Source organism: Phalacrocorax aristotelis, chromosome 4 (assembly GCF_949628215.1).
Source record: "Phalacrocorax aristotelis chromosome 4, bGulAri2.1, whole genome shotgun sequence".
Classification (NCBI taxonomy): domain Eukaryota; kingdom Metazoa; phylum Chordata; class Aves; order Suliformes; family Phalacrocoracidae; genus Phalacrocorax; species Phalacrocorax aristotelis.
The window spans coordinates 43,681,116-43,969,473 of record NC_134279.1 but is presented as its reverse complement, the minus strand read 5'-3'; the positions used below and the strand labels follow the sequence as shown (position 1 = coordinate 43,969,473).

At 37.5% G+C, this 288,358-nt stretch overlaps 2 protein-coding genes and 1 long non-coding RNA gene across 6 annotated transcripts; 2 read left to right on the top strand and 1 right to left on the bottom strand.

Moving 5' to 3' along the window:
• Positions 1-56,012: 56,012 nt before the first annotated feature.
• HPGD (15-hydroxyprostaglandin dehydrogenase) lies at positions 56,013-247,542 on the top strand. Of its 3 annotated transcripts, XM_075091159.1 has the most exons (8): positions 56,013-56,019; positions 221,191-221,308; positions 221,525-221,648; positions 225,322-225,428; positions 234,670-234,766; positions 243,386-243,462; positions 245,414-245,577; positions 246,679-247,542. In XM_075091159.1, exons 2-8 carry the CDS (start codon positions 221,216-221,218, stop codon positions 246,812-246,814), a joined length of 798 nt encoding a protein of 265 aa, XP_074947260.1. In that variant the 5' UTR covers positions 56,013-56,019; positions 221,191-221,215; the 3' UTR covers positions 246,815-247,542. The 3 variants fall into 3 exon arrangements, 2 of the variants coding, with proteins under 2 accessions (XP_074947260.1, XP_074947259.1); XM_075091158.1 differs by lacking the exon at positions 56,013-56,019 and having other exon boundaries at positions 221,112-221,308; XR_012660331.1 differs by lacking the exons at positions 56,013-56,019; positions 243,386-243,462 and having other exon boundaries at positions 221,110-221,308.
• Positions 56,429-152,149, top strand: GLRA3 (glycine receptor alpha 3). 2 transcript variants are annotated; one of them, XM_075091161.1, is made up of 10 exons: positions 56,429-56,547; positions 77,260-77,387; positions 83,848-83,915; positions 105,726-105,949; positions 108,924-109,006; positions 122,626-122,763; positions 134,616-134,830; positions 136,414-136,560; positions 141,704-141,823; positions 145,714-152,149. In XM_075091161.1, exons 1-10 carry the CDS (start codon positions 56,429-56,431, stop codon positions 145,981-145,983), a joined length of 1,512 nt encoding a protein of 503 aa, XP_074947262.1. In that variant the 3' UTR covers positions 145,984-152,149. The 2 variants fall into 2 exon arrangements, with proteins under 2 accessions (XP_074947262.1, XP_074947261.1); XM_075091160.1 differs by lacking the exon at positions 141,704-141,823.
• LOC142056425 (uncharacterized) lies at positions 217,596-221,370 on the bottom strand. The gene is made up of 2 exons (XR_012660332.1): positions 219,875-221,370; positions 217,596-217,755 (listed from the first exon to the last, which is right to left on the bottom strand). It is a non-coding gene; the product is annotated as an uncharacterized LOC142056425 (long non-coding RNA).
• Positions 247,543-288,358: the final 40,816 nt, after the last annotated feature.

The following is a 288,358-nucleotide window of genomic DNA, read 5'->3' as shown; positions in this document are numbered from 1 at the left end:
TCATATAATTAGGTAGCATCAATGCCTAAGCACAAAATGAACTTTGTAAATTAAACAATACATATATTGCCTGAGTTAAGGGCTTACAGGGCACATTTGGTTTTATGACGATGAAGAAGGTTCCTTCCAGGTTACATGTAAAGAAGAGCTTAATAAAGGTTAAAAATGTCCCTCCAGCCCCACACTGGAACTAAAAAAAAAAACAAAAACAACAAAAAAAACCCAAAAAGCAGCAAAATAGATCCATTGGACCAAATCACAGATGAAGCAAGAGAGGTCTTGATGTGCATAACATTATAAAATAAGCTGAGTGTTTTCTGAGACATCAAGTTTCAATAAAAACAAAAGCTCTAGAATCCAGATTCCCTGTGCAATAAAATAGTTTCTTACGGTTTCTGTATGTAGATTTTGAAATATCAGTGGAGTGGCAAGGTTCACTTTACCACAGACTTTGCCTATGCTTTTGACTCTTCCAAACTGATTGCTTTTCACAAAATGTTTGCACTAGTGTAGCACATTGGACAGACATCAGAATGTCCACATTCTACATTACGGCCACTGAGGTCAGAAATATTCTGTTGTGTTTAAAAGTTATGGAGGTGCTAATGGGTTTTGTTGAATGGAGGCATTTAATGGAGGCTCAACAGAGTAGCAACAAGCTGCTGCTAGCGAACACCAACAGCATCTTTTTAAACCTGGGGATCTCCATTTGTTTACATGGGCATATGGAGGGAACTTTTGATTCCTCAGTTCCAGGAAGAAGGTATTGCAAACAGGGACTAAATGCAGATATTTTATAAAATGAAAACTGCCTTCACTGTCTCCTTAGTAACAATAAAAATACTTTAACTCAAAGTTTCATGTTACCCTCCTGACCATTTGAGTAGAAATATTTACTGGTTTTAATTAAAAAAAAAAAAAAAGATAATGAGGTGAAGTAATTCTTTGCATTAAAAAACTAAAAAGAACCTTAAAAATCAATATTTGTCTACTGATGTAGCTCAGCAAAACTGTATATTTTGAAGTAATCACTGAGCTGTGAAATTAACAACTGAACCAACAAATCGGACTTTTTATCTTCTTAACTTCAAGAATATTTCTTATAAAGTTTTAACAGTAGGACAATCCAAAACAGCAGAGTGCTACAATGGGGAGAAGGAGACCAAAGTTCATTTGACAATATTCAAAAGCAACAATCACCAAGGAAAAATAAATAATTTTAGATTTCCTTTAATTTAGCAACAATTGGCTCCTTTAGAATTTCTGAGAGCAAGTTTAAAAAAAAAAGCCTTTCTAGCGATGGTAGAGCTTCTGATAATAACACTTGATAAACTTAGTGTACTTACTTATCTGTGTTACATAAAAGGAGGAGAAAAAGAATGAGTGAAAAAAACAACCCTGAAAAAAAATTCTTATGTATGTCTGTAAGCAAGAATAAATGATTACTGTTGTTAGTTACAGCTATATACCTATTTTGATTAGGAGATCAATGTTTTTAGTAAGATGGGAAGTGTGTTCAGAGTCAACATGCTTTCATTAAGAAAGGGAAAAAAAACCCAACCAAACAAAAAACACACACACACATAAAAAAAACCAAAACCAAATCCCACAACTTTTCTCTGTTGTAGCTATTCTACTCCCTACTGGCAATATCTGCAAAAATGAACCTATTACAGCTCTACTTGACTGTAAACTCTAATATGACTGAAGCTTTAGACTTTGTCCAAATATTGGAACTGCTTTTGTTCAAATATTGGGATTGCTTTGTAACTGGTCAGGAAAAGGTCAAAATCTAATCTACCCACATAGGAGCTGGCGACTATCTGAAAACTGACCAGAGAGGCACCAGCACTACTGGATAAAAATCTCTCAGTCCCTTTGTAAAATGTGGCCTTATCAATTTTACACCAGACAACAGCATACTGCATAGCCCCACTCACATTTGAGTAATTTATCTTTCTGTGAATGGTTCTTTATGCATCAGAAGCTGCGAGGGGAAAAAACAATTCTCTTCTTCAAACACTGGAATATTTATTAGACTTTTGTCTCTGTAAGGTATCTTTCATCCAGCTACACTAGGAATTACAAATACATAGTTCAAAACACACCAGAGCTTGCCTTGACTATTTGTTATACTGCATCTGTCCTGCTTATATCTACAATCTGCCATTAGCACTGTCATTTAACTCCTTGCCAGTGGACCTAGTCATGATGCAAGAAGGCTCTTCTCTATAATATCATTTCCACATGAGAAAAACAGAAGTCAGAATGATTTCCCTCTAGCTGATATTGTAATAGAACTCCCTTTGTCAATGGCTAAAAAATCTCAAACTTTTTATTGCTGTGGGCAGTGAAAATTGGCAGTTCTTACCTTGTAAAGGTTAACCTAGATGAGACAGAGCTATTTTAATCTGCCCTCTTCTGAACATAAGTGTGAGATCTAATTATCAGACATCAGGTTAGGACTATGAATATCAGTGTCACCTCACCTTGACCAAGATCTTTGTGGAATTGTCAAAGCAATATCCTGATGGTGCTTGCCTGATCTATTTCATCAAAAGACTCAGTGGCATATATGCTAGGTAACAGTATGTTCCTTTAATAGCTGCTGTCATATGATAGGAAGCTCTCCTTTTATCACATCAGCCTATTTTAAGGCATTATTTCCACTTGAAATGATATTGAGAAAGACTATAGTTGCCTAAGGTAATATGAATACATTATCTTGCAGTTGCATGAAGATCTATGTATGGCACCTTTCAGGGAAACACTTCTTTGCAGCCAGACCAAGCAAACAAGAGCTGCAAGGTATTTGCTTTGAAAAGCTCAGGACCTGCTGCAATCTAGGAGAAATAGCGTGTGGAAAGTCAAAGTAAAGAGCTAAAGAAGTTGGATTTGACTGGGGAAGAAACAGGAGAGCTGAGGAAAGAAAGGTGTAAAAATAGTAAGTTCTTTAGAGAGAGTAAAGCTGAGTAAACCCTGAGTAAAAACAAAAGTCTTCATGAATAAAAACTTTATAGAAGATCTGTCATGTAAGACTGCTACCAAATAGAGGAGCATAAAAGGGATTATTTCTGCCAGATGCTATAATGCAGAGGACTCTCCCCATTTCTAACAGGTATCTTGACTTTAGGAAAAAAAATTGCTACTTGCTTTGGAAACCAACCATAATAGTTTGCAGTCAGTCCCTGAAAACTATACACACAGGAGAAATGAGAGTATGGGAGGAGTGCAATGTGACTTATGGATGACTTGAGTTCTGAAATGGCCCAAAGAGCCCAGATTTCCCTCTCAAATCTTTGCAATGTGCATGAGTTTTCCAGTCAGCAGAGCAAGAGTGCTTTCACTACTCCACTGAGGTTCTGAGCGCTATGGGTCTGTGGTTTCTTTCCAGGTCATGTTACCCCATCAACTTCTCAGGTTCATACTGCTCTGCATTTGTGCCAGTTCAGACCAGCTGCAGACCTAAATCGGTTTCTCACACATATGACAGCATATTTATTTTTCCCTTCGTGAACAAATATAAGGAAGGGAATGCTGTCTTCTGAGCTATGGGCCAAGAGGTAGAGGTCACAATTCAAAACTGGACAGGTCCAAAGTCTAAGGGTCCTCTTTCCTGCAAGTGGCTCAACATGCCAGCCTAGAATGTCATTCTCTCTTCACATTTCTCCAATTTTAAAGAATATATGGAAGGCTAGAATTTACTGAAGGCTAGAATAGAATCTTGGGGGGGGCGGGGGGGAAGAAAAAAAAATTAAAGACTGGGAGAGGTCAAATTCAGAATACCTGACAGACTGATAATTAGGACAATTTCTTGTGTAACTGGACAAAGTTGACTTATTCACAACAAGGATTTAAACCTCCAGGCCATTTCAAATTAGACCCAAGAGACAAGTATTTGAAACACAATCCTGAACATATAACAGCCACAACTGAGCTTAGTAAAGAAAATTAGCCAGCATTTATATATCTTATTTTTGATCTTCATATGATAGAGTTCTGTGGAAAAAAATAGGTTTTTTGTTTCCTAAAAATATCTGGCAAAGGGTTCTCCCAGATGGCTAGAGGTTTTGTTTGGTTTAGATTCCGCATCTAAAGAATCAATTATACAGCCTTTCTGTCACTCTAAGCCTCCTGAATTAGTTGACTGTGATTTTAGTTCCAAGAGATATATCATGGAAAAGGAGTATTTAATCTGCAATACTTATCACTCTCCAAAAGTTAAAAAACCCAATGAAATAGCCTAAAACACAGGGGTGTTTCTAAAAAAAATGCCTAGGAAACAGAAGAATATTTACATCAGTGGCTCACTTACCATCCAGCCCCTCAGAAATATATTCTCAGTGGAAATAAGGCAAGAAGTAGTCTTGACTCACAGGGCTAAACAAGAACTCTACCATGTACTTGAGTCATTTTGTACTGCTGTAAGACCTCTTCTACTCTAGAGTTTTTAATCCATAGTCTGAAAAGTGGCTTTCAACACAGTCTAAGTAAATTAAAAGAAGATACTTCAGAAACGACAGAATGGTATCACTCGTGATTCAAATATCAGCCATTTTCACTGCAAGACAACAATGCTAGTAATATGTCCAAATCATTGATGGACATATAGAATATTGCATCATAGCATCATGCAACACACACAAAATTTCCAAGTTTTTTTCTTCTTCCACTTTTACCATTTGTAACTTTATAGGTAGTGCTAAGAGGCAGATAGGGAAACTGCAATGTCTCTTGAGAAAGATAAATAAATTAAATATTGGGGGAAAAATAATATTAGTTTTGTGTTAGTAAAATATCACTTTGACTCAAGTCTTATTTATTTGCGTATACCATGGATCCAGTCTAAGACTGCATTTGAATGCAAGTTAGACAAAACCTACTGGACTTCTGAGGTACAGTTAAGTAAATTATGAGACCATGATAAAGTACTTAAATTGACCTACCAACATAAATTCACTTCTAAAGCTGTCATGGTTTAGCCCCAGTCAGCAACCAAACACCACACACTGCCCCTCACTCACTCCCCCACGTTGGGATGGGGGAGAGAATCAGAGGGTAAAAGTGAGAAAACTTGTGGGTTGCGATAAGAACAGTTTAATAGGAAAAGCAAAACAATAGTAATAGCAATAGCAGTAGTAATAGTAATAGTAACAGTAATAATATAATAAAAAGGAAAAGAAAAAGCTGTACACACAAGCAAAGCAAAAAAAGGAATTCATTCACTGCTTCCCATGGGCAGGCAGGTGTTCAGCCATCTCCAGGAAACCAGGGCTCCATCACGCATAATGGTTACTTGGGAAGACAAAATGCCACTCTGAGAGTGTGTGTGTGTGTGTGTGCGCGTGCGTGTGTGCGTGTGCGCGTGTGCGCGTGTGCGTGTGTGCGTGTGTGCGTGTGTGCGTGTGTGTGTCCCTTCCTTCTTCTTCTCCCAGCTTTATATACTGAGCATGGTGTCATATGGTATAGAATAGCCCTTTGGTCAGGTTGGATCATCTGCCTTGTCTGTACCCATTCCCCTCCTGGCTTCTTGTGCCCCTGGCAGAGCATGGGAGGCTGGAAAAGTCCGACTAATACGGGCACTACTTAACAACACTTAGCCGCTGCTTAACAACCACTACGACATCAATGTGCCATCAACACTAACCTCATACCAAACCAAAACACACTATACCAGGTACAGTGAAGAAAATTAACTCTATCCCATCAAAAACCAGGACAAAAGTAGTCATGAAAGATGACTTAAAACCAGTTAGACTGTAATAAAGCAGTTGTGACATGAACACTAGTTTATTAAAAAGAAGCTAGAAACAGTACACCCAAAGAAAAAGTCACAGGAAAAAATGTATGGTCAACCGCAAATTTTTCTTTTATCATAGGTGGCAGACATGCAAAATCTGTATTTCATGTAGTTTTGGCAAGTTCTCTCTGTTCTTCCACTTAAATGTAATAAGCAAGCTACAAGACCAACAAACATTTCCGAACTCATATAAAAGAAAATCCTCCAAGAATATAAAATAGCAAGTGGTGTTTTTGACATCTTAAGGACCCTCCATTCAGCCTCGTCATGATGGAGAATAAGAAGGAAAGATATTCAGCTACTTTCTTGCTAAATGCAATTAGATGTTAGAGCAGAATTTGTTGTATACAAAGATGATTTTAAATTTTTCATGTTTTTCTTTGCTAAAGTAATCTTTGAGATCAAAATGTAGTTAAATAAGTAACCTTTTACATTGCTAATATTTTTTACGTTGTTTGTCCTGTTCAATAAACTAAGATTCTATTCAAGTAGACTTAAGCAAAAAAGCAGCCACATAATTCAATAACATTATTATTGTACCATTTTTGTTCACTAGCCTCATGTTACAGAAAGAAAGCTTTAAAAAGTCAATAATTTATTCCCTGTTTTCTAACAATTTCTAGGGATGATAATGAAAATCATTTAGTGAAAGTGTCTAATGTATTGGATTAGTCCATCTATGAAGCATTATTCTGTAGCTACAGGACTTACGAAGTTTAATTCTTGCATATTGATATCAATGTTACATTTGGAAAAGTGTAAGGCACCAATTAAAGAAATGTAGAGATACAGGCGATGACTTACTGACATTAACATCTCTTTCTAACCAGGACTCTGTTGCTGACACTGTATTTAATACTACAGAGCTGAAGCAAAACATTTGTGAACACTTACTGTGATGGCTGTTTGCCTGAAAAAACATAGGCATTGCTTGGAGCAGGTTAGTAAAGTAAACAACATTTTAATGGCTGCATGACAGGAAACTAGGCACAAAGTAAAGGACTGTGTGCAGAATTAATTTTGTTTGCCATTCTTTCTACTTGTTCACAGGCATAGCCGAGACAAGTCACAAACAGCTTGGCTTCTTGTGTTCTTCAGTACCCTGGGGCTCCCCACCTGCTGCTGTTACCCCTTCAGCATCCTCTTCTGGGTGCTCTGCCTGCCCTTAAATGACAGCACCTGTGTCTTTTTGCAATAATTTCAATATTTTGCATTCCCACTCAAATTCCTTCTAGATTACTTTTCTCGTGACCTCCCAGTCTTCTAGCTGTTTTTGCTGATGTCCTCTGGATTTCTCAGCTTCTTGTAACCTGAGGCCTACAGCTGCTCCTCATTAACATTCCTCAAATCCCCATACTCCTTCACTTTCCATTTCATACCATCATCATCCCCATCACTTTCAGAGTGGAAAAAACAGCTACGTTATTCATTGTACCAGCAGCTCCACTGAGAGATACAGAAGGTGAGATTTCACCTCACGATCCCTGGGAATTGGTCTTCAAGTCTACAGAAGGACACTGAAAACATATTTGCTACAGATTCAGCTTTCCCAAACAGAAACCTTTTCTCTATACTACACTCATCTTAGGACTCACTGTCTTATAGAGCCTCTTACATGTAGAATAAAAGGATACCTCCAAGTCTACCAAATTATTCACCATTTTTACTGATGTTTTCCCAAATTCCTTGTATTCCCATACCAATAGAGTTGATAATTTTGTATAAATAAGCTCAAAGAATAAAACTCATACAAAAAAGGCAAATGTCAGAACTTCACCAAGTTGCAGATTAACTTGAAGGTTTATATGAAAACTCTACACTTTTTGCCTACGCAGAAAATCTATTAGTTTCCGCACCAGTTTTCAACAGCAGGTGAATTCCAGAATTAAACTTGAAAAGGAATTTTCTTGGAGGTGATAATCACAAAATAACAAAAGACATTTTAATCCAAGAGCAGCTCATCTCTAATACAAAGGGCAATTACTGCTGACTTCCATGTGTGTGCATATATATATATGAGATAACCTTTCGTGTTTATCAAATTATGAGTCACACAAAAACTTTAAACATTCAGTTAGGCATAGCAAATGCCTGAGAAGAGGGTTATAATCACTACAAAAAGGCTTCCAGCTGACTAACAGAAGAAAATATACATCAAGTCTAAGGGGGCAATATAAGCTTGAGAACGTATTTCAGAGAAGCATGGGGTTATTTAAAAAAAAAAAAAGTTTGAGTTATGTTCTTCAGGCAATTATTCCAGAATAAGTTTTGTTTGTTTATCCCTGTTTTCCGGAAAAAAAGAACAGGGGCATAGTGTTCTTTCTCAAAAGCTTTGGGATAGGCAAGTCCTTAAATTCAAGGGTAAAAATAAAAAGAACTACATGAAAGATCAGACATAACCAGGTGTTATACTGCATAATACTAAGTTGCACAGAAATATTAGCTGCAATTAAAATCCATTTGTGTTTTTAAAGTTTAGTAAGACATAGATTTTCTGTTTATTCAGTACAATTATTTCCCAACCCCACAAATTTACACTTCTATAAATTACACTTTTAAAAAAGAAGTAACATACTAACATTTACAAAAACAAATTTTTTTTCTGAATTATATAGGAAATAACTCACAACACCATAATGAACAGAGATGGAGCACAGAAGTCAGTAGAGAAAAAAAAACAGAACACTGTTTTGGTTTTGAAGTCTGGTAATTTAAGTTTAACGTGAAGGAGAAAACCACCTAGAACAAGTGGTCATGACTGACAAGTTTAATTTTCTTTTTATAACATTCATTCTTTCCTTTGTATTTTTAGTTCTACCTTCCAAAATGTATCCTCTCATCTTATATAGCATAGGTCACTAACTTCTGGTTAAATTATAACTTTAAGTACCTTGTTGCTACAGACTAAATTCTGTGTTTGCACTTCATTTAAGGCTTTTTCAACAATTAATGCACCATGTCTCGTGCAGACCAATGAAGACATCTAAAGAGTCTCCTACTGGTTCTTACATTGTGGCACAAAAAACTGGAAAACTTTTTACCAGTTTCTTTTGTTGTCACACAGTTATTCCTAAAGCTTTGTAAGAAGGGTAATGAAGGTTAAGTATTGCTTGAGTGTATTGAAAGCTTCACTTTAAGTTGTACTTTTAAAATATTACTCATCTAATCAACATTGATTTCCCACCTATACTTCATGACCTATCTTCCCCAGGACATTTCTTCCATCACATGAGACTTGAAAGCAAAAATACATTCCATTGTTAATTTGGGAGAGCGTATACAATGTTCTATGATTCCAAAGGAACTACAGCAAGAGAAAAAGATTCCTTCGCACACGTGCAATGTCTTCGCTTTCCTCCATGAAGGAGAACTCGTCTTACAGTATCTGTCTTCTGGCACAAGACCACAGACTTGACAATATAATACCTTCAAGCCTCATGGAAATGTGACTGAACAATGAGAAAAATCTGAAGAAAAAATATAGGACAGTTCTAAAGAAAACAGACTCCCTGTTTGTATTAAATGGAGTGGTTTTCTGTTGGGTTGGTTTTGGTTTTTTTAAAGAGATAATTTGACAAAACTGAGTTTAAACACTGAATCAGAGTATATGACTAGTTATTTCAACTATTTTATGCCTAATGTAAAATACTTTTTGTAGTCCCAGTTAGCATATTTTTTCCCCCACTATTTTTTACAGCACAAAGCAACATGTGGGATGGAGGAAGGCAGCTTTTTTGTAATGGTATATCACTAAGCCCATATTTGCATTGTTTTTCAACAGGACCTCTTGCACAAAACATGTCTTCTTTATGCTGCAGATGTCTTCAACTATTACTAGGGAAGAAACAAGTACTGCTCTGTCAGGAAGCACTGGAAAGCCAATTTCCTGAGGGGGCAAAATGCCACCATAACACAGAGGATTAAACATCTGAGGCAAGAAGTCTGCATATGTATTGAAGTACTTCAACTTGCATCTCCAGAAGAAAAAGAAAAAACCAAAAACCACAACAAAAAAGCCAACTCTGCCAACATAGAGCTTCTGAACCTATGGCTCTGCAACCTGAGTGAAGAGCTAGAAATGTATAAAATTTATTCCACACTGCAGCAATTCATTCAAGTGTTAACTATTATTAGGCCAAAAAAAAGTTTTAATCAAAACTGTTTACTGTATTTACTGAGAGGAAGAAACAGGAAGCCATCACAACTCTTATATTGAGTCTGTAGCGGTTTGAGTCAACATCACAAGCGCAACTGAAGAGAGAAGTTGGCTTTGTTGTAGGTATATCTTTAACAAAATTTGACTAGAAAAGTGATGGCATCATTTAGTTTCAAGATTCTCCCAACCCATATGTGCAATTATCTTCTAGAAGCCTAAGGCACCAAAGGAAACATGAAGTATTCCAGAATATAAAGGAACATTCCACTAATGATGGTACACAAACTTTTTTTATAAGCATAAAACTGTTATTATTGCAGGAGATATGTAAGTTATCTTTCTCTAGAGATCTCCTACACTTATCTCCATTTCAAGAGTATTTTTCTGAAAACTGCCTCAATAAACCGCATAGCTGATGCTAGGCTAACTCATTGAACCCACAGCTCTACTTTGTGTTGTGTCCAAGAACATAGGTGAAATCTCCACTCACCACTTTGTTGCTGTGAATTACATACAGTCATAATTTTACTCTTTGAACATTGTGCTGAAACCATGAGGCTCCCCTAGTCATTTGTGAAAGAGCACAACAAGATTTTTTTAAATTCCATTTTAAAATTTCTATTAAAAGACCTGCTCTAAAAGTTTATAGATATTAGTGATTAATTTTGCAAGAAGATGTTTATAACAGTTTTCCTCAATTCCACCAATTCAGAGAGATTCTTTTCCTCCTATCCTATAGTAATGGATATAGTAAAATAATCCTATACACTTCCTAGAGTGTCTGAAAATAACAGTCATCACTGCAGCAGATTAGCAATACCTCTTCCTAATGATAGATGGAAACTTTATCATTGAGAGATTAGGGTATCCTCAATTTAGCTTCCATGTTTCAGCTCAGTTAAATCACTGCAGAGGAACAAGGACATGTTTTGCATTTTCTCAGCTTCAGACATTATTCAGATATTCAAACATCACCCATTGAATATATTTTATATCAGAGGCTAGCACAATATTGTCCAGAAAGTTGAATCTACACTAAACCCTTGGAATAAAGTGCCCATGTAACCTGAGGATTATCCTCTGTACTAGAGATCAGAGATTATACTAAAGATTTTAAGAATCACAGCAAAGATATATTATTTAGATGGCTGATTCTACTGCATGCACTGAGTCTATTGTGTGCTGATAGTTGATTTTACAGTCTCCAATAGCCAACTGGGAGACATGAACACACAGACTCAGATTACCTCCTTCCAAATGTGCTGAAGGAGAGATAAGCATACCCAGAGAGCATCCCTAGAGACGAAGTCAGTCATATTTACCAGAAAGAGGGAAACAGAAAAAAGGCAGTTATGTACATGATGAAGTGCCACTTAGCTTTTCATACATGCACTATATTTTCACTCTCCCAAACTGCCAGATTAACACTCTCCCAACACTGCCCAGACAATTAAATAACAAATTTCCTCTACTTGCTGCATAACTACCTTTTTTTTCCCCTCTTTCTCTCTAGCAATAAAGTATCACATGATGAAACCAGGGAGGATTATAAAATGAAATTTTTGCTGTAGTAACACTTTTCTTCTCATATGATATACACAAAGTGACCATAGTTCCATCAGCTCTGTACAGTTCCATCTCCCTTTCTTCCTAACATACTTTTGATCCTAGCATATCTTAATATTTTAGTACATACGTTAGCATGTGAATTATTTATACCCTCAGTAATACATCAGATGTTATCGACACCATGTTCTAGAATTTTTAGCTACTAGATTACCATATAGTTAGAGTAATATAATAATTAGGACAGCATTTTTAGCTGGGTTTTATGATTTTCCACTAGGAAGTGTTCCAGAACTAGAGATAATTGATTGTCATTGAACATTTATGCATATTATTTCAACAGAAACAATGTTTTGATTTCTGAAATATGTTCACTACTCCTTGATTTTCTTTTGTTTTAAAAAAAATTAAAAAAAAAATAAATGAAGAAAGTAGAGTGACATCTATTGAGGTTTGACTGTTGAGATCTAGCTGACTGTGGCCATCCCACCCTAGATGTAAAGTAGTTCTCTTTCTTTTGAGAACATAATTTGTCAACACTAATGACTAAGACAGTACCGTGAACTAGCAATGAAGTGTGGCACTTCTGGTAAAGTAACTTGCAAAAAGGACAAAACGAGTCTAATATTTCACTATGACAATATTTGCATTTGCAAACTTCAATTTGGTGGCATTAAAATTCATGTTTGAACACCACAGGAGCTAAGAATAATTACATATTTACTTTGCTGAACATAAGATTGCACTAGGCAATGAAGTTCAGGAAGTATTTATCCTGTTACTGGCAATCAAAGAGAAACATCTTAGGCAAAGTCTAGTTTTATGCAAGTCTGGTATCAAAAGGAATTTCTCTACTCAACTTTCTCTTCTAGATTTTTGTTTAACTAGGAGGTTGCACTGAAAAAAGTAGTTACTAAATGAAAGTAAACCAAAATAACCCAGGGAAAAGAAGGAAGAGGTCTGTCTGCATGTGTCTCATAAGTTGTAACAAATGAAGGTAGGTTTGCACTTTGACAAAAAGGAGCATATTGGAGTGAGTTTGAATCTGTCACTTACTAAATTGGTACTCCTCTTTGAGGGCAGAAGAGCCAGTGGTTTGTCTTTGTGGGATGGATATATTAATAGGCGTACACGCCGCTTTCCTCTCAATATTTCTGAGCACACATTACATTTATTTTGATCTGTCAGTGCATTATTATTAAAGTGCAGCAGACAAAAAATCATTGCTTAATTTCACATCTTTGTAAACAGTCATACCAGCATGTTTTTCCTACCAGAGGATAGTCTGATAGCATTCTTACCCATTTTCTAGAGTAAATGTTTTATATTTGAAATTTCTGAAAGTATACTGGAAAAGTATTCTAAAAGAATTACAAATATGTAATAGGATTTGAGGCCATGCTACCATAATAATGTAGTATAATACAACACATCAATAACAGCTGTGTCAACCAAATTCAGCAGAATTTATGCTCCCAAGTACTTCACAGGGACAAAGAGAAAAAGGCTTTTCTTCTAGTTTTGCACTGTGAAATCCCATCTCCCAAGGCAGACTAGCTAACAGCAAGGCAAGGAAGAATTTGTGCTGTGTCATCCTTGCTCCAGGCATGTTCCAGATTGTCCAGGCAATTCTTTATCTTGCCCTAAGTGTACTGCTCCTTCCCCTTCAAAATCCCAAAGATAAATCAGATTAGGAAGGGAGATACTGAAATCCTTACTCTTAAATGATGCTTTCAATTTTCATTTAAGATATGTGTAGTCAGAATTCATGCAACAGACGATCAGTTCAGAAGTGAAACATCCATAAAGCAGTAAAGAGTACTCATGATGTACTTTTGAATATGGAGTATTAATCTTCCCTTTTCACACATACAACTGAATTCCTTAAAGCTTTTAGATGTTTTTACTGATACTTCATACTGATACTTTCTGCCGTGTTCTACTGAGACAGACTATGCCAACTGAAGCTTCTAATAGGCAAGAAGGAAAAAAAAAAGAAAGACAAACATCCAGTGAATAAAATAGCTGAAGTGAGACGGCTGAAAGCTCAGGATGGAGCAGGAAGTAGACTTTTGTCTTTCTGAGCTGTCAAACAACATGTGCAGTTGCAAAGTTCATATCTAATGTCTTTCTAAGGTCTGTTCAGCTATTTGTTCAGTTCTGATATCCAGCACAGATGTGCAAAGTTAACAATGTAAAGTTAAAAAAAATTTTTTAAAGACATTCTTCTATTTACAGGTTTCTAGACCTAAAGATCATTGTCCAACAAGGATGGGAGTGAAAAAAAAAAAGAGTAAATTAAATCTCCATAGAAAGAGGCCAGTGGAAACATTCATTTTAAAGAGGTCAGACAGTCCAAAGCTCTTTAGAAAAATCTTAGCTAGTGCACACTGACACTACCTTTGTGAGCTCACCCTCAGTTCATAAGATTCTGAGACTGAGTATGTCAGATCAAGTTTCCAAGTACACACATAGAGGTATTTAAAACTAAGAAAAAAATATCCAGGAGGTTCAGTCAAGCTAGACACAAGCTTTGGTTCTTAGTAGTCACTGTGAACAAAGGTTAAAGTTTTAGACCTGTAGCACTATGTGAAAGCCTTGGAGCACCCAGCCATTAACATTGTGTGACCCTGTGCATGTGGCCAGGATATGGAGCCTTTCATAAGTGTTATCTCAGGTTATTAATGTTGCTGTCAGGTGGTCATTTCATTCCTAAACCATTCCCTCTGGAGGTGACTCTATACAAGCAAAAAAGGGGATACTCTGTAGCAAAACAGATGGACTGAGAAAAAAGACGGTAAAAGGAAGCACAAAAAACCTACGCCCAAGGCAATGTGCTCCGCAAGCCTGCTACACAAGTCCCAAAGTATCAGTGGAGGAGAAAGTTTGGAAAAGCTTACAAGGAATTCCTGCCAGGTGGAAGGATTGGCACTTGTATATTCCCTCCTTCTTCTACTACATATGTATTTATTTTTATATGTAATATGTACATACTTAGTTTACATCAGATATTAAATACGCTTTTGTTCTGCATTGTGAATGGAAGATTTTTCTTGGAGATTATACAACTTTTATGGATTTTATGCCAGGAAATTAGACCTTCTAATTTCTTTCAAACACCACCCCCAAAAACAAGTTTAAAAGGTTAATAAGAATTCAGTTTTAAATCTCAAATTCTTCATGCTGAAACCTACTCTACAAATCAAAACAAAAGCAATATATTTTATTTTTGTTGCATTGTATTTCTCATTAGCACTAAGTTCCAGGAAGTTGATCTACTTGTAGCTATCTTGCAAAAACTGAGTGTAATATCAGAGCAGGCTATGTAACATGAGAAAAGTGTATTAGTTTTTCACATTAATTTTATTTTTTTTCGCTACTACATTGGGGTATACAATTTCAAAATAATTATACTTGCATATACTTGCAGCATAACAAACTACAATAAAGCCAACCAATCTTTCATCTGCTTCTCTTTCTTCCTACTAGCTTCTGAAATAACAGACTAAAGCTCAGTATTAGGTAGTATGTGTAAGATTTACTTTTTTCCCCAGTTTCACCATTTCAACACTGTATATTAATCAGTCCATAATCATTCATATTTAACAGAACTCACACTAGTTTTGAATTCTTTTGGTTTTGACAGAACATGTCAAACTGTAGCATTATTCCACAACAAATAAGATGTTACATTGTTAAATTTCAGCTTTTCCTTGAAAGGCTCTGAAAACGAACACAATAGCTCATAATGCAAGTCTCTACCAGACGCAAATGCTTTAGGTAAATTGATGGTGGAAAAATGAACCTTACCTAATCCTTGTAACTTTATTTCTAAAGTATATTTTTTCAAAAGACTGTCCTGGGATCTTTGTAATCTAATTAATTTTTCTAGCTTGGGAGCAAACACAGACATAATTCTTGTTTTTTAAGACATAGGAGTTGTGTAATTAATTTGCATCAATATTTTTCAGCACAACTGTATAATACCTACTGCCAGCTGAAAATACTTTTCATCAGGGTGACACATGTATTGCATTGCCATAGAATGGCAAAACATTTCTTTTACTTGCAGAAGCTCAATTAAAAATAAATAAACAAACAAACAAAAACCACAAAACAGAACAAAACAAAACAAAAAAAAACAACTAAAACCCCCACAGATACACTTTTATGAGTATGACAGTTGTTACCTTTCCCGTACACCGAACCGCACATACTGAAATCCAGCTCTGCGTCCTCTTAAGTAACATACTCTCTCAATTTATATGATGCAACCAAACCCATAAATCTTTTCAATTTATGTAACATATGAATTATTGAAATTATATTTGAGATTATGATTAATCTCAAATCAAATCCCACTCTGACATATGGGTGTCACTCAAAGCCAGTAATGTGCCACAAGTGCCTGCCAACAGGTGGTTTTCTCTCGCAATGATTGTTGAATTAAGGTGGAAATCAAATAATGGATTTGGTGTTAGAGACCTTTAGCAACAGATACATATATACACAGGAGTAAGAAATAATCTCACAAATGGAAAAGCTAATACCTTGCCCAAGAGTGGCATCTCTACAGAAACAAACAAATAAACAAACAAACAAAAATAAAGAAAAGCAAAACCAAAGAAACAAAAAGAACCAAAACACAAACCAATTAAAAGCCTTAAAGAAGAGTGCTATGGCTAAATGCACTTGAGGTGGAGTGAAGGGGAGAGAAGCCAAATGTGAATGGCAAGTCAGGAGAAAATAGGAGCTTACATGTGTCACCAGGGGAGAAATTCTCTTCTGCTTTTCCAAGAGGTGCAGGACTCAGTTACTGATTAGTCTTTAAAAAGTTTTCCTGACCTCTTCTCAGTATAGGATTACTCCTACTAACACCTAGCACTACGAATATATCATCAAATTCAAACCCACGTATCAGGGCTGAATGGTCATCAAATAAGTAGAAAGCAGCAGTAGACTACTAGTACATGAATAATAGACCACACTTCATATTGGAAAGCAATATGTTTAGGGTAGCAAAAACACCTGTGTATTCAAAACATAGATGCTTCCATGAACACAAGGGAGAAGAGAAAAATTATTAGAATTTGGGAAGGTGGATAAGAAACATGGTCAGAAATAGATGTGTGAGGACGTAAGTAAGAAGTAAGATGAGATTTATCTTACTAAACTGTGAAACATCTAAATGAAAGGAAGTTACGGTCTTATCACTTTATTTTTCCTGACATTCGTTCTGAAAATAAAAAAAAAAAGGTTATGCAGATAGAAGGTATATGCCCCTATTAGATACTCTTCTGCACATTTAGTCTGGAAAAACAGAGTTAGGACATCACTGTGCTTAACCTTCCTATGTTCTGGTGGTTTTTGAAGGAGAGCTTGTTCTCCATTGCACATGCAAACCTATCAAAAATGTCAATCTGTATTTTCCCTTCATCACCCAACATACAACATACCTATCATTTTCAGAGTAAGTTTATTTCATGCAAGAGTAGGAGAGGAGGATAGAGGGAAGAAAAGTGCCAGAAGATTCTTAAGATTCCTCCACCCCCTGCAATAGTAATCTTCCAGTTTCTAGTTGTCACCTATGTGTCTCCAACCAGAATATCAACAGGCAGAAATGATAAAGAAAATCACAGAATCACACAGAATGGTAGGGGTTGGAAGAGACCTCTGGAGATCATCTCATCCAACCCCACTGCTTGAGCAGGGACACCTACAGCAGGGGGCACAGGAATGCATCCAGGTGGGTTTTGAATATCTCCAGGAAAGGAGACTCCACAACCTCTCTGGGCAGCCTGTTCCACTGCTCTGTCACCCTCACAGTAAGGAAGTTTTTCCTCATATTCAGGTGGAACTTCCTGTGTTCCAATATGTGCCCATCGCCCCTTGTCCTGTTGTTGGGCACCACTAAAAAGAGTCTGGCCCCATCCTCTTGACACCCACCCTTTAGATATTTATAACCATAGATAAGATCCCCCCTCAGTCTTCTTTTCTTCAGGCTGAACAAACCTGGGTCTCTCAGCCTTTCTTCATAAGGGAGATGCTCCAGTCCCCTGATCATCTTGGTAGCTCTCCGCTGGACTCTCTCCAGTAGTTCCCTGTCTTTCTTGAACTGGGGGGCCGAGAACTGAATACAGTACTCCAGATGTGGCCTCACTAGGGAGGAATAGAGGGAGAGGACAACCTCTCTCGACCTGCTGGCCACACTCCTTCTAATGCACCCCAGCACACCGTTGGCCTTTTTGGCCACAAGGGCACATTACTGGTTCATGGTCAGCTTGCTGTCCACCAGCACTCCAATGTCTTCTCAGTGGAGCTGCTTCCCAGCAGGTCAACCCCCAACCTGTACTGGTGCCTGGGGTTTTTCCTCCCCAGGTGCAGGACGTTACACTTGCTTTTGTTGAATTTCATCAGGTTCCCCTTGGCCCAGCTCTCCAGCCTGTCCAGGTCTTGCTGAATGACAGCACAGTCTCCTGGTGTATCAGCCACCCCTCCCAGCTTGGTACCACCAGCGAACTTGCTGAGGGTACACTCTATCCCTTCGTCCAGGTTGTTGATGAATATATTGAACAGGACTGGAGCCAGCACAGACCCCTGGGGAACACCACTTTTGACAAGCCTCCAGGCAGACTCTGCCCTGTTGATCACGACCTTATGAGTTCTGTTGTTGAGCCAGTTCTCAATCCACCTCAGTGTCCTATCACCTAACCCACACTTCCTTAGCTTGCCTGTGAGGATGCTATGGGAGACAGTGTCCAATGCCTTACTAAACTAGAGACAGACAACATCCACTGCTCTCCCGTCATCCACCCAGCCAGTCACACCATCATAGAAGGCTATCAGGTTGGTCAGTCATGATCTCCCCTTGGTGAATCCATGTTGACTACTTCTGATAACCTTCTTGTCCTCTACATGCCTGGAGATGACCTCCAGGATGAACTGCGCCATCACCTTTCCGGGGATGGAGGTGAGGCTGACTATATTTTTCCAGGTCCTCCTTCTTGCCCTTTTTAAAGATTGGGATGACATTTTGTTTCTCCCAGTCCTCAGGCACCTCTCCTGTTCTCCATGACCTTTCAGAGATAATGGAGAGCGGCTTAGTGACAGCACCCGCCAGCTCCCTCAGCACTCGTGGGTGCACCCTGTTGGGGCTCATGGGTTTGTGAGGATCCAGTTTGCCTGAATGATCTGTAACCCAAACCTCTTCAACCAATGGGAAGTCCTCCTTTCTCCAGATTTTTTCTCTTTTCTGGGGTCTGGAACGCTTGAGGGCCAGCCTTAGCAGTAAAGGCTGAAACAAAGAAAGTGTTCAGTAACTCCACCTTCTCTACATCTTGTGTCACCAGGGCACCCACCTCATTCAGCAGCAGGCCCACAGTTTCCCTAGTCTTCCTTTCACTACTGATGTATTTGAAGAAGCCCTTCTTGTTGTCCTTGACATCCCTTGCAAGACTGAGTTCTAAGTGGGCCTTGGCCTTCCTTGTTGCATCTCTGCATACCCTGACAGCATTCCTATATTCCTCCCAAGTGGCCAGTCCCTTTTTCAACATACTGTAAACCTCCCTCTTCCATTTCAGCTTCTCTAGAAGCTCTTTGCTCATCCATGTGGGTCTCCTGGCTCCTTTGCGTGACTTATTCCTCCTGGGGATGCACTGATCTTGAGCTTGGAGGAAGTGGTCTTTGAACACTGACCAGCTCTCTTGGACCCCCCTACCTTCTAGGGCCCTAACCCATGGGATTTCTCCAAGCAGGTCTTTGAAGAGGCCAAAGTTGGCTCTCTTGAAGTCCATGCTTGTAATCCTATTTGTTGCCCTTCTAGCTTCTTCATATTCATTTGAAAACCTAATGTTTCCCTTGCTCCTGTCATACTCATTTCTGTTAGTCTTACACAAAGTTGAGTGACCGACATCAGGAAATTAAGACTGAAGCAAACAAATAGTTAAAAATATGACAGAACTATAGTTTGTACAAAACTGGGACAGAGGCTTGAGTGGAGGAAACTCCTCTCATTAAAAACAAAATAAACAAAACAAAACAAAACAAAGCAAAACAAAAACAAAACAAAAAAGAAAACCAACTAACCCAAAAACAGGCAAGCAAAAAACCATACACACAAAATAACCCTGTAAAAGCGAAAAAGTCCACAACACAATCACACCTCACACCAAGAATCAGGGTTCCTCATCTCAGCAGAGATTAAGCGTTTACATGCATTTGCAGAAGACGATTGGATAATTTCTGTGATAGAAAGAGATGCCAACAGAACTAGGTGAATTTTGCAGGTCACAAGCTTGATCTGAAGGGGAACTTCAGACCCTAAATCCTTTCTGGATCTGACCTGTTATACTTGCAACATGCTGAAAGTAGACTTCTTCCCCCAAACACCTTCCCCAGCAGTGTTTAACAATAAGCTCTCTGATTATGCTTATTATATTTGGTGAAAGCCAGCAGGAGGCTTATAAAAGCAGTTTCAACATTGTCATTAACAAACACCACAATGACTTCAGAAACAACACTGACTACCATATTCATTTCAAATATGTCTTAGATATCACTCAGGAGAACAGTGAATAAACCTGAATCATTCTGAACTATTGTAGCACAAGTGGCAATAAAACAAGATAGATTCTGCAACTGTGTTGTAAAAGGCTGCTATATTTTATATAATACTGCACATCAAAGCTCTGAAGTGGTTGTGTTGAATTTATCTACACTTTAAAAATATGTAAGGTTTTTATATCTCATTATGAACTATCCACAGTTTGGATATACCTGCGTTGTGTGAAATTCGGTTTGTGAATTTTAGTAATGAAACAAAACTGACCAATGATTTATCAGTGTTTACAGCACTAGGCGAGATTATCTGGAAATAAAATATTTTCTTTTCAAGTATATACTAAGAACACAGGCAGAGTATCAAGTTTGAATTAAAATAAACTTCATATATCTGATCCAATGAATTTTTGTATCAGGATACCCACACCCTGAAAATATTCTGGCAAAATACTTCCAGAAACTCCATTTCCTCTGCTCCTTCTTGTTCCTTTCTCACCAGTTCCCCAGGGTTCAGCATCAGAATCTTGCATGGGGGAAGAAGACATGTCATCTCTCCCCTTCCTTAAGTGAGATATCTGCAAGCCAGTTATGTAAGTTGAAGTATCTGATTTATTGCTGTCCCAGACATTCCAGCCTTCAACTCCCAGTGGTGTCTAGAAAGCCAAATATACAATCCATCAACTTTATTACAAATTCTTACGGTTGTAATCAGCACTAAGCAGCAGCTTTAGTTATTCTTTTCTTCAACTACTTGCGGAGAGGGAAAGGTTTCGTTGTTTGTTTCCAGCTTTGATTTGAGCTATTTTAACTGTGGCATAAGTGCCAGATAACACCATTGGCAGAAATATTAGCCTGGAGACTATTTCCTTGCTGCTTATAGAGTCTATATGCAGAAATTGTTTTTCATGTCTAATATCAAGACCACTAATGAGTGGTCTGCCTTTAAAAGCTCACACTTCCAAACGATAGCTTCTCAAATGCTTCACTAGTCACCGAGCACTCAGAAGAGTGAGACAGACTGGTTGCATGAACATGAAAATGTATTTACACTTCAATTTACTACAGACATTACATTTTTTTCATAATAAAGTTTTAAAATTTCAGAGAACTAAAAGTCAGCTGACTTAACAACAGCTATTAAGATGTGATTAAGCCATGATTCATTGCAAAAGTAAATGCATCTAGCCCATGCTCATAGTTCTTGTTGAGCCTACCTTTTGGCTAGTGGGCTAAAACTGAAAGCAGTCAACTGTTTTCTGTATCTTGTATATTTGTGCATTCCACTGCAACATCCAGGATACAGGATCAAAAGCTGGCAAACTAAAAATTCACCTAATCCAACATTTATTTAAAAAAGTATCACATCGTACTTGGAATGCAGTAAAAGCAAATTTAAGCCAAACTTGGCCAGAAGGTTTAATTCTTCCTCACATAAACACTTCCTTCACAAATTCGGCATAAAAACTTGTGTCAGAAAAATAAGTTCAGGTACCTAAGTACCAGCAGAATGCTGCTGCTCAGCACAGAGCTTTACAGTGTTGGAAGACTGCCTCCATGATGTTAGGGTTCAGGGCTGAAAAACAGAAATAGCTTGATGCAATACATCCTTGTCTTAAAAATGTATCATACTGAAACTTTGTCAGGAGCAAGATCCAGCTCAAGAAGAACTCTCCACACAGTGTAGTTTAAAGGTGACATGAGGTTTCCCAAAGTATCACAGATTAAGGAAAAAAATCTTCTTTTTTTCTTATGCAAAACGTGAGTGATTTAGTAGATTCTGCATGTGGCCAGGAGTTAGCTATGTGACATTTTATGAAGATAGACAGTCACCTTAATTTATTCTGTTGGACTATATACCACAGGATTGCAATGGGTTACACATGAAGTTTGTAGCAGCCCTGAAAAAATCATTCTGGGTTTTGACTAATAGTAAGGGATATGTTTCAGTAGCTAGTCATATACCACTTAGAATGGAAGTCACTTCTCTTTTTATAAATATAGCTCTACAGCAACTAGTTGGAGAAAGACCTGGTGGCAAACATTTCCATTTTTAATCTGCCCTGGGGCAAGCTATAAAACTCCCTATTCTTCCCTAGTAAGAGATTTGACCTAGCCTTGTAGCAAATCAGGTCAGAGCCAACACAGAGAGAACATGACATTGTCAGGCTGGCATACAAGCTGCATTTAATAACCCATACCACAGTGGAGTTCACTGGGCTGTTGCTAGCCCCTTCAGATTATTTTGACAGATCTGGGTAGAAGTAAATACAAATACATTCATAGCTCTCCCCTTTACTGTAAAGTATAACTTGTTTATTCCATAAATAATTGCAGGGCTAGTAATCAACTATAGGCAATGCGTATTCTGGCCAGAAAGTTGTTACCACAAGGAGTTACTGGTACCCTGAAACCATGTAACAGTGTAAAAAAAAATCTGCCAGTCATTTTTATAGTATTTGCAGTTCTTAAAGAGCACACCTGAAGGCTCTGATGGAATCAACACTTATTAATAAACATTCTGTCTGCTCTATTACTATTTAACGGGAGTAAAATAATAGTTTACTATAACAGGTGTTTAACTGTATTTTTAGATTTTATTTTCCTGATGAAATACAACACTTACTATTGTAATAAACACCATTGATTTGGGCAGGGTGGGGAGAAGCAAAAAAAAGGTTTGTCAAACAGGTCAGATTGGAGTTGGTGAGAAAACGGTTCCCTCAGTCTTACTTATGCTGGTTGAACATAAGAGTTAGTCTTGTGTGAGCACTGCAGCAACAACAGCGTGAAGGTCTTCAGCAGACTTTGTTTTCAGGAATTAGTATTCCTGAACTTGCCATTAATTTGTTTAGAACTATATTCTGTTTAAATCAAAGTAATAGATCTAACACCCAGATAACAAAATAGATATGACTCTCTCTTCAACTCTTTTCACAGTTCCCTTCTTCATTCCATTAAAACACCATGAAAACTTAGATGTTCCATAAACTTTTCTCTCAGCAAGATTATTTTATGTTTTGCTTCTTGCCTGCTTCCTGAATACCTTGTGCTCTCTTTGGGTCACCTCACTGACACTGCTGTAATACCATCCTCCTCTAGAACTCCATCCCATGGGGACAGCACACAAATCATCACCTCACAAACCAAATAAATTACAAGTAAAATATCTACTCAATATGACTGTGCTTAGAAAGAAACAAGAAGTAATAAAACTATTCTTTTAAAAACAATTTTTTGGAAATAAAAATAAAGATTCTGAGTGGAAGATCATTACCAGTATCTTTGCAACAAGCACTTAATTGTAGGCCTGACAGAATTTCATATCAAGCTAGTGGTATAAACAAACATCTTGTTTAAAATCAGATATTGATATTACATATTCAATTGTTGTTTTTTCTTTAAAAAAAAAAGTATCTGAGTGCATGCACATCTCCCACAACACCCTTCTTTCTAAGTTGGAGAGATAAGTGTGGGCTCTTTGGTGGATGAGGAATTGGTTGGATGGTCACATCCAGAGGCTAGTGGTCAACGGCTTAATGTCCAGATGTTGACTGGTGACAAGTGGTCACCAGACCCTCAGAGGTCTGTACTGGGACGAGTGCTGTTTAATATTGTGCTGGTTTTACCTGGGATAGAGTTAATTCTCTTCACTGTAGCTGGTAAAATGCCGATGGTACATTGATGCTTTAGTTGCTCTTAAGTAGCAGCTCAGTGTCGCTAAGTAACACCTGTAGTAGTTGAGGACCTTTCCAGCTTCCCGTGCTCTGCCATGTGGGCAAGAGGCCGGGAGGGGCGGGGCCACAGCCAAAGCAGCCACCCCGACTGGCCAATGGGATGTTCACTCCATACCATGTGACGTCATGACCAGTACATTAACTGGGCCAGTTGTAGCTTGGGGACTGGTGGTGTTGGGTTGGTGGGTGGTGAGTGGCTGTCATGGGTTGTTTGTTTTGGTTTTTCACTCCCCCTTCTCCCCCCTCCCCCCCGAGGTTTCAGCTCTCATTATTTTCCTTTTTGTTGCATTATTATTGTGGTTGTTACTATTATTCCTTTATTTTAATTATTAAACAGTTCTTATCTCAACCCGCAAGCTTTCTCGCTTTTACTCTTCTGATTCTCTCCCCCATCCTGCCAGTGGGGAGTGAGCAAGCAGCTGTGTAGGGCTGAGCTGCCAGTTGAGGCTAAACAACAACAAATATCTTCATCAATGACATAGGCAGTGGAATCGAGTGCACCCTCAGCAAGCTTGCAGATGGCACTAAGCTGAGTGATGTGGTTGACACACCTGAGGGATGGGGTGCCATCCAGAGGGACCTGGACAAGCTTGAGAAGTGGGACCATGGGAACCTCAAGAGGTTCAACAACGCCAAGTGCAGGGTCCTGCACCTGGGTCGGGGCAACCCCCTGTATCAATACAGGCTGGGGGATGAAGGGATTGAGAGCAGCCCTGTGGAGAAGGACTTGGGGGTACTAGGGGATAAAACGCTGGACATGAGCCGACAATGTGCACTTCAGCCAAGAAAGCCAACTGTACCCTGGGCTGTGTCAAAAGAAGCGTGGCCGCCAGGTCGAGGGAAGTGATTCTGCCCCTCTGCTCTGCTGAGACCCCACCTGGAGTACTGCATCCAGCTTTGGAGCCCTCAGCACCAGAAAGACGTAGACCTGTTGGAGAAGGTCCAGAGGGCCACAAAAAAGGTCAGGGGGATGGAAAACCTCTCCTATGAAGAAAGGCTGAGAGACCTGGGGTCATTCAGCCTGGAGAAGGCTCTGGGGAGACTTTATGCAGCATTTCAATACTTAAAGGAGACTTATAAGAAAGATGGGGACAAAGTTTTTAGCAGGGCCTGTTGCAATAGGACAAGAGGTAATAGTTTTAAACAAAAAGACAGTAGATTTAGATTAGATATAAGGAAAGAATTTTTTACAATGAGGGTGGTGAAACACTGGCACAGTTGCCCAGAGAAGTGGTCAATGCCCCGTTCCTGGAAACATTCAAGGTCAAGTTGGACAGGGCTCTGAACAACCTGATGTAGTTGAAGATGTCCCTGCTCATTGCCGGGGGGTTGGACTAGATGACCTCTAAAGGTCCCTTCTAACCCAAACTATTCTACGATTCCAGCTGCCGTACCCAAGGTACATGTTAAAATCCTCAGTTGGAATAAATTTTTCTTTTAAGTTTCAAACATCAGTTTTGTTGTCTTACCTAAAAGCAAATGTTCAAATATTACTATTAGCTCAGTTCTGGATAGGCTGTCTGAATTGCATGTATCTGGCAGTAAGATGCCCACAACATTGACAAATAAGCCTATGAAAGACCACTTACGTTTTTGCAAATTAACATGGAGTTCAGGAATTACTCCAATGTAGAATACTCAGAATAAAAGGAACATTAACTGAGGACCATAGTCTATATAAAAGGACTTTCTAGAAATCCCTTATAGAGTATTGAAAATGTAATCCAAAAGGACAGGTGCATAAAATCTTAACAAGTCCTTAATATACTTGAATTGGGTGAGTTATTTGTCACTGTGCACTTAATGATACTCAAAAGCCTGGAATAGTTTAAAAGCAGCAATGCAAAAGATTTCAGCTAGCTAGGAATAACTGTTGCATAGCCAAACCACTGTTGATGTGAGATATTTCACTGGTGCCACCACAGAGGGGGTTCAATTTTCAAACAGACATCAGAGTTCTCGCAGTAGTTAAGTTCCATCAGACTGAGCACTGATTCTATTGAACACTTGCAACTCTAAAAAACAGTCAGATGTTCTGGAATCATGTTATTCTTGTGACAAACAAAGCTATCTGGGCCACCACAGGATGATTTTTTTGCATCAATATGAACATTTTCTAAAGTGCATTCCTAGCTCCCCCCCACCCCCCAAACCTTTCATTGTACAAAGCAGACTCTTGGCACTTGAGCCAGAATCTTGTAACTAGTTTTAGGACTCACAGATATACTACTTCAGAGCTTTTAAGTATATTATGCCTTAATTAAACAAGGAAAAATAAATAGCCCCTGGCAGAATGAGTTTACTGGACATATTGAGAAGGCAGTGAATCAGAAGTCTGGAGTATTAGTCTAGTTAATACCAGCCTTCTGCACTTCACATTTCTGCAAGGAAAAAGGGGGTTTGCATCTTTTCCTTCATATGCACATGTAAAGGTAGTCACAGTTATTTATATTTTTGATAAATGTCCATCATGTTGTTCACACAGTTCCATGTGTGGCAAAGAGGGAGTGCTGGTCGTTCCAGTTCAAGTCTAAATATCATGACAAGCTACAAATTGCATATGAGTAAGCAGTATAATCTATGAAACAGGCTATGGCTGAAAAACTATGTTGAGTTGCCTCTCTTCAGCAAAAGGCAACCTTAGGTTAATGTCACTTTGCAAAGCTTGGTGAACAGCTTCATATACAAAGACCACCTGTGGGTTTAAAAAGAAACAAACAACAAAAAAAAAACCAAACACACACATTAAAAAAACCCAAACCCAAACCACACAAACAAGTATCATGACTTCTGTGTAGCAGGTCTAGTAAAAATAAGTTTTTTCTCTTTATCAAGTCCCACTGGATAAAGCCTGATTTCAGGTTACGACTGGCTGCATTTATTACTTCCAAAAATGGCAATAGTTGCAGGGAAGTGCATATTAGGCTGCACAGGGAGCAAGTTCTGCTGCCAAAAATATGAGAAAGAAAAAAAAACAACAACAACAAAAAGAATCCCAACCCTTCCACAATTCTTTCCTTTTTTGCTAGGGGCTCTGAAACTCCCTCTTCTTTCTTCTGTGCCTTCTCCTTGTTTGATCTCTGTGAACCAATCTTAAGAACTTTCAAATTTGTTTTTTCTTTTTTAATTAAATAAGCCTTGCCTCATAGTTACCAAGCAGCAATGCAAACTTCTACAACGAAAGAATGTTGAAGAAAAACGTTTTTTAGTCCTACTACAAAAAGAAAAAACCACACAAAAAAATCTTTCATCTTTCTGTAAGATTTTAAAATGCTCTTACAGTAATCTCATTGCTATCCTTTCAATTAAAACAGTCTGTTCATTTGTTAGAGTATAATCTCTCAGGGAAAAAAAAAGAAGCTTTAAAGAAGCATGAAAACAAAAAGAAAACAAAAACATGATCACAAGAAGCATTTCCACTGGCTGTGAAGGATGCTCCAAAATGATCTGTCTGGTCATGAAATGAAGGCTTTTTGAAATTCATTAAGTCAGACACTATCAGCCCAATCCTGCAGTTCTGACTCAGGCAAAACTGTCATTGACGTCAGTGAAAGATTTGCCTGTATGAAAAAGTGAGAATGGATTTCAGGACTGGAACCTGGTTGTGTTTCATTTCGTTACCATCTTATTTCACAACCAAAACCCCATTAGAAAATAGAATGATATTCTAGTCTAAAAGAAAAACCACACATCCACAGAGCACAGAACAAGGATAGTATGAATTGCAGTGGAATTTTATTGTGGCCTTTATTTTAACTTTCCGTTAGATGTCAGGACAGTGCAGAAATCAAGATATATTTTCTTTATGAGTGTTGGCTTCTCTCAAAGTGATTTATGAAAACAGATCTGCTGCTAGAAGTGCTGTAGGGTAGGCAGAAGGTTGTAGGGAAAACACCAACACAATAAAGAGAATAAAGAAAAATAGGCAAGAACAAAGCATAAAAGAAAGCAGTATAAGAATATTCAAGTATTTAATATTTTCTTAAGATCTTGCAAACACAGGGGAAGCCATTCCTTTTACACTTAGGGAAAGAAAAAAAACGTAGACTAGGTATTGTATCAAAAGGGCTTTCTTCCAGAACTCATCTAATATTTGGGATTAGAGACCTTCAGCTGTCTTTTGCCTTTCAAGAGTTCCAGTCTTGCATCTGAGTCTACCTAGCAGCTAAGCTCAATTATTTTTTTTAAGTAACAGCCCTACAGAGATGCAATAGCACACTCTGTGATACTTTGGAAGACCCTTTTGTTAAAACAAAGATTTTGAAAAAGCGATTTGTCAAAGATAGGCATCAATTCCTTCATCTGTAAAATTTAAGAACGCAAGTTTCTGAAAGATTAGTCAACTGGGTCTATGGTGTGAATTGAGCCAGAAACTGCAGAACCTGACAGAGCAAACTATTGCCACACACAAACCTTCATTGTTTAATGGAAAAAGGTGTCACGTTATTCTTCCACCTCAAACGTTCCTCACACAGGCACTTCCAAAGGTATTATGCCATTCTGCTTTTTAATATTTGTCTTACTGTTATTGAATCATATTAGCAAATATTTGAAGACAGAAAATTCACATTCTTACCTTCTCTTCTTAATTGAATTGTGCGCATATCACTATAATGTGTGATAATATAGAGATATTTAATGAACATCAACAGATAAGTTCAAGAACGACTGTGGCTGTATTTCACACCTCTTAGGTCTGAAGGCTTCATGGTAGTTGCCCCAGTTTTTGTTTAAAGGTTGCCTTCAATAGCAATCCCACAGTCATGGAACTTCAACTATGGAGAAAGCCAGTTGTGTCACCAATGATCTTCCAAGCAGGGTGGGGAGTCATGAGTAGTAAATACTAGACACACACCCATGCCCCAACATCCTCACCACATGTACACCTTAGAAACCAAAAGTGACAAATCTGTCAGAACTCCAAGTGTCAATGCATTTTCCTATAATCATAGTTCTAAACTTAGGCTTCATTTACTGTCTTAATTTAGAGTACCATAAAGCTATCTTAATTCTGGATAGCTTCTATAACACATTTAAACAGGAATAACTATTTTCTTGTAATATATCTGTAGCAAGTTTAATACCCACTAATATTGCATTCCAGCAAAAAAATCTTGTGTGAATGCTCAGGGACAGACAACACTCCCAGGGATGCCTCGTAATGCATGTCAGTTTTATTATTGCTAACATTTGTACTGGAAAAGCAGAGAAAAATAATGGAGACTGATAGAGGAAAAACTCTTGATGGATATTCCGATGCATATCTGATATTAATGGACAATTCAGACTGAAGTTTCACTTTGGATGTGCATGCTGTTATGATGCATGCGTACACTTAAAAGCCTGTAAAGCCTGACAAGGAAGTTTAGGATTATTTGTAAATAATTGTAATCACGCAAGCCCCGTGCTGTCCTGTGGGGTGTTACAGCTCAGCCAGAAGAGCATCTATTACGCAAAAGGACACACATGCTATCCCATGGTTTCTTTTACTACATGCCCTGCTATGACAGTTCTACCTTCAAAACATCAGCTGCCTGTAGAGGAATTGCAGGCACATGTCCCCAGGATGTGAATTCAACAATATCACTGTTACACCTACTCAGCAGTCTGTCCACTTCCACAGTATGTCAAGCAGCCACAGCTGAGGATTTGACCTTATACCCCAGAGTCATACATTTTTGTAATACATAGACGCGGTCATGAACTCAAGACTTCTGCTTTTAAATTAAAGTTACTATGCTCAGAGCTTCAAGATCTGGCCAAGTATTGGAGAGACACCTGGGAAAATCCTGTATTGTTCAATCTATTAAGAGGGAAGGTTAGAAAAGAAGATTAAGAGAATGTTGTTTGCAACTACAACAGCCATTACAGCTTACTATTATCCCAAATATCTCCATATCAGAGGTTTAAGATTCATGCCGCTGTATACAAGTCTATTACTTTCCTAAATGTACAAGAAAGATTAAAATGTGAATACAGCAAAATATGAAGTGTAACTTTAAAAAAATTAAAAACACTATAAAGCAAATATTTTTATGTGCATCTTAGATACTTCATATCCAAAGTCAGTTTTCCAGTGGGATTTCCTAAAATAAAAAAGATTTTAAAAGTTTAAGTGGATGGGATCAAGTTTAAAGGTTACCAAGTAAGTTTTTGCTAAAGAAATTTTTGGAAAGCTGCTCATTGCAACGGAATACTTAATGAATTTAAAGAATGCATTGCTTGTTAGCTTAAAAAAAAAAATCATACATTTGAATTATCTCTTGGAGGCACTTCTCTTCTTTGGACAGGCTTCTAAGTAAATATTTCAGTCTGTACTGCTTGATATTCAATTTTTCTCTATTTCTCAGATGTATCTGTTTTCACCATACATTTTTCAGTATCTGCTGGAGGAGGGGAAGGAGTAGGGCATAAGAAGAACTTGATATTTTCAGTAATTATTTGATCAGGTGTAAGTGGATTACTTTAAGATTTAGTACATGAAGACATCAAATAGTGATTTTAAAAATATTAGTGAATATCTTACAAGTTGAACTCAGTCTTTTGTGTATTAAGAGGTAATTTGAGGCAGTTTACATCTTGAGAGACACAGCTTCCCCTCTTTTGTTTCATTGCTCAGATATCCTGCAAAAGGGGTGCTATCCCAGACAGTTCTACAATATACTGTGGAGCAGAGACAAGTTAAGGAAAAGCATTAGAATAAACAAAAAAAAAATCCTCTTTGAGTTGGTACAAGTCAGAAGTTTCTACTGGGCAGTTAGAACCTTTAATAAAATGCTTTTCTATGCAACTCACAGAAGTCACCTTAGCAACTCTATGCCTTTCTGCACCTGTTCCACCCAAGAGTCATTTTTTTGCTATGTTGTTTTTCCAGAGAAGTGGTGGAGTCTCCGTCCATGCAGATATTCAAAAGCTATCTGGAATTAGTTAGGTTTCCAGCTGAGAATTTGCTTAATTTCTGTTACTGTCTTAGAACTGGAAACTGTAGTAACATCTGCAGCAGGTGAAGATCTGCCAGTCTTAGTCATTTTGCAAGTCCGAAACCATTTGTCTGCTGGTGGGAAGCTGTGACTTCATCCACGTGTACTGCTACAAAGCTCCTGTTTCTATTCAGACAGCATAGATGTTCTTTAGCCAACATCCTTAACCAGGCATCCTGAACACATTGGAGAAATCCTTCAGATAACACCCTACCCTTCTAAAAGAGTTTTACAAATTCATAGCACATTAACAGCTTTCCCTGTAACTTGGAAATTGGCAGTTAGGCAGCATGGTGTCGGTGATCTCAAGTGCGACACCATATGTCAGAACTCTGATAGAATTAGCCATAACAATGGATAAATTCTTACAATCTCCAACACGCACAAGCTCCTGAGTGCATGGGGAGTCAGTACAATTTATACTGGCTTTGAAGAAGTCTCTCCAAAGCTTTGGTGAAATATTGTATTAAAAAATGCTTACACTATCCTGAGGGGTGAAAAAAAATATTACGGTGAAGGCATTTAGGGGCTTGCTTGCATTTTCCTTCCTGTACCCTCAGCTGAAAACTCAATGTAATTGTATTGAAAATTCCCTTCACAGATCTTATAAGACATTAAAAATTGCAGCTTTGTTTCCTCTTTGGGCAAGGACACTTTGTGAGTCTGGTAGATTTTTTATACAATTACAAGTCTTATTTGGGAGAGGGTAATAGCAAAGAAAAGAACTCAGTCCATCAAACACCACTTTTCCTAGATTAAATAAATAAAGTAAAAAAACCCTCACATCAGCAGCTTTCAGTTGCTGTGTAACCTTTCCATTAGACTTTTCATATTGTCTACTGGATGCTACGGAGAGCTAAGTAGGGAACCACTATATATTTATGCAAAGTTGATACATGTCTCTTTCCTCTGAAGTTTTATTTAGAAACAAATAAAAATGTTTTTAAGTTTCTTTAACAGGCTGTCTTCACATTTAAAAAATAAAAAAAGAAATATATATATACGTACATTCACCAAAACAGAAAGTTGCAAAGAATACTCATTATTTCTTCAGCTTCTGTCTTCCACTGGAGAAAAAGTAACACTTTTGGCCAGAACAGCTACAGAAAAGCAAGTTATTTTGCTGGTCAGTTCACTTTGTTTAAGGCAGGGATGTTTGCTTCATGTCTATTTAGTGTCCTCGGTAATTTGGTGAGGAACAACATGGCATAAATTAATTATCAGAAAGTGAGAGATGCAAAAATATCTGGAAAATCATCTGGCACTGAACCTAAACTATGAGTCCTACAGGGTCCCTCATTGTTAAGTATTTTTTCATTTCACAGGCTGCTTTGGAAGGCCATTCTCCAGCTTTGTCTGGGTTCACCTTACTTCAAGTAAAGTTTTTTGGGTCTCAGTTGTTTGTATGAACTGGCAAGGAGGTCTAGTCCTTGCCCTGGTAGAATGTCCCTGTCTTAGAGCTAGTCAGCTAAGGGAAATCATACAAGCCCTTCCACAAATAAAGCTGGCACGCAACAGTATTTTGTAGTTTGTTTCACTGTCTGGAAAGTGAGTGATATCATGTAAGGTATTTCAATTGCTACCTCTCATAAATTAGGGTGGAATTTGACAAGTGTCATTAAAAAAAGAATCATATTTCAAAACTATTCTTTTAAGTCAAAGAAAAACTCCTGTAGCCTCAGCTGCACAGCAATAGCCACAGACCCTTCAGAAGTTGCTGACAAGGAGCATCAATATCTGCAAATGTTTGGCATGAGCCACAGTACAACAAAAATCTTGCAAAGGTTACTTGTTTTATAGGAATCATAGGACAACCCAGGTTGGAAGGGACCTTGATAGACTATCTCGTCCAGCCTTTCATGGGAAAGGGAGCCTCGTTGAGATTATCTAGCACCTGTCCAAGCACATTTTGAAAACCTCCAGTGAAGGGGACTCTACCACATACCTGAGGAGGTTGCTCCCAGTATCCCTATATTTTATACTGTGATTTTTACAGTATTATGAAATTCCTCCCATTTCCCTTCTCTCAGTAACTAATAATTTTGTTTTGTTTTGTTTTGTTTTTAAAAAATGGCGTTCACACAGTTTGACACATTTACATACTGTATCTTAAAAACATTTTTTAAATGCTGTGCTGAAGAAAGAAAACTGGGGCACGCTGAGCCACCTTCCTTACTGCACACTCTCTTCTGTTGAGATAAGGTCCTTGCTAATAACTTATTTTCAGGGAAAATGTCTCAAAGATCTGATTTTTGCCTTTCTTGTGGCTGGAAAAATCTGGTTCACTGTAATGCCAGCCTCCAAATGTCTCAGGGTTTCCAAGGGAAGTTTAGTTGCCCCCACCAACTTTGCAAGACGTCTGCACTGTAAACTTCAGAAGGTCATTTACATGTGCATCAGCTACCCAGAAAGGTAATTAACAGATGGTTTTCCAGGGTTCTTTAATAATTTTTTTCATGTTTTCCTATGAAATGCTTCCTGTTGTTGGTCTGCTATTTGTTACTTGGGAATACGGTTCTTTGAAGTTGCTGTAGGATGAGGTAGCTTTCTTTGTATGTTTTGGTTTTCTCCTATGAGTATTTTTGAGTACAGGCACCCATTACATGTAGTAATGATTTTTAAGGTAGGGAAACTTAATACAGTTGATGGCTTGCTGTTTCTTTGTAATATGCTTCTCTAACAAATTCTAGGGATGCTTTGAAATCTTGAAAAATCCCATTCTGCTTTTGGATGCTAGGGGACTGGTTCAGCTGTTTTGTAGCTGGAGCTGTGTATTTCTTGAGTATAAAGACTTTGGAGAAGGTCTCTGCTTTCATGTCATCTTCATTCAATTCAATACATCATTCATGTATTTTGAAATTATTTCTCAGAGGTTTTTTTGGCATTGCCTTTCTTTCTGGTTTTACCCTAAATGGAGACTGTTTAGATGACTCCTCTACCAACCTGAATGTAAACAATAGGGAAGTGGAAGTAAACACAGGTTCAAGCAGCACTGCTCACTGAATTGATGTGAACAAATAGGAAAGTGGTTCCAGAGTGCAAGGACTTTCTTATGGTCAGATGTAATGTGGTGTTGTGATTTAACCTGGCAGGCAGCTAAACACCACAGTGAAAGCTTAGCATGTCCTCCCATCTCCCCCATAGATTGGTTCTCCAAGGAGAAGTGGTAAAAACTGTAATTATTAATAGTTTCCAAGAGATGGCTCCTGAAGTATGGGGATGATGGCAGTGCTGAGTACAATCTCATGACCAATAATTTTATCATAACATAAGCCAGCGTTACACAGTACAACAAAGTGATAACTTAAATCCCACTCCCAGAGGTGATAAACAGCCTGTAAATACCAATAAACAGGGTGTACGGCAAGTCAGGAGTTACATAACACAACACAACTCTGAGAACAAGCACAACTACTCTGAGAGCAAATAAATCAACATTGTGACCAGTGACTATTAAACTAATATAATGAATGGTTGAAACAAATATGTTTTAACATGTCCTGGTCAGATCTTCATGCCCCACGTTGTGTGACAAAATGACTGTCATGGTTTAACCTAGCAGGCAGCTAAACACTACACAGCCGTTCGCTCAACCCCCACAGCCAGTGGGAAGGGGGAAAGAATTGCGGGAGGGGAAGTAAAATTCAAAGGTTGAAATAAAGACAGTTTAATATGACATAAAAGGAAGGAAAAAAAAATAATATATTATATTGCATTATATTATATTAATATTATAATATTAAATAGAATAATAACATTGTACCATATTAAGCTGCATTATAATATTACATATAGTATATAATTATAATAATTATGAATATAATAATTATTGTTATTATCTCAAATAAGTGATGCACAATGCAATTGTTCACCATCCGCTGACCAATGCCAGCCCGTCCCTGAGGGTCCTTACCCCCTGGCCAAATCCCCTCAGCTTATATGCTGAGCACAACACCATCTGGTATGGAATATCCCTTTGTTCAGTTTGGGTCAGCTGTCCCGGCTGTGTCCCCTCCCGGCTTCTTGTGCACCCGGCAGAGCATGGGAGGCTGGAAATGTCCTTGACTTAGTGTAAGCACTACTCAGCAACAACTAAAACATCAGTGTGTTATCAACATTATTCTCATGCTAAATCCAAAACACAGCACTATGCCAGCTACTGGGAAGAAAATTAACTCCATCCCAGCTGAAAGCTGGACATGTGGTCTGAAATTTAGCTGTGCAACTAAAACAGTGGGCTGTGTGCACATGTATATTTGTGCCTAATATTAGCTTGATAGTGGGACAAAATTGTTTCAGTAATTGACCACTGGCTACTTTTGGAAGATGTGCCACTCCCTTTCCACTCACTGCCCATCTTCTATCTGTGTGTGGCAAATTGCTTTATATGGGGAGGAGTTTAGGAAAGCTTTGAGACATGTAGTTCTGTACAGTTTCTCCTGCTTTGTTGATTCACTTAATGCAATTATTTGGCAGTTCTTTTAATGAGTTTTCTTCTAGCCTTATTTTTCTTGGAAGGAGTAATGGGTAAGTGCATCATGCAGCTATATTTTAAAGAGATATAATTTTAAATCATGCAAGTCTTGAGACCTTAAAATATCAGTAACATTAAAGCTATGTAAGGGGTTTCTTGCACAAAGACTTCTTTAATATTAGAAAATGGTAGCAAATGGGACTCACCCATTTCTCCAGGTAACTTGTTTCACTTGTGTTATAGAACAAGTCTTTCCACCTTCTGAGGCTCACTCTAGGACTGCTACATGCAACCTGTGGCAGTTCTTCAGCATGTGCGCTTTAAATAGAAATGCATATAGGACATAGTTTTGAGAACATTAAAGACTAGATTACACTAGATAGTGTGGCCAGCAGGAGCAGGAAAGTGATTGTCCCGCTGTACTCAGCACTGGTGAGGATGCACCTTGAATATTGTGTTCAGTTTTGGGCCCCTCACTACAAGAATAATATTGAGGTGCTAGAGCATGTCCAAAGAAGGGCAATGAAGCTGGTGAAGGGTCTGGAGAGCAAGTCTTATGAAGACCAGCTAGGGGGACTGGGGTTGTTTAGCCTGGAGAAAAGAAGGCTTAGAGGAGACCTTATTGCTCTTTGCAACTGCCTGAAGAAAAGGTTGTAGTGAGGTGGGGGTCAGTCTCTTCTCCCAAGTAACAACTGATAGGACAAGAGGAAATGGCCTCAAATGGCGTCAGGAGGGGTTTCGATCGGATATTAGGATAAATTTCTCCACCGAAAAGGTTATCAAGCATTGGAACAGGCTGCCCAGGGAAGTGGTCACCATCCCTGGAGGTATTTAAAAGACGTGCAGATGTGGCACTTAGGGACGTGTTTTAGTGGTGGACTTGGCAGTGTTAGGTTAACGGTTAGACTATGTGATCTTAAGGGTCTTTTTCCAATCTAAATGATTCTAATATTCTATGAAATAGTTAATGTTTTAAATTTGTTGAGCATGTATTTTAAAACAGTTTCTACAAAATGTAGTTTTGAAGTTCAATTCAGTGTGCAACTGATCATTTACATGCACTTACTGAATTCAAAGTCCTTGTATCTACTGATAAGAAACAATGTAGCTGGATATAATCCAAAGTCAATAGCTGTCTTCATACAGCTGTGAAGATTATCATCCTGACCTGATCTGTGATACTGGTACCTGTGCAATGTTGTCTCCAAGTATCCGTAGCCAATAAATAATCTTTGGCTCAGTCAGATAAACACTTCATTGTAGTCTAAGAGGAAGGGCAGAAAAAAACTCTTGTACTTGCGCATTTAGCCCATTACCGTTGTATCTTGCAGTGAACAGCTACATATTTCTGAAGCTGAATTTTTTTTAAGACAGAATATATTAGTGTCACAGTGAAGTATTTTTCAGTAATAGCTCTCTATTAGATATTGACTACAAAGTAGCTCTTATTAAATAGAACTTGTTTCATTCTTCGAGATGTGATTTCATAAGTAGTCTTTCTGGTAGGAGTATTATGGATTATAGATTAGGTCATTAACAAACATTAAATGCCTTTTCTGTTTGTTTGTTTGTTTGTTTGTTTGTTTGTCTTAAAAAGCACAAATTTAAAAGTTAACTGCAGCTTCTATAACTTCTACATGCCTGAATATAAAGTGTTAGAGAAAATTATTTTCACCTTCAAATGCACTGTAACCAAAGGCTTTTGCCTCAACTCATCTGGTGGTCAACTCATATGGTGCTCATCTCATTTCCAGACTATTGTTCATTGTTATATGAAAGAGATAATTTTATAGTTTATCTACATATAGTAACTTTTTTTAAAGTCCCTGTTCAGCAGTCAATATTTCCTACATGTATGCGCTGATCGTGCATGTGACCCATCTCACCTTTAAAGTATCTAGAAATAACTGAACCTCATTGAATTGACTCTTAGGATTATTTAAGTGAACAAAACATTTGCTTTCATTTTGGCTTATCTTCGCTACCTCTTTTCTGATCCAGTAGGGCAATTATTTTGTTCCTCGATGATCCAGTTACAGAAAACGTGAACTCCATGCTCCTAGACACTTCAACAGCAGCCAGTTAGAGTGACCCACAGACACTGAACAGTAGGGGGCTGGAGTGACTGTTCTGCTCTGGATTGTACTCAAAGTGTTGGCGGAGGACAGGTGTGACAAACAGCTCGTACTACTTAGTGGTAGGTATTGTTTTGCTTCTTTTCTGTTTTATTAATAGTTACATGGCCTGAATCAGATATGTGTATTTGTGATTTGAATGCACATGTATAAATACACATATAGTATATGCTTAAATATGAATAGCATTAAGTTCTGTCTGAAATATTGTTTTAAAAAATTATAATCTCACCTTGAATTAATGATTGAGCATATTTATAATTTGGTTTCAAGTATTTATTTTCTATTGCCTCTGTTATGTGATATCACTGAGTGGAGACAATTTTAGATTTTGCAAGTCCCTTATTTGTCATAATCACAACATTAATTCAAAGACTCTTCAGGAGCAGAAAATGAAATTGACCTATAAAAACATGTTCTCTTTTAGTAAAATATTTATATCATATACTAAAGTTAACATTCTTGGCTGCTTCTTTAGTTCAACATAACATGAATTTTACTTCAGCTACAGATATAAAGCTGATGTGGAACTTAAGAATTAAATTCATTTGTTAATAAAGTAGGCATATGAACTAACTTAGACAAAGAACTTCAGAAAACAGCGGACAGTGCATGGAAAATTTACACTAGTGCATTCCTTCACTTGTAGTAAATTCATTAAATAGTATAAAATCACAGTGGAATGAGATTTTTATTTCAAGGTTTTATTTAAACAAATGTTTTCCTAAGGTGAAGAACTGCAGTGAATTCATTAATGTTTTACATTAATAGATAAAACTAAGTTAGGGACTTAGTGTAACCACTTTGAGAGGACAGTTGCTGGGAAATGGAGGAGGACCCTTATGCTCAGGCTCCTATTCACTTAGGTCGTGTGTGTTTCTGTACTCAGAAAATATCTGCTTTGCTATTGAGTAGATGCTTGCAAAGCACAATTGTGTGATAGACCCTGTGGTACTGCCGTGTGGCAGTGTGCCCTGCTCTGTCAGCAGCCTGGTATACGGTCATTCAGAGTGGTATTTCAAAGGATGTTTTTGTATTGCATGGTTACAACAGTGAGATTCCATACTGCAACTTTAATACTTCAGCTAATGAATAGGAAGCTAACAATTTCTTAAACCTTCTGATTTTTTTAAGTGTGTGGACTACAATGTCCTTGAGGATGCTCTGGGACTTGAAGATAAAGGAGTGGGGGGGAAATCTTTAGCTTTACATGCTCATGTTGGAGCTCCTGTAGCACTGGAATGCCTAGTTACTTCAGGGTGAATAATCTTGCTGCATCTACAAATCAGAACATCTGAAAAGGAGCTCCCTGCTTGATGGCAGGGTGGTGAGCTCCCATATGTATCATGGTTTTAGCTTTATTGGAGTTTGAAATGATAAATGCAGGCTTTGACTGAGATGTCTGAGGAATGGGAAATCACGATCTATTTATATATCTTATGTATACTTTTGAGTGGCCTTCAGAGATCTATTCTGAAAGCATGGAAATCTCTCTTGTAATTATCAGCACCCTCTTGCAAATAAAGGGAAAAAGTAGTTATTGTTCCTATTTAGGAAGTATATTGGGGAAGTGAATGTTTTTTATTGCAAATGGAGTTAACAGTGAGGTTTTAAAAAACAAACACCCCTCCAAAAAAACCCAAACTAAACCACACCAACAACCAAAACCTAATATCCCCAAAAAAACCCCAAAACTTAACCAACAAAAAACAAACAAACAAAAACAAAAACAGCAACAAAAAAAAACACCTCGGACAAATCAGTTTGGGATCTTTTGCTAATATAGATACAATTATAGAACAGAGGATTTACATCAGTAAGGAAAACTAACTTATATGTGCAACCTTTAGCTGGCAAACACATACCACTTCTGAATTTTGTTGTGTAAAACATTATTTGGTTGACTTATAGAAGAAGAGAAATATGTATATTATACATATTCTGCTCCCCCTCCTCCAATATATTTTGCACGCCCACACACCTCAAAGAACTTAATTTCAGAACAGAGGGAGATGGTACTTAAGAAGTCACAACTGCTGACTCTGGTGAAGCTGTATTTAGCTGTTTGCCATCTGGGATGTTCAAGTTTTCTAAAGGAAAAACAAAAAGTGCATTTTATTATTTGACTTCTTCCTCTCTGTCTGTGAGAAGACCATCTATATGTCCCCAGGGTAACTGTCAGCAAGGACTTTTCAGTGCTTGACCACTTCTTTTAATAAGACTTCTTTCTTTTTTGTTTTTTTTTAAATAATCTTTATGTGCTATTTCCTTGTCAAGCTAGAGTAGTTTCTTCCTTTTACAGACTAGAGATTTAATCAGCATCTTATGCATCCAGCTTGATCTTAGACAAAAATTTAAAGTATTTAAACACCTCATTGGTGATGATATCTAGGATACTTGAGTCTGTGCATGGCCCACTGGCGTGGTCTGCAGCAGTCTGTGTTGGTCAGTTAATGGTTCACCTGTGTCATGGGAGGCTGGAATAACTCACAGCTTCAGGTGACTGGGATGCGTTGCTGGGAGCGATAACCCACAGGAGTAGGAAATGGGAAGAGGAAAATAGAGATGAGATTCTGCAGCTCTTTTGCAATTTACTACTCCATATGTTGACCAAATTTTGTCTTGCCTTTTCAGAAGAGACGAGGGATGGAAGATTTCTTCTCTCTCATCCTGACTGTATTGGCTGGGAGGCAGGAAATAAAAGAAATCTATAGTTTATATAAACTGCAGCAAAAATAGGAGACTGCTAACAAAATAGTGGTAGAACAGCTACTGTACATGTTCCTTTCAGGGCAGAGGGGTGTGACATGGCTTTGTTGACCTAAGCAGCCTGCTTCCTTGGACAATGTCTTGGTTTTGTTTATATACTAACTGCAGTCTCGCCTGGAGTATCAAGTTTCTTCGTTCTTAATGATGTACCTGGTACATTTTTGCACTTTAGGGTGTTTTGGGTTTCTTTTTTTTCTTTCTGAGGAGAGGCAGAACGTGAAGCAAGTCTTTCACAGATATACACATAAAGGTTCAGATTCAACTGAAGTAATCAAAAGCAGGGCGGAATCAGGGTGTACTGCTAGTATATCTTTTCAAAATGCACTTTCAGTTTGAACCATGCACAATTCTAGAGAGACTGGAAGAATTAATGAAATCAGTTTATCACCACTGTTTCAATTATATATTGGTGATACTTCCAGTCTTCATTCTCAGTAAGGGTGCTTCTTGCTGAAAATGTCATGAAAATACATTTTTTTAAGAAATCTTCCTGTATATCAGCCCAGGAGGGGAGAGAGACAAATGAGGAATATGGCTGTAGTTCTACCGGGTGTCAGGTCTTGGAACAGATGAGACCCTGGTGGATCAAGTTCAAATCCATTCATAATTGGTGATAGGGAACTGTTGTCTATATGCAGAAATTATGTTGAAGAGTGATTCATACTTTCAATCTGGAGATGTCAATGTGCAGAGCTCAAATAGTCTCTGGTTGGTGAGTAATCCTATAGTGGATTTTTGTGACTTATTCCTTGAAATAAAAGAACTTGGATGAAAAACTGCAATACAACGTAAATAGCCTTGCATTACAAATGTAGCATGTCAGTTCACCAATTAGGATGTCTAGCAATATGAGGCCTATTATCAAGGGAACAGGAATGCAGTAATAGCAAAAAGTAAATTAAGCTGCTGTGCATTTCCTGGGCCTCAGTAGGATTAGAAGACAGTCTTCAGGAACACAGTTTGAAACTGATGCTGTCAACAGTTCTGTTCTTGTCTCTGTGGCACTGCTTCATACCACTTTTAGGGAAATAGAATGAAATACAAAAGTCAGCAAAGAAGTTGTTCTTTATTTTTCAAAAGAACCTAAATGTCTCCAAATCCTCTGGAGACAGTAATGCTCTCTAATCTGGAGAATGTGTACAGCTATTTTCAAAATCTGTTATATAGTATTGCTCTTTTATTTTTTCTTTCCAAAATCTAAAATGGGGTAAAAGTTCTTTATTATCTGCTTCGTGGCATAGCTGAATGACTGACTATAGATGTGAGATCTATCCAGCTTGTTCAATACAAACCCAGTGATGGATGTAAAGAAGAAATCCCATCTGTGAGACCTTCGCAATATATCTGTGACTTTCAAGTAGACCTCACCTGCTGCAAATATTACTCATTTTTTATGAATGTCAAGATTCTTCTGCTAGAGGAATGTCCAAAATATTTTTGCTGTATAGAAACCTCTTGACAAAAATATATCATTCAACAAAAGCTTTAAGAATGGCTGAACTCCTGAAGCTTTTAAAACTTCATTGTCAGCAGATAAGGTAACAAAACACATTTAGGAAAAAGGCAGCTGCTACCTCCACTTAGTTCGAACAGCATTCAGCAGCAATTGCAACAGAATTTTTACGTAGTTCAGGAACTCTGTTTGCATAAACAATTTAAAAAAAAAAAAAAGCTATGCGCTACATTCTTAAAGAAGCGTTAATACAAAATATGTATTAAAAATATCCAAAAACATTAGCACTGGATTCTTGAAGGCATCTCAATTCTTTATTTTCTCAGGCATTAGTAAATTGTTTACTTGTTTTAGAACCTATTTCAGCATCTCACAAAGATTAGCAGTGACTAGAGAAAACTCTGACATCACTAAAGTGTGTGAATATCACCAGAAAATGCTTAAAAATAAGATGCAAACTTTTTCTGTGTTCCAAATATCTAAGCAATGTCCATCAAGAATCCAGGTTTCAACTACAATAATTATTTTTCTTGCAATATTAAAACATCAGGCAAAGTACTTTTGTTATAATGGTGTAGTGGGTGCAGAGAGAAAAGGAAGGCTTTACAAATGTATTTAGACTTATCCTGGCAATTAGGCTTTTACTGTTATATTTTATTTAAATGATTGTATTTTAAATTGCTGAAAGGTGAAATCAAGCAGTGGGCTTTGAAAAAAACTTCAATTCAATATAATCAGCATGACTCTTGTTTCACAGTGCTCTTTCTTAAAGGTAATACGTTTTAGCTTATTACTTCAGCAAAATGTTTTCTAATTATCAGGCATGCTTAGATACCTGTGGGAGCCTGTTTTGAATAAGTAAATGCTGTTAGGTGAAACAAATGTAAAACGGAAAAAGTTTTGGATTACTAGAATTAATAACAAAGCTACCTGGTGGCGATTGGCAATAGCCATAATATCCTTTATGGAAAGGATCATAGAATCATAGAAAAGTTTTGAAGGGACCTTAAGGATCATATAGTTCCAACTCCCCTGCCATGGGCAGGGACACCTTCCACTAGACTAGGTTGCTCCAAACCCTGTCCAACCTGGCCTTGAACGTTTCCAGGGTTAGGGCATCCACAACTTCTCTGGGCAGCCTGTTCCAGTGCCTCACTACCCTCATAGTGAAGAATTTCTTCCTTACATCTAACCTAAATCTACCTTCTTTCAGTTTAAAGCCATTACGCCGTGGCCTGTCACTACATGCCCTTGTAAAGTCCCTCTCCAGCTATCTTGTAGCCCCCTTCAGGTACAAGGCGGCTTCTATAAGGTCTTCCCAGAACCTTCTCTTCTCCAGGCTGAACAACCCCAACTCTCAGCCTGTCTTCATAGGACAGGTGCGCCAACCCTCTGATCTTCATGGCCCTCCCCTAGACCCACTCCAACAGGTCGTGTCTTTCCTGGGCTGAGGGCTCCAAAGCTGGACACAGTACTCCAGGTGGGGTCTCACTAGAGTGGAGTAGGGGAGGAGAATTGCCTCCCTCAACCTGCTGCTCATGCTTCTTTTGATGCAGCCCAGGGTACGGTTGGCCTTCTGGGCTGCAAGTGCACATTGCTGGGTCACGTTGAGCTTCTCATCAACCAACACCCCCAAGTCCTTCTCCTCAGGGTTGCTCTCCATCCATTCCCTCTCCAGCCTGTATTTGTGCTTGGGATTGCCCCAACCCATGTGCAGGACCTTGTACTTAGCTTTGTTGGACTTCCTAAAACTCTTCTTTTATAGGAGACAAATAAGTATTTGCTTTAGGATATTTATGAATTTTAGACATATTTTGTATAAACATCTTAGATTTTGTTTATACTTTGACATGATTTGGTCATGTATAGTGTCTGTATGAACATCATATCAGCATTCAAAATAGAAGGATAATGTACATAAACTCATACATTTTTGTACTACACTTTTCTGCATTAATAAATATGTATTAGTACTGAAAAAAAATAATTTCAGTCAGGCATATCAAGTGGTTTACTACTTCTAGTCTGAAAACTAGAAAAAAATCTATACCATTGAAGCTAACATGAGAGGAATAAGCCAATGGAGAATATATTCTCTGAGATTTGGCATCACTAGCTTAAAAACATCACTAGTTTAAAAACATCATATGTTTTTAAATCAACAAAGGATGGATATGGGTACAATGAGCTGTATACAACATTGCTGAGTCTTCACAGCCTGGCCTTTTGTAGGATCAAAGTAAGTGTAAAACATTACCATGTGAGAACAGAAGCCTTTCATTCCACTTTTCAATGTGCTTTCACGGAGAGTTTAATTTTCCTAGAAACTTACAGGTTTCCAGCAACATGTACAGCAAGATGTCAGTGAGCTGCGAGAGCTGGCTGACCCTAGAGGGAAGGTGAGCCAGAGGCCAAGGGCACACCCAGTGCAAGTCATGCCCTCTCTGGTGAGGGGCAGTCCCACAGCACCCAAACAGGATGGACACAGTCACATGCCAGTAACAGGGTCCATCAACAGCGCCAGATGCAGCAAGGGGTGAACCAGGTCCAGGAGGGAGATGTATCAAGAGGTAGCAGGAGACGGGCCGAAGAGGGGACTGAAGGAAAGGCTTCAACACAGGTCCAGCCAGGAACAGCAAGAGACACAACCAGAGACCGGCACAAGTACAATGTAGCTCAGGCTGGGACTGAAGGCTCAGTCTTGAGTTTATGTGGGGCTCCTGGGCCCCCATGCTGGGCTGTTCTGCATCAAGGAGGTGCTGGTTCATTTAGGATGTCAGTAAGAAAGGCACCAACACTTAAAGCTGGTTAACGGGTTTATTAAGTAAAAGGTGGAAATAACAGACAAAGTGGTAGCAGACTTACATCCCTCCTGCTGCTGAGTGTGACTGGAGGCCCCAGATGTGGCTGTGCCAGGGTCATTAATGCCCATTAGTGCACTTAGGACCCTGACATGAGTGTACAAGATCACATATTTCAGGGCACTTTTTGAAAGGTTTGAAATTTTACTCCTTGCCTACTCAGAATTCCCTGTCATTTGAAATACATCAAATAAATTAAGGTCAGTTAATGAATCTTTAATTAATAGGAACACTCAGATTTGAAGGCTGTTACACAGCTGAACTGCCCTTTGCTGTAATTTGGAATATGAGTGGAAAGAAACAGACTCCATCTTTCTTGCATGCTGACCCCCTTTTCAGTCTGCTGTCAACCTCATCAAACTGTAGCAGCATCTGTATATCTACTCATACTTGGGCTGATGTTTTCAATAGGCCAGAAAAGCCATTAGTGACTAAAGCAATGAAAGAGTTTGTTTCCCAGTTCTGTATATTAGGCACATTTGTCCCAACATGACTCCAGGTAGAGCAGGGGCAGACAAAAGAGCCTTGGCTGCTTTCCTCTACCACCTGGAAAGTCAATATAGAGTTATATGGATGCTAGCACTGGCATCAAACTGAATAGAATAGCTACACCACACCAAGAAATCTAGCCCTAGAATTTTATACATAGACTTAAGTCATCATCAGTTACTGATTACTGCAGTACATTTCAGAATGTGATGAAATTATTGATAAATTGTTTTGGCTTAAATGCCATTGAATGCAATTGATTTCATGCTTTGAAGAACATAAATGAAGGACCAAGATAAGGAAGACATCTAAAATGAAGTATAACAAGATGGTCCAAAACCTATGAACAGGGATATCTTATGTTTATTTTCTTTTATTTGGTTCCAAATTAATACTGCATATGTACAGAATATTGGAAAAGTTATTTTTTTAGGAAAGTATTAAGACCATTCCATAAAGTCCTGAACTGACCTTAGGCAGAATATTACATTTTATTTTCAACATTTAGTTTTGAGAAAAGGAAATTGAAACTGGGAAAAAAAGGTGAGAAAAGCTACTCAGAAGACTGCAAGAGCTTGGTTCATTTGGTAAATGCATTTCCTGAGGTAAACACAAAGTAAGGAAAATACTAATACTGTGCAAAACCCCACAAACAAACACAAAACCCAACCAATCAAACAGAAAACTGTATGTGAATTTAAACTTGCCAGGAATAAATCAGGATTTGAAGTTAGAAAAAAAGTTTCTAATAACCAACGCAGTGAGGTAGTACCCCTCTAGGAGCAGCAGCAAATAAATGGTTAGATATTTTTACAATATTTGTCAAACTGTGGATGACTTTACATGATGCAATTACCTAAAATAGCTGTGGACTAAACCTAATGCCTCAGAGGTCAACTTCCAGACCTATGTTCAGCTTCACAGTACACATACAAATACCACTGCACTGCAGAAAAAAAGGATCTCATTAAGGAGAGGAATTAATGTTATGCAAGCAGGTGTATATCCTGTTCCCTTCGCACCACCTTGCCAACATGACTAATTAGACCAAGGCAGAGAACCGTGATAGCATGTTTATTGGCATTGCCAAATTATTTCAAGCTGGCTTGAGTATCTTCATCAACTACTACACTGAGTCACGTAGATTCATAAGTAATCTCAAACACTTCTTTCAGTATATTGCTGCTCAGACAATTTTGACAGCAGAGTTCATAGGACAGTCCTCCTCTCTGTCCCAGACAGTGATTTCCCACTCATAGTCAAACCTACTGAAAGCATTCTGTGTGAAAATAGTTAAGTGGAAGCTAGGATAAACATGAAGTGGAAATAAAACAAAATAAACATAACCATGATTGATCATTGGCATTTGAATGCTGTGTTACTTTACCAGTTTTTAATGCATTGATCATATTTAGCAATTAATAGTAAAATATATAATATTAATGATAATAAATTCCACCAGTAAACTATGCCACTATAAGACTATACTGAAATCAGTGCTAAAAGAAATGCTAAAAGAAAAGTTGTTAAATGTAGATCATTTACTCTGCAATGGAAAATTTTCAGTCTTTTGCTACTACTGTTGCAATCCTTTATCTTCAAGACCTGATGCCAGTGATGAAAACGATTTATGTGAAGTTGCTTGCTATTGCATATGTAATTTTGAAGTATCATGCACAAATTACTCTGATGCTTTAAATCCTTCTCCATGACAACTGTGGATTCAGATCAAGATCAACTGTTGCCTTTTTATAGAAACTACAATTTTAAAGTCCAGTTGACTTCAGCAAAAAGAAACGGAAGAAATTAACAGGGATGACTAAACTGAAGGTATTAGTCTCTGACTTAAAACATGAATATATTCAAAATCTTGTGAACTATGAGGTATTTTATGGTTTATGAAGATTTAATGAATTATGGGATTAAAGGCTGGGTTTAAGGAGCATTCGAGCTGAAACTGGGTCTTTAGCCCAAGTTTAACTTGTTATTCTTTCAGACTCTTTTTTCTAAACTCATTCTGCAACAAGTCGGAGGGAGGCGCATTCACCTTCCCTTGAGGAAGTTCTCAATGGTACTCCCAAATTCCTCCGTAAAAACATGTCAATGCTTTTAATGAAGATATAGTTCATAATTTACCTCAGCAGGATTGCTCACATGAACACATTTTCAAAAATCATAAGGAATTAAGTCACTTGCTGTAAAAGGAATGTACATTAGGGTGTGTTATAACAATACTTTCTGCTGATAAAGTACCACTTTACACACTACGTCTATTTTTCCAAATTATTGTAACTTATGTTCTGCCCAAATGAAAATGTCTAATAGATCAGTTGATGTAGAGAACAATAAGGGATCATCTCACTTTCATCTGCTGTTTAGTTTCAGGGATAATGTTCATTTGCTACTGTTGCGTTAATGGTAAGAATCTGAGAAGTGGCTGGGGGACACCCTGGCATTGAGTCACGAGGTTCAGACAGGACCCCCTTGCTTTCTAAACTCCTTCTCAGAGAGGAGTCTAGGCGTGGCTAAGTCCAGTCTTGGTCTCAGACTTGGTCAACAGTTTGTTTTCTAAGGGTTGTAGAAGTAACTACTCAGCGTATTTGCTGCTAGTAACTAATTTGCCAGATGCCCAGGCCGGTAGCGTTCAATGAGAATGAACATGGCTAGATTAATTAATAGCACAATTTATTAAAGCAACAGATACAGAGGGCCTTTGAATTACTGGTGATAAGATTGCTGGTTACAAGACACACACAAATACTAAGAAGACAAGTAACACTGCTAGGCTACGAATGCATTAAGCAAATATGAAGCACTGGAGATTTAAAGTGGAGCTATAGGGAGGTTTCCTGGGAAAACAGATGATATGCCCAGATGTTTTGATCTTACCCAAAAGCCTCCCATGGGGGGGGGAAGGAGGCTCAGCCCATCGACTGGTTCCAGAAGTCAGAGTGGTATGCGATGGTATATTCCCCGACACTCTCTTTCTCTTCACACATTTTATACTATTTTTTTCCTTTCAGGTGGAGCTTGAGTGACTCTAGCCATACATACCTTTATTATGATTGGTGTAGAATTTCCTCGCTTTACTTTTAAAAGCATAGACTAGAAGAAATTTGAAGCGCATGCCCAGTGAGGGGTAGTCGCACCTTAGAGGCAGGTAACTTTTGGGATGGAGGTGTGTCTTGGTATTATAATGATATTATAATGAGCAAAGTTCACTGAAAGGCCAGCATTTTGTCAAAAGTATGACAGGCTGTTGGCCCAGGGTGGCAAATATGCAGCGTAGCAGCTCCATGGTACCTTGAGTTCCCATTTATCACAGGGCCTGGATGCGATGCCTCCACACACTCCACCTTCTAGACAACTCCTCTTAGAGTCAGTACGCCAAGTTTTCCTGGCATTGCCGACATCTGTGGTTACTAGGGAACTTCCGTGGAATGGATTCCTCACATATTAGCTACACTTCACCCTGAAAGCTTCTTCAATGCTTTACCTTTGCTAAAAACATAAGGTTAATTTCTAAGTCACCTCCAGCAATTATTCAACAGCTATATGTCTTGAAAGAGCTTCCAAGTGCAGGATTCTTCAGCAGGCTGGTAAAGAGGAAAGCTCAGAGAGATTACACCTCAATGTAAATGACCCAGTGTGCTGGTTTTGGCTAAGAAGGGGTTAATTCTCTTCACTGTGGTGCCTGTGGTGGTCAGGGACCTTTCCAGCTTCCCGCACTCTGCCACGTGGCGGGGGGCTGGGAGGGGCAGGGCCACGGCCGGGCAGCTAACCCTGACTGGCCAATGGGATGTTCATCCCATACCATGTGACACCACGACCAGGATATTAAGGGGGGCAGTTGCGGCTTGGGGAGGCGTGGTACTGGGTTAGGGGGTGGTGAGTGGCTGCATCATGTGTGGTTTGTTTCAGTGGTTCATTCTGCACCCCCCCACCCCGGGTTTTGTACCTCTTGTCGTTTTCCTTTCTATTGCTTTTTGTTGTTGTTGTTGTTGTTTTTTTTTTCTGTATTTTAATTATTAAACTGTTCTTATCTCCACCCAGGAGCGTTACCTTTCTGATTCTCTCCCCCATCCCACCAGTTGGGGAGTGAGCGAGCGACCGTGTGGGGCTGAGTTGCCAGCTAAACCACAACACCTAGTTGTCTAAGTCCTTATAAACAAGTCAAAAAAATTGTTAACCACTCATTCCATATGAAAAGCAATATATATATAAGCAATTCTATGTAATTATCACAACCCCCCCTCCCACCCCCCACCCCCGCCCCCCCCATATTTTCCAGCTGAAATAGGTTAAGAAGGTCTACTCAGGAAAAAGTGGACAAAAACAGTTTGGTTTTCAATCACAACTCTGAAAACGAGTTTTGAGTAACAGTGTTTATGAAGTAACAACCGGATACCAATCTAAGCTACCCCAGGTCTTATGTTTTGGAATCACTTTCCAGATTGTTATGAAAGATCCCCTGCAAGTTATTGAAGTCATACAGAAATTCAAAGAGTCATTGGATATTCATATAGCTCATAAACTTATTAGATTTATATCATTTCTCTGTCCTTATGCTAGATGTAGCATGTACAGTCAGTATAAACGCTGGAGCTAGCACAGGACATAACAAGAGAGACGGAAGAGTCAGTGGGAGATTTTCTACTTGGTCTATGTCTTTAGGATTCACTGTCTCCCTAAATTCATACCTGTGTTTGTTAGCTTTCAGACCACGCTGCAAAATCTGTATAATCTCTAAGATGAATGAGAAAACCGGTGTAAAATATGGGTGGATGAGAAAATCTGGGCTCCCAGGTTTGATTCCTTCTATACACCTGCTGTCACTATGACTTTGCTGCCTCTGTTCTTGGGTACTGAAAAATGCTTATTTGAAAGGTTGGGTTTTTTTAAATTTTATTTTATTTTAATGTAAAATACTCCGATAGAAACAAGAGTAGTCCAGCACCAGCAGATTTCGAAAATGTCATAGCTAAACCCATGCCTCTAAGCACGAACATCAATACAGCCTAAAATATAAAACACAGAGGTGTCCTCATAATAATTCCACTCACTACATGACTCACACATTTTCACCTGTACCATTAAAATTATTTCAACCCATACTATGTTTTACACATGCAAGCAATCATATTTCTAGCATCAAAATCCATGGGAATTAATTTATACAGATACAATTTGTTCCTCAAGGTTAATTTTTTGTACGCAAAACTATCCCATGGGCAAAGAAAAAAAAAATGGAAGAAAATTAAAGTTTCACACTAGGAAAATGGCAGGCTACTCTGGATTTTTAAGCATTGTTCTACTATGATTACACAGAGTCATTAAATAAAAAAAGACGAGCACTCACTAACTAGCAGGAACTGTCTCCCTTGAGGCTTGAGCCAGCAAACATTCACAGGGCCGCTGACTCCAGCAGAACAGCTCACTTGCTTTGAGCTAAACAGAGTTTAATGGATTGAAGCCTTGATTATTAAATGCAGCTAATAACAAGGTATGAAATTAGTTTGAAAATCTTTCTGCTTTTTATTGGACTCTGTGCACAAAGGCTCACAGGCATTGCTGCCCCTTTTTTAGGCCACTGGTTGTTCGGTTCTGTAAAACAGAGAAAATACTGCCTTCCCATTGACTGTCATTATCTAACAGAAATTCTGTTTATAAGCACATAAAGAAAAGACCAGATTTTGCTCCAAGGCAGTCAAGACACTACAGTGAATAAAAACAGCTACACCTCAGCACTTCTTTTCAGACTGCTTATGGAGTACAAATTTACACCCTATTCATATTCTTGTTTAGTTGTCTTCATATAAAGTGAATACGTATGCACACAATTTGTAAAGAGAATTATTAACATTTAATAATAAAGTTCTGTTTAGATATTAGACAATTTCAGGGTGGTATTTTTATGTATATACCTGTTATTTACCAGACTGTGGAGTTTTTCATTTAAGTTTCCAATCTGTTTTCCCCAGTACCAATATATTTTCCAAATTCTGCTGTATATGCACTTGATATGTACATGTGTTATGTTTTTACTCTTCAATATACCACTATTATTAACATCAGATGAGCTCTAGCACTGAGAGTAAAATATAGACCATGTATCTGCATTTTAATTTCTGGCACTACTATAACCCACCCCCCAGAGATTAGGTTCTCATATAGTTTAGCACAAATCTAAAGACCATGGTGGATAAAAGAACATCAGTTGCCACTGGCACTGGGGAACCCCATCTGAATTAGGAGAATTATGGCTTAATATAGAAGGTGCTTGAGAAGAAAAATTATCTGAGGGAAAATGCACACAGTCTGTTGGTCATATCTCACTTCATTAAAAGGCTGATGATTTGATTAACCACGAAGTAGAAACAATTTCTTTGTATGCATCCAGAAATTAAATGCAACAGCCAAGAGTTAAGCAAACCAGACTAAAAAGTCTATTTATTTTAGTCACTCCAAGGCTTGCTTTGGAGGTAATACATTTTGAAGACTGTTGTGTTACAGCCTTATGGTGAGCACCTGTATTTCTTATGGAGAAAACTGGCAAATGGTCTTATACAGACTCCCCACTTTATTTTCAGAGACTGAAATACATTTCTAAGTCTTTTGCTGCTCGTTGATGTATAATGAACAACTATTTTTCTTTTTTAGTGACTTTACTCCCATATTTTAAAGTTGGGCTTTCTATTTTAGGATTGTGCTTATAAAAAAAAATAAATCTATTCTATTTGTGGTTTTGTGTTTAGTAATAGGTCAAAGCCTCTGGGGTTTCACACTTGAATGAATTACATCCTGGGGAATCCTGTGTACCGAGAAAGCCAGATTAACTAACATAATCAAACATGTCTCAGTAAAACCAGGATCTAAAACTACAGTGATGTCATATCCCATCATAACACCCTCTTAAAATGCTGGAATGTTCAAACTGGCAATATAAGTATGGTAAAGACTACATACATGAGAGCTTTATTCATTACCATTACGACATATGTGGTTTTCAACTCCGTCAGCTTGGAAGCCAATCTAATGTTTGCAAGGTCAACTTATTGCTTTCCTAAGAAAGTAAATAACTTTAACTTCGTAGCTGAATATACAATGACAAAATATTGTGGGTTTATAGATTCACATATTTTAACACTGGAGCCATCGTTGACTTGAACTTCTGAGTCTCAAGGCTCATCAAATTTTACCCAGCGGCTTCTGGACCAAACCCAGAACATACAGCTGACCTAGATTTAGGGACTTTCAATGGTGATCAGTTCTGCTCCCTCTTTAGTTGTTTCAATCTTAATTGCTTCAAAGTAGGAGGTTTTTTCTGTTCTGAATTAATCTTTTATCAGGTTCCAGTCTTGCTAATTTACTACCTCTACTTATTTAAAAATTTTTCTTCACTTCATAGTCTTTTTTCTGCAATGATGGTGTCTAAAGATACCTCTAAAGTTAAACTGCTTTAACCTTACGTTAGAAAAACATTCCAGACTGTAATGTTCTTCATTTCAGAAACCTCTCAAATTTGTCAGCAGCCTTCTTACAGAATGATTATTTAAACACATTGAACCATAATGTATGCCAGGATTGGACACACTAAAATGATAATGACAACTTTTCTCAACTACCACTATGATTAGTTTGTCTTAATATTCCACAAGGACTCTGTCACACCAAAAAGTACGTTCATCAGTCCTTCAATTCGTATCTGCATATCGGCTTCTCTGCATGAATACTGTTGAGCAGCTGCATGATCTTGCATTCAGCTGTATATAAAGTAAGCTACTCTAGAAAATTGACCTATGCTTATCTCTTGCTGAGCGCAAAGACAAAGTTTTTCAAGTATCCCCATTTTTGGGACAAAAAAAAAAAGTAACCTACTGTTATGATCCACATTAGAATCATCTCCTTCCGGTAACCTCAAAGCATTTTTGACTCCCAGGCTACTCCTGGTGAACATCCCTCAAGCTTATAAATATAAGTAGTTTACTTTCAAATATACCTAAATACTGGTTGGACCAGAGAAAGAGTAGCTATGCAGCCTCCTCGTTATGAGGAGAATTAGAGATTGACATTAATATATTTTGGTGAAAACTTTTCATTTCAACACACTATTTTTTTCCACTTGTAAAGAATATGCTTCAGTTAACCTCCAATACTTCTGAAAGCAAATTATACAGCTGGGCCTTGTACACATATGGTATACACATACCAGCTATCATGTTTTGAATGATGAGCAATATTTCATGATGTTTTTACCCAGCTAGATGAGGCATACATAAATGAACAACATTAGTATTTAAGACAGAGTCATACCATGGTGACACTTTATGGATTTAATTTTTAAAATGGATGTTCAAACAAGTCTCACCTTTGAATTCATTGTATCTATGAGAAATATCAAGAGATCACCATAAAGATCTAAGATTAGAAATAGCCATGTGTTCAGCTTTGTATAATAGCAGGTAAGTCTACCAGTTGTGATATGGAAAGAATAAAAAGATGGTAATTAGGAATAGTGAATTAAAACACTTAAAACAATTAGGGAATATTTTATCAAAGCTTGTGATTAAAAACTAAGTGTGCTTCTATGCTTCTAATCTCACTGACGTCCACAGTATGTGCTTGAGTGCTTTGTTGAACTGGAAGTTTTCATAAATCAAGGTGAGTTGTTTGAATCCACTCAGAAGAGAGTATTTTAATATTCAGCACTACCCAGATGAAAATTTTCAAAAGCTTGAAAACAGCATTCGTATTTAGCGGAACAAAATGATGCAGCAGCAAGGTTGCTGGTTAAAGCACAAGCAAGTGTATGTTTTTCCCACAGGGATTTTGAGAAGTTTGAACTCTGCATATCTAGAGTATAGCCTATGTCTATAATTAATAGAACTCTTCCTATTGGAGAACTGGAGTTTGTGCTGGTAGTTTTAACTAATAGCGTCACTAAAAAAAAAAATGCACTTGCCTCGGGGCAAATAAATGAAATGTCAGACAAAGCCACCGATGAAGTACATAAGGCAGAAAGATAAACAAGTCCCGGAGAAGCAGCCTCACTAAATACTTATTTTAAAGGGAAAGACAAGAATCAACTGTTCTGAATATACAAAGGAAGTAGTCTACACTGATTCTGTAGAGCACCTGCACTGACAGACTGTCCTTGAGCAAATAGAGGGATCCTTTAGTTTGTTTGCTATTATGTTTTCAGTTAAGGGTTTAAACAGGTTTTTCTCATGATCATTGCTGCCACCCAGGGTAAACTTTTACAAAGAGGACCTAGAATCGTAGAATACAGAGTCCTTGAATTTATGTAATCATGACTACTAAAAAAGGTGCAGGGAACAGAGGAAATAAGTTAGTGACACTAGTACATTCTTCTACCATACACTTGATAGGTATCAACAATGAAATCCAAACTGGATCAAAAATGAGTGGTAGGCATTATTATTTGGTGATACCTGCTGGGACAACCTTGAAGAAGAGCTAAAAAAAAGAATAAGGATATGGCAAAAATGGAAAACAGAAGTTAAGAAGTGAGGTGAAAGCTACACGTGGGATATTTTTGAAACAAAAAAGGCAATATACCTGGAGGTGGAACGTGTGATTAACTCTAAAGATTTCTAATGAGACATCCTAGTTCTAACACACACCCTGTTCTTGGAAATAAGGAATGCATAAAAACCCTGTGTCTTATTTCTTTTCTGCAACTCCTCTCTCAATGATCTTTTAATCTCTTTTTTTTCTATTTTGTGTGAACACTTGTTCTATATTTCACCCTCTGTCTTTCCATCTTCTTTTTTCTGTAATGAGTTTATTAGACTTCCTTCAAATTTCAGTTTCTTTTCCTCTGCTTCAGGGGCCTAATTTTGCTGAACCTTTGCCTTTTTCCACATCTGCTTCCTTCTTCAACACTTAAGACTTCTATAGCTTTTTAATAGTTTAAAAAAGACTCTGGCTTGAGATAATAATGTGCACAGGTAGTGGGGCTGCTGTCTAACACATATTACTGGCTGTAGGAAAAAGCAAGCCAGCAGATTATACTGAGGCAAATGCTGAGATGAGGATAGACAGAGCCTACATACATTTTACATACACAGGGACCTGTCCCTGAACCTCTTTCAGATTTCCTCTTCCATTGGCTGTCCCAGGCATGATGTAGGTGTTCAAAGGTCGTTGCCTTTTAGTGGGCAGTATCCCTACTCTACAATGTCAGGCGTATTTTCCTCTTCTGTCCCTCTCCAGGTATAGTCCTTCCTTACACACCTCTCATTTTACTTCATGGACAAACCATGCAGATTCCCACAAGAATGTCTCAGACAATATTTCTCAATATCAGCTCATAAATCCTTACACTTTTCTAACACAAGCAGGTCCTGGCTTGCATGAAATGTTGTTTGGTTTTGCTAACAATAACTGTAATCGTGTCGCTGTCCTACTGCCACCTGCACTTGTAAACTCATTCTCTGTTCCTCCTTCTTCTCATGAATAACTTTCCTGCTCCCCTCTTAGAATGTTCTTTCCCTTGCTTCATCCCATAATCTTTTCCACTCTCCTCCCCAGCCAAACTTTCAAAGTCCTTGGATTCTCGTATCAGTCCACTTTAAGGCACTAGGTCATCTCTCTTTTCGAAAAGGTGGAATAGAACACGATATAAATTTCCTGTGTCCGTCAGCAATGTACTTTCCAAGAAGAAGAGGCTGAAATACAGAGGTAGATTTTTTCCTCCCTCCCGTTTCCTAAGAAGCAGCATAGCGCCAGCCCTACAGGCAAGGAAGAATAACTCCCACCCCTCTTCCCCCAATCCTTTCCGAGACCCAAGGTTCAGCCTGTTCACCCCAGCTCTCGGACGATAGCTGTCCTGTGCCGGGTGATGCTGTGGGGGCGTCACAGCGTGTGCCTCAGCACAAACACCAGCCTCGAGCCCCAGCTGAGCCCCCCGCGCCCCCGGCGGGGCCACCTCCCCCTCCAGGGGCAGCGCCTCCAGGGCGCCCCCTCGCCGCCGCCCTCCCCGTCCCCGGTCCCGCCCCGCCGGCCTCCGCGGCGGCAGCGCGCTCCGCGGGAGGGGGGGTGAGGGGGGGGCGGCCGGGTCCGGCCCCCGCCCTGCCTCCCCGCCCGCCCCGCCGCCGCCGGGGCGCGGCGCCCCCCGCGCCCGGGATGCGGCCGGCAGCGGGGTGCCGGCTGCTGGCAGGAGCCGGGGGCAGGCGTGCGGGGAGGTGGGCTCCCGCCGCCGCTGCCGCTCGGCGCCGCCGCCGCGGAGGCTGGGGTTAGGCTCCCGCTGCCGGGCGGCGATGGGCAGCGGCGGGGCCGGCGCGGCGGGGCCCCGCGGGAGCGGGCACTAGGCGGGCGGCGGGCGCGGCGCCGCGGAGCTCTCCAGGGTGCTGGGGCACCTCCCGCCCGCCCGCCCGCGGGGAGCCGCGCCGCCGCCCCCCGCGCCGCGCCGCGCCGCGGAGCCCCGCCGATGCCTCGGACACGGCCGCTCCAGGGCTGCGCGGCGCCTCCCGGCAGCATGGCCCGGATTCGGTACCTCCGCGCGGCCGTCTCGGGATTTTATCTGTGGGAAGCCGCCGTGCTGCTCAGGTGAGTCGTTTTCCCCGGGGAAGCAAAGGTCCCCCCGGCGGCCGGAACGCCCGGGAGTCCCGCAAAGGGCGGCCGCGGTCACTGCCCTTCCTCTCCGCTAACGCCCGGCTGCCTTCGGCGGCCAGGCTGTGGGCACGGAAACTACGTGCGTGGGGTCCCTGCTTCGCGAACCACTTTGTAACATCGCATCGCCTCGAATTTGATTCTGCATTTTGCGAGCTGAAGGCTGTGCATTTCCTTCACCTGTTCACAGTTAGGGTTCCCCTATTTCACCTGTGAATTTTAACACCGTGTAACATTGACATTCTGAAAATTCTTCAGGTGCAAAGTGTCTGTATGTAAAAGTTACAGGAGGTAATCTGAGTTGGGAATATATAGACTTTTTTTTTGTTACTGTCGGTTCTTTCCAGTAAAAGGAAAATCAGGGATTGTGTCAGGACAGAGAAGTCTTATACAGAAACAGAAAAAATTATATGTGAGTGAACAGAGGATATGGTCTACAGAATTTCCTTCAAGAGGGAAAGCATTTGCTGTACCACTGGCAGTCTAGGATTTGTATTACAAAAGATAGCAACATATCCATAAATTATGACCTGAGTATAAGTCTGAGATTCATACAGCTTTTCCTTCTTCTTGCCCAGCACACTTTCCAGCTAAAGTAATGTTATCATATCAATACAAGCATTCTTCTAACACATCGCTCCACAGGTGTGGTGGTAACAGTCTAGGATAGCCTTGAATCCTCTGTTTAAAGGTGAGGGGAAAACTTAAAAAGAAAAATCAGACATGTAAAGAAGTGGTCTTCAATGCCACCAGGTATCCACTGCTGATGCAGAGTTAACCATGCTTGTTATCAACAAACATTCTAGCTCTGCATCACAATAGACAGACTATGGCATATAACATGACAATGCCAGGCTATTTTAAGAATCACATTGTTACTTGACAAAGATAATAAAGCAAACTTAAATTTGAAAATTGGTTCTCCAGAGAGAGTTTGGGGATTATACATGTAAGGGACGTATAACCACAAAGTTAAAGCAGTAGCGTGCAGTGCCCCGCAACGATGGCACGCATCACAGGTGCTCACAGGTTCATAGCAAATCATTACTTTTTGAAGTTAGTATAATGACCTTTTTTGTATCAACATATGTGAAGTAAATAGTTTATAATGTGATTTTTATTGTAACTGTGTCAAAAGAAAGAGGGTTTAAGAGACTTGGTCACATGGTGTGGGATTAATTGACACTGGGAGGAAAGAGTAAATGCACGTATATTACAGTTTAAATTTTCCACTTGCATTGAGTATTTAATGTTCAGAGTAGGTGACCAAACCCCTGGGTACTGTAGGCAATACAGGCAGCACTGTGCTATTACTATTCTATTTCAATGTACTTAAAGAACTTCTTTTTCCTCTGCCTATTATTTAAATACCATCCTACTGCTGAATGTTTCATCCTTTATTTTAATGATATAAAAACACATATTATATTCCAAGGGGGGGGCAGAGGGGGAAGCTAAAAAATCACTTTTGGAAAGCATATAAGTATTTTGCATCACATAATTGTGGACTACCACTTGATTGTTGCAAAATTTATATAGGCATCTTATTTTGCATAAATTCAGATTATTGTGTTCAATGCCTAAATAACTGATGCACTGCAATAGCCGTCTGCTCTTAAATTGTCATTTTATCACAGTGAACATGGTTACTGTGCACAGGGACTATATCATCTGAGAAAGACTTCAGAAAGCTGCTCAGAATCTCTGTATATCTTTGATATATAGCTCAATATAGAAACTGATGTTGACATTAGTGTAGCAATAATACCTGAGAAACCTGAGTCAGTTCAAGACACAGGAGTCCTCTCCAGGCTTTAAAATGGAAAAAGTGTAAAACAAAACAAAACAAAAAGTGTTAAAATATTAAAACCTGTAAGATTAATTCTAGTTCTTTTCCAGCTTAAGCCTTGCAAAATTATTTACGCTACAGCAAAGGCAACAGGGAACAGTAGGACACTGCTTCCACTCTCTGTTTGACACACAGACTCCGGCCTTAGCACCTATGTAGCACCCTCAGAGAGAAGACGGAAGTGCTATCCTTTTCTAGGAACAACCAAACCTGAAGTGTTTCACCTTCTCAAACATTATGGAAAAAATAATATTCCTTCTCTTACATCGTACAACATTAAAACTTTTCTGCTTTTCATTAACAAGCACTCAAGGCTGTGTGAGAAGGCTGAAGGGACCTAACAGGAAGAACCTCCAGTTCTTGTCCAACAGCCCTGAGGATGTTTAAAGTGAATGTTTAAACTATATGCCTGTGAAGACAGACACTTAGTTTTTTCAGTAGAGGTCAAATGAAAACAAAAAGGATTTTTTTCAGTATAAAGTTACAGGCTTGCTACTTTAATGAGCAAAGTCTCTGGATTGGCATGCTTCACAAGAGGAAACTGTACCTGGCTGTTCTGGTTTTAAATAATAATTTTTCACCCCACATCTAAAGGGTCTTCAAATTGAAATGACTGAAACAGGCTGTATATTGGCCACAGTAAGATCTAGCTATTAATTTTGTTTCTGAAAAACATTGTAGGGAGAAAACAACTTTGTTAATAGTCTTTCATAATATTGTGCATGTTTGTACTGCTATGTCTTAGATTAATAATGTACTTATTGGTAATATAGTAATAGATTTTAGACACAAAAAACAATCTTTAAGTACATAGTACTCTATTATATTTTCAGTTATATATTTGAGAAAAGCTATAATCAGACCCAAAATAAAAAACTATTGTTAATTAATGACTGCCAGGCCAAAACCCAGTGTGATATTAAGAAAGGGCTAGAGATGTAAAAGTGAAGGTAAAAACTGGGGAAAATAATTTACTGGAGCCTAAAAATAACTATAATTCATTATGAAAGAAGGAAAAAAACCACTTCTAAGATATGGTTGGAAGTTACTCCTCTGGTTTTGTTACTGTTCAGTAATACCGTTAACAAAATTTCCTCTGGATGTGCCTGGATTCCAAGAGGTCACACTGAAAGCAAGATCATATTTGTAGAGTCAACACAAAGATCATATTTGTGAACTAAACTGTTCTATGACAGGTCTCGAACTTGCAAGGGCACCAGCACAGCTCTGTGAGAACTATACTGTCAGGGACTTGCCAGGGACTCCGCTTTCTCCTTAAAGAGTATAGTACAAGTATTTTATATGTAGACCTGTATATAGGGAAAGCACAGGATGAAAAGGTAGGTGGCAGTGTGGAAATGCAAAATAGATTCTCCCTATATGATATTTCTTTAGGTATCCATATTAGCACAGACCAAGAATCATACTATGATTAGGTTATTGCCTCTTTTCTTGTTCTATTCACTGGCCCATTGGCCTTTTATTGAAGGAAACAGTATCACAGAGACAGCTAATCACACTTAGAGACCAGATTCTTGTGGAAAGAACTTCCATGCAACCTAACTCTGGGGCATGTCTGAGCTCACAGTTAACCGATTTTGAAATTATTCTTGCATTTCATTGCAAATTGATTTCAGATGAATAGCATTAAGAAGCAGAAGTCAATATCCTTTAGGCCAGCATTAGTTCCTCCAAATAATGAAAGAGAAAAAAAACCAACAGCTAAAAAATATTAAGTCTGACATATCATCACAAACATCTTTGAAAACAAAGATTTTCAAATGTTCTGATGAGATTTCAGTAGCTTATTAAAATGTTAAGAATTATACCTACAATATTATTCAAGAAATAAAAGTGTCTGCTTAAATCAGGATGTGAATAAAACTGTGTGTGAAAGAAAATGTAGTATTTCAGGATGAGAGCACTGAGGCACAGTACCTTTCCTTGGCAGCCCAGACTCAATCTAAAAAGACAGTTTCTGTGGGATAAATCAGTCGACAGACTCCAGGTCCTAATGGAAAAGGTTCGATATGTCTCAGGGAGCAGCCAGGGAAGGGGAGTGTGGTGTTCAGACTTGCAGCAAAGCAGGCAGGAGCAAGGTCCTACCAGCAAAGTTTACAATCCCACAGAACCTGTGCAGGAGGAGAGCAGATCCAGTCCAAACAGCGGTTCAGATTACCAGGCAAAGTTGGTAGTGATGAGGCAGGATTAAGGTCAAGCCAAAAAGCCAGGTCAGCAGATCAGGCTCAGGATCAGAATTAGGAAGGTACATGGCCGGGTGAAGGTGTGCTTGCACAGTAGTTCGCACAGAGACCAAGAGCATCTCCCCAGCACTCCTGAGGAAGGAAAAAATAAAATTAAAAAAAAAAAAAAAAGAAAGAAAGAAAGAAATAAGCAAACAAAGAAAAAAGAAAAAAAAAAACAGTTCCTGAGAGAAGAAGGTTGAATCCCTGCTGAGGCTTCTACAGCTTTTTATCAAACACCTCTGCTTCAAAGCTGGGCTGCTGCATTATCAGAGCTGGCACCGAGCTGGGGTAGCCAAACCCCTGGGGTAGTGGAAATGTGCTCAGGGCCCTTGTAGAACGTCAGGCGGAGTGGATCGGGGTTCCCTTGCAGGATGTACCCATAGGCAGGCATTGGGCCTTCCAAATTCAGACAGAAAGGAAGTGGGGTCTTTTGTGACCAAGAATATGTAATTCAAATTCTCTTGTATTTCAGCTGAAATCCCTTGAACCAAATATGAGTTTTGTCACAAGTATGAATTTGATCAGAACTTTTACTACCCATTATTTCTATAGAAACCAATTATATTTATGACTACCGTGTTTATAATTTTGAGAAAGTTATGTGTAGATTTTTGAGTTTATAAGATTATAAACTGTAAGAAAATTAAATAATAAAGACATTTCATTTAAAAACATGAATCTTTCAATACTTACTGTGCTAGTGACATTTTCCTACTTTTCAACTTCTCCTAATTCATTCCTAGCCAATTGATGCTAACAACAACTGAAAGCAAGTAATATTGTGAGATGTGTTGTGCTTCTGTATGATGAAAAATATTATAGCTCCTCTATCAGATCAGTGTTTTCCAGGTATCCTAGGAATCATGACAATTAGAGAAAGTGAAAATTTCTATAAGATTGGATCTTCTTATTTTGGCAGTTTTAGAATGCAAGCTTCAAATGACCTTACTGAGTATTATGTAGTAATACCTACAGAGAGTGATTCCCCCAAATCAGCTTTTCTCAAGTAGTGAACAGTGATGAGCGCTTCTGTGTGGTGGTGCATCTTCTTTTTATTGCTTTTCCTACTGATCTTCGTGATTTTTATAGGAAGAATCAGTAAAAGGAGATAGGAACTAAAAAGGAGTAGTTTTTCTTTCACTGATATGCAGACATTGTGAACAGATTGAGTAAAAGGCACCTTTCTGAGGATAAGTATCAACTACCAGCAGAAAGGGAACATCTCAGAGAGCAGGGAAAGACACAGCTAGAAACTATGTGTAACAAGAATGCAGGACCAAGGCAGGAGAATGAGAAGAGCATCAGGAAGCAGAACATTCTGCACAGTAAAGTCAAGAGAAAAGAAGAGGAGAATGTTTTTTCTAGCACAGACTCTAATCCATTATTTTTTGTCTTCTGAAGTAATATTATCCTTCCTGACTGATGTCTTTAGATGCTGTGCCAATACAAATGCTAAGTAGAGTAAGTAAAAAGAAAGAATGAAGGAAAAAAGTGAAAAAATAGGCAGCATATGGTTATAAAAGTATGCATTTTGTTATTACTCTTCCAGTCAGCTGTCTAATGAATTGCTCCAACATTATTCAACAGCAAAGAGGGTAATACACTTGGTGTACATTGCAGTGGACTTTCTCCATAACGAACACTCCCTGTATAATTTTCCTGTACCACATACCATCCTGTTATTCCTCTAGCCCTACCACAGATGTACAAGATGAGCAGGGACAGAGGGGAGAGTCAGGGTGATTTCCAGGTAGGAAATTCCCTAAGGAAGATCAGCCCTCTTCAATATTATTACCAAAGTTTCTATCCAGTAACATGAAACATTAGCGAAATGCCATTTCCAAGGGAAACAATTTGAGACCACAGAAAACATAGTAAAGTTCAAGAAGACTCTGGCCTGAGTAGTGAGGTTGCTGTCTAATACAAATCAATGGCTATAGGAAAAAGGCAAGCCAGCAGATTATCCTGAGACTGTTTCAGCAAAACAATAAAGCGAGTAGAAAGCAAACACAGGCCTATTAAAATACCTCAAACTGTGAGGTTGAGTTACTTGCTATTAACCAGTATGTGATTCTTACAGCTAAAACTAATTTAGGAAGGGTATCATAAGAAATCAGTACAGCTATGACATTTAAAAAAGCAAACTAGCTCTTTTCCTCTTCCTGATTAAAATTCAAGCTGAAGTTATAGCTACATAACCTACTGTCTTAAGATGTTGTCCTTTGTTGCATTCTATCTTTGATATAAAATATATACAAAAATAACTTTGGTATTAAAAGAAATAATATTGGAGTATGCTACCCATCTCACCATTGCCTAAGGCTTCACCTACTATGTACCTTTGCGTGACTCCACTATGTCTAGAACTAATCTCCACTTCCTTATAAAATAATTTTTCTCCCATTCAGAATTTTGGAAAGTAAAATATAAGCCTAATGTAATCCTAAATAGCATCTCTGAGGATCCACAGGTGTATAATAATATATACATACACTTTCCAAGATGTATAATTTCCAAGATGACTTTCTATAAAATTAGCTGTTTAAACATTTGTGTAATTTTCACCAACAATTAACTTTAACTAGCTTTAATTTCACAACTAACCACTCAGCAGAAAAGCCTAGAAAATACAGCATGGTTCTTCAGAATGTTGGGTTGTATTTTTTTATATTTATTATTACTTTACATCTTAGTGGGTGACTGCAGAGCTTAAGGACTTTTTTGTGAAAAGTTGTTTTGTAATGTTCTGGGATACAGTCTTGATTATTAAAAAGATTCTTAGATTTTGTCCCACCAAGGCTTTTGCTTTCAAAAAGTTTTCAAAACTGCACTGTCATCTATTAGATTCAGTAATGCACAAGAGCGTCCATGCTCTGGGCATATGTAAGCTAAGACATATTCGTCTGCGGGGATGAACTAAAATTCGAGTTTTGTGAGCAACATATCTGCTGGCTAAGGGTGCCCTACTAGATAAATAAAATAAATGTCACAAAGTGGTAACTTGCTGGCAAAAGTAGGAAAAAAAAATTCACTTTTTGAAGGGAAAAAGACAAATTTTGAAATCAGTCATGAATAAAGTACTGACTTCACACAGCTAAATTATGACTAGCTACAGTATTCCATGGTAAATGTTAATTCTCTGCCTAAGCATCTATATAACGCCTCAATGAAGGGATGCGCATCTCAGTGATGTTTTCCCTGATGCTAACATGTCAGATCCATTACCTCTGACTCAGCAGTATTAGTACTAAAATGAAAGTGGGAAGATTTCAGCATCACATCCAGACTACATCCCATAAAATACTTGTTTTTTAAATCCTTAGTGGGTTTTTTCATTGCTTTATTCTATCAGAAACAATGCTTTACGTAAACTACCTTTTTTTTTTTTTTAATAAAAAAGGAAGCAGGTTTCTCAGAGTATGACTTAAGTCTTAATTTGCAAAAGTTAAAGTAAAATAAACTGCCTTCTGATTTCCTTCGGTTCTTGCACACCAAAGACTGGATACTCAATTGTTTTGAATGCAACATTGTGATTTTTTACTACACAAAGTGAATATGAAACTCACCCGCTTGAGACAGTAATCCATGATTACAAAAAGTAAAATACAATAGAGACTGGAATTAAAAATGCTATTTGCAAGCAGTTTCACCAGATATGTGTTAAAATTTTACCTCCAAAACTTATCCCAAAATTCTAACACTGTGCAAATGAACTCTAAGAAGACATATCAGTCTTTAACTATTTTTATTGTTACTGTACACAGATTTTTTGGATGTAAGAGTACTCAAATTTTCATCTGTAATCAAAATGTAAGCAGAAATGTTCTTGTTCAGATTCCCTAAGTAGTGGTTAACAGAATGGCGTTTTTCATCCTTTTTAACAGTAACGACTCCTTCAGGAGATTAAGTGTCTTGAACATAATAAAGATCAGAATGCATTCTGTCATGGTCTTTCCTTCACCATTCATATTTCCATTTGTTTATATAAAGCTTATAAGACTCAGATGGTAATTAGAGGGGTGCTGGATACATGGCATAAGCAAGACTAGTATAGTAAAGACAAAGCATGTATCTTTATCACATACAGCATGTGTGTGTCAGGTGAGTGGGCAGTGAGGTGGACTGAGAAACTGGCTTAACAACAGAGCTCAGAGGGCAACGGGGCAGAGTCTGGTTGGCTGTTAGCTAGCGGTGTTCCCCAGGGGTCTGTGCTGGCTCCAGTTCTGTTCAACATATTCATCAATGACCTGGACAAAGGAACAGAGTGTAACCTCAGCAAGTTCACTGGTGGTACCAAGCTGGGAGGGGTGGCTGATACACCAGAAGGCTGTGCTGCCATCCAGTGAGACCTGGACAGGCTGGAGACCTGGGCTGAGGGGAACCTGAAGAAATTCAACAAGAGCAAGTGCAAGGTCCTGTACCTGGGGAGGAACAGCCAACCCATGAAGCAGTGCAGGCTGGGGGCTGACCTATCGAAAGCAGCTCCACTGAGAAGGACCTGGGTATGCTGGTGGACCGCACGCTGACCATGAGACAGCAATGTGCCTTTGCAGCCAAGAAGGCCAACTGTGTCCTGGGGTGCATTAAAAGGAGTGTGGCCAGCAGGATGAGGGAGGTTATCCTCCCCCTCTATTCCACCCTAGTAAGACCACATCTGGAGTACTGTGTCCAGTTTTGGGCCCCCCAGTTTAAGAAGGACAGTTTAAGAACTACTTGAGCAAGTCCAGCGGAGAGCTACCAAGATGATCAGGGGACTGGAGCATCTCCCTTATGAGGAAAGGCTGAGAGACCTTGTTCAGCCTGGAGAAGAGAAGACTGAGGGGGGATCTTGGCAGGTGTCAAGAGGATGGGGCCAGACTCTTTTCCGTGGTGCCCAACAACAGGACAAGGGGCAATGGGCACATATTGGAAGACAGGAAGTTCCACCTGAATATGAGGAAAAACTTCTTTTCTGTGAGGGTGACCGAGCAGTGGAACAGGCTGCCCAGGGAGGTTGTGGAGTCTCCTTCCCTGGAAATATTCAAAACCCACCTGGATGCGTTCCTGTGCCCCCTGCTGTAGGTGTCCCTGCTCAAGCAGGGGGGTTGGACAAGATGATCTCCAGAGGTCTCTTCCATCCCCCACCACTCTGTGATTCTGTGATTCTGTGATCTGTGGGGAAGTGTAAACACCACTTTCTGTGTGTGAAAGAGAATGCATGTATGTGTAGTGGACCACGATAATTTTGGTGGAAAAACGAAAGGTTAGCAGCACTGTCTTTTAACCTTCACATTATTTTTCTCTGACTTATTCAGTAAGGAATATACTTCAGTGCATGCACTAGGAATACTGGGTCCTGTCATTATGTGGTATGAATCCTGCCACTCTCATCATCACCCTGAAGCTCAACCGTGTTGTTCCTTACAGAAATTCTTGTACTGAACTATTATAGTGTTGATTCTGGGCAGAATTAATAAAAAGAGAAAAACTCATTAATACATGTATCTCATGTAAACTAACAGCTGGTTGAACATCACCATTCCTGTCTCAGAAAATTCCAAAGCTCTGAAAAGATTTTATTTCTCTTTCAATGCATAAAAGGAAGTTTCTGTCAGTTCTATGGGGGAAATGTTCAGAGAAGTTTTTGAAAATTAGAACCCACCCGAGACCTCATCTTCAGTTCCCATCAACATTCGAAAACTGAATGTGGCTGACAGAATAGAAAGGACGCTGGACAATATTCCACCCAAGGCAGCCAACATTTCATTAAAAGAATATTGAAAGAGCTTTGTTGCTGTAAAACACTGTTTCAAGAAATATGTATTTTTCTAACAAGAAATATTATTTGTCTAATTGAAAATCCTTTATCAATAATAATAACACAGTATCTATACTATAATTAGCTGGCTTATGAAAATAAACAATTTAATGAGAAGTATTTTGGGAAATAATTTTATATAGCACTGAATTCTATTTTCTGGTAAGTTTTGACTTGTCTAGGCTTGTAGTCCTGCCTGTTGAAATTCTTATTTTAAGGTGAGTGACTCTTCAGGCTATATTCAGCTTTTCTCTAACTGAACTTACATCTTATGAAACTTATTTTAGAGGAAAAGTCTCATCTGCTAAACAGCCATCTGACATGCTCACTGAAGATACAGGACAACACTGTTGTACTGATACAAGCAGAGATTCCCTAAGGCAAATGGAATAGTGTTTAATTGAATTGTGCTTCAGTCTTTACAAACCCTGAGGTGTTAATTCAAAATCAAATTTTTTCCAGTTTTGATAAACCCAAATAATTTCGTTCTGTTATAAGATTTTCTCTGAAGATTTTTATGAAGAGTAAAAGAATTGTTTGAGAAGGAACATATGAAAGAACCCAGTTTTCAGTTTCAGTGATGTTTTTCAACTCATAAAAGTGGATTTTTAAAGCAAAACAAGGCAAAGGAGGAACAGAAGACTTATGGCATTCTAAATGGTCATTAATTATGATTATAGTAAATATTTTTTTTTCTACACATGCACTCTTCAGTGGACACTGTTCCTGTTTATACTGAGTGAGAGTGCAGCAACCTAGTGGATGCAAAGTGAGCTGATGCGGCAATGCCACAACAACAGTAAAATATCTAGGCAGCACATTAGAACTAAAAAACACAGTAATATGCAGCTAACAATTTAAAAGACATTTTGGGATGCATTCAAAATACAGGATCAACCAATCAGCTATAATCTGTAGAATTCTGTTTTTAGTATTCACAGGTTGCTCCTAGATTTCACAAGAGTTTGCATTGGGAAACGATAGTTTGCAGTTTTTAGCCAGGAAAATTTCTCGTCTTAATTAATTCTCCTTTCAATATAGTGTTGCCTCATCATCATCAGTTGAATGACTATTCATTATGGTGGTGAAAGGCAGTCAGTTCCTGCACAAGTTCAATTGGTTAAGGAATCATTCATTAATCACAAAAATAAATGTAATTGTTCAGCTCTGACATGCTTTTAGAGAAGGATATCTGGTGTTATAAAAGATAATATTCTGAAATCATTTTACTTGGTCATTTTGCAATCTATCCATTACTCCAAAAACTTTTCTCCATTATTCAGTTAATACCCAAATTAGTCTCTATAGTGAGATAGTAATGCAGTTCAGACTACTATAAATTAATTGTTTACAGTTTTTATTTTCAAAGATATTCCATTCATTTTAGCCAAGTATTATCTGTCTAAAAAAAAAAAAAAAAACACACACACACACACCAACAAAAAAAAAACAGTTAATTGAACTTTGGGAAGATCTGACTACGTTTACTTCAAAGTTAAAGTTGTCAAAAACTTAACCCATGCAGTAGATCTTTGGAATAGTGAGAGAATTGTAAGAATTTAGATATTTGAAACATCCTCTGCTCCTTGAATAGCTGCTTGAGTCAGATTTTTCCCCCCAAAAAAATGTAGGTTGAGTAAATTAAGAAACAGCAGGAAATTAAGACCTGAGTTTAGAACATTTATAAAAATAAGGTATGCAACAGGTACAAAAGACTACAAGGAAGTAGGTGCTTCTGGGAAAACAATGAACAAATACTCAGATTAGAGTTATAATTCATAAAATGTCTTAAGAAAATTCACATGTTGCACAGCTGAAATTGGCAACAGTAAACTTGTTTTAAAAAAAGAAAGAAAAATTAGAGACAACCTGTAGTTTATTGAATCCATATCTTAATTAAGCTAGAAAGCCATGCCCATAAGATAATGAAGCATGCTGACAAAATACTTTTCTTCCTTTACCCTAAGAGATGATTTATTTTCCCAAAGTGGGGGTGGGTAGTAAAGCATTGTGTCAATATACATATGTACCAAGTCACAAACAAAAACAAATATATAGAAATTTAGCCTCATCTAGGTTATAAAGCCGTTTGACCTGTAGAATGCTGATCAGGTCAGAATGACTTAATCAGAATGACTTAAAACCTCATTATTCTCTATTTTTTCTCTATGTTAAGAAAAGCTGAAAAACCCTACAGCAATCCAAAACTCTTTAAAACTATAGTACATAAAGTAAATAAGCTATAAATATTCTACCATTTTACTTCCATGACAAACAGGACTGGAGGAAAACTGTAGGACTGGAGGAATTCTCAACTGTACTAATAAAAAAGAAAAATTTGACACCATAAAGGTATTGGCAACATTACAACAAAATAGTTGTAACCATTGCCTAGCCTACGAAGAGTGTTAAAATGCAATGTTACTTCAGTCACTGAAACAGAAATATTAAATTCTTCCAAATCTGAATACGACATTTTTTAATAGTTACATTGACATGAAACCCCATATATTTTTCACATAGTTTTCATTTCTAACCTCTAAAATAATAAAGAATGGATAATTAGTGATGTTAAAATGGAAATGTATTGTTTGATACACATAAATATTGTTACTTTGGCTGAAAATATGCCATCATGTCAATCTACTTATCTCTGTAGCACTATTGAAAAAAATATCTGACCATTTGAACTTATACATAATAAGAGGATAAAAGGGCAACTAGAAAAACCTAAAACTGTGAAAAGTCAGTAGAAAATCTAATTCGTCACAGAAAATACTTACAATTCTCCTGAGGATTTTTCTGAGAAAATACCTCTTTAAAATCTTGGTGATACGATGCTTCTGCTCCTGTTAGTTTGTCACAGTCTTTTCTCTGCAAACATGAGTTAGGAGTTTTGTGCTTCTCTCTGATCTGATAAAATTATTGTTATCTAAAACATTGCAGGATATGAGAGTCTTTATTTTCATTGCATTAGGAACCGACAACTTCATGAAATACAACAAATAAAAGAAATTTCATCTTTAATTAGCAAGCAACACACTGTTGGTTTAACAGAACTACCAGGAAAAGCATTTGGAACCTCAGCCTTTTTTGAGACATTGTAAACTTAATTCTTTCTCTTTCATTTGCTCTCTTTGGGTTTAGTACATGACACTGTCTCCCACTACTCTTTCTACTCTTTGACCACTGGAAACTCACTTTTTTTTTTCTTTTTAACTCCCTCAGAATGAAATATATTTCTTCACCAATAAAGCTCAGGTAGAATTATTTTCATGCTGGTATAGAAAGGAGTTGGAAGGAAATTATCTCCTTGCACTGACCTTGTTGAAGAAGGTAATGTTCCCTAATTAGGCATCTAAACTAGGAGTTCAGTTACTCTGGATTAACAATGTAGATAATATAAAGAGATTGAGTCTTCCAGAAGATAATTCAGAGGAGACAAATTTTGTCTCTTATTTTGCTCCTTAGAAGAAACTCTTTCTGTGTGAGCTAGACTGGGACAGCAGTCACAGCCAATTCTGCATGTCATTTTCAGGACTGGATTCATGCAGCTGTGACCCTCTGACACAGCTCCTGGCTTTCCAGAATGGCCCTAGCTTTTCGTGAATCAATACTGCTGATGAATGGCTTCCAATAAGAGAAGTCTATATTCTCTTTTCTGCGAAGGATTCTAATTTCCAGTAGGGTGAAGAGATTGCTGTAAAATTTTATTACAATTTTGAAAAATATTTGCTTTAAATGTATTTATCACCACTTCTGAGCTCCCATTCCACAAAATTTGCCTCATCTAATCTGATCTTCACTCTACAACAAGGTGACTCTTTTAGTCGATAAAGGGAAGGCTGTGGATGTTGTTTACCTAGACTTTAGTAAAGCCTTTGACACCCTTTCCCACAGCATTTTCCTGGAGTAATTGGCTGCTCATGGCTTGGATGGGCGTATGCTTCACTTGGTAACAAACTGGCTTGTTGGCCGAGCCCAAATTGTTGTGGTGAATGGAGATAAATCCAGTTGGTGCCTGGTCACAAGCAGTGTTCCCCAGAGCTCAGCGTTGGGGCCAGTCTTGTTTAATATCTTTATCAATAATCTGGACAAGGAGATCTAGCGCACCCTCAGTAAATTTGCAGATTACACCAAGTTGGACAGGAGTGTCGATCTGCTTGAGGGTAGGAAGGTTCTACAGAGCGACCGATGGATTGATGGGCCAAGGCCAACTGTATGAGGTTTAACAAGGTTAAGTGCCAGGTCCTGCACTTTGGTCACAACAACCCCATCCAACACTATGGGCTTGGGGAAGAGTGACTGGAGAGCTGCCTGGAGGAAAAGGATCTGGGGGTGTCAGTTGACAGCTGGCTGAGTATGAGCCAGCAGTGTGCCCAGGTGGCCAAGAAGGCCAATGGCATCCTGGCTTGTATCAGGAATAGTGTGTCCAGCAGGAGCAGGGGGGGTGATAGTGCCCCTGTACTCGGCACTGGTGAGGCCACACCTTGAATATTGTGTTCAGTTTTGGGGCCCTCACTACAAGAAGGACATTGAGGTGCTGAAGCGTGTCCAAAGAAAGGCAACGAAGCTGGTGAAGGGTCTGGAGCACAAGCCTTATGAGTAGCAGCTGAGGGAAATGGAGTTCTTTAGTCTGGAGGAAAGGAGGCTGAAGGGGGACCTTATTGCTCTCTACAACAACCTGAAAGGAGGTTGTGGCGAGGTGGGTATTTGTCTCTTCTCCCAAGTAACAAGTGATAGGACAAGAGGAAATGACCTCAAACTGTGTCGGGGTGCGGAGTTTGTTTGGATATTAGGAAAAATTTCTTCACTGAAAGGGTTGTCAAGCATTGGAACAGGCTGCCCAGGGAAGTGGTTGAGTCTCCATCCCTGGAGGTATTTAAAAGACGTGCAGATGTTGCACTTAGGGGCATGTTTTAGTGGTGGACTTGGCAGTGTTAGGTTAATGGTTGGAATCGATGATCTCAATGGTCTTTTCCAAACTAAATGATTCTATGATTCTATGATTCCATCTGCAAGGCTTTCAAAAGTTAAAATTGCTTATTGAAATAAAATGCAGAGAATCGTGTTACTTTTCTGACACAGTTGTCTCAGGTAGGCAACTTAAACACATTGTACCTCAGAAGAACATCTGTGTCATGCTACTTCACTGAACAAATGCATTGTAATGACAAGCTGTGCAAAAATTTGGAAAAAACATAGATTTATCCACAAAAATCAAACAAATTTTTACTGTTTATGCTTTACATTGACATATTTTTTCATCTAAAACTGAAATCAGTTTTTATCTTTCTGAAAGAGGAGGATTTTTTTATTTTTGTACAAACAAGGAAAACACTTTAATTTGGATGGGCTTGAGGCCTTCAGTGGTCATTCTTATTAACATGTGTTGGTTTTTATTTTAAGCTATCATGTTCTGGAACATTCTTCTGTCAGAAAGGTATTTTGGTCAGGTTTATGTTCACTCTTCGAATAATGTGTGCAAATTCTGTAAACTATAAACTCTGATCTTGTTAGTCCTTTACCTATGTTAATTAATAGATCAGCTAATTATAGACACTCACTTTACAAAAAAAAAGCCCTATGCTTCTGACCTCTTCAAACATAATGTTCTCTTTTCTCATTAATCCTACTAAATTCATGTTATAAAGAGATCTATATTGCACAGAAAAGCGTTTAAAGATTGTTTTCATACCATAAAGTCTTACTGCCACAATTTTCAAAATGCAATTATCAAGGCACTTTCAGATGATTAGACACCAATTGATGATCATTTCATTTTAGCAGACCTTGTTAATTACATGGTTACTGCTCAGTAATTACAAAAATTACTGAATAATTTTTGTTTTAAAATTGATGAATTCTATCACCACTACTTACAAGTACAGAATGAAAGGAAATAATCATGAGATTAATTCACCTAACTGTTATTGGTGAACCAATAAATAAGTACCAGTTCAGATTAATTTACTGAAATGCTTTTGTGTATTGCTGTTTGTGAGATGCAACTGAGTGCATATTGGCTGACTGCTGTTTTTGCTTCCCTTATGAGTGTGTAATTAATTTCCTTTAGCTTCTCTGCAAAGCTTTTTAATGTAAAGTACATTGAAAACATTCAAACATTAGCTGGAGAGAATGGACCACAAACACAAGATCCAATTCCTCCAGGGGTTTGGCCACACTTGCTGAGAGAATAAGCTAAGTAATGAAACAAAAGAGCTACTGGACCATCATAGTGTGGGCAAGACATCGTGTAACAGCTCTGTAGTATGCATTGTAAGATGAAATACAAAACTTCTACCTCTCTGAATGGCTAAGGTGGACTGTGTTTGAGATGAAAGAAATACTTTATGATCAGCTGAGAAAAATCTGCAAGCCAAATAAGACAGTAACTTAGTGTTAATATAAGATTTCCAAGACAAAATATATAGACAGTTTAACTATGGAAGGAAGGAAGAAAATGAACATACCATCTAATTCAAAGGTAATTTGTATCAATTGTATTTGAAAGTAAGTTAGGGAGACTCTGGAGACTGCTCTCAGAATAACTTGAATAAATTAGGGGACTGCTCTAATGTGGACTTGGAAACTTCTCTCTGGGGTTTCCAGTGGAAGATATCATTACAGCACATCATACTTTTATCTCTGTCATTCACCTGTAGCAGCAACAAACCAGGAAGAGTCAGGAAATGGTGTAAGATGTAATTTCTTCCTTTACCTCTTGCCTATATTATTATTATTAACATTATCATTAAGCCCTTCTGGAGGACTTCAACCTTTCTTATACAAATGTTGACAGTAGCCCATTACTTCTTTTCTTCTATATTTTCAAATAAATAGATATACTTTTAAGGCTGAAACATCACACTGGAAGTGATTTTTAAGAACCCACCCTGAAGATTTTCTTTCTGGATCATCAATGGCAGTGTTGAATACCATTCTTACTACAACTCCCTACAGCAGCTTCTTGTCTAGAATTTAGGAGGTGGGTGCTGATCTACAGAAGCTGCATCTTGGCTGTGGCAGGCTGCTTCTTACTCTCTAACATTTAAATCCCATTATAAATGTCTTCAGTTTGACCTAACAGTTTCTGACTCAAATATGACTTCTGGTAGGTCATGCACTGTCACAAATCTATGATTCCAGATGTTTTCCTATCTCAGTCTATGAAATTACAACTTGACAGTCTTCAAGGCATGGCACAAAGCTCATTTCTCCTCAGATTTTAGGTGAACACTGATTTAACAGACAGAATACACCAAAGACAGGACTAGTTGTAATCATGGTGATTCTAATTTTCTGTTCATGCCTGGTTTTATATAACAGCTTGTTTGGAACAAAAATTCTTACCCTAACTTTTCATAGTGTAAATTCAGCCAGTCACAAATGATTTTTTGAATACATCATTTTACATTTTCTATTTTTTTCTTGATTTTTGTCTGCTACATTAGTCAAATTTCTTTTTAATTGTTCGGCAAGGCTTCATTTACATTGTAAAGATTTTCAGGATGCATTCAGGAAAGCGAAAGAAAGTACTGCTTTAAGTCTGAAATTGGAAAATGGTTTAAATCCTTACAACCATTAGTAATATTTAACAATAACCCACAGGAACAACACAGAATCACTACCAGGGCTAGCATTCTTGTTGGCAACTTTTCCTGATAAAAATGTGAATAGACCAGAAGACTGGGAGGTTATAATCTCTCTCAAATAAAAGACTTCAGCAATGGGAAGCCTTCATTGCCTCTACCTGTGAACAAAAATGTACAGCTTTTCTTCTCTGTAATTTAAAGTTCCATAATGACTTTGTGTGTGAATGCACCACAGGATAAAAGGTTTGCTGATATTAAGTTCTTATAATTCTGCCTGTAAGAAAATGCATGCAGGAATTCTTTAAAAAAAATACAACCGGTCAGAGTAAATGCCCTCTGGAGTTGCACAAAGCCATTCCCAGAATTATGAAATAGCTGTATATCAAGGCAGAAGCTATGTGCATTAACACTAAAAGGAGCTAAATTCATACTTCATGAAAGGAGTGTAACTTTCTCTAACCACGTAGCCAGAGGCTTATTTTTCAGAGGCAATGTACAATAAAACTGAAGGCTCCTTACCATGCAGAATTTTTATGTTAATTTGTAAACAGAAAACCCATACTTTGCCAGGTAGGCCTTTCTAAACTCCACTGCTTTACTCTGGTTTTACTGTATTACCAAGTCTTGTTCCTTTTTAACTAGATGAGTATTCCGTAAGTCAGCTTAGCTAGATGAAAGTATTATTTGTCCCACAGTATTCTTGAAATACATGTTTTCAGTTAAAGGTAATTTGAAAGAGCAGAATTCTGCAGTGCTCAACCAGCTTTTACTCAGTAACACACCAAGCTGAGAAAAAGGGAAAACATTCCTTGAAGAAATATTTAGTTACAAATTACAGCTGATATCTAAAATAAAACGTGCTAATACATAATGTATTAATTATGCTAAATATATTGTTTTCAGAAGCAGGCAATAAAATTATTCAAGATATTCTGAGGCTTTTAAGTGACAAATGAAAGCAAATATTAACAACAGTATCATACAGAAAGGTAAATGCCACTTTCAGAAAATCCATAGTCACAGCAATTACTATTTCTCTATTCACCATTAATTAGTTTAATTTCAAGTACTCTATTCCATGGCAGCCTTTAAAAGCAACAACTACAAGTACAACAAAGAAAGATTTAGAAAAAGTTCAGAGAAGTGAAAAAAGGACAAACAAACAAATTGTCCATTCAGAGTAAGTGATTAATATTGAAGTGAACAAAGGGCCTTTCTATATTTGTGTTCTGGATAATATTTTTATATCCAGAATAAAAGTATAGGACATCTATATTATGTAGTGTAGGAATTCTATATACCCTATAGAATAGAAACTCAACTTTCTTATACAAGAGTATAAGAAAGACATCTAGGTGTGTTTTTTATATATATATGTATGTATATACACAGTATCTTGATTCTTCTGCCTTGCAAACAGATAAATCTTATACTCTTACACAAGAATATAAGAAAAATATCTAAGTGTTTTATATATATGTGAATGTACGTATTTACAGAGTGTCTTGAGTCTCCTGCCTTGTAAATAGATAAAATCCAGTAGAGTGTAATTGGACACTCATTTACTTGATTTTATATGCAAATCAAATAACTTCAGCTGATTTCAGCTAATATTACAATTAAAATACATAATTGGCAATTTAAATTAAAATATGAGTTAACCACAGCCTTCTAGAGGTTTCTATGTTAATATTCTCTGTGTGTCCAAATTCGTAACACTCAAGGCTCAATAGGAAATAATTTTTTAAGATATTAAATACAAATCTCAAATTTGAGGACAGATTTTGTAGTAGACCTTCTAAGCAGAAGTTCCCATAAAACTGTAACTTTTCATGTCCTGAGTAACACAAACTTGGGAGGAAAAAAATTACATTCCCAGTCTGCGCTTAACATGGCATCTGCATACACATATACCTGTATGGAATTTTTCCATTTTGGAACTCCACCTGCTATTAAGAAGCAAAGTTCAGCATAGGATTTTTTATGAGTTAGAAAATTCCTAAGGGTTTTACATTATTCCTTGTGCCTACTTCTAAACAAAGGCATATTTAAGCACTTCTAAAAGAGTGAATTGGCATTAATAGGAGAAAATGAAGTGGGTAAGTAAAAGAGATTCACTTCCTTCTGCAAGAGATATTTTACTAGAAATCAGCACAAATAGAAAAGCTCTGTATCTTTTTTGAGACTCCATAGATCACAAATGGTTTTAGTTGCACTGTGTATCACAATGTTACTCACGATTTTATTTATAGATATATATATTTACTGACTGTGGTTATTTTTCAACGTGTTGGCCAGCACTTGAGTCAGAGTTCCACAACAATAAAGACTTTTTCTTCAGGTCCACATGGCTGATCGCAGAGCTGATACTTTTCTCTCTTGGCATGTGCAGAGCACACTTTAGAATGTCAGTGGGAGTTCTGCGTATGTATGGAGAGGAGGCTATAGGAGATGACATTTGCCATGTGGCCCTGAGATGAAAATTTTGCCCTAAGATAGTTCCTTCAGGAAGTTGTGGGTTTTTTTCCACTGCAGCAGTCACTTTTGTTTTAACAGAAACGAACCTCTGAGACAATGTTAAAGAATACCATTTGCCAAGAGACTGTTTGATATGTTGTGTTATGTTTAAATACCAATATAAAACATTGTCTGAACAAAAATTGGTGGTAGTAGTACTATTCTATGAAAGATCCTTACTACTTTTTAAATTTTTTTTCTGATCTAGGCTTCTATTACACCACACCTAGTAAAACAGACCAATCTTAAAGTAGATTCCAGATTATGACATTCCACATGCACAGCCATATGTGTAGATGATATTATTTAACATTGATAATATATTGATTACTCTTGACCAGCAGTCTTATTCATCTCCAGAAGTCCTGAGGAAGAGGTAACAGCAACCTATAACAATGCAGCTTAGTAAAATAAAGTTTGCGCATATAATGACTGATATAAAAAGAATTTACAGTCTCTATTTCTCTGCTACAACTATTTTTGAAGCATAAACTAGCTTGAAAGGCACTCTTAGATTTGCTATTTTCCTGTTCATATAAGAATGAACTAAGTGATTGTGTAAAATTAAAGTTTCCCTAACAAAATCTCTAACAAAATGTTTTCTTCTGTTCTTCTGTTTGTTCGTTTGTTTTTCCTTGCTGTTAGCTTGGTAGCCACAAAGGAAACAGACAGTGCAAGATCTCGTAGCATGCCCATGTCGCCATCTGATTTCCTGGATAAGCTAATGGGTAGAATGTCAGGCTACGATGCAAGGATCAGACCAAATTTCAAAGGTAATTTCAAACTTAAGCTTTTGTGTTTTCAGTATTTCAGTATTTCTTCTCACACAAATGTGGTTTCTGGAATGAATAAGAAAACAAAGAAGTGTACTCACTGAAAAAAAAAAAAAAAGTGCCTTCTTTTGCCTTTCTTTGCTATGGAATTCATTTCAGCAGCAACACGTTCTATTCCTGTCACTTTCACAGCTGCCCAAATGCAGACCTTTTGAAAATTTAGCTTATCACTAGTCCAATAGGGGTTGATTTTAATTTTTGCTTTTCTAAATGTTTGTTAATGGATTCAAATTCGCACCTTGGACTACCATAGCCTGAAGCAGTCCGGAAAACTAGTTCTGTGAAAGACAAGCCAAACCCTTATAACTGCCTGATCCTAACTAAAAGGAAGAGCATGTTAATGACATGGCCATCAGAGCCAAACTCAAGAGAGCTTATCTTAGTTAATGAATCTATCACCAAATTCTTCTCTGACATTAGATTCCTCTCTCTGCTCCAGTCTGCTTTGAAATGGCAAAAGGGACCATCTCTCCTTTTGTTCCTTCCCCTGTTCTCAGTTCTCCACTGAAACTGCAGGTTCTCAATACCTGGAATTATCTCTTGGTGTGTGCCTTTTATGCACGTATCACGAAGGAGATTCAAACAAGACAAAGGAGATTCCAAGAAGACTGGAAGTCCGAAACTACAAACGCAATGATTACATCTTCTGAGTGTCTCAGCACAAACCATATTATCCAGACTCAGGCATGCTAGAGTGTTTAATGAAGGATTATGCAAACTGCATTATTATACAAACATACAAAGTATTATACAGACAAATAACACACCTTCTAACTCTTGCTATCTGGGAAGTTTAGGTAAATTTGACTTTCTGTTTTTTAGAGTGCAAAGTGTTCCAATAATATGACAGAATTATATTTAACTGTATTTCTGAATCTTTAAATCAAGTTATCAGTCTTTAAGTTCTCCAGAATATAAAAGTTTTTGAAAGAATAAATCTATTGTGATTAAAAATGATATTATTCTTGCTTTGCCTTAGCTGCCTCTTCCTATGCCTATCTTCTTGGGTCCAAGAGATTCTCTTCGCTCTAACATTTGACTGTAAGGCAGGTTTTACTCCATGTTTACTACAAAACTTTTCCTTCAAGCAGACAGGCCTTTCTCCTCTAAGTCATATGTCTCTGCCTTTCCATCTTAATTCTTATTCAGCACTAAATTTTATAAGTTTTTGACATCTCCAAGTCCCAGAACCTTAAGTGCTTAGGACCGTAAAGCCATTGCTATTTGCTGGTTTTGCCAGAGTTTGCCCAGACTGATTCATAAGGACCAAGTAAGTAGTTTTTCAAATTACTTCCTCACCAGTAAGCCATAAACAGTTGATGCTGTGTGTGCATATATATATAAAAACTAAGTTAGCGGTACTGATATTTCTTAGAAAATTAAAAACATGCACTGGAAATTCAAACACATTGCTAAAAGATTTACAACAGTGATCAATATCCCTGATGACCATACAGAATAAGTCCCCTGGACTTTCCTTGTCTGAAGAATGTTCCAGTGCCTGGCTTCCTGGAAGGTTAATGTATCAAACAATATTTGCAAAGTAATGCAAAACACTATTTCTAAAACTACTTTCTTATATGAATGGTAGCTCTTAACTTATTTTTTCTCCTTATTAAAGTTATCTTGACTTGTTGCTACTGTATACTCTTCAGCATGCAAACTGCAGGTTCAACCTAAGGTAGAGCTGTGCTGGGCAAAAGAAGACCTCAGGCAAAGTCTAAGCACTGCAGTTTTTCTTTATTCTTCTTTGAGTCTCCTAAAGTCCTACAAACAAGTATTTAAAAATGAGGAGCTTACAGCTTAAGCAGTCGATTTGGGGATTAGATTTTGGAGCTTGTCATAGACACCATGCAGTCACAATCTTCTGATGGAGCTACAGTGAAGAATAGGCAGATGGTTTAGAGATTAGCGAATTCAATACAGTGCTTCTTGAAAGTATAATTCAAAAGACTTAGAGCCTTGTTTTGTAACTATTGAAATTTAAAGAGGCAAAACCTAATTTGACATTGTTCTTTTTCAAAAAGTGCACATTCTAAATCTTCTAGACAGCTATGCAGTTTGAACAAATCTGCCCAGAATGATTCAGATCTATCACTAAGAATAAGTATCTCCTTAAGTGACTTTGCCACTTTCTGGTTAGTTTTATTAATCCTAGAAGAAGTGCTGGGGCTTAATGTCTTTTTGAGTTTTTAATCTGGCAACAGTACTAAAGAAACAGAATGAGTACTAACAGAAGAACTGAGACAACCATTTTAAATCATTTGCCTTTCCAATAAAATTCCTCTGTAGACAAAAATTTTAACTACCATCTTTTAGTCATAATTAATCTTGATCAATAACACATAATTATATATTTTGTCCCAGTGATCTTCTTTTGGATAAGGAATTCTGCATATCTGTTCTTGTTCAACAGAAATAGTAGAGAAGACTGTTGGTATTTATTTAGCTATGGAATAAACAAAAAAAAACCCCAAAAAACTCTTGTAAAATCTTTGTTTCAGTTGCAAAATATTTTTTTCTAGTACATCAAACCTCTAGCAAGGTGCTTCTCTTACTCAGCTGTTGCACATCCCAGACTATATCTGTTCCTGCAGTTATGGGAAATGCTTCACTGTCTTTCGAATTTGGACACAATTATGTAATCCATATGTATAAATTGTCACGATCTCAAGATGCTCAGAATTAATGTGGTACGGAAGAGGTGTTCTATTTTTAAATCTATACAGTCCAGACTGTACCCTTTGATAACAATCTATTAAGGTGGAATTTTGGGGATTTACATAGGGAAGTGTAATGTGTTCCTTACCCTCGTATTACCAAACAGTATTCCACAATCATTAGTTTAGGAACTTCTTCTTGGCTGAAAAATTAATTTAGATAAATATGTTCTGATCACTTCTGGAAGCTCTTTATACTTTTGGCCTTTCCAGTATTTTATTGCAATAAAATCTGCATGTTTTGGAATAGTGAAAAGTATCTTTTTGTTTGTTTCTTTGCTTTGAATTTGGTGACTATTTTACTGATTTTATTGCCATATGACATACTGAGAAATGGATGAAAATTATTGTTTCCTTTTGATCTTCACAGATCTCTGTACTTACATGTCACTCCCTACCACATCCCTTTCCCAATGTGAAGAGTTCTGTTCTACTTCAGCTGCTTTTGTGTGGCAGCATTTCATAGAATTTGTGATCCTTGTTTGCATTCTTGACATCATGTTTCTCCCTAATATATCCTTTTGAGGTGGACAGACGAGATATTTTGAAGTATTCAAGACAGAAGTTCATGATCTATTTGTATGGTAGTCCATTTTTTTATGTATTAGTTTACATTCCCCTATCTTTCTTGATTACAGAGCATGCTGCCAGAGAACTATCCATAATTAATCTAGCTTCTTCTTCCTACATGGAAATCACTAATTTGGAGCCCATCAGTAGGAATGCATAGTAAGGATTCTTTGGCATTTGACTGACACTGATTTTCATCAAATTTTTTATTGCTTGATAGCTCATTAATTTGTGATTTTTCTGCACCTCCTTTCAGTCAGCTTTATATACAACTACCCTAAATAATCTTACACCAGAAGCAAAATTATATTGCTATATATTCTTTTTGATGTCATTGACATTGAACTACAGAGATTCAGTGTAGATCGATGGGGAAACTGACCAGCAATCACCTTGCACTTTGAAAAATGGCTATTTATTCCTAACATTAAATAACTTTAAAGCAAAAGGCCTATAATATGACTGTATCTCACTTCTCAGGACTAGTATCCTTAAAAAGCCTTTGACAAAAGATCATGTTGAAAAGTTTTTGAAACACCAAAGAAACTATTTCAATTAATTTAATTACATATTACAGTTAAAATTAATATTTATTTAAGATCATTAGATTGCCTTTGCCCACATGCTCATCAGCTCTTTCAGAGAGCTTCGGTAGATCTGAGAGATGTTATTTCAGCAAAAATAATATTAATCCATCTTTCTTAATCATAACAGTTCTCAGCATTTCTACCAGTTTGGCTGGCACAGAGGTAAGGTTTACATGGATAAAGTTCATTGTTAACATCATCCACCATCATACCTGGAGTCTGTTTTTCTTTTTTAATGCAGGTTATACTTGCTGGACATGGTACACATTTCCACTGATAAAAAACCAACAGAGGTGATAGCTGACTCACTGTGACTCATATTTCCAGAATTTTGCAAAGATTTTTATAGTGTCTGGCTCAATATCACCTCAGCCTGTCAGTTTGTTCCTGTTCACTTAGTCTGAAATGTCTACTACAGTCCTTGTACAAATCTTCCATCAGAATGGCTCCAGTATTTGACAGAGCTAGCAACTGGAGACAAATGCTGCTACGAAGACTTCATTTAGTGTTTCTCTCTGACCTTCTTCACTTTCATGGATACTTTTATATGGTAATCATCTCCTCTTGACTTCATCTTCCAGATCTTGGCAGGATTCTATTTTTAATGCCTCGCAGTTAGTTATCATTGTTAGCTTTTCTGCCTCCAGTGAGAGTCAGCTGGTTTTTTTCACCTGTCTTTAATTTATGTTCAACTTGCCTGAGTTCCTGTGTTTGAACATGACTTCCAGTTTTAGCAGCTTCATTTATGCTTCTTTTTGACCATATTTTTGAAAGTTAATTTTTACTTGCAGCACAGCATCTTTAAGTAATCTCTAAACCATTTGGAAGCTTCTTTTAGCTTCTCCTTTTATGCTCTTCTTAATTAGCTGTTAACTATATTTTTGTAATGCTGCTTTTGAAATTAAGCATCAGTGTTGTGATGATTTAGGGCTTTTTATTTATAAAAGCAACTATGTTTGTTTATACAGCAAACTTACACTTTATAGTATTATTTTAAACAAGATAGTATCATACCAAATTTGAAATGATGACTAGTAGTACAACATGCAAGTGTTTGAAAGGAAAGCTGCCTGGCAAACAAAATATCTAACAGCCAGCAAGTACAATTTTCTTCCTGACAGGTTTTTTTTGACTGCTTTTTTTTTTTCCCCTTGATACTTTTCAGGAGTTGTCAATGTCAAACTTTTACTGGATTAAAAGAAGTATTGGTTATGCTCAACAGCTTTAACAAATTAATCAATTATCAAAATGAAAGTGATGCCAAAGTGACTGCAGAGAGATGCTTCCTTACCTGAGAATTCTGCTCCATAGGTGTAGTCTTGTGTATTACAACTGAAGTACACGTAGTGATGTTCAGTTGCGATTGCCATGCAGTACTTAAAAACAATTATTGTCTTGAGGAAAGGAAGCTGGATGTTCCAAGTTGTGTCCTGTTGACAGAATTTTTAATGGATGTTCTGATTCTTCAAGTATTTAATATCAAGGTCATTGTTCACATTAGATTTTGCTAGTTGTAAACCACCAGCTGTGGCCGAGCAGCTTCTTACTTCAGCGACCCTAAAAAAGAAATATTACATAAGGGTTTATAAAACTGTCCTTAAATTCCAGATATAGATCTTTCATTATTAGTGACTGTTTACACATGCAAAAAGAAATCAGGTTCTCCAACGCTGAACTGGACTATTGATATAAGAATATCAAGGTGCAGGAGGGTGACAGAAAAACCTTGTGATGGAAGAATCTTGTTTCTGCTGTACACAGACCGAAATTGATAAGAACTGAGGGAGAGATTAGCATGCTCTACCACAATGCAATTTCTAGAGAGACTTTCAGAGAAATAATTTAAAACCTTTTCCATAAAGAGATGATTTATTGTTCAGGTATCATAATGACTGCTCTGCCACTATTGATGCTTCACAAATGTAAGATAAGACAGAACAAGAGTTGACTGAAGACCCATGGTAACAGAAAATTCAGTTTAAATGGTTTCTTAACATTTTGTGGATTTAAAAGAAATGAGAATAAAATCTAAGTCATTCTTTCTTAACCACATTGGTTCCTGTAAACAGTAGAGATAAAAGCAACAATAATGTATTTCTGTTACTGGTGATGATGATAACGTTAAAGGTAGCAGCTGCCTTGAGTGAAAAAGGTCACTTTTTCCCCTCATTGTTGTAAGAAGTGACATACATTGCTCACTGAAATGCATATAAATATATTTTTTGCACTATATTTCAAATGGGATGTTGATTTTTTTGCATAGAATCATCCATGCAAGTTTATAATGAACTTTCTCTCTTTCTTTTAATTGCTAGAACTGGCCAGTCAAGGAGTGTACGTTTGAGGAAAATCAAAAGGAAAATTCTTAGAAACCATTCAATTTAATTTTGCATTAAATGATTTGTGAATGTAGCATTATTTCCTCCTAAGTCAATATACATTTTTTCTTAACGGTTTATATTTTGCACTCACTCAGTAAGCTATGATTATGGAACAGGGACTGGTATTTTTTTTCTTTTGCAGGCCCTCCAGTTAATGTCACATGCAACATATTTATAAACAGCTTTGGATCCATTGCAGAGACAACCATGGTAAGATATTTTACCTCAAACAATTCACATTATTTCACATTAAATATGTTCAATGAAAACTAGCTAGGGCTTCCCTTCACCTGAGACTAAATGAAGAAGGAAATCCAGTTCTGAGAACAGAAAGTGAAAACATTTAGTTTGGCAATTGATTTTTTTCTAACAGAAGATCCATCATTATAACATCAAACACACAAGTAAAACTGAAGCCAAGGGTTGGGTTTCTTTATTCCTCTATAAGATTTATTTGACAGTTGTAAAGAACTCACTATTTTCAATTAGATAGGTATTAGTTTCTATAGTGTTCCACCTTTCTAACCTCAAAAATGTCAATTCATTAAGTTAAAAATATTTTATAATTTCATTATATACAGTGCTATTCTATACTTTATTTAAAAAGTCCTTCTTTGATAGAGCTATTGCACAGAGGTGACAGTATAACTAAACTGGTGATCTGTTATATAAAATTTCATTATGAATTCTAAGAGTGGACAAACATAAGTGGGTTGCACAATTTTTGTACATACACTTACAATTTGTCTGTTAAAGAAACACGGAAGCCAGAGTAGAAAAAGACTGGAGATTTTAAGGAAATAAGGGGAAAGCAAGGTCAAAATCTAAAGGTAGTAAAACTAGATATTGAACCATGAACCAACAGAAATAACTTGGACAATCTTATTTAACAGGTTAAATGTATATGCTAACAACTTGGAGCACAGATTTGCTAATTAAAATTTGGTGAGCGAGGAGGTAGATATAGGCATTCTTTCTCCATACAAGTGCATTGCATATTTTGAAGAAAGGCAAATGGACACCTTGGAAAATAGTTACATAGTCATTCTGCAACAGAGAGGGTTGAAATAGAGAGAGATGAAGGAAGAACTGTGGAAGTTTGTGAGACCCAAATATAGTAAAGAGTCTGAAATCCCAACACTTTCAGGGGTCAGTATACATACTTGGAATGACAGAACACAGACCAAAAATAATTGGTACGGCTCCCCCCTTCAAAAAAAAAAAAAAGAGGTAAAGGAGTAATACTAATGCATCCTTCTGAATTACCAGTAACAGCAAAAATGAGACCTCTGAATGTAGCTGAGGACCTGTAGTTAGGAAATCAATAGCATAAATACATAAAGTAAAATATATATGCCCCCTGTCTCCAAAGTGACATTCACAGCTGCCTGACCTTTACCAGCCTTGGAACATAGGGATAGATGTTACTGATAGAGGCAGGTGACTTTTCTCAGGTAGAAAATTACTTCAATTTGTATTTGGATGCCTTGCCAGATTGCAAATCCCAAGCAGATTGACATGGCATCCAAGGAGACATATGCAGGTTCGACCAGAGGATTAACCAATGCCCACATGATTAGGATAGCGCTCCACAGCTACTTTTTCATGGCTGTATGGGTCAATCTGGTGCAAAGCAGGAGACAGATGACAGAGTCCATAAAGTGCAATGATCCAGCAATTAGATCACTATAAAAAGGATATTTAGAAAAACTGAAGTTGCTACCACTTTAAAACTTTGTCCTGAGTTTGAGAATAGGATGTCTGAGTTCACATCTCAAGTGTATTTTCTCTCAAAAAAATAAGAATTATAAACATTTTCTTTCAGTACAACTTAGTCAGTTAGTACAATAATTTTATCTTATAATGAAATTACATTTTGTCATCTGTTGCCTTGAAAGCCAAACAAAACAGCCAAGATATAGACTACAACTGGGTCTGTAACAAACAGTTCCAGGTAGTATGTTATAGCAAATACCGAGCCTGGTCAAAGCAGAACCTGGTTTTTCATTCTATCAACTATATATATTCAAAAATTGGACAATTAAGCACAGCCTTGACCTTAAGAGAAATGTTGCCTTCGTGGTACTGGTATTCTCTTTATAATGTATTCACTGATACAGTTCAAAATAGACTTTTGCTTATGGTCATCAGCTGTTGATCTCTCAGAGACTCAAATTTTCCTTTGCAGAACAACAAAAGTTTTGTGTAGACAGGAATTTCATTTGTGCATTTTATTAGCTTTACTTCTCCCCAACACTGAAGATGAAGATCATCTGAAAAACATGAAAATTTTTCTATCTTAAAATTACAGCTAAAAACATCATGCATTATTTTACAAATTGAATTTCCGCATTGTTGAACAAAAGTCAATTCACTGCAGTTCAGTATTTTACCAGTTGTCACTATTTTACCAGTTTTATTTGCTGTAGTCCTTAAAATTCAAGTACATATGTCTTAATACTTAGTCTAAATCTTTACGTAAAGAAGGACTTATTAAAACAATGTATTAGATTCAAAAAGGACTTTTTTATTCTCCATAAATATATTTTCCAAACTGTAGACAAAAGAGCTTCAGTAAGCATGCAAAATAAAACATGGCCACTAAGTGGTACTTTGAAGCCTCGCTGGTATTTAAATCTACCAGCTGAAAAACGGTATATACATATAATCTCATAGCTTTAAAGAAGTCCGAGTACATCAACCCACGTCCTTCACTGTCGTTGTAATTGGTCTTGGCACTGTCAGTCTCTCTCTTTTACTCCCTGTCCCTCTGGTTCTCTAGTTCTCTCACCGATGAACAAAATCTTTGAGCTCCCTCTGCTGCCTCGGTTATGCATAACACAGTTACAGCAAAGGGTTAAAACCACCCAAGATCGGCTGCGAAATAGGCCCGTGCCGACTTTACATTAGCGGACTTTATAGGAAGAGGAGTTTGTCAGTGGGCAATGGGAGCTTACAGCATGCAGCAGGAATCAGCTTTCGGGCAAGTAGGTTCCCTGAAACTCATCCAGGCCTGCTTGCTGTTGTACAGTGGGGTCTAACACATCAGGAGAGACAGCCAAACCAAAAAATGTAGCTTAATTTGACTTAAAGTTTGTCAACTCTTTAAACCAGTTCATTCTTTCCTTCTTTTTTCTTGCTTTTTACATTTATTTCAGCTACTTGAGAATGTGGGCTAGAGTTGTTTCATATTCCCTTTCTTTGCCTCAAAAGGCAAATCAGATGGTTCATAGTGGGGAAAAGACATGCCACTTCTTGCTAGGAAGCTGTGATCTAGTCATACCTAGGTAACTTTAAGTGATCTTATGAGGAACTTAATTTATGTCATGTGTGCTCTGAGGAGGCAGAAAAAATGTACATGATGTAATTAAAAACTCTCTTAAACAAGCTTTCATCATTGGTACCACTTAGGGTCCAGCCTTGCCAATCTTTATATGTTATTGAGCTGAATGGTGGTACCAGGTCAGTATGTGTCTCAATGATATTCCAAAAGGGAGGATTTCACACTCTTTGACTCTAGCCAAGTAAAACTCTTACTGCTTTGCACACATAAAGGAAAGCCTAGGTCCGGTCTTCCATTTTTCAGATGTTGCCACTATTCTTTTTTTCACATAAGGATTTGAAATCTTAAAGAACAGCAGGAGATTAAAAAATTGTGGAAGCCCAGAATAAAATTACTATTTTATGATATGAAATTAACATAAGTTAACATCTGAAGTATTTTATTTAAGATAAATAGCAACATACCTAAGTACACTTAACCTTAAAAATCTGAGAAATCAATCAGATTGCTTGGTCATGTAAAGTTAAATATATAATTGCAATATGGGACCCATATCCCACAGGAAACCAAGTCATTTTCTTATTGGTGCACTGGAACTTAAATTTCAGGTTTTATCACAATAAATATCCTCAAGAGTTCCTTACAGAGTTTCTCTTTGTAGCTCAAGCTGTGCTCAGTTTCTGTTTGCACTGTATCTCCTAATGCTGAGAGATTTCCTGATTGTTAAGAGCACTGTCATACACATTGTTGGCAGTTGCCAACAAAAAAAAAAAAAAACCAAAACAAGAGATTATGCGGTTTTACAGAGTGACAATAACATTAATGCCAACATTTTTAGCTACAAATGCTCAGAGACAAAATGCTGAATACCTGAAGCAAAGGCTGCAGAATAGTTCAGCTATGGGGCAGATAGCAGGCCATACCTAAAAGCCTCCTTTTATTCTAGTGCATATGACTGACCAACTTCCTCAAGGTTTTCTGAACTTTAAAGGTCAGGCACAGCACTTTGATCTTAATGCAGATTTACAGCAATATTTACTAAGTATGTATTAATATGCTTAGCATAATGCGTGTGCTAAAAGTGCATGGAAAGGGACACTCACTGGGAGACCTAATGGCAAATGACAACAGTGCAGACAACTAACACATTAAAAAGCCTAAGTCTGTTATTTGTTCCCGCCAAATTTTTGCTGATGGGTATTACTTGACTCAGTCAGAGAAGTACCATGTTACCCTGAATGTTGTTACGAAGCAGGTGATAGATCTTTCTGTGCTCCCAGCACTAATGAGATTATCTTACATTTACAAATAAAATGTGCTTTTAACCTACAATAACCCATTTTTAAGCCATAATAATTACTCTTCTTTCATGAGTCAGAGCTCTTTAATTTCATTAGCTTCATCCTTCTTCAAGGTTGTCTTTAAATAGGGTACTTGAAAGGAGTGTTCACTTGTACACATTGCAAAGCTTAATGCTGAACAGTTTCACCAAATATTTTTCCTAGATGAATCATTTAGTTGATTGTCTCGAATACAAAGTAATATATGCCTTCCTTTGGTGAAAATATAATGAAAAATTCTGTGTAATGGATATAGCAATGTGTAAATACTGAAGTGACAGGCAGAAGTATCTACATCACACAGTTTTTATCTCAGATGAGTGAACAAGCAATAAAGGCCACTTTACAGTTTCAAAATTACAAAAGAAATTCAATCTTTTTCCCTATTTGACGATTAACTCCCTTCTATCAAGGCCCAGAGAAGTTAACAAGATTGTTCTTGTATGAATTTGGAAGGCAGATTGTTTAACATCCTTTATTTTATCATAAACTTGCCTCTGCCACCCTGAGCCTGGGTCACAAAGTCAGGAGTAGACAGAGGTTTTTCAAATCCTTGCAAGTCTGCAGCTGTCCAGTTTGTTACATGACCAGATTAATCCATGCAAATCCTCCTGCTGAACCTGCATTCCAAGCAGACAGCATCATATCACCCTCCCCGGATACAGCATCTATTTTCCATATTGTATGGAAATTCTATAGGTTGCAACCAAAGTGTGCTTGAAAAAGCACATTGCAATGCATACGGTGTATGAGTTAGCAAACAAATAGCATCATTTGTTTTCAAATTAAAAAAAAAATAAAGGCATGGTTTTATAAGCAGCAATGGAAAACATTGCTTTTGCAGTTCTGCTCTGAAACTTTTAGTGTACGATAAGTTTTTAGAAGGGAATGTTGGGATTCAGATACTTTGGTGGTGGAAGATATCAGGTAAGATGCTGGCTGGTATTACAAGAGTGCCACAGCACGATGAAGCAGAGAGAGGAAAGGAAATGTTAGACAAAGGTAGCATAGCCAACTCCTGTCTCACCAAATTACAAGGTGTAGCATGGCATGAACTGCTTGCAATAGCTGATCAAAGGTGCATATGGCATATCACTGATGGGTGTTGAGGAGGTGCTTTCAGGTGCCTGTTAAGAACAAGACCAGATGGCACTGTGCATAAAAACATGAGGGTCAAGTATCTGATTTGATGATAAACTGTAATAGATGGTACAGCAGATGGATAGGTTGAGTGACGTTACGCATAGAAGAGGCTAGTACAGATGATACTGCACATAATGGTTGCTAGGTACCAATAGCTGAATTTCTAAATCTGGGGAAATCTGGTTCCCTACTGTCATGGTTTAACCCCAGCTGGCAACTAAGCACCACACAGCCACTCGCTCACTCCCCCTCAGTGGGACTGGGGAGAGAATCAGAAGGGAAAAATGAGAAAACTTGTGGGTTGAGATAAAGACAGTTTAATAAGGAAAGCAAAACCAAAATAGTAATGGCAATGGTAATAGAAATAATACCATGAAAAGGAAAAGCAAAAGCCATGCACACAAGCAAAGCAAAACAAAGCATTCATTCACTCCTTCCCATGGGCAGGCAGGTGTTCAGCCATCTCCAGGAAAGCAGGGCTCCATCACACGTAATGGTTGTTTGGGGAGACAAACGCCATCACTCTGAACATCCCCCCTTCCTTCTTCTTCTCCCAGGTTTATATACTTGTCACGTAATTCAGGAATAAAACTCCTTAACACAAATGTAGTATTAAGAAGCAGGCATTCTTTATTACGGCTCCAGATGCAGAGGGGATAATTCCTCCTAGCATACATGCCACAAGTCTCGACAGACAAAGCTTATATTGCTCAGTTATATACATATGCATTAAATTTCCTGGAGCAGTTACACATATTCATTCACAGTGTGTTGCAAGAGGTGTCAGTTTCAACTGGTGTTCTGACTTTTATCTAGGTGTAGATGTCCTTAGTTGGTTTTATTTTGGTTTCAACTGACGTCTGCTGCTAGGTTGTTTGCATCCCTCCAGGATGTGCCAATCACACTTGCGAAGACTATGTCCTTGAGTGCATTCTTGCCTGAGGTCCCTTACAACAGTTCCCCCCTTTTGAGGTTTCCCTATCTCGATACCTTATGTATTTTGATTCACACATGTTTCTAATCATAGGAATACATTGTATTAATATACAAGTTACAAAGATTATTATAATAAATTAAGTAATAACTTATTTACTTCCCTTGCTTTGTTGGTGTGACAGGGAAAAGATAACTTGAAATTTGAGCATACAGCTTGGAGACAACCAATGTCCCTCCTTTTGCTCTAAGACAGAGACCACCATATGTGGTTCTTTGTCCTATTGTTAATTTTCTGGCTCTTGGATTAGAAGAACATTTGTTGCTACTGCACACAAACATCCTGGCCATTCTTTACTCACAGTATCTAATTGTTTAGAGAAATACCCCACAGCTCTTCTCCAGGTTTCCAGTCATTGAGTCAACACACCCAATGTAAGATGTTGTCTTTCATGTACAAATAATTCAGAGGGTTTAGACAAATAGGACAGTCCCAGTGCAGTTGCTGACATCAAAACCTTTTTAATTCCTTAAAAGCTACTTGGCATTCAGTGGTTGTCTGTTGACCCCTTCAAGATTTCATAAAGGGTTTTACCAATAGTCCATAATTGAGGATCCACAGCCTACACCACCCAGCCATAGCCAGAAACACCCTCAACTCTTGTACAGTTCTTGGTTCTGGAGTTTGGCAGATCGCTTCTTTTCTGTTGGCTCCCAGTCTCCATTGCCCTTGTAAAACTCAAAACCTAAATAAATCACAGTCTCTTTCCCCACATGAGCTTTGCTCTTTGATACACGATATCCTTCTTGTCCTAAGAAATTCAACAGGCTTATAATCATTTTAAGACATTCTCTCTGAGTCTCTGCAGTCAACAAAATGTCATATTGCAGTATTGTTCCCTCTGAGTTTTCCTTCTTCCATAATTCCAGCTCCTTTGCCAGCCGGTTGCCAAATGTTGTAGGATTATTCTTAAACCCTTGAGGCAGCACTGTCCAGGTAAGTTGTGTTTTGCACCCAGTGGTGGGGCTTTCCCATTCAACAGAGGATATCACCTGGTTATCTTTGTCTAGTGGTGTGCAGAAGAAGGCATCCTTGAGATCAAGCACAGTAAAACACTTAATGCTTTTCCTTCAATGTTGTCAGCAAGGTATATGGAGTAGCCACTACTGGGTGAATATCCTGAACAATTTGATACATGGCTTTTTGGTCTTGAACTAATCTATATTCCTTGCCATTTTAGTTTTTCACTGCCAATATTGGAGTGTTATATTCTGATTCATACTCTATCAATAATCCATAATCCAAGAATTTCATTATTAATCCTTCAAAACCCTTCCTAGCCTCCCACTTGATAGGGTACTGTTTTTGCCTTACTGGCTTAGTTCCAGGTTTTAAGACAACTTTTACTGGTTCCACCAATTTAGACTGACCTGGGATTCCATCAGCCCATACCAAGAGTGTCACTGCATCCTCTGCTTCTGCAGGAATTTCCTTCTCTAGTCTTTGTGCCTTCTGTAACATAAAAATTCTCGCTTCCACAGCTTTTGAATCAGGTATTAGTAATTGCACTTCTCCCTTCTTAAAAGTTATCTGCACGTCTAATTTTCTCAATAAATCTCTTCCCATCAAGGGCACCGGGCATTCAGGCATATATAAAAATTGGTGAGTTACCCATTGTTTTCCTAATTTAAATTTTAAGGGCTGTAAAAAGGGCTGGTTTTCTCATTTACCTGTAGCACCAAAAACGGTTAGTGTTTTATGGCTGAAATTTCCCTTACACATATTAAGTATGGAATAAGTGGCTCCCATATCAACTAAGAATTCCACCTCATCATTCCCCAGCTTTAATGTAACTATGTTCTGTCAGGGATGTTGTCGATTCATCCCCTGGTCCCCATCAGTCTGAACCTTGACCCAAAGTAAACAGCAATTCCACCTTAGGATTTTCCTGTTTTCTTGGAAAATTTCTCTGAAGACGCTTCTGAGGGCATTCCCTCTCCTACTGCCCCTTTTGTTTACAAAAAAAAAAATACACTGATCCTTATTAAAAGGTTTACTCTCCCCAGATCTAAAGGGGGGGGGTCCTCATACTTCTTCCCATAGGAGAGCGATCTAACCTATACCCATCATTTCGCCTTTTACTATTTCAGTTGTCTTCCGCTACTGCTGCAGCCAGCAATTGAGCCTTGTGATTCTCTTTCTTAACTTGCTCCTCCTCCCTTTTAATATAAACCTTCCATGCCACCTCTAACAACTTATCCATAGATCTTGCCTCAGCTCCTTCTAGCTTTTGCAGGTTTCTCCTAATATCAGGATTCAGCTGCCCCACAAGGTCACAAACATTAGTGCATCAGTCTCTCTCCGGATCCAAATCCATCTATTTCCTAGCCACATCAACCAAATCTTTACATCCTGTGTTTACTTACACCCATCGGAGCTTGTTCGAGAAAACCCAGAGGAAAGTTCACACCTCTTATTACCTTTTTCCTATGCTTGCTTCCATTGATTCTTCTTTCTCTGACTGCTCTTTTTCACTTAAAGGAAAAGCCATTACTTGTACAGTACTGCACTATGAAAGCTATGACATTACTCCCATCCCTTCCTGCATTTTCTTACTTACTTTTACATTTTTATTAGTCTTTTAAATCTGAATAGCAGCTACCAGATTAACTGTTGCTAAAAGTCTATATCCTGCTACAGCAATTACAGCATCACCCAGAAAAAGCTGTGAAGATAACAAATTTGCAAGCTGAGATCTGCTCAGTCCCTACTGTAGAAAATCTGAGAATTTGTGAAAATAAGATTGTGGCACCTCTACATAGCTCTGTTCACATTGTATGAGGTATGCTGTTTATAAAGTTTCATCTTTTCTTGCAACCATGCAAGAAGATTAATTCCATTGAGGCTTTGATTATGTAACACTCATGATATTTCTTTAATTTAAAAGGACACAGATGGCAATGTAAAGACATTTTTTAAAAAAGTAGAAAGACTAGGCCAAAAGAAATATTTTTTCAAATATCTTTAGTGTAGCTGCCTTGTGATGTGTATTTAAGCAATGGAAGTTAATCTCATCATGATACACAGGGATTTTGTCCTTAACTCCCATTAATGCTAATAGGAGTTAAGTCCATAAATCTCCATCTTATCACTGTAAGAATACAGCTTTTCTCCCTCATTCTTGCATAAACCTGAAATCTACTGAAACTTCGTATACAGAAACGAAAGCTACAGTCAATTTGAGAATAACTGTTAAATGAAGCTGAATTAAGAAAATAAAGGATTTTCAGATTGTTAACTTTGTTCCTAATTTCTGTTCTTGAGTCTAGTAAATATGTGCTGGAAAATGTGTCCACTACAAACACTTTACATGAAGCATTAACCTTGAAATTCTTTCCTTGAATAAGTTTGACTTATTTTGGGATCATTTAAAAGTTCAGTTCTGCTCTCCTGTCTTCATTCTATTCTGAATACTTGGTACTTGATGCACTCTGGGTGTGCATTTTTAGTTACCAAAAGTAATCACTCAGCATGGGAGCTGTGCACTCAGATTTTTTTATACATCATGCCCACAATGCAAAGACACGTCCTAAATCATATCTGAAAAAGTTGAAACCATTTTGTAATACTTAAAATTCAACAGTAAAATTACACAATTTGTTAAAAGAGTTTGTAAGAACTTGTTTTCTAAATAGCCGTTTCCCTTTTCCAAAGAGAATATGCAGTATGCTATCAAATACAGCCATTAGCAGATGATAGGACAAAAGGTTTCACAAAAACATTGTGAATCAGTTCTTTAAAAGCCAAAATGATGACAGCAAATTGTGTGCTGATAATCATTTTTTACCCACTTGCCCTTCCCTATGTCATTACTAGCATTATAAAGATGGTGCCAGATCTCTCTCCCCCTCCCAGGCTCCCTTAAATCCTTGTAGATTCTCATGCCAATTTACACAATAGTAAAACTCAGCATCTCCCAGACAGTGTGGTATCTTCAACAGCACAAAGTAACCCTTATGACTTCGGAATCTGTCTGACTTGTCACGTAGTCCTCAGCAGGCCCAGTCATTGGGTCCTGTACCTTCTCGCAATCCCAAAGCACTTTCCTTTGTCCCTTCAGCTAGTTAACCGTCTTACCGAGGAAGCAGTACCCTGCCATCTAGATTCACCAGACAGGTGTCTCTAGACAAGGATCTACAGATTACTACCTTCCCTCTCTCCAAATTGCAGGTAATCCCAGCTCACAGGTTTCTCTGCTCTTCTGCCTCTAGTGCTCCAGTTTGCACAGGCTTTTATTTCTCAACTTCATACAGGGCTTTTGACACAGGGAAGCCAACATAAATCAGCTCAGCTCCCCCTAGCTGCAGCATTCTCCACTGTCTGGAAAAGTCCCAACTTGCAAGCCTCTATAAAACATTATCAAACCCTAGGAGCAAATTTAATCCCATAACCGTCTTTCCCAGAGAAAAACAGCCAGCTACCTCCTCAAGGTATTTCTTGTTGGAGCCTGTGAGCCAGTGTGAACTGATATCGATCAAACACTTCATCGTAATCATGAAGGTGAATTAAAAAAATATATCGATTACACGTAACTGAGAAAAAGTATGTTTCACTATTTCCTCTTTACTGTTTTTAATGATAAAACAACAATCTTCAAAAGCACTCTGGGGAGTCTGAATTTATTCCCTTGCTTTAAAAAATAAGCAGTCTTTACATTGCCTGATCTTTCCATTAGTAGATTTCTTTTCCAGTTAATGGATTTCCAAAATGTAAATGTATACGGATATATGAAAGCTAATTTATTGGCATAACAGGATTAGTTAAAGAAGATTTCTAGTCTGCTTTCCATCTACAAACATTGTGTGCTACAATATGTGGGATCTCTCACAGTCTTCTTTTTAGTTGCTCCATCTACTTTTATAGGTTTAAATGGAATGAGGGTTTAGCCACTTGACTTCAAATAGGATTGAAGTGGTAGAATACTGAAAATTTGATGTTTCTAGTCAGTCTTTATTAGTTCCCTGTTTTGCAATATATTTTACCTTATTTTTGTGAATATTATGAAACTGGCTACTCTACAGTTTCAGAAAACTCAATGTATAAAATATGTAATTTCATGCCTTGGTGTAATGTATATTGCATATCATTTATAATACATATATCTATAATAACACTTTTCAAAGTGTGTGTTTATACTTCACATTTGTTAACTCATTCATTTTGGATAGTTTTACTGCAATTTTTAATTTATGCTAGACCTTTAAATATTTATACTAGACCAGTGTAACAAGACTGTTTTGCAGCTTAGCAAAATGTAGGGAAAATGTTTCAGATTTGTGCCTGTGACTACTGTTCTGGTATGACTGTGGTGCTAAAACCACAGTTTTTGAGATCTATCAAAACAGGGTTAAGATTGACTTTTCAATGAATAACTTCTGTTTCTACCCCCTTCATTATGGACCTTGTGGAAGCCCATGAACTTGACATTTCTTCTTTCTCCCTTGCTACTCATCTAGAACCACATGCACTGGTTCACAAAGTTACTTTCTTCGTGAAAGGAGCAGGTTAGCAAATGGATACTGAATGGAGTTTGTGCCTGTTCAAGTTTTATTTAGTTGCCTAAATGCATTTAGTGTTTTTAGAGATTGTCTTAATAATCCTTAAGATACCTGGGTTATCTAGCCTAGTAGACACATCATAGGATTGAAGGAGGCATGCATTTTTTGAACCAGCAGCCAAAAGGCAGAATATCTTATGGCTTTTCAAATGGCACTAGATATTTTTAGGTAAACAAACAAATTGTTCTCTTTCTCCTTGGTACTGGTACAGTTCAAATCCATATTAACTTTTACATGTTGCCATAGCATCAGTGTAGAACCTCTAAACCAACATGATTATCCTGAGACTTCTTTGTGCGCTTCATACCTATCAATAGATTTAAAGACAACTCATATGTAATCAAGTTTGTTTAAAATTAGAAATACATCCCTTCCCATAGTCCATTTTAGCAGGTGTTTAAGCTGCTGGAGTTAGCAGGCCCTGCTTCTGGACTTGAACTAATTCAGTTTTACCTTTTATTTTACCCTATTTACCCTATTCTAGACAATGTCATATTTACCCACCAACAGAAGAAAGGCTGCATGGAAAGTTAGTATGGAAAACTCAGATTCCTATTTGACCTAATTAATTCCCGAGGAGATGAAACAGAGGATGACTTCAAATATATGTTTTCAATAAAGGTTTCTACCATTCAGTCACTCATTGAAACTAGTAATATTCTAAGTGCTAATGTATAAAATGTATTAATAACAACATGTAATATATAGCAAAAGAATTCTGGTATGATCTGAACAAATGAATAATCTCAGAAAAACTCAAATTTTCACTTAGCAAGAAATACTTTCTGCTGTTAGAGCAAAAGTATCTTCAGGGACACATCATTTATCTGCAGAAAAAAAAAATCTTTTGTCAACTGAGAACATGGCAAAGATCAATGGAGACAGAGGCTTAGTGCGTGATGTTTGTTCATGTAATTGTCATGTCCATTTTCATCCAAATCCCTTATACTACTGCATGAAAGTGCAAACATTTTAAAAGCCCCTGAGCTAAAGCTTAAAAAAGCAATTACACTCAGCAAGTTGCAAAACGTGATCTTAGTGTAATGCATTAGGAGTTGGGAACACACAACTTCCATTAAGAATGGAAGCAGTATATTCAACCTGCAATTAATAAATATACTAGGACATGCAGTAAAAGCTGTGACAAACATTATACAGTATGACAGTACTGTGTTTAACTGATTTTTTAAGAGTAAACATGCTAGATATTAAATAGCTTTAACTTTTGACATGGCTATTATTTGTGAGCACAGAAACTAAAATCCAGCCATTGTTACTGTTAATAAACTAGAAAAAATCCCAACACTAAAATTAACTAAACTAAACTAAACCTGTCCATTTTGCAATGTTTCCATCCTAAAACCTATGGAAAATCAGTTGATTTTGTAGCACACTGTTGAATTCCACAGATTTTGAATGTTTTGTAATGAAGACAAGGAAGTCAGAAGCTAAAAATCAAGGAAACCTCACAGAAACTACTGACTATATTCTTATTCTTTTAGCCATGGGCTGAATGACAAAGACTGATAGCTCTGAACTACTAAGCATTCTGTAAGTGACTCCCATGCTTTCAGTAAAGGAAAGGCTGAACTGGAGTAGTGACAGAACAGTTCTCATCCTCCAAACCATTAACAGTGGTGGTGAATGAGGTATTACTCAACCCAGTATAGAAGAAAGCAAGCTACGTTCATCTGTCCCAGGCAGAATGTTAACAGAGGCCATACAGCTTTAGAATCCAAGGTTATGAAAGCAGGTGATACACCTGGGAAGAGCACTTCGTGCACAAGTACTGTATATGCTTATTTGCTGAATTTTGATTTTGTTAGGGAACCTGACACATCTGAGATTACAGGTAGAAATTTTGAAATCCTAGTTTTAGCTAGTTCTTTGACAAGTAAGTTCTAGTTCCATCAATTTCAATATAAGTATTGCTGGGCAGTTATTGGAGTCAAACTCTGCAAAGGGATTATGCAAAATTTAAAGAAAATTTCAACAAAACTATTCACAAGACACCCACCTGGATACTTAGTGATTCAGAAATGGGGGGCGGGGGAACCCAAACACCCAACCAAAAAAAAAAACCCACAGAAAAATTAAAAATATTAATGAAAACCTTAAAACCTGCTTTTATACATCCACGATCCACAGACAAAGAAACAGAGAACTCCTTATCCAAAATCCATCAGCAATCATTTCTGAATAGCTAAAATAATTTCCTAAAGCTTCCTGAGATCAGAGGCAAGTTAGCCCTCGCCCAAATCCCCAAACCATCTGGCCTGTCCTACTTAATGGAGGGGGTAAGAGCACCCACCATTTTCAAACTAGTCTAGGATTAGAGCTTTTATTCAGGAACCGAACAAGCCTTACTTCTCATCCTGAGCTTGCAAGGGCTCAAATCTAGAGATCCTAATCAGCAAGAAAGTGCTTAGCCAACTAACTTCAGGCAGGACTAGACAGGAAAGTTTTCCATGTCTTCATGTATGAAACTGCATACTTGCCCTTATACAGCAAAATTGCAAGAGTCACAGGATTAGAAAGAAAAATTGCAAAAGCAAGGCATTTTCCTAAGGCCCATCGATGAAGACATTCCCTTCTGAGAGAGGAATCCTGTGGTTCTGGAAAATTCACAAAGTTGCTTCTTACTAAGGGAGCAGTGCGGTACAGCAGTTGCTCATGGCATCTCTCGGTGTTCTGTAATTCCAGAGAGAGAACAGTAAGGTCACCCTTAGTTTTACCCACTGCCAAAATCAGTTCTAGAAAGAGAGCTTCTACGTGTGGAATTACCCTGTGATGGATCACTGGGAAGGATTCTGTGCGTCAGACAAACTCATAATTAACAGTGTATCAACATTGCTTCTTGTAATGAATGCCCTACAGCTATTCAGTACAGAAAAGCACGTTCTTGGGAATGTTTGGCATTAGTCAAATCTTGTTACTCTGACACAGACTTGACGTGTCAATTAAAGTTAAGTACTCAACAATCAATTTAAATCACACTTAATTTCTCTTTAGCTGCTATGGTAAATCTCTGACAGATTAATGAGTTACAGTTAATGGTGGAGCATGGAGTCTGTTGAATTTTTTCTTCACTCATTAATTGAACTGCCATACAGCATAGATACTATCCTTGCTGTAGTTCAGACCGGTAATAAAGCAAAGATGTAATAAAAAATAGAGTCCCCTTATTTGCGATAATAAACCATGCCAGTAAAAAGATCACCAATGTTTATTAGCACGATAAGCAAGAGGATGAGCCATTTCAGTGCAGCCTAAATTTATTAATGATCAAGGATATTTTTGTCCTTAGATTTCATTTTCTCCCTTTAATATTTACCGTTCAATATATTTACGGATGGCAATCAAGTCATCAGTCAAGTCATAATACAAGTCCTTTGTATTACTGGTTTAAAGCAATCAAACTTTTCCTGTCTACTCTCACAGAACTGGCTATCCTGTCCAGCCCTATATCATCCTTTTATGCACCTTCTTTTATATAGTCTTTCTCTGAACATGCATGACTACAGATGAGGACTCACCATAAATAATCTCAGTAATAATGGAATTCCAGCTGTTAAGCATGAGGAAATACAGGGGAATCCTTCAGATTACGCAAACTATATTTGCATGTTTTCAAATGTCAGTGTCAATTTCAAGGGTCTTCTCCTACTTTGATTTAGCAGTGACATTGGTAACCTGCATGGAAAATGACTTACCAATTTGAGGGGCTTACTTAAATTCAAATATTTATGTTTCTATACTAGGAAAATTTCATCAAAGGCATACTGAAATAATTACCTGAACAGCTTTTGGTCCAGTCTGAAATTTTCATGTATGCAAAGTAAAACTGAGGAAAGTCCATCAATATACCCAGAGAAATTAGGTTACCTAAAGTGCAGCCATCGTGCTTAGGGCCAGTGAACAAATTTAAAATGGAAAGATGTTATTACCACAAAGTACTAATATGCCACAGGGCATCCTGTCTAATTACACTAATCAAGGTGGCAATAAAAAGCATGTCAAGTTGCATGTTTTTCAGAGACTGAGATAGCGACTTTAGAAAATCTAAAGAGTAAAAATTAAAACTATTAATTTGTTCTGTAAACAGTAGCCTTTCATGTACAGCAATAAGAATGAGGAGCTTGAGGGAGAAGACAACTATGACAATCTGTATCCATCAAGTCCCTGCCTTTTACTACCTTTGTATCGGTATAACAAAACCCAAAATCATCCTTCACTTTTTATGAAATCTTCTAAAATTAATTAAGAAAAAAATTCTAGCTATGATAAACCAGGAAAACATATGCTGCAAGAGGAAAACTCACCATAGAAACTGCAAAATAAGAATGGCAGTATTATGTTTTTACTGCTGTCCCATAGCAGTAGAAAGTTTAGTACTATATTGGATTATGTAGAACTCTTCTGGTTCAGAAAATAATGATTTTGTGCTTAGTTTCCCATTTTATCTTCCAGTTCTGGAGTTAGTCTTAAGTCTAACTTATTTCCCACGGTATTACATAAAAATTAAAATAATAAAAAGTAAAATTGCTACGGGCTTTTAATCAGCCTGTTGCAAACAACTTATTAATCAACTAATGTTAGGATTAAGAAGTCAAAGTACTTTGAAGATAAAATGCATAAGGCAAGTGTAATATTTTGTAAAATAAAGGCCAAAGATGTTTTTGATTTACCCAAGAAACAAAACAGAAACTGAAGTGACATATGCTCTACAACATTCCTTTTTATGTTGGTGTACCAAGGGTGCTATGCTGAAATACGAAATTACTTCTACTGTTGCACAGGCACCTGAACACCTGATAACTCAGCACCTGATAATTTATTTATTTTTTTTCTGCAGGGGGGTGAGTGGATAGAGGGAGAGGAATGATAACGCACACATAGCTCTATGACCAAATACTCTCATTCCCTATAGGGTAATAAACAAATTCAGTAAAACGAATAGCACACTATAGTTACAAAATTATATTTATTTTGAAGTGGTTTTCCAAGACATTGGTTGCTTTTTTAGGCCAGGATTCCCTTGGGTCTTATTCATACCTATCAATAGATTTAAAAACAACTCATATGTAATCAAGTTTGTTTAAAGTTAGAAATACATCCCTTCCCATAGTCCATTTTAGCAGGTGTTTAAGCTGCTGGAGTTAGCAGGCCCTGCTTCTGGACTTGAACTAATTCAGTTTTACCTTTTATTTTACCCTATTTACCCTATTCTAGACAATGTCATATTTACCCACCAACAGAAGAAAGGCTGCATGGAAAGTTAGTATGGAAAACTCAGATTCCTATTTGACCTAATTAATTCCCGAGGAGTTATATGTATTCCTGATACATATTCATCTCCCTTGTAATGTCTACTGAAATAATTTAAATTATTACTTGTTCCCCCTGCCTTTAGTAGTTCCCTCTAGTTCTGCCTTCCTTTTACTCCAGGTCACCCTGCTACTTTCCATTTCTCACTTCAGCCTTCACGTGAGCAAGTCTGCCCAGTACATCTGTCATAACTTCTTAGGTACAGAGGATCATATTCAGCTTTCATTGCAACAAAATAAATTCTAGTCCATGCCATTGTCTGCGAAAAGCTTTTCCAGCATTATGTCAAATGGAGCTGTTAGCAACAGCTGTAAAAACCTGGAAAGAGAAAAATCTAACCATTGAAGGGTTATTAGTCCGTGCATGCATATAATCTACAAATATGGGGCCTTGCTCTTGGTTGATTTTCAAGCACTTGCAATACAAGCAGTTACTAAAATTAGTAAAAATATGTTCGAACAAGTCTTTACATTTTTGCTATAATGTGGTGGAAACTTACTGAACAAATCTATATTTTAGACTTCAGTAAAGGCATCCACTTTCTATGCTATTTCTACGACCTCACCAGAAACTCAAGTATTTTTCAATACAGGTATTTAATGGATGAGAACAAAAAACTTCCATAATTATCAGTATAAAACAATATTCTACACAAGAACAGTATTTCTCATACTGCCTTCAAATTTACTCTTAGCAGTGTTCTTGGAAAGTCCATAAGATTTCCGTGTTAAAAATCTACAGTGAGCTAGAACAAATAAAGCAAGAATCATTTGACTATATTATGTAAAAGACAAATCTAGATTTCACTCAGATAGATATATTAGTCAAAATTATAGTATTTGGAACTGGAATAGGTAGAGCTCTGGAAGGTTATTTATGCATGAAAGATTGATAATTTTGTTCAAGTGACAAGATTCAAAAATTATGAGAGCAGGTGATAGGCAATGTTCAAATGGAGGGCATATTTTGGAAATCTGTTTTTATATATCTCTCCCTCAGATCTAGAAGGATTCCACATATAGTGCCTATTAAAAAATGCATTAAAAAACTAGTGAGTCATGCAATTAATATCTTGAGGATTTGTGTAAAAGTTTCCATAAAGCATTCTAGCTCTATTCTGTATGCTATGGGAATATAGCTGTATCTGTATCAGTATAATGAAGAAGAAATCAACTTATTATGTAAGTATCTTTGATTTAACTCTGTGCTGGAAATTGCTAATCAAAATGTTAGTACTGGAGTCCACAATGGCTTCAGCCTCCAGCATGGACAGCAAAAAAGAACTACCTGATCTCCCAGTTTTGATTTTATTAAGCCCTATGGAGTAGATAAACATTATCCTGACCCTCTAAGAAATTTCACCCTGTGGCTAAGTGTTTCAAAGGACAGTGAAGCAAGGGCAGACCGATAAATCAGTCTCATTCTGTAGAACCAGGGCATAGCAGCTGTTCAGACGTTATACAGCCTCAAGGCTCCTTGAGGTTATAGACGTGGTTGTGTAAGTCACCACAACTTAAATGATGATTTCACTCTTCCCTCAAGGAACCTCCCCAGCACAGTTATGTGAGTTAGGAGTCACCCCTCTAGGCAAGTAGCACGTGAGAATAGTAATCCTCTTGTAAGAAAACAAATCAATTCTAGCCGTTTAATTCTGGTCTCTGTGTTTGTATCAAATATCCCTACTTGTTTAAAGCAGTTAAGCCTTACGCTCGCAATGTGTAATTATAAACTGAGATGATTAATAATTGTGCTTCATACAATAGCGGTCAAATGTATCTTTTTCCTTTTGATAAATTAGGAATGTTTTTAGTGAATAATGACAGCCAATTTAAGTCAGACTTTTCAGGGGAGAGAACAATAAAAAAATAGCTTCAATCATTTCAATGAAAAATTTAACTAGGATTTTTTTTCATCTTAAAAGCTGGAAACAATTTAAACCAATAAACTTTAAGTGAACTGACATACGTAATAACTTAATATAACCTAGAACAGATTTCTAAATTTGTTTTCATCCATTTTCCATTTTCATTTCAACTTTCTGCTATACATTTTTTGTCTGTTCTGCCTTATGCATATGGAAGTCCCTTACGCTGTAAGTGATCCCATTCATAAACTCACTATATTCTACAGAGAAAAGTAAAATGAATAGACATACTTCAGGTTACACAAATTAAAAGGTAAAGCTTGGGTTTGGCTGAAGTGCAGAAGTCATCCTGAGAGCTGCAGTGCTCACACCCAGTGCCCCAGGTTTAGAGCTAATGTTTCCTTCAGTGCAAAGAGTCCACATGTTGGGACAGGCAGTAAGAGCCGTCACTGCTCCCACATCCTGCTTCTTCCTGGCCTTTTGATTTTATACAGGAGTTTTGGAAGGGGAACCGGTACTACATGGTATTTGGGGTATTATGCAATGAAATAAGAGGATATTATACCCTCTTACTGCATGGAAGACACCAAAAGCTCAGTTCTATGAACACTGAGGCACAAGCTTGTCTAAGGGGTTTGGCTTACTTAGAAAAAAAAAAAAAAGAAAAAAAAAAAGAGGCTTGTTTCTACATTTGTAAAGTTGAAAGCCCCCGCTTTGGTTTCATCATGCCATAGTGCTAATTATGAAAAATACCAACAGCTTCTCTCATGGCTCTTGAGGCTGTCACTAGCTGTGATTAAAAAAAAAGGGAAGTTTTTTTCAGTCCTTTTCTGAAGTGGGGTTTAAAAATTAACTTTTAAAAAAAAAAACAAAATAGCAATGAATTAACAAATCTTACGGTTTTTTCCCACTTGGCATTTAATGTTATATGCTTCCACTTTGTCAGAGAGCCTTTTCCATGTCAACTGAGAACAATAATCTGAATTCATTTCATTCTCCAGGTGTAGTTTTCCACCTAGTGGTTTTTTTCTTTAAAATTTATAAGGTTATATGAATATAAAATCCTCTTCTAGGACTTTCGGTATATGATATGTAGTATTTTCTGATTATGAAGGGACAAATGCTTGGCAAGCATGTTTTTAGCATATTTGGCTACCCTTATTCAAGCTGAGTAATTAAATTGACCAAAACAACAGCTGCTGAAAATATAAACACCAATTTTCATGAATAAATGTTGTATATTGAGATTCCTGTTGTCCTTTATTATGTCCTTTGGCATGATTCTCACAACTCTGTAGCTATATGTTCCAGGTTTCGTAAGACCAAATATTGATACAACATTGGAATTTCAACATCCCACAATTTCTACACCAGTGAGATTTTAACTAGTTATTCTAACCACTAACAACTACTACCCATGGTTATTGGCCAAATTCTATTGTTCAGCCTTGAACACTTAATTTCCCATTCTGACTCAAAAAACTTTCTTTTAAAAATTCATTTTTATTGTCTTTTTTTTAACAATAAACCTTTTTTTAAAACAAATAAGTGGTGTATTTACTTCTATTACATTTAGAAGCTCTGACAACCAGTCCCCATTTCCCCTCTGCACCTACCGTGCACCTACCGTGCACCTACTGTCCTTATGCTCAGTGCCTCAATTCTCTCAGTTCTCTATATAATTTAATGAGACGATAATATGCACTTTTGTTTAAAAACAAATATTTCCATCTTTCAGAGTAGTAAAGTTTTAAGAAAGTGTGCAGCCATAAATACAATGTTGTCTCTGACAGAGGACATATACGACTCCAGAATGACTTCCAGAAGTTCGAAGTACTCCACTTGCCTTTCCTATAAAAATGCCTTTCATTAAGACAGGACTGTCTGTAGGAATTAAGGTGATTCCGCTTGTACCTAAGCTAATTTATCATAAGGAATTGTATGATGTCCACCATATTTACATAGAGAAGGAACATATTTGTCTTTCTTGTACAGCTCGGTGGCAAGGTACTGCTCACACAATTTTCAATAAGGAACTGAGGCACAGAAAGTCCAAGTGGTGTGTCTAAAATATGTAAGGGTTAGAGAGAGAGAAAAGAAAGTAGCTGAGGTTTCCTTCCAGTGGAACAGATTCTCAGTGCCTAAGAGAGCGAAGTGGGAATGCCTCCACCAGGAATTGAGCAGAAAAAGGTAATTCCATATAACTCTTTTTATGCTTCTCTCATTTTGATTTCAAGACAAAGCTACTGTAGGGCTGGAGTTATATGGAGTTATATGAACGGTACACAGAGGTTGGATTTCCTTAGCTTGGGATTTTTTCAATTGCCCTGAAATGCATCTTTATTCTTATACATTGTGCCCCCACTAATACAAATAGGTATCATGCTGGCATTCAGCTAAGTAATTCTTTTGTTATCCACAGATGTACAGGGGATTACATGGCTAAGAAATGAAATAAAAGCTAAATCCCTATGCTTGATAAAGCTTTGCTTGTTTTCTCTTTCATTCAGGATTACCGAGTGAACATCTTTCTCCGTCAGAATTGGAACGATCCACGCCTCGCATACAGTGAATATCCAGATGACTCTTTAGACTTAGATCCATCCATGCTGGATTCAATTTGGAAACCTGATTTGTTCTTTGCTAATGAAAAAGGTGCCAACTTTCATGAGGTTACAACAGATAATAAATTGTTGCGAATTTTCAAAAATGGAAATGTACTTTATTCCATCAGGTGAGTCTCTAATCAAATGATTTTTTTCAGATAGAAGCTGAAAAGTGTACCTAAGAATTGCTAATGGATATCTTCAGTTGCTAGTCATGCAGAACTATCACTAAAGTAAATGTGAGTTTTGAATACAGAACTTCATCGTCATTGTTGTTCGTGTTAATACTGAAATAGAAATTATCCCTCATTAGGAATACGCCTAGTAAAAACCATAAGAAAAGTATCTTTGCCTTTTTAAAGTACAGATACTGAGCATAGAGGAACTAGGACACTTGCACAGAGCAAATAATCCTGGAGTATTATAATTTGAGCTGGCCTGTGTGAGAGTTTCACACGCTGTAGCCTCCCTGTAATCACAATCCAATGTTATTTCTTTTTCACCTTTTTGGATATTGCAGTTGCACTTCAACATGGAAACATGATCTGTTTGAGGAAGAATGACATTTAAAGAATAGTTCACTTACTGCTGGAGATGGAGAGAAAAGTGGAAAGTAAACTTTTGAAAACGTTTATGAAGCCGTAAGCAGCAATCAGATATAAGTATTGACAAAATCTAGTTATGCTACTTCTTTTCTCTTCCCTTCTCCCCACTTTCCTTTTATTAATACAGGTGTTAGTAGGCATTTTACTACTATCTTCAAAAACCTGATCTTATGAAAGACACATTGGATATAAATATACTAATGCCCGATTAGACATAAGATAGATTTGGTATTAATACGGTGATATACTTGTGCAAAATGTTATACTTTTCAAAGCAAATATACTTCTTGCCCACTTAGCATTTTGCTTTGCATGCTTTTACAATACTGCATTAATGGGTAATTGGACTTTTTGAAGAGGTGTCAGGAATCAGTAAAACAGTTTGTATACTAATAGGAAAAGAAGATGTTTATGACTTGGGTGGGTGTATCAGTGGCAGGGGAGTCTCCTTCCTCCCTCCTTCCAGTGCAAGTGGGCAGCATCTTGTCAAGCTTACACAGGGAGAAAGGGTTGAGTTAAAATTCCTATGAGCATTTCATATTCAAAAGGCGGTTAGTCTGCCAGTCTGGGAACATAATCATTCTTCAGTGGCACAACTTGTATTCTGTCACTATAAGTGGATGGAACACAAGTAAAGAGGATTTCTTCTCTGGAACCAGGTAGAAAGTAGAGGTAAATCAATTATCTCCAGACTGCCTGAATCACCCTGAGAGGCATTGGCAGTTGTTCCACTCCAATGAAATAACTCTTCCTCCTCCTTGCCCTGGTCCCTCCAGATACATACAACAGAGAATATGGACACCACCACTCAACTGGAGCAAGCTTGGATTGCAACTTCAGTAGAATTCAGACCAAGTTCATGGTCACATGAAATTGGGGGGGGGGGGGGGGAACCAAATGTGAGAAATATTATAATATTAAATTATAAAAGCAAACTAGCTGAGTTCTTATGTGAATTTGAGTCAGATAAACTTTTGATGAGGGGAGACATGCTAATTTCTAACATGCTGATATTAAAAGGAAAAAAATGAAAATTTCTAAATTTGCTTTTTCTTTTCACTCCCTAATGCCTCCTTCTCCCCTAATTGCATTGGAACAGTTCAGACAAAAAGATAATTAGAAGGTGCCAGCCCCTGATTCAATGAGTATTTAATATAAAATACTAAAATATTTACTAAAGCACTAAGTAAAGTCCAGGTGCCTCTTCTCTGAAATGACTTGCTGTGTTACTAGCCTACTAGTCAGATTTTGCATTTGGAACCATTCTTAATAGTATGGGAATAAGGCCAGGGTCTGAATTCCCTCCTCAGACTCTCCCGTTGCAGCTCTGTCACTGGCAGGCTAAACAGAAGTTATAGCAACAAAGAATCAAGAAGGTTTGGAGAGGGAAAAGTAGGGTAAAAGAAATAGCCATGCTTGCTGCCTACTGCCCACTTCCCTTTAGCCCCAATGCCAAAAACAGGGGAATGAGTTTAAGAGAGGGGGATTAGAGCACTGCCATTCTAGAAAAGCCTTATGTATAAGGAATTGAACTCAAGCCCTTCAGGTTTTTTGAGAAATTCCATCAACTTAATTGACAAATGAATATGAGACAACATTTTCATGCAAGAATTTTTCTAGCAAGGAGAAAAGCGCAGTCATGACAGAGTCGCCATCCCTGGAGGTATTTAAAAGACGTGTAGACATGGCACATCAGGGCATGGTTTAGGAGGCGTGGTGGTGTTGGATTGACGGTTGACTTGATGATCCTAGAGGTCCTTTCCAACCTTAATGATTCTATGATTCTATGAATGATGAACGGATACCCCAACATGGCCAGTGAGGGAAAATGTGTGCCTTTACCTCTTATATTCTTTTTCTCATTCCTCTGAGAAGTATCACTCTAAAGTTATTGTGTTGATATAAAATGTAAAAATACCTCTTTTGCCTATAGGTTGCAAAGTATTTCACAGGAAGTATCAGGACTAATGTGAAGCACAGCTGCAGTTCAAAATTACAAGCATATTTCAGTCTATCATCAATACCATAAAATGTTATATTAAACCTTTGTGTTGATAATTTAAGCACCTTATTTTAGAACAATAACACATAAATTACTTTGCCACCATGATTTACAGCTGACATCTGTTATGAAATTCTTGGAAATTTGAGTAAATTTTACGTCAAGGAATTGAAATAGTGTAACAGTACAAGAATTCTGTTGTAGCACAAAAAAAGCATGCTGTTGTTGCATTCCTCTGGACTTCCCATAAAGATAGGCAACCATTTGAAAAAAGTGTTTTTCTGAAAGTCTGTAATAATTTTTTTCCACATTGTCATACTAGGCTGAGCGAGTGAAATGGGTTCAGCTAATATAGATCACTTTTGAGAGCTTTCTAATGAAAAAATATATTTTATTCTATTTTTAATTATTTCCAGTGTTTTCATGAGTTCTTTCTGTGCAGTTCTATGGCATTTTTATTGCATATTTTTCAATATTTTTTTTGTATTCTTTCAGATTGACTTTAATACTGTCCTGCCCGATGGATCTCAAAAATTTTCCAATGGATGTGCAAACATGTATAATGCAGCTGGAAAGCTGTAAGTTTCAGTCATGTATTATCCTATAAACACTTTTGTAGGGATTACAACAGCTATGTAGGAGGTAGAAAGACCCCTTGTAGTGCTACAAGAACGAATTTGCAAAAAAGAATCCTCTATTTTACAAAAAGAATCTGTGAAACATACATGATTTTCAAAGGAAGAGATTCTTTCACCCTTACTTGTACTGAAAATCAACTGTTTTGTGTAAATCTAAAGTTACTGCTAAACTTAAGTACCCAGTGCCAGGTTACCTTTACACAAACTTTATTCATATGGAGGTTCATCATTAAGTCTTCCCTGTGTTCACACATACAGGGGACAGTAATATGGGAGAGCATAAAGGAAACATTCAAACAACATAAGGGAGTGATTTATGTGTTTTATGTGAATATCCTGAAATCCATAATAACTCAGTCTCCTTAAAAGCTGGAAACGTGACAATATGTACTGAGTACCTTCTCTTCAGATTCTTGCTTTAGCTCTTCAGCATGCCTACATGTTATAGTTACATATCTGCAGTTTTTACCTAATCATCCTAGAAGGGATTAGGGAAAGGGTTAACTACAAGGGAGAACTGTAGAAGATGGCACAGCGCATACATGTATATACATATATGCCCATGTACCTACATAGGGTATGTCACTTACACAGCCCTCACCCCCTCAACTGGGGCAGCAGCTTGGATGAGTGGAACACCTCCCAGAAAATCTTGGGAAGGGCTGTAGAGTCCTTGCATTAGGAGGAGGAGGAAGACCATACAAGGTATCGTCTAGCTAGGGATAAAATGTGACCATGATCTGTCCATCAGCTGTAACACTGGAAAAATTTCTAGCATCTTCTGGAGACCCTGGGCTTAAAGGAATCTGTAGTAGCCCAGATGGCTTGACATTGAAAGCATCCAGAAAAACATAGAAAGAAAAAAGGCCTGATAGCTTTCTAGTGCAGAGAAGGTCAGTTTGACCCAACCCAGTGTTACACAAGAATGTCTATGGAAGAAGCAAAATTACAACTCCATGTTTTAAACAATCCCTTCATAAAACTCTATTTGCATTATACCTAAATATCCAGAGGAGAGCAGAGGAGAAGGTAAAACCAGCTTACACAAGACAGGCTTTGCAGAATTATCTTTCAGTCAAGAGCAATACTTTTTATGTGAAATAAAATCAGCATTTGTTAATTCATTGTATATTGTACTTATCTCCCTTGATATCTTGCTTAGAACATAAAAGAACATGGAAAGCATACAGCAGCTATGCCCTTTCAAGGCAGACACACAAACACACAAACAAAAAGACAAAACTGAATGTTCTGTCTGATGCTATGATCAGAGCTAACACAGGATGTGTGAGGAGAAAGGCACACATATGCATTAAATTCTCATTTTCCTTGTTATATGAAGTATTTGGGAGTCACCTTTTCCCCTTAAATGACAGGACTTTGGAAGAGATTCCTAGCAGAAAAATCCTCCTAATGATGTGAAGAACAAAAAGTAAATAAAGCATTCTTTGAAATAGTTGAGAAATCTGAAGTTTGTGAAAATTAGCAACGGGGAAAACCAGATAAATGAATAAATCCCCATCTTAATGTTAGATCTAGATTTACAGTTTTAGGATAAATAAGTAGAATATTTCAGAAAATAAATTTCTGCATATAGAATTAACATACTGGATTACTTGAAATATATTATAGATCAGAAATACAACATACATAATTTGATTAAATTATTTCTTGGGTTTTTTTCTTCTTTTACTGGAACAAAGTTGCATCAAGAGAAGGGGAAGGTAATTATCTATCAGTCAGTATGTCAGAACTGTCTGTTGTGCTGATAATGCGATGCTTTTACAAAAAATGGCAGGGTGAGTATGAAAGCCAGATCTTTCTTACATTGCAGTAGACAGATGGTAGTATTATAAAGCGGGCTTTCAATATGAGGGCAATGGCTGAATCTGACAGCAGAAATTTTCCTGACTAAAACTGGTAGTTATTTAGTGTAAATGTCGAGGAATTTAGGGCATTATATAGTCACCATTTAAGCAAAACTCCAGTCAACCCAAGTGGATAAACCTACTAATAACCTATGTCACCTTTATAATTAACGTGACTAAATAAAAGGTTAATATGAGACAGTTGTGTCAGAGTGCATACAGATGGCAGGTATATTCACTATATACGATTATACTTCAAACAGAAAGTATCATTGTGTTTGACTGAACAAGCAAAAAGTATAATTTTAAACAAAAATGTGTTCTAAAAGTTATGAAATTTTTGCTGTAACAACTTCATAAAACTCAGTAGTAATTTTCCTCTCTTTCAGCCCTTGTGAGGACAGGCCACACAACAACTGAGCATTGTCAAGCAAACAGGCATCTGTTTTGCTTTATAGAAACCTTGCAGGAGCTCACAATCCCCACAAACTGCACCATAGGGAACCAGTACTTATTAGTTGAACAGCACTGTAGATGTTCTACTGTATTTTCCATTTTTCACTGAAGTCTTGTTTTTAATCATTCGGTCCAGTAGGATTAAATTCCCTGCTGCACATTCACATAGCAGAGAGAGGCAATGTTTACAAAAGAAGGCTGAACAAAATACAAATTAGTGCTTCAAAATCTAGCTACAGAGAAAGATCACATTTTATTTCATAAGGAAGTTACAAGTAATAAAGCTTTCCCCATATCGCCTTGTCTAATTCTAATTTACCTGTAACTCCAGACATTGAAAAATAGAGACTATGGGCAAAGTAGCTGGCCTGAGGCAGAAAATTTTGCAGCCTGTGGAAGGTCTGGCTATACCTACAGGTCTGATAGAAGAATAACCAGTTAGGTTTGCAGGACAGCAGTTTCCTAAAACTGAGAGAAATTACTCTGGGACAGATCCAAAGAGGATAGGCAGAAAGACGTAACTTCCATCCTCCTAGGTCTTCAAGTGTAGGAATTCACTTGCCCAAGATCAGTTTCTCTATACAGAAAATACAGGAAGAGAAATAGACACCTTGGAGGAGTTACAAAAAAATATCTACATGCTGGACAGGAGACTAACTAGGTGAAAAAAAAAATGTTTTATATGAATCTGAACTCTGACCAGTTTCCAAAACTTAGAAAAAGGTGATCAGACACATTCAAACTCCAACCTTTGGCTAAGAACAGGCATCTATTTCTCTTTAAAATTATAGAAGAAAAGAGGAGGATGGGTGCATTTAGCCTTTTCCCAGGCTTCATATCGAATCTCCTGAGGTAAGAACTGACATGACCCTGGGAGCCTGAATCCATCCAAGAATGCCTAACTTCTATGCCACTGTGTCATATAGTCCTGTGGCTGGCTGGGTTAGAATTTTTGGTGCACAGTGAGAAAACTCAGACAGGCGGATCAAAGCGCTAACCCCTGTCGTTGGTGCACTGTCCAGGGAAGCAGAAGATGTGAGGTTTCAAAACAGCGAACACAGTCCTCTCGTGTCCTGAGTAAATGGTCTGATCATCAGGCTGTGTTACAAAAACCGAAGTGGTTACAGGAGGAAAACAGCAGCAGCCATGCTTCCAGATGTTGCTTTTTATAGGGATCGTCATTGCTGTTTTTTCCACTGAGTGCCAAGTTGGGTAGAACATTGTACAATTACAATTTTACAAGGCCCATTTCCATTTATCTCACAGTTTCTTTAAATTGTATCTGATCTTGCAAGCCTTGTGTCTGCACGTGTCACTAAGCAAATTAGACTGTTTCTAACAAATCACTCGTCTTATTCTTATTCATCTTACCACCAGGTTGTAAAGAAAGGCTCACAGTTACTTATAAAGGACAGACCGTAGGTTTTACCTCTGCTATAATATTGTGCTTTTGTTTAGTATTAGATACTTTCCTTCAGTACTGATATTGTTGCTCCAGCACAGAAAGCTCTAAGAGGAAAATTCATGGATAGCTTTTTTTTCCAAATGATATTTTTATTTTTAGCCATCTCATTTAATATTTGGGTTTTTTTTTTCCCAAGGTCAGTCTAAGCAGCTGGAGTTGCCCCTGGTTAAAGTATTCACTTATATCATAAAGTGTCTGAAAAATATTTCAGTGGAAATGTCTTCTATTTTTAAAGGATTTCTTTTACCAAATGATTTCTCAGCAACTAGAATGAGCTGCTTTTGTAGCTTAGAAAAGAAGCAAATGAAAATGCACATATGAAATAATCCCTTCTATATTTCTATGCTTTACACCAGGGCAGGCTATAGGCATGTGAGATAATTTTAGTTTTATTCTGCTTGAATAAGATACAAAGAAATGTCAGCTAGATACATATTTATTTCTGTGGCCTGTCTCCCAGGAAAGAAATGTATTTTCACGTGCTAGAGCTTGTCGTCTCTCTCTTTTTTAAGGTTCACTTTTATCTCACAGCATTCCTTTATTAATATATTACAATTATAGCTTTATGTGACATTTAATACTCCTGAATTTTCAAAGAATAGTGAAAAGACTAACTCAGTTACAAAAGAAGAAATATACTGTGAAAAGGAACATACGTAAGGGAGAAAGCACCTGCTCACCTCATTATTTTATTTTGATATTTATTGTCTCTCTTAATAAATTAAGCAATGACTTTTTTCCCCCTTTTGTTTATGGAAGCTTTTCAGTCTTTCTAAGCAATCACCCTCCTGTCTTTTGGATTTTTAGAGAAAATTCACTCTGTACCACATGATGCTATTGCCTGAATAGTACAATTTCATTCCTCGCAGTCTCTAAATTAGAGATTGTGCAAACGAAAAGACCTGTAAGCAAGGTACAGCAGTACAGGCTACTGCATTACAGAAAATGTGTGCATTGTTCCTTTGCCACAACAGCACAAAAAGACACCATAAGAAAGATGATAGAACTGGAATGTGTTTCTTAGCTGCCAGGGAATCTCAGGTGTCTCCCTGAGTGACTGTAATTATGGACACACTACGTCAATGCCTGCCTGTGCCTGAATATATGGAAATCATACCTCTTCTCTCCCTTTCATTTCAGTAGCACAAAAATTGTCAACAACTCATCCTATGGTTTCTACCCTGCAGACAGGTGACTCGGTCCACTGTGCATACCTGAAGTGAGACCTGACACACAGCTACAAACAGCTACGTATTTCTGGTCTTCAGCTCCTGAAAAACTCCCGATGAACAGGCAATAGCAACTACAGCTGCTGCTGAACTCACAGAAACTAATATAAAAGTGACAGCTGAAAATCTATAGGCTTCAGCAAGGAATATTAAGTTTGAGAGATGTGGCAGAGGGCTGGGCCTGAAGTGTTGTTATTCTCTGAAATTCAGGCTAAGAAGGATAAACCTGTAACTCCCAAGAGAGCGATTCCATCAGAACGACTTAGAGAGCAGTGCAAGGGGCAGATGATTTGCAAAGCAGCTCAGAAGTGTGTAGAATAAAATCCTGCTTTCTTGGAGGTCCAGCATAAATTTAGCCTTGAAATGCATCACAGATTATTTCTGAAGCTAATATTTTTAGTGTGTAATGCATATTAGAAGAATTTATTCTACCCTCAAGCCAAAACCAGATTTGTTAGTGCTGCCAGATCTTCCCCCTGCTATGTTGCTTGGAATTTAGGGCACAATTCAAACCTCTGCCATGTTCTTAGGAACTGTAATGTGCGGGCATCCTATCCCGGAGGCACACTGTTGGGATGCATAACAGAAGAGTAGTGAAATAACTCTAGTCAACATGACTGTAGTCCTTGCCTCAGCTGGATACCTAAAGAACTGCTTGGTTTGCTGAATAAATCCAATGTGGTTCTTGGACCTGTACCTTACTAAACATTAAAGAAATGAAAACAGAATTTAGATAAATTACTGGGATTAAAAGAACTATAAAATAAATTCTGTAGTCGAACCAAACTCTCTTGTACAAAAATGCTAGATATTCAGCAAAGTTGTTTCATGCCATCCATTATTTTTTTTTAATTGAACAAGGGGAAATGAGTTAGGTTTTAGTATGCCTGTAGGTATTGTAAAATGACACAAGGGAAGCATGGCCTTCCTGGAATAAAACAGAATGAGTAGAAAACTTACAAGGTATGTTGGTATTTGCCTAGATCACAAGTTTGCTCAAAAATTTTATTCTTCATGGGTTGGAATGGTACTCTAAAGGTGGTTTAAAGGAAAGAACTTAGTAAATAAGTCTGTGTCAGCAGAACTAAAAAAAACAGGTATCTTGGAATTGCTGAGACAATTGAGGTTCAAAGGTATGGAGTCTCTGAAGGTACAGGGGAATTGCTTGCCCTAAATAAAAAAATCTTGTCTTGTTATAATGGTGTAGTCCTTGGACAGCCTGGAGAAGAGATGTTAATACTTTCAAGACACTTCAATATTTCTTCAGGACAAACTTGTTGGATGTCCACTGTCTTGCCTATGAGACTGTGGGCTTTTAATGCCTACAGGTAATATTGAATTAGTTAATATAAAATCTTCATACTCTTAACATACATATATACAACTGATATGAATAGCTTAGTTCCAATAAGTTCTATAGAGTTATGTGAACTGATGTGGGTTGAACAGAACCATATTTGTTTAAGATGGACTTTATTCCTGTACTTTCAAACTTGGATGAATGGAGAAGTTATATTTATTATTAAGATTAATAATAATGTTAAAAAACCACAGATACAATCTGCTTTTTTCTTTCGGGGACGTCTTATATAGGGTGTTGGTAAACAACTTGTCAACACCATTTTTGAAAAGTTAATTTTCTGGGAAAGATGACCAACATCAAGGGAAAAGTTTGGCTTTCTCTTTTCTAGACAGTATAGTTGCTTTTGCTACTTAGAAGTAGTTCATCAGGATCACATTCTTTTTCCCTGCAATTTTTCCCGAAACCTATAATTGAACATGCAGAAAATTTTCAGTCTTCCTAGACAATTTTCAGTGCTGTCTAAAGGCTAGTGTTAGCATGTATGTCTTGTCCACCCTCTGCCAAAGAGTTTCGTATAGGTTAGATCAATTAAATAGACTATCACTATAATATCATTTTATCTGATGTCCAGATATTCAAAACCCTGAATCACCTATTCCAGGCACAAACCCTGACAACTACCCCTTATCTAGTGCTTTATCTTTTCCACCTCCTCCCTCCATAAGTGTAACCACACAGTCTTACTTTCATTTTTTCACAGTTACCACCAGCTCTGTGACAGACCATTTTCCAAAGAAAAACTTCTGCAGGCCAAATCCAACTTCCCCGATTGTTTCAGGCCCAGTACACTAATTCTACTTAGTTTGCCAGTTGTTCTTATTCATTTGGGGCGGAGGTCTCAGTCTCCTTGTACATGCTTCACTAGCTAATTATCTGGAATGACTTCAGACTCCTAAATATTAGTTGTGTCTTTAAAGAGAGATGTTTGCTGAGAGTCTACAGTGTCAGGCATACACAAAGTTTTTTAGTTTTCCCAAGAAATACTCCCTCTGCAACCTTCTCCTCCTGCAATAATAGCATTGTCATATAATTCTGAACAATTTAACATCTAATTTTGCATTACAGATGTGCAACACCTCAGACTTTGGGTTTATATAGACAGTATTAATGTAACCTAACCAGTCCTGCAACTTCTGAACATCTGTTCAACATAACAATGTGTTTTTCCTGACCTTTCTTTCCAGTTCTATATGATGCCACTTAGATTTTTTGTGATTATCAATACCTTTACAGAATTAAGAGCAAAAACCCGGACAGTAGCCAGGCAATAACACATACATTGCAAACTGCACTCTGCTTCAGCCACAGTAACTGGTTTGCATCCCATAACACACAAAATTTGGCATCTCTACTTCCTTTCTCAACCTTCATGCATGTACACCCTGCAAACCCAAACCCTAGCACACTGCATTTCAGTTACAGAAATCCTTACTAAGGCACCTGATTTAGTTTAGGTTGTCCTGGTCCTGCAGTCCACTCTACTAGATGGTAGCCTCCATTGCTTTCAGCTATTTCTGTGGTCACTTTTCCCACCATCAATGAAAAAGTGACCCTCATATACTAACCAGGCCAGTGACTGACTGTCCTTTTTTCAACACTAAATGTAGCCACTAGGACTTTCCTCCATAACACTGTATTTCCCAATCACCAGTAATAAAAATGTCTAGTAGCCATTTATAATAGTCACCAAAACCACCTCACAGTCAAAAAAGAAAAATTCCATTTTAGTGAGAGACTGAATACCATGTTGGTCTACAGCAAATGCAAATGAGTAAGAGATATTTATGTTCTGCTCACGAAGCAGCAGCAAGAGAGATAATATAGTACAACAGAACAGCAAGAATTTACAAAGAACAGGAATAACGATTATGTAGCAAAAGTTTACTCTGAAAGATAGGTGTGCTCGGGCATAGAGTCAAAGTTTTTCCTTGCAGACACATAGACTGGGACACCCTTTGGGTGCATACGCCACGCTTCCTATGGAAAGCAGAAAATGAAAGCAAGGCACAGAGAGAAAGCATCTTACGCTCAAGGCCCATCTCAAGAAGAAGCCAGGATTTAAGAGCTAAGCCTTACGTCTACTACAGAATAATCTCCATACATTTATAAGCAGGTTTAATAAATATTTACGTTTCCTTGTACTTGGTAAAAGCACTCTTCTGATTTGTCTTTGGGTTATCTCTTTCTATACTCTTAGAGTTGAGTAGAAGGCCACTGAAATTATTTCCCTAGACAAAATATAGTGACCTACTGATAGAAACATTAGAGGCATAGGTAGTGTAATTAAGTATTGTCTTTGCTATTTTTGCAAATCCAGAAAAAATGTAAATCAACTGCAAAACCCATCACTGCATTAACATTTGGTATGGGCTTCTGTGGCATAGCAAATGTAAGGAGAAGAATCTTTAAACAGGTATCGTTAGGGAGATAGGGCTTCTATAGGTGTGACTGAACTTGAAAATCTGAAAGGGACTTGATTCCTTATTCTGTGACACTGCTGTGAGCTGGTTCCTCTACTTCCTCAAATTCAGGTTCCTAGATTGTGCCAACTCCCCTGCCAGCTAGTTTCTGTGGATTCAGTACTTATGGTCCTAACAGCACAATAAAGACACTATTATCTTCCTTATCCCTGAGAATCTATAGAAGGAAATGTCTTGTTCTTTATAAGTACTACCTATTTCAGTGCAGTTCTTACAGGATACAGAACATATTTAGCAATATAACCGGTAACCACACAGCTGTTCAGAATAAAGTCTTCACATTTCAGGCTCACAGTTTGCTAACAAGGTGATCCAATCATAGAACCATTCTTTACTGCTCCATTTGCACAGTGACAACCGCGTAATGGAATACAACTTCTCAGATATTTTATCACACAGGCCATTTGGAAAATATACACAATGTATCTCTAATCTTTGACAGCAGACCAATATCAGCAACAGGCATTTAGACTTTTACTTAAAGTTATGTTACTGGAGTATTTTCTTTAAATTGCTTCGAAGATAATGCATGTTTATTAATCAAGTAACAAAAGCTCAGGTGGACTTTAGGTTTAGTATTGCTTAAATTTGGTTTAAGATGTCTTGCCTTATTTAATTATCATGCCTTGTGATTATTTCATGAAAAATTAATGCACTGGATTGAACCTAATATATATTTATAAATCATTGGCACAATAATCCATTCCTAAGATATTCTGTTTGAAGTGTTTCTGCATGTATTTGACCAACAAATTAGCCCTTTCTGCTAGCAGTGCTATTATCCAAGAATATCAAAGCAAAATTTGAGAGACAACACAAAGATATCTGTCTTACTGAATTTTACTATTTGGATACTACTGCATTCAGATCAATTATTTTTAATTGCAGCTGTGTTTTGGGAACACTCATCTTTAATTATGAGCTTGATCAGTTAGATTGACTAGTACTGCATAAACCTAGAACAAAGATTGCCACTACTCACTTCCCTCATCTCCCTTTTCTCAGCTGATCAGTTGCTAATCTTATACAGACAATTAAATAATTTACTTTTCTTCATTTTTGTCCTTGAAAACCTCATTTCAGCTGTGGACAGCTGAGTGTACTTTTTCCATCTACATGAGTAAGGTAAATGCATTTTAGTAGAGACCTGCTTTGTTGCAGCATCTAACCAGATTCCACTTTGCAAATGTAGGCCTGAGTACTGCAAATACATATGCATGAATGATATATATAGTCCCACAGAATGCAGGCAGTGGCATCAGGATTTTAAAGTTATCCACATAATTCTAATGCTGTGAACTTTTATGACTGGCAATTCTAGGATCCTAAATCTAAAAAATAACACTCTGCCCTTGAGGCTTCAAAATTTTCATTACCAAAGCTCTCTACACTTCTGCTACTTGCTCTGCACTTAGCCCCTCTCCACCTCCCACCCCCCGTTGGTGGTACTAAGCAATTTGGTGCCTTGTCCATATCAGGGTCATAAATCTCTACTTTGTTGCTGAGAATGAACCCTACAGTAATTCCAAAATCTGTCATGATGTCTTCTTGTGCTGTTGGGAACCCAGCCACTTCAGTAAGGGATACCAATTACATTAATCAGCAGAGCTCCCAAAATTAGGGTGCTGGAGGACAAATTTTTAGGCTTATTGCATATATAATACCATGCACCTAAACTCTAATAGTGTATATACTACAGTATAGTAACCACTGACTTTTTTAAAGGGCCATTTCTATAGAAATGCCTTTTCCCCCTTATGCACAGCGCACACAATAGCAAGAGCATTCTGAATGTTAAGCAATGTGCTATTCAGCAGGTCTTCATAAAATTAATTAAAAACCAAAAATATTTTCCATTTTTTGTTAAGGAAGCTCAGTTTACTCTATTAGCACTTCTGACCCTCCTGAAAAATTTCTAACCCAGAATAATGTGGGGGTTAGCCCTTTGGTGCATAGAATATCCTGGGACGGGCCTAGAACATGAACTGCAGTTTGTTCCTGCAAATTCTCTGATTCTGCTTTGTTTCTGCAAGCGTCTAGATACTATTCACTGTAGTCTTTCTTCCTTTTCTCTATGCCAAGAAGAAAGAATGATGTAGGAGTTAGAAAAAAAGAAAGAGATCGTCAGGTTATTTGGAACTGTACCAAATAAAGAAATATTTTCAGTTGGAAAACCAAGAATACCTGTCTTTGTTAACACTGCTCACTAAAGAAAATTTAGACAAGTTCGTGTTATCAAATAGGTCAATAAGCTTAAATAACTTATGTTTTCTTGCTTCCCCAATTACAGGACTACTACAAGATTTTAGATTTCCCTAATTCAATGGGCACATTTGACTGGGCCACGTATTTCGCATTTAATAAAGAGCTATAGTTTTAATAGAAACTAAGCTGATTTAATTTAACATACCTAGTGGAAATATGATATACATTACACTATTTTAAATTTCTTTGGTCTAACATAAACTCACATTTCCATTAAGGTCCTCTATATCTTAAGATATATTTACTTTGTAAATATGCTCTTGACTTACAAAACTGAAGTTACAGTATGGAATGTTAAAGCTATATTTGGGTATTTAAAATGTAAACATGATAAAAATTAACTACTACATCAGCCTTTTGCATACAGTGTTATTATTTTTAATAGATTGCACTATAGAATAATTAGTGGGCAGGGTAGATAACAAAAATTAAAAGCACACATTAGAGATGAATGAATCTGATTTAGTGAAATACCTTTTGACACAGCAGTTGTCTCTTGTCAGTTCAATGAGTTTTACTCAGGGAATATCACTTCTGGCTATAATCTACGTGATTCAAATGATAATCTGTTTTACACGCAACTGCTTTTTGTCTGAATTCATGTAAAGTTTGATAAGAGTTATACTTCTGATTTTTCATAGTTCATGGCATTTAAAGTCAATTTTAAGACCATGGTTATAGGATGTCATGCATTCAAGAGGAAAGAAAAATTTTTCCTTGCACAGTTAATATATGCTTGTAATGAGTTAAATTATGTCTGATCTTAATTAAATACTTATTTAAAAGGATATGGTCCCATTTTTAGCATATTTATCCAGTCTCAACAAAATGCCGAAGTAAGCCAACTGCCAGCCTGAGTGCCTGTGACTATCTTGTATAAAGGTACTCCCCAGAAGAAACATAAAGAATCTAGATGCAAAGAGAGGTGTTGAAAAGAGTTTTAAATTTATAAACACTGATTGTTAGCTTATAGGTGCATTCAATATAGATCAGAAAGGATGAAGTGTGTCTCAGATTTGAGGTGAGCATACCAGGGCATTATGGCTGAATAGCATTTATAGTATTCAGAGAGTAATGATGTCACTGAATGTAAGAGGGGAAAGATTTATGCCCACACACCAAAGTGGTTATTTCCTTCACTGGAACTCAAAATTTCAGTATTTATGGGCAGATAGTTACTCTTACAAAGTTCTGAACAATATATTTTGAACAAAAATTTGTTACTGAAAAGTTAAAAGGTATTTCCAGTTATCAGTAGGTTATTTTCAACAGCTCATTAACATTGGACTAAAGCAGAAAGGAAATATTGCAAAGAAGCAGAATTGATAAATGAAAGAAATATAATTTAGATGTAGAAATTACTCCCTTTCCTTCTAGTTCAAGCTATTATATGTGGCTCAAGTGTACCCTTGTCGTTCAAGCTATTACAACAATAGAAGCCATCTAGTTTTAGATGTCAAACTTAAAATCTCACTTTGTCCAAATCTATTAGATTCTGAGAATGTCTTAATGAAACCTGGATGAGAATAGGAATCCAGGAAGACTTTTTTTTCCCCCGTTGTCATAAACAGGTAAAATTTATTCAGAAAAAAATTGGAATATCTATCCAGGGATATACTGGCAAGTTAATATATCACATAGTCAGAGGAAATAGAGCTATTTTCCCCAGTGACACCCCAAGCAAATATTCATCTGAGAGAGGGAAATAGAAGGAAAAAATACTTGCTCTTTACAAAGTCTGGCCCTTGATTAGTATTTCTACTACAGCTGTTGCTGTTTTATTTAATCTTATACACACATGCATCAGGTACAGATAAGTGCAGGAATCTGAATATTAAAACTGAATGCCTTTTAATGCCATAATATGTCACAGTCAACTAGTATGTGAAGAAGGTTACAGCTTTTCCTTGTTTTGTACCAGTTTCAGAGAAAAATACTTTTCAATTCAATTAATAACTCACTCCTGCAGAAATTTTCATTCATTGTTCTTTTTGAAGAATTCATACCTAGCAATTCAAATTGACATTAATCCATAAATATAGCTTTGAGAATCCACCATTTCACCTCAGGTAAAAGGAGAAGGATCTGAGACTGAAGGCCTATGTTATCCTTCATGGGCTGGCGAGGGTAAGATTTTCCCAAGCACCCAAGCAAATTGGTTGTTTAGCTGATTTTGATACTTTTGTTATTTCCGTTAATAGATGACTTGACTATTAAGATTTCACAAAGGATGCATAAGGCTGTTGGGTTGTGGGTTTTTTCTGGTTCAGTATAGTTTAGAATGGCAGATAACACTTTTTGATTAACAGGTACAAGAAGACCTCCTGTATTTTCTCCTTTTTATGACATTTACTTAAGTCATCACCACTTGGTTTGTCCCTGTTTTTCAAATTTTGCAGCTGATGTAGAGTTTATTTGTGCCTTTTTTTTCAGTTGGATACACAATGAATGATCTAATATTTGAATGGCAAGAAAAGGGAGCAGTTCAAGTAGCAGAAGGTCTCACTCTGCCACAGTTTCTGCTGAAAGAAGAAAAGGATCTGTGTTACTGCACCAAGCATTACAATACAGGTAGGAAAGCGTATTAGTGATTAAAACTGGAAAGGCACTTAACATTTATTGTTATTTTAGGGAGGTGGTTTTTTTAAAATATTGTCACTGAACTCACAAGAAGATTAAAATATACAGATGCATTGCACAGCGTAATTCAATCTTAAATAACTGACACAATGACAAAAGAATACATGAAGGCTGATCAAACTTCTATTTCAGTAAGCTCTAAGAAAATACATAGTTGAAATGATTCAAAAGGAATTCAGTCAGGCATTTTATTTTTTACAGTGAGTGCCATGACCACATCTACACTGTGGATATGAAGCACTGCTGAAATCCAAAGGTCCGCATACTGTGCACACTAAACATGGCCTGGCTCAGTCAGGAGAAAGGGACACAGTGTTGACAAGCCAGCTGTCCTTGCCCTAGTTCATACAGTAAGGGGGCAATGCAAACAAGCTGAAAGCATCCTTAATATACGAGGGCCAGGTGTCCAAACCAGATTTGGCCTTTCTGAGTTGAAGCCTCTGTAGAAATGTGATGTTTATTTCATCATCGCTGGGATTATTTGAAAAAGGGGACTTTAACATTAATAATATAGTTATTGTATTTTAATTATAAAAGAATTATGTCAGTAGCTGGACAATTACAGGCACAATAACCCTCAAAATACATGTAGTGAAGGCTGCATGCATAGCTTCCACCTTCTCACGGGGGAAAAAAAAAGCTAAAACTCTCATTTTAATCCATAGTTCTTTTAATTTCTGCTCTCAAATATGGTTCTAGATTAAACATATCTTGAAATATAAGTTTAGAATTCTTTATTTGGATTGTGATGAAATGTCAGAGGGAAGAAAATTCAATAAGTGGCATTCATAAGGAATGCCCTGTTGCAATCAAAATTAAGGAAGAGTGCTTTTCAACACTGAGTTTTATCACAGCTACAAAGGGAGGGAAAGATTCTCTAATAATTTCCATTTAGAATGGAGAGATACTGATAGAAATATTTTGAAGTGTTCCCTAAAATAAATTGGAAATACATAACATGCACTTTTACTGTACAAATACTTATATAAGGCTAATCCTTAAAAACCTTCAAAAATTGAGATATATATTCTATAGCAGGGTAATTTTTTCACTCAGACATCCCTTTGTTAATTATAATAATGAAATTCATATAATTCTTTTTTGCTTTTACCATAATCCTTGTGACAAAGAAGAAAAAATAATTTTCATTATTTTTCTCTGTCTCCTTTGAAGATATATAGGCAACCTCTTCGTCCTTTTTTGGTCTCCTTTGCTTTCTGCCATTTTAACATGTGCCTGTAACTGTACTTCTATAACCTGTATAGTGATATTAACAAATAAGAATTTGTGGTAGAAAGTATTCTCATCTTTCTGGAGTTCACTCGAGCAGGTCCATGTCTGTCTTTTGCTGGGGGCCCCAGAGCTGGACGCAGCCCTCCAGATGGGGTCTCACCAGAGCAGAGCAGAGCAGAGGGGCACAATCACTGCCCTCAACCTGGTGGCCACGCTTCTTTTGATGCGGCCCAGGATATGATTAGCTTGTGGGCTGCAAGCGCACATTGCTGTCCTATATTCAGTTTTTCATCCACCGATACCCTCAAGTCCTTCTACACAGGGCTGCTCTCAATCCACTCATTGCTCAGCCTGTATCCATGTTTGGGATTGCCCTGACTGAGGTGCAGGATTATACACTTGATGTTGTTGAACTTCATGAGGTTCACACTGGCCCACCTGTCTAGACTGTCAAGGTCCCTCTGAATTGGCATCCCTTCCCTCTAGAGTATGAGCCATGCCACTCATCTTGTCATCCACAAACTTGCTGAGGGTGCACTCAATTACACTATCCATGTATCTGACAAAGATGTTAAATAATACTGGTCCAAAGACAGACCCCTGAGGGACCCCACTCATCAATGGAATATGTGAGCATTAATGTGCTTTGTTAAGGCTCCTGCAATGAGATACTGTAGACAGATACCCCTGTGGGATACTCCGAAGGAAAAAAAATTTTTTCAAAACTAGAAAAAAAGTCTGTTTCTCTGGCCTGTGACAGATTAGATTAAAAGGATTCTTAAAAGAATGCTAAGCAACTGCAGCTGATATGCAAAATGTGACCAAAGAAGATTTTTCAACTTAAGTTTAGTTGACAGAAAGCTTTTCTAAGACATCCCGTAAAACAGAAAAAAAAACCCCAAAAGTTTCCCTGTGAAACAAATTAACATGAAGCTTCAGGACAGTATATGGAAACTCATCAGTGCATGTCTCATCAGTGTTTCTTGCCCAATTGGAAATGGATCACTGTAACCACAGCTTGAAACACAAACTGCTTCTAAATATAGGGATGTATCAGTTTCAGCAACAGTTCAGCATAATGGCTCATCAAGTCTTGTGTTCTGAAGAGATGCAACAACATTTCTGATCATTTTCATGTCTTCATGTCCACTGGCATATCCGCAGTGACAAATTTGGGAAGTGAGTAGAATCATAACAACAAGAAAAATCACAACATGTGAACCATTCACATTGCAAGGATGGTCTTGCTTTGCCTCGTCCTCATTCACTTCCTATGTCACATCATTGGTCCCTGGGCTTTTATGCACCACCCAGTTTTAACTTCAGTCACAGGTAATATCAATCACAGCTGCAAAAAGCCCAGTTAATGATAGCATGAATTTATCCATAACAGCATTGGCTAACAGTCACAAAGGAAAATAACCTGAATCTTGGGTTTAATCCCGCACCACGGATAATGCATTACACCCGCACTCAAATGATGCTGCTCAGAACTGTCTTATGGCTAGTTGATTGGTTTTGGCTCAAAGTATTGACGTAGTGGTCCTGGAAACAGTGGAGCTATGGCTGCTACACTCATCACCAGAAATGATGGGTTCTGTATGTGACCATTTCTGATAACTCTGTATGCTTACACCTGCGATCTCAATGAACAGATCCTTAACTCCATATTCCCCATTCAACCTCCTAAGACATTCACCCCAAACACAATCTTTTCTCATGACCCCTCTGGTTACCCCTTAAGGTCAAACTTGTTGCTTAACAACTTGTAGCTTGTGCCCCTTCTAGGTCCTACCTTCAACTGACTTAATGCCTTATATCAGGCCATTTTGCTGCCAACATGATAGTGATGAAAGGAGATGTAGCTTTGATGCCTTACTCTGCCAACAAGAACTCACAGCCCTGCTTGTTTTGACAAACACCTAAACCACTCTTTTTGAGAGTATAGTAGTGATTTTTAAGCTATGGCTTTCTAACCCTTCAGGGCTTTATTATAGACCACTTCTCAGAAAAGGAAGTTTGTACTTTCTCTCCAGGAGGTATTGTATGGGCCTGAAATCTCTGAAGCTGCTCATTCCTTCAGTGAAAAGGGAGAAATTATAAACACTTTGAAAAACAAACAGAGTCTGTGACAGGCTGAGGACATGACCATCCCTAGATACAGAGAACAGCACTGCCTGGACTCCAACAGGGCATTTTTTCTCTGCAGGAGAAAAGACCTCAATTGTCGCCCCCTGCACTTATCAAAATTTCAACATTCCACCTTAAAGATTTATTGAACAAAAATTCATCAGCTGCCCTGGAAGTAGAGACATTATATCTAGATAACCTTGCTGTTTATGTCTCTATAAGATTCTCCTCAGTTTGTACTTATTCCCGCTCTGCCCCTGCTAACACAATACAGCAGCAGACATCACAAGACTTCTGTTCAGCTGAATATCTGTCCTCGTGACTTCTGTCTAACTCTATATCTTCCAGGCTCTGAGGCCTTTTCCTGCAGAACTGCTACCTACCAAGTCCATCCCCAGCCTGTACCAGGGCATGGGGTTATCCTATTCTCATTAAAGAACTGTGTATTTGTCTTTGTTGACTGTCATCATGTTGCCATGGGTCTGTTCCTCCAGCCTACAGAGGTCCCTCTGAATGGCAGCTTGGTCCTTCATTCTGAGAGGGATGGGAATTGCAAGTGCAAATTCATCCGGCTGAAAAAAAATTAATTGCTCTTTTCCACATTTTTTTCAACTTTCTGTTCCTGCAGTCATTATCAATCTCACACAAATGTTAAGTTTACCACCTGCACCAGTATTTGTTTCCAAAGTCAATTCCTTCCTGACCAAGAACTTATGTAGCAAATGGCAGGTGACTGCACCAGCATTGATATCCCCCAATATTGCACTGACACCTGCAGACTGTGACTTGAAGGAAAAACGGAGTGGTAGTACATTCCTACAGTTGTTTTGTGAACCTTAGCTTTAGCTACATAGACACCAGCCACATATATGAGAACTCATCTAGTTCTACATGCCAGACAATCGAAAATCGTCATTTCTAGTCAGGTTGCTTGACCATAGATACAGCCTGAATGTCTTACAATGAGGAAAAGGCAAATACTTTTATAAGCCGTTTTTCTCTGCAAAATGTACTCAAAGTGTAATTTATATTTAAGTGCAAATTGCAAAAAGTATCTGAAGACTGCATTTACCAAGAGATTCTTTATTACCCTGTCTCCTTCTTAGAAATGTATTAAAATCATTTCAGCTACCTTTGCTTATATGTAAGCAATTTTATAGACACAGTCTCTTGAAATAACCAGCTTTGTACATGCACATAATGTATGGAGTGTCTTGTTTATTTAAGAAATTTTGTAATGGGAAGGCAAAAGGACAGAAAATATTTAACAATATTTCAGTAATAAGTAAAGCAGAATGCCCCTCAAATGATGATGTAACATTCTGGGAGGATTAAAAAGGAAGCCTTTTTACTGAACAAGGTAATCTCAGCTACACTGCTGAGTGGTGATTCTGATAATGACTCAAACAGGAGAGAAAGTAAAAGGAGCAACACACTGTACTTGGTTGCCAGCGAGGCTAATTGTGGTCTTATTTTAGGAGATGCAGAGCAAAAAGAAAGCACATAACAAAAAGCAGAAGGAAAGTGCTGGTGGTCTGTGTCATCCGTCCTATAGCAATACATTTTCATTTCATTCTGAGACTATGTCTTGTTTTCAGCCAAACCGTTATTTCCGGTAGAACTTAAAATTGTCCTCAAAATAATTCCTTCAACATTAATAACTTTTAAAATAAAAAGCTTGGGTTTCTGGGGGTTTTCTTCCATTAACACAGCTTGTCTGAGGACACCTGAAGCCAATACCCTCACTCCCACTAAAGACAATAGCAACCTTTGCCAGTGTCATTCCATCCTATGTATTAGATAATCTAAAACATTAAGGCTCACGTATGCAGGGCACTTAACAAAAGCCTTGATTAATTACACGATGAATGATTTGGTTTCAGGACAATACTGACCAAAACTTCATCTGTCCGGGACTCTAACACACACACACACAAAGGACTAGCTTTCCAATACGTGGCATACTGAAGGGTCCCAACTCAGGATGCGTGCCAGAACCAGCCTTATGAAAAGGGCTGGAAAAACACAGCAAAGGGGAAGACTATGATGGCCTGCAGTTAGATCATATCAGGTTGCAGCTGAACAGCAATCTAAAAGCCTCTCACAAATTATTATCAGTGCACAATGTCTTGCAATAGATATTTGTTTTGAGTAAATATAGGTCCTTTTCTCCTCCATACAAAGGCACAGAGAGTGGGCAAGAGTATTCAAAGCATTGTAATGACAACTATTTAGTGAGAACCTAGGAATCCATTAGAAAACAGTGAAACTCATGAAGTGCAGTAGGCACATTACATCATCCCATACAAACTCTGATTATTCAGTCAAACAGCACCTTGAGAATTGCAGTTACCCAACCACCATTTGTTCTGACCCTCCCTTTAGAACTACCAGCACATTACACTAGAAATATAATTTAATTTGTACTGTTTCTCCTTTGAAGCTAGAAGTAGAACCCCAGCTAGATCTTGCAGGGTGTGCATGGGTTTTTCCCCAAGTTTTTTTTTCCTAAATAAACATTGTCTAGACATTCTACTTTATCCATAAAAAGCGCTTTCGTGTTCCCTGTCTATGAAACCGCTCTGCAGGGCAACTTATGTGCAGAGACTACAGTACAAAAACTGTACATCCAGAATCTCACACTAGCATTGGGTAACTAAGATTTTATCTAGCTAATCTAGATAAGACACAATTTTATCTAGATATCTCAGTAAAACTAACCTTTTATCAATCTACTTTAGTTAACATCTTCAGGGACACTTATGAGATAGGAAACATTAACTAGGCAATTGGTGTGACTATATTTACCACAGTAATCTGTACTGCACTTTCTGTTCCTTTCTCTTGTCTCCCTGTTTCTTGCGTCCACCTGTTGTTTCATCTTAGAAGAAGAGTCTTTCACCATCTTCACTTTTATCTCTATAGAGAAAAATGTGTCAGGTGGCTTTTGCAATATGTTATCCTTTTCACATAGAATGAGGAACTGTGATTTTTACAAGTCTGAAAAGGGTAAACAAATGGTTCAGAAGAGCACCTAGAAATAAATACTCTACCTAACGCAATTTTCAAGATTAGATTGATCTTGAATGCTTAGGATCTTTATGAGGAGTAGAGGAATTGAGTTGCTTAAGAAAGGGATTTCTAGAAGACAGACAAATGGGAGAAGCTTTATATTGTATTAAGGGATCTAAATCAAAGTCAGCCATTTAGACTGAGCATATCCTAGCCAATGAAGAAGTCTTATTCTCCCTTTTTCCTTTCCTGCTGTCTCTCAGTACTTAATCTCAAGTTAAACCTGTCTCTTTAGCTGTTTTTCAAAGGGGAAAATGCAGTGCTAGAGGACAGGAGCATCACTGTAGTTCAGTTGTCCCAGAACTCTGAACAAGTATCCTTAGCTAGCAATATTCTGGCCCTTGGGCTGGCTGTTTGTTGGACATCAGTCACAGGTAAGAACAGAATTGTTTAGTCTACATCCATATTGACGGATGTGTTGGAATCAGAATACAAAATATCCGCGTCCCAGATCTGAGACTTATACTCTGCAAGGCTCCATAAAGATTTATTCAGATTTGCTTAACTTAGTTTAGTTTAACTTTGCTAAGCTTTGAACCATTCTCTATTCAGCACATACAAAATTCTTATTTTAGATAAATAGTTTAATGCCATTTCATTAAGCTGTATAGTCTTTAGGGCACAGTCCTATCTACATCCATAAAATATTTCGCAGTAGATCAGATATTAGCATTTTCAGTGTTTTTTCCTACACAGAAAGCCAGACTATGCCTTACTAGCATCTATAGTAGTGTCAAGAACAAGCACCTTCAGTAGATATCCCTCCATTCTGTACGGATTAGCAGTTGAATCTCTACACATTCAGTTCCTTTTTTTGTTTATAGTTATTAAATTTATATTTTATTGTTTTATTATGTTATTAAATTTTAATTTTATTGTGATTTAATTATTATTATTAGTCTTATCTTAATTATTTCTCAGGCACAGTAGCTCCTTGGCTCAGTTTCCTAAGATGATTCTCCATTATGAAAACTTTCTATGTAGCTTCAGAAACAGCTACTCAGCCTTCCTGGGAATTGCAAACATGACCATGACATTGTAAGGGTACGCTAAGAAGAGCTTCCCCCAACGGATATCTTAAGGGATTCTAAAAGGGGACAAATATATTTAAGTTCTACCAACTACTGCCTCTGGAACAGTTTGAGGCAGATGAAACAGAAAACAAGGACCTCTTATGGCCTGAAAGCTACTACTTATTACTTGATTTCCCTTGTACACCCCGCAGTGCCTTTTAATCACATAGTCATACTGCTGCCTGCATAACCCACTGCTTAAACAGCACCTGCCATGGTCTGAGAAGGCTGTGCAGTGTGAAGCTGTGCTAAGGGAGAAAATTGCTCTTCCCGTGATACTCACAGTTGGCCACAACAGTAACAACCTAAAAACGACAATGTGACCCAGACACCGACTCACAAGAAAAGCCACTTATACTATCCGGGGGAAAGAAAAATCATATAGACTGACTGGAATATACATTTTTCCACTGTAACATTGGTTTCAGTGTGGAGATTGCATCAAAATCATGCCAGGCCAGCAGATATGACATTGTTATCAAAGAACATGTGTAAGAGAGAAAAATGCACTGCCATCCATGGAGGGATGTGTAGACGTGGCACTTCAGGGCATGGTTTAGGAAGCATGATAGCATTGGGTTAACAGTTGGACTTGATGATCCTAAGGGTCTTTTCAACCTTAATGATTCTATGATTCTATATATACGAGTATGTTCACTTTATTTGCATAGGAACAGTATTCAGCAAAGCAGCACTTTTGGTGCCTTCATCACACTTGAATCCCTGGTTACACTACTTTTAAAAGCACAAAGAACATTACCCCTGTTTCAGGAAACAATGCTTATCCTTTAGGAAGCCCTCAATAGCTGTTCTTTCTTTTGCATTACAAAAAAATCTGTCCATTGTATGGATTGTGTGCATGTCTACATTTAGCTCTGGTCTGAAACTAGCATCATGCCTTAATTTGTTACTCAGCCTCAGCAAAACCACAGTACCACAAAGGTTTCATACACTCCTTCTAGCCACTCTCCATGACATTTACAGTGCACATCAGAATGAACGACAGCTTACCTTTTATATACTGCAAACGAATTATTAGAGCAATGTTCTTAGTTGCTTGTCTACCTCTTTCCCCAGCTGAGATGACTTCATGGGTATGCCTCTTCTGATCTATTCAAGCATCCAGCCAAATAGATCAAACCACAGCTAACCTGGCTTTGAATTCAAAACTGAATACAGGAAGAGAAATGGGGCCAATAGCTGAATGCTGGCTTCAGCTGAGAAACAACAGCACATCCTCTGCTGGCTGCCTTCTAGCTGAAGCTCACATCTGCTAGTGCAAATGTGGGTTTTTTTGGATTCTGCTTCATTAGCCAAGTCTGTGCAGGTGGTTCTGATCTCAGCCAGGAAGGGCAAAAACTGTCATCAACGCTTCTACAATTAGACCAACAACTGCTGCAACTGCAGTGCTGAAAATTACTTCCAACTGCTGCATTTCTCCTCCACTGTCTTCCACTGGTGAGAAAGCCAATAGTCATCACTGGAGTAACAGAAAGAAGTCTCCCTAGGGAGCTGCCACATATTAAGTTAATTTTTCAGTGCTACAATGGAAAAGAGCAGACGAGGAACACAGTGGTCTTGACTGGGAAGCAATGGACATACTACTGGCATGCCCATAAACTCACTGGGCCTAAGACAAAGGCAGAAGTCCAAGTCACACCTCTGTGGAGTTAAGCAGATAGTTTTCCACTCTGAGACACACTTCATATTTTTGTAGTATTTTTTGTTGTTGTTCTTGTTTTGTTTTGTTGTTTTGTTTTTTACCTTGGCCAATGATGTTTACAAAAATACAAAACCAAGCAAAAAAATCATTCAGTATTATCCCTCCAACTCATTACTCAGTCTTAGTTCTGGCCTCTTCATAATCCCGTCTCTTTTCTGTCCTTTTCTGTGGTTACAATATATTCCATTTGCACTCCTTTAATTCAGAATCTCTTTAATTTTGTTAAGGTTCTGTTGTCCACAGCTATTCCTTTCTTTCTCCTTAGTTCAGACAAACCTGGCACACTTGCAGCTACGTAAAAATAATCCACATCAGAGCTGTTACATTATTTATTGCTCCTTTTCTAGGACTGCAGTATTTTTGTGCTGAGATCTCTGTAATAGTTCAAGGCCACTTGAGTACTCAGGAAAGAGACTCAGATCTCTTATCCCACCTTTCTCTGGAGAAAAAAACAATGTACAAATGTACAAGCAATAGTCAATATTTATTGAGACCCTAATTATGCATATGCTACCCATTCTGATGCTCCTTAGTTTTTCTTCCTAATGGGTTTTGAAAAAAGAATATAGGACCCTATAAGAAGAAAATGTTGCATGCTGAACTGTATTTCTTGCTGATGTGATGCCAAATAAAATGGCTTTGCAAGAGACCTAGATTTGGTTGATGCTTTTCTATCACTCCTTACCAACATGATTTACTGTGGCATACAAGAGAGAGAGCACTGCCATTCAAGGCTGCTAAATTAATAGAACAAATGTCACAAAAAAGAAATCTTCAGGGTAAGGACCAGCTTGAAGTAAGAATATGATTCTGACAAAGGCCAGTCAGAGAAGAACTTCTAGTTATGCAGGTTGCGCTGAACTGCTAAGTAAAAGAATGTATCATGTAGATATCCTTTTGAAGAGAAACGTGGGGGGAAATTGTGGCCTTTTATGCAGTAAACACCAAAATTCCCATTCACTTTGTTAAACCAGGACTTAATTCCTTGATTGAAGCAGAAATCCGTTTTGAAGCTGGGGCAGCAGATGGTTGAGCCAGGATTTGGGACACAGATTTCAGGAGTGTAGATAGGATTCAGGAAATGCCGGCAATTAGGAACGCAACAGAAAACTGAGCCAGCAGATATAAAACTCCTGCGATATGTCATGTCATTTCACAATCAAGCATCATAACTACCATCTTTCTAAATATGTTTTTTTAGTTCCACAGTATAATAAAAATTTCATACAATCACATACAATGACATCATAGAAAGAGCTAATGGCCTGTTAAGAGAACTATAATGAAGTTCAGAAGGTATTTCCAAGCACTTAACATGCCTAGAATAAAAACATTACAGTTTGACTTTATTGGAAACTCAGTTTTGTGTGCCTAACACTAGTGTCACAGTATAATACATAATATATTAAATTAGTATAGGATAACCTCATAAATAAGTCCATTACATAAATTCTGCTAATATGATAAATATTAAAGCACTATTAAAGTGCAATGATTTGGTATGAAATGACATTTTGGTAAATAAAAATGGATTAGCAAAATGTCTATCAAAAGCTACTGGAAAACGTAACCAAAAAACTCCATACCACTTAAGAAATAAATAACTACATAGCTTTCAATGTTAAATTTAGAATTAGGCAATGGTTTCATTCAAATAAAGAAGGAGTCTCTATATTTCTTGCTGTGAGAAACTGTTTCACGTATACACTGTTTATAGTAACAGCATGGCCTTCAGCACCATTCATATGTGACTAATATTAGCACTGAGCAGAATTAGAAACCTAATGAGATGAGGTCAAGATCTGTGAAATTAATCTTCAGTTTACAGAGTAAAAAACACAGTCTCAATGAAAGGAAAAAATAGTATGAGCAAACAATGGATTTTTTTATTCTGGTTTTGTTAAGTTACTGGAAGTTGCTTGATGTTCAGTATTTGGGAAAATTAGGCCATTTAATCACCTTCCTGAAGTTGCCTGATCTCAAGTCCTCAATTTGTCTTTGAAACTCAGCCATTGTACTTTGACCTGGAACAGTTTGAATGGGGATAAAGGGAGAGATTTAGCAGAATCTCCTATTGATAACCCACATTGATCTTACTATATTTTTGCCAAATTCATTGGATTAAAAAAAATAAATTTAAGCTTAAAACTGAATTTAAAAAAAGATTTTATACAATGGTAGAGCAAGACTTTTCTTTGCATAAAGCACTATTTCCAAACACTAGATGCGATAACAAGTGTGATCACACAGAGGAACTTTCCTGTGTTATAATGAATTGTGTTTTGGTCATCTGTTTTTATAAGGAAATAAGAGTTCTAGTGCTTATAGAAATCTTAAGTTTTCAGTTTTCCTGTCTGCTTTCTTTCCAGTAGATACTCCTGTTATAATGGGAACTGTACATATTAAAAACCACTGAAGAGAAATCAAAACATTTATCCTCCATTAGACAACCAATATATTTGACGGGGTGTAAATTCTCTAGAGGGTGCACTAGATTTTGACAGAAAAGAAGGTTCTGTTTCTACTGAATATTTCTTCTTTGTTATAAAAAGGAAAGTTTACATGTATTGAAGTCCGATTTCACCTTGAGAGGCAGATGGGTTACTATCTCATCCAGATGTACATACCGAGCCTTTTGATCGTCATTCTCTCTTGGGTGTCATTTTGGATCAATATGGATGCAGCTCCAGCCAGAGTGGCTTTAGGCATAACAACTGTACTGACCATGACAACACAAAGCTCAGGTTCACGAGCATCTCTTCCAAAGGTAGGCAGAATTTCCTTTATACCACATTAGTCATGTTATGTGACAAATAAACACCTTCAGTCAACCTTATAATATGTGTTTTAATTATTAGCATTTAAGCATCTTCTAAAGGATATAAATAACTTTGAAATAATTAGGGGTTTTTTGAGCCATCAATCAAATATATTTTATTTCTCTCCTGTCTCAACTATTTAACCAGCCACATATCTACTAAATTCCATAAGTCTCAGCAAGTAATGAAAGCAATTTTATTTGGTACTACATAAATGTTGCTTGTTAACAACTGACTAGCTTGTCCTGTTCCAGGTCCCAGTATCTGATGACATGTTAGCAAATATGACTGAATTTCTGAAGGTCATAGATTCCAATCTGTTCTCAACAACATTCCTTTCCCAAAACCTGCTTACATTATGAATTAGCTCACTAGTTACAAACATATTTACATTAAAATGTAGAAAAATTTGAAGCTAAATAGCTCCAAACTGTTGTGTAAAGAACAGTACACCACACGATGTAAATAGCTTAAAGAATATTTCTATGATTAACTAAGTTTTCTGACTTGTCATTGCTTTAAAGATTTTGTTTTGCATTTTAAGTGTTATTCCTTGGCCATCTTCATGTGCCATTGCATTTAATAGGAATAAGATGTATACAATATAAAAATACAAAGTCCACTTTTGTATTAGTTTTAATATGGTATTTTTAGGTTGCCTAATTAAATTTTCTTCTGGGTAAAATAGATACCCTTAACAGAGGTGAGCGTGCTCTGTGTCTCAAGTTTATGGATATAACTGCATCTGAATGTAGCATCAACAGATAAGGAAATGGAATGCTATAAAAACTCAGAAAAGCAAGAATGTAAGAAGTTACCAGAGACCTACAGATGCTTTTGTCCCATTTCTGAGGCCTGAAGATAGCTATGTTGGCTTATCTGACAAAGGTCTTGAAAAATCTGCACACAGAGAGGGAACAGGCCCTACTTTCCTAGTTCGGATTATGTCCTGCAGCTTGGCAATAAAGGATTGCAATGAGTTCTTCTACTCTGTAACTGATTTTTCAGTACTTCCATTTCATCAAAATTACAGGACTAATGTGAAACTGTATCTTTGATTTACCATGCCTGTAATAGCAGAAAATGAACATATCAGAGTTCTCCATTTATCTGCCGCCTTCTGCTAAATTTCTATTCCATGAACTTTAAATCAGATTCATTATAATACAGGAATTCCCACTGTTCCCACTGTAAGCTATCCTCTGGTTCCTTAGTATCATTCACAGATCTCAGTGGGGCAAATGGGCAAAGAACATATGCTTCTTGTGGATTATTTGGTTTGTGATAAAATACACAGTCCACTGTGAAGAACTGTTAATCACATAAACAGTGAACACATTTGTAAAAATATTATTTAACCCTTATAGACTGAATTGTTGTCCCCATTATTATCTAGCTTCATGTTAAGTTTTGTTTGATAAAAGTGATGTTGGGATGTGGAGATATTAATGCACTTCCACCTGACATAAAATACTAAACTTCACATCTGTGTTTTTAACATATTCAGTCTTCTGATCTATTCTCTCCATAGGTGTCATATGTCAAAGCGATTGACATCTGGATGGCTGTGTGTCTTCTCTTTGTATTTTCTGCACTTTTGGAGTACGCAGCTGTAAACTTTGTGTCAAGGCAGCATAAAGAACTTCTGCGATTCCGCCGCAAGAGGAAGAAGAACAAGGTAAAAATAACAGTACTCACAACTGTGAAAGAGAGTCTAAGACTGATTTATGCCAGGATACAGGGTTAATTCGGTAAATATACTGCAGCTTCAAGTGGCAACATAAATAAAATGGCAGCACAAAATGAAAGTCACTATAGGCAGAGGGTCACTACAAGGACTATGCGCTGCATAAATCTAACTTGAATTCTCAAAAGAGGGATTAAGAGGGATTTAAATGAGACTTGGGCCATGTGGGAGCCATCTGCACAAGCATGAATTTCACTCTGTTAGAGGAGTCAGATTATACTTCAGTGGATGAATGTTACTGGCACATGCAGTACTACATTGAGATTCAACAAATAATGTTTCTTAATTGCATTCCAGTATTCAGTTCAAAGCTTTAACAGCCGTGTTTCATGTAATTATTTTTTATACAAAAAATACTTGTTCAATTAATATTATTGATAGAACAACAAACATTATACTTTAAAAAGCTGAGAAGTTCTTTTTTTCCTTCTGTCATGTTAATTTTGTGTAAATTGTTCATACAACCAGTAAGAAACTTTAATAAAGTGATGATTATTAATATTTATTTTATAGCTGAAGCTATCTAGACTACCCACAAAATAAGTCACTACCAATGTGCGAAATCAAACAGCTAAGGCTACAGGTTTGAATTCTGAAGTCCACAGTTAAAGCAGGCAATAAGCAAAATTTCTTACAACGATATGCAACTCCTACTTCTGATCTTTCAAAGAGTTCAACAAGTAAATATTTCTCCAACCTACTCGTTAAATGAGTACCCACCACTGATGTCATGTGGAGCCTTTCCACTGGCTTTCAGTCACTACCTAGAATATTACTGTGGATGAAAGTCTGACCGTAGCAACACAACTCATTTCAGCTGTCTTTCATTCTTGAAAGGTTACCTCAATTTACTCCTTAGCTCACAAGAAGACATTTTGCAGATTGTTTCCTTTTTACTTAGAAGATACTGAAAATCTGTAATACTGTAAAGCCTACCTAAGCAGTCCCTGCTAGCAAGACTCAATGTTAAAAGTCGGATGAAAATGACATTTTCATACATTTGCCTGTTCCTGTGTGTCAAGTCCTAGACTCTTGCAGGTGCAGAGAGAAACTCATATGCTGTAGCCTAGAGGATGATTCAGACTGCATGCACCTGCATTCAACATCAGACCCTGTTAAAAATGTGCTTTTTTCTTTTCACCCACATTAGCAGAAAAAAATGCTTTCTGAGACACACAGGAGGAAAGCAGCATTTTTGTGGCAGGGTGTTTGTTTTTTTAAATATGGCAGTTCTCTGAAAGCTGCTTAAAGATTTTGACTGAGGGGGATGGGATGGGCAGGGACGGATTACCAGACAGGGTAGTGTTGTGAGCCACAACAAATGCGTCATGTATCAAGTACAAACAGCTGTGTTGAGTGATATATTATGTGACTATACTTTCAGTCCTTTCTTTTTTTCACCATGTATTATAGAGCCTCCTGCACCTCAGGCAAATTCACCATATTCAACTTTAGTGATGTCTTTTTACTTCCTTAAATACAGGTCAATTATTATAACCACAGGGTTAGAAACTGGCAAGCAATATTACCTTCCTTCCTCAGAATCATACCAAATCTCTTTCCAGCCCCATCTTAGCAAGACTTCAAGCTTACCAAAGACATTTCTTCAGCAATCACAATTAATCAAATTTCGGTTTAGAGGAATGTGAGGAAGGATTCACAATATACAAAACACTTCTTAGAGAAGACCACTTAATGAAAAAGTATGCATATGACTAGTCTTATTGACTTAGGTGTTTTGCTGGATCAGTGCTTGACATTACGGCATTTTTGAATTCACACTTGAAAGTTCTTATTCTAATTTTACACTTCATTAGACAGCCTTCTAGCTGCAGTAGGCTGTCTGCTAGGTTCTTATAAAATTAGAAGATTAGAATTAGAAACTGCAGGGTCTAGAGTAGAGTATCGGGTACTCCCCTTAGATTCTGAAGGATGAAGGTATGCATTTCAATGCTTTTCTTTATAACATACCCAGGTGAGGTTATTAACTATATGCGGGTGTAGATGGCTTTCCCTTGCACCCTGTAACTGTATGTTTCATCATGAGACAGGTTTCTCAGACTAAATTTACCAAAAAATGCTTTGTTCCCATGCAGGTTTTGACTTTGACAGATAGACATTTTTCTGAAAAGATTAATTTAACTGAATGTTTCTTGACTGACTCCAATTCTGTGTAGAGCTAGAGCTCCTGGTCAAAGTTAACTTTGAGAATACACCTTCTCCAGCTCTAGAGACAGCTCAGCTAATTGCTTATCTTTTTCTCAATGTCTTATTAAACCATCCCCTGCCCAACAAGTATACTAGAGCTTCAAATGTTACAGCATGGAGATTTTATCTCTTCAAAAAATTTGGATCACATCCTAAACACTATGGTATACAAATAATAGATGATGTCTTATGCCTAGCCTTCCTTACCACAAATGTTATTATTTATTCACCACAATTTCTGACATGGTAAGCAGGCCCTAGGTTCATAAGTCAAATTAACTGTGTATCCTTCCCCTTTTGTCTTTTTCAAAGTCAGTTACTATAGTTCATGATTATAAAGTTTTGTATGTGTTCGTTACCCCTTTGGACTGGGTCAAACAGCTACTGGCTCTCAGGAATTAGATTGTATTGACTTTCAAAGCTACCACATATAAAGAAATGTCCATTTGACCACAAAGTCAAAAGACAGGTAAAGAGGTTAAGTTAAAAGGCTGTGTTTAAAAAAGCTTCAGGGGCATCCTTGAACATTAAATCCTCTTTCTCTTCAAAGTGAAAACTGCTGTTCTATTCAGTATTTATGGCCAAATGGATTAAAGAAATAGAGCAGTTAGGATAGTTTATTAGACTTTTTCATCCTATATTCTTAGCATCTTGGGACATTTTACTAGAACTAGGTTTTTCTACCAGGTGAATTCCAACTGATGAATACAGAATTTTATGGCACTGGCATTTTATCTTCGAGGGTACAGCAAAATTCCTAGTGATTCATCTGTGTTGCAAAAGTCCAAAAATAAATGGCTTCTGAAATGTTTTATTTCAGGTATATGTTGACAGAAGAGAATACGTATGAATGACAGCTAATTGCAATAGGGCAGCTGAAGAATTTCCAAAGTCTATTTTCTTTGTAATTAAAAAGGCATGCTTGTTATGAGAAATATTTACTTTTACCAAGTAACCCTAGATATGGTCAGACGATTTAATTTCAGTGCTGGAATCCCCCTGGGAGGTCAGTGAATCCATTTTCCTGACCTAAGTCAGGATCAGTTATACCTAATTCATCCCAGTCATAAAAATTCTACAACCTCCCCTGAAATCTATTCCAATGGTTTAGAGAGTTTTTTACTCATGCCTTTTTTGGCTTCTCATGGCTTGTCTAGAAGGGGCACAGAGAACAGACTAGTTCATTCCTTTATGTAACCATTTGCATATTTCCATTCAGTCTTCCTTTCTTTAAGTATTCCCAGTTGGTACAGTCTCTTTTTAGCTCATTCTCCTTCCCTGGAAATTCTCCTAATAAATCCATATAATTCCTCAAAACTGTGTTTGCAACATGAAACCTAACCAGTAACAGTTGAGAGCAGCCGAAGGATCACATCATGCAAGTTGTACACTTTTTTTATCCAAGGCAGTTTGCTATTTGCCTTTTTAACAACAGCATGGTATTGACCCATATCAAGATTGACCTTTCATAACTCACAGGTCTTTTTCCAGAGCTACTGCAGAGCCATTCACTTTCCATCTGATGTTTGTGAAGTTGATTATTCCTGGCTAAGTGTAGTACCTTGTATCTGCACCTACCAACTCTCCGCCTGTATTTTTCAGACTCTCTGTCCAAATCATTTAATTCAATTTTAACTCTAAGCATATCCTCAAACAAATTAGCAGTTTTTCCCAGGTTGAAGTCTTTTGTAAATTTAATCAAAACTATGGGTTATTACCTTTCAATGCCAATTAAAAACAGGAGAACAGGAATCTCTCTCTTGAAAAAGCATATGATTAAACTTGGATAAAACCCCTGCAGTAAACAAGTGTAGCAAACAACATAAAATCTGCTGAGATTTATGGAAAATTTTACAGTTATACAAAATTAAATTATATACAGAGCTGTATCAAGATATTTTGGCATTCAAAGCTCATCTATCCTTACCATTTACCTTACGCTTTTTCCACCTATGGTTACCACCTCTGTCTTACACCATCCAGTACATTTGCATCCTCCCTCCCTAGACAACAGTGACAACAGCATCAAAGGCAATTCTTAGGTATAACTGCACCCTCTGGCTACTGTTTTTATGGTTGTAAGTATGGACTTCATTCAATGATTCTAAATAAGTGAAAGGCAAATTTCTTTTCAGAGGCCCAGTCCAATTCGTACAGAAGTAAAAAAAATTTTGAAGTGCTTGGGAATATTTTATAAATACATTTATAAATAAGAACTGTTATTGCAACATAATAAGCAATCTATTCATTGATGATTTCCAATAGGCGTCACAATAGGTATGGGAGATTTTTCAAAAACAGTCTAATTTCTTTATGATTACACAAATGGCATAATGAATGCCGAGAACAGGGGAATTTTGGTTCCCAGTTTGACACTTCATTGGGTACTCAGCCCATAGTGCTTTGTCTTTATCAGAGAAAGAAGTCTGGCCAATGAATACAACTATTTCAGAAATATTATATTACTGATGCAATGGAAACATTCCTTCAGAATGAATGAATATTACTTCTTCATTTACAGCTACCTTCCTTTCGGTCTTGAAAGACCAATGGAAAAAAATGACAGAATTAGAGGTCATACAGCGATACTGAAACATACCTATGATCAGTGCTTTTTCTTAGTTGCATTTACACTGTACAGGGAAAAACATTAACTGTGCACATATACTGAATAACACTTTGATTTTAGATTAGCTTTTAATATATTTAGCTTTCAGAAATAGTCAATCTTTTAATTCTATTTTCAAAAATCTAAAGATCACCGTATCTTTAGTGAGGAAAATAGACATGCAAACTTGTTTTTAATGGTAATCGCACCTCTTTTCTTTTGTTTTCTTTTTGGTCAACCCATCCGTTTTGATGAAAGTATTTTGAGGGAGTTCTTGATGGAAATGAAATCAGTGAATCATTGCAGCATAGCAATGGCTTGAGATGCACAGGACCTATAGACGGGACTTTACCTCAAATCTACAGTCCAAATTTAAGGGTAAACTATGAAGAAGATGTCCCATTTGTCATAATGTGATATCCAGTCATTAACAGAGGCCCTGTCCTTTTGTCTGAAATAATGTCTTCCCATGTGAACTCCATATAACTTCATTGCTACCTGTATGTGATGACGTGAAATGTTGATAAAGGTACCTGTCTTGTTAATTTCTTATCCATTTTGATCTGTTTAAATCTGGATTAAAACATAGTATTAAAATTTCACTTTCTGCAACTTCAAAGGAACAGTGACATCCGTTCAAGGAGAAATCAGTTGCTATCAAATCAGCATTTAAAACCAAGCTGTTTGTAGTGCAAAAGAATTTAATAATATTTTTCTTCTCAAAAATGAACAGTAAAAAATATGGTGTTCAAATAACAAGAGCCAAGGCTCCAAATAAGTCTTCAAGCTGTTACCACAATCTGCAGTCAAAAGGTTATAGAGATATTTGCAGCCCTTATCATATAACTCCTCAAGAGAAATGTGTTGTTAAATATATAGACAGAAAACAGCATAGTCACAGGGCCACAGAATCTGACAGATTTCTAATACCTTATAGCTAAATATTTTGTAGAACAACACTGATACAAAAGTAAACTAATTGAAATTACTTCATTCGGGCCTTCAAAGAACTCTAACTTTCTAAATAAAAATTGTTATTGAAATTTATTTCCATTCTTTAATTACAGTAATTTTAATAGAGATTACAAAATATTTATATGTAGCTGTATGTAGAATATTGTTAATTCCAAAGCTGAACGTGTGAAAAGCACGTTCCTACTGAACCTTTATTAAAGTTCATTCATAATAAAATTTTTAAAACTTTATCAAAAATCAATACGAAATCATTCATGTTCTTTTCTTTAGTGATGATGCACTAAACAAATACACAAAAGACCAAAAAAAAAGCTTCCTTATCACATTTTTTAATAATTTTCAACAAAAATGCAGGACTTTTCCAGGAAGATTCACTGTCCAGATTCTCAGCTGGGACAAACAGGGCACTTCCATTGGGTGATTTCAACAGCTGTAGACTTGGACATGTATATTATAAGAAATATTTCTAGTCAAAAAGAGGGACAGTAGCCAAGTCAATTGATAAAAACAAGTGGGGTGTCAATGACATTTTATAAAATTGTCTTCAAAAAAGCACTCAAAAGTTAATATCAATAATAACAGTAACTGCACCTTTCATGCTGTGCACAAGCACCCTCAGATATGAACCCAAGGGGAGGCTGAATTAATGATTTTTGTGAATTATGAACCTGCTGGAAAACTTGCAGAACAACGTTTTTGGATATTCCAGGTGGTACCCCAGAAAAAAATATACAGTGGTACCTGGCATGTTACAATGTCCAGAAGGTGCCTTTTCCTGCCTATCCATTTTCCCTAGCACCTTGGTCTGACTTGGCAAGCTCCCGCCACCCTGTCTGCCCTCACAGAGGCACCACCCAACAGACACTGGGCAAAAAATGCCAGACTCCTAGAAGGACTTTCACTTCACTTTCTCAGCAACAGAGAGCATTTCCAAGCAGCCTGCTTGCAGATGAAATTCAGAATGCCTGCAAGCAAAAAAATAAGCAGTCACCTGGCCTTTAAAACCATTCTAGGGGACCACTCAATTCAGGTAAGCATAGAACAGAGACAGTAAAGTCTTAGTATATAGTGCCTCGTCCTGGAAACATACTGAACTGAAAACTGCTACTCAGAAGAATTATTTTGTTATCTTCCTGAGCCTGTGCAATCATAAGCGTTATTTTCTGGAGAAGCATGAAAAGATTTAAATCCCGAATTGTACGTATGAAGCTGTTTAAAGGGCGAGTTTAATGTAAATTCTCACAGTCCATATATTTGTAACTTCTATTAACTGGAATAAAACACTGTAACTCTTCTGGAATATAACTACCAAAAAGATGTTATTTCCCTTTCTTTTCTGACAGAAGAGGAGTAATTAGGTTTTTTGCAGTAATTATTGCAGTAATTAGGTCTTTGTTTTATCACGTCATCAAATAATGATCCTATCATCTTGCATTTCTGTTATTCATTTCCATATTGAAGTCAGTCAGTGATTTTTCCTTTTCCTTTTCTTTCATGTTAATTTTTCTTTATTTTCTGGTTTTATAGGAGAATCTTAATACAGATTTAAAGTATAGTAGTTTCAGTGAACTACATTAGTCTATAAGCGTATTCAGTTTACATATATGAATATAGTATTGCAGTTGGGTAATAACTACAGCAGTTCGGTGATAATTACAGGCCTGCTGGCTGCTTGTGCTGATTGCTAACTAGTTCACTTCAAACTTAGTAATTGATCTGTATTCTTTCATAGATAACTTATTGAAGAAATAGTGATAATATAAATAACTGGAATTTTTTTTAAATGAAGTTATTAATAATGGTTCTTCTAGCAAGTACTACTTAATTGAAACTTTAAGCATGTTTAGAATTAATCCTCACTCCAAAACCTTTCAGATTTTCCAAATGTCACAAGTATTTTCAAAATGAAGACTTTGGAAGTTTAGATTTAAACTGTCTTCATTGAGAAATTACATTTCTATAAGGTAATTCTTCAGAATTACTGAACTAATACACTAATTATTTGGCTTGCTTTGGTAAATAATATTTTTAACCCTTTTATTTTAATTTAAGCTAGGAAGATCTTCAAAATATTACAGATTCTCTTACAAAACAAAAATTGCTGCTCAATTCTTTTTTTAATACCTATGGAAATTTTTGTCTAAAATACTTATTTAAGGAATAACATATACATAATACTTCATCATACTTCATAAAAGTCTAGCATCCCGTAACAACTAGGCTAAATTAGACATGAAAAATAGGAAATTCTGAATTTAAAATCAGTATTCAAAAATTGTGAAAGCCATCAAACCCACAGGATTTTCCTTGAGTGGCATACACAGTGAAGGAATACACTGGAATATATTTCAGAACCAAATTTGGCCCTGGCTTCACAGTCTAAGTACTACCTATTTGCCTGCAGTTTTACCTCTTACTACAGAGGTGTACTCTCTTACTACTTACTACACTTACTACTCTATTACTTCAGAATACCTATAACCAGGTAAAAAGTCAAAATATGTCTCCAGACAGAAGCCACATTCTTGAAATACATGCTATGAAAATATGTGTATCTCCAGACCATCTACTTGTTTCTTTGTCACGTGATTAAAAAAAGCTTTCTCATAAAGCTCCCTGAATTCAGAATGCCTTTGCCTGTTTTCCCCTGCACTGACAGAATAATAAGACACATGAAAAATCTGACCTTTAGATTTCATTCACTTTATTTTAAACTAAGACACTTTACATACTATTCTCCTTATCTGATGTATTCACAGGGAACAACAGAAATAAGGCATACAGATAAGATTAACTAAATATACAATGTCCAAATAGGCAGAATTCTCACTAATATAATTAATGTGGACATCATTAGTGCATCTATGATGAGTATCTTCAGAGGCCAGGATCACATTTTGTTAACCAACGTACAGAGTTAATGGCTGTTGTCTAAAACACCAGTGTGAAGTTTGCCCAGTTGAAGGCTGCAGATATTTACTGTACAATGGGGAAAATCAAATCAAATCAGAAGTTGTGTGCCTGATGACCACTAGTTTACTAAGATTTCTCTTTTCTTTAAATAGATTACAGAATCTATAAAAAAATAGGAAAATTCTGTTCTTGTTAAAGCTGCTGCAATATTTTTGGCAGACACTGATAGGACTGAAATTTCAATCAGTTAAGATAAACTGTGGGTTCAAGAAGTCACTGAGGTAATGGTGCAATACTTGCTACTTAGCAGCTGGTAAGATTTCTGTAAATAAAGAAAAACCTCCTTGCTTTTTTTCTTTTTTTTTTTTTTTTGTCAACAGGATGATGACGTAAGGGAAAGTCAATTTAGTTTTACATCATATGGAATGGGCCCATGTCTGCAAGCAAAAGATGGAGTAACACAAAAAGGGCCAAATAATCCCGTTCAAGCTGCACCAAAAAGCCCTGATGAGATGAGAAAGGTATTCATTGACCGGGCCAAGAAGATAGACACAATATCCAGAGCTTGTTTCCCGTTAGCCTTTCTGATTTTCAATATTTTTTACTGGGTAATTTACAAAATCATCAGGCATGAGGACATTCACCAATAACAATATTAAGGCTTGCAGTACATACAGATCTGGCTGCCATGTTTAACAGGCTTTCTGTTAGAAATGCACATTGGAGAAATGATTGGGAGAGTTAAAAGCATTGAGAGGGGAAAAAAAGGATCCTGCATAGCCTGCAATGGCCAGTCATGATGGAATGGAAGAATGGGACCCAGAGAAGATACATCTGCTATTGCAAATTTTCTGTGTCAAACTAAATATTAACTTTTAATTGTAAATCACTCTCTACTGAAGCTTTACTGCCAAGTATTTATACATACTGTTATATAGTGGTATAATTGTACAGTACTCTTTGATGTTCCTTAAATTTTTTTAATTCTGGTGTATTTCTAATTTTAAAAATGGATCCAGAATACCCTGAGTAAATCCAAAACAGTATTACAGAATGGATTCATATTTGCAACCTTTATTTAAATTTTACAAGATAATGACAAATTACTGATTTGACATTACAGTTTTACGGACTTTTTCTTGTCTTAAGGACAGTACCTGTGGTTCTGCAATGGGCCTACTTGACACATTTAAGTTACGTAATTTGTTCAGTGTACTTCATGTCACTGTTCCCCTGGAAGGTGTATGTTGAAATAATCTCAGACAGCACAAAGTATCTACAGCCTAAGAGTCTGCATATTACATGAGAAATATATTAAAATTTGTGAAGTATTGGTTCTTGCAAAGGATTTTTTCCTTTAATTACCCACACTTCGATAATTGAAACATAATGTTATCAATCCTTTTTATATTTTTGAAGTGGTTTTGTTCTCAATTTATAAAACTCATAGAGCTTTTGAGATAGCCAAGCTACATCAAAATTTTGCAATAATTCATTTTGATTCAATGCAAAGAGATCTTGGACCAAACCTAAAAGCAAACAGTCAACTGCTTCACTAAAACATTTGGAGGATGAGTACAGCTGTGTTTATGTACATTTATCTCCTACATGTTATACAAATACGGGAAGTTTAGTTTATTAATATAGCAAGTTTTCTGTCTCATTCTTTGACATATATTGATACGATGTATATATTGGTTAAGAAGCACTTCACAACTTTCGAAAAACATGCAGCTCTTCTAAAATATAAAAAAGGATCTGGATGGTCTTTTACATTTATTGTATTTCACATTAATAAATAGGAGAACAACTATAAAGACTCCTAGAGAGATTTTCCCTGTTTAGGATTAAATAAGTCATATTAGTTGTTTCTTTGAATTATAACACAATAGATCACATTTATGGCATAGCTTGTAGGCAAGAGTGTTTGTCTATTGAAAAACAAAAACACGCTAAGACATGGAAGTCTGACATTTATAATTACTAGATACTTTAAGTCCAGTAGCAGAGGCTGTTTCTTATTGCAAAATATTTTTATTCTGAACATGTTTTAAATTTGGGGGGGTTTGTTGCTCAGAATCTGTATATAAAAGCAAAATACAGCCGGAGGCAAACATCTGGTGCACTGCCAAAGGCATCGTGCATATAAAGCAACAGAAGCAACGTAACTGCACTGAGGATTATAACATAGAAGCCTTGGGTTTGGTTAGGTTTGTTGTTATTTTCCTCCAAGGATTAGTTAGGATTAGAAAGATTCTAAAATAGTAGCTCTCAGAATTTGTTCTGCTCTGTCAGAAAGAATCCTCCTTTATTTTAAAACAGTATTATTTTTTTTAGTTCTGTTTCATTTATGATCTGGAAAGAATTCAATTCACTTTAAATAATTATTGTTTGCTGAGGTTGTGTCTTGCTTTTGTTGATTTCTTTATGAGCATGTTCCCAAAAATCCTGTTCAGTTATGAAGGTGCTCACCTGTGTGAGGGGGTGTCATGAACTAATAGCTGACATTTCAGTTGGGTTATATTCATGTCTCTCAAAGATGTCATTAACTGTATCATATGCAAAGGGATGCTAACTTGTTTCTGCTATCAGCAAAGTCAACGGTACTTTGTTTAAGGACTGTTTGAAGTACTGGATCCATAATCAAGAGGCAAACAAAAAATTACATTGTCTTTCAGGCTCATCTCTCCTCTTTCCTTCTAAAATAGATGACTTGCATTCAATAAAGAATTCTTAAATGAAGGGGTAAGTGCATAAAAAAATGCTGGCCAGATCAGAGTAGCTCCTAGTTATTCTGGTTTATAACACCTGAGTACCTGGTTCACATTGCTTCTTTCCCAATCATTCAATAGTCCATTGCTCTCACACGTGTAGTACTACCTTGTTTTGAAAAGATTAGCAAATCTGAATGATGCAGAGCTAAACAAATTTAGCCCCAATTACTTTCCTCACTCTTTAAGGCAGAAAATGTCTATGCCCTCAGATACAGAAATCTGACAGGAAATCTTGAAAATTATAAGAGACTGGATTACAGAACTAGCAAAATGTAACAGGGAGTCAAAAGGCATGTAAATTGTTAAGCAAGAAGGACAAGATCCTTCATTCATATATGAACCTATTACCTCAGTGAAGGGGAAGAACCCTTGGGCTACATTTCTCTTTGATCAGAGTATGCTTCTGTAAGGAACGATTACAGCATAGAGCATGTATAAAATAAAAAGCATAAATCTACATTATAATTCTTTTCTGACCTCCCTAGTGGATTGTTACCTATATATGTTCTATAGAAAATAAATGAGAACTGTTGATTTAATGACTATTGAACAGTAGTACCTAGTGTTGCCTCTCAGGATGCATCTCTTCAGCCATGCAGTATGGTGAGAGATAAGAGGGTCTCAGACCTGGCCAATAGAAAGTATAACACTTCCCCTATGTAGTTATATTTCTCTTTCACAGGCCATTACACTAGGAAGTTAAGCACAACCTGCTTATATACTGAAAATTTACATATAATGCTCAGTCTTCTAACAGGATACATTGAAAATAAAGATAATTAAATATGTTTAAAACAACAATGTGAAAACTCTACAGTGTTGCCGGAATATTTTTTTATTCATTAATTTCCATTAGTAACAAAAGTATTTCAAATAGAGGGGAAAAGCAAAAAAATGGTTCCATGATGACGTTTTCAAATGCACATAACATTTGGCACATCATTCTGCTGCCCTCAGGTAAGTAAAGATTTTCTATTTTGATGTAATGGAACCAAGATCTCTCCTGAACTGACAGTTGTTGGTTTGTTGTTTTTTTTTTTTTTACTGGAACCATAACATTTGCCAAGGTAACAGAAGTCTCTGTAGTCCACTTAATAATGTGTTTTTCAAAAGAAAGCAGAAATTGAAATTTAAATTTCATTTAGATTATTCCTAAATGATATTAGTGTAAAGCCACATGGTAAAGAAAGAGAGAAATGTCATTTGAGATGATAAGAAACTTCAGGGCACAAATGCCTACCATTCACCACTGACGAGGGGAAAAGTCCAAAAATGCCAGCAGGCATGCCAGCCCTCTGTACAAAGCTAGAATGAACAGCTACTCTCATCAACTAAGATTAGAGCGGGAGCTGATTCTTTTGTAACTGTATAATGAAATAGCAGGGAATAGCATTAAGATGCAAGAATTGAAAGGTACTCTGCAGTATTTATCAGACTGCAGTATTTATGCTACTGTCCTCTGAAAGAGGCAGTGGAGGGGCAGAAAAATAATCAAGGAAATAATGCTTGAGACACATGCTACTTAGGAGAGCTTCTCCTAATTCTGAAAAAGACTCCATTCATTAGGCTGAAACAGTTAGCTACCTCACCTCACTATCACTGAACCTGGGCTCTGCAGAGTACAGGTCCTTAGCAAAGCCTCACAGGAAGGGTTCTTGTAAGCACAACTCCAATGTGACAGGCTAACACAGCTTTGCCCCCAGTCGTTATTCACCATCTGTGCAGACTCTGCTCTGCACAGGTCATGATTTTATGGTCTCTGTAGACCATCCGTATACTTCAAAAATAAAATAGTGGCGCTAGAAGATCATTGCAACACAATGAAAACCGAGGGAGAAACTGTAGGATCTGGAGGAAAACTCCAGTAACACAGCTACCAAAGAGCTGACATGGTCACCATAAAGGTGAAAGGAGGAAGCACGAGGTATCCTTACTATTTTTCCCCAGCCCCCAGTATCATCTCCACAGGTACACTTCTTCAGGCAGAAGCAGTCGCTAGAGGGGGAAACAATTTATGTCAACGGCTGCAAAGTATATTTTCTCTTGGGACAGTAGTTTCTACCTGTGCAGATAGAGGATTGACTTCCACGTTATCCACTTTATTAATGGAAAGAGAAGTGGAGCAGAAAGGTACAGGTTGAAAAGCATGAGCTGTATGTAGCATAACAGGGGCCACAGGAAGAGAGCAAGCCCAAAGCAGTGCCTGGATCATCTCATATGACTGTCTTTTCTTCCTGCACTAAAGAGAGAGACGGGGCCAAAGCCATGTCAGGCCCTTGTACTGCCAAAACTTCAGGACCTTGATCTCTCAAAGTCCTTACACTCTCGTGTAAGAAAAGCCCCTTAGAGGTGCAGTAGATATACTCAACTACCACAGTACCAAAACTCTTCTTAAATTCTGAATAGCAGAACACATTTTATTTTCAAAACTATATTTAAATATCAACAAAAAAGGCTTGTATGGTTAGAGGGCTGGCTTTTTTACCTATAATGCTGGTAAACTAGAGGAGGCTTGAATGAGAAAGGAAAGAAGGGATACTAGCGTTTTACTGTTTAGAATTTAGCTATTTAAACACCAAAATAAAGCACATTCTACTTTCAAGGAGTTTTGACAGCAAGCGCTATTATTTAAGCAGGTTTGTGGAATTCAGGGAGAACATGGGATTTAACTGCTTTTTTCAGCTCAGTCGTATACTGGTTTTCCTTGGATTCTTTTTATTAGAGTTTGTTCTGAAACCTTTTTATAGGCCACTCTATAGAGAATCCTTTGTGATGTGTAAGACATGATTCTGTTTACTCACTAGAAAGACTTATATTTATGTGATTTAGATGTGCACTTTACATTTAAGGATTAAGGTATTGCTTCCACTTTGTACTATAACCCCTTACAGAACTGTAGGTTGATAATGTAGATAAAAATAGAATACAGTAAACTGTACAAAACCTTATATTTTTAACAGTAGGGAAAGATAAAGAGTCTTCCTTAACCTTAAAAAAGAAGTATAATTTTTAGCAATAATTTTATATTAGATGGAAAAGAATTTATTTATACAGTTCCCAGCCCAAGTTGAGGTGGTTGGTTGCAAAAGATATACTTTATGTGCAACTTCTGCTCACATTTGAGCTATCAGAGGAATTAATCTAATCCAACAGAGCAGAATTTGGCCTTAAACTGTGAAACTGCTGAATGAGCTATTCATTCTTACAGTACCCCTGTGAGGTAGTAAAATAACATTATCCACATTATACTGTACAATCATATGGTTATTTAGATAAGAACAATATCAGATCGTCATGGCTTTTTTCCTTTTTGAGACAACTAAGAAAAAATATAAATCACAAACTAAGTTACTTGTTAACAATAAAATGGGTATTCTGTTCTGGAGTGGTTATGGAAAAGGTGCCTTCAGGCCACACACAACACCCACAGTACTTCCTGAAATGCTGTCAGTTTGGAAGGCTTGTGGAAGCAGGTTAGATTGCTAGAAGCAGTGAGCTAAATGCCAGAAAAATGTTGGCTCACCCTGTATTCTTGACGTTCCTGAATATTACTGCACTTCTTCACTTTCATCTTCGTGAAATATGCAAGAAACATTTCTTATGTTTGTATTTTAATGTGTGACAGAGAGACAGATGAAATGGACTAAAGTAGCTACTGATGTTCCATGAATGTGTAATTGTGAGCTGTATAAAAAGAAATTGTGCCATAAGCTCCTGACCTAAAAGTTTAACATAGTATACAGTATTTTGTGTGTTAGTGATCCCAGCTTTTTAAAGGCTACAGCAAGAAAAAAGAAAAAAAAAAGTAATATGATAGTGTATTAATAAATTGTCTGTGAGTTTTCAAAATATTCTCCTGTGAATTCTGTCTGATGGCAATTTCATCTCAAAGTATTTCCTTTTTGGTAAAACTCTATAAATGTGTTGTGCATGGGTTTATTTAAATTCCTTTTTATTGTATTACAGTATCATGTTGTACTTAAACTGACATTCTTTGCAGACAGAAGTGTTAAAATATGTGAAATTTATGGTGTCACCCATGTCATTGTATTTATTTTGTTCAAAAAAAATAAACTTAAATTTTTCAGAAACCATGTAATTATTTTTATGGTATTTTAGTCAGTGGATTCAAAAGTCACAGGAGGGACTATCAACATGACTGGAAAAAAGGGTGAAACCCTCAGCAGTAGTTAAGGTGCATTAACATTAAATATTTCAGGAGTGGAAACTTGAGAGAAAATGAATACAGTGCCTTTAATTGTTTTATTATTCAGATTAAGAGTCAAAATACTTTAACTGCATTAAAGAGATATACAAAGAGGTGTTTTCAGGGAGCATAACATGATGGAGGATGGCAGGCACTGAATTAGGAGTTGGATCTTCCAAGGCTTCCTTTACAGTGAGTGGAAAGAGGTCTCTCCAGAGGACAAGCAGAGGATGGGCTCCTGTTCTGAAAAAAGCCCGTTCTGAAAACTCAGGGAAAGTTATTTTGACAACTGCCTATAGAAGTAAGTACAGCCACTCCGAAATAGCCCTACTGATTTTATTATCAAAAAGGCAAGGAATTTCACTTGCAGCAAAATAGCATTATGGAAACATTGTAGATCTGCGGACACTCTTAAGCACTTCTTGATAGAAAAATGACTTTAAGAAAACTGAAGTTGGCAAATAAGAAGTCCTTTGAGAACAGTCTGAGTTCTGCTAATCTGATTACAGCAGTGTTAATATTCTTATAAAGGCCATACAGGACGGTCATCTCAGTAACAGCCACCTGTCAATGAGATGCCATTTAGGCTAGAAATCTTTAGCAGCCTCACCCATGCTTTGCACTCCCTGCCCCCATGTAACAAAAAGGAACATCATTTCACTCCTTTCAGCTTGCTTTTCAAGTCGATGGCATGCAAATACAAGAACTTTGCCATACTCCCAGATGAAGTATTTCCATTATCTGCTGCTGATAATTCAGTTCAGCAACGTATGACTTGGAGCTTTATGAAATGGAAGTTTCTGAAAAGAACAGCCAAATGTAACAAGAGCACCAGTGGAGTCTGAGCAGAATTCCTGAGTGTGTCCTCCTAGAGCCCACAGAACTGCATGATCAGACCCCTGCTATTTACAATAGTTGTTGCTCCAGCAGGTCTATACTGTCTTGTCTTCCCATGACCAAAGCATAACCGGTACCTCTGGCCTTGTTCGTATCCGTTCACAAGCACTGAACGTGTCAATTGAATTGACATAGAAAAATGTTATGAAACTATTGCAGCAGCAAAGGTTTTCATGCTGAGGTGCATGGTTCCCAGAGCATGAAAACTGCAAACATACTGTACCAGGTGTGCGACAAGCAATTAAACAAGAAAGTAACAGCCAGGTAATGTGACCTGAGAGTCATAGAAAAAAGTAGGGGATCTTAAAGAGATCAGTAAGTGATTGCATTGCATAAACTGTAAAGCTCTTTCAGCACAAATTCTGGAAAAACAGATATCAAATATCCTCTTTTTTTCATGTTTGCATATCTAGCTACCTAATTATATTAAAGATGAAATAAAGATTTAATTCCATGTGGTCCATGCAATTGATTTTATTTCTAGTATCCCACCCTCTATACACTAGCAGGATCTGAGAACATTTTTTTCTGAATAAGACACAAGCACATGAATTTTAAAATCTGGACAACAATCCACCAAAGCCACAAAACTAGAATTACAGGGAAAATTTCATTTTGGAAAGAAATGAAACTTTTCAAAATGTGAATAATATATTTCAAAACCTTTCATAAACAAATATAAATTTTATATATAATATTTTGTCATTGACAAAAATGAGATATTTCAACATTTACTTCACAGACTCACAAAATCACAGAATGCTTGAGGTTGGAAGGGACCTCTGGAGGTCATCTTGTCCAAACCCCCTGCTCAAGCAGAACCACCTACAGCCGTTTGCCCAGGACCACGTTCTTTTGAATATCTCCAAGGATGAAGACTCCACAGCCTCTGTGGACAACCTGCACCAGTGCTCAGTCACCATCAGAGTAAAAAAGTGTTTCCTGATATTCAGAGGGAACCTCCCGTGTTTTGGTTTGTGCCCATTGCCTCTTGTCCTGTCAATGATCACCACTGAAAAGAGGCTGGCTCCATCTGCTTTATACTCTCCATCCGTTTTCTTACACAAATTGATGAGATCCCCCCTGAACTGGACACAGCATTCCAGGTGTGGCCCTACCAGTGCTGAGTAGAGGGGCAGGATCACCTCACTCAAGCTGCTGGCAACTCTCATAATGCATCCAAGGATACCATTAGGTGTCTTTGCTGCAAGGGCACGTTGCTGGCTCATGTTCAGCCTGGTGCCCACAGGACCCTCAGGTCCTTTTCTGTACACCTGCTTTTCAGGTGGGCATCCCTCAGCATATGCTGGTGCGTGGGGTTATTGTTCCCCAGGTGCGGGACTTTGCACTTTCCCTCACAATACTAAAAATCTTTTCTTGTAATGTTAGCCTCTATTTGAGTAATCTGCATTTAAAACCTCTACTGAGGTAATGAGTTCAGCCTGAAAGTCACTCATGTTTTAATTTCTCTCCTAACAAGCCAAATAACACACCTAACCTGCCTTGAAAACCAGCGTGTTGCTTTGGGTATGTTCAATTGTTCTTATTAGGCATGTTCAGTAGGTACAAAAGACACTCTAACAGTTGCTTTTAAAAGCACATGATACTGCAGCTTGTTTGACATTGCATGAAGTAGGAGTAAACCTCATGTAGGTATATTAGTTATTAGTGTATTAGAGCAGAATAAGCCCATGCATTATTAGAATTATTTGAAGTAAGAGGATGTTGGAAATTCTTACAAATTTCAATTATACCTCATTGCATTGTATGCAAAACAGGTTTGCCTCCCCATCCATTTCTTGTTTCATTGTAGCAATAGCATCATTTCTCTAGAAAGTATAAATTACACCACAAGATGGCTCCCTCTCATGCGAATTGAGGAATGTCATGGATGTTTGCATTTTGTTCACTGACCAGCAAAACGCTTTGTCCTTGTAGAAACTCCGGACACTGACATTCTTTATTAAGAAGGAAATTTATGAAGCATAAGCACTATGCATGCTCCAAATCACACTTCATTTTGAAAGTGATGCAAACGTTTTGAGGTGACACTGGCTTAGAAACAAAAATATCTGGGAAGTTAATTTATTAAGAACAAAACCCAAGGGTTTATGTCTAACTACACATATGAAAATGTAAAAGTTTGTGTTCCTGAATATTTTATTAAATAGAACCGGCATTTTGAAGCAGAAACCATTAATTTATTTTTTTAAGTGACTGTTGATTGTCAAATACTTATTGCTATAGATACGATTTTGTCCAACAGAAAAATAATGGCTAACCTATTTTTAAAGCAGTCTTTAAAAAATTGAAGAGCAAATCAATAATTTACACTCTGCTCCCAAATCTGCTAAAGTTAAAAGGTCTTAGGACTAGATTCCTCCTGTTAAGGATGCCTTCAGAGCACAGGTACAGGTACAAATACATCAGTTATTAGCTAAGCACAACAGCTTTTCCACTTATTAGCAACATGTATGCTGTTATGCTGTAATAAATGCAAAGAAGGAAGCATATATAGCTTTCACTGAGGAATATATAACTTTATATTATCCCATATCTAAAATGAGGTGAGCACATACATTTCAGCAATGTAAACAATGTAAATCTGTAACTCAGTGTGCCTTGTGATAGCTTGTTGTGTCACCACCCTTTCGCTTTCCTAACAGACTTCACCTCTTTACACGTTCACTGAACAAATACGGAAACAGCAGTAAAAGCACCCTGAACTTTGATCTGAAATGGTTCTAAGGATATTATTATAGATAGATACTACAGAAGAGTTGCAGCCTAGAATAGATAGTACAGTGTACCACTAACATCCATTTACTGTTTCTCCTTAATTTCTCAAGAGAGTACAACATGTATTTTCTTTTATGATTTAGATGCTAGTTAAATGGGACCATGATGAAGACTATTAATTTTGAATTTAATACTAGTTAATAAGTTGTCTGCTAAAAGTTAAAGAATTATAAGTTTAAGGTTCATACCAGTATTTACAACTTAATAATCAATCAGTATTCTGTTTGTTGTAGTCTTTTTCCCCAGGCTTTGCAGGCCCTCCTGAAAGATGACTCAATTACTTTGATGTAACAACCAACTGCTTTATATTTAACTGCATTGCCAATAAAAGCTCAGTAAAAGTAAAACATAAGCAGCATATCTCAATTCAACAGGAAACCTTTCAGTTTTATAGAAATGTGGTCAGAGGTAATACACAAACAATTTTATACCAACACGCAGTTTTGAGAAAATAAATTTAAAAGAACTTTCAAAAGTGTTTTATCCTATTTTCAGTAGCCTCAGATTTACTTAAGGCTTCTCAGTACCAAAAAAAAAAAAGAAAAAAACAACACCACCATGAAATTTGTTATTGCAACCATATGAGCCCAAGTAACTTTGTGAAGAGTTTTGAAGCTGTACCAAAGCAACTTCTAGGTGAGGGAACAGGGAAAAGGTAATAGGTCTTTCCTCTCTCTCCTTCTCTCTGTCTTTTCTTCTCAATAACTTTGTATCTCACAGCAAATCTGATCCGTCTGGGCGACTAGGACATTCCTGGGACACTTTGTTCAACAGTTGCAGTGCAATAAAGCATTGGTTCAAGTCCCACCTGGGCTGCTGGTTGTGGCAGAAGGAGCTCAGTATTCAGGTAAAGTCCTGATGGTATAAGAAGGCCCCTTTCTGAGATCTCCTTGCACCTGACCTGAGCTGACTTCACCACTGCATTAATTCTTCTATTCCTTAAAGATACCTTCAGAATGTTGCTTTCATTTGAGAGGTGGTACATTCCAACACCACATCTGACATAGAGCTAAGTATATTGAACTGGTTTGTTATCCCTGCTCCCCTTCTAATTATCTCTCCCCTCTGATCAGCATCAACATTTCACACAGCTGTTCCACTTGTAGAACAGTTACATTGTCTTTCGGTGTATCAAACTTCTAATACTTCATTTTTACCTGCAATACTCATGCTTGTGCTACCACTCTGGCTCCCCTGTAAGGGAAAGTATGGACCCTGCTTAATGTGTAAAATCTGCCCCTTCCCTGAGACACCAGGCAATCACTTGAGATCAAAGTTACCAGCAAATTCAGGTACTTAGATCCCTTCCTCACCTCCTTCCTTCCTTTACTGCCTAATCCTGGAAAAAGTTCAAGCTCAGTTTTCAATATTAGCGTGTCCAAGTTGCCTAAAGTCTTCTACAAGAACCTTCTTCACTACACATTTTCAAAGTATCAAACTTATGTCTAAATCCTTTCAGAACTTACAAAATTTATTTATTCCTTCCCTGGTTTCACCTGAGGGATACAGTTCCTTTGGAATGTCCAGAGGCACTGCCGGACAAACTCTGTAAACACAGAAAATCCTGTCACACTGTCTTTTCCTGTCCAAGCTCATAATCTCATCTGTACCAGCTTTCATCCAACCATAATACATTCTCTAATATTTATGAGATGGTTACAGGGTAATTCCAAGGCACAGACAGTGTTTGCTGATCTGTGAATTTCACAAGGTTACTTAAACTTTTAAAAATTAAAGCAGAATATTTTACTTGTAGCAACCAGACCAACATATCCTGCATGCTTCTTTTGGCATGTGCAAAACCTTCCAAAACAAAAATATTATTTCCAGTGTGATAGAATGTGTTAGTGTTTTCCATTATTTGTTCTGTGCCCAATAGTTTTCTAATTCAGGGTCAAATTTAAACCCTATTAAGCAGACAAGTCCAACTTGCTGTGTGTTTGTTTGTCCCTGCCAGGCTCTACATTTATCAGTCGCAATTGACATAGGCATCACAATTTTGCTGCTCCAGATAGAGCAGATCTATTTACAGTCACAAAAATTGAGTGTACAAATTCACAAGCTATGTTTACATATTCATCCTGAACAACAGAGGATAAAAAGTTATTCTGTCATGGATTTTTAGGCAAGGCTGTCTTACTCAAGCATGATCTAATTTTCATGAAAGCAAGTGGTAAAACACCTACTCATCCAATGGAAAATTATTCCGAGAGGTTGGCCTCCAAAGCTTTATTTGCAGCTCTTTTACCTCTGTTGGTGCTTTGCGTGTGCCTACCTAGAAGTTCCAGAGCAAACAGAGATTTTAGCAGGAATAAAGGCAAACTGTGGGAAATGTGCTGTAAGACACCAGGCTTACTGGAGTGCTGAAAATAGTTTGTTTATATTCCCAACAGAGCATTCATGTGCTACTTTGAGTGCCTGTGAGTACATTAAAATGCAGAAGGATACATTTCCAAAAAAATTGTCCACCACCTAACATTTTTACAGAAGTATATGTAAAATATGTCAGAAATCCATAGGTTTGCCATTTTACTTTTCAAAAAACACCAAAGAGAATATTATTTAAAAAAAAAAAACAACAAAGCACTGCTGGGGGAAGATGCTGCTAGGCTTGCTTCTAGCCCCTGTTAAAAAGTACAGAAAAGTAGCATAACAAAGTAGGCTGACCTTTTACCCAATATTTAACCCCCCAGAGGAAGAACGGCTAATATGTAACTGCTGTGTAAAGCCTGTCACAGGTTTTTGAGATTAAAATCTTTAACAAGATAACAGGCATTTTATTTATCTTATTCTTACTCTCAGAATACCAGCAATGCCTGTGAACCCTGGTGGTTTCATGCTGACACAGCTACCTGATCACTCTGAGCTCCCTTCCTGGGAGAAAAACCTCCTATTTTCACCTCTGAGTGGGAAAATCATGGAGGATATTAAAACCTTATGAATGTTACAAATTATGCATGCCCATCCATCTTAACCTATATGTGTCTACCGTGAAAAAGGTATAATCAGTTTTCCAAATTGTCTAGTCAATAGTTTAGGATCAGTGAATGACAAGAGTTCATTCTGATGTTGCAATTTTCTGAACTTAATATGCTTGATACAGTTTTAGTGGCTGGAGTTTCTGTAAATCTGGTTTGAACAAGAATTTTCTGTCAAGCCTGCTTGGGTTGTTCCCAGTAGCCCTGTTCTATGGTTCTGAAGTCAATGGAAAAATGTCTACAGAAATTTGATCAGGCTGGCCTACCTGTTTATAGAAGGCAGTTTTTATACATCTCATTGCAGCTGGAACTTTAATTATTACTTTTCTGAAGGAAATTGAATCACCATCTTTGACATAAACATTCTGAAAAATTTCAGTTTGCTTCAGACCTCAAACAAATGTTCTGAACTCAGGGAGTTAAGTAAATTATGAGTCCTTTCCAGTCTTTAATTGCCATGTGCCTGCAAGTTAATCAGCTATTTAAAAAAATATTATTTTCATAAAGATAAAGTGCAGCAGAATCTAAACTGAACTTGAACATCTGAGCCAAACTTGAACATCTGTAAAATATGCTTGCCGTCTTGTCTCTCTTAATTCTGCTGCAATCAGTCTTGCTCTGCCTGAAGTGGAAACATTTCTGCTGACCTCAGCTGTGGCTGGAGAGGCATTTTAAGGCTTATTCAACACACACATGTGTAATTTCTATAGTTTCAATTACACTGTAATATTTTAAATAGTAAAATAAACACGGAAAATATTCTCAGAGATAGTAAGGTAGTAATCACACACCATCCAGAAACGCACACAAAAATTCCTTTCATTGTACAACTCTGACACTTCTTTTATTCTCCAACCACTTTTTTTTTTTTTAATTCTCAGGATAAAAGCCTGTGGAAACAGACTGTATATTTTTGTTTGTGCTGTTTATATCCAGACAGTAAATAGTCGGAACAAGGAAAAAAATTATTAAATCCCATACCTTTATACAAGGCTCCATAACTATTCCCAATGGTTCATGCTTTTGTTCCATTCCCACTTAAAAATCTGAATTGAAATTTTCTCTATCAACATTTTAAATCCAACAGAGGACAACAGAACTTGCCTTTTCATGGATCCCTGGAGAGTAATCTTCATTAAAAGAATAATCGTCATTAAAAGAAATCTTTATTACATCCCTTGCGGAAGCAAGTGGACTCCTTCAGAGTCTGGATGTCTCCTCCAGACATACCAAGGAACAGAGCTGTCTTTAGCACATAAAACACATAAACTGCCTTCCTGGAGTTTCTGTGCTGATAGGAACGTATCTTTGTCCAGATCTCTCCAGAGTTCATAGAAAAAGAGGGGATAAACTTGCAGAAGCGATCAAAGATATGTTACTTGTATTTTACCTGCTGAAGAATCACTTTTGGATGTTGTTGTACTTTGAAAAAAAAGTGCAAAATCTTGGAGATATTTTCAATCAGCTCTTCTATAGCCTGTTTCTCCTTTATATGTATGAGAACTCCAGCCATTTAACTACATTACTACACTACCCCTAAGCTTATCTAGATGGAAAAAAAGAGGAATTTGGCAGATTTATCACTCCATAGATGGATGGGAAATAAGGCAGGCTCTTGCTGTGCTTCTCTTGGGAGGTCAGTTGATTCAGAAGGGGAAAAGGGTGGAAGAACAATCTGTAGATGCATTTCCAGTCCTTTTGTCCATACAGATAAATCCATAGAAGGTAATTATCCTTGAGCAGTTAATTTGAAATGTAGCTCAACTAGCCAGACTCCATGGGTGCATCTACATGGTTCTGAAGGCAGCAGAATCAAAACAAACACTTGTGTTTACTCAACAGGAACATGTAATTAGCTCCATTCTGAAATCATGTAATGAAAGTCACATCTCACTTTTGGAAAAGAACAATCTAAGATGCAAAGATTATTTCCAAACTAATCAAAAAGCTATGAACTGGATGTCTTCATATGGCACCCGTGACAATAGTTCTGTGAATCTTCAGCATGGTTTACAGAAGTCAGTTAAAAACAGAAGGGGAAGAGTACAATTATCTTTCCTGTTTCTCCAGGACGACTACAATGAAATTGTAGGAGAGTAAGAGAGAATAACTTGCACACATTCCAATCTCAAAAATAACTTGCTGTTAGTTAGACTTAGGGCCACATGCATAGTGTAGCTACTAAACAAGCATTAGGTGTCTTCAAGTCTTGGTTCCCATTGCTTACTTTCTCTCCATGGCCTCATGATTCTTGCATATTAACTTCATATTAGCGATACTAGGTACAGACTCAATCTTTGCAGGACTCATATTGCCCAAAGTATCATAACATCAATAGTTTCAGCTTCATTTCAAGGGACAAAAGGTCAGAGATATTTTGGGAAGTTGAAAGTAGCAATCTTTCTTTCTCATAGCAACTATTCCCTGACCTCCTCAGTCAGGCCAGGACCTGTATTTTGCAGAACATTTACAATCCATGTAGCCTTCAGTACAAGACAGAACTGATACCTCCTTCTTTTTTTCCACCCCATGGGGTATTGCTTTTTCTACCCCAGCTCAGATCACTGCATCAAATGTGCCTTCCCAGAACCCTTCAGTGGCAAGAGGGAATAACTTTATCAAGCTGATGTCGGGTTCTTCACAAAACTGCTGGAGTCGACTGGCCATGTGCAAAATACTACCTGGCATCCTGGAAAAAGAACCAGCAGGAGGAAGCAGGAATACAGTGGTATGAACTATAAATAGCAGGGCTACAACGAGCCAGGCTGGACTGCGCAGGCAATACTGTGATAACCCAAATCCACTGACCACTCTCTCACAATAAGATTTTATAAAGATCATCCTGCTCTTAACACACCCACACACACATACAGAGGCACTAGCTGTTTTAGTTGCTTGGTGAACTAAAGAACATGTGGAGGGTTAATATTCCACATGAAATAGATCCGTCTGAATAACTGATTTTCCTATAGCTGTGCAAAACAAAATTTGAACAAAAATTCCCCTTGATGGTTGTTTATTTTTAATCAAATTAAAATTAAGTTTCATGTGAAAGGAACAGCCTTATTCAAAAGAAATAAATTTGTAATTCATTGAATAAAACTCTAAATTATAACATTATTATTTTTTTATTATACCTCTAAAATATTCTTTAACTAAACATTGCTGTTAAGAAAAAAAAGTCTAATAGCATTTTTATGATGCAAATTCATATATTCATTCACTGTGCCTAAAATTAACATTGTAAGTGGACATAGAATCACAGGGGTAACAGGGAGTTCTGCTTTAAGATAGAATCAGATGTGTATGACTGAACAGACACTTGTTAAACTTGTTTTTAAAGAACTTAAATAATTTCAACTTCACAGTTCCCCATGGCTTTATTCCAGGACTTCATTATTCTTACTTAGAAGTTTTTTGTAAATATCTAACTCCTCCTTTAATATAATTAATAATAATAAGGCTATTATTTCTCATTCTGTCTCCAATGAACAAGGAAAACATATTATTCTTTTCCTCTTTGCTAACGGTTTATTTACCACATTCCTTCTCCACACCATATTCCTTTATTCTCCTCTTCTTTAAGACAAAATATTCCAATTCACTTATTCTTTCCTCACAGATCATGGCTTCCAGACTTCCAGATCACTGTCACTGCTCTCTACGTGCTTTCCATCAAGTCCTCCGCCTATCCTGGAGAGCAAAACACAGAACTGCACAAAGTATTCTAACTGAAGCCTTACTATTGCTGTGCAGAGTGGAGAGCTTACTTCACGGTTTGGATATAGAGTTCTGTTTATATGTTTTCCTTTTCATAGCAGCATGCCTCAGTTTATCGTGTTCAGCACATGAGCGATACTAATCCATAGATCCTCTTTTCTGCACAATACTAGTTAGCGTCTTGTTTTGCTTACTTGAGCAAAACATTTTGCTCGCTTGTAGTGTGAAGTGACACGAAAACAATGTAATTTGAATCTTTTCCAAGGAACAAGAGGCCCCTTTTGAAATTCCTTCCCCAGCTTCACAAGACCTTTCAAAATGTTTCAAGAATGACTGTGTTGGTAGAGCTGTCCCCGTCACTCAATAATAATAAAGTATCTCTGTCACAGCCAAGCTACATATTATTCATATGCTGTAATAACAGTGCTTTTAAGGAAAAAACCATCATCTTGAGTAAATATATATTTGATGCCATTTCTTGCTTTCAGAAAATAAAAAACAGGTTTTCCATCCTTCCCTTTTCACACGTACACTCACAGGCACAAATTAATTTATCATGGAGGATGCAGAATTCTGTCACTGTTAGAGAGCTGTTAGAATACTTTCACAACATAGCCGGTGCCTAGAGAACAGGACATTCTGTTGTTGAATGGAAGACTTCTGTGATAAAAGTTGGAGGAAATTTTAGGTGTAACTCCCCAAAGTATTTCAGCTGCTTGATAACACTATTTTAGAGAAAAACAAAAGATCTGCAATTGGTGATTAAAGCACTGACACATTTAGGTCTTAGTCTTAAAGGAAGGGACTCATGCAAAGCTTGGTCTTAAGTGAGACACAGAGAGTCACAGAGGGTCACCAAAATGCAGGGGCAGAGTCCAATGAAATTAATAATTACTCTATTATTTTGAAAATAATTGGATTGGATTGGATTGGATAAATACAAGTTACAGGTTTGTTTTAAATTAACTACCTTGATTTATTTTTTATAACCAATACCTTTTGGGGATTATATGAGAAACACTGAGTAAGCAGATAAATGAAAAAGTTGTTAAAGAAAATAATTACTTCTGTGAAATGATTGTGGGGTTTCTATGTTCTGTTGCTGTCAAATCGATTATGCAGTTTCTCAGGAATGAAAGCTCAAGGTAAAACCACGCTAAGAGACTCATGGAAACAATACCATTGCAACTGTATAACGCAACTGACATTATACAAAAACTGAGAGTAACATTGTATTGCTCAAAGCATATTCTTTTTTCCCTGAATATGTCCTTTGACTTTTCGCTGCCTCAACAGCCAAACTTATGCTTTTCATCTCTGGTTATTACAGTTACAACTAATAAAGAATTAAAAACTGTTCTTCAAGAATGCCTTCCAAACATCAAATGATAGACAGTTACTTATACAATAGATTTTCCTCTCTTAGAATAAATATTTTGAAATCTTTTAATATCAAATTGATTTACACTGACAAATGTCAAGATTTTTCACTTGTTTGTAACTTAGGATAACCTCTGTTGGAGGCAATTTCCTGGTAAAAGTTAAGCTATCATTATTTAAGGGATTTCCCCTAAGAATATGGAGCTTCTTAAGGTTATTTCATGCATTTCTGGGGCTACAGTTAGTGAACTCAGTGAAATTTGCTCTCCTACAGAGGTTAATTGGTTAGCTTTCATTTAGCAGGTTACAAGCTACCTTACAAGCACCTAACAAGAGAAGAGAATTTACTGCCACAATAAAAGATTTCAGTGACAAACTATAAAAAATGATAACACAAAAGTATTATTTGTTACTAGTAATGATGAGAGAGATTCATATAAAGAAATGAAATGTTAGGCTTTTAGAACACTAGGAAACTTGCTGTCAATTGATAGATGTAACATTGGCACCATCGCGTCTTGTAAGGGGAAGAACCGAAAACACCCATTTCGAATAAGCAACTGAGATGTTCTAGCCCTTTTTCATGTGAATATCTAGACACAGCCTCCAGGAGAACCCACTGTAAATGAACCTAATTAACTCAAGTGGCATGACATACAGCAAACTGGCAGTAAAGGTATTATGGATTTTTGGGATAGCTTTCATTCCTTCGGGGGTGTTGATGATCCGAATACAAACCAGTCTTGCAGCCTATGTTACCCAGCATCTATTTCTCCACCTCTTTGTTGATCAAAGTGGTTTCTATCCCCGTGAAGCTTTACCTGGGGGGGGGTGGAGAATAAGCCAAGCATGGCTTTTTTAAATGTCATATTCTCATCTGCAAAGCACTGGTGTATTCCAAAGACATTTTGGGTTTTCCTCTTGCAGAACCTTTACATTTCCTCTAAATAAGGAATTAGCTATTAAGGGGAGAAAATATAATAACTTTCTAGCGTTCTTTGACCATATTCCCAAGAGTTATAGCAATGCTATCCCCAAAAGGCAATGTCATTTATGGAAAGACAGCTGGATTTGGTGAGAAAAAAAGGCTCTGCAGAAGGTGGGTTCAGGAAATATGTAGTATTGCTATGGACAGCTGTGTTTAAAGTTATTTTTCACTGCTCTTAAAGAAGATGTCGTTGAATTTTTTGAGTTTTATAATTGCAGTAATCTAAAATGAAGTAAAATATAGCATGACAATTTAACATCCTTACAGCTGGGTTTACAATACTTCTAAGAGGACACCCACACTGCTTTTCCCTCCTTCCTGTTGCTAAGGACAATATGGTCAGAATGAATACTTATTTTTAAAGGACACTTTTTTCTGAACTTGCCAAACTTTTCAGCACATCAAGAATTATTAAATGGGATTGCCAGCTATTTCAGAGAGCACATGGGGAAAAAAAGACCTAGATAGTCTTCCAAAATCCTGGAATGTCAGCAAATTCAAATGCTTCCTTTGATGTAATTTCAAACATCTGAAAAACATTATTAATCCAATGCTAAGGATTCCTCTTAAATCATTAAAGACACAAAGAAGATAACAGACCTAACTCACGCTGTCTTTTATCTCATATAGTTATTAGATGTGTAAAAAGTGTGTGCAAGAAGATGCTAATTTTAAAATTGAGAGGGAAGGCAGTGAAGTATTTCATCTATCAAAAGCAAGGTCTTTGGTGTAAGTTGGAGGCTGATTTGATATTAGCTGGCTTAGGTTCAATGTGGAATACTTCTTCTGTTAAGCACTTTCTAAAGAAAAGACACTAACTATTAGTTGGTGAAGGTGAACTGTCCTTTTGCTTTCCTCATCCATATCAGCTGCAACTCTGATTGTTAAGTGAGAGAGGGAATACAAGGTTGTGTGCCCTCTGGGAAATACAGTAATTAGCAATGAACAATATATTGAGAATTTCAAGATTTCAAGAAAAGCCATTTGTTGTCTTCACCTAAATTTATTTTTCTAATAGGGTTCTTGTTCTGTACTGTTGTTCATGCTTAATGTCTGTCATGGTTTACTAGATATATTGAATTATGTGACAGAATACTATTTCAGTAATGCTATATCTGCAGTGCAGAAAGAGACATGTTCTGTTGAAAAAGGAATGCAGACAGAATACATTATAAAGCATGGCAGAAAGCATTAACCCTGCCTTTTTTTCTTTTTTCCCCCAAGGGTCCAGCATTGTATTTACTCATGCTTCATCCAAGAGGTTGCTGTTATTTTGACTTTGCTCTTTTACATGCTTCCAATGGTGTAAATGACTACAAAAATACAAGGTAATAGAAAAGAAGGGCTGGTTGTGACCAAGGACAAGTCTGGAAGAAATTCTTTAGCTGAACAACTCTGAGTGTGTTGCTCTGACAAAACCCCTCTGAGGATGGGAAACAAAATAACTACTTGGAAAGTAATTGTAACTTTACAGCGATGTAATCATTGCTTTGATTTTTTTTTTTTAAAATGAAGACAGTGGAAAGAGGAAAAGGTATAACTGCCTGAAATTTCCATAAAAGGGTGAAGCCTCAATAAACTGCATTACACTGAACATGGAAATTATCTGGGTGGTTCTGGGCTGCTGTCATGCCAGAGCCATTATCAAATAATAGACACATATACCCCTGGCAGCAAAAACTCTAAGAAGTAGACGCAGTTGATTAAGTTACATTTAAGAGCTACTGCCCAGTCAATCCATTGGCTACTTTAGAAGCACAAGGCACAATGCCAAATCAGCATTACCAGTACACGTGGTCTATCACAGCAGCTTCTGTAACTCTCCGTTAGTGTGTGGCTTAAAATTCTGATTCACAACTTCTAAACACAGCTGTTTGGAAATATGTTAAACATTTTCCATAAACTTCTCAATGATCTTGTATACTGGAGAAGAAGGAAGGAACTGATTTTCATTGAATGGTATAACACAGAAACTCTTAAAATTCTGCTGTAAACTGGAAGCTGGTCAGCTGGAAATGCCGAAGAAGAAGGACCTAAAGATGGCTATGGAATGATAGTAAACTGTCTTGTGTTGCAGGTGAGAAAAAGACAAAAGGAATCCTAGGAAACATCAGCAGTTACACTTTTATTAGGAATAGACCCCATTCAACAATCCTAGGACTGTTCTGAATGCATATGTTCAAAAACCTAAAACAGATCCAGAGGAGGACTACTTGGATTACACAAAGATTATGAAATTTGTCTTTCACATGAGAAGGCTTGAAAAGCTTAAATCTTTAATCTGGTAATAGAAACAGCAAGGATATATGACTGATCTCTGTAAACTGAGCATATTCTTATAATCCTGATGAGGGATAAACACCAAGAACAAAAAAAGAACTCTTTAAGCTAAGAAAGAATGTCAGGGGAAAAAAGATAATAAAAGTCATTAATGTTTTACGCTTTCTTCTTATAGAAGAAAGAGTTCTAACCTGTAGAGAGTTCAAGATTTGGAATAGACTTCCAGTGAAAGCAATAGGGGTAAAAGCCTTCAAAAAGAGATCGCCTTTTATGGAACATAATGTGATTGCCTACAGCAGAATGGGATGCCTCTCAATGACTAAGTAATTTCCTTCCAGTCTATTGTTTCCATCACTGTGCGAATCTGCACATGTACACATACATACACATACACGTATATGAATATGCAGTTAAAATTTCCAGTACACAGAAGCTACATGTTACTGTATAATGAATTTTACCCATGACAGTGTGTAGTATTTGATCTGACTATATGCATGTGAACAGTAAATAGAGATATGTGAAATGCTGGCTAAGAATTACATGTCATAACCTCTTGTCACTGCAAAGCAAAGATGTGTACTTTGGGTGTATAGCCCTGAGTTAGTATTTTTATTGACTTGAAGTTATTATAAAATATTTTTATTTTAGATAAACACAACAGCAAAGCAAGAACAAATATATTTTTCCAGGACCTAGTTAGGATCTAGTGTACCTTAGTATACTCTGAAAAACAGTGTATAATTTAGGACTGACTCACTAGGGCACCAGCTTTGGAGAATATGTTCAATTCCTGTTCGGTCATGGACTTACAATTAGTCAGAAGAAAGCCAAGTGGGGCCTATTTTTACTATTGTTAGTTCAGTCACAGTGTTGATGGAATTACTGAAATCAGTGCTAACTAACTCACTACACTGTGAGCAGCATAGTCTTCAAGACGGTGTGATAAAAATTGAGTCAGTCTAGAAACCCACTGACAGTGAAAGAGGCGATCTCATTCCTTCCACTCTCCTCCCTGATGCCCAGATACACATCCCTGTCCCCTCTTTCATACCAGCTCTGTGGCCACCTCTGAGAAATCTAATTCTGCTCACTGAGCTCACCATTTCTGTTTTACCAATGAAAACAGGGAAGGAACAGTCAATTCCAGCTGCTCAAAGTCAGGACCATGTGAGGCAAGGCTACGTCTTTTAGCATAAAATGTTCTTCAATTGGTTCAGTCATATGAAACTGCATTCACAACCTTCAAAAGGAATGAAAGATGCTGTTTCTCAAGAGAAATACCTCCATTTTCTCAAATCTCTTTTAGGCAATCATTCTGCCAAAATGCTGAGGAGCAGGAAGGAGAGGTAATTTGTCCAGGACTATAGCCAAAAATGCACTCATTTACATTTAGTATATTTCTAGTAAACTATTACTCTTTAGATCCAAATTTCTTCTGGATTGATAAAAATGTGCCTCTATTTGTGCGTGTACTGTACGTATATAAATAAAGAACTCAGTTGCCCACTTCATATTTCAAAACCCATGATTAACATTTCCAGGCACAAATACCTGTGGTGTTGGTGAATTTCTATTCTGCATAAGGAGGGGAAGGAGAAAGAGTATGCACAAACTGCTCTGTTTAATTGTTTGGGATTAGATTGTCTTGTACTGACAGGAAAATCTCATGAGAGAAATTGGTGTGTTGAGTAGGGCTTATAAATCTCAAGTTGGTAAGAATCCTAATATTAGTGACAATTAGCCAATCAATATGAAAAATACCCACCCATAATACATTGTTTAGTTACACTGAAATAGTAATTTATCTAGTTGTCTATCTACATACAGGAACACAGCAAAATATTCATTCCACAGTCATTGTTGACCAACATGAGCCATCACAAAGCTCTAAATGAAGCTAAATGCTCTAAGCATTTTGCTACATAAAAGTTGTTCTCATCTTTGAGATGATTATTAGTGATGTGTTCATTTAGTTTATTTAAATGTTTAAGTAATAGGAAGAATAGAGAACAGAAACTATCCCTGCTTATTGACTCAACAGTTTTCGATTGGACGGCTCAAGTGAGATTCCCACATCACTAACAAAATGTCACAATAGAGATAACCTAATGGCTGCTGAATATTTTTAATTCCCATTAGTGACAAGGGTCATTTACCATATTGTGACTGGCATCCCATATATAATCCTAATTTATTTCCATTTATCATTTAATTTCATTGTACATCCTCTTTAGCAGCAACAAAAATTTTTATTGTCTGTATTATGCAGCAAAGAATAATAAAAAGAGACATTGTTATTCTAGAATAATCACATAAAGGGCAGGCTTCTCTTACATGCCCTGTTATAGACAATGCCTGTATGATAACTGTTGTTTCAGACTTAATGTTAGGAGCAACAAAACCAAAAGACAACCAAACTGGCTAGAGCTGCTGGCTCAGAACTACAAACAATGAAACTGATTCCAAAATTTTGTTTAATGGACCCCATAAACAAATAGAACTACACCAGTGCATATCATATTCATCCCAAGAATTGCCCCTCTGAATGCAAAATAGCAACCAAGCTAATTACCAAAAGAAGCAACAGTATTTGCTCCATAGTACTGTAGGGTTTCATAGATATTTCTGAAGGAACAAAAGAAATTACAGGATTTCTTGAACTGGCTTACAAAGTTCCCACCTGGGGCCTTTCTCAGGTTAGCGATCTGTTAGCTCAGTTTCTCAAGTCCCTAAGCAGCTTTCTTCGAAAATGAGCTGGGTTAGATTAAACAACTGGTCTTTAACTGGTTCATTTTGACTGAAATGATCCCAGGAAAGAAAATATATTAATAGTTCAGCCAGCAGAGCTCATGAGACAGTAGTGTCTGGCAGGACTTCATAGTACCCATCCAGGATTAGGGTATTCTTTTCTGTCCACAGAGCTGCTATTGAAAGAAATCAAGCCCTAAATGGCCAATGTTTAAGGGCATGTGTTAACTAAGGTCTTTCCTCCAGACAACTCTAGCCAGTCTACTGTTTTTTGTGATGAGCAGCCACTGCCTCAAGTGCCACATGAGAGGCAGGGATAAGACTGGTGGTTTGCTATATCCAGCACACCCAGGAAGTTATATCTGTTCAATCTGTTCAATCACTGCTACTGTAAAATAGAATCTGGACATCATCACTAAAAAAGCTGGGGTTTTTCTACATTATATTCTGCATTTTTTATTTGCATCTAATTGGTTTACAGCTACAGTTCTTTTCTACAGTACTGATCATGACATGATCTAATAGCTCCATTTGTACTTTCACAGTACGTCTGTGAATATTTTTTTTCTATTTATGAACACGGAAGTGATGAAATAGACCTTACACTGAGTCAATAAGGGCATCAGGCTTCATCCTTAAGTTCTTAAGAGGTGCAATGATAATACAAGAAACACTGGATTAATTTAATGTTTTACTTTACTGCCTTCATCCACCTTTTTTATGCTCAGTGCTATCAGCAAGAGCAGTCTCTGCCACTCCCAACAGAAACACCCAGTTCGATGTAGGCAGTTGGAACAACCTCCCCTTCTCTTCCTAATGACTCAACAGCCACTTACCATGCAGTTGAATAACACTGTTTTTCAAAGCAACAAGATAAGTTTGTGTTGATTTATTTGCATTTTTTCCTATCTAACTGATAGAACAAATCTTACCTATGACTATGCATATACATGCTCTGCATGACTTTATCCAAAAGCAATTTGACTGGTTTTCTTCTCTAGTTCTCCTTTTTAGTAATGTTATGTTGCTTATACTTAGGAGAGTTCCTTGCCAAAAAATGAAAAGCTATTTTTCTGGAACATTAAAATGACTAGTTATCATCAGAGCCTTGAGTCTACAGATTAAGCAAAGTTTTTGTGTCTCAGCAAACAGACTGCAATCAAATTTTTATGAGTACCATACATTTCCATTTCCCCTAAGCTCTCTAGTTTCCAGTTCCATAGCTATTTTTGTTGAGAGTTTTCCAGTTGTGAAGGGAATTCCATGAAAAGCACAAGTGCTGGAGGTGTACTGAGGAAATATTGTTGCGCTTTGTTATGAGTCAGACTGGATGGAGTCGAAACACATGACTTGTTCTTAAGAAACAGTGGCTGAAAATAATGGTAATCCCAGATATACATCTGCTTTTATAGAGTTTATAACATCTGGGCCAAAATTTTTCTGTCATCCAATTGCAAGTAATAAATATTCTCTTTCCCTTTCTTCATTGGATCTACTCTAAACTACAAATCTATGACCTTTTTATGTTAGAAGATAAATAGAAAAATCTGGAAACAAATTTCTGTATAAAAATTATGAACCCTACAGTCAGAACAGCTTCTTCTTTTGGTTCCTCTTTCACACAGAATCAGTGGTAAGCTTTTGTGTCTTCATGTGACCAGAAAGATTTATCGCACACTGCAGTAAACACAAAGTCCAAAAAACAAGTTATAGATACCAGCTTCTCTATTAGCATAATCAAAGCTGGTGACCTTTGGTCTTCTGGTATCTTTAGCTGTATTCTAAGCCTGCTGCCCCTTTCTCAAACTGCAACACTCAGATGTGAATTTGCCTCATGAATACCATCCCTTGCTCACATCTGCATGACAGGAGTAGTTTATGACAAAAAAGAAATTCATCAAATTCACTTTTCTCAAAAGGGCTCAATGCAAGTACTTGTGCAATTTTAGAAAGATGGTTTTTGGTATGGCACAGAGCTTTAAACCTTGCTTTCTCACAATCATGGCAATTGCTCTTCAGAATATACAGTGTTGAAAAGGGGATTGGTGTGAGTGGGGGGAAAAATTGGAGCTTAAACTTATGGCTAAAATGTGCTCTGGAAGAGGAGGACTTTGAAACTTAAAATTAATTATTCTCTTTGGATAATTCAGAATTCCTTGAAAATACAGAAAGATTTCACTTATTTGTTGTTTCCTTTTTTTTTGTTTGGTTTGGTTTTAATTTCTACCCTGGAAAAGTCTGAAGGAGTTGTCTTCCCCATTGACTGCAAAGTGGTATTTGCCAGATTTCTTGAAGAATGTCTTTTAAGAGAAAAGATAGTCCAGGAAGTTGGGTACAAGAATTTGACTTCATGTCTTCAGGGGAACTGGGGGACGGTGGTGGTGTGCTTGAGAGAAATAAAATATAACTCTAGTACAAATCAGAAAGAACAGATCACTTCTCCTGAACCCTTTTCTCCTGTTTTATCAATACCTCACCAGCTTCATCTGCTCATTTGAATGACTTCTCAGCTTTGCATCAGAGGGCTGATAGACTACTGTCTCTCGCTTGATCCTGTTACCTCAAAACCACATAAGAGGCAGATTTTGGTGCCACTGAAATGCCTTCCTCCCTGTGATAAATAGCCCTTTTCACATGATATAGGAGAAGAGGATGGAGAACTCTTTCATCCAGAAAATTCATGTGATGGGGGAAAACAGTAATTCTGCAAAACAGACTTGTTTCTTGTGGTCTTCTGCTCACTTAAAACAAGCATCTCTCAAGCTTAAAGCAATCTCCTAAATTTAGAATTCTCTTTGCCCTCAGTTGTGTACATATTCTTGTGGACAGCGTGAAGACTGGAAGTATAAGAAGTTCATTGTTACATGTTAAATTTATAGTCAGTAAACTTGCCAAGAGTGTTTCCAGTTGACTTAGAAATAGGTCATGTTTTTGCCTTGGAAAACAGGATATTAAAATGCTTGCTGATAATTGTGTTTCCACTGGGAAAAAAAAAAATTAAGGAGAGAAGCCCTCCCTGAACTGTCATATGTTGATAGTGTTTATATGTTTCATATCACACTTAGTTCTTGTTAAAACATATGTGAAATTGATGAATTACTAATATGTGTAACTAATTGTGCGTGCTGAATTCCAAAAATAAAAGATATGCTTCTTTGTTCAAAATGTCATTAGTTCCAAGATTTGTTATGCTGTGCTCTTGCCATTTTGCGCCTATCATTACTATTATAAATAATTATTTGATGTTATTAGACAACAAAAGTAGCCAGTCTAGTTGAAAATGTTTAAGAATATGAAAGCTTAATAGGATTTTCATTTGTTTTACAAGACTGACATATATGAGACCCTGTTCATACTAAAGGCATCTTTGCTAGGGGACTGCATAAAGCAAGATTACTTCCAGTTTCACAATCCCAATGATAACTGTAATGAATGACCTCATTATTGCTGCTTTTCAAATTCTTTTTTGTATAAGTTCAGCAGTTTCATATGTACATGATATTTGTCATAATTGACTAGAAGTTAATTCCCCTACCAAAAATCTTAAGAAATATTCATGGAAAGAAGACTTCATACCACAGATTGGTATTTTCCCTCTAAAGAAACCAATAAACCTTTTTCTAAGTTAGACTAAGAGGCTGAAGTCAGCCTTTGACAATACCTTGTTGCACTTTTCCTTTCTGGCTAGAGCTAGCCATACTGAGATTTTTTCTAAAGTTATTTTTCAAAAGAATAATAATAAATAAATCTCTAATAACAATAAGCATGAGAGAACTGCTATTCAGGGCAGTGTGCAACTACTCTCTTGCTAATAATTTCCATAATAATATTTTTTACATAAGGAGACAATCTGCATAAATTTCATCTGTATAACAATATGGATGGTAGGAAGACTCTACCTGCAAGGTAGAACTTGCACTTCAACACACAATGACAAAAAAAAAATCACAGAAAATTATATGAAATCAGGCCTACTCCTCTTCTACTTGACAGGTTTGTAAAAATTACTCTGGACCAGAGCTGAAATTATATTTGGTTTTCCTTCAGATAATAATAATAATTAACAAATACAAATCTAGAATTTTCTAAAGGCTGAGAAGAGGATTTAAACATAACTGAGACATGCTACCTTAGTCCAAAGGGCCATGCAGTCCAATAGTCTGTCTGTGACAAGAGCCAATAGCACACACTTAGAAAAAGTGTAAGAACAGGAAAAGCACATAACACTTTCTGTGAGTATTCTCGATTACCGATTGTGTGCAGGTATCTCCAAGCTGTAGGTGATTTCTGCATATTTAGAAATCCCTAATGCATTTTTATCCTGTGAACATGTCCAAGTTTCCCCTAGAGTAGATAAAAATTTTTGTATCTACAGCATCTGTAGGATGGAGTTTCATGGTCTAACTATGCATTGCATAAAAAATATTTTTGATTGGAATTCAGGAGTTATGAATCATTATGAGACCGGGAATTTCCTAGGTATGGATTGTTTTTATAGTGCAACATAGGGTTTTGTTTTATTTTGTTGCTCAGCATTCATACATGCAAAAAACCTAAATTACAATAACATACATTCTTTAAATATCTCAGGTCACTTGATACATAAACATCTGTAAGTCAAGAGTACCAAACTGCCTTAACATAAACAAAATCAGACTCTCAGCACAGTATCACATTCCTGTGTACCTGTAACAATTCCATGTTGCCTGGGCAAAGTTGCATCAAAGGCATACTGCACATTCTTCAGATGGCGCTAGTAATTACAATAGAAATTCTCCAGAGATCCTGTCTACATGCTCCAGTGGCAATTCCATGGAAAGCTCATATTGTTACTTATCATTGCTCATATCTACAGTGCACACCACTGGTGACATACTGCCTAAATAAAAATAACATCAGTGTGCTACCATATGCTGAAATTCCAACTTGATTTTTTGTGCAAGCTTTTCTTCATTTAAAAAACCCAGCCTTTCTTAACCTCCAAATGTATTATACAATGTCTTTTTTTGTCTCGTGTGACTTTATAGTCCTAAAAATTGCCTGGTCATGAGGAGAGCTCTTGTTTTGTAAGACAGAGCTAAGTAAAATATTGCAATGGAAAAGCACTTGTTTCTCATAACACTTCATTCTTTCCTGTGTGGTTGGTTCCTTAATCAAGTGTCAGCCTCCTAAACATATATGGTTTATCTCTGTATATTGCGAAACAGCATATAAGAACACAACCCAAGAAAAAAATGTCCATTCACTGTGACACTGAGGTCACTGTTGTCTGAATTTACTGGACATGCTCCAGTTTCTAATCTTATCATCTGTAAAACTTCCAAAACATACACAGCTTCCCCCACTGCCCTGGGTTTGGTTCAGCAGTGTTATTGTTACTGAAAAGCCTGTGGAAGTCACATCAGGTCTTATATATAGGCTCTAAAATATAATTAATATCTCAGTATCACATACATCTTTTTTTTCCAGCTCATTGATATAATCACAAACCAGCCAAAAAAGGATCATAAGTCCTTTCTGAAATTCCAAATATACCATTAAAAGCAGGAATTTCCTCTATATCTCTAATTAAAAATCAAACTGAGCCATATACATAACTAACAAACAAACTACCTGACTTAAAACTGCATCAGGTCCCACACACACGCAACTATACAAATTGCTGGGCAAACTGCAAGGGTGAGCCTCCACCCTATACACAAGTTCATATTTAACTCAGTTTCCTCTCTTTCCAGAGATTCCGTGGTGATTCAGTCTCACCAGTTAGTATTTAGCCATTACTCAAACTAAGTGAAATTACTAGTTATTGTACAATCTAGGTTTTTGAAGTCTCTGTGTGCAGAACTTTAATTCAGAACACTGGCTGTACCCCTGATGTGATATATGACTCTTAGCAGATTATTACTCTGCATTTTACAATCTGGAATGGCTATGTGAACATGAACATAGCCTCCTACATAGAAAAGACCTGTTTATCAGGCAATCTGACCAAGGCAAACAACGGGTTTGGACTTTTTGGCAAAAAAAACAAAACAGTGTAACCAAAAATTGTAGAAAAACTCAATATTTTAAATAAACTCTTTAATTTTCCATTCATAAAATAACAGTCTTGTAATTCCAAGGAAATCCAAGAGAAATTCAGAATCAAATTAACTTAAAGCTTTGTTTCACATACAAAGGAATATGCTGAACAAAAAGTAAGTATCCTTATTTTTCTTCAAGAAGTGCCCTACAGCATATCAGCATGACAACCACACAGCATCCAAAGTAAGATTAATAATAAAATGTTCCGGTTGTAAATAAGGACATATAAACAATTTTAGACAGTTCATCTTCATTATGTTTTATGCCAGTTTAAGCTTCTTTTAAATAACATCTCTACTGAACAATACATATGGACACCTTTTTTTGAGAAAGCATTGCTGTTTGTTGGTTTTATTTTTTTTTATTAGTTTCCTGACTCCTTTTAAAAAAAACAAATAAATACTTGCTTGACCTTACATTTAGGTAGATGTATCTTACCTTCTGCAGTCAATCAATACTGTTTGAAGCAAGGTGCGTAGCACAATGAAAATATTTGAGTGGGATACAGTATCAGATCAATTTACATAACTTTAATCCTGGATGCACTCATCACTTTCCTGCGAAATGCCTGTGTCACCATGTGTACAGTTATCACAGCAAAATTCTATCTCTTTGAAAATTACTGTTGGAGCTTTCACTCACAAGTCTCTCATTTGCTTTTCTCTAGGCCCAGTAGTTAGATCACTTAGATAAGAAAACATGATTTATTCCACACTAATATTAACTGACATTTCTATGCAAACAAAAGTACATGGCAGTTGTCAACTGAAATGCAAATGACAAAAACTTTATCTGCCACATTTTATGACTTGGTCCTTCTCTGTGTACAGCCAGAGTATGTTCTGAGCAATCAGCTCACTTATTCATCTGACTGAAACATCACTGCAGGCACAGAGTTGTATTCTCCCCACCTTGTTGTACAAACACCCTGCAAGAGCTAATGTGAAGCAGGGTGGTTGTTGTTACTCAGATTTTACTGACAGAGAAACTGAGATAAGCTAGAGATCTTACTAACAACTTGTTGCAGCCTACACAAGTCAGAGCAGGTCAAGCAGCTTGTCTTAGACCAAGATGTCTTACTATCACCAGAACTAAATCACCTTGACTTCATAGACCTGTCTTAGCATACTTTCCTTTCTGCTCAGGTAAAGAACTTTCATAAATTGAGTGCACATATAAACATACATTTCAGTTTGCATTATACCTTCATGGGTATCAAAAAATATCTCTATAGCCAGTTTTGTATAAATGCCTATATACGACAAATGGTTCGTTATTAAAAACAAAACAAAAAAAAAAACCACAAACCTCTTGAAGAGCTCCATGCATTCCGCACTTATTGTCTTTCTTCTTGGATCAGAGTTAAGAGCCCTCTCTATCCTCTCAGGGTGATAGGGAGTCAAAATATTGGTCCAAGATGTTCTAGTAGTGAAGTAAATTAACTTCAGCCCATGCAGAATTTAACCCTGAAGAAGCAATGTAAACTATGTCTTGTTTTCACTACAGTTATTGATCTGAAAGTGTGAGATTTTTCAGAACACCTAGATCAAACCCAGGAAGGATCCCTCTTTTTGTGAAATATAGTCTGTCATGCTAAAGGTTAGAGTGATAATTACAATGGTATGTTAAGCATAATTAGATAACTGATAACAGACTGGCTGCTATGCTACCAGTGATTCAAAATATATGGTCTGCAAGAAAAGAAGAGGAAAAAAAGAAATCAGTTTATATAATTGTAAGACTATAAGATGTTTTATAATTAATATTAATTAAATTAATAGCTGCTGTTAATTTCATTTAATAGATTAATTCTTGAGCTATTATTTTGGTCAATTTTGCTTTGTATTAAATTTTTTGAATTACTGATACACATAAGACAAGGTGAGATATCAAATGGCTAAATATCCCCTGATTATTTTGAGTTGTATTGTTTGCATACATTTATGTACATGTATGGTTACATGCATGTGTGTTTACATACAGGTAAGTAAACAGTACCACATATATTAGCTACTTGAAGTCTTTGTTATTTCTATAAGCCTGCAGAAGACAGCAATTATTTAACAGGAAGTCAAGAATTTCACTCTGTATTATTAGGAGACTAGAAATATGTGGTGCCATGGGCAAGTTACTACTATGTGATTGACATAGAAAAGGTGCGATTGGAGTGACAATTTCTGTCAAGGTTATCTGCCCTAACTGCGAGACAAGTACCTTTCTACGTCCTCAATCCATTCCTATATCCCTTGCTTTCTCACAGTCATAACTGGCATAGCAAGATGTTTGCCTATGTTGTTTATTTTCAGTCTTCCATAACAAAAAAGAAAGGGAGAAATCATGCATTATATTCAAGAATTATTGCAAAATGAATCATTGCCTGTCATACATCACAAAAAAAATTATAAGATTAATTATGGCATGTTCTGGCTACAGCATTTGAAATCTTGCCATTTGCTAAATTTGTTTTCACTTCACTTTCTTGAAAACAGATAAAAACCCACTAGTTTTGTTTAGATACTGGTTCCTGACAGTTTTCTTAACAGTCTTAGCTATGTTGTTTATCTACCCTGTAGCACGATTAATATTTGTTCTTTAGGTTCCACAAACTTTCTACCACACCATGAACATAGTCTCAAGCAAACAAACTCACTAAAACAAAAAAAAAAGTGCTAAAAAGAGAAGCATTAGCCATATAAGTAAAACAAAACCCTACTTTATACAGCTCTCTAAGCAAAAACTTTAAAGATCTGGATAACTCCATCTTCATCAAGGTCTTGAGAGGAGGCTCTTTCAAACCAATGGGGGAAGGGGAAGAGCCTCAGATTCCAAAATGTAGGCTGCGAGCCACAAAGCATTTAGCAGCTGCTTAATTTGAAGCAGGCAAGCAGTCTAACTGACTGTGAGCTCTGTGTGCCTGAGTCTGCCTGCCTGCCTGCTTGCTTGCTTGCTTACTTGCCTGCCTGCAGCTAGCAAAACCTTTTCCAAATAATGGAAGCCATTTTCATGGGCGATATGTCTTCACTAGGAAACTTGGTGTGTCTTCACCTGTGGTAACAAATGCCTAATAAATTCCTAATGAAGACAGGCCACTTGCAGCTTTCACACATTAGTAATTTGCCATAGCAGATTGTGCTGCAGAAAAGGTCCAGCTTCATCTCCGAATTCATGTTGAAATTATGAACTGGCTTACCTTCATTAGGACTTCACCTCATACTGATAATCTTAGTTATCATATGCTAGCTAAACTGAGTAATGAACACCTTGAGTTTTTGGAGAAAACAACATGTATGAGATAGCTCATCTGTTTACCTGAGGTCTAAATTAGGGCTCATTGGAAAACAAAGAAGTCTGCTAATGATTACATTGAGAATAGTCTGGTGATCTTTATCATCTTTGTGTTACAAAAGAAGGAAGTTTCTCAAACTGTTAGGATGCAAATAACCCATAATGACTGCTGGGGTTGGTGGACTATGTGTGGGGATAGATACTGGTCCTTTGTCATGGACCATTCTTGGCAAAATTTTCTAATTAAACTGAATCATATAGGGGTTTTCAAATAAAATAATTTTTTCCCTGGCAAGAAATCTGCAGGTTTACGTTCTTTTAAAAATCTAGGCCAGGGTTCTGGTGATTTGCCCAGTCTTCCAAATGAAACATACACACGTAATGTTCCTAGAATCCTGTTTGGTTTGGTTTAGTTTGTTTTTCAGTGAAGGTAATTTCCTGCTTTATTATTTTAGAAAATGGTAATTTGAGAAGGATTGGAGTTTGTTGTTGTTTTTGCTTTGTTTTGTTTTTACATCCAGTGTTACAGACCTACACTGAAGTAAAAGCTTAGTAGAGGAAAGATTCTACAGTTTTGCCTTTAGGTAAAACAGATTAGGTCAGCAGTATGCCTTCAGGTCTCTCGTATTTTTTATATTTATTTACCTGGTAGAAAAACTGAAGCTCCCTGTCACTGCATGCATTTTGTTGGTAGTAATTACCCTGAGGTAAAAGCTTACTTAATAATGAAAGCCAGTCTAACGTTTTTAGTTATGTTTTTTGGGGTGGTGGCTGCCTGGAGTTGGTAAAAGAAGTCTGATGCCTGCTCTGGTAATAGTCTGAAATTATTACTGTTTGGTAAATACTAACAAGTTCTCTTTTCCCTTCCAAGAGAATCTGACATTGAACCAAGTTAGCTTCTGTGTTGTTTTCAGATAAAATTTTTCTCAAGTCATGTATCTAGGTACATTCTGACTAAAAGTTCAAAGCAACTCTGTACTTCATGATACAGTACCACACCTTTACCATGGCTCCTGAACAAAGCAAGCAAAGTAAGTATAAACCTAGAAGAAAAAACTGCACATAAAAACTTGTACGCAGCACAGACTGGGATCCACCTTGCTGGAGAGCAGCTCTGTGGAAAGGAACCTGGGGATCCTGGTGGACAGGAAGCTCAACATGAGTGAACAGTGTGCTGCTGCGGCCAAGAAGGCACAGGATGCTGGGTTGCGTCACAAAGGGCATCGCCAGCAGAGATAAAGAAGTAATTATCCCGCTCTACTCAGTGCTTGTCAGGCCACACCTGGAGTACTGTGTACAGTTCTGGTCCCCGCTATACAAAAAGGATGTGGACAGGCTGGAAGGGGTCCAGAGAAGGGCCACCAAGAACACCAAAGGACTGGGAAGCCTGCCTTACAAGGATAGGCTGGGAGAACTGGGTTTGTTCAGCCTTGAGGAAAGGAGGCTCAGAGGAGATCTCATCACCATGTACCAGTACTTAAGGGGCAGCTACAAAGAAGATGGAGACTCCCTTTTCACAAGGAGTCCTATAGAGAGAACAAGGGGAATGGACACAAATTGGTCTTGGGGAGATTCCGATTGGACATCAGAGGGAAATTTTTCACATCGAGGACAGTCACCCATTGGAATAATCTCCCCAGGGAAGTGGTTGACTTGGCCACATTGGACACCTTTGAGTCATCTGGACAGGGTGCTGGGCCATCTTGTTTAGACTCTGCTCTTCCCAGAAAGGTTGGACTAGATGATCCCTGAGGTCCCTTCCAACCTGTGATTCTGTGATTCTGTGAACCTATGGTATTTGGCAAAAGAAGTTTTCAGCATCCTTGGTCTCACTCTGAATTCAGGTAGCATAGAAAGCCAACAGCTGGGAAACACTGTGTCAAAAGCGACATCAGTTCGGTTAAAGCAAGAAGAGGTTATTTTGTCTGACACTATAGATATATGATAAAATGAAAAAATAACAGAAATAAACTCAAAAGCAATATTAAAAATACACTAGAAGAACTGTAAGCCATTCCCAGCGTAACTTCTTCTTGGCAATTTTGTAGAGAAGTGGAGGAGATTGGACCAGTGCTCCTCATACAGCTCGAGGCTCCAGGAAACAATAAAGTAGTAAGGGATTTTAAAGCTCTGTTTTAATTCCCATAGAATCAAAGATTCTTAAAGCTCATAACAGCCTTTCATTATGTGTAATGGTTATGAATATGCTGTGATTCTGATAAAGTCTTCAAAATAATTACAGACTATCAATTTTTATGTCCAGGAAAAAAGCAGTTGGACAAGTTTGTAACACAGCAGAGGTAAGAGGTGAGAAATTATGCATTTTGAAATACCAAAAGATATGTAGTCAGGTTGAATCAGGAAACAGGAATAGGAGACTTTAGAAAAGACTGTCACAGATATTGATTTGGAAGGGAAAAAATTAATAGTCATTAGCAGGATCTTGCAAGACATAGGCACAGAAATAGAAATCTTGTCCCATCCTTACAGTTACTGCCAGCTCAAAGCATCATAGACAGTATCACAACATTTCAGAGTTAGAGGTTCCCTCTGAAGTAGTGTTCTATTTCAGACAAAAAGTGCCCTTGTGAAGCAAGTCCCCCAGCTGTCTCCAATTACTACATGCTGGTTTGCGTTGAAGGGCACTCTCATAGTCCATTAATTCATTTTCTTTTGGTTGAGACCATTGAACACCATTTAAGGTCCAGTCTTCAGCTCTTTGTCTCTCATGTTAGACAAAAAACCACAATACCTTAATGAAAGTGTTGAGTATTAAGGCAGCCAGCACACATAAAAAAATCTGGCTGTATGATTCAAGAAGCCCTTGCAGGCCCATAAGTACACCAGCAGAGTACATATGTCAGTCAGTCACTATTATCAAACTTGGCCAGAAAAATAGCCTCTTTGCAGGAGATACTCAAAATTGTACCAAAGTAAATGAGGGTCAAGGCCAAAATGAACATATCCACAAAGGTTTATCATTTAGTCACAGCTAAAAAAAACTGTAATTTGTCTTAATCCCAGTCATTTTAACAGGTCTTTTCTAAGTATTATTCCATTTGTCCACAAACAGATGTTCAGCATAGATTACTCGGTGAAAACATATTTACTTTTCCAGACAAAAAAAGACTGATATTGGCAAGTCTGTTTAAATGAGGAATCCTCTAGACTATGGAACTTCTGAGGCAGCTACAAGATAGATAACATCTAGCTTTTGGAATAAGAGTAATGAGGAAATTGTTTCAACAAAGCAACAGTGAAACATATGGGGTTATTATAGACATCCACATAATAGCTGGGGACATGATAATTACAGTGTCAATCAAGGTGGAACATGATCAGAAACAGAAGAAAAGGAAGGCAAAAATCCAAGTAGAAAAAATTAATTTAATTCAAGTGAAGGCTGAAAGATGGTAAATACAAAAGGAATCCAGGCAGATGACAGCAAAGATGAAGACTTCAGCAGTAGCGCAAATGAAAATTTTATAGTGCAAGAAGCTCTACAAAAGATCCTGCAGATAATTAGGCTAACCACAGAGGGCACCCAAGGGAAGACAGCTCTGCTGAGACAACAGAATAACTTGGCAGTGGTCAGAGAAACATGATGGAGCTCTGCAGCAGCTAGATACAGTGCTCTGCTATGTGTGACTCCAGTGCTTGCTGTCCAATAAATGCACATAAATTCATAGCTTTAACTCTCCTACTGTCTGAATTTCCAATCACCACATTGTTTTTCATGCACTCTATACTTTTCTAGACTTACCTCCCTGGGCCAGTCATGTGAAGATAGCTTATTGTCATGGTTTAGCCCCAGTCAGCAACTGAGCACCACACAGGGTCTTGCACACCCTCCCCCCACCCCAGTGGATGGGGGAGAGAATCTGAAAAGCAAAAGTAAGAAAACTCATGGGATGAGATTAGAACAGTTTAATAATTGAAATATAATAATAACAACAATAACAGCAACAACAACAATAATAGTAACCAAAAGGAAAACGAGAGAGACAGAAACAAAACCCAGGAAAAAAACGAGTGATGCAATTGCTTCACCACCTGCTAACAAATATCCAGCCTGTCCCCAAGCAGCGGTCACTGCCCCCTGGCCAAATCACCCCAGTTTTATGCCGAGCATGACGTCATATGGTATGGAATATCCCTTTGGCTAGTTTGGGTCAGCTGTCCTGGTTGTGTCCCCTCCCAGATTCCTGTGCACCTAGCAGATCGTGGGAAGCTGGAAAAGTCCTTGACTAGTGTAAGCGCTACTCAGCAACAACTAAAACATCACTGTGTTATCAATATTATTCTCATGCTAAATCCAAAACACAGCACTATGCCAGCTACTAGGAAGAAAATTAACTCTATCCCAGCCTAAACCAGGACATTTAGGAACTTCTTCAATACAAGCAAAGTGAGCTTGCACTGAAAAAGAATGAAATCTTATAGAAACCAAGAAGGAAAACCAGGCTGCCATGTTTGCCAGTAGGAACTATAACACACAAAGTTTCAGTAACAGAAAATGGGGCAGGTGTAATAGAGAGGTGCTTTACTATTACATTACCATGAATGGCATCTAATGGACTACTGTACAGGATGCTAAAAACGTTGATCTATCTTAGGAACTTCAACTCTCGCACAGAGTACAAATTAAGTGAATATGTATAAGGGTGCACACATAAAAATCCTGCAACACGAGTCTTATGGAAAACTGAGGCCAGGTTAGAGCAGATTAACAGAGGAGTCTAAATTGCCTGGGCCTGTGGAAAATACTATTTTATTACAACACAGACTGTAGGTAGCAGATGACTATGTGCTTCATAATTTCCATAGTTATAGTAAGGCTTCCAAAGCACAATATCTTGTACCGGGCAGACAATGTATTGATTAGGCAGGTATAACTCAAGAAGCAAATCAATTTATTGCTACATCAGAATTAGCAATAGAAAAATATGTTTTGTTATGATGAAATTTCTAATTAACAACTATATAAAGCAGTATGTTTTCCCAACATAAACAACTCTAGTGATTAGCTTTTGCGGAGAAGGTTGGAACACTGTTCCACATTTCAGTAAGTCCATTTTCTGTTGAATAAATTAACACATTCCATCATTGCTGAAAAGCATATTTAAAAGACAAAGGATTCCTATGAGTTACAAAATATTTATAACTCAGTTTTGAATGTTTACCTTTTTGAAGTCATAGGGAATTAAATGTATTCATTCCAGGTCTGGGTAATGATAATTCCCAAAAAACTGGTAAGATGCCAAGCCAGTGCTTTGTGAGATGGATACATAACATAAACATTTTTGAAGCAGAGGACTGCATCACTGAGAAACATTTCTTGTTTTCCTGAAAATCTCTTCACAGGTAGGACATAAAGGATTACTTATTCTGTGTGACACACACTGCTATGATTCACAGGGTTTCAGTAAGTTTACCTGAAAGTAGAATATTCAAAGGTATAAAGAGGGTACTATGCCAAAAGAAGCAGTCAAATGGTTTATGCCATACAATATAAAGACCTGCATGACAATCTTAGGCAGGGCAGGTATTTACAACCAGACTGAGCCGGTGATAAAAAGTGAGCTTAGATGAGTTAAGTGTTAACAATCTCTAACCTACACAGGTATAATCAGCAGGTTGTCAGAAGTATGCCTCAGGCCTAATGATGACATTATTTGTCTGAGATATTTTTAATGGGAAATGGTAGAGGCAGGGTATTGTGATACTATCTTTTAAAATTAGTCATGTATAATCATCAGAAAGCTTCCATTTGGGAGAGGTCTCATATGTGATGCAGAAACTGGCTCAGAGTCTGCAAGACTGGCATATATGTATGAGCCATTGTCAACCAAAATCTCATAGAAGAGCTCTGCCTGGAATGCTGCATTCTTGATCTCACTGCATGTGTGGTGATGCAACAGTTAGGAAGAGCAATTAGAAAGTATGGAAACCAATGGATCACATCCTATTTCCATAAAGGTGAATGCACATGTCCTGAGGGAAATGGCAGAAGTTGTTGCTAAGTCACTATCGGTGTATTTGAGAAGTCATGGCAGCTTGGTGAAGTTCCCAGTGACTGGAGCAGGAGAAACATAACCCCCATTTTTAAAAAAGGGAAAAAAGGAAGACCTGGGGAACTACAGGGTAGTCAGTCTTATCTCTGTGCCTGGCAAGATCATGGAGCAGATCCTCCTGGAAACTATGCTAAGGCACATGGAAAATAAGGAGGTCATTAGTGACAGCCAACAGGGCTTCACTAAGGGCAAATCATGCCTGACAAATATGGTGCCCTTCTATGACAGAGTTATAATATTGGTGGACAAGGGAAGAGCAACTGACATCATCTACCTGGACTTGTGCAAAGCATTTGACACTGTCCTGCACAATAGTCTCTCTAAATTGGAGAGACATGGATTTGACAGATGGAGCACTCAGTGGGTAAGAAATTGGCTGGATGGTTGCACTCAAAGAGTTGCAGTCAACAGCTCGATGTTGAAGTACAGACTAGTGATGAGTGGTGTTCCTCAGGGGTCGTTACTGGGACCAGGCCTGCTTAACATCTTTGTTGGTGATATGGACAGGGGGATTGAGTGCCCCCTCAGGAAGTCTGCTGATAATACCAAGCTGTGCGGTGCAACTGACACTGTGTACAGAAGGGATGCCATCCAGAGGGACCTTGACAGGTGAGCCTGTGCAAACCTCATGAACTTCAACAAGGCCAAGTGCAAGGTCCTGCACAAAGGTCAGGGCAATCCCAAACACAAATACAGGCTGGGAGGAGAATGGATGGAGAGCAGTCCTGAGGAGAAGGACTTGGGAGTGCTGGTTGATGAGAAGCTCAACATGACCCAGCAATGTGCACTTGCAGCCCAGAAGGCCAACCGTATCCTGGGCTGAATGAAAAGAAGCATGAGCAGCAGGTTGAGGGAGGTGATTCTCCCTCTCTGCTCCACTCTTGCGAGAGACCGCCTGGAGTGTGGCGTTCAGCTCTGGGGTCCTCAGCACAGGAAAGACATGGAAATATTGGAGGGAGCCCAGAGGAAGGCCAGAAAGATGACTGGAGTGTTGGAGTACCTCTCCTAAGACAGGCTGAAGGGGCCCTGCAAGACAGCTGAGGAGAGACCTTTTCCAAGGGCATGTAGCGTTAGGATAAGGGGTAATGGCTTTAAACTGAAAGAAGGTAGATTTAGGTTAGATGTAAAGAAGAAATTCTTCACAGTGAGGGTGGTGAGGCACTGGAACAGGTTGCCCAGAGAAGTTGTGGATGCCCTAACTCTGGAAACATTCAAGGCCAGGTTAGATGGAGGTTTGAGCAACCTGGTCTAGTGGAAGGTGTCCCTGCCCATTCCAGGGGGCTGGAACAGGATATTTAAGGTCTCTTTTAATTCAAACCATTCTATGGTTCTATGAATTACAAAACGTAGTGGACAGACTAAGGAGCAAGCCATGACAGCTGGAATGGGCACAGATATAAATCAAAAGCAATCCACCACAGGCTAGGATCTAAAGTGGAGTTATAATTAAGACCCGTTCCTATGCATTACTGCCACTTAGCATCAGAAAACTCTAACAAAGTTGTTGTGCTTATCCTTCACAATTATTTCTGATAATTAAAGCACAGTGGTGTAAATAAGATAAGCATTATGGTCCTATTAGAGTCTCTTTTCTGTGTTTGGCACTGCTTGTGTATATTATAGTGTGCAGTGGTTTTGGTTTTATTTTGTGACAACAGGGTTTTTTTTTGATATAACATGAATTTCAGATAGTTGCATTGTAATTGGTGTCATAATAGGGAGAAAGAAGACGGTTTTACTTTATTCCTTTTATGTTTGTCTTTTATACGAAAAAGGCCAAGGGAAGAGGCATAAGCACTGTTTCACATCTCAGGAAACAAGCTGCTTCCTTGGTCTTACTAGATCTGGAAATTTTCCATGCCAATAGAAAACTTTTTTTTCTAGCACTGAAAGAATATTTGTGATTCCTGTGCTTAATACAATAGTTTATTTTAACTGAGTCCACCTTTCTGAAATAGGTTTAATTTTGCAATCTCAGATAAAATTGTAACATTAGCTGGATTTTTCATTAAAATATATTCTATACAAAAATAACACAGATCTTAAAAGAGCTGAGACTGATAGTCTTCTTTTCCTAACATACAAATTAATTTCCTAACATACATACGATTTTCTGACATTAAGCTAAAGAAAGTGAAGTGTTAATATTTATGCTGTATTTTTATTTCTTTCATGTTGTCACAGACATCTTAGACTAAACAAAACTGTTCTATTTTAAAGTAAGAGACTTTGTATATTTATTTTAAAGAATTAACAGAGCTTTTAGAATATTTGCTTTTAAGGAGCCTTATGGGAGAAACAAATATTAAATAAATATAATAAGAGATAAATATATCTATTATGTAAATAAAAAAGTTAGAAGAATAGTTTGGCTATATATTTACATAAACATTCATACATAGCAAAGATGTTAACTATTTAAAATAATAACTGTCCCCATTATTTTATTGTTCAATATATTGTTTTATTTCACTTCCATTTCCACATATTATTTGTAAGGAATAAGGGTGTGCTATTTATGTATCTATATTTCCCCTTCAGTGACAGAAATTTAATCAATCATAACAGGAGAGATAAATACATTCTTAACCACTGAAGTGAACTGAAAGTCTATACTTATAGTACAAGTACCAATGTCAGACCCCACATTGGCTTTAGTAAGGTTCCAGAAAATGAGTTCAGGAAAGCACCATGGTGAAAGATGATCAACAGAAAAAGATTAAACTGTTATCTATTATTTAATATTACAATTTTTTGTAATTTAGATATTTAATTTGAAAACATTTTAGCTTTTGTCAGCATCTTTTATGTACATGTGTGGTTTCAAAGAATCCTAAGATGTATCACACTAGAAATATCAGAAAACTTTATGACAGTATTACTGACAAAGGAAAAGTGATTGAGCACATCACAATTCAAAAACATTTCTGAATACTGAATTTTCTACTTTTTCTTCCCCTTAAAGGGATCTCTTTCATTTTATACCTGTTGGAAAACAGCTGATAAATGAAAGCTGGAAGGATCAGAAAGGTTAATTCTAATGACCAGCAGGTATGCTTAGAACAAAACTGGCGTATATAAAAAAATTCAAGTTTTCATAAAATCCAAAGCGTTTCCACTTTATTTAAAACCACAGCTATCACTGTGTATACCCCCTTCTTTTCTGATCTAGCTACCTCACATTTTTCTCAGCCTAACAGGTTTCAAACCCACATCTCCTATCCTCCTATGCTTTTTTCAAGTAAGGCGACTTCCTTACCTGTTGAAATTGTGGCACTGAAGAGAAATAAGTGAAAATTCATGGCACCAGGGACAGACGTATTTTCCTAGGAGTGAATGTTCTATATTAAATAGTCTTCAGATAAAACTTATTAACTTTGAAGCAAAGGAGCTTTGAAGCAGAGACTAAAACCCAGGATTCTACCCATTTATGTTAGAGCCCAAATCACTAAGCATAATCACTAATGAAACACACACTCAATTTCTCTGGTCTGAAAAGGACTTCAGATATTATCTCCTTTTTAAGACTTCACATGTCTGCAAAGGGGCTCAACAAAAGTGTCATGCCTCTTTCTTACAAGAGTAAGAATAATGTTCAGGCATTTTTGTTCTTCTGCAGATAAAACTGAAGTTAGGAGGGCTCATTTATGCCATATGAGTGCTATGTTTTTCTCCTAAAAACATAAAAAGAATAAAAGTTCAATCATTGTATATTGGGGCCTTTATGGGTCAGATTATCTACAATTTTAGATCCAAGCGTGAATTATGTTCATTGGTTTTGTATTTAGTTGGTGTCAATTCTATAATCTGTGTTAACAGGAAATGGTAAACAGGGGTCAACACATCTCTTCCTCAATGGTGTTTGTATCACCTTTCTTGGGAGGACAGTGATCATTCAAATATCTATCACATTACTTCTTATATATAGAGTGTACATAAACTAAATGGCAAGTTTATTGCCACATGTATTACATATAACTCTGTTCATTTATGGTGCAGAATATTGGCACATACAGCAGTACCCAGGAAAATCAAGCTTATCTAACAATGAAACTGCAAACACTAAGTATTACTTTATAAGAGTTAACCTAGGCAATTCTATTACTGTTCATAGCTTTTGTCTCTTCCTTTCACATCTTTTCTATCCTCATATCACATATCAAAACATTTCCCTGCAAGTTCATCTCCCTGTTTTAACTTCATACTAGTTTATGTCTTATCGTATATTCTGTAGATATTTAGATCATGCTCCTGTATTTTCTTCATCGTTATCATCATCACTATTATGCTTAATGCTAGATTAGTTACAGATCAGTGTACACATATGAAAATGTTATTAATTCACATACTATGACTGCATATATTATATAATATATAAAACAAAATATATAATGCATAGTATAATATATAATATATATCTTATGTAATATATATAATATGCATATGTTCTCAAAGGACTTCAATTTACAAGTAAATATTATACAAGAGCAGTTCCACTGAAATTAATAGAAACTGCTTACTTACTTAACTTTAAGCACACGTCTAAATGTTTGCAAGATCTGATCTTTAGAGGATTTCTTTAGAAGATGAATAGCTCTGTGTACTAATGTATATTAAGAAGATCCCTTGGCTTTGTTCCTGAGGCAAAAAAGGTTGTGACCTGTTACAATTACTTGACAAACCAGTCACAGTTTTCCAGTTTACAAATAAGACTGATTTCAGAGTTATTTGAGACCTGGAGATAAAAGAAGCATGAAGTCTTACATTCCCCTAATATTCTCATAGCACTTTGGGCATGTATAATGGATGTTTTACAAGAGTTTAACATAAGAACAAAAAATTCTGCTTCAGGATTTCTTGTGCCACATCTATTTCAACCCTGTGAAAATTTTTTAACCAAAAGGACTTAGCCAAATTCTGCCTAAAGAAGTGTAAATCTGGAATCTCTTTATTGAAGTCAATAGATATGTTCCAGATTTAAACAACTGCAGATAAGAATAGAGTCTAGCTTCACATCTTCAGTCACGATCAGACATTTTAAGAAGAGTAGGATATTCTGCCGACTATTTTATATAGTTTTCCTTTGGAAGGAAATATCTATAGCTGTTATGCTATCAGCTGGAAAAAGCTGGAAAAAGAATGATCATTTATTCTTACCCTTGAAAAATTCGGCCCATAGCTTTGCTGTATAGGATGAACACAAGACTGAGTCATGGTTACAGTATGCTGGGTGTGGCTGCAAAAGAAAGAAATATTCTTTACACTGACAATATTTGTTGTTACGGGGGGGGAGGGGGGGGGGGGGGCAAATATGGGTGATTTTATCAGTGAAAGGGTGTGTTCACAGCAGAATAGTTGGGTATGCCAGCTGAGTAGAATTTTCTGTGAACTTTTGGTACCAGAATAGTGGTAGCAAAGACAAATAACAAATAGTGTAATAAGAAATCACAGAAAATCTTGGAGTTACAGGAAACCCCTTAGAAGATATGCTAAGTTTGAAAGTCCCTAAAACTTCCAAGGGAGGGATGCAGTTTTCACAACACAAGCATTTTTCCAGGTTCCTGACAGCCAGGCTGCTGGGTACAAGGACAGGTACATCACATACAGTACCATATTTGCCCATCTATAACATCCAGGTTACCCACTAAACTCCAGGGCAGTTCAGCAGCTCTGTGGATTAAACATGTGTCTCTGTAGCATATGTGACAGCTTACAGCAGAGCTTTTTTGCTCTTGCCTCTGATCCGCGACAGCCTGTTGCTTTTCTTTCCCGGCATCCTCTGGCCCCTGTCTTCACATAGCCTTCCCTTTCCACCTTATCCTCCCCACTTCCCAATTTCCACAGCTCGCTCCCCTGCAACCACAGACATGCTTCTTGTCAGTACCTACCCACTCCTTTCCCCTTACAGAAGTTACCTGAACATGTGAGTTATCTGAGGACTTGTTCTCAAAGGTCAGAACTTTAAAAAGGCAAGGATTACTAAATGCAATTATTTACTCATGAAAATAATACCCTGTGCTTGTGCATGTGAAGATCAGTTATCCTCACTGTCTTCAGACTCAATTTTTTGCCTCAGCCAAGCGCCGCAGAGCCTGTCCTGGCATCCATTCGGGCAGGGCCTAGTGGACAGGGCCTGTCCCACCACTCCAGCCAGGAAGCAGGGCGGGCTGGGGGCATCCAGGAGCAGCCCCTGCCCCTGGCATCAGGGAGGACTGTGGGGACAAGAGGCAGCCTGTGTGTCAGGCCCAAGTCCCAGGCCCATGGACGGATTCACTACTCAGGCTGGGCCCTGCAGCAGGCATCAGCCCAAAGTGGCTCCCAAGGCCATGTCATGGCCTCTCCTCAGACCTCTGAGGCCACCTCTGCCCGCAGCCCCTGGCAGGACAGGGCCGTGCTTGGCGGCCTCTGGGATCTACTGACATTGAAACTGACTGGATACACATGCAGGGGTGAGGCACTCCCAAAGAGGGCATCATGGTGAGCTGAAGAGCCATTCCCACTTAGCCTAAGTGCCACAGGGATTGGTAAGGAGTGAAGGTCTTCCCTGGCTGGACAAAATACATGGCCGCTCAGTGGAAAAGCAGCATCAGATGGGGATGGACAGCCTCCACAGGCATATGGAAGTAACAGGGCAGTTATGAAAAGTGGCTACTACCTTGAAAACAAATCATTTTTTTTCTTAAGTAATATCAGTGTTAGGCTCATTCCTTATTCTTCCCGCAACACCCAGCGGCTGGTGCGTACTGGCAATGTGGTACCTGCTTTCCACAGTCTCAGAGAAGTCCTAGCAGCAAGTAATCCGCTTGGTGGTGACTGCTTGGGTTTCTGGGGTGTTTTGGTCTAAATATTGCTACTGATCTGTTTAACCTACCTTAAACAGAAAAATTACTGATATTAAGATCCTAAGAATACCAAGACACTAAGAATACTAAGATACTAAAAAATGTTTGACATAGCTTGTGCTTTTATCTGAACAGTACATTCTGCATCAATCTGCCTTTTAAAAATCTGTTTGAAATAGGAAACTGTTTAGCAGCCCTCTAAACATTGTTGCAGGCCTGAAAACAGCTTTTTTTCTGCTTTGGAGCTTAACAGATGGCAAGTTTGCCAAGATGATACACAGAGCACAAGGCAGGTGCTGGAGTTACAGCTTGTTCTTCCAAATCTCAGGGAAGAACAGGAAGCTCTTTAAAGTTTGTCTCTCTAACCTTTCCCTTATTAGCACACTTGTTCTATATTTGTTTTGCATTTGCCTCTGTCAGTAAACACCTTTCAGCATGACTCCTGGCAATAAATTACCTTGTGAATCAAGATACTTGGGATGGATTTTAAAGTGGAGGCTGCCATTTACCAAGAACTGAAGATAATTTACTTAACAGAAGATAATTTTCAGCCTGCATAGTGAACGTATCCCAGAGAAATGTCTGCATGCTAAAATTCAGACCTGGTGCTTTTCAAATGAAGTAATGTAATTTAGTTTCCCTGTGAAACTCCTCACTTCTCATGCGAGGAAGTGTAAGGGCACATGTGAGGGGAAACTCAGGCTAATCAGACTTCAAGTCTCTCTTATTTCCTTTAGCCTTTGCATCCAACAAACTCTGCTAGGTCACATGAAACCCCTCAGAGCTCTTCCCAGAAGATTCTGGCCACACATTGCAGCAGAATCATTAATTTTCAGTCCTCTCTGTAATCTTTCTTACTCTTACTGATTCTTTTTAATGACACACACACAAAGAGAAAGACAGACAAAATATTACACACCAGTCAACTTTGATGCAATGAAAAATTTCTTCTGGAGCCCAAAATATTATTTTCAGGAACCCAATTCAGACTCTACTTCCATGGCACAGTCAGGAATATAAGACAGCAAGCACTACTATATGTGCTGGGTATTTCATCTACTGCCAATGAAGGGAGCAGCAGTTATTCTGGACAAGCTTCTCCTCCTGCTTAAGACTGTGTTTCCCTCAGGTTCCACTTGATTTCCTTTCTGCCATGAATGTCCCTCCTTGTCCCATTTTAAGAGCAAAATTTTGATTTCATCATTAAAGTAGTACATTTTCTAAAACAGCATCTCTATTAAGGTGTGTGAGAAAACATTCTATACTTTCTTGATGTATGACAAATGCTGAATGTACTGCAGTTAACTGGAAGTACTTTTGAGTAAGCACCTGCATTTGAAAAAAGGTATATAAAATTTTTAAAAGCACAGTAATAAAATGAACCCTTATTCTGCATTTACAGCTTTAAGGACTTGTCCAACCTGAAGTAAAGAGTGGAAGGAGTTACATGACTCAAGACTTTTTACTGGTTTATGTTGGATGATGCTAGCCAGTCTGCAGCAGAGAAAAGAGAAACATTACTTACATACTGTCAACATCCCATTTTTGCTCTGTTTATCTTTGTGGAGGGTCAAGTATCAGACAGAAGCCACAGTGTAGCACTGGGACTACATGAGGTGTCATCTTGGCAGCAGGAGAATTGGCGGCTACATGTCCTAGGCAAATGGTCTTCCTCCCCTTTAGTAAATTCACTTCTGTCTCTATGTGCACTAGAAACTCCAAATCCTTGCAGGAGATGTACACTGTTTTTCAATTTACTGCCCAGCAAATGCTTATTGAGTGAAGACTGAGCAATTTAAATTTATTTTCACCTACCGTCTTTCCTTTGCTTCATTTCTTCTGCTCTCCCACTCTGGCTCCCAATTTCTGTGAGAACAAGATTTCATCAGCTGATAATGCATGACCGAAAACGTTTGAAGTTCTATGGTTAGCTTCTCTTTTGCTGTTGAGTTTACTTTTACATTTTCAAAATATGTACAGAAGGCTATTAAAGCAACTACCAGCATGACTAATGAGTTGTCAGAAGAAAGCAGAAAAGAATTTAAATGCATTTCTTTTAATTTTTAATATAAAGTTCTATGGAAACAAAACAATGTGAATATGTTGTCAGTGTATCTTTTTCTGACTCTTTGGTTGCTCCTAATAGCTCTTGAACAGTTTGGCAGCTTTTAAACAAATCTTGTAGAAGGGTGGAGGTGGTTTCCATGAAAATAAATAGCCAGGGAGAAAATCCAGACCATGCAGTTTTTCAGACTTTGAGAAAAGATGCAGAGTCAGTTCATATGTTATTAAACACAAACAAATCCGCATGGGAGAGACATCTTATAAATCTGCCTGCCATAGGAAAAGTTGCTATCATTTTTAGAAACCAAAACAAGTCAGATATGGGGCACACATTTCTAGCAAAACAGGTTAGTCCTTGTGATCATTGAGCTATCTGGACCAAGAAGACACAATATTTTTGAAAGAAAGTAAAAATATCTACCACTGGTTTTTGTGAAAACAAGCTTGTTGAAAATAATTTATTCCTTGCTGGACAAATCAAGTGTTATTACGTGGTGTTACTCTAAAAATTTTGTTGATCCTGGTAAGAATCTAAATTTATTTTGCTTCTTTAACAATTAGTTTATGCCCAACATAATGTTTGCTGGATTGTAAATCATCTAAGACAAAGATACAATTTAAATTTTAGAAAGTGCTATTCAGCTCTGAGTTACAAAAATATTACTAAGACCTCAATGATATGTTAACTCAGGAAAATCTGGTAACTAAAAGGCTTTAACCTTTATTTTCTTCCAGAAAAGCAGAGCAGAGGCTTTACCTGCAAGGAAACCATTACAGCATATGACAGTACATCTTATATTAGCCTACTACATAAAAAACAGGTGCTTTTAAGTACATAACCCCTAATGTTCTTCTGCAATACAACTTGGGCAGAGCTCTAAATCTTTCAATAGTGACAGACAAAAGTAAATAATCTGTTGTAAGTGATGTAATTTTCAAAGCCTCTTTACTTTCTGTTTGCAAATGTCATAACAAAGCTTGATGGCAGCTTTTATAGCTGACACCTCACAGAATCCCTACTGGCAAAAATAATTGGCCATTTTAAAAAAATGTGCTAATTAACTATAAATCCCAATGAAACCATGGTAAGATTCCCCTGGGTTCCAGTGAAATTTGGGTCAGGTCATCCACAGATTAATGAGTTTTAAGACTAGAAGGGACTATTGAGATGATCTGTTATGACCTGGTACACATGGCAGATTGGTGGTAAGTAAATGCTGCATCAAGTCAGCAAGTTGCTCTTGAATGGGAATATATAACGCTACGGAAGAATTCAGCTTCTATCAGTTAAATTTTAGGGCCTTAATGAGAATACGTGCTGGGGTTATATGCTGGGAAGAGAGCTTTGAAGAGAGTCTTTACACCTGAACCTTTGCTAATAAAAGCAACACAACATCAGACTTATTTGGTAAACCACATTTAAAGGGAAAAAAATTGGCCCTAGAGAAGTACACTTATGGGGCTAGGCTTTCTGCTTCCTTTGGGCTATCCATCCTCACTCAGAGATGCAAATCCTTTTGCTTCAGGTGGAGGTGTACACTGGTCATCCTTGCAGGATGGCTGTGACTGCCTGAAGAACACTATACTAATAGTTAGCAGTATTCTTTTAACATCCAGTCCAAGATGCTTCAGGGCCAGCCTATATCTATTTGTTCTTGTGCCAACATTGTTCTTTAATTTAAACAGATCTGTTCCCTTGTGGTGTTTATCCCTGAGGAGAGCAATTTTATCCCCTCTCAGCCTTCCTTTGAAAAGTTAAACAAGTCACACCCTTCCACCTCCTCTCATTAGTCAGGTTCTCCATTCCTCCTGTCACCCTAGTAGACTTCCCTGCAAATGAGCTGGTTTCGGTTCATTTTTTTCCATGTCTGTGACTGGAATTTTGTCTATCCCAGATGACTGTACACCAAGGCCTAGCATCCTTGGCTGTCCTCCTGGAATTATCCTGGTGGGGATTTTTTTGAAGTCACATTTGCCTTTTTTCACAGCTCCATCCCATTAGCAATTTACAAGCAAATTCCCAATCATACCCATGCCACGGTCATCAATATGCTTATATATCTCCTCCTTAACTACTTCCAGCTGAGAAGATGCAATCTTACAGCAATTTTTTTTGTTATCAGCCCCTAAATCACGTGCTCATAATCCTTGATGAAACTCCATGTAGATGACATTATGGACCAAATTTCTTCTAGACAGATCAAACAGTAGCAAGAGACATGCACGCTTGTGTAAGAACAGTTAAAGATGAAAGCAGAGAATGAAACTGCTAAATCTTCTCATTTAACCACAACAGGATTAAGCGTAATGCTTGCTCATACAATATAAACACATTGAGAGAGAGAGAGAGAGAGAAACCCCAAACTTAGCAGCATCCAAGTGCAGAGAAATATAAACAAATACTGTAAATCAATCCACAGTGGATAGATTCTTTTTCTCTGGTAAAATATTTTAAGTTTGGAAGGGGTTTTGTTAAATATCAAAATACTGAATACAGTGAACTTATTAAAAATTCTGCATGCTTTCATTCCTTAGAAATAAGGAAGCAGGAGTAAGGAAGTGATCGTGCCCCTGTACTTGGCACTGGACTGGTGAGGCTGCACCTCGAGTACTGCGTTCAGTTTTGGGCCCCTCACTACAAGAAGGTCATTGAGTTGCTGGAGTGTGTCCAGAAAAGGGCAACAAAGTTGGTGAAGGGTCTGGAGAACAAGTCTTATGAGGAGCGGCTGAGGGAGCTGGGGTTGTTTAGTCTGGAGAAGAGGAGGGTGAGGGGGAACTTTTATCGCTCTGTACAACTACCTGAAAGGAGGTTGTAGTGAGTCAGGGGTCAGTCTCTTCTCCCTAGTAACAAGCGATAGGACGAGAGGAAATGGACTCAAGCTGCGCCAGGGGAAGTTTAGGTTGGATATTAGGAAAAACTTCTTCACCAAAAGTGTTGTCAAACATTGGAACAGGCTGCCCAGGGAAGTGGTTGAGTCTTCATCCCTGGAGGTATTCAGAAGAAGGGTAGACGTGGTGCTTGAGGATATGGTTTATTGGTGGACTTGGCAGTGATAGGTTGGCGTTGGACTTGATGATCTTAAGGGTCTTTTCCAACCTTAACTATTCTGTGATTCTATGAAATATGAGTTTTTACTTCCCAAAATTTGAACACATGAATAGCAAGCACCAGCCTGTGTAGAGAAGGCTGATTGAGATTCAAGTTGTGAAAAACTACTTGACAACTTGCTGACTATTTGTATCTCCCACCTTTTAATTCAATGCCCTTAGCAGTGGAAGGAGCACCTAACCTATTCGCACAAACAATAGTAATTACAACACTGCAGTGTTGGGAATGGCAACATGGGAATCAAGGTGCCTCATTTCTATAGTGAATGCCCCAATGACCAAATAGAGTCACTCTTCTCCATCCTGTTTTTTGTGTCTCTCAGTTTTTTCTCTGCAGTTTCCATAAGATGGACCATAACAGGAGTAGCTGAAACAGCCATTCAGCACCCAGGTAGTCAGGATGCTCCTTCAGGAGATAAAGGACATGATTTCAAAATCTCTCAGACAGAACAGAGCACCAGACCCCTGAGTCTACATCTGAATACCCTAGCCACCTGGCAAAAGGAAACATGACCTTTCACTGGTTTTGTGGATACACTCCTTCCTTTCTTTTGCTTTTCTGACAAAACCTGGAAAGCATTCCTTTTGAATAAAACATTTTGCTAAGGAGTGGAGGAGAAAAGTAAGGATCAAGCTCCTTTCCATACAGCACACAACAAAACATATTTTGATTCAATAGAAAACATATTTTTTTCTTTGAATGTTCTAGTTCAGCAGCCAAAACAGAGAACTTACTTTTTGCTTCCTTTTCCATATCTTAGTCACCACAACTTCTTGCAGCTGCATATTTTGACACTTTGACAGAAACCTCCAGGTCTGTCTAATGGCCGAGGAATGACTCTCTTTCTTGGAAGCACTGTCTGAGGCGTGGGGACACATAAATGCTTTTAAAAGGGGAACTCAGAGTTCAAGTCTGAGCTAAGTTTTCCCTTACTTTTTAGATTCTTACATGTATAACAGGGAAAGAACCATCTGCGGTGCCTTGTTTCTTATATCCAAGTGTTCATTGCTACCACCAGGGAATACTGGTCTTTTGATCTGATTCTGTACGGAATTTTGTTGTTATGCTATTACCTGTTATGGTGTTATACCTCAGGCACTGCCTTTAGCTTTTTCAAAAGCTGCAGCTAATCAGCTACAATTTGCCCAACAACAGCAATTTAAGAGCAAGAAGACTGTGTTTCCTTGTGCATTCATGCAAATTTAAAGGCAAAATATATACCACACAAGGATGACTGCTTTTGACAATTTATACTAGATGAAGTTTACACGTTAGTCTCCCAGATCAAATTCTGGATCTTTTCTTCAGTTGCTTCACATCACTGAAGAAACATTCTGCATTTACATCAACCACACCTTCTGTGTTTACCATGGCTTTTTGTTCAAAGGCTTTTTGTTCAGAACTGTCACATCATTTTATTCAGAACTGTCACATCAATGTGTCTGGCTTCTTTAATATACAGCCCTTCAGTCCCTTTGGTTGTGGTCTGGGATGCCTTCAACCCAAAGCATATCTTCTAACGTCAGACATTCCCCAAAGAAACACACTCCTAACTTCCTCAAAAAGGGTCACTGCTTTCTTTTTTGAAATGTTTATTATGAACATTTTCTCAGGCAGCAAGAACTGTGTTTTCAGTATTAGACAGTTTAGTTCCTGTTATTTTCTGTACAGTTCTGCAAGGTCTTGGAGGTTATCTGTCCTTTGTCCTAATCTAAAGAATGTGCTTTAGTAAGCAAATAGGTTTGGCTAGAAATGTAAAGCTGAAGTCAAAGTCAGTTCAGCCTTTTAAGAGCATGGGGTATATATGATTTTTAAATTCTTATCTGTTGCATATTAAATCCGAATTCTCAACAGAGTAATGCCAGTCTGTCAAAGTAGTGACTAAATTTGTAATAGCAGAAAGTTTAAATTCTATAAAGAATGTTTCACAAGATTAATTTTTTTCAGACTAAATCTTTCCTTTGATTTGTGTAAGAACAGTGTAAGCATGAAGAAGAGTTTTCAATTACACCATTCAGCAGTGATTTTGTAGTTGTTTGTTTAATGCTAATTGGGTTTATTCAGGATTTCAGTTTATTTCCTGAAACATTTTTATAATTGTGGTTGTTATTTTCATTTTCACAATTAGAGGGTGGTGCATGAATTTACTTTGACTTGACAGCATGCAATTACATGATGCCGTGCATGCAATCATGTATATGATTGTGTGAAAATAAGAAAAGGAGCTGCCAGGTTAAAAAAGTTAGACGAACACATCTTTTTAGGCCATTTTCATGGTCCCATCCACAGGATTAAAAAGAAGAGGCATATGTTGCTCAAAATACAATAAAAAAATTTCAATATGGGTTTTGTAGCAAAATTTAAAGGCTAATTCTGTCTGAGGCAGTTACTATCTTGAACATTTCAGTGATGTCTGTCAGGGTTTTTTTGACTTTTTTTAACCTTGCATTGCTGCTGCCTGATGAAAGAAAGGAAGTAGCAACTGATGCATTACTGTTTTAACTTCTGAATGCACAGAAATGCCAGTTTGCTAGAAAAACAGAGAATATGACTCACTTTGGATTTTAAAACAACAACATCGACCAGGAAAATACGTCTACATACATTCTAGGAAACTTCTCATTTGTAATGCTAAAAGTTATCATTTTTCACTGCCTATGAAGTTTTATTGTCTTGTTCCAAAACTGCAGCAGAAGCTTCTCAAAATCACTTATTCATGACATTGTGCTTTCCCATAGACACTGCTGGGACCATGTTGTTCTTCATCTGTTACAAACATACCACCTGAGTAAACTGTTCTTGTAGGACCTGTTCTTCTTCCAGTATGTTTTTATTTGCTTGATCCAAGAGGCAATGTCATCCTATGGGCAGTTGTTGGCATGGTAGGTGACCAGTTGTACTCCACCAACATAATCTCTGTACAGTAGTGCTCTTCTCATGGTACTATGGAGCCTGGCAACTGCCCTTTTTAACGAAAGAGACTATGGCAAACCTGTCACTGGAGGCAGCAGCAGCAACAAAGTCTATGCTATTCCCAAGAAGAAAGCATAACTGTGGTCAGCATCCACACACATTACATAGCCAAGTTCATGGCTCCGGGGTGTTTGCAATGATATTTTTGCTGCCTCTGAAAAGACTTGCTAAAGTCTGTTGAGCCATGCTGCTGGAATGAGCTGATGAAATCATGAGAAGCAACAGTAAGTGTTACATTCAGATAGCTAGCAGACACAGTGCTTGCCTCCTTTCACCTGAAGTAACCTTATGGGGCATATTTTTTCTGTGATTGTTTTTAATTTGCTTTATTATGTTTAATGTCCCTACCCTTTGGGGATCACAGCCAAAACATCTGCACAGCCGGCAAATGGTCATTGTACCATTCAATAGTGTCGGGTTCAAAAGCTGACAGAATTTAACAATTACCAGTGAAGAAGGTCTCTACCAAGTAATATGTCACTTGATCTCCTAGTAGGGAACTCCTCTGGCTAGGTGTTGTGAAAAAACCCAACATTTTTGCCAGAACTGAAAGCAGACCACTGTTACAGAATTAATTGGTAATCTCTGGAAAATGGCCAGGAACTGTTGAGACTTTGGAGAAGTTATCTCAGGTGATCCTAGACAGATTAGAGATGCTCTTCTGCCACATCATTTACATTCTCAGAGTGATGGGCTGTGCCTCGAGGTCAGATTTTGGTTTAGGTTAATTCATATTCACTGATTCTTGGGATTCATATTGCAAAACTTCAAGTTAGCTGTTCCACTTCCAGAAGTAGAGGACTCCTCTCTGTTTCTCCTTCTGAAGTATTGCTCAGAGGAATGCTGCCTGTGAACAGCCAGTACTGCTGTTCCTAGAATCATAAACACAGCTTGTGGCTTTGGGAACTGTGAGGTTGCCAGATCAAGCAGCAATATTGCATTATCAGAGATAGTTTTCTTTCTTTCTTGAGACTAGGAAAATTAATAACTCCCAATCCTCTTTTTCATCATTCAGAAAATATACTTATGTATGCAAACCACCTGCTCTTCTAGAGAATCCTCTTGGTGATGGCTGCTTCTACTTCTGTTCCTCTGGGCAGTCCCTTCTCTGCATGACTGTAAACAGGCACAGTTTCATATGGACAAACTCACAACTACAATAAGGGTCAGGCTTCAAGTGTTATCTCAGTTTGCTACAGTGAACCAGATATATCATCAGTGAAATGACAAAGTCAAGAGGCACATGTAATAACATGTAACAGAAGTAGAACTTTCTGGTCAAACCAGAACGAAATAGTAAAGCCACAATGGTACCAAATAGGCAATACATTTTCCAATTAGCTCGAGCACAATACCAGAAATTTTTCTGAAGCCAATACAAATTGTGTGGCTTCAGTTTACCAGTATTTTCTGTGGAAAAATGCCATTCATTAAAAATTTGGGCCAACTTCAGTGAAAACTTCTTGCAAAGCACAGAATAGATTCATAAAAACTCAGAGATCTGATCTTCAGAGTATTCTCTGCCTGAAAAATCTACCCTCTATTTAGGGGTGATACAATGATGGTACTATTTAGGAACAAACTGAGGAGCTAAAATCCTGCTATAATCACGGAAGTGAACAGTCACTTAACTGTACTTGTACAGTAAAGAATCTATACAGTAACTATTGCCATATAGTCACCACAGCTAAACACTAGTAATGAATCTATTAAGTAAATTGAAATGAATAACAGACTCTCATGTGCCAGAGGCAACATTTTTTTAGATCTTCCAAACACAAATGTAATATCTTCTTGGAGTCATCCTGAGGTAATAATTCATTTCATACTCTAGCTGTAAACATCCTGGTATGACAGACAAAATATTTAAATTATTTTTGATTTATCACCTTATTTCATTCCATGGCTAGGATTCTTTTAGCATGAGTTGCTCTGAGGTGAGCGAGCACTAGGCTTAATCTAAAATTACCTAACAATGGATTGAGAATTAATCGTTTATAAGATCTCGAACATTTCATGCCACCATGAACTCATTAACTCCTTGTTTCTACCTATGCATACGTATGGCACACGTACACATGCACATATATGCTCTGTCACCCCAGCATAATTCTTGGATCTCAGGATTGTTAAGACTATCAACAGGATATGACAGTCTTTATGTCACAGAGAAACTCATTTACTTACAGGAAATTTCTACTTGTTGCATTAGGACAGACTTGCGTCTCAGGGTTATGTTCATGATTACATTTTAACTGCTGCTTCAGAATATCTGGGTTTCTTGAATGCCCTATATCATATTTGTCAATGGGTATCTAAGACACATCTAGATTCCATTCCAAAATGATGTGGATGCCTGTGTTTACACAGCAGAATCCTTTCCATTATTGTCTCTAAACTGAACTAAAGGGTATATTACGCAGTAGAGTGCAGGTCAAAGATTTAGTTCAGTACCTGACATCTGAGCAATAACTATTTTGATGTTTTCTGTCAAAAAATATTAGGGAACAGAAGATCACACCAGAATAGCCACTGTTCAAAAGTCAGGATACTGGCTGCATTCATTAGCACATGTAGACAGAAACCATGACATACTTTCTGTTGTCTCTAAACTGAAGGAAAAAAATAGTCATATAGTCATAAGAGGTAAATCTGCATTTTTACTGACTACTGTTTATTTGCCAATGACTGTATTAAAGACAATCTATAAATATACAGACTAAGATCTTACAATTTGAATGTGAAGCTGACATTTTCTGACATATCTGGATAACCTAGTTTCTTAAACATCTGGGCACAAGACATGAATCTATTTTTCTTTGGAAATTTGGAAGAAACAGATGTTTAGTTGCAACTTCCCTGTCACAGGATACTCCATCTGTATTTCACCTTTATGATTTACTGAACTGTGGTTACCACATACTGTGTGTTTATTTCCTTTTCTCATTTTCTGTCTCTTTCTCTCTAGTTCTGGTTTTCTTATTCTACATTAATTCTGACTCCATGTGCCTTTCACAATTACAGCACTGAAAATTCAGATGGATTCTGTGACAAGAAAAAGTTGTCTAATTCCAGAAAAACAGAGAACAGTTGTCTCAAAGTAGGCTGATACTCAGCTGTATTTATTTACCTCATTTTTTCCGGAAAAACCCACCCCTTTTTAAACACTAGTCACAACTTGTTAATGTCATGATAACTGACATCTCCTGCTGATACTGCTTCTAGGTTAAATGAACAGCAACAATCCCAAACAAGAATTCAATAGACTCACAGATCTTTCTATTTTACTTTTGCATGTATCCCTCATATTTCATTCTGTGCTCTTCCTGAAGACTATTTTAGCAATATCTAGATGCAATAATTAATTCCCGGTTATGACAAGATGGATTTTCAATTTGGAGTTGATAATTCCAATTTTTGTTTTATTACCCACAAGGTGAGAAAGCAGCCTTTGCAAGGAATTATTTAGTTAGAGTTGAAATGAATAATGTTGTTATATTTTTTAACTTAAAAGCTTAAAAACAAACAACAAAAATACCTCACATAAGCCTGCCCATTTCTGCAGCTACATAAAATGATCATTTAGTTTAAAATACAGAAGCATACTTCATGAAGCACTATTTAAAGTGCCCTCATTTCAAAAGAAGGGCAGTCCCCCATATTGAAACAGTATCACCGTACAGCCTCATAGCTGTGGTTAAGACACTTTCTAGAGAGGTGGACTTCAGATCATTTTTTTTGTAGAAAGTCTTGAACCCCTTAGCCCCATATTCTGTGGGAATGCTCTAATCATTCAGGTAGTCCACAAAACAGAGGACAGCTCATCTCTCTTACCTACCCTGTAGATTTAAAGAAAGTGGCCAAAACAACCATATTTTGCCTGAAGTTAACGTCAGGCAGAACAGGTAAATATTTGGGCAGAGAAGTGTCGATTTTCAGACTGCCAATTAGATTTACATTTCAAACAGCTACAAATCTTAATCCTAAAAAGATGGCACTCACTGAAAAGAGTGGAATCTTCTGCATTAGAAGAGTTTTACTGCCAAAAATGTAGTCCCTGACACTGTTCAGCAGGGCTTTTGAGAATCAGTCTTGGATTTAGATGCTTAACCATCTACAGATCCACTCTGGGCACTTTAATATTTTTGTGGATCTTGGCCTGAAGCTCCCTGAGTCTTGATTTAAACTAGAGTAATTCTAATACTACAAGAAGCCGTAGAGGTCGACTACGGGAAAGTTACTACTACCTTTGACCCCCACGCTATCTGCAGTCAGGCATGCCAAGAGTTACTGGTGCTACTAGTACTGTACCAGCTACCAGGAGGACTGCTTCCTCACTAATAACAATGGTTGAAAGATGTAGGGCAAAAGGCTAGTATAGACACATCTCTGATTGTTAGGCTGATTATTTGTTCTCAGAGCAACAGAAGGAAGCTATGCAGTGAATTTGTGCAATAAATTAAACGTGTTAAGCAAAGTGTTTTCCCGGTTATGATATTTTCTCCAACTTTGCTGATTTCTCCAGCTCCCTCTCCCTTTTGAGTTTGCTACTGTGTTAGCTCTGCCTGATTAGTCATGCACCTAAGTGAATCAGCATGAAATAATTCATGTGTGTCAGCTTCATTGGATTACATTTAGTCATGCAATATTTGATTTGTTTTGATTTCTAGATTCCTAGTGTATGATTTTGAATTTGCACATAGTTACTCGCTAAATTTTTGGACATTTTTGCTGGCTTTTGAGACACCCTGTCTTGAACTCTCTCTGCTCCAGATGCCAGATGTGGTTAGTAACTTTGAGCTAGAGCCCAGAAACTAAAAAAAAAAGGTGAAAACAGGTATGGAAAAAGAACATATGGTGGTGCTAAGATCCACCCTCATTTTTCATGTGTAGAAGATACTCTGAAAACTTTGAGCACATAAATGCTCACAGAGGTCCAACGCTGTAATAAAATGACCTCAGAAAAACAGCCAAAAGGAAACCTGAAGGCTCCAGCCTAGCAGTACAATGGGCACTTACTAACCACCTCTGATTCAATATATAGAGTTGACTTTTGTGCCTTTTTCCTGGGAAACCCTTACATAACCAATTTCAAGAGAACATATTTCTACCCTACGGAAGATAGACATGAATTAAATAAAAAGGAATAACCAGGTTTATTTGTAAAATCAAAAAGTCCAAAATAAAATAAATAATATATTCAGGAATATGCTATCCAGAGATAATAAGAGGTATTGTGCTATTCTTCTTCTTTATGAAGAATAGTCATTCTTATACATAATTCTAGTAGGTCAATAGGCATTGCAGAGGTAGGGCATATTTTTAACATATTTTTAATATGTTGTAACACTATAATTTGTGAAAATAACACATTTTATGAAAGTTTGCTCCAACTAGTGCTTTCTTTTCCTTCATCCCCTATAAACTCTTGGTTGTCTGTTGTTTTAAACCATATTATAAAGTTTGTAGTTGAATTGTCTTTATAACATAGGATCATGATCATAACAGATTCTCAGTCCTTAGAAGCATAAAAGCCACTAAATATCTCCAGCTTGTCAGAAATTAATTTAGAATCATACAGAAATTAGATTTTTAAGCTTGACCTCAATCTCATGAAATCCAGGAGGAGAAAGAACAAAAACTCTTACTGTAAAAGTGTTAAAAATATCACATATCAAAATTACTTTTTTCTCATTTAAGCAAGAATTCATTTTTTTAAGGTATAGAATCAGATAAATTCATTAAAAGGCACTTTGAGATACATATATATGCCTTTCTTGGCACTGAACTCTATCAGCCCTGCCTAATGCCACCTAACCCATGAAGAAAAACATAAACTCACTCTGTAAATACTGTTGCCCTTTTGCCAGGTTGTACCAGTTTGGGGAGTTTGTAATGGGCTAATTTATCTTTCAAATAGAAATTAGTGACATGGAGAGCTGGACTATTTCCTAGGTGTAGAAAGGTATGGAGGCTATGTATATATGTACACACACACAAATATATTTTGATTATTGAATGCATATTGAGATAGAGAGAAGGACAGAATGGAATATACCTAAATTAGCTAAAAAAATTCAAACATTCTTCAAAAATAATCTCTTTTATTTTGAAAAATATTCTGAAAAATGTGTGGAATAGATTTAGTTAACTGATTAGACATTATAGTACTGCCATAATAATGAAAACATGAACTGTACTCATTCTGAACACAGATCCACATATTCTAAAATCCTATCTTTGATGGTAACCAGAACAGAACAGAAAAAAAAATATATATGTGTGTGTGTATATATATGTATAGTCGTTCTTCCACATTTTGCTCTCTCACCTTCAATGATGGTAATCTGGTGTCTAATTAAACTATATTTGGTTCATCATTTTTTGAACCCATGTAAAATTACCATGACCTCCTGTGGCAGTGGGTTCCACAGTCTAACTGCATTGTGCATGTTGTAATGACTCCACCCCCATTAACATCTGTCGTTTGAATAGCTAAATATTCCTTTCTAGTTAGACGTTGATGCTGAGAAGGGGATGCTGGAGCCAAATGAACAGAAGCCAAAAGCACAGGGCTCAGCCCTATGTAATCCTTAGCATTCTTATTCACAAGCTCTAAGCAGCTCAGGAGAAAAATTTCCCGTTTAGATCACCCACCTCATTCTCTCCACGAACTGTATTGAATGCTTATGTATAGAATGCCTCACTTAAGTGATCTGAATCAACCAGCTGGGACTAGGTGCCTCATATCTTAGCATTGCATCACTTACTTGGAGGTGGTTGAACAACAATTCTGTATTTTGGTCATTAACTGTAGATTTATACACATGAGATATATATATATATATATATATATATATGCATAACAATGCCAACTGGCATCATAAGCCTGAGAAAAAGTTCTGTCGATGTGGACTTCTTTAATTTCAGTGCTGGATTACGAATATCTTCAGATCACCAGAACGCTTTAATTAAACTCTGTTGAAGACTTCTGCTGCAATACTGTAAATTGCCTTATAGGTTTTGCTGTCTCAGCTGCTTAGAAATGGATTACGTAGTTCTTCATACCTAGGCTGAAATTCACAAGACAAGACAAAATTTCCCTCCAAAACTGGGAGGATGATTTTTTTATCATATCCTGGTATATCTAATAAATATTTGTACAGCACAGGCTTCAGTACCTTGTGGAAGCTTCACGTTTTAGAGTAAAAGGCAATAATTTGAAGACATTAAAAATTATGGGGTGGTTGAGTGGAAGGCTTCACGCATAGAAATATAGTCTAGTATTAGTATCTTTATTTGTTCTCCAGGCAGACAATCTGTCTAAACACATTTGTCTAATAAGCCTTAAAAAACCCTGACTAGAATTGCTGAGAATTTGAAGTTCAATTTTATGGAAAATTCTAGCATTTCACAACTACTTTTATCACTACAAAGGAATTCATAGTCAGGAAATTTCACAGTTATTCATGGAATATGAAAATGGAAATTCTGGGGAAAAAAACTGCTAGGAAATTGAAATGTATCAAGAAATATTATATATAACAGAAATTACACTGAGGCATAAGACATCCAACAGAATAGAAAAGCCCAAATAAACAATAACAAAATAAATTCCGAATGAAACACACTCATTTTGCCAAATCTTATCATCACTAAAGAAATAAGACTTCTCTTGTTCTCATTATGTTTTTCTCTTTGAAACTTGTCAAAATAAATGTGGTTCCATAAAAGAGTTGGGCTTTCCTAATACTGAAACACTGAACACCCCTACTCAGAGAATAGTGACTTGAAACATGGCGTGGTACAGGGAGCTAGAAAGGCAGAATGATCCAGCCTGATTCACTTCAACTTTACAGAAATACTTCGGTTGCCACCAGGACTCACCAGACTTCTGGTCTCACATGGTTCACAGATTTTTCGCAGAGTACTTCCCTATGTTCATTCTCATATTCTTATTTTGGATTTTTAAGTTCTAAGTTTCCAGGCTCTTTTTTCACTTGTCTTTTGAAAAAAAAAAAAAAACAACTAAGAAATGATCCTTAACATCTCTAACATTTTGCTGTTATTCAGTAATGTTACAGAGCATTAAATAATTCAAACAGGAGCAATATTTCCCTCTTAACTGATACAGCATTTTACAAAATTAGAAAAATGTATTTAATAGTATAATGCTAAGGTATCGACAATCACCATTCTAAGAAATGAAATTCAGTCACGTAAGGATGAAGGTCTAGATCCATTAAAAAAATGTCTGTATCTCAGCAGTTATGTATGTGTTTCATTTATATAGGCCTGTTAACTCCATCGACAGTGCATTATAAGATACACAGGGAAATTAGGTTTCCCAATAAACAGTCCACTTAGCTTAATACGAGATTGTTCGGCTCATTCACTGTGCAGCTTTCTAAATATGTTCAAAGGCAGTAAGTAGAAACAATAAAATGAAGGTATTTGCTGTGTCCCTGCCTTTATAATTCACTTCGTATCCGGCCCAATGAAATTTCATAGTTGCCCTGTATCACAAGAACATTAGAAGCACAAGCCCTAAAGCAGCTTAAATTTATGGGGGTAAACAATGCCTCCCAAAAGAGAGAGATGTGAATTCAAACAGTCCTCCCTTTCTGATAGGAAAAAGAGAAGAAATCACAGAGTAGGCAAATATTTTGCCATGGAATTATTCTGAAAAGTAGGAGTTGCACAACAACGTAATATACCAAGAGGAGCATTGCCATGGTGTTATGTACAAAGCCCAGATCAGTATCTGTGCCCACTGCTCACATAGCAGCATATAGGACCCATCAGGAGACTGGAAGATTTAATACAAATATGATTATGCATGTACTAGGCAAAGATTAACACACACTTTACACATTAACACTGTCAGTGAGACAGTTTTTCTGGGAAAAACAAAAACATCCAAAGGGTGCAGCAGCTGAGCACTTGTTTGAAAACTAATGAAATCCTTTTGCAGATGTGGCTCTGCATGACATGGCCAAAGTACACAAGGCATGCAGCTGAGGGAGAAATACAACATGTATTTGTGTTTAAATCTACAAAAGGTCCCAAGAATTAGGAAATCTTAATCATCTTGTCATATGCTGCATTAACAGTTTGAGTATACTAGATAACATATTGAATCCATATGAACACGACTAGCAATTTCCTTACCAGCTCGCATATGTTCATGTTCTCCAAGGCAACCACTGCTTCATAATCTCAACGTTGATATATGCCTTACTTAATCCCACCATCAAAGCAAATGTTGTTGGCTTTAAATGGAATATCCCTGCGTTGAACTAATTTCTGTTCAAATGTCTTTATGTACATTAGTTCCATCTTTACCTTACCTGTCTTTATTTTTTAATTATTTTATTTTGATTCTCAACCTTTTAACGCACTCCTACATATGCAGTTTTAGCCCTAAACGTCACCTTTAAAATGCTAAATTAACAGAAAGCTTAGGAAATTAAATACTATTACATTATGCATTTTATCCCCAAAAGATAATTTCCTGATTTATTTGTTCAGACTCATCCAGATTTCTCAATGTTTCGTTGAAATATTAATCAAAAAAAAACCAGAACTGGAAAGTAAAACATAATTATAAATGCTGTATTAGAAAATGGAATATTTTTATCAGATTTAATAAATATGAAAATTGAGTTAGCTGTCATAAAACACTTGTTGGTATCATGGAGAAAATATCCTTTGTAAGATGTTATTTATAGTTACTATAAAGCCTTTTTGCACGGCTGCTTAAGCATGGAAGGACATAGCTAGTATTGGGGCTGAGAGGGAGGAACGCAAAGGAAAGTGGAGCCTCTACTTTGGAGAAAAAGGTAATGACTCGTTAATTGTTCGGGAACAGTGGAACAATGTGGACCATGAAACTTCCAAGGCTTCCCTTCCCTTCTTGTAGGAACACCATGGCAGACCAGAGCTAAATCAAATTCCTGACTACTATTCAACGGACATAACCAAATGAATCTTACTAGTCGCAGTTCTTACTTGTCTGCACCTGCAGTTTTCCAATCTGAAGAAAACATCTGATATGAAAATGTCTTACCTGTGACATGGTAGGATTACGAAGAGTTTTAAGTGGACAAATTCTAAAGACACAGGTGAGATAACTCCTTAGATTATGTTACCAACCCTGTTTATAGTTACCCACACATAATAACCTCTAAGCAAATGGTTTATGTTCTTTTGCATGAAGATCTATAATTGTGGAAGTTAAAAATTAAAAAATTTTTAGAAACACTAAATTTGAAGAAAATAGTTTGTGCACTGCAGTAATTTCAGTGTGTGAACAAAACCAAATATGTTCTGGAAATCTTGTTTATTGTCCCCAGTTCATAGACATACGTGACCTTAATCTTCTCATACCATTCTTTTTATGAATGTGCATATATAAGGTGAAATAAGGTTAAACTATTTTTGCTGCCAGCTGCTGCCTGATTTACCTCAAGACAGAATTAATCCAATAATCGTTGAGGGTTTTTTTAAAATTCTGTAATGTAACTAGTAATTGGAAAATATGAAAACATTAAAAACAGTGTATCCATTACTTTTCTGTCAGAAACTGTCTGACTCAGCTTCCAGGGAGGCGCACAGTATACATCAGGGACATATCTAGACAATACACAGAAATACACACTGGAAATCAAAGCAGCTTCCAAAATGACAAAGCCTCATATAGAGTTTTCATGTAATCCGGCATACCTTGGTATTTGCAGGCTTTCTTCACCATTGCAATCAATTACTTTTCCAGTTTGAAGTGCATTGCTTTGTTGAACACTTTTAAGTTGCTGCAATGTGTGTTCAAAGGTTCCTTGTGCAGTTGTATTGCTTCAGTAAAAGCCATTTTCTGAAAAAGGGGGTAAAGTGATCTGCTTTCCTTCTTTGTTTTTGCAAAGTGATGCCCGGCTGCTCTGCAAATGTAAATGTATAAAGTCATGTTAATGAGCTGTAGGGAGAAATCACTTGTGCTTCTTATCGGATATTTATGGCCTTAACCCATTTTTGCACTGGAAGCATTTATAGTCTAACCATACCTCTATTCCTATTAAACATTAAACAATAAACAAAAAGTATTTATGTGTATTTTAATCCACAAGTATCATCTAGTCCAACTCACCTGCTCAAAGCAGGGTCACCTAGAGCAGGTTACTCAACAATGTGTCCATTTAAATTTTGGCTATATTTAAGGATGGAGATTCCACAAGCTCTCTCGGCAATGTGCTCCAGAGCTCACACTCACCAGAGAAAAAGTTGTTTCTGGTGTTTAAGCGGGATTTCCTGAATTTCAGGTTTTGCCCATTGCCAATTGTATCTGGGCACCACTGACTCTGGCTGTGTCTTCTTTACACTTTCCTATCAGGTATTTACACATGTTAATGACATCCCCCTCAGCCTTCTCTTGTCCGGGCTGAACAGTCCCAGCTCTCGAAACCTCTCTTCATCTGTTAGATGCTTCAGTCCCTTAGTCATATTAGTGGCTTTCCGCTGAACCTGCTGGACCTAGCACACCAAATGCATCTCACCAGGGCTGAGCAGAGGGGAAGGATCACCTCCCTCGACCTGCTGGTGATGCTCTGCCTAATGCAGCCCAGGAGGCTGTTTGCCACCTTTGCTGCAAGGGTACGGTTCTGCCATATATACAGGTTTTGTCCACCATTACTAAATTCATTGTGGGGAAAAAAAAACTTCACAGTCAACTACAATGGTGCTTTATGTTAGTTTGAATCTGCTCTTGAATCTTAAATAAACTGTTTGATTTACTTCAGACCACAGTCTTAATGGTGTGTTATGCATCTCCATTTGCATATGACATTCTAAAATTTTGGGTCTTTACTTATTTTGCAATAATTTTTAATTAGGTTTTCTGTGTGGTCACTTAAAATTACGTACTGGTGACATTACTGACTACCTAAGTATGTTACCATATTTGATGTGGCTGTGCATTCTGTTTTTATATGATTTCTGAAATATCTTGGAAGACTTATTTATATGGCTTCCCATAAAAATTTTTGCAATGCATTATAGGTTTACCAACCCAGCAGAAGTGTCAGGAGATTTCGAGTTTCATAACATAGTCAAAGATGTAAATTTTCCAGTAGCAAGAAAGGCTTTCAGATGTCTTTAATTCTGAAGATGGACGCTTATTTCTGCATGTTTGAATAGCAAAGATATAAAACAGAAGAAAGATATTTAGTTATTTATATCATCTTAGAGGAATGTACTTTTTAGTAAGATTTACAGATATTCTAGAATATAATGGCCAATTTGAACTTAGCTCAATAATTACATTGAGGATTTCAGTTTCTTCTTATTGGTCATATGAAGTAAACACTATCACACAAACAGGAACTAATTTGTACATCTCCGCAAATGAACTGAGCATGTGCAGAATCTCAAACATGTGCCTGATCTCCAGATAGATTTGTACTAAATATTTCAGTTAGAGCTTTTAATTTGGACAGAAGGATGAGTGTGGTTACATTCATAAAAAATAAATGTGTTTATGCCAGCATAACCTGTTCTTTTTACCAAGCTGCATAGATGAGTTCTTTAAAACCCTAAGCGTTCCTTTGTAAGTCAAGATTAATCTGAGGATCCCAGCTAGAAAGCCCATAATACATTATTCTCAATTGACTAGCACATGCAGCTTATTTTGTAGCTGTAAACATTTTAAACGATGATAAATAATATGCAGTAATTGACTGTAAACTTCTAATGGTCAAAATAATTCACAAACAGGCTACTGGCTTAAATTTTAAGTGTTATTTATGCTCTTCCCTTTGACATAGAACTACTTTATTACACATTTTATAGATTTTTTTAAAATAGCAACTCTTATTTTTAATATCTACATTTAAGTTCACATTGACCATGTCTAGAATAAAGATTTATGGGTTGTTTTTCCATTTTGACCAACTAATATCAGCAGTTACATTTCCTTAAGAAATAAACAACATGACTCTGGTAGTTTTATATCATTTGTGTTGTTGCTGTTACTCCATTTCTGATTCAATTATTTCATAACACTAAGCATTAAAAAAAATAATTTAAAAAAAAATGAACTTCTAATAAGCAAAAGTGCCATGGTGTTGACTTCTGAGATTTTCAACTCATTTCTTAATTTCATCTTAAGTGGTGTCATTTGTAGTAAGTACATCACTCATCAGTTCTTTTGCTTCTTTTTTCATACCTTTTCTTTGAGTTTCTGGTTCACTTTTCCTTATTATTTCTGACTGTCACCACACCATCCTTCTGACCAGCTGGTAATCTATAGCACATGAAAAGTATTCTGTAGCACTTCCAGGTTTTTGCACACAAGGCAATGGTGGAAGTTCTCTAACTCCTGTAAACCATACATATAACAATCACAAAATACTCTGCTCCACCACAGAAAAGCTCTGTATGTGATACTTTTTTCCTAAACCAGAACACCCAGAAACTGATGTACCTAGACAGTGATTATTTGTAGAGAGAAAAAAAGGAGGGAGCCAAAACATTATCTTCAAAGACAACTATCACCATCAGACCCCACAGAAATTCGGAGAGCAGAATAAGCAGGATTCATTGGATTCAAGGTTCCTTGCTAATTCACTGTTTTTCAAAGTTGGAATGAAGGTTTTCTGGGGTTTCCTTTTTTTATGTTCTTATTTTTTAAAAATGTATTCCTTCTCCCTTCAACTAGATATTGGTCAAAGAAAGCACATTAGGAGCATTTCTCAAATAAGATAATTAATAAGACTCCAGCATTTCAACAAATATCAAAAAGCATGAGTTTTATCTATGTGGTTATAATTCTTTAAGAAAGTAGACAATAATACAGTTCCACTAGAATTACACACTTCCAAGAAACTCAAGTTACTTTACTGGGAAGGTGGCCTGATTTTAATTGATCACACTAGCTTTTGGATAAGCCTTTTACAGCTCAAAATTAAATCTACAATAATTTATTTCCAAATGTATAGATATTTGCACTGCTCGATGATTTGATGATCAAATGAATAGGGTAGATAGTCCTTCATACAGCGTGTTGCCAAAGTTGCAAGAGGCATGGGAGGGGTTCACATATTTTTGTTTTGTTTTTACTGCCAGCTGCCATACTGTTGTGGTGTTTAAAGACAGTGCCAAATACGGGCTTTTAAAGGTTCTCCTATAATTATATCAGATAGAGAAAGGGCAGGGCATGCTTTAACACTGAATCCTTCCTTATTCATTTAGAGCCTGGCTCGAGCCTTGAGAAGTTTAACACCTTGCAGAACTGCCTTCCTAGCAAGGCCTGTGTGGCCCTGGCCATACACACTCATGCTCATGTTCTCATTCTTCCAGCAGACTATAATTTTTTAAAATGTGTTATTAGTTCTCATGCATGGAATTAACCCCATATTCCTTAAGCTATCTAGTGGCTTTTAAAAAGTGATTTAAATAATAATACTCATATCCTCATTGAGCACTGTGTTTCCTTAATTGCTTTGAGTTTGTATTTTCTTTAAAAGCATTAAGTATTTAAGGTGAAACACTAGCAGCTTATTGTTCCCCAGTTATTTGACCTATATGCAGGGCAATGGATTGAAAAATTTACCATTGTGATGCCTAAGACACAGGCTATTGTAAGGTTTAGCATGACAGCAGGAATTTGATCAAGGAAATCATGTTCATCAATGACCTGGACGAAGGGACAGAGTGTAACCTCAGCAAGTTCGCTGATGACACCAAGCTGGGAGGGGTGGCTGATACACCAGAAGGCTGTGCTGCCATCCAGTGAGACCTGGACAGGCTGGAGAGCTGGGCCAAGGGGAACCTCAAGGAATTCAACAAGAGCAAGTGCAAGGTCCTGCACCTGGGGAGGAACAACCCCATGCACCAGTACAGGCTGGGGGCTGAACTACTCAAAAGCAGCTCTGTTGAGAAGGACCTGGGAGTGCTGGTGGACAGCAAGCTGACCCTGAGCCAGCAATGTGCCTTTGTGGCCAAGAAGGCCAACGGTACCCTGGGGTGCATTAAAAGGAGCGTAGCCAGCAGGTCAAGGGAGGTTATCCTCCCCCTCTATTCTGCTCTAGTGAGCCCACATCTGGAGTACTGTATCCAGTTTTGGGCCCTGCAGTTCAAGAAATACAGGGAACTACTGGAGAGAGTCCAGTGGAGAGCTACCAAGATGATCAGGGGACTGGAACATCTCCCTTATGAGGAAAGGCTGAAAGACTTGGGTTTGTTCAGCCTGGAGAAGAGAAGACTGAGGGGGGATCTTATCAATACCTATAAATATCTGAAGGGCAGGTGTCAAGAGGATGGGGCCAGGCTCTTTTCGATAGTGCCCAATGAGAGGACAAGGGGCGATGGGCACAAGATGGAACACAGGAAGTTCCACCACAATATGAGAAAAAAACTTCTTTCCTGTGAAGGTGACCGAGCAGTGGAACAGGCTGCCCAGGGAGGCTGTGGAGTCTCCTTCCCTGGAGGCATTCAAAACCCACCTGGATGCAGCCCTGTGCCCCCTGCTCTGGTGTGCCTGCTCAAGCAGGGGGGTTGGATGAGATGATCTCCAGAGGTGCCTTCCAACCCCCACCATTCTGTGATTCTGTGAAGGACATGCTGGAGAGCTAGAAGGCCTCTCTGAATAGGTATCCATGACTGGATTCCTAAATCCCATTGTCCTTACCTTCCTAGGCAGCTATTTCCTACCCCTCTTCACTGGATATTTTCCACTAGACATTTACTCCAAAACCTTTCTTTCAGTCATAGTAGATGTTTCCAAAGTGACAAGAAGCTCTCTAACTCTTAGCATTCCTTCTTCTCTAACGTCAGTTAAAGGCAATCTGAAAAACAGTGATCATCTCTGTTACCTCTCATTTACTGTAATCTCTTACATGCTCTGACAAATGTTTTCACATAAACTGCGTACTTTCTAGGCACTCTTACAAATCAGGAAATGGAACTGTACAAGTTTCTCATTCCCTTTTTGAGTGTTTCAAGTGACTTCCCTTTTCTACTTTATATAGGCAAAGTGATCTAGTCATCGCTTTGTGATCCTCCTAAGCCACTAAACCAAGACTTTTTATTCTCATATACTGCTAAGGCGTTAACTTCCATTTCTATTCTGACAATACTACTAACTTCAATTGCTATTTCTCATCTTTTCAAAAAACACATTATGCTTTCTCCTATCCTGCCTGCTATTTTTGAGAAGACAAACAGCCTCAGGGCTGTTTTCTTTAGCATCTTCCTTCAAATCTCGCCATGGAAGTCCTGACATCTTGAATAACCCATATAGTATGAGCTCTGGTAATAGATTTTTCATTACTATTTTCTTACACTTTGCTTTGACGTTCTCTTATTTTCCCCAAGTACATGACGTTTTTGTGCATGTACTGCCATTGTCCTGGACAAGCAAAATAACCTAGCCACTGACCTAGCATGAGCTGATATGATGTTGTACTGTAAAAATGCATTTTGGCAAATCTCTGAGCCTGTTGTTCATTCAGTTTCTTGCCCCCTAAGTTAGTTTGACATTTCTGGCAGCCGGTCTATCTGTCTTGAATTATTTTGTATACACAGCTAGGTATAATATCTCAAATAAAGGATAGCTGCATAACCTCATCTTCTTATGCAGTAATTGCTGCCTTTCTAACTCATTGCATACAGAGAGATCACACAGAAATCACGATATGAATAAAAAACTTCTTGGACATGTAAAACTCTTATTTTTGCTCAACACTTAAGTTTCTTGTTAAGGAAGGTTTGGTCACACCACATTAAGTATGTGACCTGAAATCTGTCTTTTAATTACCCCATGCAAAACTAGACATTTGGGGCATTCTCTAATTTTGTTTTCCACCCATTCTTCTCAGTAGAAGTCAGGGAAATCCACTAAACTACACACCAAAGTAGACATGCTGCATAACTGTGTTTGGATGCCCTCCCAAATGCGTTGATACTGATAATCCATTCACAGGTGTGATATCACCTATTTAGTTTTCATCACAACATGAATAGCACCTTGTGGAGTATGAAGAGATGGTAAAAAAAAAAAGAGGCATGGGTTGCTTTTTGAAAAACTATTTTTAAATTAATGGGGTGACATATGTCTGAGAGAGATCATATTCCTGTCTCCTTTTCAAAAACAGATTAAAACCACCTGGCGTCTCTTCATGCTTTGATGCCACTGTGGTCTATGCAGAAGAGTGGAGGATAAGCCATGATCTGTGGAAAAGAATAATTATAAGTGGAGGAAAATCGAAGACCGTACCATAACCGTAAAAAAGAAAGCAAAAGAGACATTGTACTGCTAGCCAAAAGGTCTACCAGAAAATGGTACATGAAATCACATTCTGCACACAAACAACATGCAAATGTTAATATACGTTTGGCGTTGCACTGTTAGCAGGGTGTGTGTGTGAATGATGTAATCTTCAATGGCTCCAGCATCTAAGACAATATTTAGTATTATTGCTCTTTCTTAACTTTGAACAGAAAGTGCAGACTACCTATATGGAATTACTTGTCTCTCAAAGGACCCAAATCAAACATTCATGGAGTCATTTAATCTTTTCAAGCTTGTGATTTCAGAGAATAGTTGTTTGGGGTATTTTTGAGTCTAGCTAACATATTGGATAACAAACTCCTAGGGTGAATTAGTGCACCTTTCAGTGAAAAAAAAAACCATAACCATGATACGATTTGGTTTGACTCTATCATTGAATAATGCAACATCATTTTTAACTATCTCACATTTTCTTAAAGAATCATATCAGCCTCTCTTGCACACAGAATAAGGTACTGAAAGAATATACTTAGTCTTCTGTAAGCTGGCCACTTGGGAAGATAGATCCTTTATAATATGTTACTGCCCATTGTGACTGCTCCTCCAACTTTTTATGTGAAGTCAGGCACTGGTTTTTCTTAAGAATAGATTATGTAAAACGATGGACCACTGAAACATTAAAAAGAGGGAGTCCTTATGCTTCTATGAAAGCTTTCATAAAAATTAAAGGTCACGTTCAAAAACTGTCCATTTATGAATCACGGAGAAAAATATTTCACAACTACCCCTGCTCCCGCCCCAGGTTTCAGCAAGAAGACTGACGTGTTAACTGGATTCCTAACAAGGTAAATGTCTACAAAGAGCTTTTTCCTACAGGCAACATTTTAGCTATTAGGCAGTTGGTCATATTACAGACTTGGGGAGGTAAAGGACTATGTTGCAACAAAGTTCTTATGAGTACCTGTAGTGAGTTAGTAGCAAATCCAGTGCGGTTTGGCGGAGCAGAGCACACATATCCCTTACAGGCAAGCAATCTCTGCTGGCTCCAGAGGTAAATCATGGAGCCATCCTTCTATTACTTCCTCCTCGATTTGGAGGATTGGCACATACTGTTCTAGCTAGGAACACTGTCTAATTTCAGATATATTTGCCAAGGCTATTGACGTGGAGCCTTTTTTTGCCATCTTGCAAGATGTGTCATTTAGATTCTTAAATGGAATAGTGGAAAGAGTCCATTTGGCCAACAAAACCAGAGTTAGAACCCCTGGGTTAGTTTATCACAATAGTTTTAAATTATTTCAACCTATGATACCCAGGATTATATTCAACCAAGCTGATCTTTGGGACACAGATTTGTAAGACTTGTTTTACAGAAACAGAGCACGCACTCAGATTGTAAAGCATTCCAGCATCTCTGAAGAGTCCAGATTGTTCTTAACGTTTGTGCCAAGTTATCAACAATTTAGAAAACAGTTGCCAAAGGTCATTCCAACTACAGCTGTTTGGAAACACAAAGGGGTTTATTGATCTTTTCCTTTGCATAGCACTTTAAAAACATATTAATACATTGTGGAAATAAAGACTGTGACAGATCTTGATCATAACTTAGCCAAAGGTTGGGGGTGGGGGTGTTTATCAGGGTTGGGTTGAGGGTGAAAGGCTCTACTGTAATGCTATTGTTAGGTCCCTGTGTGGTAATACTCTTCTCATGATGTGCCTTTGACCTGGCACTGCATTTGACTCTCAACAAATTAGGGAAGCTGGCTCAGCTGGTTGGGAAAGAGCTCATTGGGCATGGCTGTTTAGGTGGCACAAATTTCACAGCTCCAAAGCAAACTGGAGCCCTCCCAGAAATACAGGTATCATATTCAAACAAATCACTAATCTCAGAGGCCAGCTCTGACTGTATGAAGTACTGTGAATCATGATCTTTAGGAAAACTAAATGACTGCTATCCAATTTAGCAGCTGGATTATATTAGTTCACATTTTTAAGGACAAAGGTTATAATAACAAGGTCTTGTGTTACTCAATTTACTCAATTAGGTAACATAGTTACCTTAATGGTTCTGTAACAGTTTGCTGGTGTTAGGAGTGATATAATTTGTTTCTTCTAGGTAATACAAAAGAAGGGAATTCCATACATCAAGGAAACCTAGTAGAAAATGGGCAGCTGGGATAAGAAACGGGGCAAAATAGGCACATTGTTGCTGAGAAGCAAGGAAAAATGACAACAGACATTAATGCTAGAGGCAAAGCCTAAGTACTTCAGGGCCTTGAAAGCACAAGCAAAAAAGTTTAAACCTGATACACCAAGCAAAAGAAAACAGAGAACCCAAAAGACAAGCATGTGCGTTAATACACACATGCACATACATGATGTACATATGTTTATAGAGCTTAGGGCTGGAACAATGGATTTTTCCTGTCTACTCAACACTCCACAATATTGTATTTTCTGTGGGATAACATTTGTGAATCTTGTAACAGGCTAATAAACAAGAAAATTAATTTCATCTTTTAGATGATTAAGGTTGCTCTTATTTCTACTGTTCAGTTATATATCTTAGTATTGATAGGTTTTAGTTGCGTGTAATTCACATTGTGTAGCAGAATTTGGCTTATAAGCTGTAAAAGCAATTAAACATTTTTTAAGGTACAAGCTATGTTATCCACAGACCTGAAAATTTCTAGAAAGCACTTACGATACATCTAACATCCATAATGTTTAATGGCTGCTTTTTCATACAAACAGATTCTGCTTACTGGCAGAATGAGAGGGGAGACGGCTGGTGGGGTATTTTGAGGTGTGAAGAAAGGCTCTATGTTTGTTTTTTTCGAGACTGAACTTTTTTCGATTCCTCAGCCTGCTGTTCACGAGACTGGGGCCAACCAAAATGCACACACCCTTAAGAGCTGCCAAGAGCCCTTATCAATGCTTGTAGCCGCTTCTCACACGATTTACAGAGGCGCAAAGGCCCCCCTTTCCCCCCCTCTGAGGGGAGCTGTAGCTGCCCCGGGACCCCTTTCCCCGGGACCCCTTCCCCGGGACCCGCCGGGCAGGAGCCGCTCCTCGCCGGAAAGCCCGGGGGGCTGAAGAGAGGATGAAGCTGGGCTCCCCTCTGGCCTTTGGTCTCTGGGGTTCATCCAGGCACTCGGGAGAACGATTTAATGACCTGCTCCACCCCGCTCCCCCCGCCCAGGCAGCTCCGGGCGGCTCTCGGCCACACGAGAGGGGAGCGGGGGGGGGGGGGGAACGAGCGGCGGGAGGAGGAGGAGGGAAGGAGGGAGGGAAGGAAGGAAGGCAGGAGAGAGGGAGGGAGCAAACCGGGCAGGTGACACCGCGCTAGGTTGCTCCGGCTCGGCGGGCACGGGGCACGGCGGCAGCGGCGCGGCGGCCATGCACGTCAATGGCAAGGTGGCCCTGGTCACCGGCGGGGCGCAGGGCATCGGCAGGGCCTTCGTCCAGGCGCTGCTGGGCAAGGGCGCGAAGGTAAGCCCCGGGCAGCGCCGCCGCCGCCCGCCCGCCTCGCCCCTCCGGCCGGCACCCGCGGGCGCGGGTGCCGGCCGGAGGGGCGAGACGGGCGGGCGGCGGCGGCGGCAGCCCCCGCGGGTCGGAGCGGAGTGGAGCGGGAGCCGTCCCTCCCGCCGCCCCTCCGTCCGTCCGTCCCTCCGCCGCTCAGCCTTCCCCCCCCCGCCCCCCGCCCAGGTAGCCCTGCTGGACCGCAACTCCGAGGCCGGGCAGGAGAGCAAGGCGGCCCTGGACGAGCAGTTTGAAGCGCAGAGGACGGTGTTCATCCAATGCGACGTTACGGATCAGGAGCAGCTGAAAGGTAAGAAGGAAACTGTCCGCGCTGTGCGCCGGCTTAACATGCAGCAACCTGAAAGAGCCTGGGCTGCTGCACCAATAAGGGTGCAATTAAGGCTTCGGGAGGACAGCCTCCTCCCAATCGCTTCTGACAGTGACTCAAAAAGGATTTGTTTGTGAACCTGCAGATGTGAAATATTACCACCACCACGCGTGTATTTCACCGTGTTACTTGGCACATCGTAAAGAAAAGCCCAAGAAATCATTTCCGTTGAGTGCTGTGTGTGATAGTTTTCCATGAAAGCTGCCTCTACAGAAGATAATTGTTATTTTATGAGCAATGTATATAAACTTTAAAGCATGGACTCGCTTTTTATGAGGTTTCTGTACAGACTCCAAGCTGTATTCCCTCATCACAGGAGCAATAACTTCTGCTCTGGGTTGCAGCGCTCTGTCCATACAGCACACTTACTTTCAACATGAGCTGCAGTAGCTGAAATCGGAATTGGCGAAAGATGGCACGTTGCTTTGTCACAGTGTTAAACATGGGTTGATAACGTTTCGCACCCGTTTTGCAGAGGCAGGGAATGGCAAGGAGCTTCCCTTGTGTATGATTTGCATTCATGTTTTCACTTCATGAATAAATCATGTTACCTACTGAGTTCTTAGAGTGTTGTATAATGCTGATGTACCCTTCACAATATTTCGTAACAAGCATGTCACTTCATCAAAGTTTCATTATTAAAGAAGTACATTCATACAGTGACTCAGATTCAGATTTTGACAGCACTTCTGTCTGTGCCTTTTCCCCAGATTCATTTGTGTCAGGCTAGATGTGAATGTTTGCAGTTCTGTTTTTATGTGCTACACTTCGCTGGCCTCTTAGCAGTGGCGATTGGGCATATCCATTCCTCTGTCACAAAACATTGCAGCTAGTCCAGAATTCAGCAATATTGTTCACCGCTCTGAACTAGCGTGATAATGCCTAATTCCGAAGCTTTACACTGTCTGTCTATAAGAGAGATGCTGGACTTTAAATTTGAGATCTGCTCTAATCAGCAAACAAAGTTATCAGCTAGGTTGATTATTGACTTTTTCTCCAATTGGGAGGAGTAACCTAGGAGCAAGAAAAAGCATCCTAGGGGTGGGAATAGCATGTGCTGCAGCATCTGCCATGGTTCCTCCCCTTATTAGTGCCAGGCTACCGCAGGACCAACAGGGTGTGCACTGGGAACTGGAGTGACCAGGACAGGTCAGAGAGGGAGGATTTGGAACCAAGTTAGTAGGAAAAGAGCAATCAGAGTGGGATTGGGATGGGCCGTCGCAAGGAGCAAGAGCAAGAATGTGCGGCTGCTGCTTATGCTTCTCTGATACTGCATTATTCCTGCTGCGGGTTTCTTAGCATAAATTTGCAAACATGTCTTACAATCCTTTGGGGTTTCTGGGGTACTTTTTAGTGGTTCTGTTGATTGGGGGTTTTTCTACTGCTTTATTTTCCTATTTTTCCATTTATAATTGCAAGCCACCACTTACTAGACTTAGATTAATTTCACGCCTAGTGTTTAAAGTTCTTAGTGGAGGCATCAAGTCCTGTGCTGGCTTTTTTATGTTAAAGGTCATGTGCATGAATGAAGTTCCTCTTATTTTAACTTTAGCCCTTTTGGTATGAAGCAAGCCATGGTACTAGAACTAGTATCTGTAGGTACATAAGGCTGATGGGTAGGAAACCAGCTGCTTTATCTAGTTTCAAGTCTTGCTTGTGCTTTTTTCTCTGGTGGCTTTTTGACATAGTCCCCCACAAAAATCTTCTGTCTTGTCCCACTTGTGAAAAATCACCACACGTTTACTTCTGCTTTCCATGGATATTTAGGAAGCTCACATATAACTTGTACTTACTTGTGTTTGTACTTACTTTCCACTCCTTTTCTTACCTCTCCTTTAAAAATGGATCCTCCTTCTCATTTTTCATTTTTCTCAATTCAATATTTCATATTTCACATGATCATGTCCTTTTTATGATTCCATAAGCACTAACTAGTGTGCAATGTAAACACAGAATTATTCTACATTTGAAAAGGGAAGAACAAGTCAGTTTACACTAACATATAACTTTATTAAGAATTTATAATGAGATTATTCTTTTTGTGGATAGATAATGGATGGGACTACTGCAGGCAGGTAAACTTTTACCAGAAATATTCCAAATTTGAAATGTGATTGAAATGAGAAGTGTGAAATGAGAAGTGATTGGAGAGTTAAGTTGAGAACCCAGAGAATGAATTAGCCATGGACACACCAGAAGCCAAAAAGGCAGAAGGCCAAAAATAGAGGTTTTAGCAAAATTAAAATATTCTAGTACTGAATAAGAATATTAGAAAAATCTGTACAGTAAAGGCAGTTGGACAAATAAAACCTTTCCCATCAGCTGCCCATGTCTTGTCCTGATGACAAGATGATGACTGTGATGGACCAGCAGCATTCAGGCAAAGAAAAGGCTGTAACAGTACTGACCATCTGGTGTAAACCCCTGCAACCACTGCAAAAAAGGTAGATCTCTTAAAGCTGCTGCTATGCTTGTGGTTGACACTAACAGCCAAAGACTAAAGATCAGAGAATTAAGATGGTCCTAGGATCATCTTTTAGTGAAGTTTTTTTATTAAGGCCTGTCAAGCAGAATTTCGGTGTACCTGGAATACTCTAGATATTTAGTAAGTCACAAAACGATGTTTTTTAAAACAATATGGGGGGAGATGTCTTGGTTTGCATAATAGTAAACATTTAGCGATGAGGAACAATATTCAGAGGGAAAACCAAACAAGCTATGTATACATGTCAGATGATGTTTGCGGACATGGAAAATCTTAGTCTCGAATGAACATCTGGAGGTCATCTCATCCAACTTTCCCACCAAAGTAGAGCCAGCCTAGTCGAGTTTGCTCATCCCTATGACATCATCATGTTTTTTCCATACACATCTTTTATCTTAGTTCAAACACTGTCACCTGGGAGAACACAATGTTGTCGAAGTTTCCCAGTTCATTATTTTGAAATTCTTTGGAAGTCAGGTCACTCTTTTCATCAACAGAAGGAAGAAGATTTGAATGTGAGAAACACACTATTAAAGTTACCTGACAAGTAGGATGTATAACAATTTATTCATAAATGGATAGGAACTATGATGAATTATTTGTAGTTGAAAGATTCATATTAGTTATATAACTGAATAAGAATTGTGTTCTTAGGTTAAATTCAGGCTCAACCAAGAAAATTGTTCTGACAACACGAAGCTTTTATTTTTCATTTAAAATCAATGGTGCCAAATATTGAATTCACTAGCTATAGCAAACTGTTACAAATTAAGCTACAAATGCTTAATTTATATAACTAGGGTGCCGAACATCCTATCTAGTACAAAATGCATGTGTGCTAAGAACTTTCATTAGCTCCTGTTACAAGGCATTATAAAACTGAATAACAAGGTGACTGTGGTATCTTAATCCTTTCAGTTTTCCTGAATATGTTTAATATTTGTAAATGGTTAGATAAATAATTTAATTGCATGTTGCTCATTAGTGGTTAAGAAAACAGTGAAGACATTTTGGTAGACTAACAAAACATTAATTTGTATGCATGCAGTGTATTTTTATATCTTACTTTCCATAAGTGCTAAGAAATTTCACCCTTGGATCTTACTATAGGTGCTTTCAAAAAAGTAATTGAACATTTTGGAAGGCTGGATATTGTGGTTAATAATGCTGGTGTGAACAATGAGAAGGACTGGGAAAGCACTATACAAATTAACTTGGTAAGCTTTATCTCCTTTCACATGTTCATACTTTATTTAATGCTGGAATACACTTAACAGCCCTTGGCTTGTACAGGTTGTGCCATATGACAGAACATGAGTCATTGGATTGGTAAACACAGCTTTTGAAGCAATAGCCATGTAGCTGCATATGTACTAACCAATAAATGTGTGTGGTGTGTCCTTTAAGCTGTCTGTCCAAGAGGTACAGCACTGTGTAGAGGTACCCAGGCTAACACCTAACAAAATTATCTTTCTATAAAACCCAATGAAATCCTAGGTAGGTGTAACAATTTGGTGCCCAAAGCAGCAGAGCTGCATCTACAGGAGGCCAGTTTGTTTATAAGAATATTTTAGAACATTTTAGTGACTTGTGAGACTCAGCTGCCCTGCATTAGAGAATAAGTTGCCATTTGTTGGTATTACAAGAAAACTTGTTCAACCAAGAGTTGCCCATTTTCTTTGCCGATGAAGCAAACATACTATCTGAGCTTTCAATATAGGCCATTTCACCATCGTCACTGACAGAAGCACAGCACTTAACAGCACTTACTTGTTAAAACCCAGTATATTCAACAAGCCGATAAAATTTATTTTCAGACTATTATCAGTTCTTTGATATCATCTGATACCTCATCAGATGAGACCATAATATCTGTTTCTCAGTTGAAAATTTTTTAATTTAGACTACACTGCTAGGAGACCTATGCTTCAAAAGAAAGATCAGCTTTCTAGGTTAATAAAATTCTGACCAGCTCATATCCTACCACATGCAAAGTTCTAATTCGATGGTGATTCAGCAAGTCATACTTACAAAGTGTTATCCAGATCTGCAAAGAAAGTAGCAAAAGGAAGCTTGGAAGAGTGCATGGCGGAGTTTTCTCCAATCGTTTGGAATTTGTCAATGCAACAAGAAAGCTCAGGATAAGAAAATTAACAGTTCTTTTTTTGTCAAAAGTTTTAAGGACAAAGGTACCCGAGTCTTTGAATCCTAACATCTCCATGAAAACAAACTAATGAAAAGGCAAGTAACACAAGGTGTATATGTGAAAAGCTATGGGACAATTAATGGGAAAATATGTATTTAAGAAAAAGTTAGGTTTAATAATACCTTTCTGATCTTCTATATCTATCCAAGGTCAATTTTTCTTCTTCTTGGAAGGGACTGAACTGAGACCAGAGCTTAAAATTTCGGCAATAAGAGAAATACATTTGTTCAATTTTCTTTGCCTTTTCTTTGCTTTTTCTTTAAGATTTAACTACACGTTATTTCTTCCTCCCTCTTTCATTTCTACAATATTCAGGAAACTTCATATTGTAAAATAACAGGAGTGTGACATCCTCAGTGCTATGCAACATCAATACCTATTAGTACGGATCCCTTGAATTTGAAAGAACACTTTACCTGTATTCTAGATGAATTATTTCTGTTTATTCTGGTGCCTGGTTTAACACAGGATATAAGTTACTGTAGGTTCCCATCCACCTGTCAAATTTGAAAGCACAGATAGTTAGTCATCACCAGAAAAAACAAAGTCCATGTGAGAAACACATTTGCTTGTGGTTCACCTTTAAATTTAGCTCAAAAAATGAAGGCATTTCTGATCAGCAAATCTTGAAGATATTTAATGACCAGGATAGTATCCTGACTTAGATAAGATATTTAAAAGCAACAATTTTTCAATGCCAAGAATTTCAAACAGAAGACATTGAGAAACTCCTCCTACTATTCTTTTTGTCTTATTACCAGTCATTGGGCTGCAACAGACCCTAGGTGGGTTTGAACCGTCTCAAGTAGCAGAAAAACTGGAATACAAGTCTTACACATGGATACACTGAACTGTCAAGCTACTGCCCCTAAAACTTTAAAAAAAAAAAAAAAAAAAAAAAAAGGGAAGATTATATAGTTTACACATTATTGTACAGGTAAGTTCACCATAAATGTCCTAATGACTTAATTCATAGCTGAAAATTGAAGAATATCATCACTACATGCCGATGACTGGAATATCTAAAATGATCAAGCAGAGTAGAAATATAGCCATGTGGGTCAAATCGAGGACACTCTAGCATCCAAATATCCTCATTTATCTTTTGATTTGAATATTCTTTCTCTCTCCAACCTTGAGTCAACTAACTAGTTTATTTCCATAGGGCTTTTCTATCTGGTCACCGTAATTTCCATGAACCAATATATAACATTTTGAACTTTTTGCTTTTTAACTTATAACAATGGAAGAATAACAGCTGCTGCATGTAATACATTGTATTGACAGGTTCCATAAAATATCTTTTGCTTCTTGTAGAGAAAAGAGCAAAACTTGTTTGAAATACATGTTTTTAAAATGTTTCTAATTCCCCAACCTCAGACATTTTAAGTAGTTTTTGTATTATCCCTAAGAACAGGAGTAACTTCTATGGCCACACATTTTCTACTTAAAAAGGGGGGAAAAAACCCTCTACATGCCAGTCTTTGTCTTAGTGATATCATTTATCTCTTCATACAACAAATATTCCCTGCCCCAGTTTAAAGTACAAAGTACAAAAGTAGAGCAGTACGGAGCAAGATAAATCAGAACAAACACGTATGGGGTGTGTTCTTTATGGCTAAAACAGTTCACAGAACCGGTTGGTCTTCAGGAATATTTTTAAAGGAGTGAAAGGAAGTTCACTGATAGTATTGCTTGAGAAAGCACAAAGAACAGAAATGAAGAAACAGGTTCAAAAAGAGGGACTTAATTTAGAAGAAAAAAGAGGGAATAAAGCACAATTCCTATTTGTATACATTACAGTTTCCTGAGGGCAAGAAAAGACATCTTCATAAAGATGGGGGGCAAAAAGAGTATCAACTGCTAAAAGCATATTTCTGTTGCAGTTCTTTCCACCATTTTGCTATATTTTGTTCTAAACAACATCCATCTTTTGGTTACTTTATTAAATATTTCTATTGAATGTTTTAGTTAACTATTCCAGCAATTACATCCATTCCTCACCTCAAAGCTCCAAAGCTGGTAGTGCTGACTTGGTCAATATCATCTTGATCGATGGCAGCTTCAACTACTCATACACATACAAATGTACAGTCTTGTTACTACAGTGTATAAAAAAAGATCTTGGCAACCATATAGGAATTCAATTTTAAATGGGTATAACCAGTGCAGTTTCAACAATCCGTCATACACACTCATACCCATGCACAGAATAGCAAAAGGACACGACATATGCACTCTTATGAAAAGTCCTACCTACAGGCCTTCAGAATGACAAGAACAGTGTCTGTTGCATTCAACTTCCTAAGGATTTATGCCTAAGGAATCCAGAAATTTTATAATCTGACTTTTTTTCTCTTCAAGTCCCTAAAGAAAGAAAAGTGTCCACATCTTTCTGAGCCTTGAACATATATGTTAGCTAAACACAATTTGGTGTTCTATGAAGCTTCCCTAATTTTATCTTGTGTTGCTGATGTAGGCTTTCTGGAACCACTGTAATTATAAAGGCTGCCATAATTACAGTATCTTTTCTCTCTACAAATGCAGTTAGCACATTTTATACTAGGACAATCCCAAAATTTACTTGGAGCTTCTTTTTTTATGCTCATATCAGAGGTTTCTGAAAACTGGCATAGGTTGCAGTATACAGTAAAATGTAGCAGTACAGGGTATCATATATGCTTACATTTAAATATTACCTGTATCAAAAGTACAGAAGCACTTGACATAACCTTCTGACTATCTTACTGTTTTCTTATGCTAACAAATTAATTATTTTGTAAGTGTATTTAAACTGATCCCTGAAATGAAATTAGACTCATGAAACAATTTGACTGCAAAGCCACAATTATCTCCTGTTTATGTGAAAAGAAGATGGAGACTCCCTTTTTACAAGGAGTCACATGGAGAGGACAAGGGGGAATGGACACAAGTTGCTCTTGGGGAGATTCCGATTGGACACGAGAGGGAAATTTTTCCCAGTGAGGGCAGTCACCCATTGGAATAATCTCCCCAGGGAAGGGGCTGACTCGGCCACATTGGGCGCCTTCAAGATTTGGCTGGACAGGGTGCTGGGCCAACTTGTCTAGACTGCGCTCTTCCTAGAAAGGTTGGACTAGATGATCCCTGAGGTCCCTCCCAATCTGGGGTTCTGTGATTCTGTGATTTTGCACATTTTAACACCTTATTCTGGTAAAACTTTAAATTGCAGGCCATAACTTGGACATGCCAAAAAACCCCAGTCATATGGGATCCAATTATTTACATGTTGCCCAGAGAGAAATAGAATTCAAATACATATGTAAAATTTGTTCAGATACATGTCAGCCACATCCTTTATTACTAGGCAAAATGTGGCTGTACCAAACAATTCCAAGTTTTTACATTTTTCATGGGTTTGCATAATTTATTTCCATAAATGACAAAAGTGACAGGTTTCTGTGAACTTAGAAAAGTCTTTTTCTAAAATGAAGTCTACCTAACTTGGGGTTTGTCCCTGCAAAATACTTAGATTGTTACTATAAATAAGAAAATGCAACAGTATATATATGTGTGTGGCTCCATTCTATATAGCTTACGGTGAAATAAATGTTCCAGCAACTAGAAAACCTTGCAAAATCAATTCATTTTCTCATCAGTAAGGAACTAGTCCTCAAAAGGCCAACTAAAGTCTTGGCAGAAACCAGAAGGCTAACTAGGCAAATTTCAGAAGTGCTTATTTATTTTGGGGACAAAGACTTCATGATTATCACAAGGCCGTTCCATTGTGCAAGCTATAAAAGGGATCTCCTGGGAGTATGCTGCAACCTTCTCCTGGTCCATACACCTTGCTCTCCTTTCGCAGTCTACCAGGAGAAATGACAAAGACTGAACTTTCATCTCAAAATAATGTGCCAGGACACATAGCTGGATTCAGCAGGTGGGAATTACCACCAAGTCCCACAGTACAGCAGCAAGCACTATTTCTTAATGCTATCAACATAGAAACAAACTAAAGCAGGGTTGAGTATTTGCACAATTATTTTGCAGTTTACCGTGCTGTCAGGTACAAGGTTTTGGGTTTATTACTGTATGGTGCTTCAGAATGTCTGATCTCCTCTAATTTAAATCTGTAATTTATGGAAGATAATACTAGGCCGTATTTCCACACTCACCATTATAACTTTATTGGAAAGGATCGCAAATTTTGTACCAGCAGTTGAAGAGTAAGATTGCCTGTCTTGCGAGCACACTCAGACCTGCAGTGCATCTTGATGGTCCATCTTCATTACATGCTATTGTAAAACACTATTTTGGTAAGAAAACAAACAGCAGTATCACTAAGATCACAGGTTTTTCAACAGCTAGGAGGACAACCATTTAGATTATTTTCTGATTTTAATGATACCAGTTTTCAGTCGCCAGGAGAAAAAAAAACTAGGTGAGAGTCAGCTGTCCCAGATTTCACTTTACCTGCATTTAACTGCAAATTTGACTACTTTCCTACTCCTCTTCTTGACATGTTTATGGACAATATCCATGCAGCTGAACACAGCTGTAAAAAATTCAACTCTAAAATGCATCACACTTTGTTGTACAAAGTCTCGCAGCATATTTTCATCTTAAAACAAGTCAGACAGGGTTTTTTTTAATTAAGTAATTTTAAATGTTAACTTTCCCAGAATTTCTATTTGCAATAGACAAACTATGAATTATTGTTGGTTAAGAGCATAGGATTAAATTATTATTCTTAAAAGTATACATGGAGAACTCCACAATCTGAAGGCACCTTTAGTTTCTCTCAGTTTATTGGAAGGCAAATTGCAGATATTTTTCATCATATCCCAAAACCAGGAAACCGGGCTGCACAAAATGCATCATTCTTTGCCTTTTTTACTTCGTAGTGTATATTTCATGGTATAGTGAAGTAACAGCTGACAAGCTCTCTTCTAGAATTCAGATTAAGTATTCTGACATCAACAAATAGGAATCCAAAGTCACATTTCATATGAGAGGAGGCCTGAGGCTGCAATTTATGCACTTGCAGATGGATTTAATAAAAAAAACCCATAAACCAATATACTATTGTTCTTTGGAAAATGAGAGTCCAAAGACTATTGTTCTTTGGAAAACCTCTTTCCCATTTGAGTGTTTGGCACCCAGATATGACAGCCAGCTTCACTTTGTCAACTCAGCTGGATCGACAGGTTTGACAGGAAAGTGACACTAAGATTTCTAAGCACACCTTTTATGACTTTCATACTACAGTAAGTTCAGCCACTGTGTTGTTCTTTGGAGAACTATTAGGAGGACTTTCTGGAAGAGAGGGGAATTCTGGCAAGAGAACGGGAGATCTCATACAACACCTTTCATCTGAAGTACCATCTGCTGAGCGTGGAGACAGTTACGTTCTTCTCACCCTGTATGTTTGGTTCAGAGTTTAAATCCAGAATAATTCTTTATGTTACCAGCCCAAACATCAGAAATAGCCATGTCAGCTGAGATCAGACACAATTGATGAGTTTTTTGCAAGGATAATGGCAGGTGTAAGGGCAATATCTGAATGAAAGTCTGCATTAGTTCTGAAGACAACCTCTCACAATGCCTACATGAAGAAGAAGGCTTCCCAGCCACCTGGAGAAAATCTAAGTTAATGGAGTCTAGAGAGAAAAAAGAGCAGTACAGTGATTTTGATAGGAGAGTCAAGCTACCCAGTTTTCCTTTGTCTTATAATTGTGGTTTGGCCAAAGACTCACCTAGCATTATTATCTATTTGAATGAGAAGCTGGAGGAATAGAAACATCATCAAGGACACCCAAGCTACTTCCTTCTCCAACTGATTTATTTCCCCTAGTCATCCTAAGTGGAATTCTCTTTTTCTGTTCAGCAGGCTGAGCCACGGCTCCAGGGTGTGATAGGACCTGCACCTGCTCTCCATAGACAGCATTAACCCCTTCCTTCCTAAAATGTTTTGGGTACAGCCTATCATGTCTATAAATTTAAAAACACCACCCACACTTAAGTCCAATTTCAGTTGAGCTGCCAATGAGTTCAGAATAAGTATACCTTACAGCAACACTACTAGGCATTAATGATCTTGTTTTTCAATAAATCTTTTAAAATTTACATGACATCAACATTAAACAGCACTTGACTACATTTATAATATCTCAGAAACTTTCCAAGGGAGAAATCAGATTTCGTTTGGTATTTTACAAACTACTGAAGACAGTACTTTGGAAAGTTTCTGTTAAAACATTTAATCAATAATATTCTTCTGATATTAATCAGAACACTTTTAAAAGAATGTTACTTAAGACAAAACTTGCCATGAGTAAACAAAGCAGCTTTTTATGGGAATTTTTTGTTTAAGAAAAGTTTAAGATTAATTTGGAACTATTAATATTTTGTTATATTGTTTAGATTATTGCACAAAATTAATATACTGAAAATATATAGATATTGAAAAAAATCACATTAATGACTGCACCTGTAGAAAATGAAGAATGCTGATTCTTTATCGAAATTCCAAAGCAAGCTTGGTAATGAGCTCTCAAGTGTTTTTATCTCTGTCAATGGGCAGCTTAACTTCATGTTACTTGGGCAACCAACAAGCAATATTAATAAAGCAGGATATGCAGTCTTCCAAATCTGATACCTGCTAAAACCTGTAAGTGCAAAGGACAACTGAACTTGAATTAGGACTTTTACTTTATGTTTTATAACACATATGTCTAAAACCATCAGCTAATAAAAATGAAAAGTAGTATATGCCTTTAAATTATTCCAGTTTTGGTTTGGGAATTTAGACAATGGTAAAAAATACTTAATGTTCTGATTTTAAATGTTTTTACTTTCCAGTACACTTAACCACTATCCATTAGGTTTTAGTCATATACATTTTTTTTTTTTTTTACTACTGGTTTTTTTTTTTTATTACTTTGGGTGATTCCTTCTCCGTGATTCACAAATCTGTAGTCATTCCCTGGTCAAAACTCTCACTGAAATAATTGTGCACAGATGTAAACATATCCATAGGGCCACTTCATTTTTTTAATATCTTAATCCATTTGGGTCAAATAAACAGCACCAAACAGTAATAAAATATAAATGGAGTTCTCATTTAAAAACTCAAACAATATTTCCAGAAAAAGAAATGTAAGTCAATACATTTGTACATTTTAAGTAGAAATCATAAACCAAATGTGAACTGATTATGGAGAGATCCAGCAAAATCAGTAAATAATTATGAAACTCATCACTAATGCGGTATAATTGCAACATCTCACTAAAGTTAGTATCTTCCTCTAGCAGCACTGTCTGCTGCCTTTCTATTATCACCTGTTCAAGTCTCTGGTAAAGTGACTTACTCCCTGGGAAAGACTCAACCCCTTGATTCATTTAGGAGGCTGATAACCCCAGGCTGGGCATATCTTTAGGCATCTCAGTTTAAATGTCTGAAGTTTGATGAGTTGAATCCCAGCAGAAGTTCTGACTGCAGTAGATTGCAAAACCAGATCTTAACCAATCAAGATTATACGGGTGTCAGTAACATTTTCTTTCTCAAAGATCTTTCTTTAAAAAAAAAAAATTTAAAATCACATGCTTCAGCTAATATTATGCTAGCACCATGTTTCACAACTCTTCAAATGCTTTTTTACCTTATCTGTATTTGTTTGAGTTAACCTTCTTTTGAAAGGAATGGTAGAACTCTGTAATTTCAGTCAGAAAAGAATACAGATTTTTAATATCCTGGGACCAGAAATATAACATTTAACTTTATCCTAAAAAGGCATCTCATGCCTTCAACCAAATGGAGTTATAAGTATTAGTGTTATCTTCATATTCAGCCTGTACATTTTTTTATAATGTAGAGCAGTTCCTTTCAATAAAAATGATGGGAATTAGATCAATTCATCCACCGCTTATATCCTCAGAAAAAGTGTGTGTTTCATCTATAAATTATCTACTTGTTATGTATTTCATTTTCTTTACAGCATTTATTTCATGCTGTAACATTTTAGTTTGATTACTGATATCTTAATAAAAAAATAATTAAGGTGATATTATTTCTATGCATTGCAGTTGTGCTTCTGAAGTTACGGAGTTGCATTACTGTGGAATGTCATCTGTGTTTCTAATCTTCTAAGTATAAATAAGATCACTGGTAAAGCAATGCAGGTTCTAGGCACCATGATTAAATCAAGATGCAGTTTTTAGGAGCACAAAAGTAACATCTTTTGAATATAATTATCCCTTTCCCCCTATATCAGACATCTGTGATTAGAGGAACCTACCTCGGCCTAGAATACATGAGAAAAGGCAATGGAGGCGACGGAGGAGTAATCATTAATATCTCATCTTTGGCAGGTAAGAATATTTTCTGTATAAACACTTTTTACTCACTGGTTTATTTCTAAAATAAATTAATTATACTGATCAGTCACACTTTTTCTTCTTTCTAGTGGCTCTTCCCGTTTATTCCCATTTTGACCTGGTTTTCTTCATAGCAACCAAATTAATATCAAAGGACCACAAATTTAATTTGCTTTTTTAAACTCGGTTCAATGAAAAATTCAGTAGTTTCCCTATCAGTCTCATACTTAATAATCTTCAGCGTGATGTAAATAGTTTTTTTCACATTTCACTACTGCCACACATTGAGCAAAACCTAACTAGCCTCAATTCATTATGCTCATTCAACACTGTTCAATAACACTGGTGCATTAAAAGATTATGTACACCACACTGCGTGTAAGAAACAAAGTCTAATGTATAGACCTAATTAGAATTCAGGGTTTCTTATAATCTTATTATTTTTGTATTGTAAAGTATATATCAGGCATCAAATATGGAAAATCAGATAATCTTTTCTCCCAGAGAGCAAGGAAGCAGTAGCAGGTCCTCCATGCAACTCTAAAGGAGCACAGCTGTAGTAATATTTAAGATTAGACTGTATCTACTTTATTAATGATGGTTGACACACACCAATTCTGTCCATGCTCCAGGTCCTCTCAGATGTGATGTACCTCTGCTTGGGAAACCATAAAATTAACACTCATATTTCATTGAGCTTAAGCTAGCACATTCTTTGCTCACTACTTATCTATGCTATGATTGTATTTCAATTTAGTAGCATAAAAATAGAATTATATAGCTCCTAAGTCAGTCAGGGTTATTGCTGCTCAGCTTTGAGGCAGAATCCTTCTCCCTTTCCTTTAGGTACACATGTTGCAGTGCTTGGGCCCATAGCAAAAAAGCCCAACTGAAGGGAAAACAGTAAATAGAAAATTATGCCCCCTGACACCTTCCTCAGAAAATTTGCGGGGAAATACTTATATCCTCTCTTGTTTGTTTGAAGAGTTCATTCTCTCTTTCTACTGTCATACTGTCTGGGAAAATACATATGCTGGCCTATGCTTGGATTGCCAGTGCTTTCTTTGGTGTCCATGCAGAATACCAAAGATAGTCTTTTTATTCTAGGGTATTCCTATGTGTTTTAACAACAAAAAGCCAGTAAGACAGCAGTGGCCGTAGTTCCTAGGTATGAATGGGCATTAGTGCCCAGTAGGTGTGAATATTCTGAGTACTATTAAATTCTCCTGTAAACCTTGGCTTTTGTGATAAGTCCAGTTCACCCTATTGACATAATGCATGGGCATCTTGGGGATCTGACTTAATACACACATATGCCTCATATGAGTGAGGGGTCTTTTAGTAAGTCTCCATGTACCTTTAAGTCAGCAGCTGCAATACTGCCTAACACATTGCCTACTGATGCCAGTAAGTTTATCTTCATTGGCTCAAATGGACATTGTATTGGGTCCAAATTAACCCGAAGCAAACTGCTATTGCAGTACAAAAGTTCATCAATGCAAGTAAAAGATTAAACATTTTCACAGAAGTGCGGATGCCCATGCAGTGCTTAAGAAAGAGCAGAGGTACCAAGTAGTTTGATTCTGTTTCTAACTAGTCTCAAATGAACACAAAATTATTTTGACTTTAAGACCTAACAGCTTGGCTTTTCTCCGCTAGGTAAGAGCTTATAAGTGCCACTTTAATTCTTTGATTAAAATCTGCAATTATTTCCTTACTTCAACATTAACATTGTGCCATAATGATTGTGGGAACCTGTCAAAAACAAAATGTTCTTTGCTTTCTTTGCTTTTACGTAGCACGTATTTATCAGTTTCCAAGGTCATAAGGAAAAACACTTTAGAAAGGCTGACATACACTATTTTTTATTGTTTATTTATTTACCACTATTTGTGCTATGTGACTCCAGTTTTGCTTTCCAGTCTGAAGGTCTAAGTCCTGCAGTTTATTCCCTATATGAAAGGCAAATTGCCATTGGCTTGTTTAACATTCTCTTCTAGTGTTTTCTTTTCTCAGGGCTAGCTTCTGTTGATCATTAAACTTCTGAGTGGTTTTGATCCCCCTGTCCAAGTTCTTTACAAGATTTTATCAGATACGCTCTGCAGACAGCAAATATCCTTGTGTCTTGCTGACCAGCAAGAAGAGTTACATTTAGCGCTTACGCAACATTCAATAATATTTGCTCCATCCACTAATTAGTTTCCAGTTCTTCACCATGGGAATTTTGCCAATGATTTGAACAAGGGACAGAATCAAGCCTTACTGTTTTATATTTCCAAACACCCACGGAACTACTTAAATGCTTCCTATGAAGTGGAGGCTTAAAGTGTTCATACAGCTGGATGACAGCCAGAGTGTCCACCCTTTCTTTCCGGTATTGAATCTTCCTTTCTTTAGTGTCTCCACAAGACAAGACTAAATATGAAAGGGAGAGAAATATGTAAGGACTTGCAGCAAGCACCCAATCCTAACCCACTGCATCTCAAAGCTAAAAACTTTCTTAATTTTATGGGATGTTTGCATTCATATCTGGAGGAAGTGATGCTGCTAAACAACTGAGATAATGGGAAATGTGTTTTACTGCCAACTTGCCCCATAAAAGATAATGCCAATGGCTGCAGGTTTTTGCATTGTAATAAACTTCATTTCAAATGTAAACAGTAAAATGTTCTAAAATTTCCTCTGTTGGAAGCTACGTACATTATTTTTAGTTTTGTTTAACAGAATAGTTACAAGCAACAGAAAAAGCATACAAAACTAAATTTAACTCCTGAGATTATTTACATAAGTAAATTTAGTATTGTCTGTTTTGGTGGCTGGTACCTATATACTTGTATTAAGGGGGAAAAGGAATTCTTGTGTGTATGCACTTTTGTTTTGATAACCTTCATACTTTCAGGAAGGTATTCTGTACAACTGAATTTGTATCTGTCTGGATCCTAGCAGATTAAAAAAAAATCGAAGTACTCATAGAGAGCTTAAAAACTAGTAAAACATCTAGCATCAGATCCCACTAGTTTTTTATGAGACATTATTCAATGTGTAGTGATCTGGACACCTTGTTGTTGTATAGCCATATCGGTGGTTTAATTACACTCAACTTCAAGCACTCAGGCTCCACAAGCAGCCAGTTTGTCCTCCTCCTATAGAAAGCTTCAGCCAAAAGAAATACTTAAAGTACCCCTCACAGCAGTCGTCTTTAGGTCCTGATCCTATGTCTATGACAAGAACAAAGCTAAGCATATGCTTAACATCACCAAGTAAAGGCAAGACTTTATCACGGTCTTACAGTGGCGTAAAGGTGTCAATGGCTGTACAACTGGGACCTGCAGTTCAGCATCATGAAAGAGGTTCCGTTTCCTCCCCTTTGTAAAAAAAAGAAGATGCTGAGCAGAATCCACAGGAATAAGGTTAGAAAATTTAGAAACTATTCCCTTAAGACTTCAGTTCAGTGTTTAAAATCTTCCTAGAAATGACACAGCTTAGAATTTTTGCTCGGATTTCTGTCTCTCCTTTGTTTTGACACAGATCAGAGCAGTATAACTGATGTAATGAATCTGATCTTGTACCCCCTCCCTATTCTTAAGAATGAGAGAATCAATTCTCTCATCACTGTGTAGGACCACCATGTCCCTAGCTCATTTCTCTAGTTACACACCCGCTTCTTCAAAAGAGGCTTTGGCCTTCAAAGAACATTGTAAGCATATTCCATACTATTTATCCAGACTTTTGCCTAAGGGCAACAAAGGAGATTTCTGTAATGTGGTTTGGAAAGACGTCTAATTTAAATAAATATGGCTAAATCTTATTATGTTATTTATTTGTAAGTATTCTATGTGTTGTGATAGGCTTTGATAAATATATTTTATAAAACAAACCTAATACAGAAAGGAAAACAAATTACTTTGGCAATATTTCCCAAAATATGGAGATGCACACTTTTGGTTTGCTTTTAAATACGTTCCATTGGTTTGCCAAAACTTACCTTTCAGCATTTTCACATATCTTTTTCACAAACAATGAAAATTTAGAGTTTTAGGATGTCACACAATACTGTGATTACCACAGTACTGAGAGAAAATTAAAATATTTGATGGCATATTTAAATGTTTTAATAGTGAATATATTTGTCTAAAGTATAACTGAGAATAGAGTTTAATCACTGCATAATCATAGTGTAGAAGTGCAGCTTTCTGATGAGCCCAAAGCCTCCATGAGATCGACAGCCATGTTAGAAAACAGACTTTAGTTCTTGTATTCTCTGTGCCACACTCATCCAAACATAAAGTACGCTACTCCAAGAATTAATTAATCTAGAAGATGCTATCAAACAGAAATTACATTTGTCTCAAGCTGCCTAACAGTGCACCCATGGACAAAATATGGGGTGGAAAGATCATCTAAAGGCTAATAAGTCATATTCAAAGAAAGAGACTTGTTCAAATCTCTGAGGGCAACATGTGTTCATTGGGAAAGCATACCTGGGGAAAAATGCTTAATTCTGTATTCGTCAAAGCTCTTCAGTGGACTGAAAGGAAATACTGGATTCAACAAAGCTTACTGATACAATTCAAGCTTATTGATACAATCCTCTCCCTCCAATACTAATTTCTTAGAATGTGGATATTGAAGCTATTGACCATGACAAATAAGCTGTCGTAGTGCGAAGCCTGACACCATGTCTCAAATGGTAGAGCAGTCTTGACTCTAACAACAAGGGGCCTAGAGTATAACCAAGGGCAAGAGCTGTCTCTGACAGTCTCCCAGCAACAAAAACGGGAACAGGAGAACAAAAAAAAGAGCACAGTTAACACTGGCGCACAGGCTTACCGCTGGTCTCTTGGTTTTGGTAAACCAAAGGGCACCTGCAGTCATCATTAAATCATTTGCAATTCACCAACTAGTTCTCAATGAAGATCTTTTGAGGGGAAAAAGAAGTTCCCTATCTACTTTCATGTAACAATTCAGGGACACAGCAACACCCAGAGAGAGGAAAATGTGGGCATAGTTGCCTCCCCTTGCTAAGAGAGATTGAAAACCACATGTAACACTTTCCAGGAGTACACTGCCCCATCATCATCCATTTCAAGACCCTCCCTTCCTTCCACTTATTTTGTGGATAATGTTCTCCAGTCTGTTTCGCTGCTATTCCACTTTGCATAAAATAATTAAATATTCATGGGAGAAGCAAATAGAATCTAGATTTTCTAACAAATGGATGCCTTAACTAATATGATATGAAGTCATCTTTGCTCAGTGGTGGAATAAATACTCAGGCAGAGCAGGATCAATGTCACATAATGGTTCATCCCAAAACATTTGCTAGCAGAGTCCCTAGGACACACAGCTAACATACAGAGGTTCAGCGCTCCCCGGGGCAGGGGAGAGGCTCAGAGCTGGAACTCCCACACTGTGGGACTGGGTACCAAACTGAGGAACAAAAGTGAGACAGGACTGTCATTGTTTTGTGTGAGGGATGCTAGGATTAGTCTTCATTGTTACTGCTTTGGCTGAAAGTGAGTCAACTGATTTCTTCTTGGTTCTCCATTTCAGCAAAGGTAATAATTTCAGTTAGAAAAGAACTGGTTTTAATGTTTTGATTCAAAAAAGGTCATTTGTTCCTCCCTTCCTGCCTAGTTATTCCTGATGTCTTTTGACGTTTAAGTAAGTCTTTGAACCTTATTCCACTTCATTATTGTGAGCTGTGCCCTTCCTTTGTTTATTTCTCGACTTTGTTTCTCTTCCCTCTCAAGTAAGTAATTTATCTTACTACGTTTGGAAAAAAATAAAATAAATAATTCCTCCTCTGTGATTCCCAGCAGATTTTGTCTTTTGTGTGTCTGTGAGCTGCAGCCTCATTGGGATTTGTTTTTTTCTTTAAAACATGTAAAAACTACTCAGGAGTTAAAAAAAAAAATCACAGAATCACAGAATGGTAGGGGTTGGAAGGGACCTCTGGAGATCATCTCATCCAACCCCCCTGCTTGAGCAGGCACACCTAGAGCAGGGGGAACAGGGACACATCCAGGTGGGTTTTGAATGTCTCCAGGGAAGGAGACTCCACACCCTCCCTGGGCAGCCTGTGCCACTGCTCTGGCACCCTCACAGGAAGGAAGTTTTTTCTCATATTGTGGTGGAACTTCCTATGTTCCAACTTGTGCCCATTGCCCCTTGTCCTGTCATTGGGCACTACTGAAAAGAGCCTAGTCCCATCATCCTGACACCCACCCTTTAGATATTTATAGGTATTTATGAAATCCCCCCTCAGTCTTCTCTTCTCCAGGCTGAACAAACCCAAGTCTTTCAGCCTTTCCTCATAATATTTCTAATGTTCTAATATTCCAATGTTTCCAATTCTTTGTAGAACTGTGATGATCATCAAAAGTCACCATACAGAGGACTATTACATTAAACAATATATTATATATACATATATGTATATTAGATACAAAAATATTACTATACAATAGGAATATATGAGGTCTGCATTGCGACCACAACCCAGAGGAGACAGCGCACAAACCATTTTTCATGAAGCAAGTTCTCAATCAGAAGCATTACACATTAATCCAAGCTAAGCAGATAAACACAAGTTTAAGAGAAAAACCACCCAGTAGGTTAAGTTCTCAATTTCCCACCACCGAACCATGCTAATAACAATGTTGCTTTCTCTGGATCACCAATGTAGCATTTAAACCAGGATAAAACCTTGAAGCTATCAGAGTTGTAATTAGAGCTGCGTGCCATCTTAGAAAGCTTTTTTTTTCAGACAAAATGGATTCAAGAGCAAAGACCCATGCAAGTCTCTAGCATACGTAATTTTCCTGGCAAATCCATACTTAAAGCTGGATAGTGTATTCTTCATCTCCACTGAGTAAAGTCACACCCTTTTTTTATTATATCACTTAAAGATATGAAATATGAAGAATGGAAAAACATAACTGAGATATTAATTGGGATGACTTCCCTTAGCGTCAGATATGAACACATTAAAATCAGTATCCAGTTTTACAATAACACATTCAGGAACAGAGAAGTAATTTAACCTCCAACTTTAGGACAGGCTGTGGTTTGCTACTCAAAAGACCTCAGCTTTCAGGTGGAACTACAGCATCCATGTGGTCCAGATCATCTGTCGTCGTATAGTGGAAATTGTTGGCATAATGGGCATAAATGTATGTACACTCATGGACTGTCATCTCTTCTTGACCAGCTTTTTGCCATCAAACTCGGTCTTACTAGAATTAAGTTCTTAATTTTCCTACAAAGCCTCTCTCCTCTCTTCTTCTTCTACTATCAGTAATGATTTTATGCTCTCCCACTCCCACCATAGAGGTTCACAATATTAGCAGTCATTTTTCCTTTTGCTTCTCCTTTCCCTTACAGAGGATAGCAATTATATTACCCAGGATTGTTACTTTTTTCCTGTTCCCTTCTGAAAATTTTTATCCTGGCTTTTTCATTCCAGAACAGGGCCCACTGTAGGAGGTACCACACCGTGAAATCCTTTTCAGACAATCTAATTCAATCTAGAAAATCCTTCAAGAAGCTTTTCTATCCACATGTCTGCTTTCTTTTCTTTCTGCTCACTGTCTGAGGTCTTCATCTTATCATTCCATTCACAGTGTTTACTCACTTATCTTTATACTCTCTCTGCACTGAGGTCCTGCATTCACTTCTTGGTGCTTTTTTCACTTACTTATTGCAAAATGGCTTCCCTATTTCATTTAAATGTCTTCAAAAAAACTCAAAACCTACCACCTATTAAATATTACCAGAGTAGTATTGTAAGTAAGATAATTTTTACAATGCCTTAGATGGTGCATCAAGTCTGAGTTACTTCGTTTATAGTTGCTCCTTTGAGCAAAAACCACTATGCAAAAGAGTATGTATATGTTATAGTACTGACCACATTGTCAAATAAATAAACAGTAACAATATTGCACAGGCAGATGCTTTGGCTGACTCTGCTTCAGTCAGCTGTGCAAGACACTCATCTCTTGCATTAGGGCTAGAGGAAAAGTTTTATCTGAGGTTGAGTTTTGTCAATATTCCACAGAAGCAAGATAAGCAAGGGTTTGAAGCCAGACTTCATATTTATGTACAAAGATAATATTAAAGCAGTTACAGCAGTCAAAATGCATTTTGCTATTTCCCTTACCTTTTCCCCCACTTTCTCCCTGAAATAATTTTAAATGTTTGCAGGTGTCCAGTTTACATATCAGTAGCTAGGGTGTCAGCAACCCAAGTTTATCTAAAATACTTTACATACTTTATATACTTCAAATACTTCACAGAAGTCAGCTCAAAAATCTCATCTTTGAGTGTTTTCTTCCAGATCATGACCTCCATTTTAAGTCTTACTTCATAGATATAACTTTTCCTCTTAAAAGTCATACTTTTCCTTTTGCCTTCTCATGTTTTTATCCATCTCATATATTTTCCAGGTCTACCTCAGATTACAAAATATAATTTTCAAATTTTTACTAAGCCATTTTGTTGCATCTCTAAATCCGTTACGTATTTTTTACATTATAGACCTATATGTGTGTTTAAGGTAATCATAAATAGGTGTACCCAACATCTTTATTCAGCTATCTTTTTATTTTAAAGGACTCATGCCTGCTGCATTCCAACCTGTGTACTGTGCTACAAAGCATGGTGTAATTGGATTCACACGGTCAATAGCAGTAAGTATGTGTTTTTGAAAACAGTATCAGCAGCTCCTTGGGAACATGTTAAGTTTCTCGAGTTCCCTCTCTATTGTCACAGAGCTGGAACTAATTTTCTTAAAGAAAATGAAGTGTGTGAAGCAGCGGAGGTTCCCTCCTTTCACAAAGGGAATCCAAAGATGGAATAAGTAAGGCATGTGTGTGTTTATGACTGATTTGAGGTTTTGGGAGCATGGAAGAAAGATGTTGCAAAGTAATTTAAGGACAGTGGGAGGAGCCCAAAAGTCAAATTCGTGTCCAAGCTTTAAAAATATTTTTCATAACTCCATCCCAGTCATTTAACATTTTGATTTCCTTATCTGTAAGTCAGGTTGATTAATTTTTTTAATGATAAATGGGCACTAAAGTGTACAAAAAGTGACCTGAACACAAAAATGTTCAACATTATTTATTCTTACCAACTCTTAATACACTGAAAATGCAAAACAACACATTCGGGATGTTAGATGTTATACGTCCATATAGTAAGTCTTAGCCTCTGACTACAAAACTTACTGCTTGTTCAGTATAACTAGAAAAATAAAATAACTTGGTGGGAGCAAATATGGTTACACTAAGCTTAAAGATAGTCTACTCAGATAAGATTTCTAATCTCATTTCCAGAATTAAGTACCTGAAATTATCATTTGGATAGTTTATCTGTATTTTACTCCCCTGCTCCTAACTCACATAACTTCTTTTTTAGATTAACCTAAACAGACTAGTATGGATAAGTGTTGCGTATAACATATTAGCCACAGGATGAACCTGACACCTGGTTTTCCATTTTTGTTTTCTCATGTAATATAAACATCACCATCTAAGTTCAAAAATAAAGGGTCTGCTAGAAAATTAGAGGAAATGCTGTCTCTATGGAACATGAGAATGCCAAGGAGAAAAAGAATAATAAACATAGAAAATCACTTTATTTACCAGAAAAGGCAGTACAGCCTAATATTGGGCAGGCATGATACAAAACATCTAGGACTTCAGTTTCTCCTCTTCTCCAGACCAAAAGGGCAGGCTATCCTATCATGAAAATGACATGTGATTTACATAATAGATACATATCAGAAAGGATTCCTGTTAAATATTAAAATAATTAGAACTAGCATTGAATGATTATTGTTATTCTTGGATATATCGTGTATAGTTCATAAGTTCTGTGCCGTCACTAAGAAAGTTCATCCAGCATTCAGCATATGTCTGGATGCTGATCAGAGTTCTTTGCTACACACATGCATTGATAGCACCACAAATGAAGGGTCTTACCATTCCCAGAACAATTTGTGCTTCTTGCTTTCATTAAGTTCCTGAATTGTATCCTGAAAAAAACTCCTGCTTCTTTCCTGGAGCTCACAGGCACTTTCCTGTGGAGATGTTCAGTGATAGATTAGTCCATTGGCAGGGACAACACAGCAGCTGGAAAGGTTTAGCATTACAGTTCTAGGGGCAGAGACCAAAACCTATTTCTGTTGATGTGAGGGTAAATACAATCTTAGAGGTAAATCTTGATTTATTTTCAGAGACTCTTTTCTTAATAAGATTGGAAGCATACATTTGGGAGATTTTACTTGGTTTTGTTTATTGGAGTTATATCATCACCTCAGAATACTGTTAATGATGTGCCAAGAGCACAAAACTCAAAAATATTAGAAAAAAATGAGCTACATGGACAGAAGAGTGTTGATTTCTTGTAGAATCGTTCTCCCAGCAAAACAGAGGTTTTTTTCTAGTAACCTAGTACAATTACTAGAGAAAATGTGCTTCAAACCTGTTGAAACAAAAAAAAAAAATCAGTAGTAACAAAATTTGCATACTAGGCAAGGCTGAGAAGTACTTAGTGGTAAATCTCATTCTTCGAAGACTTACTTACACAATACTGTTTTAAGATATTGATAATGAATGCCTAACTTTTTCTCTTTTCTAGTTAGCTGCTAATATGGAAAACTACGGTGTGAGACTCAACACAATTTGTCCAGGATTTGTCAACACACCAATTCTTCAGTCAATAGATAAAGAAGAGAATATGGGACAATATTATTCATATAAAGATGAGATCAAAAATATGATGCAGTTCTATGGCGTGATGGAGTAAGTCAAGTCAGATACAGTGGGTTTTTGCCCTTTGTTAATGGAGAACAAGGACACACAATAGCACTTCCAGCAAAATTAAACTAAAAGGAAAGTGCTGCCTCAGATAAAAGTCTATGAAATGTGTTATCCTATATACAAGGAACAAATGGCAGTTATTTAAGGCTATTTTAAGAGTATCACCTACATAGTGATATTTCCTTTTATGTATTCCTATTTCCCAGCAAAGGACAAATCAAATTTCCAAGTTAGAGATGGTGTGGTAGTTTTTATTAGCCTTCGGCGTTCTTCCATAAATGTGTTTAATCAAACTTGTTGTGAGATACAAGGTATATAATTTGTATTGAATTTCCACAAATTTTGCAAGTGAACCAAGACAGAAGTCAGACCGAGAACTGACACAGCTGGTCTAAGTTGATAAGAACACAGTAGCGACAGCAGTGGCTCAGATCAAAGAGTTACCTGGCCCATTAAGGTATTGCCAACAAAGGCCAAAAGCAGACAGCTAGGAAAGAGTGTGAGAACAAGAGAAGCATAAAGTGATTCGTGTTTACCACTTCCTCAGTCTCTAACTATTAGCTGCTCAGACAGTTCTGCACAAAGGAAATTGTATGACCGTATTGTTTTGCCCACACTTTTTCATGTGTGAAATATATTGCACCTGCTGACCACAGCAAACTGCATTTGACAAAATTCTCCTTACACTAATTTGTATGTCAGTCCTGTTACATAAACAGGAGAAACCAACAGCAAAAAGCTGCAGAGGATGGTATAAGGATTATTTCTGTCCATTGCCCTGACAGAGAAAACTCTGATAGGAAACCCAGTGGCAGCTGGATGTCCACAGGGATTTAGCAGTAACTAGAGCAAACAAATGATGATTTGTAAAGTTGCCGTTTTACATTGTATGCCCTGACTGAGGAGACTGAATTTCTCTCCTGAAACACTCATACCACCTCTGCTTTTCTTGAAAATAAATTTGTTCAAATACCAGACTGTTTAATTTTCAGGTTATATAGATTTACATTGAATTTCCTTACTTCTCCTTTTCACATGCTCTGTTACACCACGATTCTGAAATAAGAACGTCTTTTTTTTCAGCCCATCAATAATTGCTGAAGGACTGATAACAATAATTGAAGATGATACTCTAAATGGAGAAGTTATGAAGATTACAGCATCCCAAGGGATTCATTTTCAACAATACAACCAAACACCTTTTACATCAAAGACATAAATAATGGTTTTATGTTAATTATTTTTGGCTTTTCTTAAATATAACAAATTCTGAAGAGTAATTTTTGGGAAAAAAGGTTTGTGTTCCATCTAGAGCAATGACAGTGTTCAAAACTTCACGTCCTAATAACAAAGAGATGGACAAGAAAATCTGGTGTGGGAAGATGTTACCATCCTCTTTTGATTCTATAAGCACTAATAATAGTATTTATTCAGTAGAATAAGCAGAGTGCTCTGAAGATTTTTTTATTATGTAGTAATAGGGGCCAGTTTTTTCCTTCTGGTGTTTCTGATCTACGTACTCCAAGCATATTTTGGTGGACCTGACTTACTTCATATAATTTTTTTCACTGTAAAAGTGTCTATTTGTTTACATCTTGAATTCTTCAGACCAGGAATTCAGTTCAGGAATCCAGAACACAAGTATACCTATAAGGAGTTAAGAATTTACTTTTTCTTGGAAAATGTAATGTAGAACAAGAGGTAAAATTCTCTTTCCTCATTTATATATGCAACTGAATACGTTGCATATCACCCAAGAAAGTACAGGGTTTTTATCTTCTTGGATTTTAGCTATTTATAAAATAGGTCAGAATTATTTTTGTTTTCTTTTATAGATCTATGTATGTATGAATTTTCTCTTTCTGTATATACAAGGACAAATACTTTGGCATTGATTGAAATGTCTATTTTCTCATTAAATCTCGTTTTCTATATGTTTAAATCTAATATCTTGCCTTCATTGATTAAAACATCAGTTAAAACCTGAATAATCTGGGGGTTTTGTGTTTTATACATGCCATTTTGGTATCATGATGCATATTCTTAGACGAAGCATGTCATATAGCGGCAATGAGAATAAAATATGAGATTCCTACCTCCTGAGCACCACTGGGCCTTCTGATTCCATGTCAATCCCCAGCTACATTTATGAAACAAACCTTGGTACTCCATGGGTTACATGCCTGACAAAAATAAATTTTTACGTGGTAATTTATTTAGGTTCATAGCATAAGAAGATTTAATAACTCCTGGAAAAGCTGGGAAATTATAATACTTACCCTCCTTAGCAGTACTGACTTTAACTTTACTGATGTAAGCATTAGTTTTTTTCAGCATTGGAATTGAAAGAGTGGAAACACTAATATTTACCTTCTGTGGAAGTCAGGGAGTAATAAGATTGTGGGGAGAAGAAAAGAAGCAGGCACACATACCTTGAATTACTCATCCTTCTCCCTCCACCTCCATTTTTGGCTACATAAACACTATTTTTAAAGCCTATTTTGAATGCACACATGATGCGAGCCACACCATCATCACCCCTGAGAGCATCTGTATATCCCTCTGGCCTAATAACTACTATTTGATTTGATTGTATTAATTTCTACTTGTGCCTCATTAAGATCAGAGCATTTCCTAATACGTGGCAGAGTAGTACAAAAGATGTGATGTAAATTAAGGTCAGCATGCTTCTTTAGTCAGGCCCTAGCACTGATAATCATCTACCTCTGTTTCTCTCCTTGTTAAGTAGCATTTCAATGTAATTTATAAACGAGGGAAGGTGTAATAATAATGACAGTATATGCAAACCATGTAACTAGTAAACACCACACTAAGGTAGATAGTAACTCTGCAGATTCTCTTAATAACATACTTCAAATAACAATGGGAACACTGTAAATGTCAGTATGTGTATTGATGATATACTGTTGCCTTGACTGCTTTTGTTCATCTCTACTCCTTGCTGCTCCAGAAGAAATACCTGTAAAACAGGGAGGGTTGAGTTTCCCGAGGGATCAGTGAAAGAATATATAATTTAAGAACGTTAGTAATAAAAGGCCAGAAGTCCGATGTATGCTCCCCAGAGGAAGAAAAACAGAAAGAAATTTAAAGTTAATTAGAGCCGATCACTTTAGACATTGCACAATTAACTTGTGGTGTTGCACTGGCACAAAATTCTAATTCTGTGAATTGGCAGTATTCTAAGAAAGGATACCATTTATGTGGTGTCTCAATAGTCACACATGACAAAATTAGATTAATAAAATATGCAGTTAGACTCCAGGACACCTGGAAAATCTGAGCCTATATCTGCGAAAGAATTAAAGCCGTATCTTTCTTACATGTATAGGTCTTTTCTTCTGGATTATTTTTGTAACTCAAAGACATATGTTTTCCAATCAAAGCCATACAGAAAACTTCATGAAAGGCAGAGACTGCATTCACTACCATCTGATAATCCGATAAGGAAATCTCAGAATGCAATACATGCTCATTTGATCAAATAAACATTTATACTAAGATAAATCTCAAATTATTAGACATCTGGAACTCACTGAAGGACACAAGGAAGTAACAATGACGTAAAACTCTTGATGCAAATTCTAAGAGGAAAAATAGCCATCAAATTTCTACCTTTTAATTAAAAAAAAAGTTGCCCCAAACCAAATATTACAGTTAGTCATCTGAGGGTTTTATCTGCACAGGAAGAACAAGTCCTAAATATGTTTTGGAAAGGTTTCCTGTAAGACTTCCCCCCAACCTTTGGAAGTTTTCCAGAGAGCAAGAAAAAGAGCATATGTTTGATTTACAGATAGAAACACTCAGAGAAGCAGTAAGTAGAAAGATGAGTTGAAGGGAGAAAGTGAGTTCCATTTCTGCACAAAGATTGTTTTGAAACTTTGTCTTCAGTTAAAAGTCTTGACATAATTCCAAGACTTAATTTATTTTGCCCGGGAGATCATCGTTTTCAAGATGACTGTTCCAGTTTTGTAGGGAAACTCAGCCAAAAGGAAAAATAAATATTTTAAATGAGAGATACTAATTGCCAAGAACATAAAATGACAAGTAATAGTCTAGATTCATATAACGATCACTACTTGTAATGAACATTCGATTCCATGTGACATGAGTTTACTTTTCAGTGGGTCTTTACAGTTTCAAATAGGAATCTTTTAAGGGTAAAGAATAAATAGTACTAGTGAACTCCATTTTTTCAGTGTTTATGATCCTACATGAAAGCCCAAATCATAAGGTATTCCAACTGCATTGTGACATGACAGTGTTACTATATTTATATTACTTAATGCCTTGATTCAAGGAAATCTCTTTGAAACGGTACATAACCACAGTCAACAACATAATTATGTTCAGAAGGACCTGGAATTGATTTGTATTATGTGTATCATAAAATCATATGTGTATCCATTTTATTATTGAGGGGGTGATCCATGCAGTAACAACTCCTCCTCATAGTTTTCTTAAATTAAGGAAGTCCTGATAAGAGACTATGCCTCTTCCTCTTGTTTGGAAGATAAGTTTTGCAAATAGTAAACCAAAAATAAACTTTAGTAAAACCAAAATCTGGTTTCCACTGAAATCCTGAATATGAGCCTAACCTTTAAAGGAAGAGCATTAGATATCTAATGCTATGGCTTTTGGGCAGGATGGGGCTCTCCTGGCAGATGATTATTTCCTTCCTCCAGTGCTGAACTGCTCTAAACTTTCTACAGGATGATTGTTCAGCTTGAACTTCCCTTTTAGCTAAGTCTATTTGCTTTGCATCAAGAGATGTTGACAGTTTTCAGCTCTGGCTCCAGGAGTCCAGATGGTTCAATGAAAGTGAAGGATAATACCATATGACTTAGAATTTTATTTTTTTTTATCCCCTCCAGTACAAAAAGGAACAGCTTAATGTCAGGTCAAATTTGTAATTCAAACTGAGAGGGACAGTAAACACGACAAGTTATGCTCTTACTCTGAAGAGGACAGTAAACAGAAATGGAACAGGTCGGGTAAAAAATACCTAAGATGCAAAAAGGCTAAACCTAAATCATCTTTGAAATAAGTAACTTGATCCCACTGTTTATGTGGAAGGCCATTATTGTGAACCATGGACCAAATTTAAACCTGAATGCTTTCTGACTTGTATACAGAGACAGTCTAACACACTATTCTCAGGGATTCAAGAATAAAATGACAGTGAAAATTAACCTTAATGAGAAAAAGTTAATCTATTTCAAGCAATCATGCTTTAAGCAGTGAAGCATTTGCAATGGTTTTGCATTCAGCTCCTTTTATTTTTCCACAAGCTCTGTGCTAATTCACTGCTGGCATCTGCTGGGCAAACCTTACAGAGATTATTACCACTGCAGAGGCAGAATTAATTTCTTGCTACAGAACTGCACTTACACAGCTCTTACTTTCATTAGAGGGTTTCTAGCCCCCCTGCTCTCACCCAGAAGAAAGGCCACACAGGACAGGATGATCATCTGGTGACAGGTCTGACATCTGGTCCAGGATTTCTGGAGGTTTTAAGGCTCTAGATTTAGCCTCATGAAGCAGAAATATATTGTAGTAACATCCAAGAAGAATGCAAAAGATCTATCCCTTATCTATCACCCTGACATTGCCACCCCCTTCTCTGCATCTTTCCATTGGACTACCTCCAACACAAGCATTTCAGCAGTGAAGAACACACCAGCCACACCAAAATACAACTGCACCTCTTCAGCAGTCACCAAGAACACATTCACTTAAGACATCCCTCATCCCACTGATTTCAGACAAACTGTAAGGCCAGTTGTTTTGCTCACATGACGCTCCACTCCCTAGAAATGGCACAAGGTACCTCAGCAGCATTTTTCTCTTTGAAATAAGATCTTTCCCCAAAAGCCGCAATCTTGAGGAACTAAAGAATAGGAAACAAGGCGTTCAGTTACACAGCTTTGAACTCTTTACTATAGGACATGAGAATGAGCACACATCTGCCTGCTTTCAGAAAAAAGCACACAGACAACTTTGAGTGCATCGTCCCACAGCTGCAAACAAAACCCACAGAAGAGAGGAGGAAATAAAGATATTTTTGGAAAATATGAATGTAAAACTCTTCAGAAAAATAGTTGTATTTTAGCTCATCTAGCCATTCCTGTTTATGTAAATGACTAACACTTCAGAAGCCTGTACAGCATTTGACCTTGAAGACATATTGCTGTAATTAGCACTACAAGCAGTTAACCTCACATACACATGAATGCTGCAGTTCTCAAGAAAGACCCGCAGATGGGCAGAGAATACTGAAATCTCTGCCACTTTTTCTGGAACAGCTGTTACAAAAGTGAATCATCTTCCTTGTACAAAATCCTTCTGGCAATTTCACTTCAAACAGTTATAGTGATCCTTTATGGAGCTTTTTTCTGCATTTGTAAGGCTGTTTAACTACACTGCCCTTAGCAATGCTTACAAATTAGCTGACACTTGTCAAAAGTACTGCTGTTGGTTTGATTTAAGAGAGTTACTTGCCTTGGTATATATCAATGCAAGGCTAGAGAAAATGCAGCTAGGTATTCATACCTGCCCAATGCTACGCTAGCAATTCATCTTATACTCACATTTTCCTAAAGGAAGAACAGTACATATTGATTTCATACATGGACTTTCATTTTTACACCCTCTGTACATTACTATTATATTTTTATACATATATACACACACACATCTCCACACATATGTATCTATATATGTACACACTCACAGAATACATATACAACAGAAATTAGCTTTTTTTCTAGAGCAACATACACTATTTATGCATGTACCTGAAGCTATTACCTTTTAGAAAAGTTGATCACTGAAAAATAATTATTTACATCTGCCATCTGTTCTATGAAGTTCAAGGGATACATTTAATCCATATAAACTATGTTTCATTGAGCAGGTTTACCTAGTCTAGGTCCAATTTGCAATTTCATTTTTCTTCTCAGTTCCTGAATTATATCAATATTAGATTTGCTTTTTAATTTAAGCACTCACACATAACTGATGTATAACCTTTGATATAGTATGTATCTCTAAAATTCCACATGCTGAGGCAAATCTATTGCCTTATCTGTTATAATACCTTATATATTATTTTATATATTACCATAGATGGATCAATTTCACAGTCACTGAAATACTTACGATTCTATGCACTGGACACTTCCTAAATATTTCATGACAGAGTCCTTGGCGGCAGGAAGAATTTACTTTTTTTCATATGGGTTTTTCTCCTCCTAGTCTCTGAGCTGCTAGTATTACTAGTATTACTTGGGGAAAACAAAACAAAACAAAAAACCCAGACCCCTCCAAAAAAACCAACTTCCTTTTGAAAGTTACCCATGCAAAGAATAAAGGCAACCAAAAAAGCAGAAGAGAGCATACATTGCCATTGCATTTCTTGAACAGAACTGTCCACTGAGTACAACAGTGAGTTCTGCCTAAAAAAAAATAATCGTAGAATCATGGAATCGTTAATGTTGGAAAACACCCTTAAGGTCATCAAGTCCAACCACTAACCTGTCACTGCCAAGTCCACCAATAAACCATATCCTCAAGCTCCACATCTACCCTTCTTCTGAATACCTCCAGGGATGAAGACTCAACCACTTCCCTGGGCAGCCTGTTCCAATGTTTGACAACACTTTTGGTGAAGAAGTTTTTCCTAATATCCAACCTAACCTTCCCCTGGCGCAGCTTGAGTCCATTTCCTCTCGTCCTATCGCTTGTTACTAGGGAGAAGAGACTGACCCCTGACTCACTACAACCTCCTTTCAGGTAGTTGTACAGAGCGATAAAAGTTCCCCCTCAGCCTCCTCTTCTCCAGACTAAACAACCCCAGCTCCCTCAGCCGCTCCTCATAAGGTTTGTTCTCCAGACCCTTCACCAACTTTGTTGCCCTTTTCTGGACACGCTCCAGCAACTCAATGACCTTCTTGTAGTGAGGGGCCCAAAACTGAACGCAGTACTCGAGGTGCGGCCTCACCAGTGCTGAGTACAGGGGTACGATCACTTCCCTACTCCTGCTGGCCACACTATTCCTGATACAAGCCAGGATGCTGTTGGCCTTCTTGGCCACCTGAGCACACTGCCAGCTCATGTTTAGGTGGCTGTCAACCAACACCCCCAGGTCCTTTTCCTCCAGGCAGCCCCCCAGCCACTCCTCCCCAAGCCTGTAGCGTTGCATGGGGTTGTTGTGAACCAAGAGCAGGACCCGGCACTTGGCCTTGTTGAATCTCATACCATTGGCTCCAGCCCAATGATCCAGCCTGTCCAGGTCCCTCTGTAGGACCTTCCTGCTCTCCAGCAGATCGACATTTCCACCCAGCTTGGTGTCATCTGCAAACTTACTGAGGGTGCACTCAATCCCCTCATCCAGATCATCAGTGAAGATAATGAACAGGACCGGCCCCAACACTGAGCCCTGGGGAACACCACTTGTGACCAGCCACCGACTGGATTTTACTCCATTCACCACCACTCTCTGGGCTCGGCCGTACAGCCAGTTTTTAACCCAGCGCAGAGTGCACTCATCTAAGCCATGAGCAGCCAGCTTCTCCAGGAGAATGCTGTGGGAGACAGTGTCAAAAGCCTTACTAAAGTCCAAGTAGACAATATCCACAGCCTTCCCCTTATCCACTAAGCGGGTCACCTTATCATAGAAGGAGAACAGGTTAGCGAGGCGTGACTGCCCTTTCATAAACCCATGCTGGCTGAGACCAATCCCCTAGGTGTCCTGCATGTGCTGCATAATGGCATTCAAGATGATCTGCTCCATGACCTTTCCCGGCACCGAGGTCAGGCTGACAGGCCTGTAGTTCCCCTGATCCTCCTTCCAACCGTTCTTTTAGAGGGGCGTCACATTTACTAGTTTCCAGTCATCTGGGACCTCCCCGGTTGACCATAACTGCTGATAAATGATGGAGAGTGGCTTGGCGAGCTCCTCTGCCAGGTCCTTCAGTATCCTTGGGTGGATCCCATCTGGCCCCACGGACTTGTGAACATCCAGGTGAAGGAGCAGGTTGGTGACTGCCACCTCTTCAACAACTGGGACTTCATTCTGCATACTAGCTCCATTTCCCAGCACAGGGGCCCGACAACCCTGAGGATGACCAGTCTGACTATTAAAGACTGAGGCAAAGAAAGCATTAAGTACCTCAGCCTTCTCCTCATCTTTCGTGGCAAGGTTACCTTCCGCATCCAACAAAGGAGGGAGGTTCTCCCTGGCCCTCCTTTTGTCACTGATGTATTTATAAAAACATTTTTTGTTATCTTTAACGGTGGCGGCCAGTTTAAGTTCCAGCTGGGCCTTTGCCTTCCTAATCTTTTCCCTGCATAACCTCACAACATCCTTGTAATCCTCCTGAGTCACCTGCCCCTTCTTCCAAAGGCAGTAAGCTCTCCTTTTTTCCTTGAGTTCCAGCCAAACCTCACTATTCAGCCAAGCCAGTCTTCTCCCCCGCCTGCTCGACTTAGAGCAAATGGGGACAGCCTGCTCCTGCGCCTTTGACACTGCCTTAAATGACATGGCCAAAACCAAAGATGTGTTCAGGAGGCCCATCTCTGGGACTGTGTTCCTTGAAAAATTATCTAATGTACCATCTAGGTAGCCTCATTATTCCTAGTGATTCCTCATTTTGTCAAATATGTCAACCATTCAAGAAAACCAAACATAGAGGAAAACACTGCCATAAATTACAAAGTTTGTTGTCATGGTTTTAACTAGGACAGAGTTAATTTTCTTCACTGTAGCTGGTATAGTGCTGTGTTTTGGACTGACTTCAGCATGCAACATTCTGACACCACACACACCATCTTTCCTGCCCTGAAAGATGTTTACATTAGATGAAGCCCAAAGTCATGGACTAAATGAAATCAGTTTTGTGAACATTTGTGGATATTTTAAAGACATTTTACAGGCATGGTCCATAGACTAAGGGAATGATAAACAATATCTGTGTATTCTACCAAAGGATGGGAAGGAGGTGGTGGTTATTGAAGTTGAGTTGTATTGGATAGTACAGGACCTGAGCATGATGTAAATAGTATGGAATAAGAGGCAGATACTGTCACGGTTTTAGCTGGAATAGAGTTAATTTTCTTCCTTGTAGATGGCATAGTGCTGTGTTTTGGACTTAGTATGGGAATAGTATTGATAACACACTGATATTTTAGTTGTTGCTGGGTAGTGCTTGTACTAGTCCAGCACTTTTCCAGCTTCCCATGCTCTGCCGGGTGCACAAGAATTGAGAGGGGAGGGGCACAGCCAAGACAGCAGATCCAAACCGGCCAAAGGGATATTCCATATCATATGACGTCATGCCCAGTATATTAACTGGGGGAAGTTGGCTGGGAAAGCAGTGATCACGGCTCAGAGACTGGCATCGTCGGTTGTCTTCCCCTGGGTTTCGTTCTCTCTCATTATTTTCCTTTTCATTATGTCATTATTATTATTATTATTATTATTATTATTATTATTATTATTATTACCACCATTATTACCATTATCACTATTACTATTTTATTTTTATTACTAAACTGTTCTTATCTCAACCCACCAGTTTTCTTGCTATTGCTCTTCCAATTCTCTCCCCCATTCCACAGGGGTGGGGGGAGTGAGCGAGCGGCTGCGTGGCACTTAGTTGCTGACCGGGGCTAAACCACAACATTTGTACTACTAAGCTGAACTGAAGATAAGTACCTATTTCTTCCAGTATAGATATTTGTCTAGGACATGTAAATGGTGCTAGCTCTGTGGCTAAAAGAATAAGATTCATTTGTATGAGCAACAATGGGTCTGAATACATATTGGTATGGATAGCAAGGTTGGTTTTGGCCGCTAAGTTTCCCTCAAGCTGCCATCATACCAGAAGCTGATGGAAAAAAATATTTATACAGCTTAAGGAAGAAAAATGGTTCAGTAATCACCCTACACGCTGGAATGAAATTCAAGCTTCATTTCCAAGCAGAGTTTCTTAGAACATACGACCGTGAAACTATGTTGGTAGCATAAATTAAAATACTCCAGGATGCCAACAAAAATCTGTGGGGTCCGTTTCACAGACATAGGGACTAAAAGCATATTAAACTTTGTTAATGGAATTTTCAATTAGTGATAGCTTGAAAAGCAATCATAGTTATTTAAAGAAACTAAATGTGTTTAATTTCTGTAAATTTCAAGCTTTGGTGCTGCATTTGCAACAAAATACTTTTTCTCTCAAATTAAATGGAACTCCGGCACCAAAACATAAGTCATTTTGCAGAAACATCTGTATGTAAAGCAGTACTTGAAAATGCATGCTTAGCTTCAGGGAAATGTTGAGACCTCATCTGCTTCAGTAGGACTGAAACCAGCATACTAGTCAACTGAATCAGAGTCTAGCTTTGTGCTATAGACAAAATATCATGAGATAGCATATAGGACTGAGGCATTAACTGCATACAGGTCCTGCAGGCGTGGAACTTTTCCTGTTTGCCAAATCCTCCTATGAGGATTAAGCATTTTGGACAGCACTTGTAGTCAAGGAAGGTAAGAAGTATGCAAGAATCCACCAAAGAAACAAGTTGGAATTTTCTGCCTCACTCCAGCACCTCCTGCATGACATCACTCTCTACCTCCTGGAGAAAAGCGGGCTTCATTAGCTGCCTTAGCTCTTTGGCTCCAGTTTCCCTTAATTTCTGGATATTCAGAGAAACATTCAGTTAAAACTAATTTTTGGCATATCCCAGAAAATCAAAGTTCATCTCCAAATGTATTGGGTCACAGCTTCTGAGCTGCACAATTCTGGAGAAAATGCAAAAGAAAGCATTGGTTTACATGGACTTGGGCACTAACAGTAAATGCTGCTTCAGAGCACATGACAAACTGTCAAGATTTGGTAATGGCAGTTGAAAATATGCATAAACTGAGATCTCATGTTCAATTCCTAAATGAAATGCCAATCTCAAACCAAACTGACCACAAATACTCTTTCTCTCCTCTCCAGGGAGAGGTGACAGAGTCCCCAGTTCTGGAAGTAAACAAACAATATTCAAGAAGAAATGAAGAGAGAAAGAAAAAGAAGTCATGAGACTTTACTGTCAGAGGTGCAGATTAGCACAGGTCTGCCTGTAAAGACTCTAGCATTATAGTATAACAATCCTTCTAAAATTTCAGTATATATAAGGATTTGCTTAAGGGGGCTTGCTATCAATTTAGAGGCAATTTTATGCTAGGAAAGGTATCCTCAACAAATATTAACACTTAACACTCATTGCTGTTGAACTCTGGAGTATAAATACATTTTACACTTTTCTAAACTGGCAAATAACAGTTAATAAGCAGCATGACTACCCTCTCTTGGAACTTGGCTACCTCCATATAATATTAACTCTGAGGAAAGATCCAACCTCCAGAATCATAGTTATTGGTTTCTAATTATTTACTTTTTTCCCCTCTTGCGTGCTGTTATTTTTTGTATATTTAAAACAGTCAAAATGCATAAACAGGCTCCTAATCATCCACAAAGCAACTATGCTACTGGATCCTCAATATTTGCCTGATATTCGAAATCAGTTTTTGTAGGTGATCAGCAGTTCTGACAGCGGTGTTGGGCACAGGAGTCCCAAAGCAGAAATGCAAACTACAGTAATACAGAAAGAGAATGCATTTTGATTTGTAAATCTTTGCTTTAGATTTTGCATGTATTCACGTCTGATTAAAACTCAGAGACTGAAATACAACTATTATAATTGGATTTCTAAAGCCTACTCTAATTTTTCAAGTCATTAGTAATTCATGCATTTTGATCAAATTTTCACTCTCTAGTAATTCTTTAAAGCACACCTTTGAAAGTGAGCTGCATAAGAAGTTCTGCGATTAGACAGATTCAAACCAATTCAGTAGCTTTGTTTATAGGGCAGCTGCCAAGACCTGAGTCACTAAGTCAGCCTGTGACATGCCCGCTTGTATAACTTGTGTTCTTTGGCAGCATGTGAGGGTTTTGCATATCTGTTGTTGGATACATAACTCTACACACATATCAAAAAAATGAAATGGAGTGATAAATTTGTATGAAATTAGTTTTAAAACTGTACTCATTAAATCCCGTGGAGATCAGTGTAACTTTTTTACACCCTGCACCACCATCTTACCTGGTGGCCAAAGAAAGAGAAAAACTTGAAGCTGGTAAAAAACAAACCTCTTGCCATACACCATGCTTTTCACTAAAAAAACAGCTTTGAAATCCACCAGGATACTATATCTTCCCTGATAACAGAACTTGGTAGATATAGCAAAGGAGCAAAGTCAATTAATTCATCACAAGTACCATCAACTTTAGCCTGCTGCATACCAACAGAGACCTCCATACAGAGAGAGAAAGCACATTCTGTCTGTTTGTCTCTCCCTCTCTCTCTTTCTCTCCCTGCCTCCCTCTCTCTCTCCCCTCCTCCTCAATCTACTTAATCAAATTGGGGAAAGGACAGGGGAAAAGGTAGTAAACTTCAAGCATGTCTGTTTGCTTTTTAAGCTAAAGTTGAATGTAATACTGAAATAATTGGCCTTCACCATTCAGAGATCTGTTCCACTACTTTCCTGCAGATTTCATGCCTCTGAGAGTTGTTTCCTAACTAAATGGCTTGAGAACTAAAACAATAATGTTTTGAGAGATTATTTGCTTTACTTCCTCTAAGGGCTAGCAAAGGGTTAAGCTTTTTAAACCATCAGCTTTTAGTCTCATAGACAGCATTTCAGTTCTGGATTAAAAGAGTTTCTAGTCACCAAGTGGGTTTTTCTCCTCCTAAAACACAGGTTTATTTAGTGGAACAACAAACTCTTATCAATTTGATGACTCTGGCATCCTCTTTAGGTGGTATAAATCAATCCAATTTCATATCAGGTTTTAAAGCTTGTCAGAGCTTGCTTAGCTGTTTCTATTTATCTTTCTCTGGAAAAGAAAGGAAGTTTTGTTTGTTTGCTTGTCTCATTTGCCTTTGAGGATTCCAGTGGGCCAGGTTGAAATCCAGAATATTAATTACCTTGTATACCATTACGTCACAACATGATCTGGAGGAAACAGATTTTTCTGGGTTTCCTGTTCTACATGATGTGGGTTAGAGTCAGATAGAACATTTTATAGTTGAGGACTGGGGCCTCACGCTACATGCAATCAGTTCTTCCTTATCTAGCAAAGCACTGTTTTTAATTTTATGTTCTGTTAGTGCCAGGCTGAAATGAGATTACATTATTGTTTTTCATATTTGACCTTTCCACACCTACAACTTCATGTTTTTACACTGAGATAGGGTGTCTGATAGTCAAGGATGAGAAGGTGAGGTAAAGCTAGTCATTAAGGAAGTGAAACTAGAGCTTGAGGTCACCTTAGCAGACACAGAATCGAGTGTTTCCCCCATATTTAGCAGCAGCCTGGCATTGGGTTAGTTTTACTTGAATTCTGGTGAAACACATTCACCAGATGACTAAATAGAGAAGAATTTGAAGAGGAATTTGTCACCCACTGGCTGAAGATCAGTCCAGAGCCTGAGAGATGAAGCATCAAAATTCCTATGGGGAAGAACATGAATCAGTTCCAGTGAAGAGAATAAAGGGTAGGGAGGCAGACAAGAATCCACCCTAGCTGCAGGAAGGCCTTGATAGAGGCATCTCCTGGCCTGTTCTATGGCTCTGCACATCAACACCCTCTACATGGGCCATACTATGGTGCTTCTGGAACTACTCATTTGCAGACCACCACAGCATCTCACAACCAGCCTGAACTGTTATCTCTTGACAAATTGCTCATGACAGATGGTGGCAAGCAATGGCATAAAGACCCGCTGTACAGCAGAAGGCTAGGAATTTCCTTCCTAAAAAGAAAGTAAGTTCTAGGTTTGGGTCAGAAGGCAGAGAGGGACAAAATGCCTTTTTGGATGCAGAGTTCTTGGTTTCTCTTGCAATCACTGAGTATGGCTGCAAAGTTCCACTTTCCATGTCAGATCCAGAGGTTTAGAAATTATACACAGAGAATGGACTGCAGGATTTTATCTCATACCAAGTAACTGATATCAAAAGTGCTAACTGTAGTGTAACAGGAAAAAAAACCCAACCTGAAACCAGTTGTGAGGTTGGCCACTGCCTGAAACAGTAGAGGTCCTGCTTCCATGTGCACAACCTGATAAAAAAAGGGAAGCTTCTATTTAGGGTAGAAAAACCCCCAGTGCTGCTACCAGCATGAGGACACCACGCACAATGCCTTCATTGTTTCTGAGTTACCGTTGATGGACAGAAACAACACATCTAATTCAGTCTGAGAAAAGGAGGTTTTTCCTAAGCTGGCCTGGAATCAGATGTGAAAAGGAGGTGTCTAACATTTCAAAGGGCTTCCTAGGCAGCAACATGCTGCTACATTAAGGAAACTCCAGACTTGACAGACTGGAATGGAGTAGAATAATATGAATGTCTATATATCCCTCCAACATCCACTCTGCCCAGGAAGAGGCCTGGGGACATTACTGTACCTGCCGTCCTCTCCTGTTCCTGGCTCATGCGCCAGCAGGAACTGATCAGCTGATCTGGAGTATGCAACAAGCGCATCCTTGCCTGGTCCTAATTCTACAGCTTGCAAGTCATGGCAAAGACATGGCTGCAAGCTTAGAAAGCTAGCTGGCAAAATGGACCGAAAGGCCAAAAATGGAACTTACACTCATAGGTCCCTGCTGCAACATTTACTGAGATATGGTGTTCTTTGGCTTTGCAAAGGCAGACAATTTTCAAGATGGAAGGCCAATTAAATGGGAATACTTTATTTAGCAAGGTAGACTTCCTCACATAAAAAGACCAAATTCTTAATTAGTAAAATATTCTCATACCTCTAATCTCCCTGTAATCTCCTATTTTTCATAAGATGTTGTTTGCTGTGATACCATCATGTTCAAAAGGCTTTTACTATTTTCTAGCATTAAGGGGAAAAGGAGACGTTTCGTTTATTCAAAAGATTAAAAAATGCTTCATACCAAAATTTTACTGTCAGTGACAAACACAATCCTGAATTTGTCCGGTCTATTTGAGAGTAGGACTATTAGATGCACTTATGTTATTTTCCTTGGCAGGTAGGGAGCTTAGGGCAAAACACTTTATTTCAAAGATAATGTGTGCTGTTACATCACAGAAAGTATATCATTACTGGCCGGAGCTCATATCATTTATTCTCAAGAATCCACGACCTGTTTGGAACTGAAACTTGCTTTGACCCTGCATAAATAAGTGTTGCAACTACCCTACTGTGTAGAGGTAGCAATTCTATTTTTTAACTTGTAACTAATGTTCAAGTATGATTTCTATTTTCTCATGAACACTAGTTGCCATACATTTATCATACTACACTGCAAACTGATTAGGCCTCAATGTACAATATATTTTAGAAGGGAAGAAACTGATTGGGGAAAGAGTTCAGAGATCATTTCTTTCTATTAGTACTTAAAAACACGTACATAACAGAGCACACCATACCTTACTTACTGTCTTGTAAACATTTAAAGTAGCCAAGCAAGTTTTTGAAGGTCACATTGCATTATTGTGGATGAAGCTCCAGAAAAAGGCTGAATTGCAATGTTTCTGCTATCATATGTGGCAATATGTAGTAACAAGCATGTGACCTGTACCACAGACCCTGTAATTCATAAGTTTTTGAGAGAAGAAATATACTTTAGATAGCTCCATGTGTGTGCTTCTTGGTTTGGGATTTTTTCCCAATTTACATATAATCGCTTTTACTACACAGGTTCCAGGAGAAAAATTGGAACAAATGTATGCTGCCTTCTGTTTTAACACAAGTAAGCTTATTGAAAAGCTACAGCTTTGGAGGTCATGGTTAAATACACAGATAGGGCTCAAACTTAGGCTGAAGGTTAAAAGGGAAAATAAAGCAGAATCAAGAACCTGACTATACCCATGTCGCCCCTGTTCCTTCACTGCCAGACGTTGGTCATGGTACAGCCTTTCCCAATGAGCTGTTTCTGTAAACAAGCCAGCTGCTGATAAAGTGGCACAAGTAATCCAAGAGCTTCTCCACAGTCTTTTGTACCACACAATATATGAGTCACAACTCCCAGAAGGTTGAGCCAGTTCATATCACTAGGGAGCACTGGCATCAGCGCTGTTATGGGCACAGGGCACAAGGATGACCAGCAAGGCCACATCCTGACAACACAGGAAGATGTTTATAAATTCATGATGAGGCTTGCATCTTCTGCTTTTCTTTCTTACACTTGGCCTGAGGAGGAAAGCCTACTGGATTAACTTTTAATAACATTTAATTTCCAAACCACAGAGGGCACTTGCCAATTTAAAGCTGCTGAATTTTTTGTGGAATTAAGTTGTACATTTATAATTTCCTCTCTTTTGGCTTCATGTTTTTTCTCTGCCTTTTAGCTGTCTGCTGCTAGTCTGTTATAAAACATTCTTTCACTTCTCTGCACTTGTATGATTTGAATCATAGGATTCCAGGTATTCTTAATGTCCAAACAATTTGTGATTTCTGGTATGCTACAAAACCGTTTTTTAATAAATATGAATGTCCCCCTCACTAGAAACCTTGCACCAGCTAATGTTACAGGAGAATATGAAAGGTCTATGAACCAAATATCAAGAGAAGATGGAGAAAAACATTGCAAGTAAAATGCCTTGTGAAATTCCTACTTCTCAAGACATTTCCATGTGAAATTTATTCTCAGCAGAAATAGTATTGTGTAAAATCAGGAGCCCTGATTTATGTAAAAAAGTTTGCTGCAGAAAAATTACATTCATTATAAGTAAGATCTGACTTCCTGCTACAAGAAGGTTTGCAGATGTGGCCTTCTTAGAGTGTTTGTGGGGAAAAACAGAGAAAACTGATGAAGTACTGAGTGGTTGATAGGCAGAGGCAGGCTGCCCGTTCTTTGCCTTCTCCCAACAAGCTCTTCTCAGCAAAAGCCACAAGAACATGAAAAATGTTTGTGTTCACAGTGTCAGGTTATTCTGAACCTCATTCCTTCTCCTCCTGTTCTTTGCTAGACCACACTCAAGTGCCTCTTTCATCCAGGAGCTTGTTGGAGCCTCTTACTCTGTCCTTGGGTCTACCAAACCACTGACCTTGACTCTAAACCTTACTCTCAAACTGCCCATACAGAAGAAGAAAAAAAAACATTTAAAAGTTAACAGCTTCTGGCTGGAATTGGCAAAGGGATTTAAAAAATCAAACTAGAAAACAAACAGTGAATAACAAATAATGTCATAAAAATAAAACTGAAATTCCAAGTAACACTAAAAGATACAATAGAAAAATTACACAACATTTTCTGTTTTCATCTGTTACTCAGCTTTTGTTTTGGCATAGCCTCTAAAAATTCACATGACTAATACCACACAGCAAAATCAAAGATCTTTCTCAAAGCACTTACCAAGAACCTCTCTCTCAGAAATATGACTTCTGCTGAATATGAGGTATGTAGGTGAATCTCTTCTAGGAAAAGCAGCCCAGAGGAACAGCCAAGCCTTTTCCTGAGAATCGCAATGACACTTGCAGTGATGATTTTACAGTCCTGTGATAAGTTTCCCAAAAGGTAGCATCTTGGGCTAGTTTGTAGAAGACTGCCCACCACTTCCACAAGACCTTGAATATCTTAAGTGTAGAGTGTTATAGCTAGCAATAGTCAATCTTGACTTAAAACTGTGTTGTAAACTACCTTAACTCCTTTTAACATCAATACCTGAATTAAATTTCCCCCCACAGGACTTGACAGGAGTCAAATGCCAGTATACTGTCACTAAAATGCTTGGAAAGTGTGCAGGAATTTTGTCAGTTTTTTTCTTTGGAAAAATATGTATAAATTCTGAAAAAAGATTATTGAAATTAAATATTATACATGTAAGTTTTAAAACTTTTCCTTCCAACAAATGTAAGGGTTTTTTTTTCTTTAAATGCTGCAACTTAAAATTAAACATTTTGTTTCCCTTGAGACAAAAATTGTCAACTGTTGGCTTTTGTTTATATTCTGATCAATGTAATTTCCAAGCACTAATGAAATGAAATATGCATTACTTAATTTGTTTGCATGCTTTCCTCCAGAGTCCACTGTATGATTTCTGGAATGCTAATTACTTCATAATTTTTTTCTGCACTATCCATAACCCTGCTGGGGAGCCAGACAGAAATTTACGCAAAATCAAATAAATTATAGAAAGCCCAGTCTTGCAATCACATTCTCCGCTGCTACGTTATGTTTTACTACAGTTCCCATTCTCATATTAATGAAGTATATTCTATATTTGGTATGCTTGATTGTGCAGTAAAGAATGACTATGATCTACAGGGAAGGACCTGAAACAGGGAGACTTTAAAGATTAAATCCTACCTTCATGTCTATGGATTTCCACGGTTGCCTTTAATCAAAATAGTATTTTGTATGGCAAAATTCATATGGGTGCTTGATGGCTCAGGGGCACTGAAACAGACGTCTGGGTAGCTCATTAACCACTTGCACTTTGCATCTAGCAAACAGCAAATTAGTGGAGGAAAGCAAAGCAATACTTTCTCTGGGAAGCACCGAGAAATAAAACAACATGCAAGATTACCCCAATAGCAACCCCATTCCCAGCTACCCCACAGAAGAAAGACTATTTCACTCCAGTGTTGTAATTTCATATTCTAAGAACTTTGGTTTGCAGACTGAATTTTAAAGGAAGAGTTTCTGCAATGTGCAAACTCTGTTTATCTCACCAAAACTTCATTTCTGTTTGTTCTGGAAGCTGCTTGCCTGAATCTAAAACAAAAGCAATTGGTTTGCCTTTCAGGGTTTAGTACAAGAAAGATTTAGGGAAGAATTTAAATGCAGAATAAGTAGTAAAGGAAGAATATTTACAGATAAAATTTCATTTTTCAAAACATTCAGGAAAAATCAGTGAATTGCAGGAAATATGCCACTGGAAAATGACATGGCCAGATAAGCAATAAACTATATTTTTTTTGCTGAACGTGATATCCGTTTGAATTTGCAAGAATTAACTGTGACATGCAACATGAAAAACGTGGTTGAGTCAAAAACCCAATATCAAGATACTTAGCTAAACTTTAGCACCAAAAAAGTCCATATAAAGAATTTATTTATAGAGGGATCAAAGAGCATGTGTATACTATACAAACATAAATGTTAATAGTCTCCTGAGAAAGCAGTGAAAGTACTGTTGGTTGAACTGTAAACAAAAGCTGAAAATCACCTATTAATCATAGAAAATAACACATATAGAGATAAACAGATACACTGCACATGTAGAGATAAACACACACACTATTTGATCCGTACTAAAGAAGGTAAAGTTCTGAAGATTAAATTGTTTCTATTTATTATCTCAGCAGGGTTAATTTGTTTCATAGACATGGTGTTTGTCTGGGGTCTTTAATCAATCTAGACGGTTCTCCAGTTAATTGTTAAAACGCCTAAAGCTTCTTCATATACCTTTTGTAGTTGACATAATGGACACAGAAGTGAAGAGCTCTTCTAAGCAATTCTGTGAACATACTGTTCAGAGCGTACGAACAGGGACATCCTACCACATTATTTGACTGTTAAGAAAGGAACTGCTGCTAAGAAGTTATGTAATTCCCTCTCAGATGCTTGTGTATTAGTGGTAGCACCCTTAAAAACTAACAGTCAGGAATTACGAATTCATATATGTGCAAATAAAAACCATTAATCCTTTCAAAAGCTTTTGTTGTGCCTAAATATGGCAATATCTCCATCCTATTACCCAGACATTTAGGTGACCTTTCAGTACCTCCCATGCACCATACCTACAATCACAAGAATTTTATTTTACTCTTATATTTAAAAAGGATCCAGGAGAAAAATTACTTCCTGCATTTATGGCCACAAGTCACAACAGCCCTGAGCTATGTTCATAATGACATTCCTTATCTGTCACAATCTTGGCTTCCTTTTGTTTGCTGGGCTTTTTGGGAACAGTTGGTACAGTAATTAGTCTAATCTTGTTCTTTTTCCTAAAACACTTCCATATAAAATAAAAAAAAAGGATGGTGATGAAGGAGAATTCATTTACACTGTTAGAAACAAATCCAATAAACTAGGAAAATCTATCAATTTCAGTCACTGTAAACAGGGCAGATCCTGAACCCTAGAACTGACTCCAGTCAGTCAGATGACATTAAGTGGGAACATTCAGTACCTGCTGTATGGTGTTTGGGTTTTTTGAAACAGAAAAACAGGAATCAAAATTGTTATGAAAGCCCAAAAAGTAGGACAGCATAGTCTTTTCTGCTCCTTCTGCCTACAGGGTGAGGAAAGAAAAATTAATAAAAAAGTTACAGATCTGAAATGCATGCAGCTTCTCCTGCATGTTTTATGAAGTACTTCTCTGGCACACAGACTTTTCATTTAGTCTTTTTGGATCTGTTTCCTCCATTAAAACTAAAAGCAATGCAGAGTGAAAGTATTTCCCTCTGCTTTATGTAAACAGTGAATGTATCAGAGAGTACACAGAAATTGTCAAACTTCCATAGCCTGTCTCTGATAGTAGTCACTATCACTGTCAGAAGAAAGCAGGTGACAGTGACAAGATATCCCTATCAACATGGAAAGTTGTTCCCACCATCTGAAATTGATTCATGCCTAGAAGATATTTCTCCTCAAAATAACTGTAAAAAATGCGAATAATCTTGCTACCTCTACAAAGCAGTAGCCTGTTCTTTAGTCCTTTGGCTTTGATGTTACATAAAAAATTCTTGGCCTCCTGGTGTACTTCCAAACAATCTCATTTCTCCATCACAGCACAAGATCTCATCTCTTGCTCAATTCTATTGCCTAATGGTAGAAGACCGTTCTTTCTCCCAGCCGAGACACACGCACTTGTAGTGCAGGATTGCCAACGGCAGCAAACAGAAACAAAACGTACAAAGTTTCGACTCTACAACCACCCTCAAGATGTATCAATGAGGTTTAAATTATGCAGCGTGTTTGGTCAACGTTAAAATTCAGAATAAATTATTATGCAACTTTCTACAGAAATGTACTAGCAATATCAGAGTAGTTCCCCTTATACTCTCTACTTTATCTGTGACTATCTACAGGCCTTTAGTGAACCTAGTGCTGCTTCTCAGCATCAGACAAAATAATTTGGAAAAGTCATTCTGACCTTCCTAAAACGCCTCTAATTTTTAAGGCACGCTGTGAATCCCATCAAAAGAATTACTTCATTTTTTCCACACCTCTGATACTCTCTTTACCTGTAAACAGTCATGTGTTCTTTAAAGTAATCTCAAATGTTAAAAAGCTCCTTTTTTGATTCAATGTGAGTGTTGAATATTCCCACTGGGCAAACTGCAAAGAAAATTCAGCATAAAATAAGTTTAAATAAGCTTTATAATAATATTGTTCTTTGTAAATTCATTTAACAGTCTCCATCAAAAGCTTCAAAAATATTATTCTCTGGTATCTGAGGTCACATAAATCCATTTTCTTCTGAAAAAAAGTCATAGTTTTCAAAGATAATGAAAAGTTACAATGAAAATGTGTTCTTGTATTGAGTGGGAAATAGGTGACCTAGTAGCAGGATTTAGATAAAACTTTGGAGTGAGTTTTCATTTTACGGTTTGCATCAATAGCAGTTTATGTTCTTCTTGTTGCTGGGTATTATTACATCAGATAATTAGAATATTAGCATACGATTTCAAAGTTAATTTTTTTTCTTTATCTTTGGCATCCAGTCCTTTTATGTCATTCATTAAAAACCTGGACAGACCTGCTGGATTAGATCATTCAGCATATCTCAATACAGGCTGCTCTTTACAGAGAGCATTTGGTGTAGTTTGTTCTACAAAAATACACCATGCTGGGATTTCCACAACTTCTATCCACTGTCCCTTTCTTCAGAGATTTCATTCTTAAGAAGCTTTCACATATTCAAATCTCATTTTACAGATATCATCTTGCTGTATTGGCTTCTAACTCAGAAGATTATACTGAATAATTCCTCTTATTCTTTGTATCTGTACATGCAGAACCATAAGTAACTACAAGTTGATTTTTGTCTTTTTTTCTTTTTTTTTTGTTTTTTTTTCCACCACTTTTCTGAACTACTAATCAATATCAGGACAGAGATGAAGGCTGAATGTGAAAGAGGAGGGACAGCAAAGAGAGAGGCTAACAAGTGCTCATAAAGTAAAGGGAAATAACTCACAGTTAGTATGAGATACACTGGGAGCCAGCACAGAGATGCAAACTTCAAAAATAGCTTACGCTGCCAACTATGCTGTTTAATAAATAATTAGTAACTGACTAATCTACTTTAAATTTCCAAACTAAAAACAATGTGAAGACTTATTACACAAGAGAAAGAGGGGAAGTATAATGTTTACATTCTTTTCGCATAGCAATATTATTTTATGTACAGCATGCATGCAGAATTAGATGAATAAAACCAGCAGACCATATAAACAGAATTTGAATAAAACTGTTCAGTCTTTTGGGATGCTGGGTATCTGCATTATTTTCACCATAAATATTTTGATTAATTCAGAATCCCCACAAAGGAGAGTCTTACTATGAATCACCTCAACTTTGGCTGGCTTTCGCAAGGCCACAGGAATGTTCCCACTCTGAAACGTACATTTAATTGGAAGGAATTAATCAACTGTTTAGAGCAAGAAAAACACAATAGACTCCATCTGCTTGAGAGGTCAGTACTTTTTAGGATACTTCGCTCAATAATAAATTGTTTTGTAATTTTTCAATGATTTCTCTACCTTACTAAGAGCTTGAAATACCTTCAGCATAAAGACAACCATATTCTCATGTCTCTTTTCTGTTCTTCTTTCCCTTCTCTTCTCACTCCATGTTCAACAATGCAAACTTGTTCGTATATATAGATGTTGCTAACAGAAATATTTATCCAGGAATCCTAAAATAGTTACAAATTTTCCCATTAAATTATTCAGGCTGCAAGCTTTCCACAAAGAAGGGTCTACCACCACACAGAAGGGTAGCAGTACCTGGGAAACCCCATTATTTCCAGACCATGAATGGGATAAATTTTAATGTGTTATGATGATGGAGGCCAGTACTGCAGAGCAATCTAGTCATCCCACAATGAAAAGGAACACCACATTGCAACACAAAGGTCTCTGAACAGCCTGTACAATCGTCAGTTGATATCACGTCAATGGTAATTAAATAGAGTTGACACAACTTTTGTAACAGGTATGCAGAAAGATGTCTCAACTTGGGAAAACTTGTATGGTTTTCTTGAGTAACATTCGGTTTTAGGAAGTGTCTGATTTATATAACACTTACCAGTTCTACCTGGGAAAGAGACAGATAATACGTGTGTGTACTCAAGTCTGAAAGGAAAGGAAAGTTAATCTGCTTGAATGTCGTTGAAGTAACATGTAATAAAGCAAAGTATTTGTACAAAGTAATTCAGCTTCCAAGGTAGAAAGATTCCTGGTGCCTGTCCTGGATAGAAATTTACTCAGATTATGCACATTATTAAAACAATACAACTCTCTTTTCAGAAGAGTTTCTAGATGGGACATAACTGGTCAGGTGCCTTATTGATCTAATAAAATCTGCAACACAAACACATAAAAAAAGATAGTAATCATTTCTCTGATTCACAAAAGTAATGTCTTACATTTCTTTTAAACAAAATAATATTTATTATTAATATTATTTATATGCTTTTAATTCCATCTCTCTTTCAGAGAATTCCATTGTGCTACCTTACATGGTAGCTACCAACACAGCGTCATCGAAATGCTTTCCATACAAGCAAATTATGCACTTGAAGCCAAGGATTATCCACTTCTGAAAAGGCTAGAAGGACAGAGCAGTAAACTTCGCATGCAGCACAGCATTCCTGAGTTCATTAGGAGAGAGCAGATAAGAAAAGTCTGGAGCAAGATAACTTATGTCATGGTTTAACCTCAGCTGGCAGCCAAGCCCCACCAAGCCGCTGCCTCACACCCTACCTCGGCGGGATGGGGGAGAGAGTCAGAAGGGTAAAAGTGAGAAAACTCACAGATTGAGATAAAGACAGTTTAATAAGTAAAGCAAAAGCTGCACTCACAAGCAAAGCAAAACAAGGAATTCATTCTCTACTTCCCACCGGCAGGCAGGTGTTCAGCCGTCTCCAGAAATGCAGGGCTTCACCACTTGTAATGGTTACTTGGGAAGAAAAATACCATACATCCAGATGTCCCCCATTCCGCATTCTTCCCCCAGCTTTTACTACTGAGCGCAAACATCATATGGTGTGGAATATCCCTCTTGTCAGTTGGGGTCAGCTGTCCCGGCTGTGTCCCCTCCCAGCTTCTTGTGCACCCCCAGCCCACTCGCTGGTGGGGTGGGGTGAGGAGCAGAAAAGGCCTTGGCTCTGTGTAAGCGCTGCTCAGCAGTAACAAAAACATCCCTGTGTTATCCACACTGTTTCCAGCACAAATCCAAAACACAGCCCCATACTAGCTACCATGAAAAAAATTAACTCTATCCCAGCCAAAACCATACACTCACACACATACACAAAAAAAAAAAGTAACCAGAACAAAATACTTTAACAAGATAGAGGTCAAATATGCAACCAGAGTCAGCTCAGCCCAATTTATAAACCAGGTTGTTATAAGCCCTGAAAAGAGAGAAAAAAAAATCAAAATGGAGGGGTGGAGGCAGTCCCTCTGAAATCACTACCTACTCAACATTTTCAACTTAAGGAAAGTAAAGCATTACCAAATGCTAAGGGCATTTGTGTACTTTACAGTCTTTTTTTGAAATTAATTTTTCCTGTGAAAGCAGACATACATAGACACAAACCAAACAGCTCTCAAGGAGGAATTTAGTGAACATTTAACAGTGCACACACTGAATTTGAGATATGTGAGCACTGAAAGAGTCGACAAATTGCAAAAGTATTTCTGAGTTCACAGACACAAAGGTGTTTTCCCCGTGGTACAGCAGGCAGAGTAGCATGAGGTCCCAGTTAAAATGATTTGGCAGATATGCAAAAACTGCTGTGAGTTGGGGGAGCAAACTCGTCTACTCTATGGAGAGCAAATTCATTCTCCTGTCTAGTGAATCTACTTCAGAGTGGTTTTCTGGTTATCTGAGTCATTTGCCACTTTAAATACTACAAATTAAACATATTTGTTGTTGACAAAATTCACTTAACATACAGTAACTCAAGGAAATGCAGGGCAAATTTCAAGTGCAACTGCGCTAAAGACTGGAGAAAAAGTCAGCTGCTGCAGTAGCAAAACCAGTAAAGTTTTGTTGCTGTATCTTGGCACTAAGAGCGTGCTGATATCCACAGCAGCGACAACTCAGTGTGTATCTACTGAGTAATTGCTTACAAATCTGCTGTTGGTATGATATTCTCTCAGTTCCTCATGTTGCTTCCCCAATATCTAGAGCAAGTGCTGGTATGCTGCAAACAAAACTGAAAATGTCTATTAATGTTTATTAGCAGCTTCTCTCTATTTCAAAGGATGAATCATCTCTTGGCTCCCTGAAACTCTGAGTTAATCTTAGCCACTCCTGCACTGACTCATACTCACTATTATTATTATTATTATGGGGACTCCAGTGAGATACTCCAGTCCATGTTACTAGTGCCATAACACATACCTGATTCATCCCAAAAGGCATATTACCAGCAAGCACAGTATGATCCCAAGATGTACAGGACAATGGAAATATAAAATCAGAAATCTGACATATTTTTGGTAAAGGATAAGCGACTGGACAAGGCACTTGATAACTCTCAACAATACATTGCTGCTCAAGTGATTTAGAGCAAATTAGAATGTAGAAGAGCCCTACAAAGTCCTAAGGAAATAGAAAAGGAAATTATTCACTTGCGGGCAGGGCATCATTGACCAGGAGCTTCCTCATTTGTGCTTTTGCCTCAAGGAAAACAGAAACGTACTCTGACCCCTAGGGACCAATTTCATCATTCAGGTTTCTCCAGAATCTGGAAGAACCTACTGTAAATCTGTGCATACCTGGCAATCCCTCCACTAAAGGATGTTGCCATGAACCTACCACTGTCACATATGGTAAGATCCAGAGAGAGTCAGGATTGTCAGGGCTCCCTGCATAAGTCTTCACAACTCCAGAACTAACTAGAAACATGTAAAATGAAAGGTGCTATTCGTTAAACCTATTAGCTAAATACCCATTTGCTAAGGATTTCAGAGACAGTAGAAGTAACAATGCAGTAGCATGATCCCTATTTAGCTTCAGGTTACAAATATCCTGCTGTGACTCCCATCAGTACCAAGTTTCTATCCAGGTCACAGGTAATACAGCCACAACTCCCACCCAGCTCCAGAGCAAATCGATTATGTGGTCTACTGCCTCTACTCCAAAGCAGCCTCCCACTCCTGCAGAGTTTTTTTGGGGTTTTTTTTGTTTGGTTTGGTTTTCTTCAAGTGACATTTCCCCTTCCTGTTCCACTAGCTTGTGCCACTGGAATACTGAACAGGAGAATAACCCATGGGTCCATCAACACACAAGCTGGGGAGGTCGTCTGAATTAAAACATACACCTGAGCTTGCTTAGACTGGGATGCACAGCCCCCTTGGAAGTGTTATGCTAACTGAAAGTATTTGATTGTAAAAAAGTAACAAAATTAAATAAAACAACCTCATTCTATTTTTATTGGACAGGGAGTTGGGAAGGAGAAGACAGGGGGAAGAAATAATTTCTTACTCTTAATTACAAAAAGATACTTTTCCCTACTTCTCATACCTCCATTTAGTAAATGAAATGTAAAAAATTTGCTACTGAATTTAACACAAAGTGTGATTACCAGACAGGATGGTTCACCTGCATTACTGCGCTCAGTATTCACAAACATAGTTATCATAAAGGATAAGCCTCATTACTAGTAATCACCTCTCTTCCTTCTTACAGTCAAAACCAGACTTAAAGGTGGTTTTTTTTTGTTCTAAGAAATAACCTTCATTGAGTCTGATGTCCTGTTCTGTGCGAAGACCACACACATACCCTTCTCAGGCTCTGGATCACTCAATAATCATTTACATTCAGTGTTCTTTATAGCCTGCCAAAGGCTAATCCAGAGAGAAGGAGAACAGTTTATGCAGACCTTCTGCATAGAAAATTTCACCTTAAAGCATGTCAAAAAGAAAGTACAATAAAGGAAGGTTTAAGTTACTTTGCAAGTTAGTAATCTACACAGTAATTAACCAAGGTAAAATTCTGTTTAAAGCAGAGAATATTTTCTTACTCTAAAAACATGAACTCTCAGGACCTTGGCTCTTTTTATTATTCTTAAACCCTTTTTGGTTCCTATAACTTATCCATAACTGCATCTGCCTTTCTGGCATGGCTCTTATCCTCACCTTCACCTACCCCATACACCATAGCTGCTTTTTTCAGGAAAGGCTTTATAAGCATTCCTTCTCTTCATTTTTCTCCAGTGCCTGCTTTATTAACTATTCTGATGGCTCTTCCTTCTATTTACCAGTTTTTGAGTTGTTTTCTTTTTCCCTTTTAAGTTCACATCTTCAAAGCTCCCGATAACACCAGACTTCTGGGCTTTTTAATCCAAAATTCTTTTTACAAGGTCTTGGGACTGGGAAGATTACTCATTCTCTCCTTACAGTACACAGCTTCCCCTTCCAAATTTTTATCTCCTACTTTGTGATGAAGCTTTTGCCGTCTGAAGAAATGAGAATATATACAATGCTGTAGAATAAAAGTGAAAAGGGCCAAATGAAACAAACCAGCAAATGTAATGTAAACTCAGCCAAGTCTTGCAGTAATGTAGCACATAAATGTCAACACCGTTCATACAGAAAAAATAAATAAGAAAACTCATAACTGATGTAAAGAAAGGTGTAAGAATCTGGACCACACAGAAGCTGAATAAGGCAAATTGGGACTTTATCCATCTTTAAATTTGAAATTAAAGAAACAATTTGTTTCTCATGTTTTGTTTAACTTTTCCATCTAACTGCACAAAACCAAGATAAATCTGTTCAGTAGAACAGAGCAAGAATTGTGGTGACCTTCACAATAGATCTGTAATAATCATATTATATAGATAACTATGGTTTTACTGACAAGACATTCAATTTATGTACAGCGATTCTCTTGTAAATGATAAAACACATCACTATCACTTTTAGATGAGATAAGAAAGGACACCCTTAAGTTTGATTAAAATTCAGCGGCCTATTTTAGCACACAACTATCTGGGATTTGCACTTGAATGCTCCATGAAGCACTGACACCGATTTGATGAAGCAGTGTGTTTGAAATAGAGCAAACTGAGCATAGAGCAGGCTGGCACTGAACTTGCCAAGTAATTGACACTCTTTGTGACTCAGTTTCAGGAATGGTCTGTCATTGACACAATAAACCAAATGAGACAAATTGCTTTCAAGAAAAAAAAATCTATTCTGAAGGCAGTCAGGTAAGTAAGTAATTGCCCACAAAAAGTTCCTATCTATTATTTCATCTTCAAAATCCTGAGGAATAATTGGAAATCTTCCAGGATTAAACCCTACCTCTTTCACCCTGAATTTTATATATGATACTGAAGATCAACCCTTTTGGGGCCACTTTTCTATGTAAACAGTTTGGTCTGAAGAATAAAATAATATTATCTCCAACTTCCATATGATTTTTGAACACAAAAATCCACCCCTTTTAAAGCTTCCACTGGGCAATGCAAGTTACCTTATTTTCCACTGTATTCCTCCCATCCTAATTCCAATTTAATTCCTCCTGTATTTAATTTAAATACTTGAATTATTTTCACTGGCTCGCTAATAGTGGAATGCAAGGTATATGATATCTGTCACGCCTGGTGTGTCATGATTGGCTCGGCTAACAACTTTCAGCCAAGTAAACCCAATGCGGGTTTGTTATCTCTACATATCTTTGATTGTAAATTCATCAGGGCAGTGACTGAGACCTCAACAAGGTACTGAAATCTACTAAATAAACATCAGGAGTTAACCTGTACAGTAAGTTCCCATTACTCCACTGATTACCACTTTTCACTACAATAATTGTAGTGTAGGGAAGTTCCTGAAGATTGGATGAACTCCAGAAGCCGATATAAATTGAAGCAGCATATTGAAACTGTTTGATAACCTAGGTAACATAACACAAATATTACTGGACACCAACGTAGTAAACATATTTGCACTAAATCACTGGTTGTCGGGTTTAATCAAATATGTTCTTTGTTGACTAACTTCCATATGCTGGCAAGATATTCTTCCCATCGTATCTCAATACACTTATGAAGACATACAGCACACAAAACAGCTGTATTGCTAACCACTGTGTAAAGTACTGAAAGCCTAAACACTTCCCTGAAACCCATAAGATTTGGCTGTGCCAACCAGATAAGAAATAGGCCAAAAGGACAAAGATAAACTTATTAGGCCTCCAAGAAAGTAGCATAGTTTTTGTGCATTGCTACAACATGGCCAAGTATTCGACACCTATGAACACCATTACATTTTACATGATGATGATAGATGGTTCCTTCTTACTGAAGCTCCCCTCAATTTTTTCCACTTTCCCATGGCTGCTGCCAAATCAAGTTGTAGGAAGCCTAAGTTTTCACAGCCTGGCTTTTTGTTACCGCTACACAAAATTTGGAGGAAAACAGCTTACAAATTAATTAATGGGATTTTAAGGCACTGTTAAATTTCTGTTACAGTGTCAGACTGCATTCTGTAGCCATCATCTGGTTCCTATCCATTCCTAAAAAAACCCAAGAAACCTTCTATCACTTCTCCTTCAGTGATAATTCTACAAACTGAAATTAACAGGAAAAAACACATTAGAGATTCAATACACTCTTAATGCCCTATTTGAGCAAGACACACTGACCATGGTTTGACCTTTATCCTTTTCCAGTTGTATGTTTGCCTTCTGAGGTACTTGGGAACACAGATGGGGGAGCATATTTTAATCAAAGTCAAGAAAACTAAATAACTCACATTTTACAAATAAGATTACTTACCTTAACTGAAAACTGTCAAGCACTCTGTGCAAAAGCCAGCTGAAGCCCATATCAGTGGCCAATTCTTATTATACTGATTATTTATACTGATTAGAGAAGATATCACTGAATACAGTATGCAGAAGTTCTCAGATGTCAGAAAAGCTCATTGCTGTGACACAATGTCCTTTTTCTCCTTTTTGGAAGAAAGGGAAAAATCAGCAAATCCAGTTTAACTTTGAAAACCTTTTCTGCCACTTATTTATCCCTGACATGAATAGAAGAGCATTTATAGTTCCACTTCCAAAAGACACTCTACAGTCACTCTTTGCCACTCGACCTTCCTCGTTTTGAAGTGCTTTCATGTTTTCTCTTACAATGATACCACTAGGATATCTAGAACCAAGTTAATTCCACAAATGTAGAAAAAAAACCCCAAACAACACGCACAGAATATTTATAAATCAGTTTCTGTTATTTAAGAGCATAATTCTGCCTTGCTTCTAAACTTGTAACATGGACAGCACCTAATAACAAGTAGAGGACTGAATGCATTATCAGGCCAATAGTAATATTTTCAAAATATAATATTGCCCATTTTCCTCCTTTGTAAGACATGAAAACACAGTTGCTGGCTGCTTACAATTCGTAGAACTTGCCTTACCATTTTCCAAAAAACTGGGATAAAGCAACTAAATTTAATTTGAAGCCTTATATTCTCATAAATTGTCCTTTTGAGTGGAAGAATAATCTCTCTTCTGCTCTAAGATACACCAATTTGTCACCAGTATCAAATACACATTGTATTAGAGTAATTTATTATTTTATGATGTAGACAGTGAGCTAGAAAATGTCTTTCAAGTGTCTAAAGCTGATACTGCATGGTTATTTCCAAGACTTCAAAATATTCTAAATACAAGTGCTTTCAGAGCCCTTCATTTTCCTTTGAACGTTTCCACCAGTTTTGTAGAAATTAAAACATTCAGATCTCACAAACAAACTAGAAGGTAGACAAAAGTACTGTTCTTTGACCACATGAAAACACAGGGAGAAAAAAGAATCACTTAAATAACAAGGATGCAAAAGTTATTTCTTGACTTAAAAATGGACAATTTAATTGAAAAATATATCAATCCAGCAGTCATTCCCCCATATAAAGGACACCAATATACTGATCTTTATTGTCACAACATGATACACGCCTAAAACATCCATGCAGAAATAGATTATTCACAGACCCACTTTCAACAAGCCACTGAAACACAGAAATTAGTATATTCTTGTCCCCAACTCCTCTCCTCCCACTACACACAGGACAAAACCCTTTGTGTTTGGAATGTCCTGTAAGAAACCCGAAACTTTGAGAATGGCAAAGAGTTTCTCTCGAAAGGGAATATTTTAGATTTCGTCTCCTAAGAAAGAAGGCAGGCAGAGAAGTAAAGTTAATGCAGATCCTGCATTGATATGGCCAATGCTTTTTTTGCTTTAAACAAATTAAGAATAGTCTTATGTAATTCTTTGGTATTTGAATTTGCTTACTTTCTCAATGAGGTTCCATAAAGGTTTTTCTTTTCCTAGTAGCTTCAGACAGTCTTTTTGTTTCATGACTTTGCAGAGTTGCATTTGAAGCCCACATTGCATTACAGACAGATAAACCTTTTCTACATTCAAAGGTGCAAAAAATAACTTCTCCACTGTTTATACACTTTTTTGAAAGACTGAAGATTCAGAGTAAGGGAAGAATACGGTGTTACATAAAAATTTTGTAGGAGGATTTTTTATTTTGAAAAAAACCACAGTTATTCCTAATTTTTCCTACTGGACAGTCAAAAAAAAAAAAAAAAGCAGAAGCAGTCTGGCAGAACATACATTAACATCTTACAGTATCAAAAAAGGCACGCGAGTCTGAAAAATGAAGTCTTCAGATGCCTCTCAGCGTTGTTCAAAACACCACCGCTCTGTATTTTGAAAGCCCTTTTTGGGAATTCCTAGATTAAAGAATCTAGCAGATATTCTGCCAGTTCTTTGCGGGAAGCAGTGCTAACAGCCCCTCCAGAAAGCCTCCCAGCTACGTTTTCCAGTCCTTTGCAGATGCAGCAGCTGCTCCCGTATGAAATGCGAAGTTCTCAAGGGACATCTGCCGGAGACTCTCTAAAACTACATGTACAGAGACCTGTGATTTTGTCAAAATACGGTTTTGTGACGTTGGTATTCTCCAAGACACACTGCTATATGAAGTACAGGCTTTCTAGTATTTCCTTATAAGATTTATACTAGATCTCAATGATTAAGGAGATTTAAAAATCAGAATATGGATTTGTGGGTGCACATGAAATTCTACTCCCTGACGGGCCGGACAGAGCGATCAGTACTGCTGGATGAAATACACTGCAGCAAAATTCGTACTGATAGAACCACTTCTGAAAGGTGCCTTGCTAAATTGAGCAGAGGCATTAGTTAAAACCCTCAGTTAACTTCTAAGGGGGGGACGGGGGTACCCACTCCCCACATGAAATCCTATCAGCTTCATCTTGAAAATACACAGGACAATTAAAAGCCAATAGTACTTAGGGGAGGAGGCATTTTGTTTCTTAACATCAAACCAAAATATTTTTCCTCATAGAAACTTCTTCTCTGTATGTTTTGATGACAAACCCTAGCCTTGATTTTACCTTTGGGCTAAAAGACGCAAAGGTTTCTCATCATCTTTGGTGTTCCCTCACTGTATATTATCTAAACAGACACCTCATTGCTCAGAGTGCTTATGGCTTCTAACCACAAAACAAATTGCAAGAAAGCAGTTATATATATTTTAAATAAATGATACTAAATCCCAGTGGTAATGGAAGTTACTGAAGTTCTGTATCACTCAGGCTTTGACTAACTGTTTTGACTTACTCAGTAATTATTTTTATAGTTATAAATGGCTACGTTATCACAGTGTTTTGTTTTCTGCACAACAATTTATTTTAGCTCAGAAAAGTAAAAAAAAATGCACTTACACCGCCATCTTGTGGAAAGTATCCATTTTGCATTGATTGGACTTTGCCCTTCGCTGGATCAAAAACCCCGTTTCAAAAGGAAATTTCCTTTTCTTTCAAGTACGCTGCTCTTACCTATTAGACATGTAAGCATTTTTTAAATAAGTCAGTATCAATTTAACTTGAACTCATTTTCTTACTCTATAACATAAAAAGGATGAGATAGATCCCGCACCAAACTTGCAGTTTTAAGTGCAACCCAGCTAAAACCAGTAACTGGGAGGAAAAATTGTATCACACTGAATGCATCTCAGTGACTACCTTGTTGAATGCTCTCATTTTCCAGAGCCAGCTTTGTAAAAGCCTCCTTTAAACACATCCTCTCCCCTACAATTTAACCTTTACATGCTCAGCAGCTCCAATAAAACCCTCGCTAACACCTGTACATCTTTCACCCTCAGAGGAGCTGTCACTGAGCAGAATTATGGCCAGACTGAGACCAGCTCTGCAGTGAATATGAACGAAGCACCTGTGTAAGAAGCTGTCCATCACCCTTTACAGGTTAAACCACATTTCCTCCTCACTATAGACTAAGAACCACAACAGATGTGTTTTTCACTCAGGGCTGATAACTAACCATTATGCAGTTCCAGTTAGTGTTATATCAGGTAGACTCAGCAACATGATAAGAACTTGTCTAATTTTCTATTTACCTGAATGTCATTATATTGAGGTTGATAATGTTGAAGGAACCAGCCATAAAATTTTAAACAGCAAAATACTACAACACAGGGTACAAAATTTTGCAGCATGAACTATAACTGCAGCAAAACTGCAGTTGGGATCAAGTCTGAAGTTTTGCAAATGTCCTCTGATGCCTCTTTTATGGGCTATCAGTTTGATATATTTGACAAACATATCACCAAGTCTTCCACACTTTCACCTGGACCTACTCTGCCTTGACATTAATCTCCCTAATTCTTCTCCCTTATGCCTCCCTACCACACTTCCACAGGCCACTACAAGTATGAATATATCTTGGTGCACACTACATCCCCCAAACAGCTTTAAGAAAATACTTTGGCATTCTTGAGGTGATGACGATTATACAGCTTTTTCTTAAGAAAGCGTTACTTTATTGTCCCCAGCAGGAAGACTACTGATTTCTAAGATCCTGAATGCCACAAAAGAGGCCCTTTGGCAATTGTTTGGCCCCCAAACACAAACAAGCCAACCTTTGTCCATCGTGCATGGCCCAGAGGGGATTACTGGGCAAAGGGAGGTAGGGTGGAACTTGTTTTACTTGAGTGAAAACTGCAACAAATAATGAGACCCTCCTCAGTTATGATGAACTACTGAGAAAGGGAGACAAACCCTATGTCTTCTCTAGGCCATAAATATGAGTTAGCACTAGAAGAGCAAAGAGAAACTAGATGTTGGTAATGTGAGAATTCACGTATGTAGCATAACAATTAACTGCCATGATACGGTATTTTACAAAACATAGAGACGTTACCAGAGATAAAGATACCTTGAAGTCTTAATAAAATTCTGTCCACCTCAGCACGGAGACTTCAGAATTAAACAATAAGTTTTCTGACTGGGAGTAGAATGACAAGACATCAAGGCTTTTATAGTCAGAGTTGAACATAAAAATCAAATTACTATTGTCTTATGACACATAGGACCACATGCCTAGAGAGGGATTCAATTTCCAATCACAAAATCCAGCTATTTTTCTGTTGCAATCATGCATTTACAAAAACAAAACCCAAAAAAACCCCCAGGTAATTCTTCATCTGCAAGTGCCTATTTGGATAGGGAACTTCAAAGAATTCATTTCTTTCACCACTCCCAGGCTGAGATGGAGTTTGCATTAGCAAGAAATGCAGTTCTATCAAGAATATCCTGTGGATTTATCATGCAAATATAGGATCATCTTCTGCATAGCCTATTAAATCTGCCTGGTTTTGCAAGTCTGTTAATATGGAGAAGTTGATATACTTTAAAACAGAGTGAAAAGGTAAAACTTTTGCTTCCACAGCCAAGTACTATATTAAAGTCTTTAAAAACAGTAAGTACAAAGCTGCTCACATATTTATGATTATAGGAAATAACTCTAAACATTTACTTATGTGAAGATGTGAAATAGTCCCTTCCCATCCTGTTTTCTCCACTTCTGCCTCCTCAGACTCTTCTTCAAGGACAGCAGCTGTAGCACCACCACCACATTCTTGGCCCAATTCAGAAACCCTCATCTCCACTTGCTGCAGTTCCAGCTGCAAGAAACAAGAACAAAATTAATAAGGAAGTTGTATGTAACAGGTTTATTTTTAATAAATAAATATTATTCAATTAATAATAACTCTGACTTCCTTCAGCATTTCAAGACTGTGAAGTTATTTTCTCAGAGACCTTTTGGGGAAGGCACTGTTGTCCCAGGCTAGGTTAAGACTCGTTACAGCCTGGGATTTTGGTGCAAGAGAGGAAAGAGAAGGGGAAATAGAGTTGCGGGGAGTTTCAAATGAAGATAGAATAAGTCCAGGTAAAAGTGTGAGAAACTCTGAAAACACCTGTCTATTAAATTTAAATAAATGATAACGAACATAAAAATAATTACTTAATAGAAACATTCAATCTTTTCAAACACGCGCACACAAAAATATATATGCACACATTAACTGTGGTAGATCAAAGACCAAATGTATATTCGGTACCTTAATATGCCAGCTATCTCTGTATCTGTCTTGACCAACGTAGCATACATAAATAAATCTTCAGCCAATCATTTCCATTTCAAACACAGAACTTGGCACAATAATGGTAAGGCTGGCAAAGAGCTAGACACTGCTGTTTCCTGAACATGATATAACATATATTGGATACTTGCCTGTCAAATAGCTCTAGCAAGAACATCATGCCCGCATGGACAGACTGGGATACCTCAGGCATTTGCAAAGTGCTCTGATGAGCTAATTTTATTTCTATGATATAAGTTAAACAAATATGTGTTGTCATATGTGATATTTTCTCATTGCGTTATCACAAAATAAATGACATTTTAAAGCTATTGCAAAGATTAATAATGAAATTGTAAAATATCATGCTAACATTTTTGTCACTGTTCCAGTTTCTAGAAAAACAGGTATCTATCATGGGAGGAAGGACTGGGTTAAAGCGCTCAGAAAACCTGCTGGGTGAAATCCGAGGACAAATAGCCAAAATATAAAATGCATTAATTTTAATAAATCTATAAGGGAACCAACTCAGTTCTCGATAAAATTGGAGTGGTAACACAGAGATTTACATTTAACTATTTGTACCTGGTGACTTATTCTATAAATTCATTTCCTTTATAAGACGTGATTATTTTAACAGAGCCAAATACGTCTGTGCATGTCGATATTACAGAAGCGATAGAAGCATAATAATGTATGGAATTAATATTCTTGCCAAATATATCAGATTAACTCTCAGTACCAACAGACAGATATCTAATCCAAGTAATGGATGTCTGACTTTGTGAAGAGGTATTAATCAGTTTCACACACTTCAGGGCCATCTCTCAATGTTGTTGAATACACAGAAGCGTTTTGGAAGAATTCAGTGTGTTGATGGTAAATATGCTGCAAGATATTCGTCACCTGGCACATCCTGGCAGCGGACCACGTATCAGCTGTACCTCACCGACTGGGCTGAAAGTAAATTAGAACTATATAATGCTACTGTGAAGAGTGTTGCAATGAAAACAACTCAAAGAAAAATAAAACCTGTTCTCAGAATTCAGTTAAACCCAAAGAAATTATATTTTTAATTGAGTTCAGACAGATCTCAAGACCTTCAGAATTCATCATATGCTGTATGTATAAATATATACAGTGCTTCTTAATGTATTTAATAGGAAGCATATGATCGGAATCTTTCAAACCTTAGGGACAGGCATAAACTTAAATCCATGAAACATCAGAGGTACTTCACATGTCTAGCAAAAAAACAACCCACCCACCACACCATAGTGCTCCATCATTTGTTACACAAATTCTGCAGGTTCTACAGTTAAAATCACAATACAGCAGAACACCATAAGAATACATTTCCACATGTCTAATTATATGTGATGTCCCTGACAGCTGCACTTAATCATTTCACTTCAAAACTGATTCTAAATTAAGACAGGATTTTCCTCCTTACATATCATGAAATTAATTATATTCCTGTCTTTTCCAGTACAATAACTGTTTTTACTGTTAGATCTCCACGTCTCAGGGAGTGTTTATAATTCCACAGAATACTACAGAAACCATTACACAGGTGTCACGCAGGGGGATAGAGTAATTTAACACAAATTACCAGCAGTTATTAAGAGAAAGATAATTTGATCTGTAGATGAGCATACATTACATATCAATATGACTCTCTGCCTTTCTTAAGCATTGAATTATTTTACCTATTTAACTACAGGTGGAAGCATTCCATTCTGTTTAGTGCAATCCAGTGTCTCATCTCCCATTTGCTGATATGAGTAGACTTTGCCTCTCACTCTGCAGAATATACTGGTAAAATTGCTGTATACATGCTAATGCCAAATATTCTAGATGCTTTGATTTGGAGCTCCCAGGCACTAAAAGGAGAACTAGAGCAACAGGACAAATTCACCAGAACTGAATGTTGCCAATTCTTAGTAGTTTTCTAGTGTTCAAATATCAAATTAGTGGTGAGGTATTGAATAGAAGAAACTATGTTTTCTGGCTTCAACTCAGACTTGTTGACTCTATGTCAGTTTGACTGTAGAGATTTAGAACCAACCAAAGAAATATTTCGAGATGATACTTCAACTCTTTTGTTGCAACAATACTTTCTACTCACTCAAGTAACATGGTTACCAGGATAACAGAATGAATTGCAATTTATAGAGCAAAGTCATTTGGGCCCTAAATAACGAGTCATTTGTAGGACACCTCTAAGGACTCCGCTGTGCTCTGTAAGACTCTCTCAAGTCTATCAAATAGCTTGCTTAGCTTTAGAGAATAACAATTTTTTTTTTCAGGGATCGCACTGTCCTGTAGTTGCCTGCAAACATTTATTTAATGTTAAAAAGTAGGTGAGAAGCATCATGTTCCTACTTCTATTTTCTAAGATTTTTTTCAGAATATAAACTGGAATGCTGATATTATATAATGAATGCAAGCTGAAAACTAAGTGTCCTTCAAAAATCTTCCTGTTTCTTGCCTTTTTTAGAAGGAAAATAGTAAAAATGTTATAGGTGAAAACAATCAGCACCCTTCATGATTTTGACAAGATCACTTCCAATCCAAAGAGTGCTTCTCTACTCTCATGCTATTTTTTTTTATTCATCTTTCATTCGTGCAGAGATAATAGCAAGGTGGGTTTGCCATGGAAGAAATCTACTTTTAAAAAAATAATTTAAAAAAAAAAAAGAGCGGTTCTCTCCAGTTTACTCCATTGCCCGTCTTCCAAAGACATATAAGCCAAGAATTAATATCCAAGAATAATGCCACCTGTTACAATATCTCTTTCTTTTTTCCTATTTTTAAAACTACTTCAGGACATATTTATTGCTTTCCTTTAATTCAGAACAGAACAGAGTTAAGTGGCTGTGCCACAAAGAGCAAACGGTGACAGCTGACTGCAAAGCCGTCCCGCAAGACAAGTCCTGACTGTCACACGTGTACCTAGCACCGAGGTAAGCTGCTCAGAGGCCAGATGAACAAGAGCTTTTGTTATGTTTTGTTGAGCCTCAGGGTCTCAAAACTGCCGACTGAAACATATGGGTAGCATACCAGCACCAAAACGCAGGTCTGCAAATGTGCAGCATCCTCCTGATGGCCATTATTATTCTATAAGCCCAGTTTTCAAACATAAAATTCTGAAAATCTATTTTTATTGCATTAGAGCTGGACATCAGAAACCATTTTAATATTTTAGGGCTATTAACTCTGTTTGTCTGAAAAGACCATAGTTCTATGCTCTGTTCAATAAGGATTTTATACTAATTCACAGTTTCTCTGTATCATTTAAACATCCACCTTTAGGGAGTTTTCTGTCCCTTTTCCCCGCAGTATACTTGCATAATTTCTCACAGATTCTTGGGAACTTGTAAAAGTTTTATGCATGTGTATCACAATGAGAACAACTTTCAGGTAAGTAGGAGTGGGATCTACTCCAAAAAGCTATAGTCATCAAGACAGCTAAATATTTCTGGGCTGCTTTAGGGCCTTAGCTTTGCATTTATTAATACGCGTACCTCAGGAGAATTCTTACTTTCTACACGCTGCTTATATTAGTGGCGCAATGGTGCACACTCCCAGTTCCTTCAGTGCTATACTCCTAGACACTGAACAGTTTTTAAGTATGCAGAAATCAAGGACCTTCTTCCAAGGATTTATTTTTAAAGCATTTCTCCTAAAAGTTGTGATTTTGATGTGCCCTAGTCCATATACACAGCTTGAACCTTCAGATTCTCCTAAATCTGCAATGAGTGTCGTGCTCTTTGAAATAGAAGTTGTATGGTTTATTCAGAGAGTCAGTGATTCCTGTACACGATATTATTGCCACAGAATTAAGTGGTGCAGTACCAGCCCTTACAAAAGCAGTCATTCCTGTCTTTTCTGTGACTTCTAAATCCAAATCATTTTACTGGCAGTTGTCTCACAAAAGTCTCATTTTGGCACATTACAGAATGTTTACGATGTTCAAAGCATTCATTAATGTATTTTATTTAGACACTAATTAAGAGACATAAGATGACAGTATTTTATGCTCAATATGTAAACTGTCTATCCGGGACAAAAGTTTTTATAGACTGAAGTGATTGTTTTTCTCATATATTATTCTTTCTACATAGGCAAATCTGTTTATCTCTCTCCTTTTCAGTGCAGCTTGAAACAACGCAAAGAGCTGGGAACAGAAAGAAAAGAATAGGGCAAACAGCAGTGTTAATTCTGAATGATGAGCACCACCACTGAAACAAGTTTTCCCTGCGTCCCCCTCCTTGTTGTTGAATGTGGGTTATAGTTTCTGCAGGTGGCCAGAAAATGTACTGCACTGAACACGGCACATCTGCGTCCCTGAAAGAAATTGCAAACATGCTCACTCTCTTGCTAATGCTGTTCCTTTCAGGCAAGGATATTCTTATGCAATAGTGAGACACATAGCAAAAATATCAAATAAAAATAAATAAATAATTCGGTCGAATTAAGGACTGTACGAAAGCTCCAAGACTTAAAGAAAATCCAATGAGCAATTTCCTCAAATACCAGAACCTTTAGTTAATATACTCTTAGATACCATTCACTTACTGTGCAATGAATGACCTGCTGTAGACTTCTTCACAAGAAAGATTTAAATTTGTGAGTATCGGTACTTAAACAACCTTATAAACTTGTGCAAGACTGACATGGCCATAAAAACTCCGTTCATCGCTAATAAATCACTCTATTTTAATAGCACTAGCATTAACCCAAATGATAACAGTTACTGTCTAGATTTACAGGGATGTAACTGAGGTCAGCACTTGGATCCATGTGTTTAGTGCATGGCTTATTGCTATGCATATTTAAAACTTTGGAACCATATAGAACTAGTGAGGCTGCAAACAAAGTTAGGTGCTACCTTTCATTTGTCTACTTTTAATTTAATCTGCCTGTACGCCTGATACAGGGCGTCTGTGCACAAACACAGAAACAGGTCTCTTCAGAGCAGAATTTGAAGTTTGTATTTAAAGGCATATATTCAGCAGGTGCCCCTGCTGAAGGAAGTGCGCAGTGTGACAAGAAGAGTAGTTTCACAAGCCGCCACCCAACTGGCTTTCTCTGCTGTCCTACTCTGTCCCTGTACAGGCAAGTGATCACTAGATTGCACGACAAAGATGTGTGGTTTCAAGAGGTCTCATGGAATAGACTGTGTAGCTCAGTTCCAAAAAGAAAATGAAAGTCATATTGGACACAGATAAATCAATTCAATCAACATCAAAAACTACAAAACGCCTTTGAACACGGACCAATCAATTGCAGAAATGCTATTGTTTAATTTAGCTGGGGGAAAACCCTACGACTATTTGCTGGAGTGCTGCATTTCACTTCATGAGGATAGGTGAGAGGGGACAGAGAAAGGGAAGGAGACCTAGGTAGTTTTCCTGCCTGTACTCTCTGGTAGGGAACCAGGGATGTGTTCTCTACGCTGCTGGCAGAGACAGTCAGATCACATGTCCCTGAAAAAGCTTCCAAAAACATGCTTGTGTCTAACTTATTTCACTGCCCAGCATCATACTGGAAAGCACTGCAGGACACACAGGCAGAACTCAAAAAGGATTTGACAATTTGGTTTCATTTTGTTTTGTTTTAACTTAATAGAATCATGCTGGTGTGCCACTGAGATAGCCCTTCTACTGTGAGTTTACCATCCAACAACCAAAAAATGGAGATAAGGATCACAGTGAAGAATGTGACTGATTTTATAATCTCAAACCACCTGTTAGATTGTAAGCTTGTTTTGATAGCATCTACTTTCTTTTTCGTATCCACAAAGTATCTAAAGAAACAAAACCTGTGCATTTAATAGGATCTGAGAACACTCCTAGAAGGAAAGGCACAGACACAAAATTACGATTTCCAGAGGCCTCATTTTTGTAACCAAATCAAAACTTCTCTGCACATCTGGTCCACAAGTTTATTCATGCATCTAGAAAATCTCTGTAAACACTACCTTTGTGTGTGGAATA

Excerpts from the sequence above, each read along its gene's own strand:
- GLRA3 (XM_075091161.1), top strand. The coding sequence starts at position 56,429 with ATGCCTCGGACACGGCCGCTCCAGGGCTGCGCGGCGCCTCCCGGCAGC. Across the intron at positions 105,950-108,923 it reads AATGTACTTTATTCCATCAG|ATTGACTTTAATACTGTCCT; the intron begins GTGAGTCTCTAA and ends GTATTCTTTCAG. Across the intron at positions 136,561-141,703 it reads GCAAGAGGAAGAAGAACAAG|TATTTTGAGGGAGTTCTTGA; the intron begins GTAAAAATAACA and ends TTTTGATGAAAG.
- HPGD (XM_075091159.1), top strand. The coding sequence starts at position 221,216 with ATGCACGTCAATGGCAAGGTGGCCCTGGTCACCGGCGGGGCGCAGGGC. Across the intron at positions 234,767-243,385 it reads TAATATCTCATCTTTGGCAG|GACTCATGCCTGCTGCATTC; the intron begins GTAAGAATATTT and ends TTTATTTTAAAG. Across the intron at positions 243,463-245,413 it reads GATTCACACGGTCAATAGCA|TTAGCTGCTAATATGGAAAA; the intron begins GTAAGTATGTGT and ends TCTCTTTTCTAG.